Source organism: Misgurnus anguillicaudatus, chromosome 16 (genome assembly GCF_027580225.2).
Source record: "Misgurnus anguillicaudatus chromosome 16, ASM2758022v2, whole genome shotgun sequence".
In the NCBI taxonomy this organism is placed as follows: domain Eukaryota; kingdom Metazoa; phylum Chordata; class Actinopteri; order Cypriniformes; family Cobitidae; genus Misgurnus; species Misgurnus anguillicaudatus.
Window position 1 is genome coordinate 4,614,298 of NC_073352.2, and position 288,358 is coordinate 4,902,655.

At 39.1% G+C, this 288,358-nt stretch overlaps 7 protein-coding genes and 7 long non-coding RNA genes across 23 annotated transcripts; 4 read left to right on the top strand and 10 right to left on the bottom strand.

The window, feature by feature from the left end:
- Window positions 1-13,452: 13,452 nt before the first annotated feature.
- LOC141350014 (uncharacterized) lies at window positions 13,453-16,867 on the bottom strand. The gene is made up of 2 exons (XM_073854035.1): window positions 15,470-16,867; window positions 13,453-15,239 (listed from the first exon to the last, which is right to left on the bottom strand). The coding sequence occupies exons 1-2, from the start codon at window positions 16,770-16,772 to the stop codon at window positions 14,179-14,181; spliced, it is 2,364 nt and encodes a 787-aa protein (XP_073710136.1). The 5' UTR covers window positions 16,773-16,867; the 3' UTR covers window positions 13,453-14,178.
- An 11,634-nt stretch (window positions 16,868-28,501) lies between these two features.
- LOC141350019 (uncharacterized) lies at window positions 28,502-36,965 on the bottom strand. Its single transcript, XM_073854038.1, has 6 exons — window positions 36,716-36,965; window positions 35,776-36,087; window positions 35,335-35,646; window positions 29,971-30,015; window positions 29,746-29,826; window positions 28,502-29,639 (listed from the first exon to the last, which is right to left on the bottom strand). The coding sequence occupies exons 1-6, from the start codon at window positions 36,780-36,782 to the stop codon at window positions 29,566-29,568; spliced, it is 891 nt and encodes a 296-aa protein (XP_073710139.1). The 5' UTR covers window positions 36,783-36,965; the 3' UTR covers window positions 28,502-29,565.
- Window positions 36,966-47,323: 10,358 nt separating this feature from the next.
- LOC129422233 (uncharacterized) lies at window positions 47,324-205,937 on the bottom strand. Of its 3 annotated transcripts, XM_073854042.1 has the most exons (7): window positions 76,263-76,354; window positions 75,993-76,024; window positions 75,722-75,888; window positions 75,052-75,354; window positions 48,020-48,064; window positions 47,812-47,892; window positions 47,324-47,706 (listed from the first exon to the last, which is right to left on the bottom strand). In XM_073854042.1, exons 3-7 carry the CDS (start codon window positions 75,864-75,866, stop codon window positions 47,633-47,635), a joined length of 648 nt encoding a protein of 215 aa, XP_073710143.1. In that variant the 5' UTR covers window positions 75,867-75,888; window positions 75,993-76,024; window positions 76,263-76,354; the 3' UTR covers window positions 47,324-47,632. The 3 variants fall into 3 exon arrangements, with proteins under 3 accessions (XP_073710143.1, XP_073710142.1, XP_073710141.1); XM_073854041.1 differs by lacking the exons at window positions 75,722-75,888; window positions 75,993-76,024; window positions 76,263-76,354 and adding exons at window positions 205,277-205,576; window positions 205,815-205,937; XM_073854040.1 differs by having other exon boundaries at window positions 75,722-76,024; window positions 76,263-76,385.
- LOC129454748 (uncharacterized) lies at window positions 53,996-60,943 on the bottom strand. Its single transcript, XM_055219327.2, has 6 exons — window positions 60,326-60,943; window positions 59,803-59,856; window positions 56,872-56,910; window positions 56,545-56,682; window positions 56,043-56,267; window positions 53,996-54,676 (listed from the first exon to the last, which is right to left on the bottom strand). Exons 1-6 carry the CDS (start codon window positions 60,666-60,668, stop codon window positions 54,366-54,368), a joined length of 1,110 nt encoding a protein of 369 aa, XP_055075302.2. The 5' UTR covers window positions 60,669-60,943; the 3' UTR covers window positions 53,996-54,365.
- On the top strand, window positions 61,215-70,728 carry LOC129454751 (uncharacterized). Of its 2 annotated transcripts, none has more exons than XR_012357877.1 (5): window positions 61,215-61,410; window positions 66,988-67,101; window positions 67,321-67,384; window positions 68,565-68,772; window positions 69,897-70,728. It is a non-coding gene; the product is annotated as an uncharacterized lncRNA (long non-coding RNA). The 2 variants fall into 2 exon arrangements; XR_012357876.1 differs by having other exon boundaries at window positions 61,217-61,410; window positions 67,321-67,399.
- Window positions 110,483-114,868, top strand: LOC141350015 (uncharacterized). 7 transcript variants are annotated; one of them, XR_012357881.1, is made up of 13 exons: window positions 110,483-110,612; window positions 110,691-110,861; window positions 110,958-111,060; window positions 111,238-111,410; window positions 111,556-112,016; window positions 112,105-112,190; window positions 112,318-112,827; window positions 112,936-113,009; window positions 113,336-113,768; window positions 113,860-113,933; window positions 114,017-114,419; window positions 114,514-114,576; window positions 114,723-114,868. It is a non-coding gene; the product is annotated as an uncharacterized lncRNA (long non-coding RNA). The 7 variants fall into 7 exon arrangements; XR_012357882.1 differs by having other exon boundaries at window positions 113,336-114,149; window positions 114,249-114,419; XR_012357879.1 differs by having other exon boundaries at window positions 113,336-113,933.
- LOC141350016 (uncharacterized) lies at window positions 115,144-116,009 on the top strand. The gene is made up of 3 exons (XR_012357885.1): window positions 115,144-115,300; window positions 115,395-115,492; window positions 115,593-116,009. It is a non-coding gene; the product is annotated as an uncharacterized lncRNA (long non-coding RNA).
- LOC129429701 (uncharacterized) lies at window positions 122,687-125,161 on the bottom strand. Its single transcript, XR_012357886.1, has 2 exons — window positions 125,107-125,161; window positions 122,687-123,384 (listed from the first exon to the last, which is right to left on the bottom strand). It is a non-coding gene; the product is annotated as an uncharacterized lncRNA (long non-coding RNA).
- LOC141350018 (uncharacterized) lies at window positions 127,011-154,402 on the bottom strand. The gene is made up of 3 exons (XR_012357887.1): window positions 153,790-154,402; window positions 127,250-127,289; window positions 127,011-127,111 (listed from the first exon to the last, which is right to left on the bottom strand). It is a non-coding gene; the product is annotated as an uncharacterized lncRNA (long non-coding RNA).
- Window positions 129,985-139,525, top strand: LOC141350017 (uncharacterized). Its single transcript, XM_073854037.1, has 13 exons — window positions 129,985-130,340; window positions 130,517-130,618; window positions 131,138-131,370; window positions 132,849-133,027; window positions 133,254-133,347; window positions 133,540-133,887; window positions 133,967-134,084; window positions 134,221-134,312; window positions 138,048-138,165; window positions 138,276-138,380; window positions 138,485-138,655; window positions 138,742-138,909; window positions 139,016-139,525. The coding sequence occupies exons 1-13, from the start codon at window positions 130,256-130,258 to the stop codon at window positions 139,252-139,254; spliced, it is 2,052 nt and encodes a 683-aa protein (XP_073710138.1). The 5' UTR covers window positions 129,985-130,255; the 3' UTR covers window positions 139,255-139,525.
- LOC141350110 (uncharacterized) lies at window positions 142,905-146,475 on the bottom strand. Its single transcript, XR_012358082.1, has 7 exons — window positions 146,058-146,475; window positions 145,793-145,876; window positions 145,510-145,611; window positions 144,219-144,289; window positions 144,036-144,079; window positions 143,735-143,793; window positions 142,905-143,028 (listed from the first exon to the last, which is right to left on the bottom strand). It is a non-coding gene; the product is annotated as an uncharacterized lncRNA (long non-coding RNA).
- Window positions 147,959-153,406, bottom strand: LOC141350133 (uncharacterized). The gene is made up of 6 exons (XM_073854608.1): window positions 151,088-153,406; window positions 150,606-150,771; window positions 150,183-150,422; window positions 149,909-149,997; window positions 148,512-148,650; window positions 147,959-148,065 (listed from the first exon to the last, which is right to left on the bottom strand). Exons 1-6 carry the CDS (start codon window positions 151,286-151,288, stop codon window positions 147,959-147,961), a joined length of 942 nt encoding a protein of 313 aa, XP_073710709.1. The 5' UTR covers window positions 151,289-153,406.
- LOC129422231 (uncharacterized) lies at window positions 162,569-175,431 on the bottom strand. The gene is made up of 6 exons (XM_073854039.1): window positions 175,334-175,431; window positions 174,375-174,680; window positions 173,934-174,245; window positions 163,166-163,210; window positions 162,937-163,017; window positions 162,569-162,831 (listed from the first exon to the last, which is right to left on the bottom strand). The coding sequence occupies exons 1-6, from the start codon at window positions 175,398-175,400 to the stop codon at window positions 162,758-162,760; spliced, it is 885 nt and encodes a 294-aa protein (XP_073710140.1). The 5' UTR covers window positions 175,401-175,431; the 3' UTR covers window positions 162,569-162,757.
- Window positions 205,938-214,740: 8,803 nt separating the features above from the next.
- LOC141350111 (uncharacterized) lies at window positions 214,741-216,168 on the bottom strand. Its single transcript, XR_012358083.1, has 2 exons — window positions 215,422-216,168; window positions 214,741-215,064 (listed from the first exon to the last, which is right to left on the bottom strand). It is a non-coding gene; the product is annotated as an uncharacterized lncRNA (long non-coding RNA).
- Window positions 216,169-288,358: the final 72,190 nt, after the last annotated feature.

Genomic DNA, 288,358 nt, shown 5'->3' on the forward strand with positions numbered 1-288,358 from the left:
GTGAGATGAACAAATCGTTTTGGATTAAAATGCTTGAATATTCCATTTCCTTGGGCTTTTGGGGATTTATGAACAATTTGTTTTGGACAATTTCACTGAAGCGGATAAAGGGAAGATTTTGAAGGTAAGTAAATATCCTAAATCGGCGCCGCCCGGTTCAGGTAACTAACAACTAGATTACAGTTTTATCACTGCATAAAATGTGTGTGCGCTTAATGGAATCCCGAAAGTCTAAGCTTTCCAACGATGTGCCGCATGGCCGTATATTTTGAAGATTTAATGCTTCAAAGTTACAATGACGTTTATGCAGCCTCATGTGCAAGGGAGGGGGTGTACTGTGTACGGCACAGTGTTCCTTATCAGGTTAACCAGACTCCATGTGTGCTAAAACCTGACTCAATAAGCTTTTTTGAAGTCATTAACTCAAGAGTTCACATTTTTCCATAAGCAATATGAGTTTTTTGGTTGTTCTCAATAAAGACATGAAAGATCAGAATTTTTGTGTTATTATTTTTAGACACGTTATGTTTGTCAATACCCTTGAATTAGGTGAAGATCAGATCACATTTTATGACAAATTTATGAAAACTATGAAATTCAAAAAAGGTTCACATCATTTTTCTTGCCACTATATATGCACATGTGTTATTTTTCACATTTTGTTCTGAAAGTGGGTGACACTTATCAGCCATCTCTTTTTCAAACTCTTTTCCTGTTTCACAACTTTTTCTTAAAATTTAATCTGTGGTTAAAATATGAAGCAGAACGCTATGACCCACACGTTTTCACATTGATATGCATAGCTTTCATGCACTCTAAGAACGGATGTGTTAATTTTTAAAAGTTATCCTATTTAACCCATTACAGTGTATGTGTAATTTCGTGCTGATTTTATGTTCAAATAAATAAAAGGGACAACACAATATGTGTAAAAACAACACAAAGTGTGTTGTTTCAAAAATAACAGTGATTTGTTAAGTTAAGGACATGTGTTAACTAGACACATGATGTATTATTTTAACACATTTGTTTTAAGAGTGTGTAAACACACACATCAATATCTCAACCATGTTCCACAAGTCTAGTAATAGTAATTCAACATTTTTGTCAGGACATTTTGTTCTTAAAGTAGCTATAAAGTTGCTCTAAACCCATTTTACCTGTCATTCCCTGACAATCAAACAACAGACAATACTACTAAAATGTAGTATTAGAAATAAATTATAACTAAATAACTAAAATACATCATGTTATTAAAGAAACAGTTATCTATATATATATATCATCTATAAATGAAAATTCTGTCATCATTTTCTCACCTTAATGTTGATCAAAATCTGAATAAATGACTTTGTTCTGCTGAACACAAATGAAGATATTTTGATAAGTAATTGTAACCAAATAGATCTGTCCCTTTAACTCACCTGCAGTGTATAACACAAAATCCACTCCTTTATTCTACATTATAGATGCAACACAAGGATTTTTGTCTTTTTCTAAAATTGTTTTTACTTTGTGACAGTACAGTAAAGTATTGATAAAATATTTTATTTAATGCATAAAATTAAATATTCAATAAGCCCATTAGACACTATACTGTGATATGTGGTGTGTTTACACAAATCCATTCACTAGTTTCTTCATGCATGACAGGTAAAGCTACTGCTTTTCATCACACTAAGTAGTTAAAATGTACATAAGAAATACAATGTATTTATTTCTGTTACAATGCTGACATTTGTAAATCTGACTTCTAATGTAAGACTTGAGTCATAAACCTGGTGAAAACAACATTACATATAATATTTCCTTTCCCTTATATTTGACATTACATTATTTAAAAAATATATATATTCATGTCTTCAGGCAGTTGTGAGCTCATCTTCAGATATCTTAAGAGAAAATACAAAACATCTTATGTAGTGTTATGGTCTTTATTCTGAATATTTGACTTAAATTTATGTAAATATTATGAAGGTATATTTGGTGCAAAACAACTGCACACATGTGACAGTGAAATTTGTAGTTGTAGAGATTATCCCCACATGTGTATCATTATTTGAAGTTGCAGATTTATTTTTTAAGTTAACCCTTGTGTAATTTACGGGTTTTATTTTTAATCATACATTTTTGCTTTATGATTATATATGATTATAAAACAGAAGGAAAAAAGATAGAAACAAGAAATAAAGAGAAAGAAAGAAACAAAGAAAGTTCCTTATTTACCCCAAAAATGTCCATAGTTGTACATTAAGGTGCTCATTGGTACTCTAAAGCAGTGATTTCCAACCGGGGGTACGCATACCCCAGGGGGTACGTAAGCAGATTGCAGGGTGTACGCGAGATTTTTTTTGCCATAACTTTATAAAGGACATGAGTAGATGTGGAGCGTTGCCTCCAGTGCCGCTGCTAGCCATTTTGGTGCCCTAAGCATAATTCCTTTATAATGCCCCCAACCCTGAGAAAAAAAAAAACGTTTGTTTTTGCCAGTTTAATTTTTATTACCAAATATATAACTTCATTGCAGAGAGCAAAATCTTCACAGCTTTAGCCAACACACACTACACATTTGAAAGTGAAAACTTTTATAGAATAGCAAAATAGAAAAAAATTACCAAACTTACATTATCAAAATAATCCAGACATGTTTTTCACAAGTACAATGTCACTTTAAATAAATGACATTAAATAAACATCAATAAACAAGAATAATCGATATTTCATATCAAGATTCAGATAACTAATTGTCACAGTAATGTTTGCTTCATATCATAAATAATGACGTTTTATATTTATATATTTATATATTTAAGAGTCATGAATTGTTAGCCTACCATGTGCACCGACTGCTAACGTTAACTTTGACTGAGAAAGTTTTAACCACCGTCACGTCAAAATAAACCACAAAATAAACTCCTGCTCAATATCTAAAGAAACGTAGTGAAAGTAACAGCTGCGTCAGTTATTTGTAAAATGCATATGCATAGGTGATGTTTTACAGTAAAATCTCAATTTAGCTTGCAATGAAGTTATAAATTATAACAACATAGTTTGCTAACATTAAAGTCAGCACCACAAGTTCGAGGCGCATTACGATTAGCAGCAGCAGCTGCAGCACATGCGCACTTCCCTTATTGGGAATGATTAAACATGATGGACTTACCTGCAAGTAATGCACGGGCATCATCCCGCAGTTTCTTTTTTTTTCGATCCTGACTCCTGTTGTCTTTTCGGGCCATTTCCAAAAGTTGCCTACTGACTTGTCGTTTCTCAACCCGAAGCCTGCAGCCTGCGCGAGATTGCATATGCAGGCTGCATACGTCATCAAGCCTGGTTTATTTCAGTTAACTGAACATTACATTAGCAAGTCATAAGCATATCACAACAATATACGATTAACTAAGAATAATAGTCAACTTTATAATCGTTAATATTACGAAATAAGAACGTTTTGATGACGTATGTAGAAATGCGACCTCTGGAGGCTGCAGCCTTCGGATTGAGAAACGGCCTCTGTCAAACCTCGTCAGGCGCCCGCGCTGTCAACCGGCACGGACCATCAAAGGCTGGGGGGCATACTTTCTAGACTAGAGAAATTAAATGATCTCGTTCCCCCTTTATGTAACATATACATGGATAAAAAGTGCGTAATAATATTTCTATAGGCTAATGAAATAATATCAGCATTATAATTTTTTTTTTGATTAGGCTATTTTTGGTGCCCCCTCAGCACGCGATGCCCTATGCACAGCGCGTGATGCGCGTTATGGGAGCGGCGGGGCTGGTTGCCTCACTCGTGTATTCCACCAGCCAACAATTTTGCAAAATTATGTTTTTTTATTTGTGCTATGTTGCTGTGTTTTATTTTGGTTTTGTTTTTAATAATTTTGAAGTTGTGTTTGCATGGGAATCTACTTATCTATAAAAAATGTTTGGGGTATGTGTCCGAATACAAACAAAGTTTTGTCAGGAATTGCAGAACACAAACCCAGGCGCAGACAATAATAGAAAAACACTGAACTTTTATTAATTAAACAAGAAAAAACAAAACCCACGAGAGGGCAACTCAATTGAAGGGATTGTTTGGCCAAAAATGATATTAAACCCATGATTTACTCACCCTACACCCCGAAGCCGCCGCCAGGCGCCGCCATTTGCGCCATTTAGAAGTTCAGCCGCTATCAGCCAATAATTTCCTAAGCCAAATTGAGCCGCCAGCTGATAAAGTTTGGCTGAGCCGGCTAGAATTATTTGCAATCAAATAATAATTCTATCACATAGAGACATACACACACGGAATATAAACAATACACGAGATCCATTTTCCGATTGGTTTCATAACCGCACAGTCTTGTGCTCGCTCGTTGCTACAATACACAGAGGGATTGCAACCTGGTCGCATATGCAGGCTGCATACGTCATCAAGCCTGGTTTATTTAAGTTAACTGAGCATTACATTCGCAAGCCATACGCATATTACAACAATTTACGACTAACTTATAATAAGAATAAACTTTATAATTGTTGATATTTTCAAATAAGACAGTGTTGATGACGTAGGCAGCGTAAAAATGGGACCTCCGGAGGCAGTCTTCGGATTGGTAAATTAAAATTGCTTGTTTTCCCTACAGAAGAAGCGATGCATTAGTAACGTGCGCGTCACAACAATGCATTTCAAAAATAGACTGTGTTATTTTTATTTTTGACCAATGCACGCGACCAGCATCCACACAGGAAAAAGCTGCGGGTAAAATAACGTTGTATGTCTGTTTCCGGGTGCTGTATGCAGCATGTTCATTTTTACTTTAATTTTGTATTGGAACTGCCATTTGGAATCGGTAAAAGTCAAATATAGACGCGTTTCTTATAAGAGCCGCTTCTGGGAAGTCCGCGGCTGTATAACATTGACTAAAGTGGTCGCAATCAGGTCCGGTAGCGCCGCCACGCATATTTCTGCGAATGAGAGCAAGTAAAAGCAACAGAAAGTTTCTTTCTATCGGTCTCCCATGCTGCTTGAACCTCAGAAGTAAAGAGACTTTTAAAAAGCTTGCCAGTAAAATCCATATCACACCAGCAAAGACAAGGTAAGCTAACGTTGCTATGGTTACAGTCCAGATACATAATAGATTGCTAGGCTATTGCTATGCTATCTAACGTTACCGTTTTTTTACAAACAGCAACCAAAACTACAACGTAAAATTAGTGTAGACTTTTAAACATCAATGTTAAAAGTTTTTACCAACCTTTGTATTGTGCTGTGGCTCTGAATTAAAAGTGAATTAAAGAATAGAAATGAAAAGAGGTTGCGTGTTTTGCCATGTTATTAGTCTATAAGTAGCATTATAGTGGGCTCTAGCTCTATTGTGTTTGATTATGTGTACCATAATTTACCAGACTTTTACCAGATCATTTGTCTATGTTTATAATTCTGACAGTGATTGTTATTGTATTTTGCCATAAGTCTTCACTGTGCCTATTCAAAGCTCGAGGGCCAACACATAACTTCTAGATTTATAAGCAGCAACAAACTACATTTTAACATTTTATAATGCCTAGTCATACTTCTGTTATTTTGATGAAAGTAACTCAAAAGTAACGTAACTCATTACAGTTCAGAGACAGTAATATTGTAATGTGACTAATTACTTTCAAATTACAGTAATTTGTAATATATAATGTATTACACTTTATAAGTAATTTTCCCAACACTGTTAATCAGTATAACGTAGACATCTGTAGACATGTGGCAGCTTCAGCCATTTGCAGCTATGAAAAGTTTGGCGGCTGCAGCAGCCATTTAGGTTTCGGCTGAGCCGGCTAGCCAGCCAATAACTTCATCAGCCAGCCATTATTCTAAAAAAAAACGGCTTCGGGGTCTAACTCACCCCCAGGCTGTCCGAGATGCATGTGTCCATCATTTTTCAGACAAACACATTTTCGGATATTTTGGAGGGTGTTTTGGATCTTTCGGTTGATTTGGTGTGAGGTTGCGGGGTCCACGACTTTCAAGTCCAAAAAATGTGCATCCATCCTTCACAAAATAAATCCAAACGGCGCCAGGATGATAAACAAAGGTCTTCTGAGGGTAATCAGCGTGGTGCTGTTGTAGAAATATCCACATTTAAAACTTTATAAACAAAAATAACTAGCTTCCGGTAGCGCCTCCATCTTAGACTCCTCTGTATTCAGGAGAGAGTATTAGCGTAGTGTACGCACTTTTCTTAGTGATGTATGACAAATTCGGAGGGCGGGGGCACAGAGCAAAAGCAGAGTAACCTCCGTACGCTGAGTAAAGCTCTGATCTTGAATGTGGACACGACTAGGATGGTGGCATTATCGGATGCGAGTTATTTTGGTTTATAAAGTTTTGAATGTGGATATTTCTACAACAAAACTGCGCGGATTACCCTGAGAGGGACTTTGTTTATCATCGTGGAGCCGTTTATTTTGTGAAGGATGGATGCACATTTTTTGGACTTGAAGGTCGCAGACCCCATACACTGCAAAAAATGACTTTCTTACTTAGTATTTTTGTCTTGTTTTCAGTAGAAATATCTAAAAATTCTTAAATTAAGATGCTTTTTCTTGATGAGCAAAATTACCTAAGTAAAAAAGTCTAGTTTTAAGACAAATAATATACAATTTAAGTGAAATTGTCCTTAAAACAAGCAAAATTATCTGCCAATGGGGTGAGAAAAAAAATTGTGAAATAAGATTTCTTTTTTCTTAAACACTTAATTCAAGTAAAATTTTCTCACTCCATTGGCAGATATTTTTGCTTGTTTTAAGCACAAATTCACTTAAATTGTATATTTTTTGTCTAAAAACTAGTATTATTTTCTTAGGTCATTTTACTCATCAAGAAAAAGCATCTTAATTTAAGAATTTTTAGATATTTCTACTGAAAACACGACAAAAATACTAAGAAAGTCATTTTTACAGTGTAACTTCACATTTGATTAACTGAAATATCTAAAACATTTTCTAAAATAACTGAAAATGCCATCGTCTGAAAAACGTTGGACATATGCATCTCGGATTGCTTCGGGGTGAGTTGGCTTCATGGGTTTAATATCATTTTTGGCCGAACTGTCCCTTTAATTTCAGATAATCGCAGTAAATATAAACATAATGATTTAAATTACAATTAAATTAATAATATTATCAAATTTTAATTAAACATATTTAATGATCTTAATTGTTAAGTGATTGATTTAAAATATCTCATTGCATTAATCTCTTCACAGCAATGATTTGAAAAGAATGAAAAGCAGAAAAACACTTATTTGGTGTATTTAACAAGTATTTATTAATTAATCTAAAATTAAAAATGCTCACCATAATTTCCGAACCGGTCTGTGTTTACTGCAATGCTACTACTGAGGAATAAGGGATTGCGCCAGAAACACTTCATTCACGATGGATAAGTGGTTGAAACGGTCGGCTGCTAACACATCGGGTGGTACAAAGTCTGGTGAGCCTCCCGAAAAAAGAAATAAAGAAAAAGAAACCAAGTCCAAACATCGTCAATTCCAAGATCACTATGTACTGCATGGTTTTACATGTATGGACACAGAACCTCCACAGCCGCTGTGTTTTTCATGCTGTGAAATACTGTCTAACAGTTCCATGAGCCCATTTACAACAGCACCTGAGTACGAAATATCCAACATATGTTGGTAAGAGAGTGTCAGGACTCTGCCTTGAAGTCTTGTTTAATTTGTATTATGTCATGGTGGCAGAGTTCTGGCAGTCCCTGGCCTTGTGTGGAGGTTCATGCCTTGTTTTTGTGTTTGGCATGTACCTCCGGTGTCTTGTCATTTGTCCCCGCTCCCTCGTTCTCCTGCTTATTGTTAATTATTACTTATTCCCATCACCTGTTCCCCGCTCGTTATCTTGTTTGGTTTGCTCTATTTAATGTCAGTGTTTCTTTAGTTCTGTGCAGGATCATTGTGTTGTGTTCTGTTGCCGTGTTTCGTGTTGCTATCTAAGTCAAGATACCCAGTCTTAGTGTTATTTGTCAAGTTCGTGTTTGATGTTGCGTACCCCCTCGTGGGTGTTTGTTTTTGTAAAAATAAAGTGTTTTCTGTTTTTCCCCGACACCGTCTGCATTTGGGTTCATCTGTCCTGCAATCCCTAACAGAATGATCCTGCCAAAACTGAACCCAGCAACGGTGTCGGGGTTGGTTTCTACACCTCCTGTTTGTGTTCTGCTGCCAATCGTGGGGCGTCCTTTCCCGGATTGGCTGACCAGGAGGATCCGTGGGCGGCTCTTTGCCGAGCTTTGGAGCGCTGCTGTCAAGTCCGATCCAGACCTTAAGGAGTTGGCTGCCTTGTCCGGTCCGATCCTTGGCTTGACCGCCGTTTGGTTTGTCTCTGCTCACCAGTCGACCCAGCTCGCGCAGCCCGCACAGTCGACCCAGCCCGCGCAGTCGACCCAGCCCGCACAGCCCGCGCAGCCCGCGCAGCCGACCCAGCCCGCGCAGTCGACCCAGCCCGCGCAGCCCGCGCAGTCGACCCAGCCCGCGCAGCCCGCGCAGTCGACCCAGCCCGCGCAGCCCGCGCAGTCGACCCAGCCCGCGCAGTCGACCCAGCCCGCGCAGTCGACCCAGCCCGCGCAGCCCGCGCAGTCGACCCAGCCCGCGCAGTCGACCCAGCCCGCGCAGCCCGCGCAGTCGACCCAGCCCGCGTTATTGGAGACTGAGCATCTGAAGCCAGTGAGGTCCGCGCAGTCCCAGCTGCGTCCTCGCCCCAAACCCCCGTGGACTGTCCTGTTTTAGTGTCTTGTGGACTTCAGTGTGTTTCATAAGTTTTGTTTTGCACCTTTTGTTATTTTATAGTCTGATGTGTTCATAGTCTTGTCATGTTTAGTATCAGTCATGTGTTCTTGTCTTGTGTGTTCCCTTTTTGGACGCCAGGTGGCGTCCTTTGAGGGAGGGCTACTGTCAGGACTCTGCCTTGAAGTCTTGTTTAATTTGTATTATGTCATGGTGGCAGAGTTCTGGCAGTCCCTGGCCTTGTGTGGAGGTTCATGCCTTGTTTTTGTGTTTGGCATGTACCTCCGGTGTCTTGTCATGTGTCCCCGCTCCCTCGTTCTCATCCTTATTGTTAATTATTACTTATTCCCATCACCTGTTCCCCGCTCGTTATCTTGTTTGGTTTGCTCTATTTAATGTCAGTGTTTCTTTAGTTCTGTGCAGGATCATTGTGTTGTGTTCTGTTGCCGTGTTTCGTGTTGCTATCTAAGTCAAGATACCCAGTCTTAGTGTTATTTGTCAAGTTCGTGTTTGATGTTGCGTACCCCCTCGTGGGTGTTTGTTTTTGTAAAAATAAAGTGTTTTCTGTTTTTCCCCGACACGTCTGCATTTGGGTTCATCTGTCCTGCAATCCCTAACAGAGAGTGATTCATTTTTCATAGGTGTGATTGGCAAGGGACAAAAAAGCAGGAAAATATACGGCACACCTACCATGACGTGGCGACATACATACGCACGCACGCACGCACACACACACACACACACACACACACACACACACACACACACACACACATAATTTGAGCTCAAAATTGATCGATCTGAGTGGTCAATCGTCAATCAGCATGGGCAAGTGCCACCCTGACCATTATGTAGCCTTGCCACTGCATCAGACTGAACAAAATCATTTTGCTTATTTAAAGGTAAATACATCAATGCGGTGCATTTTGAGAGTACAAATAAGTGACTAGATCTATGAGGATTTTTATGTTCTTCAAAACAAATTTGTACCCTTTTAGTAAAATCTTTGGTTGCATATGGTAATAATAATAATAAGGCACACAAGCCACATACACAACATGATAAATGAGATTTGCCATTGGTCAAAACATGTTTAATGTTTATAGAATAATTAGAGGGGACATTTAATACAGATTAATTATTGATTACAACATTTGAACGCTGAATTTAAAGTGGATACAGTAACATTAAAGTTACTTAATTCAAATGTTGTGACTTTCTGGAAAGGCAGTCAAGTGCATTTGTCTTTTGCATAGTTCTTTTGGCACAGCCGATCTACGCGTTTCACCCGCACACACGCGCACACACACACACACACACACAGGGAAACCAGATCCATGAATGTGTGTGTTTGTCATTATATTATTCTGTAATCGCAAGCATTACTGCTAGATTCACAAACCATTAAGAGGAGCAAATACAGGCGTGTGTTCGTCAGGATGACGTTGGATCTGATTCGCGTAACTTGTATGCGTGCGTTAACGTGAGTGATTACAGAATAATAATGCAAGCAAACATTTTGACACAAACGCAACTTTATATTGATACTGCGAGACAGCATTTCACCTCGACAAGAAATCTGATATTTACATTAATTCAATTCAATTCAATTCAATTTTATTTATATAGCGCTTTTCACAATACTCAATTGTTTCAAAGCAGCTTTACATTAATAGAAGCAGTAAAAGCACAGAAAAATGACAGATAGCACAACATAATACACAATAGCATAAGCTGTCAAATTTGCTGAGGCTATGACTCGACATTATGAACGAGCATATTACTAATGTAACGTCTAGGAGAAGCAGCTAAATTAAGCCCAAGCAGGCTACCTCCCCGGGGTAAAAAACCCCCTAGGAGAAAAAAAACAAAAACCCCGGGTTGTTGAGCCGAGGAAAAAAAAAAATAAAAAGTCCTAGGAGGGAAAAACCCTTGGGAGATATATATGTATATAAACACATATAAACGGATAAGGAGATTAAGCGGGGATTAAGCGGGGTTTAAGCGGGTTCTGCCGGTGGTCGTTGGTCAGGCATCCGCTGGGCATCACAGTGATGGACGACCAGTAGATCAGAGGTGAGTCGACTTTCACATCTACCGGAACTGGGTCTGTTTGTCCCATTGTCCTCAGGGTCGAGGACAGGACAGGGAGAGAAAAACAAAATCATATTAGCGTAGGGGCCGTTCACATGTAATGCAAGTGTCACACAGTGATGTGGTTTAATCAGCTTAGTTTCAGACAGACTAACTATTGCGGCATAATTATATTATCCACAGTTGAGGATTTTGCAAATTGGGGGCCCACTGCGACGGTATATATGGTAACTAAGGGTCACCTTCTGATTTTTAAGAGAAAGAGAAAATGAAACCTGTCGACATTACTGGCATATAGCGGTCTGATTTGAAACGGACAGTTTTGTAAAAGCAGCAAACACCTGGCAGGTGCTCTTAATTTCTTACTACTAAAATGCTGTTTGTCTCTGCCTATTCCTTCTATTCATGCCCAGCGCCACTGATTTAAGTCCTTTATCAAAAAGGTCGTCTTACCTAGCCTAGGCTTCATATACATACTCTTCATTCTGCTGACAACGTTAACTTGTTATGACATCTCCGCGGCCGCGCGGCATCTGCAGCTGGATCTCAGCCACACCTCAAAGACCCCTCCCCATTCTACTTCTGATTGGCTAGTTTGTTAGTTTGGTTGAGAGTGAAAGATGTGTTCCTCTCATTCTATTTGTAGGCAAACGCATGATTTTTTTTATTCGCAGCCAAGACCACACGCCGGATCTGACTGCAAGCTCTTTGGTGAGCTCTGCTTTGGATTGAAGTTCGATCGTGACAAATAAATAGACTACTTGCGGAGTAGTATGCGGTCATTTATAACGGTGCCTTGCCCCCCCCCCCACATAAAGACAAAAAAATTGATTTGCATGATTCACGAAAGCCTCATTTTCAGGTCGTAAAAGCTGGAATTCCGGATTTTTCCGGAAGAATCACACCCCTGATTTTTTTAACGACAATGTGATGAATTTAGAAAGACTCAAATAAAAATGAAAAAGGCTAAGCACATCAGCCAAAGCACTGGAGGCATCTTATGCTGTGTCGCTTCTTGTGGCAAAATCCAAGAAAGCTCATTCTGTAGCTGAGGAACTCATTCTTCCTGCAGTCCTAATTTTAAAGGAGCTGTATGTATTGTTTCTACTTAAACTAATCTCAACACAGACTCCAACACAAACTCCACATATTGTGAAGAAAAAAAATTCTCTGCTGTAGCTCGTAAGGCCAAACGTGAATCGGATTAACTTCGGACAAAAACATGGATGAACATCGGCAGGGCATTTGAATTAGGGAGAAACCTCCACTTTGTTTTGGGTATAAAAACGGATCCGGAGTTGCCTTTCATCCTGTTGGACAGGTAAGCTAACATTAAAGGAACAGTATGTAAGAACTTTATATCAATTAATCATAAAATGTCCCTGATATGTCACTAAACATTAAGAAATAATTTTCATTTCAAATACTTATATCACTGATAACAGTGGTTTGGTCAGGATATTGTCATTTAAAAAGTGGAGTTGCAGCCCTCAACTGATGTTTATGTTGTCATGTTGTGTATTGGCCACCAGTTGAGTGATTGCAGTACCAGTTTTAGCCACTAGTTTTGTGATTGCAATACCAGTTTTGGCCACAATCCTACATACTGTTCCTTTAAGCATGTAAAATATATTTTGATTATGTGCTTTAGTTTTTTAGATGATGTTTCGGTTTGCTAGCCTTCGCTTTAGCGTGTGTTTGCCAAGTCGTCGTCGATCGATGACTGTGGACACGTTTGTTTCCGTGCGTCCGCTTTTTAAAAGTCTTTAAACTCGTACAGTCTGACATTGATGGAAACTGAGATTATACAGTGTAACATGGACTTAACTACGATATTGATCGCACAATGTGGCAAGCAACAATCCTAAAGGACTATTTAAAATAGCACAGTGTATACCGGGCTTTACTGTTATACTGAAATTGTTCAGTGTAGTTCACTAACCGTTTTCGTTATCTTACCGTAACCTACGTAACATCACATCACATTACATAGGCTAAATGCAGGCAATTTAACGTTGCAGTGGGAGTTTACCTGATTTTCCAGCATGTTGTGTGGTGCTTTCTCCGATGTGTTGCATCTCAGTCTGGCCATTGCTCATGAGTTCGAGCACGCGCTTGTAAATTTATTGGTTGCAATCTGAAACGTCACCGCTAGAGGCCGCTGAAAACTACATACAGCCCCTTTAACAGAGACCATGGTTGATAAGAAAGCAGCTGATTCACTTAAAATGGTACCTTTATTAAATAATACAGTTTGTCGTTGTATCAATGACATGTCACTTAATATTGTTGGTCAAGTGGTAAATGAACTAAAACAGGCAGGTCAGTTCGCATTACAATTGGTTGCTTGTGGTTGCTTTCGTACTATAAGAGACTGACATAAATGAGCATATTTTGTTTTGCAAAAATCTTGTGAGCAGAACGTCTCGGTTACGGATGTAACCCTCGTTCCCTGAAGGAGGGAACGGAGACGTCACGTCGTGACCGACGAATTGGGAGCTCGCTTAGAGAGACCAATCTGCTTCGAATACTACTAAAACGCCAATGAACTTGGCATTGAGATATTTGCATAATGCTGGCGCCGCCCCGCCAGGTGCGTATATAAGGCGCACGTGCAAATAGGGAAATCAGCTTCTGTTCGCTGAGAAAGCCGGAAGGTGACCGGCCTAAACAGCAGGTGGCAGCACCTGTGGCGACGGGACGTGACGTCTCCGTTCCCTCCTTCAGGGAACGAGGGTTACATCCGTAACCGAGACGTTCCCTTTCAGTCGGTCACTACGACGTCACGTCGTGACCGACGAATTGGGAAACCCTACTAAAACGCCACTAGGGGCTGACCTCTTCCAGTGTCTGCATAAAGCCCTCCGGTTCCATTTAAGGATAGGAGAATTAGGTTTTAAGGCAGAAGGCCGGGCACTAGATGTTCCTTTAACCCCACAGTAGTGCCAGCGACTGGGAAGCGCCCTATCTGAGCGGTATAGGGACGCTGCGGAAGCCACCGCCCCGTTAAGGGCTAATGGTGGGCGAAAGTCAACCGTAGTTGAGGTAAATGACAGCCGTGGCTGTGTAAGCAAAGCAGTGCTCTGCTAAGGGAAACGTGGGCTGGTAGGATTAACCCCACGGAATAATACTCACAAAGGAACCCGTTGGGACACAATGTGGGGCCCTGGCCAAACACGTAGGTTCGTAAGAATACAGCTAGTGAAAGGCTGACAGCCAATGCTCCGCAACAAAGGCTGTCAAGGCAGTGGAGAGAGCAAATCAAACCATTACGCATTTTTGCTCTGTTAGCCTTCCATACTGAAACTCAATTTGGAGCCTCAGTCGGAGGCTGCAAGCCGACTTGCGAGTCTGCTCTCCGTGTCCTCCCTGGTGAGGACAGAACACGAGAGGATACAGGCTCGATACGAACATTGTAGAATCTAATGAACGTATTAGGTGTCGCCCAACCAGCAGCTCTACAGATGTCTGTTAGCGAGGAACCACGAGCTAATGCCCAAGATGAGGCAACACTCCGAGTGGAGTGCGCTCTCAAATTAAAGGGGCAAGGAATGCCCTGCAAATTGTAAGCTAGGGCGATAGTATCAACTATCCAATGAGACATCCTCTGCTTAGTGACAGCTTTCCCTTTCTGCTGGCCACCATAACAAACAAAGAGCTGGTCTGAGGTCCTGAAGCTTTGTGTGCGGTCCACGTAGAATCGCAGTGCGCGTACGGGGCACAACAAAGCCTCGGTTGGGTTTGCCTGCTCCAAAGGCAATGCTTGCAAGCTCACCACTTGATCTCTAAAGGGAGTAGTGGGAACTTTGGGCACGTAGCCTGGTCTGGGTCTCAAAGTCACGCTCGAGACAGAAGGACCAAACTGAAGGCACGAATCGTCAACAGAGAATGCATGTAAATCCCCTATTCTCTTCACCGAGGCCAATGCTAGTAGGGTCAGAGCCTTCATTGATAAAAGCTTCAGACTCGCAGACTGCAAAGGCTCGAACGGAGGACTCTGCAGCGCTTTCAGCACCATGGACAAGTCCCAGGGAGGAATAGAAGGGGGGCGCGAGGGGTTTAGCCTGCGAGTGCCTCTCAGGAATCTAATAACCAAATCATGCTGGCCCACTGATCTGCCGTTAATAAGTGAGTGATGCGCAGATATAGCGGCGATATCAACTTTAATAGTGGACGGTGACAGCCTACCATCTAATCTATGTTGAAGATATAAAAGCACAATGTTAATAGGGCATTCTCTGGGGTCCTCGCGTTGCGAAGAGCACCAGGTGACGAAAAGGTTCCATTTTAACGCGTAAGCCCGTCTCGTAGACGGAGCTCGTGCCGCGTCAATAGTGTTAGATACCGCCTGGGGCAAATCACTTAAACCTTGCGCGCGCTCAACGACCAAACGTGGAGATTCCACAGGTCGGGGCGCGGGTGCCATAATGTGCCCCCTCCTTGAGAAAGAAGGTCCTTCCTCAGGGGAATCCGCCAGGGAGGGGCTGTCGCGAGGAGCATTAGTTCCGGAAACCAATTCCTGGTCGTCCAATATGGGGCGATCATTAAAAGGCTCTCCTCGTCCTGCCTGACTTTGCACAGTGACTGTGCTATTAAACTCACTGGGGGGAACGCATATTTGCGCATGCCCCGCGGCCAGCTGTGTGCCAACGCATCCACGCCGAGGCTGCCCTCGGTTAGTGAATAAAACAGGCGACAATGGGTATTGTCCGGTGACGCAAATAGGTCTATCTGCGCCCGACCAAATTTCCTCCAAATCAGCTGGACCGTCTGGGGGTGGAGTCGCCATTCGCCGGGGCGCGCTGCTCGGTAAAGCGCGTCTGCCGCTGTATTGAGCGAGCCCGGGATGTAAATGGCACGAAGGGACCTCAGATGCTTCTGACTCCAAAGGAGGAGATGACGAGCGAGATGCGACAGGTGACGAGAGCGCAAACCGCCTTGACGGTTGATATACGCTACGGTCGCAGTGTTGTCTGAGCGCACTAGTACATCCTTCCCTCGCAGCTCCGTAGCGAAGCGTACGAGTCCCAGATATACTGCCCATAACTCGCGGCAATTGATATGCCAATGCAACTGGGGTGCTGTCCACACCCCCGAAGCCGTGAGCTCGTCGTACGTGGCTCCCCAGCCCGTGTCGGAGGCATCTGTGTGGACAACAGCATGCCGGGAGACCTGTCTCATGGACACGCCGGCCCTGAGAAACGCGGGGTCTGACCACGGGGGGAATGTTATGCGACACGCAGGTGTAATGGTTACACGATGGATGCCAGCGCGCCACGCTCTCCTCGGGACTCGATCGTGAAGCCAACGCTGAAGCGGTCTCATATGGAGCAGCCCGAGCGGTGTCACGGCCGCTGCTGCTGCCATACGCCCCAGGAGTCTCTGAAATTGTTTCAGAGGGACCGCATTCTTCCCTCGGAATGAACCGAGGCAAGTCAGAATTGATTGGACGCGCTCTTCTGTTAAACGCGCCGATAAATCGATCGAGTCCAGTTCCATACCGAGAAAAGAGATCCTCTGCGTAGGGCAGAGTTTGCTCTTTTCCCAGTTGACCCGAAGACCCAAACGGGCGAGATGTTGAAGTGTTAGATCTCTGTGTTCGCACAGCGTCCGCAGAGAATGCGCTATTATAAGCCAATCGTCGAGGTAAGCCAGAATGCGAACACCGCTCTCTCTGAGGGGCTTTAGCGCCGCCTCTACTACTTTCGTGAACACACGGGGAGAGAGAGACAGCCCGAACGGTAAAACTTTGTACTGATATGCCCGTCCCTCGAACGCAAACCGGAGAAACGGTCTGTGACGAGGGAGAATGGACACATGAAAGTACGCGTCTTTCAGGTCTATCGCTGCAAACCAATCTTGGGGGCGTATTGCACTGAAAATTTGTTTCGGTGTAATCATCCTGAAAGACCTCTTCTGAAGAGATTTGTTCAGGACCCGCAAATCCAAAATCGGTCGTAACCCGCCGCCTTTCTTGGGTACTATGAAATACGGGCTGTAAAAACCCGATCTCATCTCGGTAAGAGGGATCGGCTCGATCGCGTCCTTCGCCAGCAGGACTTCGACCTCTGCACGCAGTACATGTGCAACGGACGCTTTCACCGTGGTGAAACGTATGCCCGCAAATTTGGGAGTGTGCCGATTGAATTGAATTTCGTAACCGAGGCGGATCGTGCGTAAAACCCAACGAGACGGACTGGGAAGCTGAAGCCAAGCCCCCAGGGACCGTACGAGAGGAATTAACGGCACTACCGGTGTACCCGCGGCGGGGCAGCGAGGCGGGACAGGCGGGACAGCATAAGCATCTACAGTATGTGTGTGTGTGACACTGACCTGAGCCCGCTGAGGGAAACGGTCGTCCGGTCTCCTCAGCTGAGGACGCAGACTCCGAAGGGGTTGCTGGTGGTCCGGTCTCCGTAGCGGAGAGCTCGAACTCCTCAGAACACCCACTGGCGATAGAGGAGAGGGAGGAAGAGCATCTGACTGCCCGCTCACATCTCTCTCGATCCTCTGGAGACCTGGAGAAGGAATAGGAATGCACTCTTCTTGTGGTTTTGTGGGTGCCGGCTGAGAAGCCGGCGGAACAGAAACAAAACGAAACAAAAGATTTTCCACCCGGCCCTCTACCGGTGGAAGGAGCGGTGCCATCACCGTCTCCCGCTGAGTGATCCCATCCAACTCCAGGTCGCCCGTCTCAGGGCCGCTTCGATTTCCGTTTGCCACGGGAAGCGGGTGGTGCGGGCGGGGCGGGCTGCCGACGGCTGTTCCCCCTCCGTGGTCTAGAAGACGTTCTAGCGGGGGGGGCGGAGGCAGCCGCCGGAGGGCGCCCTCGGCGAGGAGCAGACGGGGCCGCCGGCGCTGGGGGGCGAGATGCAGGTCGCTTGCGCCGGGGCATGATCTGAGCGATCGCTTCCGTCTGCTTCTGGGCGGCGGAGAACTGCTGGGCAAACGACTCCACCGACTCGCCGAACAGGCCTGCCTGGGATACGGGCGCATCCAAGAACTTGTTCTTTTCAGCATCCGTCATGTCGGCCAGACAGAGCCACAGATGGCGTTCTTGGACCACCATCGTGGACATCGCACGACCAATCGCCTGTGCCGTGACCTTCGTAGCACGGAGGGCCAGATCCGTAGCGGCCCGGAGCTCCGAAAGCACAGGCGAGTCGTGTCCTCCCTCGTGCAGATCTCTCAAGGCCTTGGCCTGGTGGACCTGCAGCAACGCCATAGCGTGCAGGGCTGAAGCCGCCTCTCCACATGCATGATAGGCAGCCCCCGTTAAACCGGAAGACTGTCTGCAAGCACGGGAGGGGAGGGTTGGACGATCCTTCCAAGTGGGAGCGGTAGCCGGACACAGTTGCATCACAACCGCACGCTCCACGGGGGGAATCCCCGTATAACCCTTAGCGGCTCCATCGGTGAGGGAGGTGAGGGGGGAGGGCTGAAACGGCCGTAAACGGGTAGAATACGGCGACCTCCAGGTCCTGGTCAGCTCCTCGTGCACCTCGGGGAAGAAAGGTACTGGCGGAGAGGGCTGTGAAACCCGGGCAGCTCCAAAGAACCAATCATCCAGGCGGGACGGTTCGGGCTGTGGGGGGTGAACCCACTCCAACCCGACGGTCTCCGCCGCTCGAGAGAGCACGGCCACCATCTCTGGATCGAAATCCGGCGTCACGACCCGTCCGGAAGGGGGGAGGACATCCGGATCCTCAGAGGTAGAGGGCCCACCCTCGGATGCTGCGGTCTCCGTGGACCCGGAGGGAGGCACGACAGATCCAACAGACATCGTAGAACACGACTCTGAAGTTTCCATCGGCGCATCAACCGGCTGTGGATGAGGAGGCTGAGAGGCGGAGGACGAATCCCCCGCCCGGTTCAGCACAGTGATGCGGAGATCATCCTTCGAGAGCTTCACAGCCGCACCGTGGCGGCGATCAGAGCTCGTCGGACGTGGGTTGCGTTTTTCCCGGAGGAAAGACAACCGTCTCCGCAAATCCACAAGGGACATGTTCTCGCAGTGAGAACACTTACCCCCAGCGAACGCTGCCTCAGCGTGCTCGATGCCCAAGCACGAAAGACAACGCTCGTGACCGTCCTTCGGACCCATATACTTCCCGCATCCAAGATCGCACGGACGAAAAGCCATCCTGAAAAGGACGCTAATCTCCGGATATACGAGAGAGTGGCTGCCTTTAACAAGGCACAAAGCTCTCTCGTATCACTCTTTTAGGGAAATTCACTCAGATGCTCAGTTGATGATGCGCACAGGGAAAGGCAACGCACACACTAAACTCAAAACAAAAAGATGCAGAGCCTGTGGAATACTGCGAAGCGTCCGCTGTGGTACTGCCAGTCCAACCAACTTCCGCAATCGATCCCAACAGAGTAAAGTAGCTTCTCAGTAGCAGATACTGCCGGCTTTCGAAGCGATAAAAAGCTGATTTCCCTATTTGCACGTGCGCCTTATATACGCACCTGGCGGGGCGGCGCCAGCATTATGCAAATATCTCAATGCCAAGTTCATTGGCGTTTTAGTAGTATTCGAAGCAGATTGGTCTCTCTAAGCGAGCTCCCAATTCGTCGGTCACGACGTGACGTCGTAGTGACCGACTGAAAGGGAACTACTAGGGTAAATGATCTGGATTGGAAAATGTGCAGTCACATATGCACAGATGGAGCAGCAGCGATGACGGGGAGAGTGCGTGGACTGTTTGGGCGTGTAAAAAAAGTGAACCCAGACATCATATGGACACACTGCATCATTCACAGAGAGACGCTGGCAAGTAAAAGACTGAGTCCTGAGTTGAATGCTGTTCTTAATGATGCAGTTAAAATTATAAACTTCATCAAATCTAAGTGTCAGGATCCTGTCAGAATCTTGTCTTGTTTTTAATGTCTAGTTCACTTCGACAGGGTCCTGACATTCCCGTATAGTTGTCTTGTGTCTGTGTGGAGAGTCACATGCTCTGTGTTTGTTTTGTGTACCATGTGCTCTCCTGTCTTAAGTCTTGACCCTGCCCCCTCGTTTCCTTGTTAATTATTCATGATTGGTTTATTCCCTTCACCTGTTTGTCATTGTTCCCTAGTTTGGTTTTCCCTATTTAATGCCATTGTGTCTCATGTCTTGTGCCGGTTTATTGTGTATCTTATGATATTGTCTCGTGTGTGCCTTGTCTTGTCATGGTTATTTTTCTAGTTATTGTCATTGTTTGCCCCTTCGAGGGTATTTATGTTTTAATGAACGTCTTTAAGTTACGTTATAAGTCTGTGATTGAATTCTATCCACCACCACACCCTGACAGAATGAACCGACCATTCTGGAACCCAGCAGACAGCTCTGTTTTTATTTCTTTGTTTATTACCTGATGCTGTTGAGTCTGCTGTTGTCCGTCTTTCGTCCTTTGAGTCCGTTTGTATTCCTGTGGCCGTTCAACTAGCCCTGCGGGAGTGTTCCTGATCAGTGGTCTCTATGGTAGGGCTCCTGGTCGGCGGATTTTGCGGGAGTGTTCCTGATCTGGGAGCTCCGCGGGACTGTTCTGGGTCGACGAGCCCCACGGGAGTGTGCTGGTCAGTGAGCCCCGTGGATAAGTGCCGGGATGGTGAGATTCGCGAGTTCCTGTTCGGCGGAACCCGTGGGAGTGTTTGTTTAATCGGAGAGTCACCGCGAAAGAGTTCTGGTCTGTGAGTCCCGCGAGAGGGGGTCGGTCAGCATGCTCCATTATTCTCACTGGTCAGTGAGCCCCGCAAGTGTTCTTGGACGGCAGGTCCTGTGGCGTGTTCAGGGCTGGCGGGCCAAGCGGTGCTGATTCCTGGATCCATTTTATGGGCGGAGACCATCTGTCCCGTTTTCTACATTTGGAGTTCCAGACATTCTCCACTGTTGGCCTTCTGGCCGTTGGACTTTGTCTTTGCTTTGTTGTGTTTGTTTATGTACTGTGCGTGGGGATGCCAGGTGGCATCCCTTAAGGAGAGGGTACTGTCAGGATCCTGTCAGAATCTTGTCTTGTTTTTAATGTCTAGTTCACTTTGACAGGGTCCTGACATCCCCGTATAGTTGCCTGTGTGGAGAGTCACATGCTCTGTGGTTATGTTCTGTGTACCGCATGCTCTCCTGTCTTAAGTCTTGACCCTGCCCCCTCGTTTCCTTGTTAATTATTCATGATTGGTTTATTCCCTTCACCTGTTTGTCATTGTTCTCTAGTTTAGTTTTCCCTATTTAATGCCATTGTGTTCATTGTGTATCTTGATATCGTCTCGTGTGTGCCTTGTCTTGTCATGGTTATTTTTCTAGTTATTGTCATTGTTTGCCCCCTCAAGGATATTTATGTTTTAATAAACGTCTTTAAGTTACGAGCTGTCTGCGATTGAGTTATATCCACCACCACACCCTGACATTAAGCCTGTCAATCACAGACTCTTTCAAATCCTCTGTCAAGATGGGGACTCACTGAATGACCATCTTTTGCTTCATACCGTCATCCGGTGGTTGTCTCGTGGCAAAACTATCAATAGACTCTTTGAACTTCACACTGAGGTATGTGCTTTTTTAAAGGAGCACCTGCATACATCTGCTGCACTGCTGGAGGACACACACTGGCTTGCATGCTTGGCGTATCTTGTTGATGTATTTACCAAACTGAATGAACTGAACTTATTATATTTTAAAAATATGACTAAGTGAATGGATTCATAAAGAAAGTAAATCTGTGAAAGAGGAGATGTAAGAATGGAGATGTAGGCTGTTTCCCACTGCTTGATGCTCATCTGACCAGCAGTGACACAGACAAAGGACCTGTCTTGAAAATGGTGCAAACACATGTGTCCAAACTCAAATGTGAGCTGAATTCATACTTCAGTGACATTGAAACAAGATCTGCAAGAATGGACTGGGTGAGAAACACTTCAGTGTAACTGATCACAGCAACAGCAGCAGCTTTCTTACTGCTAAATTGCAAGAACAGCTGATGGATGTGTCATCAGACCGTGGGCTCAAGATGAAATATGCTGAATAAACTCTGTCACAGTTCTGGTGTGATGTGAAAAAGGAATATCATGACATAGGGAAATATGCACTTTTGCCCTACTTGTGTGAAGAAACTTTCTCGGCTTTGACTCAAATCAAAACCAAACAGCGCAACAGACTAATTGTAGAACACAGTCTGATAACAGCTGTGAGCACACTGCCCCCAGAACTGCCCAAACTTGTTAAAGAAAAGCAAGCACAGGTGTCACACTAAATGCTAATTGGTCATTAAAACATGTAATTTAAAATGTACAGTGGACAATTGTTGTAAATAATTTGATAAGTGTAATTTGAATAATTGGAAAACAATGTAATTACAATGTTATTTTTAACAAGGTTTTTAACATAGTAATTAAAATAATAATAAAAATCATAACGAAATGTCCATGTTTCAGAAATAAAAAAGTAATTCAAAACAAACTATTGAAAGGAAACTATTGAGCTCAATGTAGACCCTGTTCGTATCTCCTTGAAGACCACTGTTCATACTTAACCAGGGTTTAAGAGATAACCATGGGTATTCATAATCTGTCACACTGTGCATTCCTAAACCCTAGATCAGATGTCTGAAACCCTGTTCCTACACCTGTCTGTAATTATCAAGCAGCCCATCACACCTTGACCAGCTGCTTCAGCTGTTTTTAATTGGGGTTATAACATTCTAATCCTGCTTCATTTCACACTGTGTGTGTTTGGCATCAAATTTAAAGCTCTGCTCCTGGCCTTTAAAACCAACACTGGGTCAGCACCCCCTTACCTGCACTTGCTTATACAGCCTTACGTACCCTCTTGATCCCTGTGCTCTGTCACTGAGTGAAGGCTTGTGGTGCCATCTCAAAAAGGGAAAAAACATTATCGCATAACTTCTCTGGAGCTGTTCCTCATTTGTGGAATGATCTGCCGGTGGCGACACGATTTGATGACTCTGTAGCTGTCTTTAAAGGAATATTCCATTTTCTTAAAAGAAAAATCCAGATAATTTACTCACCACCATGTCATCCAAAATGTTGATGTCTTTCTTTGTTCAGTCGAGAAGAAATTATGTTTTTTGAGGAAAACCTTGCAGGATTTTTCTCATTTTAATGGACTTTAATGGACACCAACACTTAACACGTAACAGTTTTCTTCAACGGAGTCTCAAAGGACTATAAAAGATCCCAAACGAGGCACAAGGGTCTTATCTAGCAAAACGATTGTCATTTTTGACAAGAAAAATAAAAAATAGGCACTTTTAAACCACAACTTTTCGTCTAGGTCCGGTCCAGCGCGACCTAACGTAAATGCGTAGTGACGTACGCACGTGTTACATATATAAAACACAAATTTGCGGACCATTGTAAACAATAAACTGACACAAAGACATTAATTAGTATCAGTTGACATACAACAACGTAGGAACGGTCCTCTTTCAACACACTTGTAAACACTGGGGCGGAGTTTCGTGTTCGTCCTCTGTGACCTCTTGACGTGATGACGTATTGCGTGAGGTCACGCTTTCAGGACCGGAGGAATATGAGAAGTTGTAGTTTAAAAGTGCATATTTTTTATTTTTCTTGTCAAAAATGACAATCGTTTCGCTAGATAAGACCCTTATGCCTCGTTTGGGATCGTTTAGAGTCCTTTGAAACTCTGTTGATAAAAAACTGTTACATGTTAAGTTAAGTGTTAAGTGTTGGTGTCCATTAAAGTCCATTAAAATGAGAAAAATCCTGCAATGTTTTCCCCAAAAAACATTATTTCTTCTTGACTGAACAAAGAAAGGCATCAACATTTTGGATGACATGGTGGTGAGTAAATTATCTGGATTTTTCTTTTAAGAAAATTGACTATTCCTTTAACCCTGGAGAACACAAGAACCTTTCTCTTAGCATCAATGACATTGGCCAAATTTCACCTGTGGGTTCTCCAGGGTTAAGAATTGGCTAAAAACCCATCTCTTCTGCCATTACCTCACTTCCTAATATAGGACTTACCAGGGCTGGAGTGGGGCCACTTTTCAGCCCGGGAGTTTCAGGCCCAAGACCGGCCCACTTTTTCCATAGTGTTATTCCAAATTAGCACTTTTTTCAAATTGGATAAATAAAGCAACAGTTCAGCTCTAACTATAGTTTTTATTAATATCATGGTTCAACAAATAAGGTAAAAGTTAAATAATATTTCACTTAAGATGAGAAGTTAACAAAAATATTCCTCTACACTCTGGGTTATTTTTGACCCATAATGGGTAAATATTGGACAGAACAAATGCTGGGCTAAAAACAACCCAATGCTGGGTTGTTGTTATGCAACCATGGATTATAATAACCCAACAATTGGGTTAAAACAACCCAGCATTGGGTCAATTCCAACCCAGCAGTGTGCTCCGCCCAACATCCACCCATCATGGGTCAAAAACAACCCAGCCCTGTTTAGAGTCTATTCCACAAGGAAAGGTTGATAAATTATTAGCATTGCTAATGCTATGAGGCCTATGATTAATCAGATGCAAATATAAATATAAAACCCAGTCCTAATTAAAAAAGAAAACAGTTTGACAAAAAAAATTAAATCCAATATTGGGTAAATATATAGCATAAAAAGTGATTTATAAGCTTTTTTTAGGCTGGTCATTATTGACTGGGAACACAAAAGGTGTTATATGGTTCTGAACACAACCTGAGGGTTAAATAACTTTAATTCATATTGTTTACTCATTGCCTCCTCGTTTTTAGCGGGGAACTGGCTTATCTGCTGCTCAGAAACTGCTTGCATAATATTTGCAAAGTCTATGAATCGCATGTATACACAAAAGGCTAATATTTTAACAAAAAAAATGTTGGCTTGTAAATAGTTTGAAAACGGTATTAGCCGAATAATTAAGTTGCTAATGCTAACCATTACTAGGCTTATTTCTCTTTAAGTTACCTGTTGTTGTCCTCTTGAAAATAAATCTGTAAGTTTGGCACATTTGGCAGCATCCTCCTACAATGGCTTTTTTCTTCAACCTGTTTTTTACGCCCTCCTCCTCTCAGACGCGTTTTGTTGCGGCAGCGCCGGCTCAGCCTACCGGAGAAAAGTTTTGGAAAAGACGTGCTATGGACCGAACCAACTCTATGGGAGGGGAGGGGAAAACTCCTTCACATGGTACAACCCATGCAGAGGCTGCGCGCTGCAGTGTCAATGCGAAACGTGTGAAGTGTCATTTAAGAGAAGACAGACTCACTAACGTGAAAAATTTAAAAAAAAAAAAAAACTCGATCGACCCAAAAGTGAAGCGGCCCACCGGGAATCCTCCCGGTTCTCCCGATTACCCACTCCGGGCCTGGGACTTACTATCTTTCTCTATTTTCCTTTTTTTCTATCTGTACATTCTTACAAAAAATAAAAAATACTAACCAACCCTTGGCTATGTATAGTGTGCTATGCTATGAACACACCAAACACGGGGCATCACGTTACTCGCTCTAGATTACTCACGGGACTTAACTTTGTGTCATGCGAATTTTTCGCTCGAGTTGAATATTTTCAACGAAGACGCGTTTGAGGTGAATAGCGCGTGTTTTCGCGGGAAACGCGCCGCCCATATCGTGTGTGAACTGACAAAAATGTGTGTGTGAGACTTGAGAGCCCTGGACATACAGAAGAAAATAATAAATTAAATACACTGCTTGGACAATAACCAATAATTTGTATCCTAAATTATTTTTTAACACTTCAGTATGGGGAACACATATACAATATTAACTATGACTTTCACCTCAAACTCTTAATTTACTGCTTATTAGCTTTTAAGGTAGTCATTGTAGTTAAGGTTAGGTATTAAGTAGGATTATGGGATGCAGAATATGGTCATAAAGAATAAGAAAGTAATATGTGCTTTATAAGTAGCCTACTAATAAACAGCCAGCTAATAAATGATAGCTGAGAAGTTGTTCATCATACTAATGTTATTTTACATATTTTTTTCTACAATAACCTACCACACAGGGATGTGCACAGGGGGGTTGCTCAGGTTGCCCGGGTAACTGCCCATATGCCCTTCTCGACTCACGTTGCCCTTCCGAGGTGGAAAAATAAATCGTACTTTTACTATCTTACACTTGGGTGGCGTTCCTTCGTTCTTGTATTTTCATTAATTATGAAATGTGTTTTTGGGACATTTGCGAATTAATGAGTCGTTTGAGTCGATTCCTTACAAAGTACTGCAAATAAATTACTCTTTTGAGTGAATTCTTCACAAAGCAAATGGGCCAAACGTTTTGAATTGGTTCGCAAATCAGTTTGAATGAATTGTTCAGATTGCGGCAAAAACTGAATCGTCTGATGCTGTTTTACTCGTAGCCTATGTAGAAACTGTAAGGGTTGTGTCTGTCATGTTTTTTGTAATTATTTGCTCTTTGTCTTGCCCTGTTTATGTTCCTTATTTTGTCTGATGTTAACCGTGTTTACCCATGTACTCTGATTAGTGTCTTGTTTGTATCTCCCTGTATTCATAATCATTTCTGCCTATTTGTTACCATAGTTACTCATTACTTTCACGCCCTCCCTTGTTACTCGTTGTCATAGTGATTTATTGTTTCAGCATTTCTATTGGTCATTGTTTTGTTTATATTCAATTCCTGTTGTTGCGGTTCATTGTGTATGTTATGTACTTGTTATGGTGTGTTCTCGAAGTGTCGTGTCTGTATTTGTCATACCTTGCTGTTTAATTAAAAATACACTGCATATTGGATCCACCTGCTCTGTCGTCTCTTGCCCATGTGTCGCACACCGTGACAGAAACCTGCAGAAAATAAAGAATGTTGGTTATGTTTTTTTGTGTTATTATTATTAGTAGTTAAGGTGATTGAGTGCTGTATTTTAGTCTTTTACTTCTTTGTGTATATATTTTAATAAAGACCCTGTTATTCCCAGTCCTTCATGGGAGGGTGCCCTTTTTAGGTCAAAGCAACTGTCCCTCAAAATTCCTGTGCATGTCCCTGCTAGCACATGCCAACTTACGCTGCTTGACTTTTTTGTAAAAAATAGTTTTTTGCCGATTTGAACTCATCGCAACCTCTATGAATGTTGGATATAGCGCGAGACCGTGGATGTGAGCTAGGGCGTGTGATGAGCTGACAAGTAAGCAACTGATTGTCATGGAAATGTGAACATCATTTATAGACTATTTTGTTTTTTGAATTTTAAATCACTCTGCATTTATATACATTGCTCCGTTAACCCCTTCAGACCTGATTTTAAGTGTTTAATCAGTGGGTCTTTTTATTGGTTTTGAACCACAAAACGTGATGTCCATTCCAGTGGACAAAGGGTCTGAAGGGGTTAAAACCTCAACATGCTGTGAACACAACTCTCTAAAAAAAGTGTAATCTACGCCCTTGTTTCAAATCAACCAGGCAGATACAGAGATGAAGGGACAAACAGCAAGCAAAAGACAAAATGTTGTTGAATAAAATGAAGAATAATTTATTGAATATCTCAGTTGTGCTTCAATGCTTGACTTTAAACAGATTCAAAAGATATTAGACCAAGATGGTTTCAAAACATTGTCTTGTGACGTTATTATTAACCTTGAGATAGAGACCATTGAAGACAATACAGTGTCAACATAAGATTAAACAACATTAACAAAAGTAATATAGAATATTGCATGTTTGGAAAACCTCTGTAAGACCCTGGCCACTGTACTGTAACTCAATTTCAGGATGTTACTGATCTTGTTATAGTCTAGGCCATCTTTGTGGAGAGCAAGCATTTTAATTCTGAAATGCCATGAGGTGCCTTGTTTAACATCCGTTGATCATTTTGAGAGAATTGTACTGAAAGCATCAAATTTGAACAGTTCTGATTCAAGATCCACACATTTGTGTTAAAGCTCATGTTGCAGGTTAACCACCACTGTCAATTAATGAGTACATAAATCACTCAAGATATGTATATCGTTTTAAAATGTCTCAAAAATGGCCTTAAAGACCAGTTTTTTTACGTTTTTGATATAAAAAAAATTTACGCAATTCGGCGATGACGTCACATTGGGGAGAAGTGGATGAAAGGTAGCCTCAGCGTAGTATTATGCTGCCTTTACATGATATGGAAAATATGATATTTTCCATTTGTGAACTGGTATTTACCAGTGTGTTGTGTTCAGGTGCTTTTGTTGGTGTACTGTAGGGAAAATACATTCAGGTGAGTAGAGAATGAGAATGAGATGTGGTCTGGGAACCTATGGTCATTTTCTCATATTTGAGGGGTGGTTTATGAATGCCCAGAGCCGTTTATTGGGTGCTACGAATGTCTATCAAATGCGCACAAACACACACATAAATGCCCCAACTGCCCTGTCTGCCCCATCTTCCCCAACTGCTCCAAATGCCCTAACTAACCCAACTGCCCCAACTGCAGCTCCATCTAATGTGTGCATATTTAAATGACTGTAAGAATACAGCTTTGAAATTAATTTTTGTCATAAAAATTTTGTTAAGAAATAATAATGTTAATGAGGATATTTATTGCCATGTGAGATGTTTATTTCCGTTGAATGTATATAATATGGAATATGTTAATAGTTTGTTTACTTTTTACACGAGGTTATGCTAACGTTATGCTATCTGGTTGTCTGCCTATCTCTCTATACTAGCCTATTTATCTATAGTCTATCTGTATATTCATGTATTTATCTATAATCTGAATACTGTGGTCTAGTACTCGTCTCTCTAGTCACTCTCAAATCAATGCTCTCAAGGCGGGCTTTAGTAAATTCTCTCCCCAAGGTGACGTAATGCAATGCATTGTTATAAAAAAAGGAGAATCATTGAAAACCACTGTAAGATAGTACCTACCTTTTCGTATTATATTGTGTTTTGTGATACCCAACAACATAAAATACAATGGTTAACAGTTAAATGTTTATTACCAACAAGCAAATTGCACAAATTTGTTGAAAAATTAACCCTGCAACATGGCCTTTAAGCAAACAAAAACATGAACATGATTAATAGGACATGTGGCTTTGCATGATTAAACAATAATATACATCAGTTATCTCTTAGGGTGTACTCACTTTTTGCCAGCTATAAGTATGTAATAAATTAAATAGATTAATCAAATAAAACACAAATGTATGTTTTTACTCCAATCTATCAGGATCAACAAAGTACATTAGTAGACATTATACATGCTTTAAATGTTTTAGTCTTTTCAACTTACTTTTATTTATATTGACTAGAGATCAGTTGCTACAACTTATAAAATAAAATTGACTTTTTTCAACTTTATTTTATAAGTTATAATTATAAGGTGATTTAATTATAATTATAATAACAACAATATTATTATATATATATTATTATTTTGATAATTATCAATATTATATTATTGTTATTATTAATAATATAAGAATAAATAATATGTTATTGTTGTTTTATATTATTTTAGTATTGATTATTATTATTGCTATTATTATTGAAAATTATAATTATATGAATCAATGTTTGGTTTGATGACTTAAAATTCTTAAAATTGCATGAAGAAAAAAATCTGCATTGTAATTGGAGAAGTCTAAAAAACAGATGTTAACAATATGCCAATATGATTGAGAATATAAGATGAACAAGATCCTCAACTTTGATTTGAGGCTTTATTTTATAGCAATACATATAATCAAATATTCATTGCATCATGTTTATAATTTTTATATCAACAATCACTTATTACTACTGATTCTGAGCCATTCACATAACTCAGTCTTTTGCTTTGAGCTCTTCTTTTACCTGGAGGGATATAAATGATTCATGTTTTAACATTTCTGTTTGTTTGTGTTACTTTATGTTGACAGTTTCAGATTGTTGTGAATCGTCAGACTGTTAAAAAACTCACCAGATCTCCTTTCACAGATGATCAAGAGAAGAATAACAGTAGGTGCTGTCATTACTGCAAACTCAACAATGATGATAATCACTGCAGACACAAACAGACACATTCAGAATATACAGTAAAAAACAAATCTATAACATCTTTATTAATTACATCATTAATATGGGAAAATTAACCAACACAGAGAAATGAACACAGTATGACCACAATGGCTAAAGACATGTTTACCTCTTATTATTGATCCAATCTCATACTTAATGCTGGGTGGATTTCCTAAAAGCACAAAATGTTAAAGTTTTTTTTTTACATAATGTCCTTTAATCATACAGACATTTTATAAAAGCATTATCACTTTAAAGGAACATGACCAGATTTTGGGAATTTAGCTTATTCACAGTATCCCCCAGAGATAGATAAGTCCATACATACTTTTCTCATCTCCGTGCGTGCTGTAACTCTGTCTGACGCAGCCCCCGCTAGCTTAGCTTAGCACAAAGACTGGAAGTGAATAGCTCCAGCTAGTATACTGCTCCCAATAAGTGACAAAATAACGCGGACATTTTCCTATTTATGTGTTGTGATTTGTATAGTCACACCGTGTACAAATAACAAGGTCATATGAGACAGCCATGTTTTAACAGTATACATACTGGGAACTACATTATCAGAAAGCGAAGCACTGCTACTTGGGCGGAGTGATTTGCACAACTCTGACCGAACTTTCTGCTCCTCACAAGGGGGTTTCTTGGTTGCTGCGAGCAAATCACTCCGCCCAAGTAGCAGTGCTTCGCCTTCAGAGAATATAGTTCCCAGTATGTATACTGTTAAAAGATGGCTGTGTCTCATATGACCTTGTTATTTGTACACGTTGTGACTATTCAACTCAAAACACATAAATAGGAAAATGTTTGCTTTATTTTGTCACTAATTGGGAGGTGGAGCCATTCACTTCCAGTCTTTGTGCTAAGCTAAGCTAGCAGGGGCTGCGTCAGACAGGGTTACAGCACGCACGGAGATGAGAAAGGTATATAAGGACTTATCTAACTCTGGGGTATATGGTGAATAAGCTAAATTCCCAAAATGTGGGCGTGTTCCTTTAAGCAGGTGGGGTTGTAAAGTAATGCAATGCATTTAATCTAAACATAGCAATCTGTTACAAGTAGATTATTGTCAAGTTTTTTAAGTTTTCACAACTGTAAACCAAGTGTTACGGAAAGGACATTTAATCTTACACAACTCTCAGAGTTTAATGGACTTCCTACCACAAGATGTTCTGGATATTTTCTAGGACCAAAAATCCATCGACATTCTAAATACAATCTTGTGTACGTTTGTACTAGGGATGGGCATTCGATTAAATTTTTTTATTCGATTGTTGGGAGAATTAACGATCGACTATCGATTAATCATTAATATTTTTATAATAAAAAATAATTATTTAACTTTTATCATTCAAAAATGTTGAATACAAAAATACAGCGTGTTTTCCTCCATGAGACCTTTATTACAAGATCAACTTGTGGCAAACAGTTAAACTACATTTACTTAGACAAACGGAACATATATGCGCTTGAATATGCGGTGCTCTAAAGCAGCGGAACCTGCAGCTGCGAGCCGCATGCTTAAACAGAGACCTCATTTGTTCCAAAAAATCATGACCTCTTCATGATTTTTTTAAAATCAAAACGGAAGGTCACAGATAACGGAGTATGGTGTCAAATATTGCACCCTGGTGGTAAAATGTTGAATTGCTGCCACACAGTGAAATTCATTTAATTGCTTCAAGACACACGCTACGGTAGGCAATGCAACCTGCATTAGATAAAAAAAGTATTTGATTAATCAATAACAAATTGACGTCATCGACTAAATTCTTAACGATCAATTATCGATCGTCGATTAATCATGCCCATCCCTAGTTTGTACAATAAAACATTATGTTACCTTACAAAGACATTGTTACTATTGCTTGAAAGCTCAAACCTTTAATTTTTTTCACTTATTAACCCACATTAGGATCATAACGATTTTTTTCTTTAAGGCATGGATGCGGTTTATGGAGCTTCGAAGCATTGATCTCTTCTGTGTACAGTATATATATTTCACCATGTATTCTGTAATTTTTAGTGGACTACATTTTTAAAGTAAATCTTTCAACCCTGCAGACAGTTTGACAAAAGATTTTGGCATCTACTGTAAACATTTAGACCTAATTTCACTTAAAGCCATAGTATAGTCTATTTTTTATCTGTACGTGAGGATCTGTGTAATGCAATTTTCAGAGGCGGACAGAGTACACAGCTTCAGTACTTGAGTAAAAGTACAGTTACCCCTTGCTAAATTTTACTCAAGTAAAAGTAAAAGTACTATAGTCAGATGTCTACTTAAGTAAAAGTACAAAAGTACTTGTTTTTAAAAGTACTTGAGTATCAAGAGTACAAGAGTAAATTTTCTAAATGTTGCATTACTACTGCCACAGTGCACATTGAACCATGTGAGATGATTGACAGCTGTACAGCAAATGATAGAGCTCTGAGGTCAAATCTGAAGCAAATCAGGAAGAGGAGACACAAATTGCTCTGTTCACTGTTTGAGCTCTTCAGAATAGAAATGTTATTCTTTAAGACAAAATATTTTACTAACATGTGATAATTAATCATTATTTCCCCAAATATGCTCACCATTGTACTAATAGCCCCGGCGGATTCTGTATATTTTATCTATTTCAACACAAATAAACCGGAGAAGAACAGAATAAATGTTTTACGAATGATGATTTCTATTCAAAATAACGAGCGTTACAGATTCATTATTTTGGACTCCTGGCATAAATTAAGAAATTAATGTTATTGCAAACCAGTTTAATCATAAACAGTGGTCAAATGTCGAAGCTGGAGTGTTAAACCTGTCTTGTGATGCTGAGTTTGTCCAGATCAAGTAAGAGTGTGATGTTTTGAAGAGTAATTCATTTTGAACAACAATAATCCGGGCTCACCAGTGATTCCGGCCGCTGAAGTTTTGGTAAACACAGCAAACACTTGAAAAGAAAACGATCATTAACTTGTTCAGAAAACTTAAATAGTCTGGCGAGGTGGGGCCACGGGTTGACACATTCCCAGAATGGACCTGCTGCGTCTTCATCCATTGTTTCGTGAGCGGTTTCGTCTCTTATCTAAATCTGACCATGGTGACTTTGACGGAAAGCTGAAGGTGATTGCTGATAGGCTGTCCCAATCAGTTGCGCCTGCACAATCCAATCACGTTTAAGAGAGGGAAACAACAAATTGAGGGTTTCTGATATTTTTATTTTTTCCTTTTTTTTTTTTAGAAAAAGTAACTTGTACTTACGGTTATGGATAGAAATGTAGTGGAGTAAAGAGTAAAATATTTGCTTCTCAAATGTACTTGAGTAGAGTCATGAGTACTCCAAAAAAATTATACTCGAGTAAAGTACAGATCCCTCAAAATTGTACTTAAGTACTGTACTCAAGTAAATGTACTCCGTTACTGTCCGGCTCTGGCAATTTTCATCATCAGAAGAGTGCACATGTATGCGTATGAGTCGTAAAATGAGTCGTAATGCAAAATGAGTCGTAATGCACAAAGTCTGTTTTTGAGCAAGTATAAATGTCGATTTTGATCGAAATTCAGGTTTTCGTAAAAATAAGTACATTAAGCCCTCATCTAGCGATCCCAATGCTCTAAATAATCATTAAACATCTTCACTCACAATCATTTGTTTTTAGAGGTGTACTGTCCTAAATGCTTAATCTAATACAAAGATGTGTCTCCATCCACATGCACATCTGACATTTTAGTTTTGGGTTTAAAACCTACAGGAATTAGAAAATAAAGTGCAGGACTTGCTTGATGTTAAAAGAGTTATTAAAGCGTCCATAACACAAGCTGTTTCTGCGTATCTGATGTTAATCTGAAAGTAGTATTACCTCCTTCATATCTCCGAACATTATTTAGTTTTATCAGATTTATAAAAGACAAATAAGCTTTACAGATTCTTTCTGATAACATATGAAAAAATTCGGTTTTCGAGTTACGAGCTGCGGGAGGAGCGAGTCACGAGCCAACACTTTATACGACACTGACTGTTTAACTTATGATTCACAAAATTTTCGTGTCATTTATATAATATGCACATAGCGCTGATTTCCAACATAAGACAGAAGTCTTACTTACAGCATGCAACTCATGACCCGGTTGGGACTTTTCAATGAAATCCAGCGTTAAACAAACACACGCAAAAGTCTGCTGCTACCCCAGAAAATAAACTATATCCATTGTTTCCATAAGTCTGGCTTTCTTCTCCTTACATCCAAAAACACACTTCTTCTTTCATGCCATTGTTAAAGGTGCAGTGTGTACATTTTAGCGACATCTAGTGGTGAGGTTGCAAATTGAAACAACTTGAATTGAAACAAATTGAAACAATGCTTCTGTAGAAACATGGCGGCACAAAATGGCGACTTCCACGTAAGGGGACCCTCAGTGTGTGTAGATAAAAATATCTCATTCTAAGGTAATAAAAACATAACGGTTCATTATAAAAAGGTCTTTATACACCCCTGATAATATAGTTTTGTATATTACTTTGCATTTCTGTCAAGAGATCATTTTAAAAATTACACACTGCACCTTTAAGTTTGATATAAAACAAAGCTCTTGCATGAAGTGATGCCTGTAACTTTTAGCATCCTCAGTTCTCGCTCTCCCTTTTCTCCATTTCTTGCTTTTTACTTTGTGTGTGCCAAATCTGTTAGTTTTACCTGTGATTTTAAGGTATAGATGCAATGATTTTATTTTTGAACCTAAAAATCTCAAAGTTTTTCTCAAAACTGACGTTGCTGACTATATACATTTTAAACAGGTGTCATTTCAACAAATCATATATCGTTTAAAGTTTTCTTTATAGAGAATGTCAACATATAAATAACTCATTTTTGAAAATTTGCAAGCACAGGTTACATGTAACAACCCAGTCTCACGGCAAGTCGTGTTATAGTAACAAAAATTTAGATTCATTTATTTGTGTTTGCTGACACGAGGTTCCACTGTTTTTTGTGACTCTGGAGACGAATGTCTTTTTCATCCTTCCCAGCACAAATTTCTATCAATGGCTTTTCGTGTCTGTGCCACGACTTTCTTTATCGTGTCATTTTGTATTTTGTTTTCTCATCGTTCTTTCCTATTTTTTGACCATTGTCGCTAGGGTTTGGGTTAGAATCATTTTCTGCGACTTCCTAACCCAAACCCCAACCCTAGGTGAGAATAGTTTTAAAAGCTGACGAAAAACATGTAGAATCCAATGCATAAAATTACATCCTAACGCAAACCTGAATCCAAGCGCTAATGATTTAAAAATAGGAAAGAACGATGAGAAAAAAATATAAAATGACATGATAAAGAAAGTCGTGCCACAGACACGAAAAGGATGAAAAAGATATTCGTCTCCAGAGTCCCTAAAAACAGTGGAAATTTGTATCAGCAAACACAAAAAATGTATCAAAATGTTCGTTACTATAACACAAATTGCCGTAAGACTTGGTTGCATACAATAATGTTTATTTATATTCTTACCCAAATACTTGACAGTGTATCTGTCTGAGGTCTTAACTTCAGTTCCTTTAATAATCTGACATCTTAACTCTCTGTTGTTGTCTTCATTCAGGAGTGTTGTAGTCAGACTGCTGTTACAGTGTTTTGTTGAAGATGAGATCTGATATCTGGAGTCTGATTGAAGATTAACATCAGACTCATTCACCCAGATCATCTGAAATCTATCATTATAGAGCAAACCCTCACAATCATCTCCATCTATTGAATATAATTGACAGGAGAGAGTGACAGATCTGCCTGCTTGAATCTCAGTCTGTGTGGATGATAAAGACACTGAAACACAAATTAAAACACAAATCACACAACAGACTTCACTCTTCTCTGTAAACATGTGTTAAAACAGACAAATACAGTGCTCTTTTAAATGAAACAAATAATTATATAGTGAACAGAAACACTGACCATGAAGAACATGCAGATAAACATTGACATCAGTGTATGGATCATTTGTATGAATTTGTTGTCGGCAGATGTAAAGCCCGTGATCTTCTTTTGTGGTTTTATAGATGTTCAGAGAGCAGTCAGACCCCAGACTCAGTCTTTCATAGTCCATCGTCTTTATTCCTTTAATAAACAGTTGAACTCCAGTTGGTTTGTTTTCTTTACGATAGAACCAGTGTGTTGATCTACAGTCAGGATGAACATCATTGCAGGGCAGAGTAACATTTACTCCATCACTACAGAACACATCAATCTCTTTCACTCCACTGGCACCTGATTGAATTGTGAATACACATATTTATATGATACTTTATACAAGCAATCTGTTTTACATAAGGGCTTCCTGAACAGTGCTCATCCTAGTCCCAGACTAAAATGCATGTTTGAGCTGCCTTCATTTAAAAATATCTTACATATCTTAACATATATCAGTGCCATTCTTTTGTCTCTGCACAGCAGTATTGTTTTTTGTAAGGTATTTTTTTAAACTACTTAAATGTCCTAATATAACCAAGGCCTGGGATTAATCTAAACCCTGTCCAGGAAATAGTGTCTGAAAATATTTTTTATAAACACATTTCACTGATTTCAAAAGTTATCGACATTTTCAGGTCCCTGTCATTTTTTGAAGATGTTATCTGGAGTTTTGTCTTTCTTGTTTCTTAGCAGACTTTAAATACTGAATCTAAGTCAGTTTCACAATTTTTCATAATATTTGTCCTTTACGTACAGTAATAATAGTGATACAGTATAAACTACAGTATACTCCACACTACAAACACATTCTGTGGAGAAATGTTTGTGTTAAATCTATGTTTTACTTTTTTTTATAAACAATTTGCTTACTAAAATATAAACTGTAGACATAGAAACTTTCTGACGTTGTATTCAGAGATCTTACCTGTGAGATAATTAGAGAAAGATATAGTTATTAGTCCCAGCAGATATATGTGCCATTTATCAACCATTTTTCTTTTCTGTTAGTATTCCTCTTTCTATTTTTTAGTCATAAATCTTCCTTTAAACATCATCAGCTCTTCCTGCATGTTGTAATTATTGCAAAATATACAAATGTGTTCCCTTTTTCAGACATTTTTGTTGAACATGTATTGCTTCAGTATTTGCTAATAACCATTTCTCTAATATTATCTTTAAGATGTCAGCAACTCCTGAATTATGCAAATTAAGTGATTTTAAAAACAGTGTTTTTGTTAAATTAAAGGTGCCAAAGAATGCATTGAAATAATCTGTTAACTTGTTCTTTGATATTTACATAGAATGTAACCAGTGTTGGGGTAGTTACTCAAAAAATGTAATTAGTTACTAGTTACTAGTTACTTCTTTAAATTGTAATGAGATTACTTTACTAGTTACTGCATTTGAAAAGTAACTTCACTACTTATTACTTTACTTTCCTTTTTCTTAATTTACCACATAGATACATGGACATGGTTTAGGCGGGGTCGGCTGATGATGAGTGACTACTGTACTTTAAATGACCGGCCAGGGCTCTACAATAACTTTTTGCGCTGGTTGCACTGGTGCGCCTAACATTTTTTCTTAGGTGCACCAGCACAAAAGTTAGGTGCACTCTAATTTTTGACCCCATCGGATTTATAGTTCGCCCAAAAATTAAAATTCTGTATAATGTACTCACTCTCATGTTGTTACAAACCTGTATAAATGTCTTTGTTCTGGTGAACATGAATCGGGATGTTTTGGGGAATGTTTGTGGCCAGGCCATTCGTGAGCCCCATTCACTTCAATAGTATTATTTTTTCCTACTATGGAAGTGAGTGGGGCTCGTGCTTGGTTTGGTTGTTAACATGTCTCAAGGTGTGTTGCTTCGTGTTTATCAGAACGGGGAAATTTGTACGGGTTTGTGACAAAGTGGGGGAGAGTTGATGATGACGGAATTTCTTATTTTTGGGTGAACTGTCCCTTTAACACCGCAAGTTAGGCTATTTTATCATTTTCATGTTGTCATTCCATTTTCCTTATACAGGTCATGCACAGTCCTGTTTGATAACCCGCATCCGCGCGATTAAAATAACAGTTGACCCGTTATCCGACATCAGCATCAATTTATTTCATACCGTTTTATATAAAGTTTGCGACCGGCCGCACCGCAAATCGTGATGTAAGTAGAAACCTTTAAAGATCTTCATGCAGAACATTGACAGAAATAAGCACAGGACCATGACTGTTCAAATATATTATCATTTAATGTGAAACTTTGTGAGGGTCGGCAGATTGACAGCTGAGCGGACAGCAGTGTTTGAACACTCATAAGCGCTGCGCTTATATTTATTATTACTTTATAAATTGATGATATGATTGCACTTTAGGTAAAAAGTGTTTTGTGCTGCATCGGTTTGGGAGCACGTCACACAAAAAATAAACTCATATAGGCTATAGGCTACTTTTGAATTCGTTTTGTTAATTTGCTAATTATTTAAGTGAAACACATTTAATATAGGCTTATTTATTTTATTATTTTTTCACCAAAGAAAGACGTAATCATCACGTTCATTTTAATGCTTTTGCGCATAAACTAAACCCTTGGGGGAATTATTTATAAATGAATCAACAACGCAAATCAAGGAATTAACTTATTTCTCTATTTAAGACAGTCTGGCAGGGCGGTAACAGCGATTCATCAAACACCGAAAAGTTTATAGGATTAAATTTGGAAGTAAGATTATGAAGAAAACAGCGGTCCTGACTCCTGGCTTTTTTTCTATAAATTGGGCGCACGCGACATTGCTGTTCGGGTTACGTTCAAATAATTTTCTTTAAAAGAATTATGCTCTGGGTCTGACTCGATTGAGGTTCATTAACTTACCTAATTCCGTCTTCGGGTTCGGACCTCTCGATCCCTGACCGGTAAGTTAAGCAGGATCTTTCGCCACAAGTGTTGTATTGCCATGCTGGGCTTACAAATGCTCAGACAGGTTGCTCATCGCGTTGTCAGCAGTTGAAAGACACTTGTCGTGTGGGCATAGTGTGCATTTCACACGAATATTTATGTACTTTCGAGCAATACGCTGAAAGTAATGTGAATCGCCCCAGTGGCTGAAACCCTCCGTCTTCATTTCCCGCTCCCCTTTGCACCAGCAGCTACGTCAAATCAATCTCTATGGCAACGGCACACGTACAGGGACACGCATGCACGCACCACTTAAACAGACAGAACTTTACACCCAGGCAAACACTGCTTGGATAACGCAGGAAAGCGCATTCCTATAGTCTAGTAAAGTAGTGTAGTTACCAATATTATTAGTGTAATGCGTTACTTTACTTCGTTACCCAAAAAAGTAATATAGTTACTGTAATCCGTTACTTTGTAACTCGTTACCCCCAACACTGAATGTAACTTTATTAAGTGCAAAAATTACCCAGAAAGGTTTCACATTAACAACCCTAGGATTTGGCCTTTGAATAAAATGGTCTATTTTTATTATTTGAAAGGTTCATGAATAATAATCTTGAGCTCTGATTGGCTCTGAGGCTCATGCCAGTAGCTCACATTAGTAAACATGCCTTATGTTTGAGTCTGTATCAGACGAAAATACAGATTTTGAGAAACAACTAATTGTTTGGAGATTGTTAATGGTAAAAGGAAGGCATCAAGGCACGTCCGAATCCAATGTGTGGTTTACTTTCTGTCTCCTGAGATATCTTCATGTCCTGTCCTGTAATATTTGTTTTTGTTTACATGTTCATTTCTAATCATGAACTTACAAGACGAGAATACAAGTTTATGAGGCATTTAGCTTCTCGCTGTTGCCCCCTAGTGTTACTCGTAATAGATAAAAAAAGATATGATAAGCAGGGTTTAAATTGGGCCGGGGCCGTCCGGGGCTAAGCTCCGGCACATAGGCTGAAGGTCTCGCTCTGCTTGTGCCAGTGTACCCGCTGCGCTTGTGCGTGTGTACTCACTGCGCTGGTGCGTGTGCAATGACGCGAAGGGAATAATGTGTTTCCATTCATTATGGGGCATACTCACCAATGCAAGTTCAACGATTTGCGCGAGTAGATTACATACAAAGTCAATGCAAAGACGCAATCAGACGCCTCCTCGCACGGGGCGATGCAAATGATGCGAATTGGGCGGCGCAATTGCCGCGGAAACACGTGCTTTTCCTTTTAAACGCGTCTCGCGCAAGTTATGCAACTCGAGCGAAAAAACTCAGGAACTTCAAGAACGCGCTTTCACACGATCATTTGACATTGTAGAGACAAGAGAGAGAGCGAGAGCGTGTGAGAGAGAGCGAGAGAGAGAGAGAGAGAGAGAGAGTGTGAGAGAGAGAGAGAGAGAGAGAGAGAGAGAGAGAGAGAGAGAGAGAGAGAGAGAGAGAGAGAGAGAGAGAGGTAATAATGGTGGCCACGTCAAAGAAATTTAATAGAAGACTAGAAACGTGTTAAGGACTAAAGTATGTATGTCACTCATCTAATTACAGTATGTTAACTGGATAACACTTCATATAACTCATTGTATAGTTTAATACATTTATGTATTTTGATTACACAAATCAAACCTTACGATTGTTTTAGCTGCTGACCAGCATAGGGAATCTCTATTGCTAATTTATTAGACATGTTGATGATACAGTTGTCACGGATTTGCCAGGTCCTTCCACATACACCTCTCATCATCACAGATCACAATCACCAGAGTACTAATCAGCTGCACCTGTCACCTCTCATCAAGCCTTCCCTTTATATATCACTCACAAACACAGAGTCATCGTCCGGTCTCATCACAACAGCATTATGTCCTTGTGATTACCAGACTCTCTAACCTCTATATCTTTGCAGAACTTCTCCTGAGTCCCTTCATCATCATCTTACGGATTATCTCTTCCCCAGTGTGTCTGTGTGTCTGTGATTCCCCTCTGAAGACCAACAACATTCATCTCTACATCTGCATATTCTATTATTCAATAAACTCTGTTACATTTTATATATATCTGTCTCCGTAGTCTTCTGTCAGTGACAGAAGACCGGACCTCACCAACTAACACCATGTCTCAACAGGATGCTTTCCAGAACCTGGTGGATACATTACGCAACGAACTACTACAGACACACCAGACCACTGTTACTCCTCAGGCTACCGTAAATACAGTTCCCATGGCCCATCCAAGCCCATATTCTGGTGAAGCGAGTGAGTGCAAAGGATTTCTATTACAATGTGAACTTATCTTTGAGATGCAACCTAACCGTTTCCCTACAGACAGCAGTAAGATCGCTTTCATCATGTCTCTACTTACCGGAAAAGCGTTACACTGGGCAGTCTCCATCCGAGAACAAAATGGATCCGTTCTCCAATCCTACCGAGCCTTTAGTGAACACTTTCGTGAAGTCTTTGGATTTCCTGTAGGTGACAACTCTATTTGTGATGAACTGTACAATATAAAACAAGGTAATGATTCGGCAGCAGAGTTTTCATTACGTTTTCGCACACTAGCGGCAGCTAGTGGTTGGGATGAACGAGCTCTCATCACTACTTATCGTAATGGATTAAAAGCTAATCTTCGACTACAACTGGCTGCATTTGATGACAGTATTGGTCTAGAACGATTTATTCAAAGAGCGATCAGAACTGAAAATCGCATGCTTGCCTGTAATCCTTCTCAATTTGCACTCTACCGCTCACCAGAACCGTCCCCTCCAGGACCAGAACCCATGCAGTTGGATTCCACCCGCATCCCACTGTCAGAGAGACAACGTCGGATTAAAGAAGGGTTATGCTTATACTGTGCAAATAAAGGACATCTCATCTCTGATTGTCCCATCCGTCCACCTCGGGCGTTGGTGAGTACTGTCCAACCAGAAAAGCATATTTATACACCTCTTACCACAAAGGTGAAATTATCCTATCGTAACGTCTCCATTATAGTATCTGCACTCCTTGATTCAGGGTCGGCTGGGAACTTCATCTCTTCCCAGTTATGTAGACAGTACCACATCAAGAAGGAATCCATCGAGCAAAAATTAAAGGTGCAGTCAATCACCGGAAAACCTCTCAACCGCTCTGATATCCGTCAACGATCTGGAGAAATCACTCTGACAGTGGGACTCTTACATCAGGAAAGGATAAAATTTCTGGTCCTGGAGAATTCCACCGCGGATGTGATTCTTGGACGCCCATGGTTGATGGAACACCATCCGGAGCTCTCTTGGGATACAGGAGAAATTAAACGTTGGAGCAATCAATGTTTCCCAAGATGTTTCCCAAATCTTCCAAAACCTCTTCATCCTCGTGAAAAACTCCAGCTATGCAGTACTTCCATTGAAAGTCCTAACGAAAATGTTTCTGTATCCATTCCTTCAGAATACAAGGAATTTGAAGATGTCTTTTGTCCCAAGAGAGCTTCCAAACTACCACCTCACCGGCCATGGGACTGTGCGATTGACCTCCTCCCGGGTGAACCAGTACCAAAAGGTAAAATTTATTCATTATCCATACCAGAACAGGAAGCCATGGAAAAATACATTACGGAGGCTTTAGAACAAGGGTACATACAACCGTCCAACTCCCCTGCTGCTTCTCCATTTTTCTTTGTCACCAAGAAGGACGGCGGTCTCCGACCCTGTATTGACTATCGAGGCCTAAACAACATCACTCGGAAATTTCGCTACCCTCTTCCTCTCGTCCCTACAGCACTAGAACAGCTCCGAGGGGCAACCATTTTCACCAAACTCGATCTCAGAAGTGCCTATAATCTGATCAGAATCCGAGCCGGTGACGAATGGAAGACCGCTTTTGTGACCCCTACTGGTCACTGGGAATACTTAGTGATGCCATATGGTCTAGTAAACGCTCCCTCAGTGTTTCAAGACTTCATGCATACCATTTTTAGAGATATTCTTCATCGGTTCGTAATTGTCTATATTGATGATATTCTGATCTATTCCAGTGACCCCAGAACTCATGTACAACATGTCAAGGAGGTACTACAGAGACTTCGCCAACACTCACTCTTCGTCAAAGCAGAGAAATGCGAATTCCATCAACCACAGATACAATTCCTGGGATATGATGTCTCATCTAACGGAGTGAGTATGGACGAGGGAAAGGTAGCAGCAATTAAAACCTGGCCTCAACCCAAGACAGTCAAAGAATTGCAGAGATTTCTGGGCTTTGCAAACTTTTACCGGAGGTTTATAAAGAACTTCAGCCAGATTGTGACTCCTCTGACATCTGCCCTAAAAGGTAAACCAAAGTTTCTGTCTTGGAATGAAGATACTGCTAACGCTTTCCAATTTCTGAAGAAAACCTTTTGTGAAGCACCCGTTCTAGTTCACCCAAACCCTAACAAACCTTTCATTGTAGAGGTGGATGCATCCTCAACAGGTGTCGGAGCCGTCCTGTCTCAGCAGCAGGGGAAAACATCTGACATTCGTCCTTGTGCTTACTATTCTCACAAGTTCAGCCCGGCGGAGAAGAATTATGACATTGGTGATCGGGAACTGTTGGCCATCAAGCTGGCTTTAGAAGAGTGGCGTCATTGGCTTGAAGGTGCCCGTCACCCATTCACAGTGTTGACAGATCACAAAAATCTTCAGTATCTTCGCGAGGCAAAAAGATTGAATCCAAGACAAGCAAGGTGGGCTCTCTTCTTCACTCGTTTCCATTTCATCATTTCCTATCGTCCAGGTACATTGGCCCCTTTACCATCATCAAGGAGGTCAATCCGGTAGCCTTTCAACTCCGTCTCCCAGCACACTACCGTATTCACCCTGTTTTCCATGTTTCTCAATTGAAACCATTTCACTCACCTGTCACTTCTGTTCCTCCCACAGGACCTGGTGAAGAAGCCCCCCCTCTTGATGAAGATGAGACCATCTATACCGTCAGGCAGCTCTTGGACTCCAGACGACGAGGTGGGCGGCTTGAATACCTGGTGGACTGGGAGGGATATGGACCAGAAGAAAGATCCTGGGTTCCTCGTGATGACATTCTTGACCCAGAACTCCTCAGTGATTACCATCAAGCACATCCAGACAAACCTGCTCCCAGACCCAGAGGCCGTCCTCCTCGGCGTCCTAAAGCTCAAGGGTCCTCAGGAGCGGACCCTCAGGGGGGGGGTACTGTCACGGATTTGCCAGGTCCTTCCACACACACCTCTCATCATCACAGATCACAATCACCAGAGTACTAATCAGCTGCACCTGTCACCTCTCATCAAGCCTTCCCTTTATATATCACTCACAAACACACAGTCATCGTCCGGTCTCGTCACAACTACATTATGTCTTTGTGATTACCAGACTCTCTAACCTCTATATCTTTGCAGAACTTCTCCTGAGTCCCTTCATCATCGTCATCATCATCTTACGGATTATCTCTTCCCCAGTGTGTCTGTGTGTCTGTGATTCCCCTCTGAAGACCAACAACATTCATCTCTACTCTGCATATTCTATGATTCAATAAACTCTGTTACATTTTATATATATCTGTCTCCGTAGTCTTCTGTCAGTGACAACAGTACTGTGTGTTGTACCTTTTCTTGTTAATTTAATCTTTTTGGGTAGCCTATCTTATAGAATTATTCAAGGAGGTTGATTCCTTTTACTTCATTTAAAGTTTGATCAATTGTGCATAATGATGACATGTGCAACAAATGGATATAGGCTGTCAAACTCATAGATTTGCATAATTTAAAATTCAGACACTCTTTATAAAATATTTGTGGTCAATCTCTGGCACAGATTTAAAGTTGAAACTTATCAAATCCTATCAGAGGTCCAGAATGTCATTAAAACACACCAGTGGCTTTGCTGTCATCAGTATTAAACATGTTACCCCTTAAAGTACCCTCCCCGCAGAGCCCCCCCACATAACAAATCCCAATTTAACCCCTGATGATAAATATATATTAAAGTTGATGGCCACCAGTAATAAAATATTAAACAATTAAATCTATTTTATTCACACATTATACACAACAAATGTAAAATATAAGAATTAAACTATTTATTATTAACAATATCATCACCTACAACAGCTAAGTTTATAAAATACCACTGTTGACTATATTCATGAAATGTCCGAAAATGTCAAGAGAAACAGTAATTTCATTAACTTACCAGCAGGTGCCATGGAAATGAATGGGCTTCAGTGCTGCTTTTGGAACTATGGGTCACTACATGACACGCTGTTACTTCCGCATTTCATTCTTACAACGGACGTCTATGTGAGTGTCGTAACTCTCTCTTTATACAACTCTGGTACAACTCATGCAGAGGCTGTGTGCTGCGTTGTCAGAATGCGGAACGTGTGTAGTGTTATTAAAGTGAAGATAGACTCACTAATGTGACAAATGTTCTCCAGATTACTCACCCCGGGCCTGATTAAGTATATGTATAATTAAGTATTAAGTACAGTACATTAGCATGTATGGCCATGACATAGGTTTAATGCGTTAGCAAAACTTTAGAAGGACAGATGCTCAATTTGCATGAGGCAGGACAAAGTGTAAAGGTGTGCTGTACAGTACAACGTAAACAGGTGGTCACCCTACTCATTTTTTATAAACATATACATAAACTTATATATATATATATATATATATAAAATTGCATCTCTGTATTAAACAGCTAAACTTTAAGTACAGCTAAACCCTTAAGTACAGTATGAGTATACATAAAAAATAATAAATTCACATTATTTCCGTTACGCATTTTCAATGTTTATAAACAAAGATATATACATGACAAATTTTTTGTATTTTTACATGTGTCTGAAATGATGAAAAGAAATCACAATGCATTTAAAGACACTTCATGAACAATCTATTAAATAGAATGACAATCTACACAAGTTGATTGTACATTTTTTGTACAGGTATTTAAATGTAAGCATATATTTTATGAATAAAACTCACTGTGTGCTTAATTCCAAAAAGGGTATTGAACATTGAGAAAAAAAAGTGCAAACAGTCATTCCACAGCCTGTGTCATGTCAATGCCTTCCACATATTATGTTTACATAATATATTTAAAGTATGACAACTAGGCAAGCGACACGCAAAAGCCAAGAAAACTCATAATAATTTATGTGGAGCTGCCACCCCATTGGATGTAATTTATCTATAAACTATCTATACACAGTAAAGGAAGCTGGGATCTTCTTGAAATAATGCTGGCAATAAAATAAGTGCAGCATTCCAAAACCAATGCAGGTGTCATGAACGAGGCGCCTGCCTCGTCCTCCAGTCGCCACCAGAGGGAGCCATCCCCTGAGTATTAGCGATTTGGACTGCATTTCCCATAAACCCACATACCAGGACTTCCCAGCTAACACCCGACATACTAGTTATGTTATTTATTGGTCATTTTTGGTAATTTCATTACTTACCAGCTGGCAACGTAACTGTTACGTCCTGAGGTAATTTTATTACCATTACAGTACCAAATCCAGTGGCAGTTCTAGACAAATTTCACTAGGGGGGCCAAGGAGGGGTCAGTGTTTAACCAAATGGTCACATTAAAAAAGGGCAACACATGATATTTAAAGGTTATAGGGGTGGTTACAGGGATTAGTTTAAGGCAGGACTAGGCCTTAGTTTATTTTGGAAAAATTATTTGTTGTAACAAACATGCCTTACTAAAAACATTACTTGTGTGCAGTTTAAAGCAAAACAAAGGGCACTGCTGTATTTTAAGATATGGCAGTGTAAGTTGTTTTCAGTTTGGACAGTTCTTAAATTGATTTTAGTCTAGGACTAGTCTAATCTCATTTATTTTGTACAAAAGTAAGTGCGTGTGAAAAAGAGGTAGGGCCATAAAAAAATTAAATACAGTACAGGGTGCAACAATGAGTCCACACTTAAGTATTCGAATTTGCACAACAAACCTGGATCAATTGAACTTGAATAACCACAGGAAGGTTTTTATCAGTTTCAGTGTGAATAAACTGTGTTCACTGAGATCTCTTTAGCTCCCTTGTTCAGTAGTCAGGGCACTGATTAGGGTAAAAATTCCCACAATGCAACGCAAAAACCAGTGAGCATCAATGGTCCCTTAACAGAAATCACGTGACCTTTTCTAAAACCCTCCAACCCTCCAAATTGAGCCTACTCTATTAACTTCATGAAATGCTTTTATAAAGACAAACGTTTGTTTTAGTTTTAATATAAACACACATCGCTAGACAGTTAGGGACCACAATCTACTTAATACTTAAAATAATATTTATTTTAAATTGTAAAAATTTGTATATGTTACTTTTAATTATATTCCTCCAATTTTATGCATGTATATGTACGAGCATAATTACAGCGCTTTTCACAATGTACTGTTTAAAAAAGTCAGCTATATGTTTGGTTTTGCTGGTTGTCGATGAGTTACACCTGTGAACAGGGACGGAGTGTGACCAAAAATGTACCGGGAAATTTTGTAGACTACCAGCCCTCGGTGGTCAAATAAATAAAATAAATAGTGTTGAACATGCTCATAAACAGGTAGTAAGAAATGGAATAAGAAATAAGAAACATTTTAAGAAATAGTATTTTTTTTCACTTGTATTGCTTATTTAGACTTATTTAGACGGTTAAAAGCGTGTTTGGTGCGTTTACCTTAGAGTTTATTTCAGTAATATTGTTGTTTTGAGGACTTAAAATTCTTAAAATTGCATGAAGAAAGAAAATCTGCAATGTAATTGGAGAAGTCTAAAAACAGATGTTAACAATGTGTCAATATGATTGAGAAGATAAGATGAACAAGTTCCTCAACTTTAATTTGAGGCTTTATTTTATAGCACTACATATAATCAAATATTCCTTTCATCATGTTTATAATTTTTATATCAACAATCACTTAGTACAACTGATTCTGAGCAATTCACATAATTCAGTCTTGTGCTTTGAGCTCTTCTTTTGCCTGGGGGATATAAATGATTCATGTTTTAACATTTCTGTTTGTTTGTGTCACTTTATGTTGACAGTTTCAGATTGTTGTGAATCATCAGACTGTTAAAAAACTCACCAGATCTCCTTTCACAGATGATCAAGAGAAGAATAACAGTAGGTGCTGTCAGTACTGCAAACTCAACAATGATGATAATCACTGCAGACACAAACAGACACATTCAGAATATACAGTAAAAAACCAAATCTATAACATCTTTATTAATGACATCTTTAATACAGAAAAATGAACTCAGTATGACCAGAATGGCTAAAGACATGTTTACCTCTTATTATTGATCCAATCACATTCTTAATGTTGGGTGAATTTCCTAAAAGCACAAAATGTTAAAGTTTTTTTTACATTAGTGCCTTTAATTATACAGACATTTTATAAAAGCAGTATCTCTTTAAGCAGGTGGGGTTGTGAAGTAATGCAATGCATTTAATCTAAACATAGCAATCGGTTACAAGTAGATTATTGTCAAGTTTTTAAGTTTGCACAACACTAAACCAAGTGTTACTGAAAGGACATTCAATCTTACACAACTCTCACAGTTTACTTGACTTTCTACCACAAGATGTTCTGGATATTTTCTAGGGCTATATTTATCTAGTTGAGGAAAAAAAACACATAACCTGAACTTAAAACAAAAAAATCCATCAACATTCTAAATACAATCTTGTGTACATTTGTACAATAAAAGTCTCTAACTACAAATCTACCTTGGTCATAAAGAGAAAAACTAAGTATCACAAGGGAAGTAACACCCAAAAAAATAAAGTGAAGTGGTGAAGCTAAGCAATAAAGAGAATCCGCAAAAAAAAAAAACAGGAATCAACCTTTCTCAACCAAACCACCCACTGTCGACAAAACATGGATAACAAAATGTTTAAAAATATATGACGAGTTTGGTTCCAAAACGCGATAAATGCCATTTAAAAAAAAATGAGTTACCATCAAAATCAGTATTGTATCAGGTCAGTTTTAAAAAGTAAATTCTTCATTTTACGCAAAATCAAATATCCGCTGTGTTATTCTGTCATCTTTTCTCCTTTTTTTCCTAAAACACGATAAACACCACTCCTCCTTCTCTGCAGAATGCAATAAATCCGCTTAACCAATCACAGCGCACCATTCCACGCACTGTAAACAACAATGGCAGCAAGTTGAATACAAACAGAATCTAGTTTTCCTCATCTAGTTTGTACTTCGTGATCAACAAACAAGCAGACAAAATAGTCATTGTTGATGGCTTTGATAAACCTGTGGTGGTTTTCTGTGATGGGAAAGAAACGTAAGCCATCAAAATCGAATAATTTCGGGCAAAGGAAAAATGCCGTCTGTTGCTTGTTCTCACACAAAAGCCTCAAGCTTCTGTCATGCTAACACATTGACCCCAGGGGAGCTTATGAAAAACTTTACATTATTTTACTCAAAGTCAACAAAAATCAAGCAGGACCAAAACATTTTACAGCTGATCGCTGTCAAAAAAGTTTAGCAACGACGTCCCAAGGATGACAGCAGCAATGACAGTGTTCATAATATGACAAAGTAAGTGTTTGATTAATACCATTAATGTTTATTTTTTTAATCAGTGTATACCACTAGTCAACTAAATCAATATAGCATGGCAAAGATAAATGCACATATATATATATTGATTCAATAGATTTATAGCATTTTGAAAAAAATTTGTCATGGATTTATTGCATTTTGTGGAACATTAATGATGAGGCATCAGGGCACCAAGTAGACCAAACCAGCACAGACGGCAAACACCGGGTATTAAATAAGGGACCAAACAAGGCAAAAAAAAAGGGACAAGTGTGGGACATTAAACAACAAGAGGATAATTAATCAGGAAATAGGCGTGGGTTCAATGCACATGACGGGGAGCACTGGTTCTCACATCTCTTGACTGTGTGCATATGAGATGTGCCACTACTGTATATTTGAATCTAGAGTTGTTATTTAACATTACATAGACATTGTTACTATTGCTTGAAAGCTCAAAATTGTCATTTTGTACTTCAGAAGCTCAAACCTATCACTTTTGTCACTTATTAACCCACATAAGGATCACAAGGATTACTTTTATAATGCATGGATGCGGTTTTTGGAGCTTCGAAGCGTTGATTCCGTTCAATGCCGTCAGCAAGGAAGTTCCAGGATATCTAATAATAACTCTTAGATGACATATGGATGAGCTAATAATCAGTAAATTTTCATTTTGGAGGTGGAGTTATACTTTAACTTCTGTGTACAGTATATATATTTCCCCATGTATTCTATAATCTTTACTGTGATACATTTTTAAAGTAAATCTTTCAACCCTGCAGACAGTTTGTCCTGGACAAGAGATTGTGGCATCTACTGTAAACATTGAAGCCTATTATCACTTTAAAGGCCATAGTATAGTCTATTTTTTACGTGTACGAAAGGATCTGCGTAATGCAATTTTCGTCATCAGAAGAGTTCACGCCTACTGTATGCAAAAGTCATGCACACATACTGTTTCTAGCCCAGGAGATGCATTGTATTTTTTCACAATGCGCATGCGTCGAACGTCTGTGTGTGCCTATCTGCATCCACCCTAAATAGTATTTAAATTAGAATTACAGTAGTGTGTCCGAAATCATAGTATGTTAATATGAGTATCCATAAAGTTTCTGGATAGTCTATTGTTTTAGATGAATATTTAAAGTGAAATGGACACTTAAATGGCTGATATAACCCACAACTCATTGCAAGAGGTAGGAGTTTAGTTGCACTACACATAAGTAACAAATTAAATAAATGATGCATTACTCAGTGTTGTTTTCGTCTACGATGACGATAACGAAATGATTTCGTTGACGCACTTTTTTTATGACAATAACGCGATGATGACTAGCTAAAAATGGCTCTAAGGTGACGAAAACATGACGAGACGCTTTGGAGTTTTCGTTGACGAGACGGAAAGAAAATTATTATAAGTCTGACGTTCATAATGCATGTAATTTCTGCCTATTTTGCGTGAAATCTGTCTGTTTTTAACTAAAAAATGTATCAGCAATGCTGCTGCTTCCTATCCTTGTTTTGGGTATGCCCACCACCCGGCTGCTGCCATGCCATGCACGCGCACCAGACTTCACTCAACAACAACACACCTGCGGTTGTGGCGAGTTTGAAGGACCGTGGCGATGACGCTAATAAACGGAAACGACAAGATGATTTATGGACATACTTTCAGTATAATCCATCAGAAAGAAAAACGGAATGCCGATGGTAAATGTGGCCACAAACTAGGTGGAAAGAAAATCACCAACCTCAAGCGGCACCTGAAGGCTCATCACGCTAATATTTTTTAAGGTAACGCTGTTAACATATCATATACATTTAATTTTACCCGACAATCGGATTGTGACACATTTCATGGTAAGCTTAAGGTTTTACTTGTATCTATTTGTCAAACCTAAGCCCATTTCCAATACTTTTTGTGGTGTATTTAAATAACAAGGCGAGGCACGCGTTTCTCAACTTTATAAGCGATGTCTCAGCGTAACACACAAACTCAACATGAGGGTATACCAGGCTCAACTTTTTTGTTATGACATGCGCAGAAGGCACATCGACTAAATTAATATTATTTGTTAAAGACTACTTTTTTACTAAAATTGACTTAAACTTGACTAAAACCTTTTTGCATTTTCATTGACTAAAACTTGACTAAAATCTTTTTGTGTTTTCGTCAACTAAAACTTCAAATTTATATGTGACTAAAACTAAAAAGCATTTTTGTCCAAAAGACTAAAGCCGCCTTTCCACTGTACACGACAAACGACGGCCGATAAGCCGGAAGTCATTCATTTCCTATGGAGAGTCGCAAAGGGGCTGCGTGAACTGCCGACCATCTGCGGATGCGTAAATATCGTTAAAAAAATGTGAACTTGTGCGACTAAACCGCATGCGATATGCCGACCGGAAGTGATGTATTTCATTGTATTCCAATCATAAACTATGTGTGAGATGAAAATTATTCATCCTTTTTGTTTAACTTTATTAGTAACCCTTGAATCCTTAAAAAAACATTTTGATTACTGATAATAAATACATTATCAATTTAATTTGTGTATGCTATTATTTTAATCTTGTCTTCATATGTTCTCTCCAAAAAATATTGTCAATCTTTGTCATATATGCATAGCTGTTTATTGTTTCATTCATTTGCGTTAATTTATTTATTCCACCATGGTAAACATATTAGAATGAAGCCTCTTGCGCTGGAACAAGCTTCTCTCCCATATACGATTAAACTGAAACTTCATTACGACTGCCACTAGGGGGAGAACTCCGACTGTCGTTTCCATATGTCGTGTGCAGTGGAAAGGCAGCTTGAGACTAAAACTAAAAGGGCTGCCAAAAACAACACTGGCGTCACTAAACCAATAAATGAAACTACAGAGTAAACTTTACATGACAAATAATGAAAGAAGAAATGCTTGAATGCAAAGATGAGTTGTATTCTGATGTTTGAATTTCTTAAGGATCACAGCGTCGTCCAGGCAACAGTTGTTACTTCCGTTTTTTCATTAGTATGTCCAAGTTTGTGCAATCTGTGATGTTCTGCCCTCAACAGTAGGCCGATTTCCAACATAATACAGAAGTCTTACTTACAGCATGCAACTCATGACCTGGTTGGGACTTTTTAACGAAATCCAGCCTTAAACAAACACACACGCAAAACTCCACTGCTAGCCTGGATAAACAAACTATATCCATTGTTTCGGTAACACTTTACAATAACAGTACATGAATTATCATGTACTAATACATAAGTTAATAATCACTTTAATATGAACTAATGATGAGTTAAGCCATGTACTAATAAAGAACTAACCATAACTATGTCATGAGTCATACGAATTCATGCATGAACAACAGCCACCTTAACTACACGTTAGTACATGTTTGTTAGTTAATGTATTAATTAACACTTTGGTTTACCCAAATCAAATGTGCTCTAAAAGAACGAAAATAAGTTGTTTATGCTTGATGTTTAGATTTGTACTGCAAACTGTTTATAAATTTGCCCTTGCAGCTGTGTTACAAACATCATTAAATGCACTGGATTTCTTGCACTATTTACAGTCAACCTTAATCATAAAATGGACAGTGATGCATTTATAAATAAAAGGAGCAATTTTCTCTTATTTTGAGTGATTTCACTGCTGCCATTAAGAGTTATGTATTTTTGTTATAGTTTTAATGACACTTTTTTTTCTAAATTAAACTTAGTTAGCTATTAGATGATACTTATTGTGCAGTTAGATGATATTTATTGTGTGAACTGGCTTAATGTATTATTAACATGCACATTGCTGTCTTGTATTCCTGCTTTTCTTTTAAGACCCTATCATTTTTAAATGAACTAAATCTGTGTCGAATGCGTGTAATTGATAACTTTTTAACAATGTGTGTATAAGTTATGAATTTATGTTATTTTATGAGTAGTTAATGATGAGTTAGTATAAGTCATGACATGATGACACATTAACAAATCATGAATTTATGTTATTTTACTAGTAATTAATGATGAGTTAGTAATTATGTGCCTCCCCAAGTAAAGTCATGACATGATGACACATTAACAAATCATGAATTTATGTTATTTTACTAGTAGTTAATGATGAGTTAGTAATTATGTGCCTCCCCAAGTAAAGTCATGACATGATGACACATTAACAAATTATGAATTTATGTTATTTTACTAGTAGTTAATGATGAGTTAGTAATTGTGTGCCTCCCCAAGTAAAGTCATGACATGATGACACATTAACAAATCATGAATTTATGTTATTTTACTAGTAGTTAATGATGAGTTAGTAATTATGTGCCTCCCCAAGTAAAGTCATGACATGATGACACATTAACAAATCATGAATTTATGTTATTTTACTAGTAGTTAATGATGAGTAAGTAATCATGTGCCTCCCCAAGTCATGACATCATGACACATTAACAAATCATGAATTTGTTATTTTACAAGTAGTTAATGATGAGTAAGTAATTATGTGCCTCCCCAAGTAAAGTCATGACATGATGACACATTAACAAATCATGAATTTATGTTATTTTACTAGTAGTTAATGATGAGTTAGTAATTATGTGCCCCCCCCCCCCAAGTAAAGTCATGACATCATGACACATTAACAAATCATGAATTTGTTATTTTACAAGTAGTTAATTATGAGTTAGTAAAAAAATGTAAAATCCCAAATAACATCCACCAAAGTGGTTTTTATTATGAACCAGCACAAAATGAATACTTTGACAAACAGGTTCAGCAGCACAAAAAAAAAATGGAGCTTTAATTACACAAAGCTTTTTAAATGTAAGGTATGCTGCATCTTACATCAATGTTTAACATAAACCAAAAATCTGATTTTAAAACACTCCTTAAAAACTGAGAAACAAGATACACGACATCTAAAATCAAGATGCTAAAATGTACTTGAATTTACAGTATACAAAACTGCGTTTAAATAACACTGCTATGAGGTTCACTATAACCAACACTTCAACCAGTAACCTCTCATTGTAACAACAAACATTCCCTGACTTGCATACTGCACCAACGAGTACATATCTTACTTCTTGGAGATATCAAGAAGGCCACAACTCTCTTTTAATTTTTTTATCATGTCTACGTTGGGCTGAGCCAGGCAACTTGTACGACAGAGGTCAGCAAATTTTTGGATGCTTTCTCCCTTTTTAAAGGTTGCTCTTAAAGCTTTGTATTGCTCAGGATTTGCAGTTGCCAACTCTGCAATAGGGGCTTGAGCGACAATGGTATTCCTGTCAACATGTGTTTTGTTGTAAGCTTCAGCTTTACTGAAGCCACCTTTAACCAACTGCAGCACTTGATGGTAACGTCGGATGGAGTCTTCAGGAGTTTTAACTGGGGAAAAGAAGAATGTTTAACAAGTCTGATACAGCATGAAGGCAAGTAAATTATATTAACAATGGGAATTATTACATTTAAATTGTTTAAAAATAAACAACAATAGCGATATGGTTCTATGGATAAAAGAGTTTATGGATTTTAACAGGTTGCATTGCTCCTAGGTAAGGTCATTTGCATGTGCTTTGAGCTGTGTTACGAAAAAATAAAAAAAGCACAATGTTCATTGCATATGCATGTTGACATCTAACATTAGCTTTTTTTAGACTGACAATCTCACCAACATTCAGATATTATTTTTTTACCTGTCTTTTGACAGGTGTCTGTCATGTGTCTTCACAGCAACATGAACAATCATTGAACCCTGTGGACTGTCATTTGTAAATGTCGTTGCTGCATTAGGTCACTGCACTCTTTTAGAAACAAGGTACAAGAAAGGATACAAACTGTCACTGTGGCAGTAACCTTTTCCTACTACCGTACTATAAGCCACACTGGAGTATAAGCCGCATCATTTAAAAATGCCTCATTAAGACGAAATAACATATATAAGTCACAGTGGACTATACGTCGCGTTTATTTAGAAAATTATTTCCCAAAATCCAAGCCGAAGTACAGACATTTAATCTGGAAAGGCAATTTATTCAACTAAACAATAGCAGACAGAACTGCAGGCTGAATAGATGTCTGTACGTTAAAGTAATATGATCAGTTATTTAAACGATAAATCATAGCATACAGAACTTATCTGGAAGGTTGAATAGTCTAATTAACCAAACAAGTCAACTAGCGTGAAGTTCGCATACTCGTCATTCCACATCACTGAATCTATGAATTACATAAATACAGAAGCAGCATATGGCGTATTCTTGCGGCTGTAGACGGTAATGTTGTCTCTTGCCTCATAAATGTCAAAATTAATTCATACTGACTTCAATGTGCACCTGACTATAAGACGCAGCACCAGCCAAGTTATGAAAAAAAGCACGGCTTATAGACTGAAAAATACGGTATATTAGAAATGTGTGGTTGAATCAAACACAGTGCACGTGCATGCCGAACCGTGGGAGGAAAACTAGATGGTTCGATTCTTTACTGAGAACCGTTACACCCCTAATGAAGACACATAACAGTCACCTGAGCCTAAGCCAGTACAAAATTTGTTAGAGATGGCCGCCTCCAAATTCTCTATGTAGGGAAAACCCTGCATTTTTACAAAAGTACTTTGTGTGTACTTTGTCCACCACTGGGAATTTATACAGGTTTGGAACAACTGAAAGGTGAGTAAATGATGAAATAACAAAAACATGAATTTTTATGTGGGTGAACTATACCCTTCCATATTTTTTAAGAATAAACATACCTCTCCTGAAATCAACCTTCATTTTCTTGGATTTCTTCTTATTTTTACGCTTTTTATCCTTTTTCTTCTTCTTTCCTCTAGGTTCAGAATCGGATGAATCTGAAGAGTCTGATGAATCAGAAGATTCACTGCTTGACCCATTCCCCTGTGATGCAACACTGGTGGATGACGGTGCAGTCAGGGGCTGGCCTGGAGAATTAACTGCTTCACGCCTCAGAATTAGTGCTTTGACAAAGAACAAATACATATTAAGAACAAAATTACAGGTAAATACTTATTTTTAATTTACTTTTTTATGCAGTACTATATCTGAAATAGTAAGCAAATGTTATAAGGTATGTAAAACAGTGTTACCCAAATTATTGCTGATTATGGTTTAGCCAAAAAAAGACATGTTTGGGGTCTACAAGATTACTTGTTTAATTAAAGTATTTTAATTAAACTGTTACAACATTGACTGGCACATTTGTTCTTCAAACTAGCTCAGAATTCTATTACGTACCATCCTCCAACCTTGATTTGAGAAAATGTTTGTCTTCTGTCAGCGAGTCAACCTTATCTTGAAGGTGAACAATCTTCTGCTTTTGAATTTCAATTGTCTGTTTTGCTCTGTCAAGTGCGATCTGTAATGTTGGTGCACCTTTCACAGGAGAAACCAAAAATTTTGTTGGAAACAAAACATGAAATTGTGCTCTACATGATTTCTGTTAATCAATCAAAAATATGCAATATCTAAAATTTTAATCCAACAACTGTCTCTTCCATTTTTTCTAGAATGCTTGTTGTTTTATTTATTGGTTGTCAATGTAGAAAAGGCTACAAAACAAACCTTCAGTTTCAGTGGTTTGATGTACTCCAGGCTGAGGTTCTGAAATGAAAAAAAAAAAAAAAAATCAAAACAGACTTTTTGGACAAAATAAAGGCATCAACAACAGAGGTCGACCGATATGGGGTTTTTTGATGGCCGATACCAATATGAAGAAGTCAATGTGGCCGATATAAGGCTGACAACTGAGAAACACACAAACAAAAAAACTAAATAAACATATTTATGCAATATTCTCTTAATATAAAAAAATATAATGAGGTAATGTGATAAAAATTGTAATGAGGTTAAATAATTACTGCTTATAGATTAAGATAACATGTTTAATGAATGAAAAAACATTATTTAATTCCTTAATATTAACAAATAAATTGAATTAAGTTACTTTACTCAGTAGGAGGTTGTTTCACTTTCTGAAAGTTAAAAATATATTTTTATATCAAAAATTATGTGTCTGTTCTTTTGATTTGTCTTTGTAAAAACAATACAAAAACATGACAAATGCACAGCCTAATTTATAGATTTAACTGTAAACCTGTAACTATTAGGGATGTGCATGTATGTAATTTCGAATAATTCCATAGGTCTGAAAACTATCTGTCTGTTATCAGTTTAGTACTATTTTACACTGTTTTTAGTGCATGACATGCATGAGGAGTGAGGACCATGTGAACTTGGTGAGTCTTTATTAGGCAAACAAAAATTACAAAGATTGAAACAATGAATCACAAATACCCACATAATCGCAAGTATCGGGATAGTACTGAATTGGGCACACAAGTAACGATATAGTATTGAATTGCCAGATTAGTGAATCGTCCCAGCCCTACTAACCAGAAATCCAAATGCCACAAAAACCACCTTAAAAAATTTAAAATACCCATAGGATCATCGTTATCGATCGTTGATGCCATGTTTGAGTACTCAAGCAATTGATTACTCATGCCCATCTCTAGTAGTCCTAACTGTGAACTCGAAAAATTTATGTGAGATTTATGTTGTGTATAATATGATGCCAATTAAAGGCAGAGTAGGAAGGTTTAAAGGAGCTGTCCGCAGTGTTTCTACTTAAACTAATCCCTTTTCAATTGCCTTCGTGTGAAGGGGTTGTAATCTCACATTAAAATGATCCACTTTGCCGTCAAAAGTTCAATGGGTTATTATCTCATATTTAAACATCAATGTCAAGAGATACCAGAGCATAAACAATACATCTTGACGGAGAACAGGTAAGGGGAGACACGACACAGCTAATCGCTAAAATGATAGCAAAAGACTTAAAGCTATGGTCTACGATTTCAAAGATTGTTCATTATTAATAACCTCGTTTAGATGCTGGTTAGGGTTCTACAGTAAAATCCTAACAATATGAAGAGAAAAAAGAATTTAAAAAATCCATTCAGTCTATTGGATGTATGGTAGCAGATAAGTTGACCAATGTAAACTGTCCGGCTGGACAGCTTACATTGGTTAACTGCTCTCATCCAATCCCTGCTACATTTGAAAATCCACCTCGTGCTCGCGTCTCCACCCCATCGCACACCACCCCGCCCCTCTCCTGCCTGCAACATGAAATTTGTGTCAGTGTATGGTAGCTAGCGAAGCAGCAACATCTCACTAATGGAAAAAAACTAAATGACAGCAGCAAGCAGCCCCTGCTTGTCCCTACAGTAAAGGTTGGAAGAAAAAGGAAGTCTGTTGAAGAAAGAGCAGAGGTTAAAAAAAATTGAAAAATGCCGGACTCTAAGTAGAAGCAATATAGGGTTGACCGTTGGAGGAAGCTTCAGGGAGATTTGGGGCTGAAAACCGACTCCGACATGGCAGACTTTTTGTTGAACAGGTAATCACTTATTTATACTTTTATTGTGTGAGGTGTTACATAAATATCTTTTTATCAGTCTGACAACATGCTCATGCTGCCGGTCGGCATTGGAATGTTACCCGTTTAGCATCACGTATCACGGGTCAAAATAATTATATATTTACAAAGATTGTGTGAGGTGTTACATAAATATATTATTATCAATCTGACAACATGCTCATGCTGCCAGTCGGCATCGGAATGTTAGCCGTTTAGCATCGCGTATCACGGGTCAAAGTAATTATATTTATAAAGTCATTTCTTGAAGCTCAGGAGGGGAAACGTATGCCAAACGTTGTTGTGAAAGTAAATAACGTAAATTACAATCATAATTGTAATTGTTCATTCCTTAAAGGCTTTATGTGTTTACTGCTCGGTAAATCTCTGTTCTGATGTTTACTACCAGTGATCACAGCTTGAATGAGTGACGTTGTTCAGGTCTTGTCCCGGTGGGAGGGATCAGGTAGCACAGAGGGGCGGGATGAGTTTTTTAAAACTTACTAACCGTCTCAGGCTTTCACGACCGATTTTCAACATCGTAGACTACAGCTTTAAAGCTGCTTAATGTTATGAAGCTTGTGCTTTGACTGGACGTGTTTAAAAGCATGCCGTTTATGGTGCACGTCCACAACAGGAGTTAAACTTTCTGTACATAACTTAGTTGAAGTCTTGCATTTTATGCAGATAAGTGTACGTTGTGCATTTATGTTGTATAAAGGCTTAATATTACGTAGAGTGCGTCATATAGAAAGCGCTTCGGTTTGTGTTTATTAAAGCTTTAGTTTCACTTCATAACGCAGCTATTCCTGTTAGAGGTTTCTGTTAAAAACATTTAATTAATTAAAAATCTAGTATGTGTTCATTGTTCTATCATAGTTTCTTCAAAATGAAGTTTTATTTGAGTGTTTTTAATAAAAATATTTTCATTTTCACAATGACGTATACGCCCCGCCCCTTTGATTGCCCCGCCCCCAGTTAATCGAGTACTAGTTCTTCAGACCTATGGATTAATCAAGATGAAAAATGACATTAATGCACATCCCTAATAAAACACATCTCACTTATTTCATTACCTGCTGATGAGCTTGCCGGATTTTCAGTCTGAACATTCTTCCGAGCACACAGAACTACAAGGAAAAGCAAGGATAGTGCAACATTAAAAACACCCAAAAAAGTGTAACATTAAAAACACCCATACAAAATCACAGATGACAAAACTCACGGAAATTTATTATATCTTAACGTTAGTTTAATCCAGAACTGGGCCGAAAGTCCGCAAACTTTGCAAGATTGGAATACTGATTTCTTAAAATGGCCGATTTCCTTACCAGTGCTCTGACTAACATTAGCAAACTAGTAAAACGCCTCAACGTTACTGAATTAAAACAATAAGTTACTGTTTTAATTTTAATACTGTATTATTTTTTTGCCACCCAGTGAAGTACAATTAGATTTGTTAATTAAGTTACATCCGATGGAATATTAGCTAACTTAATTATCTCATCAATGTGTGGTAGGGAAATTTCAATATTTTTAGAAAATTCTAAAAAGAGCATATGGCATTATTAGTAATTCACAACACTATTACATACTCACCATATTCATTTGAGCTGTATTTGCGGGGTTTTTTGGTAATTGTCCTACCACTCCGCGTTGCAGGTCTTTTCTCATCCATCCTCGTCAAATCCACATATCCTTTATCTGCTTGGCGCGTAACGATGGTTAATGGCGCGGTTGGCGCCACCTCATCGTCCTCGTCGACTGATGACATAGTTTGGATTTTCAGTATCGAAATTCCACCTCTAAAAGCCACGTGGAGCTCTGGTGTATCTTGTATATCCTTAGTGTTATCCCAACAAGTAAACACTTCTAAAGAAGGTGCAATTCCATAAAGTTTAATGTTGCTTAAAGTGTGAATTATGTTTAAGCCAACCCGCATGATTGAAAGAGGTTCAAATTGCACCGGAAATAGGCAGGACAACAAACGCTAGAGTTGTGCCTAGAAGGGATACAGCAAACGACAAAATCTCGTCAAATCTCACTGTATAAGCGCTGTTTTCATCATAATCCTGCCCCAAAACAAAACCCTAAAACAAAGCAATTCACGGAATTTAGAGCATAGCTGCATCCCATTTAGCAAGAACCGCTGTTTTTATCCTAAACCTTAGCCTAAACACCAACATCTCGCGAGATTTCGGCGTTTGCTGACTCCCTTCTAGTCAAAACCAATCTGTAGTCAGGTGGTTTTCACGGCCACTTTGGTAGCGCAATAAGTAAATAAAAGTAATAAAATTCAGAATCATAATAATAATTTAAAAGACACAGGAAATTCTTACAAAATATAAGGCTTAAATTTAGATATTTATTTATTGTTATTTTGTAAATTGATTAGACTTACACTGTCACTCCAGTTCAGTTGGTGGCGGTAATGCATCAAAAGTTGCATCAATACACTTTACAACAAGTGGAAAAAGAAGAAATTCGTTAGCACATGTCGTTGTGGCAATGTTAATTTCAGAGTTACTGCTTTTTGCGATTCAGAAACCCTCTACTAAAAGAAAACTCAAACTCATTAAATGGCTTCAAAGAAAACACTTACTGGCAAGAAGAATTAAGTGCTCAACATGTGGCCATTATATGAAAATCAAGCGAAATACACGACAGTCTGACGGTTTCCAATGGTGAGTTAAACAAATAAATAAAGATGTGTTATATTTGTAATATGATGATGCATTGGTATAAACATTTGTATGTAGGGCTGCACGAATAATTGCATACGATTAGACCTTGATTAAACTAGAAAGCCTGGATGGGATGAACAGTTTGACCCCATGATGCGCGCGCACCCAATAGCCATTCAATGTTTACAAACCTTGAAGGGGTCTATACAGTAAAGTGTCCAAACTTAATTATATATGCGGATTCGTTTTGAAAAACAAATTAGTCATTCAGAGAACGTCACATTTTATTAAAATTACCGAGGTCCGGACCTCAGCTGGCTACGGCCATGAGTCTAATCCCTGTCCGGGAAACCTCCCCTAAGTCAGGTCCGTAGCCAGCCTATTGAAAGGGGGGGGGGGGGTCTTTTTTCAAAAAGTGGACCTTTTTTGCAGTTTTTCTCCTCCTTTTGTATTTAATTATGAGCAGGGCCATACGCAGGATTTTATAAATACTGAGGTCCATATATGTATTTTTGTAGGGCATGCATGCATTTGTGTTGGTCATTATAGGAATGCATTGTAATAATTATTTTACCATCCTGGGCACAATGGGCTGTCAGTAAAGTAAACATAGGCTTACTGAATATAGGATCATTTTAGTGAATTAACTAAAGGCCATCAATAATTAGTTAATTAAATTAATTCAAAATATCCACACACTTATTATACACTTTATATGCTTAAATACAACACAACTGCAGGGAACTAGAATTGTATAATGCAAAGGTATACAGTCACTGCAGCATGTGACACCATACATTCATGAATCATGAAGACATTAAAATTATATTAGTATTTAAATTTTTTAATTTAAATCTGCTTCACAAAATATTTAACAATATTACAAATAAGTACATGCATTTATTTTACACGATTTAGGCACCATTTTGATTAAGTTTCAACATGTTAATGATATAGAAAAATGTAAAGCTATTTAAAAAATTATAACATAATTTTGATTTCACTCACAAGTTGTTTATAAAGAAAAGACTAAAGTATGGATGCTCCGATCAGGATTTTTGCAGGCCCATACCGATTTGTTGTCTTCGTGATCAGCCTATACCAATGCCGATACCGATTTTTCAAGCTGATATGCAAGCTCTTTGATGACTGTAACTATCTTTTGTAGATAAAGTAATGCCACAGATGTTGCTTTTGTTATATTACTTGCAGTAATTAGGTATATTATTGTTTTAACAGAAAATCAAATAAATTAGCACAACAAATATTTCTTCTTCAAAGATAAATTTAATATGCCTTTAAAAAGTCTTATGTCTGTTAAAAGTAATGAAAATAAAACACTTCACAGTCTTTACTGTATGAATTAAATATACACGCATTCGTATGAAGTGTAACAGTTCCTTAGTTAAGAGCAGAGAGTGATTTTATTGAGAGATGAATTAGGTTACTTTAGCTTTAAGACGTGAGAGTGAGATCACTCTATTCACATAAAAAAATATGGACGTAGTGTCTGACGTCACCCATTGGCTTTTGAAAATCGTTTTTGAAGCTTAAAGTTGGTGTTGCCTGCGGTCGCCATCTTGGCTGCGCGTCACCGCGAATCACTCGCGGAAAACCGAAAATGGGTAAAGAGGCGGGACACGGGTGAAGCTGAGGTGAAACCACGCCCGCCTAGCGCGAGTCTAGTGACAGCAGTGGCTGTTCAACCGTCACTTAAGCGGCCACGCCCTTAATAATGCAGAAGTTTAAGGATTAATATAATTTTAAACTGATGAGTTACAAAAAAAATCACCCTTCTCACATTTATCATGAAGGGCAAAATTAGCTAAATAGACCAGAGGCACTTTTTGTACCAGGCTGTAAACATATTTTCTACTGTAAAGTTGGGCATTTTTAACATGGGAGTCTATGGGAATTGACTGCCTTTTGGAGCCAGCCTCAAGCGGCCAGTCGATGAATTGCAGTTTAAGTCACTTCTGTATTGGCTTCATTAGAGCGATCGGAAGGTTGCCCCTCGGTTCACATGCACTGATGACAGGCTTCTGTGTGCGCGTGCATCCGGTGTTCTGCGCGTGCATCCGGTGTTCGCGGACTAGAGCAGCTGTGAGGAAAATGAAAGTTTAAACTATAAAAACTTTAAAACACATGCAAATAATAAACTTTCGGCATGAGGATGCAATTGTCTGCGATAGATATTTGTTGTATACGCTGTTTGATGGGGATGTGAAGACGCGTCGCGCTGTTGACCGGAGCAATATTTGTTGTATACGCTGTTTGATGGGGATGTGAAGACGCGTCGCGCTGTTGACCGGAGCGCGTCCTCATAGAAAATACACAAATCTCTGTATAAAGGCAGAGAGAAAAATCTAAATCTGCACGTCGCACATGAGCGACGGGTTATAAAAATGCTTGCACTGCGTAAAAATGGTCTCTAATTACAGCCGCATTCAGGATCCCTATGATGACAAAAGTAAACAGAAAGATCGGTTCATGAGATCGGCATCCCTAGACTAAAGTTTGCAAACACTTACAAGCCCGTAGGCAGGGGGGGGGTTCAGGTGGTTCGAACCCCCCCTCACTGCCAAAAGGTCCAGAATTTAAGTCATTTTTTCGCTTGATTATTGTCATCATTGTTTTAATCAATGCTTGTGACAAATATTTTGGGTTCCTGTTTCAAATTAATATGATACATTATTGAAGCTGAACGCATGATTTCTGTCATTTTCTGATGCTTGTTTTATTTGACTCAACGCTCAGCGCTCGTTTGACTTCTGGCTGCGCAGACCGATCGGCATGTGACGTCTTAGCACCGCGAGACCGATTCAATAGTAAATGACTCAGTATGCTTTTAAATAGATCTCGCGGTAGTGTGGTGTCACAAGCCAACAGGTCTGAGCTGCACCCCGTTAAGTAAGATAAAGTCAAAATTATTCCGAGATAACCAATAAAAGACCAGGCAGACAGAGGTGCAACACAGGGGTCAGATGCGCAGTTAGTGGAAGTGCAAGAAAGATGTAAGTAATCAAACGCTGACTATTATACAGCAGTTTAATGATGTGAAATATGAAACGCAGTGATTGTCAAGGTGACAAGACAAGAAACATTACTGCAGCTGAGCACATATGGGTGTCCAAATTTAATGCGTTGCTTTAACTCCCTCCAGTAATTCACTTCCCATTATTCAGTGCGTGTTTATTAACAAAATTCAACGCCACTCTTTAATTCGTTAAGATATCTTTTTTACTGTATGATTAAATTCACTGTGTTGTACTGAACTGATGCGAAGCTTGAACTTGAAAACGCGACGCATCACGTGCGCGGTACAACACTTCATCCACCGGTAATGCGCGTGCACGGAGTTTAAATGAGCCCATATTCATCTTTTGGCTTAAACATTTTATTGCATTCGGTCTTAAAGCCCAATAAACAGTACCTGTTGAAGTCATTAAAGTTAATTAAACAACAAAAGAAGAGAAAGTCACTCACTGGTCCTGACTGTATAGTGTTGAGCTCTGCTATTAAAAGTAAGTTTAAGGTTTATCGTGGAATTTTGATTTTCTGAACAACTTTTACTAAAGTAACTGCAGTTAACAAGAAGCATTTTGCTTCATTACCAGACATTAAATCAGATGTGAGAAGTTTAAAATTAAGGCTTGCATTATGTTTACATCTTACACAGTTAGTATAATGCATGCAGGGCAAGAAGAATATTTATCTAATGTGGGTAATGTGAAGTAATCGTAGATTCATTTATGCTTTTTTAATAATTTCAGTTTTCATGGGATATGGACCCCCTAAAGTAGCCTCTGCCAGGTTTGCTTTTCATGGGTACCAAAGATGTCACTTCCGCCATGCTCGCCGCCATATTTGTGTCCATCTTGGCAGCGAACGCAGCATATCTAATGTGCTAAACGATCACATTTATTAGTTTAATTCAGGGCTTACCAGAGACAAAATGCTAATTGTACAATCTGGAGTTAGATGTCAGCTGCCAGCCACTCCTGTGAAATTTGAAAGTCTGTATTATATTGTAAAAATGTTTCAAAAATAAGTAAAATATATCATCTGTCATTGTATATAGAGTAGACAACTTGGTGAACATTTTTGCTTTTAATTTACTAACGCAAATTAACAATCCCTCTCATAGCATGCTGTATCCCGTTATTATAACAGCCCTGCATCCCACAGTTAACACTGAATCACATCTTTTGAGTACACACAAAACCATTATCTCTGCTATATTTATAAACTATTTAATTACTTGAGAACTTTTTACTATTCATTTAATATTAGGCAAGCATTTCTGATATCCTTTGTGGTTGCTTCTGATTCAAGGCAATCCTTTATTCTGCCGATCTTACTTCATTGGAATATAATCAAATTGTAATTCGGGGGGTTCCTGTTGTTACAGCCAACATCACAACAAATCTTGTTGTGAACCTCCTGTTTTTTTTTTTGTTTTTTTTTTCCTCTGGTAGTTGTGGCTGCTGTGTCCATGGACTAAAGCATGGCACGCAGCTGTGTCTGGACACAAAAATGGCGGCGACAAAACAGTAAAGTCACGTGGTCAAATGAATTGGCTGATTCAGAGGTTAAGGGCAGCCATTTTAGATTTGAAATCATTGTAGTCCTCAGTTTGCAGCACTTAAGTCAGCACTTAAGAATGAGTTTTAGACTTCACTGAAAGTTGCCTTTAGCCTCTTTTTAAACGCCTCCTATTCTAAGAATGGTCCTACTCCTTACTAAGAATTTTTTGACACTTAAGTCATAGCTCAAGACTATTCTTAAGAGCATTTCTGATATGTTTTATACATACAGGCCCAGGAAAATATGTGAAAAATTATTTAGTTTGGTTATTTGCATTTTTTTTCCCTATATGCCTACTGTGAATTTATTAAACCAGAAAATTGACAGGGTAAAATTCTTTATAGACACAGACAGTTTCAAAGATAAAATAGATAGCCTACAAATTACTAAGCAAACCCTTGCTTGACATTTAATTTCACAATCTAAAAAAGACAAAACTTAAACTGTAGAAAGAGTTGTTTCAAAGGAACTTATTTCATGCTAACTGAGTAATCTTTATTGTATATTACAATTTTTACTGCTGGTTAAAGATGACTGATAGCTGTCTTATACAGGAAAATTAAAATAAACATAAAATATGATCCTAAGCATGTTGGTCGTCTTGTCATTCCCTTAGAAAGATTTTTAGGCTGTAATAGTATTAATCAAAACACCTGTTCCACAAAAACATGGTTAGCTTACTACACTGATATAATATGACACGGTTAATAACACAGATTTAAAACTTTTAAATATCTTTAAATTTTTCAACACCAAGATCGGCAAGTTTAATAAAGCAGTATAAAAATTTAAATGTAACGTCATTGGACCAAATTCTTACATCTACAAATCAAATTAGTAAAAACAAACTAGTTAGTTTATGAATGGCATGTAAATAGGTGTACAGTCAGTCACTCTTTTTGAAACATCACATTTTAATTGTTTTACTCCAATTTAGTGAATCTTAGTCCAGGTAAAATAACCATATTTTGTCATTTATCACCATTACAGGATCTGCAGACATAAAAGTCATCGAGGCAAGAAAAAAAGCCAAACAGTGCGAGCAGGGTCTCTTTTTGAGAGATCAAAAGTGAGCTTGTCATCTTGGTTAACATTTATTTACAGGTAAGTCTATTGTCAAACAGCAAAGGAATAGTAGTAAAAAGCAGCTCACTAGATAGTATGAAAAGTGATAATAAATAAAAACATAAATAATACATCTTAAACCAAACAATTCACAACACACCATCCAATTTTTTACATTATCGATTTGCAAAGCATATTAATAAGGAAATCTACATGATTCCATAGAATTCATCATCTTATATAATTCTGTTTGTACAGAATGGGTCTAAAATTCTGGCTTGATGATGCACTGGACCCATCGGGCATGGCCCTGCCCCAACACGTGAGCATATACTTGGTTGGTGTCATGTCATAGCTGGGTGCGTGGGGTGAAGCAGGGTCAGCATGGGGGAAAAGAATCCTTTCCCCCTTGTTCAAGTCTTACAGACTATTTAGCAAGATGTAAACCACACTGGTCCAGAATCACTTCCTGTTTCAGTTTCGTAACACTACATAAATGTTGAGATAAAATACAATCAACAGAACATATAAAACTGAATCAAAAAGTTAGACAAACATCTTTAAGAAATATGTGAAATAAAGGAAAAGGTTATAAACTTTAACAGGAAGTGTTTCTGGACCAGTGTTGTTTACTTCTTGCAAAATGGTCTATAGGTTTTGATGATAAAACTTGGACAAATATATTTTGTCTATGGTATTATAGTTACAAAATGTTTGTAAAGTAGCTAGCTAGCTAGCCAGTAAATTTGATATCTAAATGTAAGCTAGCACTATTTTATTGGAAGTTTGAGTTTAGCTATCATGTAGCTAGCTCAAGCTGTGATGCACTTCTACATTCTGCTAGCTAGTTTTGTGTTATCATACTGTACATAATTACTGCACCACCCAAAAGTTTGGACACATTACTATTTTTAATGTTTTTAATTTAGAATATAAAAAGAAAATCATGCACACTATCAAAACTTGTTGGAATACTTATTAACAAAAGTAAAGTTTTGGTCCAATGACCTTTATCGTTGCAGACCAAAATGATGCTATCGTTAATATTTCATTTTTTATATTTCATATGTGTCAGTTGTGTTGGATTATTTTCCTAGGCACCTATCACCTTTTCAGATGTGCCACATTTTTTGTTGATTATGTCACGGCTAGTCCGTGTCATGTTTTGTGTATTGCACTGATCCGTTTCACCTGGACTCTCATTGACTCATTACGCCAATACACCACACCTGTCTTATGTTTAATTGTCTTTGTATTTATATGCCTTGTTTCTGTCACACCGGTTGCCGGATTATTGTCATTGCCACCTCGTCTGTTTCCTGTGTTAATGTTCCTGTGTTCCTGCATTCACCCTGTCTGCCCTCGTGTTTTTATTATTAAATGTTATTTATTTTGAACCTTGCGTTTGCGTCCTGTCTCACAACCCGAGTCATGACAGATTATGGTTTTAATTTGAACACTTAAGTTTTCCCTATTCTAATATATCATTGTGTATTACACAGGTTTGCTCAAGGATTACATATCAGACAAATTGATATGATGCAAGATGGCATTGCAAAAAGTTCAAGAACTCTTTCTAAGATGGCTCATGTCCTCAGGAATGTTTGCCACCGTGCCATGAAACGACTCAGAAGAAGAAGCGGACAGATGATTGGAAGTCGTCAAGAATTTGCAGTTCTTGATGAAAGCAACTTTCGTCATAAACGAAAGGTGAATTTAGAACCTATACGTCAAATTCACACTGCAGATGCCAACCAACAGCAACCAACACTTTTTAGGTTTTGTCAGATCAATCTGAAACCCCTGTTGGTGTTATACAGTCTGCAAAAACAAGTAATGACAATGTTGGCAAGATCCGATAAACACCATCATCAAAAATGAGATGATTGTATTAATCGTATGCATGTATTATGTTTATCAAATGCTTTCACTTCAAATTTGCTTAATCCCAGCCTCAGGTAATTTGAATCCAGTAAACTGCAAGTTGATTTTTGAACAAAGTCCTCTTAGTGCATAAAAGACAAATTGGATAAATGACTACAACTGAAAACATCAAAAAATGAAACAAACGCACTCCGTCCGAGGTGCAAGTCAAAAAGAATATATCCAAATATATAGCAAAAAAAATTGAACAACTGAAAACAACCCATATGTGGCAGTCAGATGGATCACAGCCCCCCTAATGTGTGGTTCAGTTTCTTTATTTTTAAACTTTGACTTTAGTCATTTGCAGTGTTTCTAATTGCATCATTAGTGATTTTGCAACTGCTTATTATGTCTTGTCCAAACTAGTGAATTGTTTTGAAGATGTTTTTGTAAAAAAAAAATGTGCATGCAGTTTTGCAGCAAAAGACAATACCAATGAAATCACTAAAGTGACCTTTGTGAAAATAAGGCCGAAAGTGAAATGACTGAACCTGAACATAAGAGCCTGATAAAAAAATGATAATAATTTACAAGAAAACATATGCACGTATGGAGGGTTTTGCATCTGAAGAACAAATTCTAAGCGGTCAGTCAAACAGACATGTGCTGTCTTGATCTGCGTTATGCATTTAGCAGCTTACTTCTAGTTTGTCAGAGCTGCACTCTTTCAGTTAACTTTTACAATTTAAATTAAATTTTGCTTGCGTGACTGCAATTACCCCTCAAGTACTGCCAATGTTAGTACATACCATAGGTTGCTGACCCCTGTGTACCCAGACTAAATGCAGAGCCTCTGGATGCCCCAGATTTTCCTTTAATTTGGCATCCATATGCATGTGTTAACATGTTATAGAATAATTATAAAATTGTGGTAATTCTTTATATAATTACATTTTTTACTTTTACAGTATGGTCGAGGGAGAGCATCAGCAACGTGGCGGCGAAAGAAATGGGTGTTCGGCGTGCTAGGTGTGAGGGATAGATGCCGACACCCAGTCTTGCGGCTTGTGAAAAAAAGATCAAGACATCACCTCATCCCCATAGTTGTTAAATATGTGAATCCAGGCACTACTATTATTTCGGATGAGTGGAGAGCTTACAGGAGGGTTTTGGCAAATATGGGCTACAATCATTTTACAGTGAACCATTCCCAGTGGTTTGTAGATCCACACAGTGGAGCTCATACTCAGCACATTGAAAGAGCTTGGCTGAAATATAAAACGGGCATATGGAGACTAAGGGGGAATAGGACCGAGAAGATGCTCAAAGAACACCTCTCACTCATTGAGTGGACTCACTGGCTTGGTGACAAACATAAACATGGACCCCTTGGACGTCTAATAAAGGATATTTCCAGTGCATTTCCTGTTTAGAGGACAACCTACTAAAAAAAAGTTTTATGTAAAGTACATTTATGTTAAGTTAAGCAACTTGATTTTAGATGTCGTGTATCTTATTTCTCAGTTTTTAAGGAGTGTTTTAAAATCAGATTTTTGCTTTATGTTTAGCATTGATGTAAGATACAGCATACCTTACATTTAAAAAGCTTTGTGTAATTAAAGCTCAATTATTATAATTTTTTTTAGTTCTGTGCTGCTGAACCTGTTTGTCAAAGTATAAATTTTGTGCTGGTTCATAATAAAAACCACTTTGGTGGATGTTAGTTGGGATTTTACCTTTTTTTTACTAACTCATCATTAACTACTTGTAAAATAACATAAATTCATGATTTGTTAATGTGTCATCATGTCATGACTTTACTTGGGGGGGGGGGGCACATAATTACTAACTCATCATTAACTACTAGTAAAAAAAAACATAAATTCATGATTTGTTAATGTGTCATCATGTCATGACTTTACTTGGGGAGGCACATAATTACTAACTCATCATTAACTACTAGTAAAATAACATAAATTCATAATTTGTTAATGTGTCATCATGTCATGACTTTACTTGGGGAGGCACATAATTACTAACTCATCATTAATTACTAGTAAAATAACATAAATTCATAATTTGTTAATGTGTCATCATGTCATGACTTTACTTGGGGAGGCACATAATTACTAACTCATCATTAATTACTAGTAAAATAACATAAATTCATAATTTGTTAATGTGTCATCATGGCATGACTTTACTTGGGGAGGCACATAATTACTAACTCATCATTAATTACTAGTAAAATAACATAAATTCATAATTTGTTAATGTGTCATCATGTCATGACTTTACTTGGGGAGGCACATAATTACTAACTCATCATTAATTACTAGTAAAATAACATAAATTCATGATTTGTTAATGTGTCATCATGTCATGACTTATACTAACTCATCATTAACTACTCATAAAATAACATAAATTCATAACTTATACACACATTGTTAAAAAGTTATCAATTACACGCATTCTACACAGATTTAGTTCATTTAAAAATGATAGGGTCTTAAAAGAAAAGCAGGAATACAAGACAGCAATGTGCATGTTGATAATACATTAAGCCAGTTCACACAATAAATATCATCTAACTGCACAATAAGTATCATCTAATAGCTAACTAAGTTTAATTTAGAAAAAAAAGTGTCATTAAAACTATAACAAAAATACATAACTCTTAATGGCAGCAGTGAAATCACTCAAAATAAGAGAAAATTGCTCCTTTTATTTATAAATGCATCACTGTCCATTTTATGATTAAGGTTGACTGTAAATAGTGCAAGAAATCCAGTGCATTTAATGATGTTTGTAACACAGCTGCAAGGGCAAATTTATAAACAGTTTGCATTACAAATCTAAACATCAAGCATAAACAACTTATTTTCGTTCTTTTAGAGCACATTTGATTTGGGTAAACCAAAGTGTTAATTAATACATTAACTAACAAACATGTACTAACGTGTAGTTAAGGTGGCTGTTGTTCATGCATGAATTCGTATGACTCATGACATAGTTATGGTTAGTTCTTTATTAGTACATGGCTTAACTCATCATTAGTTCATATTAAAGTGATTATTAACTTATGTATTAGTACATGATAATTCATGTACTGTTATTGTAAAGTGTTACCATTGTTTCCATAATGCTGGCTTTCTTCTCCTTACATCCAAAAACACACTTCTTCTTTCATGCCATTGATGAGTTTGATATAAAACAAAGCTCTCGCATGAAGTGATTCCTATAACTTAGCATCCTTGGTTCTCGCTCTCCCGCTGATTGACGGGGTTTTCCGGGGGAAGTGCCCATAAACAGAAGTGATATGTATAGCATACCCCTGAAACGTCAGCTGAACCGGTAATCAAAAAATTGCTAGGGACAATTCAGTAGTCCTTGGATATTGGTGGGGACATGTCTATAGTGTCCCTTGCCAAATCAACGCCTTTGCCTCCAATTATCAAACGCTGAGTGCTGCTCCATTTTGCATCTTGTCTAATGTAAGCGGTAGGTACATTTATTATGAAAAATTTTAAAAAAAAGAGATTTACAAAAATGTGAATACTATGCATCATACTGCCATAGTGTGAATAATATGTAATCATGTAATCCATAAAAAGTAACAGTAGTCTGATTACGAGTATTTTAAAATGTAGTTTAAGTACTTGATTTTTGGAATCTGATTACATAATCCAGATTACATTTAATCCGTTACTACCCAGCTCTGGTTACATACCACAGTTATATGATAAAAAAGCTTTGTTGAGTGTTTGACCTTTAAACGAAACCTGCCTAAATTACCGTATACAACACAGTAAGCGGGCATCAGAATCTAAATTGTGGCTGGTAAGTCGTTCCTTATCACTAACTTTGTATATTTCTACCATTAAATTACAATCGTATTGTTAAGTGTTGCACCTTTATTAATCGTTTAATGTTTTTAGTACATTAAAACAGTCAAACATACATGTTTAGACACGGATGTTACAACAGGACATATCAAGCGATCTCTTCTAACAAAGCAATAGTGAAACGCAGTAACTTAAATAAAGTGAAATGTTTTACTCACTGTGTATACTACTGTGTCATTTTTGTCAGATCCAATATTAGTGGTGCTTTTAATCACAGTTTCTCTGCAAATCCAGCATCGACTTCTTTACAAATGAATCCGCGGTACACAAAGTAAACAAACGCTCCCCACACGAGCTGGAACTTCTTCAAAAGCAAACTTTAACCACTCATTCCTAATGTTATGTTCTGAGCCTCCGAGTTAAGGTTATACAGCCTCTGTGTTCTTCCCATAGACGGTTCTTCCACAGCCATGGTTTCCATGGTTACTCTATCATAACAGATCACCGCATCAAAATAAAAGTCTCTCAGAAAAAATTTATTTAAAAGTCATTTATGTTACATTTGGCAATCTTTAAAGGCACACCGCAGAACTTTTTGGCCACTAGGGGGCGCTAGACATGTATTTTTCACGCCTAGCGCCCGTAGAGGCCACAAGCGCCGCAGCACTGTCACAAAGGAAAAGAACTGGCCAACCTTAAAACTAGACTAAAAACTAAACCTTTAAAACGCTAAACGATCAACATTTTGAGGCATCAGGGAGAAACGCAGTCATGTTACAACTTTCTGATGAGGAACTCGTGGCAGAAGCCATTTCTCAATCTGAAGGTTGCAGCCTCCGGATGTCATATTTCTAAGCTTCATACTTCATCAAGACTCAGAATATTAACAATTATAAAGTTGACTATTATACTTAGTTAATCGTAAATTGTTGCAGTATGCTTATGAATTGCGAATGTAATGCTCAGTTTACCTTAATAAACCAGGCTTGATGACGTATTCAGCCTCCATATTTGACCTCCGGAGGCTGCAGCCTTCCAATTGATAAACGACCAGAAGTATTTCCTTGCCTTTTTCCAAACAAATATTGTTGCATCGTCTCTCTCTCCCTCGCCACCAGGATTTTCCGCAATGGCACTTGTATTTTCTCTTTTTTATGTGAAAATTGTCGCTCCAAATCCAAGTAAACCGATGTGTTTAGGTCTGCCGCTTTGTAATACGTCACGTGAGTGACAGCGGAATGCAGCAAATGAGTAAGAGAGAAACGCTCGGATCTGATTGGTGAATGAATAGGGTTTGGTTTTACACTGTGTGAGTTTGAGCAAGTTTGACTGCTATAGCATCCTGGATTGTAATGTAAATATCATAGACACAGTCAAAGAAAGGTAAATATGTGAACACATGAACGCAGCATCTGAATACAGAGAACTATATGCAAGATAATCGCCGTCATTTATAAAGAAGATCGCATTTATGTATGAATCAAGATCGTGAGTTTATATAATAAATTGCCTTTAAGGGGAATCGAACCCGGGTCGCCCATGTCATAGGTACGTGACACTAACACGGTGCCACAGAGTCACATAATAGAAGTTGCTCTCTACACTCCTTAAGTAGCCTCCAGCAAAATTCACGTTAAAAAGAAATTGTGTGGAGGAAGTGAAGTATGCCGTAAAGCAGTCAAATTTTGTGTTTTTTGTGTGCTCTGGTTACTTCCCGAAACCCTAAGTTTTAAAGTACGAGGAAAAAGCGATACAGACCCCGTCAGGCTATTGTAGACATGTCATTCAACCTATTTAAAGTCGATGTACTATCACAAGAGTCTTGAAAATTTATTATGAAGGTTTAAAAATTACATTGTGTTGCTTTAAAGACATGTTTACTGATTGTTGAGACACACGTGTCTCACGCGGAGCTGTGGGAGGGGCTACAAAAGTGGTGGTTGTATTTGGCTTTGGGGAGGTGCTTCAATTCTACTTTGACGTCATATTTCTCTGAATTCCTCACTCGGTTGTAATACTGGCTTGGTGGCAAAACTGTTATATTTCAGTAGCACAGACGTTTTCAGTTCTGAAACTTGCAGGATGTTCATTTAAGTATGATGAACTCTTATATAACAAATTATCGAGTTAAAATTGAGTATTTGATTCACTGCTCCTTTAAAGTTTTCTTTATAGAGAATGTCAACATATAAATAACTCATTTTTAAAAATTTGCTCCTTCTGACTCATTTTGCCAGCACAGGTCACATATAATGATGCTTATTTATATTCTTACCCGAATACTTGACAGTGTATCTGGCTGAGGTCTTAACTTCAGTTCCTTTAATAATCTGACATCTCAACTCTCTGTTGTTGTCTTCATTCAGGAGTGTTGTAGTCAGACTGCTGTTACAGTGTTCTGTTGAAGATGAGATCTGATATCTGGAGTCTGATTGTAGATTAACATCAGACTCATTCACCCAGATCATCTGAAATCCCTCAATAATAAACAAACTCTTACAAAAATAGTTATCATATGAATACACCTGACAGGAGAGAGTGACAGAACTGCCTGGTTCGATCTCAGATTGTGGAGATACTGCAACAGAAATTAAAACACAAATCATACACTTGACAGACTTCACTCTGCTCTGTAAACATTTAGGTTTGATGCTCTTTTAAATAAAATATAATTGAAGAGCTCAGATGCAAAAGTGTGTTAGACATGTTTTCTTGTTCTTGAGCATTTTTTTATCAGACTCTTAATGGATTCTGCCAACAAACCGGTATTTCTGAATGATCTGAGACTGGGATTAAGTGTATTTTAAGCGAATGAATTTGATGAATAATAATGTATAATACGTATCAAAAGCATTGGGTTAATATCATCATTCCATTTTTGACAGAGGTGGCATTTAGAGGCTTTTGCATCTGAGCTTAATTACATAATAGAAAGAAAAACTGACCTTGAAGAAAATGCAGATAAACATTAGTAAATTGATACATCTCCATTTGCGGGCGACAGACGAAAAACCCAACATCTTCTTTTGTGACATTATAGATGTTCAGAGAGCAGTTAGGTCCCAGACTCAGTCTTTCATGATCAATCATCTTGAGATTTTCAACAAACAGTCTAACGGCATTTGAATTGCTGTCTTTATAATATATCCATGAAGTTGATGTGCAGTCAGAAAGAGTTAGATTACAAGACAAAGTGACATTTTCACCATCACTCACAATCATATGGACATCTGTCGCTCCACTGGTATCTGACAAATAGATATCAACATTTTATATCAACATAATATATACTCTCATGATCAATAGTCTATAAAAATGTTTTTGTCTTATTAGGAATAAAACATTAACTTACATAATACATACTACTATCACACTAAGATGAATATGAATACAAATATACATCTTGTATTTCTGAAACAGCCCTAAACTATATTCTAAAAAACACCTTCTGATTTTATTACAAATGTTTTATATAGATGTCTTTACCTGTGAGAAATAATCCCAGAAACATCAGTTCCAGCAGATATATGTGATACTTATTAGCCATTTCTGTTTCAATGGTCTTTGCCTGCTTTCACAATCCTTTCATGACATTTCATAACCCTTCCTGTGGTACAGAACTTGTGATGAGACAGAAAGCCATTACCCACATTTCTAAACATAAAACGATGTGGATTGAACAAAAACTTAATCATGTTGAAATACTGTCTCTTGTATTGTATGTATTATTTAACAGAGGTCACCTTCAGTTGCAGTTTAAAATATGGTGAAAAAACATAGTTAAACATTTGTTCTTTCAGAAGATATAAATTATTAAAAAACCTGGCACATGACAACAAAACACACAGTAACTATTTTTATAACTTTATAGCTATAATATAACTGCAAGCTTGTGGGTCAAGCACTAAAGACATTGCAGTCAAGGCAAGCATAATATCAATCTCTAAAACACTTCTGTGTATTCCTTTTATAGCATTTATGTCATTTTTGATTTGGAGGAACAACAGAATTAGACTGACAGCATTTTCTTAACACATTATTGTACAGTACACAAACCCCTCTCTCAATTCTACAATTTAAATGCACTACAAGGATTGTTATTTCTCTTCTTCTTTTAACAGTTGTTATTTTTTGACAGTATGGTGAAGTGTTGACAAAAATCGCAGGCTATTACATCTAAATTTGTAATTGTGTTGTTTAATGCAAACAAACCATTATGTAAAAGGATTAAGGCCAAGCAAAAATAAAATAAAGAAAACTTTTCAATATATTAGAGTCATTATAATGCGAGAATTAACTACAGTTTTTCAGGAAAAAGTCCAAAAAAAGTCATAATGTTTTGAGAATATATTTTTTTAATTAAACTTTATTAATGACACATGTATAGGAAAGCAGATGAGCATAGACTATAAAAACAATGAGCAGTTTTTCATCGTTAGAGCACACGCTGTAAAAAATCTGTAAAAACAAGTTTCATCATATTGGTTATGCAAGGCAATTAAACCTACTATTTTAAGGTAAGAAAATGTCCTAACCTGATGACAGTGACCAAAATGATCCTGATTATCAGTATTATCTTAGTCAAAATAGCAACTCATATGTAAGCCAATCATCTGCCTGCCTGCTGTCATATCAGCAAATCATAGCAGCGAGTCATCTGATCACATCTGATCATCTTTGGGCTCTTTGGTGCTTTTGTCAACAAGTTTTTACAGTAAGTGGCATAGCAATAGTCAGGGATGAATCTCTGATACCCACCAGCCCCAGGAAGGTTATCATTTTGTTCTGGGTCTTGGGTTTTCAGATGGCCATGTGTTATCCAATATATCTAGGTTTGGGGGCACCTGCCAGTATACCTTGTACAGGTCCAGGGCAGTAATGTATTAGATCTGTCTGATTCTCTCCAGCAAGTCTTCAAATCAAAGCATGGGGTAAGCACTGAAGTGTGAGTGGGCATTCAGCTTCTGTGCAGATATCTATGCAGACGTGTAGTACTGCGTCGTTCCTCGGGACAATAACCACAAAGAAATTCACAATAGTGTATATTTTCATGGATACATATCACTTTATAAAGAGCTAACATTAGTACCTTAAAGATACATGTCGATAGCAAATATATAAACGTCACCAATTTTTTTTTTACCGTGGTGACACTTGCAATCATCTCTCTCTCTCAACGTCCTTTCCTGTTTCACAACTCTTTCTTAAAATTTCATTTGTGGTTTGTGTTGTGGTGAAGCAGAGAGCTATGACCCACGAGTTTTCACATTACTGTGCATAGCTTTCGTGTAAACACATCAATATCTCAACCATGTTCAACAAGCCTAAACAACACAAACCTAATCCCATAAAAAATACTGTTTCTTATGTATTATAATAGTATTGATCATTATTAATTGTTCGGTAGCATCACGCTGTACTAACTCAGACATATGTTATACTCAGTGTAAGTACTCACAAAGATAATAGAGGTCATCTTCTGTTCCAGTTTACAGTAATGGAAAACGCTTATTAACTACATAATTCCTGATGTTTTGTCAGGAGATTTTGTTCTTTCAGTAGCTATAAAGTTGCTCTAAACCCATTTTACCAATCAAACAATAGACACTATACTACTAAAATGTAGTATTAGAATTAAAATAATAACAAAATACATCCTGTCACTAAATTGTGTGATCATTTACTTACCGTCTAGTTGTTCTAAACCTGAATAAATGACTTAATTCTAATTAATAAATAGATATTTTAATAAATAATTGTAACCAAATAGTACCATTGACCTCTAAAATAGTATTATTTTTCTATTATGGATGTCATGGTGCGCCAGAACTGCTTGGTTACAATAATTTTTCCAAACATCTATAAGTCATTTTTTTCAGTTTTGGACTTGAAGACAAGTAATAAGTTGATGACTTATAAAATAGAAAATAGAAAACAAAAAAAATAAGTATTACATTTTGAAAGCAAAACTTACCACCAAAACCACCTGCTATGAGAATCAGGTCTAGCAAAATAAAGGAGTAATCATCTTAAGTTCACACAGCAATGATCCAATGCTAGACCAGCTTAGCAGGTAGAACAAACAAACAACAAAAAAAAAAAACAATGAAACAATCACAAAAATATATGTGGTGATCTTTACACAATGATCTACTAACCACACGGGGCACCAATTGGGTAGTATGCCATGTACAGAAGTTTATCTTTGCGTGCGCACATGAAACTTTCTTGTGCGCACTTGAAACTTTCACGTGCGCACCCGATAGTTTCACAGTTTCAAGTGCGCGCACAAACGTTTCACGTGCACACGCGAAACTAAACGCGATAGTTTCACGTGCGCGCGCGAAACTAAACTTTATTTAATTTTTGCTCCATGTCCCCTTAGGGGCTCCGTACAAATGTATCTGTGTCTGTGAGAATTATGTTGGTGACTAAAAGCATCCAAAATAACTCTGCTACATTTTATCATCTAAAGTGCAGTCACCCTTTGCCTAGAAAATGCAAAACGATACACGTTTAAAGAGTATAGAAGGAGTCCATATAATCTGGGCTCTTTTTTTGGCTGCTTTTTCTTCAATATTCAGTGTAAGTCATCTATTTCAAAAATAAACATTTTGTTTTCTAATAAAAATTTTGTATCTGTTTGGCACAGGTATATACTGCCCTACAAAGGCAAAAGGCAGTAACTTCGTTTTTGGTTGAAAATTAGTTATTGATATTTTTGGGACATTCAAGACCTGCTTTATGATGTGGATAAGTATCAATTTTGTTGTTTTTTCGAGAAAAAAGGTTACCAGTAATTTACTGGTAAGCGCTATGTGTGAACGAAAATTATAGGATTACCGGCATTTAGAACGGACGACGTCAGACCGTGCTGACAGCTTCGGGCCAATCATAGCGTTTTAATACAGATGACGCGTTTACCCCCGCACTGTTTACGGACGTTTCCACACACACGCTAATTGAAAGTTGAGCACACCTGAAGTTTACGTCCACATTTCTTCACAAAAGTTGTTTAAAACAGCTTACCGCCGAATTGCCGACGTCCTTAGCACGCCCTTTGTGAAGCCTAACGTGCAAACAGTCGTGTTGTTAAAAACGCATTTTCGGTTTGACGTCGTCTCATTCAATGTTGTTTGGTCATGAGCAACTTCGCGACTGTTTACCACAGACGTGAAAACAGCAAAATACGGACCGTGGATATGAACGACGTGGATTGTTTACAAATACAACACTGAGCTCCGCTTTCTCAACGAATTTACCGGTATTTTGATACTGATGTGTGAATGATGTCTTACTGGTAAAATAACGGAACGCCACTGCGTGTGTGAACAGCACATTTTTGTATTTACAGGTAAATTTATTCTGGTAAATTCATGGTAATTTACCAGAATTACTGTGTGAAAGAGGCTAATGAAAAGTCTAAACTTAAAGTCAATTTTCTCAGTTCTACACTCTAGCGAGTTAAGGTCTTTTGCCTTTGTAGGGCAGTATATTTGTCTACAAAAGTTTTAAATTTTTTCAAGCAAACATTTCAAGCATTCAAACATACACCTTCAGATTAAATGATTTTAAGATCATAGATGAAACTACTTCATCATCATAAAGATTAAAAAAAAGGTTCACACCTGGCAAAGTCCTGCACAGGTCAATTTTTGGAGACCCGCTCCCACCCGTACCCGCAAAGTTCAACACCAGATCCGACCCGTCACCCGTGATAATATCAAAATTAAATCCGCACCCGCCCGGACCCGTTAATATTTGGCCCGTTGCCTGACCCGTACCCCCACACGCATAAATCATTCCAATTAAAGTGCTTTATTTTTTATCTCGTACCTCTCTCAACATCACAACAGCGTCATGAATAGGCTAATGAAACAGGCTAAAGTGCGCTCTGTTTTGTGCCATTTAAGTAGCCTATCGGCACAAATGGAACCTGATAACTATACACAAATAGACCTATTAATAAAAAAGACCAAGAAAAAGAACAACTTACCTACACAACCCCTGCTGTGCTGTGCTCCTAAAGGCTGGGGTATACCTTTTTCCCGCGGCTACACGCGGATGGCCGCGTTCGACACTCTACGCAATACAAATGATTTCTTATTCAAATTATTAGTCTAACAGGCTGTCAGGGCAGCACTGATTTGTCGACATTTACAGCACATTAAAACATTAGGATAGGTGAAGAAAAGTAACCACCATTGCAAACACAGTTTAGAACAAACAACAAGACAACAAAGAACAGGAATCAAACAAACATGCTCCAGAGCGTTCTGTTCTTGGTAAAAGTAAAAGTTAAAGAAGAAAAACGATAGTGTGTGTGCAAATGCTGTCTATTTCCTTTGTATAATTGTTTATAGTGGAGTGCCCTGTCTAAATATTTTCATGCGCATGCGCTGTTGTACGCGAACTGTATGGCCGGCCGCGGAGAAACAGGTATAAACGGAGGTCGGAGCCAGCTGCAAATGGGTGGGTTAGCAGCAAGTGGGTGGAGCCTCAGCCGCAAGTGGGCTGTACAAACTTCCAGAGGATTCCCCACCGTCCCATTTGAAGCGTAAACTCCTCCTACTTGCACATTTCTGAAATCCCTCCTACTTGCGGCATAAGCTCCTCCCACCTGCAGTCTCCGGGCTGCAGTGATATATACTTGGCCGCGGACCCTCTTGATGACGAAAATGACGTCATGTGGACGGCGCGCATACGCAGACGTCCCTAGTATACTATTGGCTTAAGTCTCGTCTCGAAATGCTTTCTAAGAGAAGACGTTCAGCTTCCGGCTATCAACAGCAAAACTTTATGCCAGAGTCCAGCAACGCTCGCTCCAACTAGGCTACGAGAAGAATCAACAAAGGTCGCGCACTGTTGTATTGGTGGTGACGTGATGGGTCAAATGTCATATGTTGCGCATGTAATGGTAATTTGGGCGTGCACACCAAAGCTTTTACCCCACGCGGCCGTTTTTCAAATAAGCCGGCGGTCAGCGGTTTTTCCGTGCTCTGCGCTGAGCGTCGAGAGTTGAAAGAGATTCAAGTTTGGGTGAAATGCTCCGCTCGTCAATGTCAGTTCTCACACAGCCGTCCAATCACAGTGGATAAGGGGCGGGTACCCGACCCGTTGCAGGACTCTGACACCTGGGATTCAGCCTTGACTCAAGCTTTGATTGAATCATGAACAAATGGTCACCAACTATTATCCACATGCATGCTTGCTATGCTCACCCTAAATACACAATGCAATGTATATCACCTTAGTATTTGTTGTTAAAGTAAGGGAGAGGAGATTAATCAGCTATCCTAAAATGATTCTCAAATTTATATTTTTACAATGAACTGATATAAGTGCATGGTTATGAATTAGTTTGATATCTCTGTTCTGACCTATTTGTTGAAAACCGCTTATATAAAATTACATAGATTATATAGAAATAAAAGATTGCTAGAGACTACACTGGAAGTGCTGGTATAAGGATAGATGTTTTTAAGGGAGTATATTACACAGTTCTACACAGTTTGTTCTCAGTGATCTGTAAAGCCCGGAATACACTGCAGGATTTTTGCCCTCTTATAAGATCATTACCTTATCACACTGTACGACATGGATCGTTTAAACTCGGGTAGGACAGGCATGTAGACTGTACGATAATGACACGGAAGCTTTGGCAGCAGCGTCACACGTTGCGCAACGTCACCAGCATACGCTCGTGGTAAACAAATACCGGTGCGCAGGTTGTAGCAGCAAACACACTGTGCGGTGATCATGCCGAATTTCTGACACTGTCAGAAAACTATCAGGCTATCTTTGGACGCAAGACCGGGAAAACGTCCGTCTTTGAACCTCTCTCAGTGGACGACATAGGACCACCCATGAAGAGCCACGATCACAGAAATCGCAACGATTGTTTCACGATGGCAATCTTTCGTCTGGGACAGCCAATAACCGTGCAGTGTATCCGGGGCTTTAGTGTCTCTTAGCACAGGGGGAGACTCAGAATGTTCGCTGAACTGTTAGGCTTCCTACACTGTAAAAAAATTCCATAGAAATTGCAGCTGGGTTGCCGGTAATTTACCGTAGATTTAAATTTATGTTATTTACTGGCAAGAGTTTGTTCAAAGTTATATGAACATTAAACATTTACAAGTCTTTGTCTTTACAGAGTAAAACTAAAAAAACAGCATCAAGCTAAACATTTTGGGAAACAAAATCTGAAGCAAAAAAACAGAAAAAGGTTGATGATGATTTCTGGTTCCCAGAATGCTTTGCATGAGGCTGTTATTGTGTAGTTTTATTCTGTAAAGATAAAGACTTGTTAATATTTAAAATGTGTTTAACTTTGAACAAACTCTTGCCAGTAAATAACATAAATGTAAATCTACGGTAAATTACCAGCAACCCAGCTGCAATAAAAAATTTTTACAGTGTAAAAAAATTTTTTTTACAGTGTAGCACTCAAGCTGGAAACTCAGAACTTGATTGTTACTGTTAATGGGTCTCATTCATGAAACACGAGCAGAACAAATTTTTGTGTAAATCGTTCGTAAAGTCCCTTTGGCGTAAATTTTCGGATTTATGAAAATTTTTGTATTTTCCAAATGTTAGTTGGTACGAAAGAAATCTACACCTGCTCCCAGCCACACGTAAATGGTGCATTTAACATTCCAACTTTTTGCTCATTAATAAGGCTGTATTTTAATTCACCTTAAACATGTACATGTCATGATCTCAGTCTGATCGACCGCTTTGCTTTGGGTTTTTTCATGTGTCTGTGTGTTTTGTGTTTGACAGCTTTCACGTGCGCGTCTGTCCAGAGGCGTCATGCCCATTCAAACTAAGGGGGCACGTGCCCCCTTGGTTTTTTTGAGCCAATGGATTTTGCATCCAACCTCAAAATCAAATAAGCGTCCATTAATCTGGTATTTGACTTTTAATCTATTTAATATGCACACTATTATACATTCTGTGCTGCATCCTTGTCACTTTTCGGAGATTTTCGCCGTTTTGATAGTGTTTTGATCATGTAACATTACTTTTATTCTGGCGGCAGCAGGCTGCAGTCAGTGCAGTCGCATACGTCATCAGCTTCTGGGCGCGCTCACAAGCTCTCTCCTGTTGCTGGCTAGCTGCTGGATTTTGCTATCTGAGGAATTAAAACGTGTTAGAAACGCTCACAACATTTCCAAACCCCAGTATGGTAATGTGCAGTTAACCTCCTCTGTCTAGGAAATGTATGTTTTTAAATGTGACCGTCTCAACGTTATATTAGTAGAGATTCATCTTCTTGGCACAACGCCAAAGTTCGCCAGAGTTCACGCGGGCGCGGAATTTCACATATGAGGTAAAATGTAATGCAAAACTCCGTTCCTCTAATAATTTTATCTAAACATACTTTTTAAAATCATTATTGAACGTTAAAATCAATCACGTGGCTATAGCTTATGTCATTTTCGTTGTTATGGATTTAAAATTACATTAATTTTATATGATAATGCAGTTGTTGTGCAAAATGCATTAATGACACAATTAAACAAAGCCATTAAGACTTAAATAAATAAAACATGCCGTTTCAGATGTAAATATGATGCAAATGTGTCATTATTCAAATTGAATAGTATTTGATATTAAAGTTAGTCATCACTTTTATTTTGGAGGTTTTTGCATGAAAGCAGGGGTTTTCAGATTGTTAGAAATGTAAGTGCCATGGAAAAGACTGAAAGCTCTATAATATTTCGTTTGATGTCTTTGTAGCCTATGCACAGATTTCTGTGAGCTGTTGACACTGTGCCCCCTTAAAAAAAATTGGTGCATGACGCCCCTGCGTCTGTCACTCGGCGCTCCTCCTCCCGCTTCATTCCTTTCACCTGCGTCCCACACCTGATGTCAATTTACTCTCCCACGGTTTGCTATTTTGTTCTGTTCCTCCCTCTATTCCCTGCGAGTTTGTCATGTTTAGTGCTTCGCCGTTTGGTTCTTGTCCTGTCCTTTTTGTGTTTATCAATCCAGTTGTCTTTTTCTTAGTTTATTTTGTCATCTGTATGCTCTGCTGTTTCGCTCTGTGCTGCCTGGAGTGCTCTGTGTGGTTTCTCTGTCCTCATGATTATTTCGCCGTGGGCTCTCTCTGCTATGGACATTCTCTCCGCCTCTTCAGTACTGTCGCTGTCCAGGCGTGCAAGCTGACCTTCATCCGCTCCGTGTTGCAGAACTGTACAGCCTTCATTGCTGTCTTCATCGCACGCTGTCTTTGTACAGCAGATTCATCACCCTGTCTTCGTACAGCGGATTTTTCAACCTGTCTACATACAGCGGAGTTTCTCTCTGTCATCACCCAGCGGAGGTAGCGCCCAGTTATCGCACTGCGGAATCTTCATCCTGTCTACGTACAGCAGACACCTCGTCTAGACTCTAAGCAGCGGGTATCTCACCTTGTTTTGCCCCGGCGGAATTGTCACCCTGTCACCAAGCAGTGGATCTCTTCCTGTCTTCTATCAGCATTCTCCTCTCTCTCTTCTTGTTTTTGTGATTAATAAATCTAATCTGCATTTGGATCCGTGTTTGTGTTTTTACCCTGACAGTACATATTGCACAGCATTTAAAAAAAATTATAGACAGTAATTATATAAGTTTTTTTCTTTTCACTTTATGATTAGCTCTAGTAATAGCATCTGCAAACAGAACACTTAATTTGAAATTGCTTTCAAAAATTATTTCCTATAAAATGGCCAAAATCAGGCATAACAAGAAACATTTACGATGGCTGATATAGCGCTTTTGCTAGATTTGGCAGATAGAGAGCTGCGCAAAAGGCGTATTTTCAGAGACCGTGCAGACTTACTTGCCGAGAATGATGACTGGTTAATAAGGCTGTAACGATTTGTGATATTAAACCGAAATCGCGAAACTCAGATCCACAAACCTGTTTCACAGTCTCAGAAGGCAGAATCGCGACACACCCCTTTCAACTCCCAGCTAGAGTTATCCTTCCCGTCCAGATCCAATGCTATCACATCCTTAAATTGCTATTGGTATTATTTGAAGTTAACATTATAAAATACGGAGATCTGCAACACAATAGGCTACTAGTTGAGGATAAATTATTTTATTGTAGACCTACCTGTAAATGTCCTTCAATTACATGTGACTAGGGCTGTTGCGGTGAAGGAATTTCCCTTATGGTGAAATTGAAGAACATTGTGAGCTCGCACATTTATAGAACCCTGGTCAATAACACAGTGGTGTCTTAATGAATTTAAAATTAGCCAGTATATGTGCACCTGTAAATGTATATATATAAAGATAAAACCATTAAAGGAGCGGTGAATCAAATACTCAATTTTAACTTGATAATTTGTTTATAAAAGGTCATCTTTGTTATATAAGAGGTCATCATACTTTAATGAACATCCTGCAAGATTCAAAACTGAAAACGTCCGTGCTACTGAAATATAACAGTTTTTGGCACCAAGCCAGTATTAAGACCGAGTGTGGAATTCGGAGAAATATGACGTCAAAGTAGAATTGAACCACCTCCACGAATCCAAATACAATGGCCACTTTTGTAGCCCCTCCCACAGCTTCGCGTGACACACGTGTGTCTCAACAATCAGTAAACATGTCTTTAAAGATTGCCAAATGTAACCAAAATGACTTTTTTCGCTCTTGGTTCGCTCTCTCTTAAGGTTCAGAGCTCAGGTACAGAGCTCTGTTTGAGGACAGCAAGCCAAGTTTGTTTATCATTAATCATTAAGACCTGAATGCGCAGGCGAACTAGTGAACATTAGGAATGAGTGGATAAAGTTTGTTTTTAAGAAGTTCCAGCTGGCGTGGGGAGAGTTTGTTTACTTTGTGTACCGCGGATTCATTTGTAAAGAAGTTGATGCTGGATTTGCAGAGAGATTGTGATTAAAAGCACCACTAATATTGGATCTGATAAAAATGACACAGCAGTATAGTACACAATAAGTAAGACATTTTACTTTATTTAAGTTACTGCGTTTCACTATTGCTTTGTTAGAAGAGATCGCTTGATATGTCCTGTTGTAACATCCATGTCTAAACATGTATGTTTGACTGTTTTAATGTACTAAAAATATTAAACGATTAATAAAGGTACAACACTTAACAATACGATTGTAATATAACGATAGAAATATACAAAGTTAGTGATAAAGAAGGATTTATCAGCCGCAGTTTAGATTCTGATGCCCGTTTACTGTGTTGTATACGGTAATTTAGGCAAGTTGCGTTTGAAAGGTCAAACACTGAACAAAGCTTTTTTTATCATATAACTGTGGTATGTAACGTTACGTGTATCTAAGAGCAACCTCACAAGCACAATAGAAATATACAAAGTGATTGATAAGTATTTATCAGCCCAGTTTAGATTCTGATGTGCGCTTACTGTGTTGTATACGGTAATTTAGTCACGTTTAAAGTTTTGTTTCTACTTTAATATACGTATTGTCATTTATGTGTATCATATTTAGCACCCAGAATCTTTTGTGGCTCAAACATATATGTGTTTGGCTGCTATTTTTACACATTCATGTTTTTAAAACTTTCCCCACATGTAATTACGAGGAATGAAGCTGTTCAATCATAGCAGTGGGCGTTACGTCCAGGTCTTCAGTGCGGCCCGCCTTCAAACGAACAATTTCTCCATAGAGCCACTAATCCATGTTTCAAAAAAGCCTATTACTTATTGCTTTTGATGTTTTTGAATCTAAAAACCACGTGAACATCATAAGTAGACATCAGACAACAGTATAAAACAATAAAATCGACAAATTCACAGCCCCTTTAAAGGTTTTTATATAAAGTGGTTTTAATGTCGCTAAGCAATCCGTTGTATTATGGCGCTTTTTATTTGTGTTGATCAGTTGAATTAAAATAATTTTAAACTGCCTTTAAAGGCAGAAGACGCTAATTTTTTCATCTTAGTTTCAGTTTGTGTGGTCAAGCTTTTCACACATTCACTGTATGCAGTTCTGTTTGTTTTTCAACAGTATTTTGTTAAAAAGAAAACACAAGTATAGCTTTGGCTATTTATTTATTTATATGGATATTTATATTGTTAATAATTTGTAAAGTTAATCTTGTTCTTTGGTGTTCAGTTTATAAAGGTTTTTCAAATGTTATTTTAATAAAAAAATTGTTTGAATAAAAATCTTTCTTTTTGTCCTCTCCTTCATCCCCCCCAAAGAATCATGATACGAACCGAATTGTGGGGCAAAAAAACGTGATGCGAACAGAATTGTGGGTTTGGTGTATCGTTACAGCCCTACTGAGTAATTAGGGCGCACTCACACTATCCAAACCAAACCGCGCTCGGGCGCGTTTGACCCCCAAAGCCTGGTTCGTTTGACTAGTGTGAGTGCTCTGTTCCGCGCCCGGGCGCGGATTGGTTAATCGTGCCGCGGCCGGGTTGCAGAGGTGGGCCGGAGCGCGGTTCACTTGGGCTCAGGCGCGGAAGGCTGTGGTGTGAGCGCAATCGTGCCTGGGCGCGCTTTAAAAGGTGAAGACGTCAGTTGCGCGACCACTCACCTTCATCTGCCTCCGTAAAAACCTTTTGATGCGTGCAGCGGGTTACGTGAATGTCCGCGCTGCGCACGTGACAGATCAACTAAGCAATATGATGGCATGTGAGAGGGCTGTCTGCGCACCAAACGACTCCGATTAAAAAACACAGACCTTTCATTATGGTGGGTTCCAGTGTTCAGTGAGAGCTTTACTTCCTGCTTTTTAATGACGAAAGCGCGCCCGGACTCGGATCGATACAAGTACAGTGTGAGTGCGTGCACGTGGGGGAGTAGGGAGGGGTGACATTCGCGCTGGGGCATGGTTTGGTTTGGTTTGGATAATGTGAGTGCGCCCTTAGTCGTTTCAGGCTACCCAGACCAGTTCTTTGGCATTTATGCAATATATTGGAGGCTAATCTTAGAAGGCAAACTAGAAGATCTCACAGCATTCCAGCATCCATGAGTCGCATCATCCCATATGTTCTTGATTGCATAATAGGGCTAATGCCTCAATATATAAAATTCCCCTATATAACCTTGTCCATCAGTTGGAGGTGAAGCTATTACAAACCTGCCAAACGTAATAGACCTTTCTCACAACTTCTGTATTTATGACCTGAAATACGCAATGGTCACGGAAATCTACTTCCTCCGCAGTCAAGGCAATGTAAACAAACTAGAATCTTATTTATGAAAAAGATTTAATCTTAAGTATACTCTTGTTCACAGGGCTTTTTAATCCCACTAAACTGAATGATGGACTGAATTAATTTATTAATTCTCAATCACAAGAGGTACGTTAGACGAGGCAGCTGATTACATCCAAGACTTTGAAGCAAAGCTGAAGAAAGCCTTACCACCATCGGACCTCTTCAGACGTTATTGTGCGTCAGTTGACCAGATTAGATTTTACACCAAATTTCCATCTGAGCGCGTGTTTAAGATCTTCTGGGAGTCCATTGCAGCATCTGCCTCTCAACTGGTCTACTTGAGTAAAGCAAAGAGGATAAGTGAAGGCACCAGTAAAAACATTAGTCCCAGTCCTCCTCGCAGCATACCATTAATTGACAAGTTTTTAATTTATTGTATGCAAGTAGCAGTTGGCATGAAGGAGCAGGTAATTGCTGACATGTTCCAGATAAGTGTAACCACTGTGAACCGTGTGACCATTACATGGGCTAATTACCTCTTCTTCATTCTGGGGACCCTTCCTCTTTGGGTGAGTAGGTTGAAGGTGAAGTCCGTTATGCCAGGAAAATTCAAGAAGTATTGTCCCAATGTCCGTGTGATACTGGACTGCACTGAGATTGCTGTGGAGGCATCCTCTTCACTGACCCTGCAATCAGAAACATTCTGATGCTACAAAAACAGGACAACCTTAAAGGGACTGATCAGAATCGCCCCCCCCCCCCCCATGGTTTCGTGACTTTCTTCTCGAAGCTGTACACTGGAAGCATCTCTGACAAGGAGATAACAAAGATCAGCGGAATCCTTCTCTTGCTTGAATCAGGTGATGAAGTAATGGCCGACAAAGGATTTATCATTGAAGATCTCCTTTCTGATGTTGGGGCAAAACTCATAATTCCACCCTTCAAACGTTCAGCACAATTTACAACAGAGGATACTGAAAAGACACAAGCCATAGCACGTCTTAGAATAGTGGTGGAAAGGGTAATAGGTAGAATTAAGTTCAATCACATCTGGGACTCACCTGTACCTCTCACTCTGATGGGCACTGTCAGACAGATCTGGCACAACTGTTTTGTTATGGTGAATTTTCAAGGACCTTTGTCTTTTGAAGAAGACTGAGATGTGGAGAGTGTATTGCATGTGCTGTTGCATACTTATACTTGTTTTGGGTTTGCTCTCTTTTTGTCATTGTTTTGTATATATATGTAAATAAGTCCCCCTTTTTACTTTTCTCTTCTGAAAGTGCAACAGTATCATTTTGGGCCTTTTGTACCAGGAACAATTGATTAATTTGAGATTAAAAGCCATTAAATGAATAAACACCAGATTTATTGCAATTCATTTTACAGTACCAGTAAGTAAGGAAAGTATGTGCATTAGCAGGGCAATGTGATAATTACTAATTAACTTTAAATATAAAAAATACCTACACAGGTTATTTCATAGACATGTAAAATAATAAATGAGTATATGAAACTGATTAATAAAAAACATTCCCATTACAGCAAATATTTTAAAAGACATAGTGTAAGTGTAGTTGTACAAAAGGTCGAACTGATTGATTGATTAGTTCATTAACATGAAACCTATAGACATTTACTTAGAGTCCAGGACAGTGCAGTGCAATTTTAAGTACACATCCATGTATGTGTTGTAGTAGAAAAGGTCTAATTTCTCCTTAATTTTGAGGATGAATGAATCATCTCACCAAATTCTTTCAACATATAAATTTGCCTGAGTATCTGTGACAAAGTCACACCACTCAAGGCCGGTTACTGCTAATTGACCCTGAACCTGCCAGTAGTATCGGTGTGACTGCCTCAGCCTGACATAGCCGTTTTCCCACTAAGGTGCGCAACCTGCGAATCATCATGTTTTGTGGTGCTCTTGACTTCAACAAGTCTAAACGGCGGTAACTCTGAAGGGTCACAGAACTACCGTCTGGACTAGCCCCAAGATGTGGTGCTTCTGGGGGAATGCCAAATCCAACCACAGCACATTAACTGCCATTAATTTAGCATAATTGGTCAGGACTTCTGACTCCACTTGCAAACCTCGTACCATTGCAGCAGTTTGTTTTCTGGAGCCTCTTATCATCACTTCAGCCTCTGGATCTGCATTTCCCTCCCAGGAAGAGCAGGCCTCTCGAAAGCGACTGACAGTTAACCGTGGTTGACATAACTGCGTCCAGGTTATAGAAGTTAGTTAGTTAGTTAGAAACTTTAATGTCCCCGAAGGGCAATTTGTTGTACAGTACAGGCATGACGACACATAATCCACAACCAAACATTTAAACAGTTATCTACAGGACTATTTATCCAACCCATCAATAAATAAGTACAATAAAAAAAGTATATTGCACAGGGTCATATATAAATAAAATAAGCATTAAAAAATTCATCGTACAGCCCCCTACACCTTATTTAATTGGGTTATTGCCATAGGAATAAATGAGTGTTTTGCTCGGTTAGTTCTAACATTGGGGTATGTTGGGAAGGTATGCTGGGGTAACATTGGGAAGGTATGCTGATCCAGAGGAAGAGCTGGAAATTCAGGAGCCAAGTAGTGCAGGATAATGTCAAAGTGGAGGTGGACAATAGTATGAACGGGGGAACCACGTGGAACAGGGCCAAATTTGGATGGAGTCAGCTCCATGTCACACAAGCCTTCTAACACAAGGGCAATGAGAGACTGGGGTTGCACCACACACATCTTGGCTGCAGCAGCCATCAAATCAAATGGTCCTAAAGAAAGAAAAGATACAGTAATTAAACGTTTTCAATCAACATTTCGATTTCATAGTAAAAGTAAAATGGACATAAGTTTGTCACATAACCTGAATATGCCTGGTACAATGTGGACCTAACATCACTCTTGCCTATTGCTGTTGGCTTTCGCACCACCACATCACTCACAATTTCTGGGTGGATTCCCTAAAATTCAAAATAAAATATGATCACCGCCTACGTTCCCAGGTGAAAAAGTAGTACACTTCCAGACATCCCAACCTGCAAAAAGTCATTTCAGGGAGGTATCCCAAAGCCCCCTACCCCCCCCCCCCCAAAAAAAAAAGACATTTCAAGATAAAAAAGCATAATATTAATTTCTATAGGCCTATGCAATGATTCGTAAAACTTCACTATAAGGTCTCACTTGGTAACATTAGTTAATGTATTAAAACTAACATGAACTAACCATGAGCAGTACATTTGTTACTGTATTTGTTAATCTTTGTTAACGTTAGTTAATAAAAATACAGCTGTTCATGGTTTATTCATGTTAGTTCACAGTGCATTAACTAATGTTAACAAGATTTGAATAATGTATTAGTAAATGTTTAAATTAACATTAAAAAAGATAAAAAATGCTTTATACAGTAAGTGCAGTTCATTATTACTTCTTGTTAACTAATGTTGTAAACTAATGCTAGCTAATGAACCTTATTGTAAAGTGTTACCCAATGATTTGTAAATTATATTAAAATATGTAGATCACTTTTACTATTTATATAAGCTGCTTCTACTATTATGTAAACTATTTTTATTTATATTCCGTTGCAACTTTAAACAGGTATAAGGAGTTTTGTTGTTTTCATTTTTTTTTTTGTTTCCTTGGCAACTAGCCAGCCTGAAAAATATGCACATGAAATTTAACTTTTTGAACTCACCTCAATGTCTTTTACAATCATTTAACCCACTTTTTAACTCTTATAAGACAGGGGTACACTTTCGTGTTGTCTGGCATAAAATGTGTCTTATATTTTCGCTTTTTGGGGCACTCTACTCTCCCTCTGCCATGGCGCTCCTGTTTCTAGAAACATTGATTAATTCGGTTAGGGAGAAGACATAAAAGCCCGCCCACACTGACCATTGATTGGTTGATTTACCTGATCAGGCCAATCAGAATGCTATCTGTGTTACATGCGCTTAACAAGGCACACTAGCACACAAATGCAAGATCTCCCCCTCCCTCTCTGTCGTGCGCGTGCTACTCTTGCTTGCTCGCTCTAGATTCCGGGAGATTTTAACTTATTTGCGGGCATCAGGGAGCCGCTATCAAAATGCGGGAGACTCCCGGAACTTCCGGGAGACTTGGGATGTCTGCACTTCCATAGTGTAGCAGTCTTTGAATCATCCAAAGAGTAGGCTAAATATACAACCTTATCTTACACCCACCTGTGTTCTCGGTGTATGCCACCACTGTAAATCACTTATGCAGGCCAGAGGTAGAGGAACAGTCTTCTCACCAAGCTGCAAATAATGTGCTGTCTGATATAGGAGTGCCACAATGTGGTTGCAGAAAAAAGTGATATCTACACACACATAAAGAAAATACTAATAGGAACGGCATTCATGGCATCACTAGCTGCGTTTACATGGACATTTGTAATCCGTTTAAATGATCAATCTGAAGAAAAATGCTCCATGTAAACACCTCAATCGGACTAAAAAGTGCCAATCTGATTAAAAATCTAATCCGCTTGTTAGGGGTGGTTTATACCTTTTGTAATCCGCTCAAAAGGACATGTATACACTTGATCGGATGGATAACTAAAACTGGGACGCTCTGCGCATGTGCTATCTTCTTTTCTTTTTTTAATGCCGGTTGGCAAACCCACTGAAAGGCGCATTTCTGCCACCTACAGGACGGGAGTGTGGAGCATATGCACACGTGCAATGACGTAGAATTGGCGTAATGACATGTGACGCAAATAACTCAAGTTTGTTTTGTTGAAGGAAGTCACAAGAAGTGATTGTCTTGTTCATCTTGTTCCTATTATCCGTCCAATTCCCCATAAAGTGATACAAGACAGCGTTGTCCGGTCAGTCCATGATTTATTCTCTGATCCATAAACGCGTGTGTTTGGACTCGCTCTCGCGAACGGTCTCGCTTTTTGGGCACACGTAAATGGGTGTTTTTGCTGCTACTTTGTTATCAGTGAGGCACAAAGCAAATCTTGAAACAGCGTGAAACTATATTTGTGCAATATGCGCATGTCAAATGATCAAATCTGATTTAAATCTTGTGTCATATAAACACGCACATCAATCCAATCACATTATTAAGTGTTCATGTAAACGCTATGATAGGATTTATTAATCGGAAGGATTTTAATCCGATGGAGGCAAAATGTGTCCATGTAAACGTAGCTAGTGTTCATAACAGTACATCACTGTCAGCACGGAAGTAACAGTTTATTGAAAGAGTTTAAATAGCAGTAGAGATTTATAACTTAAGGAATGAGATGTAAGAGAAAGAGTTGAGTAAAAACTCCTACCCATAATTAAGGTAGATTTCCAGACTTATACTGGAAATCACCTTCTGTTACTAATCAAAACGATATAAAAAACAGCTCTCCTGTGGCCAGCAAGGCTACATTTAAAAACGAGAGTATGTGTGAGAACGTTTCTATACTTGTTATTGTGCAGAAACTCAGCAGAAAGAGCTGCAACTGCAGCGAGTGAACAGTACTGCAATGGCAGTAAGAAGCGCAGGTTGCCGAACTTGCCACCATATGAACAGAGAACTTTTGCACTCATTGGTCAAACCTCTAGTTTGTGAGGCTCCTCATTTTTCCTCTGAGATGGGTAGCATCTAGCCCTCTCAAAAACCTGCCCATGTACTACATTTGATACTGACACGCAAACATACGCACACAGACATTACAAGACAAAAATTATGATAATAGCATCCGGCTAATATTATTGTTGCTACACACAAGACGTTCACTTGGACAACCATAGGCAGTAATTGAAGGTTATTGGAACCATAATGCTTCATTCAAAGCAGACTATAATGTTTTAGTAAGGTAGTCTATATCATCTTTACTATGCATACGTTATGTCTAAGTGTATAATGTGCCGTTTTAGTTAACAGTACAGTAACAGTTCGCCTTTGTCACGGTTTATGAATACATTGTTTCCTTCTGATTCACATGGCTGTGTTGTGTAGTGGTGTGTGTGTGTGGGTGTGTTTGGCACTTACCTCCAGCGCACCTGATGATCATCACTCGCTCCAGCTGCAGCTTCTTAACTCACCTATTTATACTCACTCAGTTCTCGTGTTCTTTGTCAGATCGTTCTGGATGTCTAGATGTCAGTGAGGTCTCGTGCTGTGTGTTCCTGTCTGCCGTGTTCCTCCTCTCGTGTTCGTGATCGTGTTTTGGATTTTGGATTTGGATTATCACAGACTGGAGTTCACTGTCTTCACGCTGGCCACCTCAACTACCTGTGTCACCCGCTCAGCTGTTCGCATTGATCATATTACTCTGTTTACAATAAAACTCTTAACTTGCATTTGCTTCCTCTCATGTTTCGTAACAGAACGATCTGACCACATCATGGAAGCAGCGAGTTCAAATATTACATCCATGGAGGAGTTCTTCAATCGCAGCAACAGACGTATGGAGTCTCAGGAACGTAATCTTTGTGAGACTGGTCGCGCTGTTCAGGCGTTGGTGGCACAGGTATCGGAGCTCACCCAACAATTTCAACAACTTCAGATGCCCACTGTGCCGCCCACACCGCCTGTTCAACCCATACCACCGGATAACAACACGTCCTCGGAGCCCGCCTACCGATTCCCGAATCCTACGCTGGTGAGCCGAATTTTTGTAGAGTATTTCTAACACGTTGCTCAATGCATTTCTCTTTGCAACCTAGAACCTTCAACAATGAACAAACCAAGGTGGCGTTTGTGTTAACCCTTTTGACGGGTAAGGCGGCGCTCTGGGGAACGGCGGTGTGGGAGAACCAAGATCCGTGCTGCGCCTCATTCCAGACACTTTCAGAGGAGATGAAGCGAGTCTTCGATCGAGCTCTCGCTGGTAGGGAAGCGGCTCGTCTACTGGCGGAGTTGAAGCAAGGAGAGAGGTCAGTTTCTGATTATTCGATTGAGTTCAGAACGCTTGCTGCCGAGTGTCAATGGAATGAGGAGGGGCAGTGGGAAATGTTCCTGCATGGGTTGGCTGACCGCATGCATCAGGAGATTTACGCCATGGAGCTTCCCACTACACTCAATGGACTGATCGAACTGGCTTTAAGAGTCGTTTCCCGGTTGACTCGTATGTATCGTAGAGTCACGCCCAGCTCCGGCATCAGCAGATCGGAGGGAGTTCGAGTCACTGGTGGAGACGCGGTCAGCCCTGTCAACGATCCCGAGTCCATGCAGGTGGGTCGAGCCCGACTCTCCCGGGAGGAGAAGGAGCGGCGGAGGTCCCAGGGCCTTTGTTTATATTGCGGTGGTACTGGTCACTTTGCATACAACTGTCCCGTAAAAGGCCCAGCCCGGTAGTAAGTTCGAGGCTACTATCGGGCGGGGTCTCAGCCGAAAAGTCCTCATCTACATCTACGTTCCTCCCGGTGAGACTGAGGTGGTCAGCACGTCATCATGATTGTCAGGCACTGGTGGATTCAGGGGCAGAAGGTAATTTCATGGACCGTTCATTTGCTGTCAAACACCAGATTCCATTCAGACCTCTTTCACGTCAGATTTCAGTTCATGCACTCAACGGACAAGATCTTCCCACCATTGTTTCTGTCACTGAGAATATCACACTCATCACCTCGGGCAACCACACTGAAACTATTTCATTTTACATTCTGGACACACCTCTGGCTCCTGTTGTACTCGGACATCCCTGGCTAACATTACACAACCCCAAAGTGAACTGGCAGACTAATTCAGTGTGTGCTTGGAGTGTAAAGTGTCATGAGTCTTGTCTTGTTTCTGCTTGTTCGTCTGTGCCTTTGTCTGTGTTTCAGGAGGAGGCAGTGGATTTATCTAACGTGCCCGCAGAGTACCATGACCTGAAGGAAGTGTTCAGTAAGTCGCGGGCTGCTTCTCTTCCTCCGCATCGTCCCTATGACTGTGCTATAGAATTAATGTCAGGTAAGTCTCCGCCTAAAGGCAAGTTATATTCGCTTTCGATTCCCGAAAGGGAGGCTATGGAGAAAAACATTTCTGATTCTCTAGCAAACGGGTTCATCCGCTCTTCCTCTTCTCCAGCAGGGGCGGGGTTCTTTTTTGTGGGGAAGAAGGATGGTTCTCTGCGACCTTGTATTGATTACCGAGGGTTGAACAACATCACGGTTAAGAATACTTATCCTTTACCGTTGATGTCTTCAGCTTTTGAGAGGTTGCAGGGAGCATCCATTTTCACAAAATTGGATTTACGTAACGCTTATCATTTGGTCCGCATTAGGGAGGGGGATGAATGGAAAACTGCTTTTAACACCCCTCGTGGCCATTTTGAATATTTAGTGATGCCTTTCGGGCTATCTAATTCGCCGGCAGTTTTCCAAGCACTCGTCAATGATGCGAGATATGGTTGACCAGTTCATATATGTCTACCTGGATGACATATTGATTTTTTCTTCATCTCTCCAGGAACATGTGCAACACGTCAGACGAGTGCTTCAGAGGTTGCTAGAGAATGGGCTTTTTGTCAAGGCGGAGAAATGCGAGTTTCATGCACAGTCCGTACCATTTCTGGGGTACATCATCTCTACTGAGGGAGTGCGTATGGATCCTGAAAGGGTTAAGGCTGTGGTAAATTGGCCAAGTCCAGATTCCCGTAAGGCCCTGCAAAGGTTTCTGGGGTTCGCCAATTTTTACCGGCGTTTTATTCGCAATTTCAGCCAACTAGCCGCGCCTCTGACTGCCTTGACCTCTCCACGAACTACGTTCAGGTGGTCAGACGTAGCTGAAGCTGCGTTTGCCAAACTGAAAGGTTGCTTCGTTTCAGCCCCTATTCTCATTTCCCCTGATCCCTTTTTACGTCAGTTCGTGGTCGAGGTCGATGCGTCAGAGGTGGGGATAGGAGCAGTGTTATCCCAACGCTCTTCCTCAGATGACAAGATGCACCCTTGCGCGTTTTTTTCACATCGATTGTCCCCCGCGGAACGTAATTACGATATTGGTAATAGAGAGTTGCTGGCAGTCAAGTTAGCATTGGAAGAATGGCGCCACTGGTTAGAGGGTTCCGGGGTACCTTTTATTGTTTGGACCGATCATAAGAACTTGGAATATATTAGAACTGCTAAAAGACTGAATTCCAGGCAGGCTCGGTGGGCACTTTTTTTCGGTCGTTTTGATTTTTATCTCTCGTATCGTCCGGGTTCCAAAAACAGCCAACCCGATTCTTTGTCACGCATTTTTGATCGTTCCGAACGCCTGTCTACTCCCGAGTGTATTTTACCAGAGAAGATAGTTATCTCTGCACTCGTATGGGAGGTCGAATCGAGAGTCAAAGCGGCTCTAGAAGGGGTAACGCCTCCGGTCGGGTGTCCACCGAACCGTTTATTTGTGCCGGAGAGGTTAAGGTCCAATGTTATTCAGTGGGGTCATTGTTCCAATATTGCTTGTCATCCCAGAGTAAGTCGAACCAGATTTTTGGTCAAGCAACGATTCTGGTGGCCACCTATGGCTCGGGACATTCACAGTTTTGTTTTGGCTTGTTCGGTTTGTGCCAGCGGTAAGACTTCCAATCGTCCTCCTGATGGGTTACTTCAACCGCTGCCTGTCCCTTCGAGACCCTGGTCCCATATCGCTCTAGATTTTGTTACCGCCCTCCCGCCCTCCCAGGGCAACACGGTTGTTTTGACCATGGTGGACCGATTCTCGAAGGCGACTCATTTCATTCCCTTGCCCAAATTACCGTCAGCCAAGGAGACAGCGGTGATTGTCGTAAACCACGTCTTTCGTTTACATGGCCTCCCGACAGACGTGGTTTCCGACAGGGGTCCCCAGTTCGTGTCCAAATTTTGGCGTGAGTTTTGTAGATTACTAGGGGCGACTGTTAGCCTTTCCTCTGGGTTTCATCCCCAGACCAATGGTCAAACCGAGAGAGCCAACCAAGATTTGGAGAGAGTGTTGCGATGTCTGGTCTCCAAGAATCCTTCATCCTGGAGTCAACAGCTCTCTATGGTGGAGTACGCCCACAATTCTTTACCGGTATCATCAACGGGCCTATCGCCGTTTCAGTGTAGTGTAGGTTACCAACCACCTGTTTTTCCCAGTCTGGAATCCGAAGTCACGGTCCCCTCTGCTCACGCATTTGTTCAGAGGTGTCGTCGTACCTGGACTAGAACCCGTGAGGTTTTACTCCAGGTACGGGAGCGCACCAAGGCCAAAGCCGATCGCCACCGGTCTAGGCCTCCGAGATACGTCGTTGGTCAAAGAGTGTGGCTTTCTACCAAGAATATTCCTCTCCGATCCGTATCTAATAAGTTAGCTCCCAAATTCATTGGCCCGTTCAAGGTCACTAAAATCATTAATCCAGTGACTGTCCGCCTTAGTCTTCCTCCTGCATACAGGAGAGTTCATCCCGCCTTTCATATTTCCAAGATTAAACCTGTGTTTTTGTCACGCCTTAATCCGCCTGCCCCGGTTCCCCCCCCGCCTCGTCTCGTAGATGGGGAGACCACGTATTCGGTAAATCGTATTCTGGACTCTAGGCGGAGGGGACGCGGATTTCAGTACTTGGTTAATTGGGAAGGTTACGGTCCGGAGGAGAGAAGTTGGGTTCCTGCTCGGGACATATTGGATCACTCTCTTATCGAGGAATTCAATCGACAGGTAAAGGAGTCTGGGAACGCCAGGCGGCGTTCCTAGGAGGAGGGGTTCTGTCACGGTTTATGAATACATTGTTTCCTTCTGATTCACATGGCTGTGTTGTGTAGTGGTGTGTGTGTGTGGGTGTGTTTGGCACTTACCTCCAGCGCACCTGATGATCATCACTCGCTCCAGCTGCAGCTTCTTAACTCACCTATTTATACTCACTCAGTTCTCGTGTTCTTTGTCAGATCGTTCTGGATGTCTAGATGTCAGTGAGGTCTCGTGCTGTGTGTTCCTGTCTGCCGTGTTCCTGCTCTCGTGTTCGTGATCGTGTTTTGGATTTTGGATTTGGATTATCACAGACTGGAGTTCACTGTCTTCACGCTGGCCACCTCAACTACCTGTGTCACCCGCTCAGCTGTTCGCATTGATCATATTACTCTGTTTACAATAAAACTCTTAACTTGCATTTGCTTCCTCTCATGTTTCGTAACAGCCTTGCTCTCTACTTACCTTGATATTTATGGACAAATTCTTTGTGGAAAAATTTGTACACTTTATTTAGTTGTTTCTTTTTGGTGAGGGAGTTTTCCTCCACGAGTCATGTCACATCAGCAAATGTAATATTTGGCAAATCCGTTAACAAAGTTGTGTAGACTCTCTGAACCTTTTTTAACTTGCCCAGTTTTATGTTTTTCTGGTGAGTTGACGCTTGACAGGAACTCCGCTTCCACGGCAATTACGTATTTCCGGTTACTGTGAGAAAGGTCTATTGGAGCAATTGATTGCACACACATTTGCATCAAGGCGCCATCATATGATGCATTTCCATTTCTGAATAGGAAAAACTATCATTCCATCAATGCGCAACTAATTTGTGATGCTAAATGTGCATTACTTAATGTAGTGGCCCGCTGGCCGGGGGAACTCATGATAGTTTCATTCTTCGGAGCAGCTCAGTTGCTAGACGTTTGGACAGTGGTGCAGTTACAGAAGGATGGCTAATTGGTTTGTACAATTTTATTTATTCACAATATTTGACAAATATTTGACACTTTCCCTTCCCTCTCCTATCTTACACTTAGATGACAATGGTTATCCCCTGACACCATGGCTTATGACCCCATTGATAAGTCCCCAAAGGAGATGGCATATATTGAAGCACATACAAAATCTTGGTCAGTTATTAAATGCACAAACAGGAACTTAAAGGGGTGCTGGTGGTGTTTGGACACATTAGGTTGTACACTGTTATACAGACCAGATAAGGTTTGCAAAATAATATTGGCCTGCTCCTTTCTACACAACATTGCCATGGAACATGGTCTGCTAGACCCAGAGGATATAATTAGACTTGATCATGGTATGGTGCCTCCAAGGTTGCCTATACGAAACATAAATATACCGCTTGCTGCAATTGCAAGGCGACAGGAACATATTCTACATTTCTAAGAGTGTATGTATCCATTAAAAAGCAAGCGCACGAGATAGTTTGAGTAAACTTTATTTCTTATGTTTAATTGCATCACATATTTCTCGTAGGCTTAAATTCATTTCTTTTAATGTGTCATTTATTGCCAGCACAGCTTGACAAACTTTGTCTTGCTTATCCAGCACTTCCTGACTTAAAGCCGTCTTCTGTGCAGAGGTAACCCTGCGGGATGCTGCTGAATATACCCGTTCAGGGGCCGTAATATGAACGGATCCGGTTGCCTCTTCAGTGGTCTCATGGGCAGACACAGTTGGCATTTGTCTTTACAAAAAAGTTAAATCTGCTCAAATATAAACTGCTTTGTGTATTTCCTCAAAAATTATATTTTTTATTTTACCATGTCAGCTGGCCAAAAGAATTGTGAACTGTAGCCTTACCATCTGATTGTGCTGAAGTGCTTTCCTGCAAAGGGGTTTCATCACTGTCCACATTGGGAATTATACCTGACAGAGAGGTTTCGCCAATTATGCTAATGATGCGTTCATCACATATAGATATGCTCGATAATGATGATGGTGGTCCTTCTTCAGTTTGAATAAGATTTTTTCTAAGTGAACTAATTCGTTTTTTGCAGTCAAGCTTCATGTCGAACTATTTTCTTTTTACTTCTGGCACTTCTGGGACTGTACGCTTGAAAATTAAATGTGGCGTTTTGAATGAACTTCTGATAATAAAACTTCAATTTCGGCATCTGAGAATTTTTTTTTTCATTCGCTTTTGAGAAGACATGATGAAATCCTTCGTTTGGTGTTAAAATATGATGCCCATACATAGTTGTCAGTCAGATTTAATGGCGGGATTTATGGTAATCAAGAATGAGCGCGCACACGCATCCCATTTACAACTGATTGGAATTCATTAACACACACACATTTAACTATCAGATCTGACGTTTACGAAGTATTTGTGAATCAGGAGGAGAGTTTTCGGGAAAGTCTGTTTACGTGCAAATCACTCACACATTTATTCATATATTTACGAATGTTTCATGAATGAGACCCAATGTCTCTTTTAGGGGAACACTCAGAACAGTGGGGTTTCGATCTGTTTCAGTCTCTGGGGGAGACAGAACTTGAATGATCTGATTTAGTCTCTTTGGAAAGGGTCATTTTACCCCACCCGGTCGCATATTGCCCTTGATTTTGTTACTGGCTTACCGGCTTCTGATGGTAACACTGTTATTCTGACTGTGGTGGATCGTTTTTCTGAAGCGTTTCATTTTATTCACCTGTCCAAAATTCCTTCTACCAAAGAGATGGCTCAGGTACAAATTAACCACGTCTTTCGTTTACACGGTTTTCCAATCAACGTAGTTTCAGATTGGGAAACTCAATTTACCTCTCTGGGGCTTTAGCCAGCTGTCTTCTGGTTATCACCCTCAGACCAATGGGCAATGTGAACGGGCTAATCAGGATCTCGGTCGAGCTCTCCGCTGTCTGTCATCACAATATCTGAATTCTTGGTTCCAACGGCTTCCCTGAGTTGAGTATGCTCATAACTCCCTTCCCGTTTCCTCGAACAATTTATCTACCTTCGAATCTTCTATTGGTTTTCAGCCCCTCCTTTTTCCATCACAAGAACTGAATGCTGCGGTTCTGTCTGCCCTAGCTTTGGTCCAAATATGTAAATGCAATTGAAAAAGGGCTAGAGCTGTTTAATTACAGAGCTCCAGATGAACCAAGGCTGCGGCTGACCGCCATCATCGACCATCGGCCTGTTATGTCTGAGGGCAGAAAGTATGGCGATCCCGAGGACATTGAGACAAACAGACCCAGTTCCAGATGCCGTGAAGTAGAGCCCTGTAATATAATGGCCTTTTCCCTGCCCTGGCCTGAGACACTTAAGCCCTCCAAGGACCTCTCTGTGAGTCATCTTGCAAGCTGGCTCCGCGATTCATTGGGCCATACAGTATTGTCAAGGTCGTCAGTCAGGTAGCGGTCAAGCTCAAGTTTCCTCTCTCTCTTGGTCGAGTTCACCCTGTTTTTCATGTTTCCAGGGTTAAGCCTGTGATATTTTCCAGTATTAACTCTGCCGTTTCTGCCCTAAAACCCCCCACCCCGCAGCTAGTGGATGGTGCTCCTGCCTATTCGGTCAGGAAGTTACTAGGTGTCCGTTGTCGGGCAGAGGATATCAAATCTAGTGGACTGTGAGGGTTACGGTCCGGAGGAGAGAAGCTGGGTACCGGCCTGGGATATCTTGAACCCTGGTTTGATCGAGGATCTCTGTCGGCGACAAGGTGAGCCTCCCCTGGGACAGCCTGGTGCCAGTCATGGGGGGGTTCTGTCATGACTTCGGTCTGATCGGTCGCTTCTATGTTTGTTTACTTTCTGTTGTTTGACAGCCCCACATGTGCACGCCGTTCTGGCGACTCCTCCCACCTTGTTAGCTCGTTTGTCTTCGCACACCTGTTACTCGTTTTCACTCTCTATTTAGTCTTCTCGTGTTTGTTGTTTGTTGCGTGTTCGTCGTGTATTCTTCACTGAATGTAACACTGCCACTTCTTTCTCTGTCCGTGTTTTTGGATTATTCATGTTTTGTACCTTTTTTTCTGATGATCTCCAGTTGTGCTCTCAGGTTTTTGCAGTTATAAGTCAAGGTTGTTTCACCTGTGTCGTGTCTCTAGTCTCTCCGCTGTTCCTGACAGTTTGTGGATTATATGGCTTCACTCTGGTTATCCTGAGGATTCTTCATCTTCAAGAGTTTGTCCTCAGGTCCTTCCAGTGGATTCACCACTCACTTCGGATAGCCTCTTCCGGGTTATCTCGGAACCTTTTCATGCATCGCCTGTGATTTATTAAAGACTTTAATAAAATTGCTTGCAATTGAATCCCAGTTTCTGTCTGGTTCCTCACATTGCTGCCCTAAACAATAATGATACCCCACCACTATCCACCCCCTAAACCCAATGTGACAGAGGTAAAAGCAAATCAGACAAAAAATTACAAATTTGGTTGCATGAATTCATATGAATAAGCCAACTGCTACGAAAAACTGCTAAAAGAGGCTGATTTAATAATATTTTCACAAGCAATTACATTTTAACAGAACATATTTACTGAAGCATATACAGTAGCCCATAAGGACAATCCATGCAAACAACAGCTGATTGTAATCTCATTTTAAAAATGCAAGTGGCCAGTGGATTGGCATTTGATAAAATCTTACAATCTTAATAAATTTAAAAAAGACATTATCAGGAAATAAAAATGTGAGAAATAACAAACATTATTTTTATTACACACACTCTAGCGTCAAACCCAGCGTTGGGTCAAAAATACCTGAACTGAGAGTGTATATTTCTTTTGACCCAACATTGGTTTGAAAGTAACAAATATATATTTTGTGTATTTATTTGGGTGGTCTTGCTTTTATTTTGTTCAAGAAAACCCGCTTGACCATACACTGTCAAAAAAACCTTGTACCTTTTTGTCCCTGGGGCGTTACCCTAAGTGATATCGTTCTGTACCCCTACAGGCATACATAACATAATACAATGTAGTACCTTTTGGGGTACATTACTGTACCTCAAGGACCTATTTTGTACCCCAAAAGGTACAACATTTCAATGTGTCGCATACCCATAAAGATACAAAAATGAACCGTTGAGGGCACCACCCCAACAACAAAAAGGTACAGTTTTGTAAATTATTATATTTTTTGACCATGTACAGCCATATTCAGATAGCCTGGTGTCCAACAGTTCCTCCTCTGACGGTCACATAGGTCACTTTATTATCACACTGAACCTGAATGATAAAAATGCATGTAATTAAACAAATATCAACATTGCAATTCATGCAATTCTAACTTCATAATGTACTCAAATGTTTTCTGTACAGTGACCCTTTTAATATAATTTTTAAAGTGCTGGTTTAACAAAAAATAAAACTTAGATATAGTTAGATATAAATATATTCCCCAGTTCTTATTTCAAAAATGAACATCACCTATGGGAACAACCAGCCTGATCTCACACAAATGTGTATGTATTTTACATATTAGCTAATTTGTATGAATCCATATTAAGTGAATCATACAATAACATATCATAATAATGAAAAAAAGAATAATAAAACCCCACACCTAACCCCAACATCATGGGCAAGAGCAAAATGTACAAAAACGTACGAATGTGGTCATACAAATGAATACAAATTTGCCACCTCATAAAATACATGCACATTGTTATGAGATTGTGTTGGGACAACAAGAATAAAATAAAAACTGATGTCTCTACTTACATTGTGTCTATCAGTAACTGCTTTCTTGTGATTGATCTCAGCATAAGCCACATTATCTGTCTTCTCCTAAACATCATTGGAAACACGGTTATTATAACATGAGTATGGTACGTGGCAGCTCTGAAGTATATATTTTACATTGATTATTTAAAGGGATAGTTCGGCCAAAAACGATATTAAACCCATGATTTACTCACCCCCAAGCTGTCCGAGTTGCATATGTCCATCGTTTTTCAGACAAACACATTTTCGGATATTTTAGAAAATATTTTAGATCTTTCTGTTGATTAAATGTAATGTTACGGGGTCCAGCAATAGTCCACGACCGTCAAGTCCAAAAAAAGTGCGTCCATCCTTCACAAATTAAATCCAAACGGCTCCAGGATGATAAACAAAGGTCTTCTGCGTGTAATCCGTGCGGTGTTGTTGTAGAAATATCCATATTTAAAATGTTATTAACTTAATTAACTACCTTCCGGTAGCGCCGCCATTTTGTATGTATGTATGTAAAATTAACCTGTATAAAAGTGGAAGACTTGTCTAAATATCTGAAAATAAGCTGTAAAAAGGGATTAATGATGTTAAAGGCGACTTAGACTTTGCAATGTTGTATTTCAGTGTTTCCCATATGATTTATTTGTGGCCGTTCATCACGAAATCAACACTGGCCGCCACAAATAGATTTATCATGATTCCCATTTAACTTACATTTTTGTTTTACTTTTTAAAACGGCATAATTCATTGTTGCGAGTGTTCAGCGCACCTCCCTCTAACAGCAACAGCGTATTCTCTCATATTTTTGAATTTGCACCCAATTCTGCGCTATACGCAATATAAAAATAACTATCACATGCATTTGCAACAGCAGTAAGACTTTAATGTAAATGCTTTAGTAAATGATTTAGTCAGACGATGTCACGTTAATAAATCATGATTTTAGCGGCAGTTAAAGGAACAGTAGGTTTGATTAAACACAAGGTGTAATGGGTCGTGTTTAGTCACTATTTTAAAGCATTTCTGACAACTGAACAGATATGTAAAAATAGCATTTAGTTGTGTTAAAATGCAATATAATGTGACAGATTGTAGAGTAGAAGTGAAATATATTTCAGATGCCAACATTCGTTTAAACGCAAACATGAAACGATGACGCCACATATGCTAATTAGTGTGTGAGTTATTTATATTGTTTACATTTGTATTTTTTATTTTGTAACATTTTAAGTTATTTATACTGTTAACTGTTTACATTTGTAGTTTTTTATTTGGTAACATTTAAGTTATTTATATTGTTTATGACACAAAATATGTTCAAATAAAAAAAAAAGAGTTCAAAATAAAATGGACATAATGGAATAACAAACACTTGTTTTTTTTTAAAATAGTCGTTTAGATTATTCGACTAATCGAAAAATTAGTCGAAAGATTAGTCGTTAGAAAATAAGTCGTTAGTGGCAGCACTACAAATTTTAATTAAACATATTTAATGATCTTAATTGTTAAGTGATTGATTTAAAATATCTCATTGCATTAATCTCTTCACAGCAATGATTTGAAAAGAATGAAAAGCAGAAAAATACTTATTTGGTGTATTTAACAAGTATTTATTAATTAATCTAAAATTAAAAATGCTCACCATAATTTCTGAACCGGTCTGTGTTTACTGCAATCAGGGGCGTCATGCACCAATTTTTTTTAAGGGGGCACAGTGTCAACAGCTCACAGAAATTTGTGCATACACAGACATCAAACGAAATATTATAGAGCTTTCAGTCTTTTCCATGGCACTTACATTTCTAACAATCTGAAAACCCCTGCTTTCATGCAAAAACCTCCAAAATAAAAGTGATGACTAACTTTAATATCAAATACTATTCAATTGGAATAATGACACATTTGCATCATATTTACATCTGAAACGGCATGTTTTATTGATTTAAGTCTTAATGGCTTGTTTAATTGTGTCATTAATGCATTTTGCACAACAACTACATTATCATATAAAATTAATGTAAGTTAATTTTAAATCCATAAAGTATATAAACAACGAAAATGACATAAGCTATAGCCACGTGATTGATTTTAATGTTCAATAATGATTTAAAAAAATATGTTTAGACAAAATTATTAGAGGAACGGATTTTTGCATTAAATTTTACCTCATATGTGAGCATGTGAGATTCCGCGCCCGCGTGAACTCTGGCGAACTTTGGCGTTGTGCCAAGAAGATGAATCTCTACTAATATAACGTTGCGACGGTCACATTTAAAACCATACATTTTCTACACAGAGGAGGTTAACTGCACATTACCGTACTGGGGTTTGGAAATGTTGTGAGCGTTTCTAACACGTTTTAATTCCTCAGATAGCCAAATGCAGCAGCAAGCCAGCAACAGGAGAGAGCTCGTGAGCGCGCCCAGACGTCTGCGACTGTGCTGACTGCAGCACCAGCTGCCGCCAGAATAAAAGTAATGTAACATGATCAAAACACTATCAAAACGGCGAAAATCTCCGAAAAGTGACAAGGATGCAGCACAGAATGTATAATAGTGTGCATATTAAATAGATTAAAAGTCAAATAACAGATTAATGGATGCTTATTTGATTTTGAGGTTGGATGCAAAATCCATTGGCTCAAAAAAACCAAGGGGGCACGTGCCCCCTTAGTTTGAATGGGCATGACGCCTCTGACTGCAATGCTACTGCTGAGGCATAAGGGATCGTGCCAGAAACACTTCATTCACGATGGATAAGTGGTTGAAACACATCGGGTGGTACAAAGTCTGGTGAGCATCCCGAAAAAAGAAATAAAGAAAAAGAAACCAAGTCCAAACATCGTCAATTCCAAGATCATTATGTACTGCATGGATTTACATGTATGGCCACAGACCCTCCACAGCCGCTGTGTTTTTCATGCTGTGAAATACTGTCTAACAGTTCCATGAGCCCATTTACAACAGCACCTGAGCATGAAACATCCAACATATGTTGGTAAGAGTAATTTATTTTTTTAAGAAAATGTGATGAATTTAGAAAGACTCAAATAAAAATTAATCAGCCAAAGCACTGGAGGCATCTTATTCTGTGTCGCTTCTTGTGGCAAAATCCAAGAAAGCTCATTCTGTAGCTGAGGAACTCATTCTTCCTGCAGTCCTAATTTTAAAGGAGCTGTATGTATTGTTTCTACTTAAACTAATCTCTTTTCAATTGCCTGTGTGTGAAGGGGTTGTAATCTCACATTAAAATGATCCACTTTGCGGGTTTTGCTATTACCTCTGAAAAAAATATCATTATTTTTATGTGAAAGTACCGGGTCGGATTTGGTGCGAAATACAGTGACGTCACCTGCATGCACGCTCCCGAGCCTCTCGCTTCGTCTACTGACTTTGCACTCAACAGCGACGACACTGCAACATGTCTGATAACATTAAGAAAGACCTGCTCCCAGCACAACACAGACTCCAACACAAACTCCACATATTGTGAAGAAAAAAATTATCTGCTGAAGCTCGTAAGGCCAAACGTGAATCGGATCAACTTCGGACAAAAACATGGATTAACATGGGCAGGGCATTTGAATTAGGGAGAAACCTGCACTTTGTTTTGGGTATAAAAATGGATCCGGAGTTGGCTTTCATCCTATTGGACAGGTAAGCTAACATTAAGCATGTAAAATATATTTTGATTATGTGCTTTAGTTTTTTAGATGATGTTTCGGTTCGATGACTGTGGACGCGTTTGTTTCCGTGCGTCCGCTTTTTAAAAGTCTTTAAACTCGTACAGTCTGGCATTGATGGTAACTGAGATTATACAGTGTAACATGGTGTGGGAAAAACTATTAAATATAATTTGTAGTTAAAAGTTAGACCTCCTCATAATAGTTTTGTCATTTCTATTTGATAGTTATTTGATTAAAAATTGGTTAGTTAATTATTCAGCACATGCATGTATATTTGTAGTATGCAGCAATGCGATGGTTGTCCAGTGTGTGGCAGTAAGCCAGAGAAAACCCCCGGGGAAAAAACCCGAAGAGTGAGAGTTGTTGATGAGACTGGCAGTATTATGTTTTGTTGTACTGTGTGATACGGAGCTGTAGCAAATAATGCTGGCTGAATAAAAGAACCCAACCAAATCACAGGCTTGCTATTTCCTTCAAGTGTGTTACAATGGACTTAACTACGATATTGATCGCACAATGTGGGAAGCAACAATCCTAAAGGACTATTTAAAATAGCACAGTGTATACCGAACAATTTCAGTATAACAGCAAAAGCCTTACTGTTATACTGAAATTGTTCAGTGTAGTTCACTAAACGTTTTCGTTATCTTACCGTAAATGAACCTATGCAACATCACGTTACATAGGCTAAATGCAGTCAATTTAACGCTGCAGTGGGAGTTTACCTGATTTTCCAGCATGTTGTGTGGTGCTTTCTCCGATGTGTTGCATCCCAGTCTGGCCATTGCTCATTAGTTGGAGCACGCGCTTGTAAATTTATTGGTTGCAATCTGAAACATCACCTCTAGAGGCTGCTGAAAACTACATAAAGCCCCTTTAACAGATACCATGGTTGATAAGAAAGCAGCTGATTCACTTAAAATGGTACCTTTATTAAATAATACAGTTTGTCGTCGTATCAATGACATGCCAGACAAGACTTATCTTGTCAATTCATGAGAGCTAAAATAGCCCCGGATAGCCACAAACCATCCGTTACACAAAAAATACAACAATACAACAACGAAGAAAAAACACAATCGTACTCCAGTGATGCAGTTTGGTGCTGGTGATTTATTTCAGGTAAGTCAGATGAAAAAGATGAAAAGTTATGTCAGTGCTGTATAAATACAAGCGGGGTATGGACTGCGTCATCTTGATGGTTCATTTTCCATAAGATTTCACAGAGTGCACATAAAATAAAAAAGAGAAAACATTTGTAAATAATCGACATATAAATCAGGTGACAAAACATCTAATAAACGATCATTTTCAACATGAAACATACAAAAGTGGCAATTAAATCTTCAATCGTGAGTGATGTTTGAATGTTATGTGTGCGTGTGTGTAACAATGTAGGAATGAGGGTGGATACGATGAAATAGCGTATGAGTACTAACCAAAGTTTACGGAAGTGGAGGTCCTCGGAGTGAGGTGTAGCAGCTCTCTGTCCTCACAACAGACGGGAAAACAATCCAGTTGTCCGTAGCTTATCTCAAGTATCGACTGGGATAAATGCTCACACAATCCAAAGCCAAAGCTCCGTGTTGCACTCGTCAATAAACTCAACAACCATCATTCGAACAACATCCGTCTTCTTGCGGCAGGCCCACACTCTCACCCAGGTAAACAAAACAATGACGCAGTACTTCCGGATGCAATGCAGTCTCTTTTATTTACTTTTCTCCTTCCGGTTCTTTCAGGTTAGCTCCACCTATTACTCCTCCCTCTCATGTGATCGATTCGCGGAGGCAAACACGAATAATAAATAAGAAGAATGTAAAGTATAGTGGCGGAAAGTTTCTGCACTGCCACACTCTCCCCCCTGGAAAAAAAGCACCCAAGGGTGATTTAACAAAACAACAAAAATACAGGTTAGAAACTTAAAAATTCTTCAGTTTCATCAGAGGAATCTTGAAATAACTTGTGAAGGTTTTCCTGTTCCTGATACTCTAATTCTTCTGCTGTAGGGAAACACTTTTTTAAATTACAGACATGTGCTGATCGGACATCTTTCCCAGTGTCTTCCAGGACTATCTGGTAGTTCACCGGACCCAGCTGCTTCACAATACGGTAGGGTCCTTTCCATTTAGGAGCGAGTTTTGCACTATAGTTACGTTGTGCGCTGGATTGTGGGAAGTTACGCAACCATACTCGATCCTTATCTTTAAAGATTAAGTCTCTTCTGTCCTTATTGTAGTTTCTCAGTTGTCTTTTCTTCGGTTTTTTACTGTTTTCTTTTGCTTGCAGGTGTAGTTGGTGAAGATGCTGAACTACATCATAAGAAGCAGCGTCTGGTGTTAAATTGTTACCGTGCAGAAGTTTGTCCAATGGGCCTTGGAGTTTTCGACCAAGCTGCAGTTCGGCTGAAGTCAGTCCGATGGTTTCCTGTACTGCAGAGTTCAAAGCAAAACGGAATTCTGGTAGGTATTGGTCCCATTTTTTGTGATTGTCTTCTACGTAAGCGGCCATCATGTTCTTGAGATTGCGGTTGATTCTTTCAGTTAGGTTGGTTTGTGGATGGTATGCAGTGGTCAGTTTTGGTGTAATGCTCCAGTTTTCACACAGCTCCTTGAATACAGCTGAGGTAAATTGGACACCTCTATCTGAGATATGGAAATCCGGTACTCCCCATCGAGTTAGGATTTCTTTCCGGAAAATGGTGGCAACAGTGTGGGCAGTGGCATTACGCATAGGGAATAATTCGACCCAACGTGTGTAGTAATCCACGAAAACCAGTAGGTATTCATTTTGGTTTGTGCTTCGTGGTAAGGGTCCCATAATGTCCACTCCTATCATTTGATTGGGTCGGGTTGTGATGGTTTGTTGTAATTTTCCAGCTGGTTTCTGATTATCGTTCTTGAACTTTTGACAGGTTATGCAGGTTTTTACATGACGTTTTACGTCTGACCACATTCCCGGCCAGAATGCAACTTCTTGCAGTCTCTTGTAAGTTTTGAAGATTCCTCCATGGGCACTTAAAGGACTGGCATGGTAATGCTGTAAGAATGAAGTTCGGAGACTATGGGGTATGTAAACTCTGTAATGTATGTGATTGTCTGTTTGTTGTGTTTTCTGATACAATTTATCATTGATAACTTCGTATCGATTTTCCAGATCCGAATTTTCTGCTATGGCTAGCAGCAGCTTTGTCACTTCAGGGTCCTTCTGTTGTTCTTCCCATAAGTCAACTTCTGACCAAGGTAGTTCTGTGTTTTGCTTGCTTGCAACAAGGTTACAACTGAGAGTGGGAGACATCCTGGATAAAGCATCTGGTGCCACATTAAGTTTGCCTTTTCTGTACTCAATGATGAAATCAAATTTTTGTAGTCGTAGGACCCATCGGAGAAGACGACTGGTGGTTTTAGTGGAACTCATTACCCACTGTAGCGCAGAATGGTCAGTCACAACTGTGAATAATCTGAGCTCTAAATAGTGTTGCCACTTTTCCAGTGCCCAAACAATGGCCAGACATTCTTTTTCCATTGCTGTGTAATTGATTTCTGCTCCTGTTAAAGTTCGACTTGCATAGGCGATCACAACTTCGTTTCCCAGGGGTTTCCGTTGTGCGAGGATAGCACCCAAGCCAGTGTCACTTGCATCTGTATAGACGATAAAGGGGAGCTGAAAGTCAGGATGACCAAGAATTGGTGATGAAGTAAGGCAAGATTTTAATTGATCAAAAGCTTGTTGACATGAGGATGTCCACTGAAACTGTTGTCCCTTTTTCTTCAGAGTGTTGAGAGGTTCAGCCAACCTTGAAAAGTTTGGAACGAACCAATGGTACCATCCTGCCAGACCAAGGAACCTCTGAACATCTTTTAAGTTCTTAGGCACGGGGTAGGATTGGATGGCTTGGATTTTGCTAGGATCTGCTGTAATCCCTTGAACATTTACAATGTGTCCCAAAAAACTGATTTCCTCAAGACAGAATCTACTTTTCTTTAGATTGATGGTCAGTCCGGCAGTCTCAAGTTTATGAAGAACAGCCTGGATATCATGGTAGTGTTGTGCTATGGAAGGTGAGTAAATTATGATGTCATCAATATAAACAAAGCAGAACTTTCCTTTTAACTCTCCCAGGACTATTTCCATAAGTCTCTGGAAGGTGGCAGGAGCATTTTTATGTCCAAATGGCATAACGTTGAACTCGAAGAGTCCTGCAGGAGTGATGAATGCTGTTTTTGCTTTACTGGTGGGATCCATTGCTACTTGCCAATATCGGCTGTTTAAATCAATAGTTGAGAAGATAGCTGCTCCAGAAAGTGATTGTAAGATTTCTGTAATGTTGGGGAGTGGATATGCATCGGTTTCTGTAACTGAATTGATTTTCCTGTAATCTACACAGAATCTTAATGTGCCATCTTTCTTGGGAACCAAAACCACTGGTGAGGCCCAACTGGAGTGTGATGGATCAACAATTCCTTGACTCAACATTTCTTCGAGCTGTTCTTCCATGGCAAGTTGTTTGATAGGAGACTACCGATATGGTTTTTGCTTAATGGGTACCTGACAGGTGGTGTAAATGCAGTGCTGTAAGATATCAGTACGTCCAGGATGTAGTGTGCATACGTGAGAGTTGCTTGTAAGGATATGGTGTAAGGTCTGCTTTCCATCTGGGGGTAAATGAGCCATGTCTACTGCATTTCTGATTAACACCTCATCAAAGACTATATCAGGTTGCTGCGGGACCAGTAAGGTTGTAGGTGGAGGTACAGATGTCATCAAGTGTAAACTGGGCTTGGTTGGTTTGGTTTTCTTACGTGATGAGTCAACACAAGGTGGGACACTTGCAACTCCTGGTTGAAAAGGATATTCTTCTGTGGGCGCAATCTTGAATGAGTATTTTTGATCTATTATGTTGATTTGTAGGCCACTGAAGAAAATGAAGTCTAATCCTAAGACTACAGCATACGCTAAGGCATGTGTGGAAAGGACAGCAGCAGGTATTGTGAAAGAATGATTGTGCAAATTTATACCTGTATTGATCCATCATAGGGGTACTTCTGCTTTTCCATTTGCTAAATAGAGTGGTCCGCGAGTCCAAGGTTGAAGGTCAGGGGGTGTCTGTGACAAGCTTCTCCATAGTGACTCATGGATGAGGGTGTAACTTGCCCCCGTGTCTACAATGGCCTTCCCTTTCCATGGGCCAATGCTAACAGGTACCATTAACTGTTGTGGTATGCAGAAAGAATTTCCGGGAACTTTCTCTCTAGGTGTAAAGGGAGTATTATTCTGATCTGTGGTTGAGTTCTTTGTAGATACTGAAGACATTGTATTATGAGAAGGTGGACCTGGCTTGTGTGGATGATAATTTCGTCTGTTCAAGTATGGCTGATGACTTGCAGATTGTGTAGGTTGGCTTGAGGAGACATAATGTGGACAGCTGCCTGGGGCATGTAGCTCTTTGCAGCGCCAACATTGTACAACAGGTGGGGTGGATGCTGTTCCTTTAACTGACGTGGTAGTGGTTTTGGGCATGGTTCGGTTATCACATTGTGTTTGTTGTTCGTGGTCTCTTTCTAGCTGGTGGCCAAGACGTACAAGCTCTTCTACAGTGCTAACATGTCCACGAAGATGACTAGCAAGGTAGGGTTTTATGTTCTTGAGTATAATCTTAACTATGTCCCTTTCCTCCAGGTCAAATTTCCATCGCTTGCAAAGTGCTCGGTAACTAAAAGCAAAGTCCCGAATCGACTCTTTTTCTCCTTGGGTTCGTTTTCGAACAAGTTCAGCCAGTTCATCCTCGTAGTCTTCTGCAAGGAAAGCTGAGAGGAAAGCAGATTGGAATTCCATCCAGCTGGTAACTGTGGTTCTTGCTACCTCCCACCAGTCACGAGCAGTGCCTGAGAGAACAGTTCTGAAGGTGGCTAAGATGTCCTCATCGGTGAGTGGATGCAAAGCAAGATTGTCTTGACAGCGTGTGATGTATAATAAAGGATCTTGATCATCACTAGGTCTTCCAAAAGTGGGGAATGTAACTTTGATGTGATCGCTTTTTACAACCGTGGCAGGTATGGGAACTGGAGTAGGGATGGAAACTGGAGTGGTGACAAGAGAAGATGTGTTAGAGGAAGAACCACTTTTCACTTTTAGATCAGCAATGGTTTTCTCCTGAATGTCGAATTTTGTCTCCATTTGTGATTGCAATTCACACAGGTTTGTTGAAAGTTTCCCCGTAAATGAAATTAATTGATTGGTTTCTTTCAGCAAATCATCAGAAGATCTCTGGTGGTTCCTTTGGAGTGCCTGAATGTCCTGCTGAACTTCCGCCTGCAATTGTTGCACAAGGAATTGCATTTCCGATACCAAGGTATTTTCAGTCTTCTTTAGTTCTTCTGTTAACATCAGTTTTATGGCTTTAAGTGTCTGATCTGTCTCGCTGTCGGCCTGTTTTTTGTGTGCAGATAAAGTGACGAACATGTGCTGCTTCATTTCCTCCATTTTACCAGCAAGTTCAGTGGTCTCCTTCTTGTGATCAGATGAACTGGATTGTAACTCCTTGGTAAGTTCAGTCACAGGCTTTTCATGCTTGGTCATAAAATCATATATGGTGTCCCAATTTCCTTGAACTTGTGATGTAAGTTGTCCAATTTCTCTTCTAGGTGTTGGAAGATCTCCTGGCAGTTCATACTGTATCCCTGATGATAAGCGTGAAGGGGGTGATGCAATAGCTGATGTCATGTCAAATGATGGCGTTGTTGAACATAATTGCATAGAGTCGCTGTGTCTCTGTTCTGCCATGGATACTTGAGCTGGAGTGCTGCCACCCAATGGTGGAGATGCAAACCGCACATGTGCTCTTGGTGGGGCAGAACCTCTGAAAAGTGTGGGTGTGTGAGAAAAGGTGTGAACACCTGTTGGAGGAGCTTGGCGGTACACCGGTGGCCAAGGAGGAGTGGCTACATCAGGCACCTCCATGTTCACAAGGGTACTATGTTGAGCATTGGGATCTGTCATTTTACTTTGTGTAGTGTATGTTGTCAATGCACAAAAACAAATACAAAATAAAACTAAAGTGCTAAATTCTCTATGGGTATCAGTGTGATGTGTATAGAAATCAACGCTTGCCACAGTTTCACAGTTCATTCAAAAGGTTTAAGCAATTGTTCTTTACAATCACCTGCAAAACCATCAATTTCAAGCAAACACAAAACACAAGGTAAGTAGTGATGAGCAAATCACACGTGATCTCACTTTAGGTAGTTTCCCACAGTTTTTTCATTACCATTCATGAAACAAATGTTTGAAAAATTAGACAAAACAACAAAACAAGTTATTTCAAGTTCAAAGAATCAATTCAAAATTCAAATACCACTTAAACAAGTTCAAAAATAATTTCAAATGAATACTTGAGTTATGACATCACATTCAAATTTAATTCAAGTGTTCAAGTGCAAGTGTTCAAGTGCAAGTTTTTTAAAGTTCAAGTTTTCAAGTTCATGTCCCTGTTCGGAAGCCACTCTGTAACGGTGGCCCTTTTGTTCAAGTTTATATATACAAAAACAAAAAAATAAAAATGTCTGCTATAGGGGAGAATCAAACCCGGGTCGCCGTGTTGCAGGTCCAAGACACTACCGCGACGCCACAAAGTCACGTGACTAAAAGTTTTCTCCACACTCCCCAAATAGCCGCCAGTGAAATTCACTTTCAAAAAAAAACTTTATTTAAATGTTCGGGCGCCAGACAAGACTTATCTTGTCAATTCATGAGAGCTGAAATAGCCCCGGATAGCCACAAACCATCCGTTACACAAAAAATACAACAATACAACAACGAAGAAAAAACACAATCGTACTCCAGTGATGCAGTTTGGTGCTGGTGATTTATTTCAGGTGAGTCAGATGAAAAAGATAAAAAGTTATGTCAGTGCTGTATAAATACAAGCGGGGTATGGACTGTGTCATCTTGATGGTTCATTTTCCATACGATTTTACAGAGTGCACATAAAATAAAAAAGAGAAAACATTTGTAAATAATCGACATATAAATCAGGTGACAAAACATCTAATAAACGATCATTTTCAACATGAAACATACAAAAGTGGCAATTAAATCTTCAATCGTGAGTGATGTTTGAATGTTATGAGTGTGCGTGTATGTACAATGTAGGAATGAGGGTGAATATGATGAAATAGCGTACGGGTAACAGGTACTAACCAAAGTTTACGGAAGTGGAGGTCCTCGGAATGAGGTGTAGCAGCTCTCTGTCCTCATAACAGACGGGAAACAATCCAGTTGTCCGTAGCGTATTTCAAGTATCGACTGGGATAAATGCTCACACGATCCAAAGCCAAAGCTCCGTGTTGCACTCGTCAATAAACTCAACAACCATCATTCGAACAACATCCGTCCTCTCGCGGCAGGCCCACACTCTCACCCGGGTAAACAAAACAATGACGCAGTACTTCCGGATGCAATGCAGTCTCTTTTATTTACTTTTCTCCTTCCGGTTCTTTCAGGTTAGCTCCACCTATTACTCCTCCCTCTCATGTGATCGATTCGCGGAGGCAAACACGAATAATAATAATAATAAGAATGTAAAAATATGGTGGCTATAAACAGGCAGGTCAGTTCGCATTACAATTGGATGAGTCAACAGATAAGAGAGATTTGTACGATAAGAGACTGACATAAATGAGCATATTTTGTTTTGCAAAAATCTTGTGGGCAGAACTACTGGAGAGGACATATTTGAGGTGATAAACACGTTTTTCAGGGACAACGATCTGGATTGGAAAATGTGCCGTCACATATGCACAGATCAGAGATGTATAGTAACGAAGTAGAACTACTTCACTACTGTACTTAAGTACTAAAAGACAGTATCTGTACTGTACTGAAGTATTATTTTTTTCTCCTACTTCCACTTTTACTTCAGTACATATTTTCGATGTACTTTTACTCCGATACATTTTTTATGTGCTGCATAGTTACTCGTTACACGTAAATGTTACGAATCATTCCAAACCTACATTATCACTGCTGGAGCGGTGATACACATTAGAAACACTCACAGATCGTGGTCTAAACCAATCGGAGAAAGTGAAGGGCGGACCCCTCCCTCTCACTCACAAATATGAGCCGCGGTTGTGGACAAATGTGAAGCGAAGAGAGAAACAAAGTGCGCGAGAGAGACCGAGAGAGAGAATGCGCGAGAAAGGGTGAGTGTGCGCGAAAGAAGGAAACCTAAATACATCGAAACACCTTTTACTTTTACCTATTACCATTATATCGACTAATATTTCATTAATTCTGAATTCTCTATCTCCATATCAGTTAAATTAATCTGAATTATCTGAACATTCATGTCCTTGTACTCCTGCTACAGCCAAAGGAATTGTGAGTGTCCTTTAGCTTAAATATTTGAAATAATATAAACAATTTTATATTCAAACTTTTGACTGTTTTCTTTAATAACTACATTACACAATACTTGTACTTTTACTTTCAGTACTTGAGTAGTATATATTTTTAAAAACTACTTGCAATACTTAAGTACAAAACATGTTTAATACTTTAGTACTTCCACTCAAGTGCTGTGCTTAAAGACCACTTCAACTTCTACTCAAGTCACTTTTTTGATATAGTACTTGTACTTTTACTCAAGTCTGGGTCCCTAGTACTTTATACAGAAGAAACCAGACATCATATGGACACACTGCATCATTCACAGAGAGGCGCTGGCAAGTAAAAGACCTGAGTTGAGAGCTGTTCTTAATGATGTAGTTAAAATGATAAACTTCATCAAATCTAAGTGTCAGGATCCTGTCAGAATCTTGTCTTGTTTTTAATATCTAGTTCACTTTGACAGGGTCCTGACATTCCCGTATAGTTGTCTTGTGTCTGTATGGAGAGTCACATGCTCTGTGGTTATGTTTTGTGTACCACGTGCTCTCCTGTCTTAAGTCTTGACCCTGCCCCCTCGTTTCCTTGTTAATTATTCATGATTGGTTTATTCCCTTCACCTGTTTGTCATTGTTCCCTAGTTTGGTTTTCCCTATTTAGTGACATTGTGTCTTATGTCTTGTGCCGGTTTATTGTGTATCTTATGATATCGTCTCGTGTGTGCCTTGTCTTGTCATGGTTATTTTTCTAGTTATTGTCATTGTTTGCCCCCTCGAGGGTATTTATGTTTTAATGAACGTCTTTAAGTAACGAGCTGTCTGCGATTAAATTCTATCCACCCCCACACACGGACAGAATGAACATCTCTTTTGTTTTGTTTATTACCTGATGTCGTCGAGTCTGCTGTTGTCCGTCTTTCCTCCTTGGAGTCCGTTTGTGATCCTGTGGCCATTCAACTAGCCCTGTGGGAGTGTTCCTGATCAGTGGTCTCTATGGTAGGGCTCCTGGTCAGCGGTTTTTGAGGGAGTGTTCCTGATCTGGGAGCTCCGCGGGACTGTTCTGGGTCGACGAGCCCCACGGGAGTGTGCTGGTCGGTGAGCCCCTTGGATAAGTGCCGGGATGGCGAGATTTGCGAGTTCCTGTTCGGCGGATCCCGTGGGAGTGTTTGTTTAATCGGAGAGTCACCGCGAAAGAGTTCTGGTCAGTGAGTCCCGCGAGAGGGGGTTGGTCAGCAAGCTCCATGATTCTCACTGGTCATTGAGCCCCGCGAGTGTTCTTGGACGGCAGGTCCTGTGGTGTGTTCAGGGCTGGCGGGCCGAGCGGTGCTGGTTCCTGGATCCATTTTATGGGCGGAGACCGTCTGTCCCGTTTCCTGCGTTTGGAGTTTCAGACATTCTGCACTGTCGTTGGACTTTGTCTTTTTGATTTGTTGTGTTTGTTTATGTACTGTGCGTAGGGATGCCAGGTGGCATCCCTTAAGGAGAGGGTACTGTCAGGATCCTGTCAGAATCTTGTCTTGTTTTTAATGTCTAGTTCACTTTGACAGGGTCCTGACATCCCCGTATAGTTGTCTTGTGTCTGTGTGGAGAGTCACATGCTCTGTGGTTATGTTCTGTGTACCGTGTGCTCTCCTGTCTTAAGTCTTGACCCTGCCCCCTTGTTTCCTTGTTAATTATTCATGATTGGTTTATTCCCTTCACCTGTTTGTCATTGTTCTCTAGTTTAGTTTGCCCTATTTAATGCCATTGTGTTCATTGTGTATCTTATGATATCGTCTTGTGTGTGTGCCTTGTCTTGTCATGGTTATTTTTCTAGTTATTATCATTGTTTGCCCCCTCAAGGATATTTATGTTTTAATAAACGTCTTTAAGTTACGAGCTGTCTGCGATTGGGTTCTATTCACCACCACACCCTGCACTAAGCCTGTCAATTACAGACTCTTTCAAATCCTCTGTCAAGATGGGGACTCACTGCATGACCAGCTTTTGCTTCATACCGACATCCGGTGGTTGTCTCGTGGCAAAACTATCAATAGACTCTTTGAACTTCACACTGAGGTATGTGCTTTTTTAAAGGAGCACCTGCACACATCTGCTGCACTGTTGGAGGACACACACTGGCTTGCATGCTTGGCGTATCTTGCTGATGTATTTACCAAACTGAATGAACTGAACTTATCACTGCAAGGTAGAGATAAGCATATTTTAAACATGTATGACAAAGTGAATGGATTCATAAAGAAAGTAAATCTGTGGGAGAGGAGATGTGAGAATGGAGATGTAGGCTGTTTCCCACTGCTTGATGCTCATCTGACCAGCAGTGACACAGACAAAGGCCCTGTTTTGAAAATGGTGCAAACACATGTGTCCAAACTCAAATGTGAGCTGAATTCATACTTCAGTGACTTTGAAACAAGATCTGCAATAATGGACTGGGTGAGAAACACTTCAGTGTAACTGATCACAGCAACAGCAGCAGCTTTCTTACTGCTAAATTGCAGGAACAGCTGATGGATGTGTCATCAGACTGTGGGCTCAAGATGAAATATGCTGAATAAACTCTGTCACAGTTCTGGTGTGATGTGAAAAAGGAATATCATGACTTAGGGAAATATGCACTTTTGCCCTACTTGTGTGAAGAAACTTTCTCGGCTTTGACCCAAAACCAAACAGCGTAACAAACTAATTGTAGAACACAGTCTGATAACAGCTGTGAGCACACTGCCCCCAGAACTGCCCAAACTTGTTAAAGAAAAACAAGCACAGGTGTCACACTAAATGCTAATTGGTCGTTAAAACATGTCATTTTAAATGTACAGTGGACATTTGTTGTTAAATAATTTGATTATTTTAATTTAAATAATTGGAAAAAACTGTAATTGCAATGTTATTTTTAACAAGGTTTTTAACATAGTAGTTGAAATAATAATAAAAATCATAACGAAATGTCCATGTTTCAGAAATAAAAAAAGTAATTCAAAACAAACTATTGAAAGGAAACTGTTGAGCTCAACTGACAAACTTGTCAAGGTACTGTATGTAGACCCTGTTCGTATCTCCTTGAAGACCACTGTTTATACTTAACCAGGGTTTAAGAGATAACCATGGGTATTCATAATCTGGTGTTTCACACTGTGCATTCCTAAACCCTAGGTCAGATGTCTGAAACCCTGTTCCTACACCTGTCTGTAATTATCAAGCAACCCATCACACCTTGACCAGCTGCTTCAGCTGTTTTTAATTGGGGTTATAACATTCTAATCCTGCTTCATTTCACACTGTGAAAGGAAGGAAGGTGGAGGGGAGGAGTTAGCTACGCTCCGTTTAGTTTGACAACACTTCGAACGTCAACAGGAAGGAACAGTTCTGATTCAAGATCCACACATTTGTGTTAAAGCTCATGTTGCAGGTTAACCATCACTGTCAATTAATGGGTACATAAATCACTCAAGATATGTATATAATTTTTAAAATGTCTCAAAAATGGCTTTAAAGACCAGGTTTTTTTAAATATTTTTGATATTAACATTTTTGTACGCAATACGGCGATGGTGTCATGTAGGGAAGAAGTGGATGAAAGGTAGCCTCAGCGTAGTATTATGCTGCCTTTACATGAAATGGAAAATATGATATTTTCCATTTGTGATCTGGTATTTACCAGTGTGTTGTGTTCAGGTACTTTTGTTGGAAAATACATTTAGGTGAGTAAATTGCCTGATCGCTCATTACTAGGAGGCTCCTACACTGAAAAAAAAATCCTTTCAATTTACGTAATTTTAATGTGTACATCGGTCCCACATGATCCGATTGTTTAAAACCAAAATAATTTTCCTTAATTAATTTTTATGTGTCAGACCAAAACTTTTCAATTATTTTAAGTAGTCTAATAGAAATATGTTGACTCAAAGTGCTATTTCTCTTTACTATAACACATTTATTTTGTAATGTTTAAGTAATTTTATTATGTAAGGGGACTAGATTTTCATCTGTAATTCCAACATGCTTTTTTAATGCTTATATTATGGGATTATGTAACTCTAAATCAATTTCATTATGTCTCTGGCACCAGAATAATCACCCATAATTATCCAAATGTTATTTATTTTTTTTAAATACAAAATACATTTGCATTGGCATAAAAAGCAAAGAGTTTTGTACAAATGTTTAGTGATATTGAGGCAAACCACTGCTTTCAGATCATCAATTCATTTAAATCACTACACATTAATTCAATAACAGTCAATAACTATTACAACAATCAGCACATGCAGTACATACAAAGGGGCAATTTCCCAAACAGGTTGTAGATTAATCCATGACTAGGCCCTAGTTATATTAGGATATTTTTACAAAAATAAAGTTTACAAACAAACCTACCTTACAAAAACAACACTGGAGTACATCTTTAGACAAAACAATGGCACTGATATATGGCATTGCAAAAGTCTGGGACTAGGAAAAGCCCCATCTGTGAAACTGACCCAAATGTTTAAAATAGTAACTATCACAGTAGATTTAGAAGTGCTAAAGCACAAACACTGCATTCCAAAGAGACATGCAAAACAGTAAGTACTATTATTTATAAAATGGATTTTCAAACTGGAAAATATCACTCCTTCAGAAAGTCAGAGCTACAGCATTTGTATAAACTGTTAATCAAAAATTCATCAAAAACAAAATACAACAACCATTTCCAAAATCGACTCTGAGCAGCAAACTGTTAATGTATTAATAAGAGAAAACACTTAAAACAGATAAATAAAAAGAACATAAATGAGCAGCACAGTCTTTCTGATCCTTTCACTGAAAGAAACTGTTCGTTAAAGTTACTCTCAATGCAGTTTGGATTTCCTCATAAAAATAAAGCAGAGATCAGGATAGCTCAGGTTTAAGGCATACATCAGCTCAAACACGATGTTGCAACACCTTCATGGCTTCCAGGACTATACAAAGATCCTCTTCTTCATCACAAGAAGCATGTTGTTTGAGAGCACAAATCCCAACATTGGTGTCTTCAAATGACCTCACTGATGCTGACTTCATCCATGCCCTGTACAAAACAGACCAATGTAGTTAAAGAAACAGAAAAAAGGTTACTGTTACAATAAAACTGTCATTGGAAATTAGTACAATGCAAACAAATATAAATGTAAGTATACAGACCCATGTGCATTGCTACAGCATGTTACAATTGGTTACAAATACATGGGTTACAAAGCAAGGCAGCTGCACTGTCCACTGCTCTGTGTGTGTGTGTGTGTGTGTGTGTGTGTGTGTGTGTGTGTGTGTGTGTGTGTGTGTGTGTGTGTGTGTGTGTGTGTGTGTGTCTGTGTGTGTGTTCACTAGGGATGCTCCGATCGATCGGCCGATAATGGCATTAAATGACTCGATCGGTGCTCGCTAAATCTGCCGATCTCATAAACCGATCTTTCTGTTTACTTTTGTCATCAAAAGGATCCTGAATGTGGCTGCAATTAAAGACATTTTTTACGTAGCACGAGCATTTTTACAACCCTTTGCTCATGTGCGGCGTGCAGATTTGTATGTCTCTCTTTGCCTTTACAGAGACATGTGTATTTTCTATGAGGACACGCTCCGGTAAACAGCGCGAGGCGTCTTCACATCCCCATCAAACAGCGTATACAACACATATCTATCACGGACAATTGCATCCTCATGTCAAAAGTTTATTATTTGCATGCGTTTTAAAGTTTTGAGCGTTTAAACTTTTATTTTCCTCACAGCTGCTTGTCTGCGTTCAGCCGCCGCCCACACACACAGCAGCCTGTCATCAGTGCACGTGAACAGAGCGATCTCTCTCTCACGTCTTAAAGCTGCAGTAACCTAATTCATCTCTCAATAAAATCACTCTCTGCTCTTGACTAAAGAACTTTTATACTTCATACGAATGCGTGTATATTTAATTAATACAGTAAAGTCTGTGAAGTGTTTTATTTTCAGTACTATTAGGAGACATAAGCCTTTTTAAAGCCATATTAAATTTCTCTATGCAGAATAAATATTTGTTGTGCTTATTTATTTGAGTCACTATTAAAACAATAATATACCTAATTACTGCAAGTAATATAACAAAGGCAACATCCGTGGTATTATTTTATCTAGAAAAAAATGTAACAGTTACAGTCATCTAAGAGCGCACATATCAGCTTTAAAAAAATCGGAATCGGTATCGGCCGATCACAAAGATTACAAATCGGTGATCGTATCGGCTGCAAAAATCCTGATCGGAGCATCCCTAGTGTTCACTACACTGGAATGAGTTAAATAAAGAGGCCACGTTTCGAGTGTGTGCTACCACACCTGAAAATCACATCAAAGGTGAATTCTCTCATTTTCTCACTCTCATGTTGTTACAGACCTGTATAAATGTCTTTGTTCTGATAAACATGAAGGAAGACATTTATTTTGAGGAATGTTTGCAACCAAACTGTTCATGAGCCCCATTCACTTCAATAGTATTATTTTTCCCCCACTGTGGAGGTGAATGGGGCTTATGATTGATTTGGTTGCGGGCATTCCTCAGAATGTCTTCCTTGGTGTTCGTCAGAACGGGGACGTTTGTGCAGGTTTGTAACAGCATGGTAGGGAGTAAGTGATGAGAATTTTTATTTTTGGGTGAACTACCCCTTTAAATCTTCCCAGGTGTTTTAATGACCGTGTGCCAAAAGATGTTGTAACTAAAACATACTAAACGTTCTGTACTTCCAACAATGTTTACACATTTTTATGTCTATGAATCTATATTACTTACTTCTGTCATTTGAGCATTAATTGTTTGAAGTCTTTTTGCTAGCTGTCCTCCTTTCGAGACAGGGGTAGCTGCAGCTTGGAGCATTGGGCGTGGCAGGAGGTAGGGGCGTGGCAGGAGGTAGGGGCGTTGTAAGAGGTTTCTCATTGGTCAAAGGAGCTTCCTCCTGGCAACTGCGTTGGCCAATCAGCCGTAACCATAGTTATACGTCATTTCCTTTAGCTAAAAAGAAATCGTAATTTTCTTTTGAAGGAAAGAAGATGGATATAATACATGTGCGATATAATTTGATGGTCTCTTTGCTTGACGTCTTTTCAGCTTCGGGGATTATTTAATTGTTGTAATGTTGACAGATACATGTTACAGTGAGAAAAATTAATGACTGCATTTGCATCGAAGACATCCGATCGAGTCGGCGATTTATGTCGATGTCCCTTCTGTGCTCTCAGTGTTGTTAGACCTTGTGAATATCGCAAGATACAAAGCCATTTGCAAAGCCACAGATTTCGCACGGTACGCCATGAAGGGGGTCACTGTGCGTTAGGATAGAGAGTTTGATGGCTTCTGTTCGAATGAATGAGTTTTGAACACAAGAACACAAGCCTTTGATGACAACTTCAATTGTCGTTTCAAAAAAATATTGTAAAAATGACTGAATAAATGTTTTTTGGATAAAATGGTGTTTGTTTTGCTTAATTGATTAATGTCACTTAAAATAAGTTTATTAGACCGTTTTTACTTCATTTTTATATGGTGAGTGTTTGATCAAACACGTATATGCCTTTATACAGCCAAACATTTACTGTACCATTTTTATAAAAATAACATTACTTTTAGAGACATTTTTATCTTTAAAATAATAATTTGTTTTTTAATTATTTTTTTATTTTATTATTTAGTTCAAATACAGAAATTTCAAGTATAATGCAATAAAAAATGATGAATACAAAGCATTGTAAATACAGCTCAAAATGTGTAAATCGGAGAATAACAAGTATAACATGAATGAAAAATACAAATGAATACAAAAATAAAAGTTTATGAATCAAAGTAGTTATAGATATTTTCAAAAACTTTTTGTTTTGTGATCTCATGTTTGAAAGGGTTTCCAAGTTTACTGCGAGGTCTTATAAAAGTTAATATAGGAGGGTTTCTTTTATTTGTGGATTATGCATATAAAACGTCGACAAAATAATTTAATTACATAATTATTTCCAGAAAAATATGGGTTTTGGAAACAAAGTAAAATGTCGTTCTAAATTCTAATACTGGGAATTTCTATTTTAGGAATACCTATTTTGAAGTCAGTTCAAAATGAAATAGAAACGGGGCAATACAAAAATAAATATGTAATATCTTTAAGTGCTGTTTTACAAAAAGTGCATTTATCACAAACATTATGAATGTTTTTAATGATTGATCCTGAAAAAGTTGCGGTGGTGATTACGTCATGTAACCCGCGTTATACAGAAGGTGTCGAAGGTAACGTACTTTTGAATGTATTCTCAATATCATCATTGTTATTTTTACAGTGAAAGAAATGTATTTTGTATGGTGTTATATATGCAGCTAAATGTTGTGCTATATGAAGAGTTGCCATTAGGGGGCAACAGTGTTCTATATTAGAGTGAGTACTGTACTGAATAAAGCAGTAAAAGAAGTGAGTGAATCAGCAAACAGCGTGTGAGTGTTGCTCTGTGTGTTACGATAAAATTGTTTATATACATACATCAGCAAGCAACATAATATATAGTGATTAAGTTTATGGTTCGCTTTTATGCGGATCAGGAAGCTTTTCGCGTCCAATTGAAAAGACCTTACGGCACGCCCCATTCCTCGTGGCACGCCCCATTTCTTTCCGACCTCTTGCCACGCCCATTGCTCCAGTCCGCAGCCACCTCTACTTGCTCCTTTCTGATAGAAGAGTTTCATCAGGTTTTTGGATTGGAGGTCCAGGTGACACACAGGAACATAAGACAGTAGTGATTCTTTTAAATTCAGCATTTATCTGAAAACAAATTAACCAACCATTGTATATTTGAGTACTGCGAGTAAAAGAATAATACTTGTATATTAGTTACAAAAATAGTTACAAAAATAAGATTTAGCTCCTAACAGCAGTACAAAAGTGAAAGATATGACTTACCAATGCTTTTGAGTGTGCAGCGCATGCAAGGATGATGGGCCTATAAGAAAATATTCAGAGGTGAAATCAACACATAACCTCAAATGATTAAGACCACACATACACAGAGCAATAATGAAATAAGTATTATATCTGTCATAGGACGCAATGTTGGACAAAATTAGATCTTAAAACAACAAGGTTCTCTTCTGAAAACGTCAGTTTTAAGGTGTGGTCACTTCAAAGCGATTTTTTTTTCAGTTAATATACCAGACGTCACGCGAGACATTTAAAAAAGCTTTTTCTAATAAAATCAAATGTTGCCCGTGGCGTAGCGAAGTCATGAATAACTGACGCGGGTCTGTTCATCTGATTAAGCAGACAGTTTGTTTCATACACAATGTCATTATTCAGCCTGATCTCACACACAAAACGTACATATTTACACGTAAACTAAAACAGTCATATACGTATGTGCTTTTACGTATTTATAGTGCCTTTACGTATTATCTGGACGTAATTGCAGGATCGATACGTATCTAAATGTACGTAAAATATCCTAAAATACGTACAGATTAAACGTGTTCTGACCAGTCAGTTATCCAGTAACATTTGCTTATGGAGCCGCTTTTTATGAAGCGCTTTTAATGCGCATTAGATTTAATACTCACATTAAAACACTTTGGCACGTTAATGCTTACTTGCTACACATCATTATACACTATACGATGTAATTCCTTTATTAAAATAATGATCGGACGAAACTAGAGCAGACCGCGTTCCCGACCGGACTCATTTCAGGGTTACAACAGATTCTGAATTTCTGCGACGGTGTTGACATCTCTTCTCCAGGTGAGGAAATTTATTTACATTTTTAATTTATATGTCTGCTCTATTTTATGAAATCTATTCTTAGCCAGTTGTTGGTTTTTGTCAGATAATAACTTGACTGGTAAGTTAATCGAAAAAGTGCATCGACTGAAGTGATACTAGGTTTCAACAGGCGATCATTACATCAATGATTAGTGTTTAATATGATCAATCTAATATAAATTCATACTTATTTGACTTATTTGTTGTGTCTCTGTATTCTCAGATCAAACTAAGATAATGGCGCATAACGAAAGTGAATTAACAGAAATTCTCAGAAAAGGGCGCGCTGTTGCTGCAACCCTTGGAAAGATATGCGACCGCACACAGTTGGGTGCCGTCGTTAAAAAAGGCCAAACTGCAAAACTGGACATGGACCTGGATCACAATGTCAAACAAGGGCAAACTATAATTCAGAACCTTAACAGTGAAAGTTCTGTAAATGATCTAAATCGTGCTCTAACTGAATCCGTAGAACTGTTTGGACGGCCAAACCAAAATGGCCCAAAGGTCAGTATTTTTCTTGAATATCCAAACTTTTAAGCAGTCATTATTTTACTGAAACATTTAAGAAAAGTATGTGAGATTGGTGGAACAAATATAATTTATTCATACATTTTCTATTATATTATTTTTAAGGTTACGGCAGTTGTAATGATATTAATCCTGATGTGCAAAATAAAGTGTCACGTTTTTGCAACAGAATGTTGAGTCTTAATGATACAAGCATATAGACTGTTTCAGCAGCAACAACATAAACAAATGGCTTTTTTGGACTGAACGCATCTTCTGGTAAACTTCCACATAGAATCAATAACAAAAGTCCTTTTACAGTATTTTATTTCTGAAAACAAGGGAAATAAATGACAAGTAAATAACTTTTGTTGTTATATTCTATCTAAGGCATATGAACTATTAAACTGAGCTATTGTTACTGTGTAAAATTAATGTATACAATGTTAGCTACAGGTCCTTGAATTCTTGCCTGGCTGCCAAACCTCTTGGCACAGCTGTGATCCATGCTCACCGTCTCCCCCTCATCTTTAGTAAAAAAAAATATTTTCTACAAGGTATTTGTTTTAGAGATCAGTTTAGCCACTTGCCAGACCCATAAATAAATACAGACCGGAAGTTCACTTTGATTCAGATGTGTAACCACGGGTAACTTCCTGTGTTTGCTTATCATACTGGCCACAAAAGCCACTTGTTTATGTTGTTGCTGCTGCTGAAACCCTTTATAATGTACTGTTCAAAATTCATAGGCAAAGAAAAAAAGGATCCAGTCCAGCTTCAAAGTCAAATGTCCACAAAAAGCAAAGCCTTCTACTACACATGGTAAGGTATTGTTGATCTGAAGAAAAGTCATTTGTGTTGTAAAGCATTCATTTTGAAATAATAAAGATGTTTTTAATAACTGCTACATGCATAATCCGATCCAGGAGTCAAATCAAGGCCATGTCCAAAGCCAGCAGAATGTTATCTAGACCAGGCTCCAGACCAGGCTCCAGATCATGGTTAGTTATAACTTATTAGATTGTTACTTTTTAAAAAATGTGTTGTTTTTAGTAAATTCATGATTATTTCCTGTAAATTCTTGCATATGATTTAAACCATAAATATGCTATAATAAGAGGCAAAAGCTCCATATGATATAAGTTATGATACTGCTATAAAATAGTGCCCACAAATGCTTTTCTTAAACTTCACAATTATTTTTTCAACTTAGAATAATTGTGCTTGACATTGTAATAAAAAGCAATTAATTCTAGTAAGGTAAATTAAAGAACCACACTGCATCATTAGACAAGGAACTGTTTTGCATAATTTTTTTTCTGGGGTGTGACAGATTCTCTTGTAGGTGAGTTGCATGAGCTTCTGTAAACTGCTAGTTCTAACCTCCACTTTGAGGGAACTCCACATTCAACATCTCTGCATTGGGGTGCAAGGACAGCAGCTTCTTCTGAGAGATGGAGGGAGGCTAGACCATCTTTAATCAGCAACAGGCTTGCAACAGAGCATATTAAGGAACAGCTGTGTTTGGAGTGCAAGAAGAATGTGGCAGTTGTCAAGTGCAAAGACTGTTTGCCTAAGCAGTATACCTGCATTGACTGTGACACTGCAATACATCGTACACAAGTGTTCCACAACAGAACCACCATGATTTTCGGGTTCCACAAGGCTGTACCTCCCACCATTGTGGTGAAGCAGGACTCTGATGGGCAATACTTTCACCATCATGAAGGTACAGTTTCCTTTAATAATAATAGTTATATTTATAGTAGACATAATAATGTCTTGGGATAGTCACTTAACTACAAGTTATTGTCAGACCCCCATTTTAACTTAAATTGTTTATATTGAACTTGTGAATTATAAATTGACACTTTATTTTTATTTATTTATTTTTCTTCATTGTAGATCGTCTATTACCAATAGCCCTACCGAATTCCATCTGCAGTTGTGGAGAAGAAAAGTACAGTGTTGGAATAGGGAGGTCTATTACTGTAATCAACATGAAGGGTGAGTGTTCAGCACATAATGAATGGCTATGGTGCAATTCACCAGTTAATTGTTTTACTTTATTAAGCTTCTCCATGTGTACAGCGGTATTTTGTGTATTTGTGTTGTCCAACATTTTTATTTGCTTCACAAGCACATTTCTGAGGCTATAGTATCTATAATACCAGCACTTGTTTTGTTTGTTTAGAATATCTTTGTCGATAGAAGGCAAAACAGGATATGTTGTTGGCAAAAGAGAATATGTGCTTTATGTATTTAAATGTGTCTATAAACTCTCTGGTTTCAATTCTGTGTAAAGTTGCAATGCTGCATATAAAAAACTAACCCCTGCCTGTTTAACCTTGCTCATTGTGATTACTCTGGACAAGTTATAATAATATGACACAAACACATCTGCATTCTGCACAGGACAGTTGAAGGTTTGACTGTGTCATGCAGTTGTGTACATTTTGGGAAATTATTTGTAGTCTGTCATTATACTTTGTTATTGCATTTAATTTACTAACAAGTATTTTGTAGGTCGCTATGAACTGTCATTGCCCCATCTTCGCTGTGAGCAATGCAGAGAAACATGGATACCAGGTGTGCTAGAAATGCAGAAGAGTGGCTACTGGCCTGCAACTGTAAACTTCTGTACCATTTATGATGAGGAAGTCTTCATGTCCTTCGAAGACTTGAAAATGGCTGCTCCAGGATTGTCCCGTTTAGCATTCATAAGAATGCTTGACATGAAGACAGTGCACTATGGCAGAGTGAGTACTTTTCTCATATACTGATCAGCCATATAAAAGAACCTGCCTATTATTTTGTAGCTCTAGCTCACACTAGTAATGTTTTTTGTTGGGTATGTTTGTAAAAAGTATTTAAATCTCCCAATATTACTAAGGCCTAGTTGTGTCTTCATCTAAACCCTGTCTGGGAAACTGTCCCTATATCAATTACCCAGAATGGTGACCAAAAATAGTTCTGCCAAGCTGTTCTGTGAGGAAAAATACCTTAATGACAGAATAACAGACTTTGTGAATTTGAACCAGTCTGACAGCGCATTCACACGGGGCGTCAGCGTTAACGCTTCCCATTCACTTTTAATGGGTGACGTCATGCGTTGCCGAACTGAATTGTGGATCCGTCGGCGCCGCGTCAGTCCCGTTGCTCGCGGCAGAAGTTGAACATTTCTCAACTTTTCAAGCGGCAACGCGTGCGTCAGCCAATCACATCGCCTTATGCAAATAACCTAGGCAGAGCCAGCCAATTACGTTTATGGAAGAACGGAGCATGTGTAGCGGCCACTGTGATTGGCTGTTGGCCACGCTTCAGACAAGCCTTCCATTAAGCGTTAACGCTGACGCCTCGTGTGAATGCGCCGTGACAGCTATCATAACCGTTTTGTAAAATTGGAAACAGAACAGCTTTGTTGAATGGGCGTTGTGCTATTTTGGTTGAACAACAAGGTCCATGATAATATTATTATGACTGTTTTAATGTTTTGGTTAAAGGGATATTTCTACCAAATATCAAAATGACCCCATAATTTACTCGCTTTCAAGCAATCCCAGATGCATATGTCCATCTTCTTTCAGACGAGCACATTTGGAGTTATTTCAACAAGTTTCCTTGCTCTTCCAAGCTTATAATGGTAGAAAATGGGTATCAGGGAACAAATTGTGACTTTAAACCCCAAAAAAGAGAAGTAATTCAAACGGCTCCACACTCCAGGGGCTTAATAAGTTTGAATTTAAGCTTGAAAAAGCAAGGACATTTACTAAATCACTCACCCTTATCTTCCTTAATCTTAATCCTTATGCTTTATGGTTATCTGCATCAAGCACTTTATGGACTTTATGTGTAATATATGTTCATGTCTGTGTATTTCATGTTATTGGAAGGGGGAATATATGTGTGGGATGTGTTTTACTGTTAGTGTATTGTTGCATTGTTGTTAATGTGAGCATACCAAGACAAATTCCTCTCAACTGTATTGTTGAAATGGCTAAATAAATCTTTGAATCTTGCATATTTGAATCTAAAGTATCTCCAAATGAAAAGTCTGAAAATGATGGACATATGTATCTCGGATTGCTTGAGGGTGAGTAAATCATTGGGTCATTTTGATATCTGGCTGAAATATCACTTTAATTTATGGAGAATTGTAGATGTGGATCAGAGTCGACTTGGACTTACCATAAACAAGCATAAAACTAAAGTAACATTTCTCTGTTTTTTTAACCAGATCGGCACTTTATGTGGTGATGCGTTTTTGAAGAGTTATTTCGAGTGGTCCATCTGCCGTTATGAGGTTGACAAGATCTGTGGTGAACAACATTTCATGTGCCCTGCTTGTACCCCACTAATGCTGGCAGTTGCTGTGGATGGCAACAGAAAACTTCATCGTTTCAAAAAGGCTGGGAAGTAAGTGTTTTTGTTGTTGTTGTTGTCATTATTGGCTGACTTATTTTTTTGTTTGTTTGTGAAGCCCTTTCTGGGAAAGCAGAAATGTTTTATACATTGAGTCTTCTGTCTTTTAATTTTTAAAATTTTCAGTTATTTGTATTACCTTGAAATTGTTTATAAAGCTTTTGTTTTTATTGTCATTTAGAAATTGTATCTGAAATCCAACCCTCTCTTTTTTTATTAGTTCAGAGGACTCGGGCTACTTCGAAGGGTTGTTTCTTTGCAAGGATGAGGATGTATCCTCTTTTGTTCAATATATCCGCAAAAAAGTTCAACATGTAAGTTTCCTAGACTGCTTATCAGATTGCTTGAAAGTAGATATTATGATTTATGATTTGTTTGTGAAAAGTTCACAGTTTATTTTAAATACACAATCATGTGTACAATGAAAGAAATATAAAACACATAGGCCTAATTTATAAGCTATTCCAAATGCCTTTTTCATTCTTTATTATTTGTATTACATGTAGGTGGGAGGCAAAGGTGTTTGTGGAGCTGCGGAGTTTGCAGCTGCGAAAGAGTTTTCCAGAAAGACCAGCAGTAAATTGGATGAGGAGGGAGTTGAAGTTGCTGTCTGTAGGCATGGTGTTCTTTTGAGGGCACTCAATATGTTCAGAGGAGAAATCTATGCATATCCTTTGTACTTGCAGAAAGAACTCTGCACAAAAAATGCAACTTTCTTTTGTGCTGACATTATGTGCAAATACTGGCCATACTTGATAAAAGTTTGCCAGGCCTGCCCAGAACTGAGACATCTACTAAATATGAAACCATTCCTTTCAGTTATGCATGCAAAAGTACATGGCATAAAATGTGAGGTATGTGTTCATATTTGGCTATTTTCTATTGTATATTCAGATAAAGCCTGCATAAATTAAACTTTTCCTTACTTTGTAGATCAAATGGAGTGGTAGCTTTCAAACGGGTGCTGCATATACCATGGGGGAAGAAGTAGAACAAACAAATAGCTTTTTATCAAGAATTGGTATAAGTACGAAGTTCATGTCTAAAGCAGGTTAGTATGTTTATGTAATTTTGGCCTCAAAATTTCTAAATTTAAATCAGTTAGAAAAGTTATTAAGTAACACTTCCCAAAAGTAAGGTGAGAATTTTTGTGTGTGTGTGTGTGTTCTGTCCATTTGTTTTGACAGGTCGCACAGATTTGCTCACATTGCAGTGTATGGGGTGGAACAAAATGAAGACTCAAAATATGTGCCAAACTATTTGCACACGATACCAAAAGGCAATCTTTATTAGAATTCATCTTTCTTATTTCTGTTAAATGTTAAAGCATCAGGCTAAAAGTGTTTGAATTACTAAAGTGTTTTAATTAGTTTATTTTCAGGCATTTCTTACAAAATGTCATCTCATCTTCACCCTCTCTATCTATCTATCTTATCTATCTTATCTATCTTATCTATCTTATCTATCTTATCTATCTTATCTATTTTATCTATCTGTCTGTCTGTGTGTCTGTCTGTCTGTCTGTCTATCTATCTCTCTCTCTCTCTCCCTCCTCTCTCATTATCGCTCGCTCACACCAAGTCGCTCGCTCGCTCACTCACACAAACTCGCTCGCTCACTCACACAAACTCGCTCGCTTGCTCGCTCACTCACACAAACTCGCTCGCTAGCTCGCTCACTCACACAAACTCGCTCACTCACACAAACTCTCTCGCAAAAACTCGCTCGCTCACACACACAAACTCGCTCGGGCACTCACACAATCTCGCTCACTCACTCACTCACACAAACTCGCTCGCTTGCTCGCTCACTCACACAAACTCGCTCACTCACACAAACTCACTCGCAAAAACTCGCTCGCTCACTCACACAAACTCGCTCACTCACTCACTCACACAAACTCGCTCACACTCGCTCGCTCACTCACACAAACTCACTCGCACAAACTCGCTCGCTCGCTCACTCGCACAAACTCGCTCGCTCGCTCGCTCACACAAACTCACTTGCACAAACTCGCTCGCTCACTCGCACAAACTCACTCGCTCACTCACACAAACTCGCTCGCTCACTCACACAAACTCGCTCGCTCACTCACACAAACTCGCTCGCTCACTCACACAAACTCGCTCGCTTGCTCGCTCACTCACACAAACTCGCTCGCTTGCTCGCTCACTCACACAAACTCGCTCACTCACACAAACTCACTCGCAAAAACTCGCTCGCTCACTCACACAAACTCGCTCACTCACTCACTCACACAAACTCGCTCGCTTGCTCGCTCACTCACACAAACTCGCTCACTCACACAAACTCACTCGCAAAAACTCTCTCGCTCGCTCACACAAACTCGCTCACTCACTCACTCACACAAACTCGCTCACACTCGCTCGCTCACTCACACAAACTCACTCGCACAAACTCGCTCGCTCGCTCACTCGCACAAACTCGCTCGCTCGCTCGCTCACACAAACTCACTTGCACAAACTCGCTCGCTCACTCACACAAACTCACTCGCTCACTCACACAAACTCACTCGCTCACTCACACAAACTCGCTCGCTCACTCACACAAACTCGCTCGCTCACTCACACAAACTCGCTCGCTCACTCACACAAACTCGCTCGCTCACTCACACAAACTCGCTCGCTCGCTCGCTCACACAAACTCACTTGCACAAACTCGCTCGCTCACTCGCACAAACTCACTCGCTCACTCACACAAACTCGCTCGCTCACTCACACAAACTCGCTCGCTCACTCACACAAACTCGCTCGCTCACTCACACAAACTCGCTCGCTTGCTCGCTCACTCACACAAACTCGCTCACTCACACAAACTCACTCGCAAAAACTCGCTCGCTCACTCACACAAACTCGCTCACTCACTCACTCACATAAACTCGCTCGCTTGCTCGCTCACTCACACAAACTCGCTCACTCACACAAACTCACTCGCAAAAACTCGCTCGCTCACTCACACAAACTCGCTCACTCACTCACTCACACAAACTCGCTCGCTTGCTCGCTCACTCACACAAACTCGCTCACTCACACAAACTCACTCGCAAAAACTCGCTCGCTCACTCACACAAACTCGCTCACTCACTCACTCACACAAACTCGCTCACACTCGCTCGCTCACTCACACAAACTCACTCGCACAAACTCGCTCGCTCGCTCACTCGCACAAACTCGCTCGCTCGCTCGCTCACACAAACTCACTTGCACAAGCTCGCTCACACAAACTCACTTGCACAAACTCGCTCGCTCACTCGCACAAACTCACTCGCTCACTCACACAAACTCGCTCGCTCGCTCACACAAACTCGCTCGCTCGCTCACACAAACTCGCTCGCTCGCTCACACAAACTCGCTCGCTCGCTCACACAAACTCGCTCGCTCGCTCGCTCACTCTCACAAACTGGCTCGCTTGCTCACTCACACCCGCTCGCTCACGCTCACACACACTCGCTCGCTCGCTCACACTCACACAAACTCATTCGCTCGCTCGCTTACTCACTCACACAAACTCGCTCGCTCACACAAACTCGCTCGCTCGCTCACACAAACTCGCTCGCTCGCTCACACACACTCCCTCGCTCGCTCGCTCACACTCACTCCCTCGCTCGCTCGCTCACACAAACTCACTCGCTCGCTCGCTCACACAAACTCACTCGCTCGCTCGCTCACACAAACTCACTCGCTCGCTCTCTCACACAAACTCACTCGCACAAACTCGCTCGCTCACACAAACTCACTCGCTCGCTCACTCACACAAACTCACTCGCACAAACTCGCTCGCTCACTCACACAAACTCGCTTGCTCGCTCACACAAACTCACTCGCACAAACTCGCTCGCTCGCTCACTCACACAAACTCACTTGCACAAACTCGCTCGCTCACTCACACAAACTCACTCGCACAAACTCACTCGCTCACACAAACTCACTCGCTCACTCACACAAATTCGCTCGCTCGCTCACACAAACTCACTCGCACAAACTCGCTTGCTCCCTCGCTCACTCTCACAAACTGGCTCGCTTGCTCACTCACACAAACTCGCTCACACAAACTCTCTCGCTCGCTCACACTCACACAAACTCACTCGCGCGCTCGCTTACTCACTCACACAAACTCGCTCGCTCGCTCACTCACACAAACTCACTCACACAAACTCACTCGCTCACTCACACAAATTCGCTCGCTCGCTCACACAAACTCACTCGCACAAACTCGCTTGCTCCCTCGCTCACTCTCACAAACTGGCTCGCTTGCACACTCACACAAACTCGCTCACACACACTCGCTCGCTCGCTCACACTCACACACACGCGCTCGCTCTCTCACTCTCACACACTCTCTCTCTCTCGCTTACTCTAACACTCGCTCGCTCGCTCACTCACACAAACTCACTCGCACAAACTCACTCGCTCGCTCGCACAAACTCGCTCGCTCACTCGCACAAACTCGCTCGCTCGCTCGCACAAACTCACTCACACAAACTCGCTCGCTCGCTCACTCGCACAAACTCGCTCGCTTGCTCACTCACACAAACTCACAAACTCACTCGCACAAACTCGCTTGCTCACTCTCACAAACTCGCTCGCTCACTCACTAGCACAAACTCGCTCGCTCACTCGCTAGCACAAACTCGCTCGCTCACTCGCTAGCACAAAGTGGCTAGCACAAACTCGCTCGTTAGCACAAACTCGCTCGCTAACACAAACTCGCTTGTTAGCACAAACTCGCTCGCTCACTCGCTAGCACAAGCTCGCTCACTCGTTAGCCCAAACTCGCTAGCACAAACTCGCTCGCTAGCACAAACTCGCTCGCTCACTCGCTAGCACAAACTTGCTCGCTCACTCGCTAGCACAAACTCGCTCGCTCACTCGCTAGCACAAACTCGCTCGCTCACTCACTAGCCTCGCTAGCACAAATTCGCTCACACAAACTAATCACATACTTTTGCCATTGTAACTAACCATATCACTGGTTTATTGGTTGTATGTTTTAGACTCAGCAGAATCTAAAGAAAGAGACCGAAAGCCTACAAGACATGAAAAATGAACTGGCTGTAGATGATGGTGTACTCCATCAGTGGGTCACAGATGTTCAGGAGTGGGCTCACACTAGTAAGTAAAAGCTATAACATGTCTTTTCATTTACATTTGCAAAACAAGTGTGCTACAACTTGAAAATGCTATTTTTTTCCATTGATTGCAATTTTTGACACTTTTTACAGCAACTGTAGGAGACAGTGATGCTGCAATTCAGACAACAAGGAACACAATAGAAGAATTGTCTTTGTGCATTAAACAACGGCAGCATCGTCTTTATAGACACACTGGTATGTTAAATATTTAGTAAAGAACTACTTGTTTGTTGTCTTCTGCATTATTACTGCTGCTGCTGTTACTAAAAAAATCCCAATTTTAATTAATTATGTTTCAGCCACAAACAAGGGACGGAATAAAATAAGGAGAAAACTTAATGAGGAGAAAAAGAAGCTGGCTTTTGCCATTGAACAGCACAATGCCCTTGTTGACCCCGCCCTTAAGGTAGCGTCCGCTGAAGAAGTCCTTCAAAATGACTTCGTTTTCCCCTGGCAACTAACAGAGCAAGGTCAGTTATGCATAACATGGATATTTACATTGAAATTTTCAGTCACTGTCTTAATCTCATTTACGTGTCATACCTGTATTATGTAGATGATGTCAATCTCTTGACAAAGAAAAAAGTATTTGACAAGGTAATGCTGATTCAACGCCTAGAAGAAGAACAGACTGTTCTTGTTCAAGAGGCAAAGCAGCATTGGCTGAATCTAAGAAGTCAGGAACACAAACTGAACAGTTTGCTTGATACCATCATTTCAGGTGGTATGTATTTATAATCTGTTATGTATTCATCTATGTAACCATGTATTCATATTTGCCTGATGCCACATGAAATTAACCCTTATTTTCATTTGTGTTTGTTTTACAGTTAACCCCTGGAATCTTCCAGATGATGGGATTCAAGGACTTCAATGTGTCTTGAAGAGAAAATTACATCAGTTAAGAGCTCACCAGGACACTGTAAAAACAAGTTATCAGGCAATAGACACCATAAACCAACATATTACTGTTGAAGAATGTGAATATCCCAGCTGGCCAGAAGACTCAGAAGCCCTTTATTCAAGCACTGATCTGAGCTCTGATGAAGACGATACATGTCTGTTGTAGTTATTTACTAAATACGTTGCAGTTTTTTTTCTTTCACTTTATCTATTACTCCTCTTTCTCCATCTGTCTTTTTTTCCCTCTGTTTGCATGTGTGCTTGCCTTATAAAATGGGAGATGAAATATTAACTGTTTAAGGGATGGATTAAAATGTTAATTTGTGTTTTTCTGATGGGATTTACTTTTACAGACATATATCCTGCGCATTTTTACAGACATGTACTATAGTGGATTGCTGGGATTGGGGGCGCAACAGAAGATTATTTCAAAATCTAAACAATGATAAATAAAAAGTAATTATATTTACTTGTTGTTACTTGTTGTATTCTTTAAGAAAATCACTTTAAATTGTAAATTCATATAAATAATGTAGTGGGAGACATACATTACTATATACAATGTTCATTTCTTTGTGACATTAATAAATAAATTACAAACAAGGATTTAATTTTTGATGAGCAAATACATGAATAGGTCATCTTTACAGTGCTTATAGTTTTAATAACAAAGTTTGGGATGAACACGTTCAAATAAATCTAAATCATCATGTTTCAACTGACGAGCAAGAATGGATACGCAGCCGGAGTTCGCATATGCAGGCTGCATACGTCATCAAGCCTGGTTTAATTTAACTATTGCATTCCCAATGTATTTATTTTTTAGATCTATCATGTAGGCTACCGTAATGAGTAGCCTGTTTTGGGTTTCTCCCTTCTTTTTTCTCTCTTCTCTTTCGTTCAGATGACTTGGAAGTAACGTTATTGTTACACTTTGTGTTATATTCTTGTATTTCATATATGACATTTCTGAGTACAAGCATATTTCAACATTTTACGATTAATTAAGAATAACAGTAAACTTTATAATTTGTTAATATTCTAAAATAAGACGTTAAAGCCAACAAATGCGACCTCCGGAGGGTTCAGCCTTCGGATTTGGAAACGGCCACAGTCGACCATTCCCCGTTTCCTTGATAGTTTTCAGCATCCCTCCACCAACTGTTTCCTAACACTCGCCTGGTTAACCAGAATAATGAGGGGAGTGCTTTGGGTTCGGGCCGAATATCGACCTCGAAGTCCTCTCATCGGGGCTTGAGCGCTCAGGGTTTGGGCAAAATACAGAGCTCGGAGGCCTTTTCTTAGGGCGTGCGTGCTCCGCGTTTGGGTCAAAAATCAAGCTCGGAGCCCCTCTTCGGACAGCACGCCGAAAACACATACCATTTATCCTAAACAATGGTGTGTATAACTTAAACAAGCATGGTTAGGGGGAATCATTTTCACACATGAAATAATACAGCTGATTTCTAACCTTAGCCTCAGTGAAAGTCTTTGTAAAGCAACCCCATTAGACACAGTGCTCACCACTTGCATTGTCAAAAATCTCGGTCAAAAATTGACATGAAGGTGACATGTTAAGGACAGGTATGGTAACCAATTTGTGTCCTCTGTGTACAGACACTGGATGGATTAAATGCAAAGTAGTTAACACACACACACACACATTTTGGTGTTTCCATGTTTTGTGGGGGAATTCCATAGACATAGCCTAATGGTTTTATACTGTACAAACTGTATATTCTACTCCCTAACTCCAACCATCACAGAAAACTTTCTGCTATAGATTTTCAAGAAACATCATTCTTTTTTTATGCTTGTTTCCTCATGGGGACCTCAAAATTTCCTCACAAGGTCAAAAAAATGCATTCCTATCTTTGTAGATAGCACAGGTACATCACTAAGATGTCCGGTAAAGATCTGGAGATCTGGAATACATCTGGTGTGTAAACACATCTTATAAAGGTCTTAGAAAGAGCTGCTTTACATACATTCTAAATCAAAAACGTCTTGCAGACGTGTTCAATATGTCTATGTGACATATTTTAGGAAACGTCTCAGAGACGTATTGCAGATGAGCAAACAATCTTAATAATACGTCTTGCAGATGTAAAAGCAGACATCAAATAGATGTCTTCGAGATGTATGTGTGCTATCAGAGTAGGGACAATCGGTCCCCACAACGTGATAAATACCAGGTACACACACACAGACACACATTCTGGTTTCCATGTTTTGTGGGGATATTCCATAGATGTAATGCATTTTATACCATACAAACTGTATATTCTATTCCCCTTACCTACCCCATTCCCTAACCCAAATCACAGAAACACTTCTACTTCACATTTTCAAGAAACATTATTTTGTTTGATTTATAAGCTTGTTTCCTCATGGGGACATTAAAATGTCCTCACAAGGTCACAGAAATACTGATATTCCTATCTTTGTGGGAACAATTGGTCCCCACAACATGATAATTACCAGGTATACACATACACACATACACACTTCAAGCCACCCCTGGAGCTGTGGCCAGCCATAAAGGTTATGATGTTTCTCCATCTCCATTGCATATTTGGACCCAGAGACTGTAACACTGACTTGGTAAAAAAGTAGATCTTTGTGCACTGTACAGGCTTTTTAAAAGACATTTGGAGACATGTGTGCAATTGATACATGTGCACACGGGCAGTCATAGCCTAGTGATTAGAGTTGGGCTTGTAACCCACATGAGAGTTGCTGGTTTGAATCTCAGGGCTGGCAGGTTGCTACTGTGGTGGCCTTGAGCAAGGCACCTTTTTTGCTCCTCGGGTGCCCACTGCTCCGGGTGTGTGTGTTCAGTAATTGCAGTGCATCTGTTCACTACTCACTGTGATGGGTTAAATGCAAGAGTCACATTTCAGGTGTGTGTTGCATACTTGACAAGCATGTCACACATCCCTTCACTTTATGTAGGTATCAATGTTTACCCAGATTCAAGGACCAAATGTCCTGTTGGAACAGTGTTACTTTCCGTTTCTGTAAGAACAGAGATGTTTCTTTGACATAAATACTTGGACTAAGGATTAGGAATAGTTACAGGCTTTGACAGGTAAACCATTGCATGCTGTTATTTGTACAAACTGTTTAGAGTTTTTGACATTTGTATCAGAGAAATGTACCAAATGCCCTTATGGTCTATATGATACACATCCTCTGTTGTGGGCGTTCCAGTGGTAAAATTATGCATATACTAAAATGCTCATATATGGAGATATCCCTAGCCCCAACCACACTACTTTTTTAAACCCGAATCTTCAAGTGCTCGTAAGAACTGACATTAAATTACAATTGAATTAAATTTGATAATGATTTGAATTCTGATGATGATAAAGAAATACAGAAGGTAAATGTTACAGAATGTCTGCAAAAGACTACAGTTTTTGTCTAATTACCACAAAAAAACTTTTTTCTTAACTATGTACATTGTACAAAAGTTACTGATTGTACAGTAGCACTACGAAATAATCATGCTGTTAATGTTATTTGTTATTCACAATTTATGAGGTACTTTTATAAAAACAATAGTAAAATAGTACATTTAATAATAACTATTGATTGCAATATTGTAAATATAAAATAATATGTAAAAGGAAACATATAATTATCAATTTTATAACTATAGTTATAATCACAATATACAATATGTTGTATATACCCCGTCTGTGTATAACATATATAAACTTATAGACTACATATATGCTTATTTTTAACTAGCCCAGTTCTTTGATAAATATGCATTAGAGTTGGGTACAGATGAGGCAAGGACTCATGCAGTGGCAGATTAATGTTTATTAAACAACAAAATATCATCAAAACTCTCATCAATGTATATTCCTTTGTCAGTGTTTGAGAGGACTCAGGCAATATAGGGCTGGCAAAACGTCAAGGGTCAGGACTCCTGCAGGGAACCACAGAGGAGGAAAACAGATAGAGGACAAAAGGAGAAACATAGAAAAACAAAGGGTAACAGAGAACAGAGCGGGGGGACAAATTAACAAATACTATAAGAGTGAGCAGTCAAGATAAACTTGAAGGAGTAGTCTACTCATTTTCAATATTAAAATATGTTATTACCTTAACTAAGAATTGTTGATACATCCCTCTATTATCTGTGTGCGTGTACGTAAGCGCTGGAGCACGCTGCGACGCTTCGATAGCATTTAGCTTAGCCCCATTCATTCAATTGTACCATTTAGAGATAAAGTTAAAAGTGACCAAACACATCAACGTTTTTCCTATTTAAGACGAGTAGTTATACGAGCAAGTTTGGTGGTACAAAATAAAACGTAGCGCTTTTCTAAGCGGATTTAAAAGAGGAACTATATTTTATGGCGTAATAGCACTTTTGGGAGTACTTCGACTAGGCGCAGTAACAACCTCCCTCTCCCATTATGACTTTTCAGGCGAGTACTAACATATTTTAATATTGAAAATGAGTAGACTATTCCTTTAAGTGTACATGGCCAATAGATACACAGATCAATCAACATAGTTAAATGTTTTCAAATATCTGTATAGAAATACATAAAACAATATAAAATATTAATGGTTAATATACATAAGGGTTTAGTGCAGTAAGCTTTTTAAAAAAAAAAAAACATTACTTTATTCATCCGAATGAAAAAGTTCATAAGGCTCCCATGTGTCCTTCCACTTTACTCCACTGAAAAACAATATAAATGTAAAATATAAATATAAAAATGTAAAAAAAAATTCACCCTAACTGACATTTATTTAAAAAAAAAAAGATGTAAGTAAAACTGTAGCATTTGAGTAGCAAAATATTAGAAAACAGAGAGAATAAAAATTACACAAACTTGTAAAACTGTAACAATATTTATGTTTATTATTTATATTACATTTATAATAATATTTTATATTTACAAACTAATAAAAAGTACATACCAGCCAGAGCAAGGCTGCCACCGAACCTTTGTTTCTTTATTCCCCTGAAAATAAGCAAATAGTAAGTTTAATTTTCGACATTTTAACTATTTTATTTAACAAAGAAATTTTACCACAAAGCTCTATCTATGATCCTGCACAGAAATTTAAATTCAAGCCAAATAAAAACTCAATGTTACTTACATTTTTTGCTATTCTTGTTCCCAGGGTTTTTACAAATGGAAAGTGTTCTTTCAGTAAATGCACGGGACAGTCTAATAGGAAGAGAGCATAAACAATCATCTTACTATTTGAGAAGGACTGAGGCTTTAAACAACACAATGCCGGATGTAGGATAGAAAATAAAAGGCATATACAGTGTTGATGCAGAATGATGACATTGGATCTATTTTCCTACTAAAAAAAATCTAACACTCCTGTTTACCAGCATAAGGCCTAATTTGCATGTTGGTACTAACATAGGATGATAGCTACTAAAGCTAGTATGTGTTGGCTTTTAAATGCTGATATGATGCCAGCAAGTCCACAATAAAATTCACACGTCACATCTCTTATTTTTTTTATAAATAGCCGAAAAGACCAAGACAATCATATAAAAGTTCAGTGTATATGGCCAAAAACTATTTTAATTGGTTACAACAAAATGTTTTTCATTTTGAACACCACATTCTTTTTGCCTGATGTGTTCATAGATTCTTTGATGTGTCTATAGATTCAGTAAACACGAATGTGTTAAAGGTATAGCGGAAGATTTCTGTTTTCCGGGTGGATCACCTCTATTATTGGTCATTCCAGATGTCAATCATTCTGATTATATGTTGACGTATAACCGTCCTACGTGCTCGCCTCTAGGTTCGCTTTCTGCACATGCACACCATTACGTGTATGTGTGTTGTGCTACGGTTTCAACCATTCATTGAAGGTCGCGTTCTCACTGTGTTTTTTTTTTTCAAAATGTTTGAGGGTCACAAGAGAAAAAGTGTCTACGAATTGTATGACAAGAAGAGAAAGGACTATAAAGAAAGAAAGAAGACCAGAGTGTTGATGGGAGACTATTTCACACGCTGGCGTGAGCTAAAAGGACAGGTTGGGCTTCCCACGCGAAGTTTCTACTGAAAAGGTACATTTTGTCATGCTATTTGGAGAAATCCATTTAAAATCACTACTAGTAAAAGTTCATGTAAGCTATGATTAGCGATGCTAGCCCTGGCACAAGTCACGAACCGCACAGACACAGTAAACATGCCGACAGCAACTTGTAAACAGAGCGAAGAGAAGAACTGAGCTCCTGCATGCTCTCTCTCTGTCTCGTGCACGCGTTTAACAGCCGTTTCCTCTCGGGAGGAGGGAGAGTGTTGCGTGTGCATTTTTTAAAAAACATGGAGGGGCGGTTCTTTTAAATAATTCGGGAAAATCTCCAGCTATACCTTTAAATATTGTTATAAGCAAGCAAAAATTACATTCAGGGAATTACCTTTAATCTTGTACCGAAATTTGTTAGTTTGTGAGACAGGCAGATGAGGGACATTGGCAGCTGCAGAAAAAGTGTGTACATCAGCACTGTTGTCTTTTGGACCTAAAGAAAGTGTAAAGTGACAGATTAGATGGACAAAAACTGGCAGACTGGATGAGGAAAGGACAAAAAAGATAGACAGGTCTAGGGAGGATGTATGGAATAATGGAAGGGAGAATGTATGGATGAGAGGATGTATGAATGTATGGATGGACAGATAGAGAGTTGGTAGTATAAGTCTTACCTTTAAGTGATTTTGTGACAGGCAGATGAGGGACATTGGCAGCTGCAGAAAAAGTGTGTACATCAGCACTGTTGTTTTTTGGACCTAAAGAAAGTGTAAAATGACAGATTAGATAGACAAAAACTTGCAGACTGGATGAGGAAAGGACAAAAAAGATAGACAGGTCTAGGGAGGATGTATGGAATAATGGAAAGGAGAATGTATGGATGAGAGGATGTATGAATGTATGGATGGACAGATAGAGAGTTGGTAGTATAAGTCTTACCTTTAAGTGATTTTGTGACAGGCAGATGAGGGACATTGGCAGCTGCAGAAAAAGTGTGTACATCAGCACTGTTGTCTTTTGGACCTAAAGAAAGTGTAAAATGACAGATTAGATGGACAAAAACTTGCAGACTGGATGAGGAAAGGACAGACAGACGGACAGATTAGATAGACAGGTCTAGGGAGGATGTATGGAAGAATGGAAAGGAGAATGTATGGATAAGAGGATGTATGAATGTATGGATGGACAGATAGAGAGTTGGTAGTATAAGTCTTACCTTTAAGTGATTTTGTGACAGGCAGATGAGGGACATTGGCAGCTGCAGAAAAAGTGTGTACATCAGCACTGTTGTCTTTTGGACCTAAAGAAAGTGTAAAATGACAGATTAGATAGACAAAAACTGGCAGACTGGATGAGGAAAGGACAAAAAAGATAGACAGGTCTAGGGAGGATGTATGGAATAATGGAAGGGAGAATGTATGGATGAGAGGATGTATGAATGTATGGATGGACATATAGAGAGTTGGCAGTAGAGATGTTCCGATACCATTTTTCTCTTCCCGATACCGATTCCGATACCTGGGCTCAGGGTATCGGCCGATACCGAGTACCGATCCGATACCTGGGTGTATATCTGTAAAATATACAGCTATACATACTACTAGTCCTGTATGAATGGATATAACGGTTTTATGGTGTGCTTCAGACTTATTCCTGTATAAAACATGAACAAATACATACAGTGAACTAGTGTATTTTTATTATCTGAAAGACATTTGACAGTAATATTTATTTTTCCTAAGAGAAAACGAGCCACAAATCTAACACTGTACACTGAAACGGTATTTTAGTTTTAGAATAATTTGAAAAATCTGTGGAATTCTGTGGGATGATTTTAAATGTTTTTAGAAGACATTAGAGAATTTAAGCTATTAAATATTAAAAAATTGCATCTAAAATAATTACTTTTTAAGGCTTACAATTAAAATGAATACACCAAACCAATTAGTCCTCTGAATTAAACTGGACCAGCATGAACCAGATAATGTGCATGTCAAGATAGAATTATAGTTTGTAGCCTATATAAAATGACATATATTATTGTTAATATATATATATATATTATAGCAGAATAAAAAAGCTTGTGTAAACGTTCTCATTATGAATTAAGCACGTATGAAGATAATTTCATCATTTTTACAACGCAATGTAAACTTTATATTAAACATAACAAGAGCATTCGTCTTGTAAACGGATTTGAAATTATGGATGTGCTGTGCTGACTGTCGCGTCACATAGACGACAGAGACAAGTAAGATCTGCGGTAAAACTCTGTGGTAAGTTTTATTTCATTTCAAATATCAAACGGCTCTTATCATTAAAAACAATCACAGCAAACAGCACACGCAGGGTTTATGTACTTATCAATGATGCTGCTCACAAACGCGTGAGGCTATGTATGTGTACTTGTTGTCAATGACAGTACTGGTCACTCACAAACGCGCTCAAGCGCGGGGTATGTGTGCTTGTCAATCACGGGCATCAACTCCGTTGAGTACTCCGCCAAAATCTGCGGGCGCGTATTCCGTTGAGACATGTCGTTGTTTTGTTTTATTAGTCTGAAATACTAACAAACAGCGGACATACGGCTGCATGCTTTCATTTCTTTGCCGCTCTAAGTAAACAGTGGTTGCGTCACGCATGAGGTAACTTCCTGGTGTTTGCATTCAGAGCAGCGAAGAAGAAATGAGTTTCGCTTTGCAGGTTAGCTATAACGGGCATAACTAGGTTTAGTAAGAAAATGGTATCGGATCGGTACATGGGTTCAAGCACTCGCCGATTCCGATGCCAGAATTTTTTGTGGTATCGGCCGCATTTCCGATACTGGTATCGGAACAACTCTAGTTGGCAGTATAAGTGTTACCTTTAAGTGATTTTGTGACAGGCAGATGAGGGACATTGGCAGCTGCAGAAAAAGTGTGTACATCAGCACTGTTGTTTTTTGGACCTAAAGAAAGTGTAAAGTGACAGATTAGATAGACAAAAACTTGCAGACTGGATGAGGAAAGGACAGACAGACGGACAGATTAGATAGACAGGTCTAGGGAGGGTGTATGGAAGAATGGAAAGGAGAATGTATGGATAAGAGGATGTATGAATGTATGGATGGACAGATAGAGAGTTGGTAGTATAAGTCTTACCTTTAAGTGATTTTGTGACAGGCAGATGAGGGACATTGGCAGCTGCAGAAAAAGTGTGTACATCAGCACTGTTGTCTTTTGGACCTAAAGAAAGTGTAAAATGACAGATTAGATAGACAAAAACTTGCAGACTGGATGAGGAAAGGACAGACAGACGGACAGATTAGATAGACAGGTCTAGGGAGGGTGTATGGAAGAATGGAAAGGAGAATGTATGGTTGGACAGATAGAGAGTTGGTAGTATAAGTGTTACCTTTAAGTGATTTTGTGACAGGCAGATGAGGGACATTGGCTGCTGCAGAAGAAGTGTGTACATCAGCACTAGAGTCTTCTGCTGTGAAATGGGTAATGTATGTGACTGGATCACAGGCACTTGTTCCTTGAGCAGGCATCTTGTAAAATAAAAATAAATGTTAAAAGGTCAAAATAACAATAAACATTATATTTTTTATGCCCAATTTGTTAAACATGCTAAAACAAAATCCTTACTTTCAAGAATACCTAAATATGATGTCCTTCTAAAATTAAATTTGCTTTTGGACCAGTAATTCTCAATTCAGGAACCACTGTTGTCCACATTTTGCATGTTTTCCTTATTTAACACACCTGATTCAAAGCTTCATGAACTCCACTGGGTGTGTAGGAAAAGACAGACATACAAAATGTGGAGAGCAGTGAGAACCAAGGACTAGAGTCAATCTAAAAAATTTCAGGGGTGGCGAACATCAGTCCTGGAGTGCCGCCGTCATGCATAGTTTAGCTCCAACTCTAATCAAACACACCTGAACAGGCTGTTCACTAATGGATCACTATAAAGCTACAAGCAGGTAAGGTTTAATCAGGATTGGAGTTAAACTCTGCAGGACTGCAGCTCTCCAGTACAAACATTCACCACCCCTACTCTATATTGTAAAACAACATGTATAATGTGCATAATGTGTGGTTTTTAAATCGCATGAAAGGTACAGCACTTTTGAATGTGGTTAAGGTCTACATGAGATTATAATAACAATATCAAATTGTTACAGTCATTCTGTTTATGTTTCTGTTGGTTATATTCCTATTTACATGCCATCCTTATTGATAATTCATTCTACACTAGTCAACATTTGAAAGGCATAAAAAAATTAATCAAAGTTGTCCAAAAACAAGAACAGGATTGAGAATTGGTTTAAAGACAACGTTTATGAAAGGTTTTGATCCACTTCCAATGTTGACTAGTATATTTAGCTGTTTTCCTATTTTCCTTTGTTTGATTTATTTCCACCATTGTGTTTTCTCAGTTTAGTTGTCTGGTATTGTCTGTGATTTTTTGTTACTAGTTTTTGGATTAAATTTGCTCATAGTGCTTATGGCTGTAGTAAACCACACAATGAATTATATTTTATTAAATGGTGTCTGTGGCTATATTAATTGTACAACAATGTGCTTCAAACAAGTGAGCATACAATCGAACTGTTAACAGAGTGTAAGATCTTTACAGCATGAACTGAACTTTACATTTTAACAACAGTAGTTTAACATAGATCAAGTTTTTACATATATGCTTATTTATTTAAATCATACTAAATAAAGAGTTAACTTAAATCGTAATATAGAAATGCATATTCACTTTAGGTGAAAGTGAAGTTTACATGCAAAAGAACATACCTTTGGGGGTGGAGCAATGACATTTTCCAAGTAAGGAAAAGGGGGATTTGTCAGGCGGGTAGATTTTGGAGGTGAAGCAAGTGCTGAAACTGGTAAAGTGAGCTTATGAGTTATTGTGGGAAACAACATAGATGTATCAATGCAAATGACATCAAAGGTTTTTGTCACTGTTACAAAATGTGATGCTTAATAATTAATTAGATGGTTGTGTACATTTGGTAAATCTAGAAAAGACAGCTGTTATTCATTAACAAAATAGATTATACATAATTACCTTTAGTTTTCTCCAGGATTCTCTTTTTAATTGGTGGCTGGAAGGTGAGAGAGGGTTCTTCTGAGAGATCCACTGGAGTAAGGATTAAAGTTACAACATTCTCTTCGTCAATGCTGGCCCTGGGATTATCCTCTTTATGGAAGGCTGTGGTATCAACTCCAGCACTGACAACACAATCTTCCTCACTGGAGAACATGCTTTGGCTGCTTTCAACTTCACTGTCCTGGGCAGAATATTTAACTGTAAAATAAGTAGCACAAAAGCAGTCAGATCGATGGCTGAATAAATGTCTATTTCTACAGTCAAAAAAGCCTTATACTGACATAGCCTGAAAGGCTGCTCTGTTAGAAAGGACCCATTCCAAATGTTTAGCTAAAAGGTATGGTCAGAACTAACATAAAATATCTTTAACAGTACAGTTACCTTTTAGAAGACTTGAGAAAATATTCTTAATGGTTTCAATGGACAACTTCTCCTCTGGGGATGAAAAGGAACTATCAGTTATCACGTCAGTTGTAAAAGACCCTGACATATTCCTCTTCCCCAAGAGCAGAACAGGATATCTTCCCAAAGCCTGCATTTTGTGCATCTGTAATCACAAGAGAAAAACATTAGTTGGACACTAATAGTAAAATACTAAATGTAAAATCATAAACCTATTTAAATAGTAATAAAATGTTTACTACAATTAATAAGCCAGTTTAAATTAAATATAATGCTAAAAGATACATAATCAGTGGAAGACAGGAAAGATTTCTGGAATCTTTTAAAAACAAACAGTGGTTACTTACTTCACATTTCAGCTTTATCTGAGGCCAAACACACATGCTAACATATAGACACACATATACACATGCAGATACAATAAAGGGCAACTTCAACATTGGAATGTATTAATGACTTACCAGAACATTCGCTGAATTTACAAGTTTACAGAAATTATTTGCTACTTTCATATTTTTGACCCATTTCTCATTTATTTTTTGTTTGGCTACTTGTAGAGCTTTTTTCATTTCTTGTTTTTGTCCGCAGTGTTTGCAAGTTTTGCAAGCCACAGAAATGTGAACATTGCATGATTTACACTTTTTGAATGTTGATCCAGGCATCCTGTGACACACGCATGTGAATACCTGTAAAAAATGATTCAATGCAATGTTATATAGGTTTGCTTCTACAAAATAGCATAGATCAATACAATTTTCATGGTTAACGTTGCTGGTGTGGTGTTGTGTTAGAGTTAAAATTAAACATGTTAAAGCTGGTCCAAGCCGTTTTAAGATAGTAATGAGCAAAAAGGCCGGTCTAAGTTAATTAGGAAATGGGTTAAGTGAGCTTTTTCAAGTGTAATATGAACTGGTGGATTAAATATCTTACATTTACACAGTACAGTACTTAGTGTAAGGGATAACATTAGCATATGCCGCAGACACTTTAATACATTATAAAATTTGAACGTTTTTCGCGTAAAACGAGAAACTACACGTGAAGACCATGCAACTATACACACACTAAAATTATATTTTACTTTGAATACAATATCAGCTAACAAATAATATAAATAAGGAAACTGTTGGTTGGATGGATGGATGGATGGATGGCTTACCTGTACCGCTATATTTCTTTGCACACAGTGCGCGGGAGATGCAAAAGGCGTGACCGGAAGTGGTCCAAGCAAAGCGAAAAAAAAAAATGCGTACCTGATAACATAGCATGTTAAATATTATACAACCCCCCCAAAATACATGCAGATGTTTCTACTAAACACCCATAACGAAATATGAGCCAAATGCCATTGCTTTTGATAAGTCTAGGCTAACTATATATAGTTTATTTCGTTTTAGTTATTAAAGCATATGCTAATTATAATATTTTTTTTTTATAGATTTTTACTATATTTTATTTCATTTTTTTATTATTACGCGTCCTCTGAAATACGTCACGTGATTGGTCGCGACATACACCCTTAACCAACCATGATTTTACCCGTTTTTATCTATCTATTTTCCTTTCTCTTCCCTTATTATTTTTTTTAATGTATGTTATTCCTTGTGTTATTGCATATGACAATAATGTATGCCTAACTTACTTATGTTCTGTAAAAAACATGATTTTACTACAAGTGATTATTAAAAAATTATGCTACAACGCGAGAGTGTGACACTATGTCATGCGTCCTGAAAGAATCATTTTTGTATTGTTTTGCAAAGCGTTAAAATCGTGATAAGGAGAATTATTTCAACACATCTCAAATAAAAACAACGGAAAAGCACAGACACCAGAAATGTTTTTTATTGGGTATAAAATGATTAGCAACAGAGGCACATTGCCCATGACTTTTTGAATGCTTTTGTTTAATTGGTGACCTACGTGCCATTCTTCCCGGACCCGTCCTGGCCAGGATTTCGGTGCGTCTTCCGGAAGTCGTATTTTTTGACCGCATACGCCATTTAGTTAAAAAAATAAGACATACCATCGTAGTTTTATTCTTACCTTAAAATGTAACGGTTGGTTTTAATAATACTAATAATCCTCTAAGACGTATGAGGTCGACAAATACGATTTCCGGAAGACGAACCCGAAATCCTGGCCAGGCACGTATGGTCACCCCTGACACCTTTTGTAAGTAAAACTGGTGCTCTTACAGTTTATTGGCGTGTGTTGCAACTTCTTGCACTCAGTAAATGCACAATTGTTCATAAGAATAAAGGGATTTGCAGCATTTAAACTCGTAAGGTGTGTAGGCAATTTAGTCCAAAACCGAAATCATATAATGTCCGAGTATGCCAGTAACTTAACGTTAGAGGCGGCATGTCTGTAATCCATAATTTGGGCTGCCAACTCGCGTACGTGTCCAAAAACTGCTGTTTTGCGATAACAGCTTTTCCCAGAAGAGAACACTTTTTATTTCCTTCAGCGTACATTATGATTTTAAAGGTTCAGACAAAAAAATTGAACAGGGGGCTTACAGTAACTCCAGCAGAGAACTTTCCTTCCTGCATAGCGGGGCGGTAACAACATGCGGCTGAGACTGACGTCATCTCACGTTCTCTATACGTAAGCATTTTTACGTAATTAATGTGAAAAAACGTAGGAATTTTACGTTTTTGAAGCCTTAAAACGTGCATATTATACGTATAGGCATCTATTTAAACGTCTCACGCATACGTTTGCAATAGACATATTTTACGTACAAATAGATACGTATTTGCATGAGATCACGTTGCATTATTAATGTAGTCAATTGATATTATCTGGTAAATTACATATATAACGTTACTCTGGACAGAATAACTTTTGGTTAGCGTTTTATTTGTCCTGACACGTTTCCATAGAACAGCTGAGTAAAAAGTGCCTCAAAAGTCAACTCAAAGCTGACAGTTTTCAACTCAGATAAAACTACCAAACGTGAAATAACGTTAAACAGCTGACGTTTTTAAAACGCTGTGTTTTTCTTTATGAGCTTGACTGACTGTTAACTTACTCCACCAACCTCCTCCAAACTAATTTTTACTACAAGTCATTGCAATGGCATATTGTAAACAAAAATAGTCTATCTAGTGAAGATATATCACGTATAAAGCGAACATAAATAAATAATAGAACTTACTTTAATAACGTGGTGTCCGTCTGAGAGAGTTCTTCTGACTGACTGACTGCTGCTGAGTCTTCATTTTGGCGCCCAAAACAAACGATCTTTATTATTCTTTTATGGCAATCGACGTCCTTCTCATCGAGCTATACTGCCCCTGCTGCTCAGGAGGTGCCGTTTTGTGTGCAAACCCAATTTTATGGCTTTAAGTATTCAATTCAATCAATTTTAATCAATGTGAGAATAATGTGTTCATTTTACATTCAAACAAAACATTTTCATCCTAATCAATTAAATTATGTTTACACAAGGAATATAAATATTTTGTGTTGCATATAGATGTTTATTTTATTTAAATTCAAAGACCCACTGAGTCCATTTTTTTCAGTGTATTGACTGCTAGCTATCATCTGCTCTGGGTAGGTAACACCAAACCATAACGGTATTTTTTAAAACTGACACTGAGTGTTAATAGCCTGACTAACACCAGACCAGTCTCAGAACGAAACGTGGTCTGGGAACCTATGCTCATTTTCTCGTATTTGAGGCGTCGTTTACGAATGCCCAGAGCCGTTTATTGGGTGCTACGAATGTCTATCAAATGCGCACAAACACACACATAAATGCCCCAACTGCCCTGTCTGCCCCAAATGCCCCATCTTCCCCAACTGCCCCAAATGCCCTAACTAACCCATCTGCCCCAACTAACTCAACTGCTCCAACTGCAGCTCCATCTATATGGAAGCATATGGGTAGCTAAATTCAATTTAGAATGTAATACGCAATATGACAATGCAATATGTAAAATGACAATGCATTTCTGTATTTAAGTTTACATTTTCCATGCTTTTATGTGCAATCCTTGGTGCAAAATAGAAATGAAAATGTAATACTTTAATTTACATTTTCCATTTTCTACAGCCCTGTTTTAAATACATATTTTAATGCTTTAGAAGTTGCAAAATTAAAATGGAAATGTATTACCCGAACTGATATAATGTGTTTCACATTGTCAAGCAAAAACTGTAGCAAAATTATCATTTAAATGTAAATTTCCCTAAATGCATTTACATTTACGGGTGGGAAACTTGGGATTGCATTTTCATTTACATAGCATGCAATGGATGTAGCAAAATTAAATTGGAAATGTATTAGCTGGATTGATTAGATGTGCTTTACATGGTCAAGCAAAAACTGTAGCAAAATGATCGTTTAAATGTAATTTTCTCTAAATGCATTTACATTTACGGGTGGGAAACATGGGATTGCATTTTCATTTACATAGCGCGCAACGGATGTAGCAAAATTCAATTGAAAATGCATTCCGAGTTGACCACGCCCCCGCCCTGTGAATCACTTCGTGATTCTCTCACGTGGGAAACATGGCGGCAGCAGGGCTGATGATCGAGAGTGTTATATTCGCTGACCGATTAAGTGAAGCATAAACAGAGAAATATTAGTGTTTATGGAGATTATTACGTGTCTGTAGGTGACAGAACCACAGCGTTGTTTGATCCTCTCACCGAATTGTCTGCATTATCAGACGCTAGTTCACCTCGCACTGTCCTGTGGCTGCCTTTCGTGCCTTCGCATTCAAGTAGCGGAGCGGCAATCGGGAGAGTCGGGACTTTTCCCGGTGGACCGGCAGTTTTGAGGCTGCGAACGCCGGTCTGATAATAGTTATACATTGCGAGTTAGCAACACAATCTGGCAGCCTGATGTGCGGCCGATTCCCGGTCAAACTGTGCAGCCTTTCTGCTCAACACAGTAAAGTGCTCAACCCGTTCGGCAGGTCCAACATGTCTAGGATTTACAAAATACGGGGATCAATGAACGACCCCTCAACAAATGGCATAGCCTGTTGGCCTTTGATGTGTTTATTGCAGTATGTATGCGGTTAGATTTGTCAAGCAGCCGCCTTGTGCTTTCACACTCCGTTTGCAGTGCGCTGCAGCTGCTGACCGCTGCTTTTGACTATAAAAATATCGTGTGATTGACACTTCCTGCGGAAAAGCGCAAAAACAATATAACATCATCATTTTTTTCACAAAACAATATACTTTAGATATTATTTGATAGACTAGTAAGTGTGGATTAATGATGTTTAAAATCTCTAGCATGGTGGTCAGGAAATTAATGGATCAAATCAGCAGATTTGCAAATGATTATTTATCTCCACATATATCATTAATAAAAATTAGCAGTGTAACTTTGCAGTATACCACATTATATTTCCTACGTATATATGATTTCCATATTATAGACGAGAGTATTCAACGGCAATAAACGTCTCATATGGCAATAAATATCTTCACAACATTATTGTTTTTAAAACGTTGAAAAAATTATTTTCAAAGTTATTCAGAGATGCACACATTATTCCGCATATGATTTGAATATTAGACTTAACATAACAGCATCATGAAATGAATAAACAGAGAAGGAAGCAGGATTGATATAAATTGTATTATTATAAAACAATAAGCAATATTACTGAAATAAACTCTTAAGGTAAATGCGCCAAACACGCTTTTAACCACACTAACAGGTCAAAATAAGCAATGACAGTGGAAAAACATTATCTCTCAACACTTTATATGACAAATAATATATTTAAAGGAAATATTCTTACAGTATTCAAAGATGCACACATAATTCCATTTATTACTCCCTGTTGTCTCTGGCCTCGCTCTGTTAATATTGACAGGTGCGCATCCCTGTCTTCCAAACAGGTATCATTTTGTATAGTTAATCCTTAAAATTAGCCATGATTTTATTATTGTGAAAAAATTTGATTACGGTTTGTATTACTCTTGGTTTTTTTTTTTACCACCGAGGGCCTACAGATGTTTCTTCCGCGAACATTTCATCACAGTTCAAATAAACCCTGATTGTTACATGTATGTATTTATACGTTGAAAACATTGTCCAAATCTTTTTTAATTATTTTAAAATACAGAAAACAGCGTTAAAACCCCTCACGGAGTGAAAAAAGGTAGACAGACTGAACTTCGACATAAATACCTTTTGACATGTTTTGTGAAGAAGAAGAACCGTTCCGGTAAAATTCTGGGCTGCGTTTCCCGATAACGTTCTCCCTTAGCGCGCTACGAAGACTCTTAAGTTAAACCTTAACTACAGGTTTACCTTTTCTAGGCGTGTTTCCCGAACTGTACCTTAGAGGGTTTCTTAAGGTATACTTTCTTACGTACGACGTTACCAGCTGCTGTCCATGGCGATGGTGCTGAATAGGTTGATATCGATTGCTCGACAATCAATTGTTCACTTTATGTAATAGGTACTTCGCTGCGTTATGAGAGAGCGGTGTTATTTATTAAAGAAACATTTCAGAAATAGTTCAAGTTACATTTATTGGGAATATCTGGTAAAAATATTTCAAATTGCAAACAACTAAATATAAACCTTGAATATTTTATTTTATATCAAATCCATGCAAAACTCGCAACTTCATGTCCAAAAGTATAATGCATAAACTGCTTCAATGCATCCATTATTCCTTCACCTTAAAGGATAATTTATATTAGGGGTTCCCAATAAATGCGTTGCACAGGGAAATAAGGTGGGTCGTGCAAGTCACCTGGCTTGGCATTACACTTAAAATGTAGAAAAACAAATTGTTGTTCATTAGTTCACGCGTTTATGTGTTTGGACACTGCGCAAGCAGCGCGTTTACAATGCGGATAACGCTTAATGGGCGCATTTCTGGAGCCGCGCCTGTCTGTTAACCTTAAATATAAAATAAAATATATATTATATGATATATAAATATATAGTATGATTGTTTTAGGTTTAAGCTTTGATTAGTTTTAATGTGGAAAATTTGTTGACCTTATACAAGCAATTATCAAGTGGAGCATTTTCTTTTTAATGTTTATAAAGAATATGGCAGTTGCCTCAAAGTTATAAAACATTAAAAAAACTTAGATGCAAAGTCGAATTAACATCAATAATAATATTTAGGAAAATCAACAATTATGATTTCGTGATGAATGTGCTCCCGTGTGGAATGCAATTTTTTTAACTTGATTTGTTTTTTTGCAGCTAAAATAGCCGGTAAACTAAAGATTTAACGGATATGAAATGCACAAATAAAATAATAAGATTCGCTGTATAGCTGCCATAGTTTCACCAACTCCTCCACCCAAAATCTTTTTTTAATAGTTTCTTTAGCCTGTAATAATAGTTCACAGCTGATGTTCCTTTGGAAAAAAATATAAAAAATCTAACAACCATCAGTGTAATAATGTCTAATTATGTGAATTTTTTATTCTTTAAATAAATAAAAAATGCCTAATTTAACACGGAGTGTACTTCAACTTTTTTTAAAACAGATATTTAGTTATATAGACTGCAATCTACACAAGCTTTTATCACAGTCATGGCCCCTAGCGGAGTCAAACGGGATAAGGTATAGCTAAGATTGCTCCAGACCAACCTTCCGAACGAACGACTTACAGAAGTGATACGTAACTAAGAACGTTTCGGGAAACACGTATTAACGATAAGGTACAGCTTAAGGTACAACTTAAGAACGACGTAGAGCTAAGAAGGTTTCGGGGAACGCAGCCCTGTTCTTTAACAATAATGCATGGATTATCATTTAACATGAATAACCATGGTTTTACTACAGTAAGGTTTAACTATGGTTGTAGAAAATCTGTAGTAAACATGTTTTTTATTTTGCTTTAAGGTAAAACGGTTCATTTTGGTAAGGGTCATTAATTGTTTTACTGTTTGCTGTTACGACTATACCACAATTAAACGTAATTTTACTTCACATGTTTTGTTTGCTTCATTAAAACGAATTTAATTTCATTTAATTTGTTTCTTAATTTTAATGTATGTTTTGTTAATAACTTTTGTGGATATAAATAAATAAGAACATTAAAAGTAGTGAATAAGATAAGACGACGTCACTGGCCACAGGTCAGTAGCCTACCCTTCACTACGCTTCTGCTATGAAAGTGTATAAAGGTACATAAGTTAAATGTATGTTTGGTCTGATCGGGTCAATATGCTGATGTCCGGGTGTGTAAGACTAGTCGATCTGCAATAATTATTCGAAAAGAAAAAAAATCTATTAATTTTTTTATCGTGTCGCAGGTTTAAGGCATTGTAATATAGAATGGTCATTTAATGCGTTATCACTTGATCTGTGTTATTTTATGTAAAGAAGTATACATGAAAATTATTTTGTATGTATTTCTAATTGTTTTGGCCATTCGGTTCGCAGTAACCTATTTCGAGATTTAACACCGGGTTTTCTGATTTCACTTAATCGCGTGTTATTTAGACGTGCTCCGCATCATGAGAAATTAGCCTCTTTTTACCGATAAAACAGAAGAGCTAACCGAGACAGACATGGAGAATGAAACGAAACTTAGAAAAAAATATTATTTGCGGTGCTCTGGTTATGAACCGGATTGCTGGAGATGCAAACAGTAAAACAAGCAATGACTCCGTCTTGGACCCTTACGAAAATTAATCATAGTTTTACTATAGTTAAAGCCAAAATCATGGTTACAACAAGATCGTTTCGAAAACCAAGCACCCAATAGCTTAAAAAACCTTAAACCTTACTGTAGTAAAACCATGGCCACTCTCGCTAGATGATAGTCAGATGACAATCCATTATTGCATAACCGTTAAAGACTTTAACCGGAACAGAATGTTTATTCTTCTTCTACAAAAACATATCAAACTAAATTAAGAATAGTCTGTTATATATAGCCTATATACCTTTTATCATTCGCTCCGTCTGAGGTTATAACACCATTATCTGTATTTTAAAATCTTTAAAAAATGTAACAATGTTTTCAACGTAAAAATACATTCACATACATGTACAGTCAGTGTTTATTTGAACTGTGATGAAATGTTCGCTGTAGAAACATCCGTAGGCTACTTGAATGCGAAGGCAGCCACATGACAGTGCGAGGTGAACTAGCGTCTGATAATGCAGACAATTCGGTGAGAGGATCAAACAACGCTGTAGTTCTGTCACCTACAGACACGTAATAATCTCCATAAACACTAATATTTCTCTGTTTATGCTTCACTTAATCGGCCAGCGAATACAACACCCTCGACCATCAGCCCCGCCGCCGCCATGTTTCCCACGTGAGAGGCCAGGCAATGGGAGTTGTTGGCCCCGCCTTGACGCAGTGATTCACAGGACGGGGGCGTGGTCAACTCGGAATGCATTTTCAATTGAATTTTGCTACATCCGTTGCGCGCTATGTAAATGAAAATGCAATCCCATGTTTCCCACCCGTAAATGTAAATGCATTTAGAGAAAATTACATTTAAACGATCATTTTGCTACAGTTTTTGCTTGACCATGTAAAGCACATCTAATCAATCCAGCTAATACATTTCCAATTTAATTTTGCTACATCCATTGCATGCATTGTAAATGAAAATGCAATCCCAAGTTTCCCACCCGTAAATGTAAATGCATTTAGGGAAATTTACATTTAAATGATAATTTTGCTACAGTTTTTGCTTGACAATGTGAAACACATTATATCAGTTCGGGTAATACATTTCCATTTTAATTTTGCAACTTTTAAAGCATTAAAATATGTATTTAAAACAGGGCTGTAGAAAATGGAAAATGCAAATCAAAGTACCACACTTTCACCTCCACTTTGCACCAAGGATTGCACACAAAAGCACGGAAAATGTAAACCCAAATACAGAAATGCATTGTCATTTTACATATTGCATTGTCATATTGCATATTACATTCTAAATTGAATTTAGCTACCCATATGCTTCCATACATCTTCACTTGTGTATATATACCCAGTCTTTTGTATTACCTGTTGCTGGATCATTGTCATTGTCATTACTCCCGTCTGTTCCTGTTGTACTTACCTGTCCATTGTTTGTTTTACTCCTCGTGTTTTGTTTCCAGTTTTATATAAAATGTTATTTATTTATCCCGGACTCTGCACTTGCGTCCTCACTCCCGTACCAGTTCGTGACAGAATGATCCAGCCATTAAAGGAGGCAGCGAGTTCCAGGAGGAGAGCTTCCCCTGAAATTTCTTTGTGGGGGAGTAGTGGACATCGGGATCTGTGAGCTTCGAAGTCCCGATATCCCTTGGAGCTTACCGAGAGGGATCGCTCAGAACTCCAGGACGGGCTGAAGCTAGCGGTCACCACGCCCGATTCATTCCCCGGGGTGGTTGCTGCGACACAAAAGCCTGTTCCTGCGAGGGATGAATCGGTCCAGTTAGCTCCCCTGCTGAAAGAATCGTCTGGTCCGGTTCCTGGGAGGTCCACCGCCGTGCTCAATTCAGGGTTCTCAACGGACACCACGCCCGATTATTTCCCCAGGGTGGTCGCTACCGTGTGTGAACCCATTTCCCTGAGATGGTGGGAGTCGACCCCCGGGTTGATCGGATCGTCGTCGGTTCTCAGGAGGGTCGAGTCATCTGGATCGGCCCCGAGAAGCCCGCTCCGGTTTTTCCGGCTTCCTGCCCTGCCGGCTTCATTCCGGCTTCCTGCCCTGCCGGCTTCATTCCGGCTTCCTGCCATGCCGATCTGCCGTGGTCTCCAAGCCCTCCGTCCCTCCCACCAGACTCACCCTCCCGGACTTTTGTTTATGTTTGGGTGGTGTCTGGAAGCCACTCTTTGAGGAGGGGGTTATGTCACGGTTGTCAAACCGTGTTCTGTGTGTGCTTGCATGTTTACTGATTGTTGTCACCTGGACTCTCATTTGTTGATTACCTGCCTCATTATTACCAGCTGTGTCTCATCTTCACTTGTGTATATATACCCAGTCTTTTGTATTACCTGTTGCTGGATCATTGTCATTGTCATTACTCCCGTCTGTTCCTGTTGTACTTACCTGTCCATTGTTTGTTTTACTCCTCGTGTTTTGTTTCCAGTTTGATATTAAATGTTATTTATTTATCCCAGACTCTGCACTTGCGTCCTCACTCCCGTACCAGTTCGTGACACTTTTTACACGAGGTTATGCTAACGTTATGCTATCTGGCTGTCTGCCTATTTCTCTATACTAGCCTATCTATATATCTAGTCTATCTACAATATATCCATGTATTATCTATAATCTGAATACTGTGGTCTACTACTCGTCTCTCTAGTCACTCTCAAATCAATGCTTTCAAGGCGGGCTTTAGTAAATTCTTTCCTCAAGGTGACGTAATGCAATGCATTGTTATAAAAAAGGAGAATCATTGAAAAACACTGTAAGATAGTACCTACTTTTTCGTATTATATTCTGTTTTGTTATACCCAACAACATAAAATACAATGGTTAACAGTTAAATGTTTATTACCAACAAGCAAATTGCACATTACATACTATATTAGTATGTAATAAATTAAATAGATTAATCAAATAAAACACAAATGTATGTTTTTACTCCAATCTATCAGGATCAACAAAGTACATTAGTAGACATTATACATGCTTTAAACGTTTTAGTCTTTTCAACTTACTTTTATTTATATTGACTAGAGATCAGTTGCTACAACTTATAAAATAAAATTGACTTTTTCAACTTTATTTTATAAGTTATAATTATAAGGTGATTTAATTATAATTATAATAACAACAATATTATTATATATATTATTATTTTGAAAATTATTAATATTATATTATTATTATTACTAATAATATAAGAATAATTAATATGTTAATGTTGTTTTATATTATTTAAGTATTTATTATTATTATTGGTATTATTATTGAAAATTATAATTATATGAATCAATGTTTGGTTTGATGACTTAAAATTCCTAAAATTGCATGAAGAAAAAAAATTTGCATTGTAATTGGACAAGTCTAAAAAACAGATGTTAACAATGTGTCAATATGATTGAGATGATAAGATGAACAAGGTACTAACTCAACTTTAATTTGAGGCTTTATTTTATAGCACTACATATAATCAAATATTCATTGCATCATGTTTATAATTTTTATATCAACAATCACTTAGTACAACTGATTCTGAGCCATTCACATAACTCAGTCTTGTGCTTTGAGCTCTTCTTTTGCCTGGGGGAATATAAATGATTCATGTTTTAACATTTCTGTTTGTTTGTGTTACTTTATGTTGACAGTTTTAGATTGTTGTGAATCATCAGACTGTTAAAAACTCACCAGATCTCCTTTCACAGATGATCAAGAGAAGAATAACAGTAGGTGCTGTCAGTACTGCAAACTCAACAATGATGATAATCACTGCAGACACAAACAGACACATTCAGATAGAATATACAGTACAAACTCAATCTATAACATCTTTATTAATTACATCATTAATACAGGAAAATGAAACAACACAGAGATATGAACCCAGTAAGACCACAATGGCTAAAGACATGTTTACCTCTTATTATTGATCCAATCACATTCTTAATGCTGGGTGAATTTCCTAAAAGCACAAAATTTTAAAGTTTTTTTTTACATTACTGCCTTTAATCATACAGACATTTTATAAAAGCATTATCACACTACGCAGGTGGGGTTGTAAAGTAATGCAATGCATTTAATCTAAACATAGCAATCTGTTACATGTAGATTATTGTCAAGTTTTTTTAAGTTTTCACAACACTAAACCAAGCAGTGGCGGTTCTACACGGAGGCCAAGGGTGGCCCGTGCCTCTGTAGACATGTCCCTGGTGGCCACCCCATGCTGACCAAATAAAAAAGTATACATTTATTTTGATTTTACACGCGAGCGCCAAAAGCGGAACTAATGCGACGCAACGTTCTTCACGGGCAAATTAAAGCGGCGCACCCAACCACTGTAGCCGGCTGCGGGTGCTGCTCTGCGAGTGTCTCAATTCGTTCCCAATCTCCCGATGTTGAGAATGTGTATGCAGGTTTGCGCACTGGTAAGGACTCTAGCTGACTTGACATTGGGACACTGTTCACTTGTTCTCTTGTGACGTGGCTGCTGAGGCGCGTTGTGATCATTCACAGCTGATCTATTTCGACCTCACTCAGACCGTCACCACGGTCTTGCCTTGGATGGTGCCGTTCTGCTGGCTCTCCTCGGGACCTGATGTGGACAGTGTCGGATGGCTGGCCCCGGGTGGTTGGTTCCCTGTGGAGCATCCGGGTGAACCGAACACTTCCTCTTTGCCTTTCTCGCCTCTTCAGAGACCGGTTTTGGAGAAAATCTGCGTGTATACGTTGATATTGGAAATCTTTAACTTACCCATTCAATCCGTCACTATTGTGCAGGCGCCTGGTGCCCCTGAGGATTGCGGTAAGCTAATTGTTTTTCCTTTCTTCTATTTTCAGGTAGGTGGTTGGTATTATTTACATTACAAATGAATGAACTTGATTCATGTTAACATTTGTTTTGTAGGGTTTGTGTTCCGACGCTAATTAGCGTACGGATGTGGTGAGTATTTTTTGTGCTCTTGTTATTTACATCAGTAAAAGGAGTTTTATTGTTTACCCGCTGATCTGCTGTTCGCAACGGAGAGGGTTCTGTCGCCTGTTTTTGATCTGTGCGTTCGCGCGTAGATAGGTGATTGTACAATAAACAAATTATAAATAATAAGTTATTATATATATATATTTATATATATTATATATATTTATATATATTTTATAATATTAATTTTCTTTGCAATTTATACATATATTATCTCACTGACTCCATTGTCTGCAGGGGTTCAGTGAGATTAGGTACACACTTTATATATAGTATTTGACAGACTTCTGTGCGCAGGAGTAAAGTATTAATATTTTTCTGTGTTATTTGAGCGACATCTGTTCGCAGTTGTCTTACAATCATGAGTAAGCCTGTGTGCCGTTATTGCCACGCTATCATGCATCCTCGGGATGGACACCGGGAGTGTCCATCATGTCTGGGTATGTCCCATTTGTTGGAGGACATCGAAAAACCATGTCCGGCTGCAGCTGACTTTTCTCTACAAGAGAGAGTGCAAAGAGCTTCGCTTTTTGGTCGAGCAGCTCATGATAGAGGAACATCAGGATCAGAGACTGATGTTCGCTCCCCTAAACGGAAAAGGGTGCATTCTCCTGTTAAAGGCCGTGATGGACCTAGCTGTTCTGATGGAAGGAAGTCAGGAGTTAGGGACCCTCAAATGGACACCCAGATGCAAATCCTATCAACTTTACGTGATCTGGCTGGGAAAATGGATAATTTTAGGCCCCAAAATATGGGACTAGGTACACAACAGCAGACAGTTCCGTCTGTTGTTTCTGAAGATGATATCTCTCTAAATCAGGGAGAAAGAGGTAACACCCCTGACACCATTTCTTTACATGCTCATGACTCTCTTTTTGGTAGTGATGATCATGATGATACTGACGAAGATCAGGAAAATGAGTCCAGGTCTTCTGTTACTGACAGTACACAACCTGACATTCTTACCAGAATTCTTAGTGCTGCAAGAATTTTGGGTCTGGAAACCCAGGCTGAGCCATCAACGACACCAGCGGTGCAAGGAGTGTGGGCCGGAGTCTCACAGTCTCAACCACCTGTTTCGATCCCTGTTGCTGAGGACTATTTACAAATGCTAAGCAAAGCATGGAATCATCCCAAAGCTGCACCCCAGTTCAATGCCGGTTGCAGACGTTTTGCTAACATACAATATGCTGCAGAAACAGGCATGGGGGGTATGCCAGCGGTAGAGCATGAGATGGCTTCTTTAACATCTTTGGGTCTAGACCGGGTAACGGATGACCCACGCTGTCCCCGGAAAGAGTGTGAGAAGACCGACAATTTAGTGTGTCGAACCTACAACTCAGCCACACGTGCAGCCCGGTCTGGTAATGCTTTAGCCATAATTCTAGCTTCTCTACGGAAACTTGTGAATCCAGAGGATCGGGACATTATGGGTTTGGTCGATGCAGCCTTGGTTACGCACGCCCAGCTTACTAGGGACATTGGGGCGTCTATGTCATCTGCAATCCTTTCTCGTAGACAGATTTGGCTAGCACAGACATCGCTGCCTGATACTATCAGGAAAGAACTGACCCACATGCCCGTCACACCAGGCCGTGTGTTTCATCCAGATTCCCAGACGACACTGGATAAAGCGGAGCAAGCGAGGCGTAGAAGAGATTCAGTGCAACGCACGTTTGGTTCCGTCAAGGCAACTAAACAATCATATTGAGGCTCTCAGCCCTCTTATCATCCTCATTTTGGTCGGTCAGGATCATGGGAGTTCAGCAGAGAGCAGAATACCTATTCCCAGAGGTTTGATAGCAGTCAAAGTGCCAGACATGCACCTCGGCATTCACAAATGTCTCGTTTTCGTACATCAGGAAGAAATGCACCCCAAAAGAAGCAAAACCCCAGGGGCTCTGGCCCCTATGGGGGAACTGCATAGCAATCCTGGGAGAGCGGCCGGAATCTGCTCCCAGCTATGCCTGGACAGTTGGGAGAGAAAAATTTCGGATCGTTGGGTACTCGCTACAATAAAAAGCGGGTACAGAATCCAGTTCCGGCGACGACCCCCTTCGTTTTCAGGGATTCACGTAACTGTGGTCAAAGACTTAGTCCAGGCAGAAATTTTATCCAAGGAGATAGCAACACTCCTGGAGAAGAAAGCGATTACTCAGCTACAACCCTACGAACAGCACACTGGGTTTTATTCGAACTATTTCCTTGTGCCCAAAAAGGATGGTGGTCTCCGACCCATCTTAGACCTAAGGCGCCTGAATGCGTACATAAAAGTGTTGCCGTTCAAAATGCTGACCACTGCCCAAATTCTGGAGGCTATAGAGCCAAACGAGTGGTTTACAACGCTAGACCTCAAGGATGCATACTTCCATGTGCCCATTCATCCAGATCACAGGAAGTTCCTTCGCTTTGCTTTCCAAGCTCAAGCATATCAATTCAGGGTCCTTCCTTTCGGCCTTTCCCTCTCTCCACGTGTATTTACCAGGGTGGTGTCAGCCGCCCTTTACCCTCTCCAGGCTGTGGGTATAAAGATACTCCCATACCTGGACGACTGGTTGATCTGTGCACAAAGTCGGGACCAGGTTGTAAGAGATACAGCCGCTGTTATCAACCATATACAGGAACTCGGGTTTCGTTTGAACCACGAGAAGAGCCATGTCGAGCCACGACAAGTAACCATATTTGTCGGGTTAGTTTTGAACACATTAACAATGACAGCATCTCTGTCTCCACAGAGAGTAGCAAGTTTATCGGCCCTGTCGCAGTCGTTCCGTTTAGGCAAACGGATGGAGCTGGCACAGTTCCAGAGGTTAATGGGGACAATATCGGCAGCGATAAAGGTTGTACCCCTGGGAATGCTCAAAGCACGACCACTGCAGTGGTGGATCAACAAATTCCAACTCCACCCCAAATTACACAGACGAGTGAAGTTGAAGATTACACGGAAGTGTGTTCACGCTCTGCGTCCATGGCTGAGGAGCAGCAGCTTGGGGCAGGGTGTTCCTCTGGGGAATATACCAGAGAGGAGAATGGTAGTGACAACCGATGCTTCCCTGGCAGGTTGGGGAGCTGTCTGGCAAGGAAGATCGGTCAGAGGTTCATGGAAGTTCCCCTGGACCATGGAACATATCAATGTGCTGGAGCTGAGGGCAATCTATCTGTCTTTGAGACAATTGATTCCATTCCTAAAGGACAAGCATGTCCTCGTAAGGACCGACAACATGTCGGCAGTTTATTACATCAATCATCAGGGAGGAACCAGGTCATTGCGCTGTCTTCAGGAAACCAGGAGACTTCTCTTCTGGGCCCACCCGAGACTCGCCTCTCTCAGGGCAGTCTATATACCCGGAGTAGTGAATCGGGCTGCCGATCTCCTCTCTCGAACTGGACCTCTCCCGGGGGAATGGCGATTACACCCGGAGGTGGTGCATCTGATATGGACCAGGTTTGGAAAAGCCCACACAGACCTGTTCGCATCAGCCGAGACAACACATTGCAAGATGTGGTTCTCCCTGAACGGCCAAGGTGGGCCTTTGGGACTGGATGCACTGTCTCACGAGTGGCCGAAAGGCTTACTATACGCTTTTCCTCCTCTACCATTGATTCCTCATGTACTCAAACGAGTGGATCTGGGGTATTGCAGGATTTTACTGATTGCCCCGAAATGGCCAAAGAGACATTGGTTCCCACTTCTTTTACGTCTGGTACGAGGCCATCCGTGGCCACTACCAATCAGAGCGGACCTTCTCTCTCAAGTGGAAGGTCAGATCTGGCACCCGGATCCAGCCACGTTACAGCTTTGGGTCTGGCCCCTAATCAGCCCTTCTCTTGTCAATTAGAGGAAGCAGTAAGGAAAACCATAAACAATGCTAAAGCACCATCCACTTGGGATAACTACTCAAGCAAGTGGCGTGTTTTCTTTAACTGGTGTCAGGACAAAAACCTAGACCCCACAAATTGTGGTCTTGATTCGATTTTATGTTTTCTTCAGTCACTTCTAGACTCAGGAAGAAAAGTTAACACAGTGAGGGTTTATGTGGCGGCTATTTCTCATTTCCACAGTCTTGTGGAAGGTTTAGCCGTTGGTAAGCACGTCTTGATTACTCGGTTTCTCAAAGGGGCACGTCGACTCTATCCTGAAAAAAGGCTGAGGTCACCATCCTGGGATCTTCCCATGGTTCTCCAGTCATTAACTAGAGCCCCATTTGAACCACTGGCCCAAGCGGATCTTAAGTCACTAACATGGAAAACAGTTTTTCTTCTGGCTATCTGCTCAGCAAAACGTGTGGGCGAATTACATTCTTTAACAGTGAGTGAAGATTGTCTAAGATGGAAAGCAAACTATTCGGGGGTCTCTCTTTGGCCAAACCCGGCTTTCCTGCCTAAGGTTCTTAATGATCGTACGATCAATCAAGTGATTGAACTTGCAGCTTTTCAGCCTGAGCCTGATCCTTCTTGTACAGACCTTGATATTGCCACCTTATGTCCAGTTCGAGCACTTCGCACATACATTGAGCGGACACAGTCATTACGACATTTACATACTCAGTTGTTCTTGTGTTTTGATAAGAAAAGTCTTGGAAAACCAGCCTCAAAACAGCGTCTATCACATTGGATAGTAGACACTATTGCACATGCATACTCCAGTCAAAGCTTACCAGTCCCAAGGAATCTGGTAGCTCATTCTACCAGGAGTTTGGCCACTTCCTGGGCAGCACTTAAAGGGGTGGCACTAATGGACATATGCACAGCAGCATCATGGAGTTCGCCTTGTACCTTTGCCAGGTATTACAGAGTCAATGTGGCAGACCCTGTTTCGATTGGGTCAACAATCCTGCTCTCGGCTGCCAAGCAAGGAGGTGAAGAAGGACAAGTTTCCATCCTTCGTGACCTTGATGGCACTAGTCATCCAAGGTAAGACCGTGGTGACGGTCTGAGTGAGGTCGAAATAGATCGTAAGTTATGGCTATAACTATGGATCTATGAGACCGAACGATGACCGTCACCATTTCTTGTCACTCAGGATGAACTGAGGCGTTCCAGGCAAGAGGAAGTGTTCGGTTCACCCGGATGTTTTATAGGGAACCAACCACTTGGGGTCAGTCATCTGACATTGTTTACATTAGGTCTCGAGGAGAGCTAGCAGAATGGCATCATTCAAGGTAAGACCGTGGTGACGGTCATCGTTCGGTCTCATAGATCCATAGTTATAGCCATAACTTACGTTACTCATCAACAACTGGCAAAACCAACATCTCGCTTACTTTTTAAAGTTTACACATTGTAAAAAGCGCTTACATATACGTGCATAAAATTGGAGGAATATAATTAAATGTTACATATAAAAATGTTTACAGTTTAAAATAAATATTATTTTAAATATTGATTAGATTGTGGTCCCTAACTGTCTAGCAATGTGTGTTTATAAGTAAACTAAAACAAACGTTTGTCTTTATAAAAGTTTGCATTTCATAAAGTTTATTGAGTAGGCTCGCGTGATTTTTGGTTGGGGGGCTTTAGAAAAGAGCCAAGCTCCCCTTTTGCACCTGCACTCACTCTTGTATTTAAAAAATAAATATTTATATGATTGTAAAGTAAAATAACGTTTACGGGACAGTTTCCCGGAAAGGGTTTAGACTAGTAGTCTGAAATAAATGTAAGAGCTGTCCAAACTGAAAACAACTTGCAATGCCATATCTTAAAATATACCAGTGCCCTTTGTTTTGCTTCAAAATGCACACAAGTAATGTATTTAGTAAGGCATGTTTGTTAAAACTAGTTATATTTCCTAATTAAACTAAGGCCTAGTCCTATCTTAAACTAATTCCTGTAACCACCCCTAATCTTTAAATATATTATCTTGCCATTTTTTATGTGCCCCTCTGGTAAAACACTGGCCCCTCCTTGGCCGCCCTAGTGAAATTTGTCTAGAACCGCCACTGAAACTAAGTGTTACGGAAAGGACATTCAATCTTACACAACTCTCAGAGTTTACTAGACTTCCTACCACAAGATGTTCAGGATATTTTCTAGGACCAAAAATCCATCGACATTCTAAATACAATCTTGTGTACGTTTGTACAATAAAACATTACGTTACATTACATAGACATTGTTACTATTGCTTGAAAGCTCAAACCTATAACTTATTAACCCACATTAGGATCATAACGATTTTTTTCTTTAAGGCATGGATGCGGTTTATGGAGCTTCGAAGCATTGATCTCTTCTGTGTACAGTATATATTTCACCATGTATTCTGTCATTTTTAGTGGAATACATTTCTAAAGTAAATCTTTCAACCCTGCAGACAGTTTGACAAGAGATTTTGGCATCTACTGTAAACATTTAAGCCTAATTTCACTTAAAGCCATAGTATAGTCTATTTTTATGTGTACGTGAGGATCTGTGTAATGTAATTTTCCTCATCAGAAGAGTGCACGTGTACGCGTAGGTTGCGCATGCATGTTGTTGTCCAGGAGATGCATTGTATTTTGTCGCGATGTGCATGCGTAGAACATCTGTGTATAAGTCAAAACAACATCCCTGCATCCATCCTAAATAGTATTTAAATTAGAATTAGTATGTCCTAAATCAGGGATGGGCAACTTTGATAATGACGAGGGCCAGCATTTTTCTCCTTTATACCAAGGGGGCCAGAACCACACACGCAAAAATTAAATCATTCTTAATTTTCTTTATTAAGAAACTACAACATACAATTAACTGGTCTTAAAGATTTTAACTATAAAACTTAGCAATTATGCTAATTTTAAATCATAACTTTATTATCAGTGGACAAAGCATTTCAGATAAAACTTCTTAACTGCACTGCTTTAACATCTGTAACAAGCAAGGCACTTTTATATTAGTATAGAGGAGTTTCTCATCCGGCCCTCAAAGAACAAAATTATTTAAAATAAATAATACATAAATTCAATACAAAATATATATAAAAATGTTTATTACAATGTATTTTACCTTTCAAATCTGAGAGCAATTCTGGCACATGTCCGACCCGTCACCCAAACCAGTGGCATTGTTTTTATCCCGACTGGACCCAAATTTAAACTTACGTGTGTGCAGTCTGCAGCCCGGTAGCCACGCAAGCAATTTGGCGAGCTGCTCCATTTATATGACGGTGACACCAAGGTAACCGCTAAAACGTACATTTAAAATGATCTGACATGTCTGTCTCAATGACAATGAACCTATCGCCAGCCGCACAATGTCCAAGCGCTCTTGGCAAACAGAGGAGAGGTTTGAAAAGGACATTAACACACATAGTTGAGGGCTTCTCGAGTGCGTTCGGCAAAAACACATTCAAATACCCGAGACCCGATTATTGTACCCGACCCGTGACCGAGGCACACGTGAAACTTTTAGACCCGAACCTGATCGCGTCTCGGGTCGGACCTCGGGTTTTCGGACCCGTGGCCGTAAAGACCTCTTCTTCACATAAGCCCAAACACGGGACTATGCTTACTGTGACTCTCCGCGGGACCTAGCGCCCCTCCTGGTTGGGAGGTTTTACGTCCTAATACAAAAATCATCATTTTAAAAGTATTTTATTAAGTATAATATGGTCCAGCGGGCCGTATTACAATTTACCCCGGGCCGTGTGCGGCCCTCGGGGCGCCAGTTGCCCATCCCTGTCCTAAATCATAGTATGTTAATATGAGTATCCATAAAGTTCCCAGATGGTCTTTTGTTTCAGATGATATAACCCACAACTCATTGCAAGAGATATTGGTAGTTTCACTACACATAAGTTAAGTAACAAATTAATGATGCGTCACTAAATCAATAAATGAAACTACTGAGTAAACTTTACTTGACAAATAATGAAAGAAGAAATGCTTGAATGCAAAGATGAGTTGTATTCTGATGTTTGAATTTCTTAAGGATCACAGCGTCCAGGCAACCGTCTTCACTTCTGTTTCGCATTATGTCCCAGTTTATGCATAATGTGATGTTCTGCTCTCAACAGTATGTACTTTACCAACATAAAACAGTACATACTATTAGGGCATAGTATAAGCAAGTAAATTATGACACAACTGCAAAAATCTTTCACGATACGCCTTAAAGAAGCCTTATAAGATTTGTGACCCGTGCTGGCAAAATGAGTCGGAATGCACAAAGTCTGTTTTTGAGCAAGTATAAATGTCGATTTTAATTGAAATTCAGGTTTTCGTAAAAATAAGTACATTAAGCCCTCATCTAGCGATCCCAATGCTCTAAATAATCATAAAACATCTAAATTTATCTTTATTTGTACATTTGTTTTTAGAGGTGTACTGTCTGAAATGCTTAATCTAATACAAAGATGCGTCTCCATCCACATGCACGTCTGACATTTTAGTTTTGGGTTTACAACCTACAGGAATTAGAAAATAAAGTGCAGGACTTGCTTGATGTTAAAAGAGTTATTAAAGCGTCCATAACACAAGCTGTTTCTGCGTATCTGATGTTAATCTGAAAGTAGTATTACCTCCTTCAAATCTCCGAAGAGTATTTAGTTTTATCAGATTTATTAAAGACAAATAAGCGTTACGGATTCTTTCTGATAACATATGAAAAATGCGGTTTTCGAGTTACGAGCTGCGGGAGGAGCGAGTCATGAGTCAACACTTTAAACAACACTGACTGTTTAACTTATGATTCACTACATGTTCGTGTCATTTATATAATATGCCTATAGCGCTGATTTCCAACATAAGACAGAAGTCTTACTTACCGCATGCAACTCATGACTTTGATATAAAACAAAGCTCTTGCATGAAGTGATGCCTGTAACTTCTAGCATCTTCAGTTCTCGCTCTCCCTTTTCTCCCTTTCTTGCTTTTTACTTTGTGTGTTCCAAACCTGTTAGTTTTACCTGTGATATTAAGGTATGGATGCAATGATTTTATTTTTGAACCTAAAAATCTCAACATTTTTCTCAAAACTGACGTTGCTGACTATATTAATTTTAAACAGGTGTCATTTCAACAAATCATATCGTTTAAAGTTTTTATAGAGAATGTCAACATATATAAATAACTCGTTTTTGAAAATTTGCTCATTCTTACTCATTTTGCCAGCACAGGTCACATATAACAACCCAGTCTCATGGCAAGTCGTGTTATAGTAACAAAAATTTAGATTCATTTATTTGTGTTTGCTGACACAACTTTCCACTGTTTTTTTGTGACTCTGGAGACGAATGTCTTTTTCATCCTTCCCAGCACAAATTTCTATCAATGGCTTTTCGTGTCTGTGCCACGACTTTCTTTATCGTGTCATTTTATATTTTGTTTTCTCATTGTTCTTTTTAATTTTTTGACCATTGTCGCTAGGGTTTGGGTTAAAATCACTTTCTGCGACTTCTTAACCCAAACCCCAACTCTAGGCGAGAATAGTTTTAAAAGCGGACGAAAAACATGTAGAATCCATTGCATTAAATTACATCCTAACGCAAACCTGAATCCAAGCGATAATGATTTAAAAATAGGAAAGAACGATGAGAAAAAAATATAAAATGACACGATAAAGAAAGTTGTGCCACAGACACGAAAAGGACGAAAAATACATTCCTCTCCAGAGTCCCTAAAACAGTGGAAATTTGTATCAGCAAACACAAAAAAATTCATCAAAATTTCCGTTACTATAACACAAATTGCCGTAAGACTGTGTTGCATACAATAATGTTTATTTATATTCTTACCCGAATACTTGACAGTGTATCTGTCTGAGGTCTTAACTTCCGTTCCTGTAATAATCTGACATCTTAACTCTCTGTTGTTGTCTTCATTCAGGAGTGTTGTAGTCAGACTGCTGTTACAGTGTTTTGTTGAAGATGAGATCTGATATCTGGAGTCTGATTGAAGATTAACATCAGACTCATTCACCCAGATCATCTGAAATCTATACTTATCGAGCAAACGCTCACAACTATATTCATCTATTAAATACAATTGACAGGAGAGAGTGACATTGCTGCCTGCTTTAATCTCAGTCTGTGTGGATGATAAAGACACTGAAACACAAATTAAAACACAAATCACACAACAGACTTCACTCTTCTCTGTAAACATGTGAGTTAAAAGAAAAAAAAAGTGCTCTTAAAAATAAATCTAATATTTATGTAATGAACAGAAACACTGACCATGAAGAAAATGTAGATAAACATGGACATCAGTGTATTGATCAGTTGTATTCAGTTGCCGGCAGATGTAAATCCCATGATCTTCTTTTGTGGTTTTATAGATGTTCAGAGAGCAGTTAGACCCCAGACTCAGTCTTTTATGGTCCATCTTCTTTATTCCTTCAGTAAACAGTGCAACAGTTGTTTTGCTGTCTTTACTATAGAACCAGTGTGTTGATCTACAGTCAGGATGAGCATTAATGCAGGGCAGAGTAACATTTACTCCATCACTACAGAACACATCAATCTCTTCCTCTCCACTGGCACCTGATTGAATTGTGAATACACATATTTATATGGTACTTTATACAAGCAATCTGTTTTACATAAGAGCTTCCCGGACAGGGCTTATCCTAGTTCCAGACTAAAATGCATGTTTGAGCTGCCTTCATTTAAAAATATCTTACATATCTTAACATATATCAGTGCCATTCTTTTGTCTCAAGATGCACACCAGTATCGTTTTTTATAAGGTATGTTTGTAAAAACGACTAAAATGTTATAATATAACAAAGCTCTGGGATTAATCTAAATCCTGTCCAGGAAATTGCCCCATAGCGTCTGAAAATATTTTTCATAAACACACAATCTGATTTCAGCAGTTATTGACATTTTCAGGTCCCTGTCATTTTTGAAGATGTTGCCTGGAGTTTTATCTCTCTTGTTTCTTAAACACACAGATTCTGAGTCAGTTTTACAATCTTTCATAATCTTTCTTCTTTAAGAACGGTACAGCACAGTAATAACAGTGATAAAGTATAAACAACAGTATACTCCACACTACAAACACACTCTGTGGAGAAATGTTTGTGTTAAATCTATGTTTTACTTTTTATAAACTACTTGTCTAATAAATAAAATAATCCGTAGACATAGAAACCTTGTGGCTTCATTATAAATGTTGTATTCAGAGATCTTACCTGTGAGATAATTAGAGAAAGATATAGTTATTAGTCCCAGCAGATATTTGTGCCATTTATCAACCATTTTTCTTTTTCTGTTAGTTTTCCTCGTTCTATTTTTTTGTCATAAATCTTCCTTTAAACATCATCACCTCTTCCTGCATGTTGTAATTATTGCAACATATACAAATGTGTTCCCTTTTTTAGACATTTTTAACATTTCATCAGTGATGTTTGTTAAAGTAAAGGTGCCAAATAATGCATGTAAATAATCTGTTAAATTGTTATTTGATATCTACATAGAATGTATTTAACTTTATTAAGTGCAAAAATATCCAGAAAGGTTTTAAATTTACAACCCTAGGATTTGGCCTTTGAATAAAATGGTCTATTTTTGCTCTATTTGGAAGGGTCATGAATAATAATGTTGAGCTCTGCTCTGATTGGCTCTGCTCTGAGGCTCATGCCAATAGCTCACATTAATAAACATGCCTTATGTCTGAGTCTGTATCAGACGAAAATACATATTTTGAGAAACAACTAATTGTTTGGAGATAGTTATTGGTAAAAGGAAGGCATCAAGACACGTTCAAATCCATATCTTCATGTCCTGTGCCACAATTCTATGCGTGGGCGTGTGCGGAAATGTGATTGGTCAAACCTGGTCAAGTTCAAAAAAATAAAATGGCAACCAAGAAAGCAGGTGGAGCACAAATTTAGTGTACATTTTTATGTTCATTTTTTACACCTTTTGATCAGTTGCAGCTGGTGCTAAACAAACTTAAAATCAAACTTTTAATGCAGAACTGTAAATAGCCATTTATTAGGTGATGAATATCATACTGCTTCGCTAAAATGCTGAAAATGTTACAGTTGAAGTCAACTGTTAAAGCATGAAATAAATGTAGTATAAATCTGTGAATTTGTGTATAAAATATAAGGTATAATGTGGGTTTATTATCAGTAATGAACTAATCAAGGTAATCACTCACACTCTCACTCTCTCTCTCTCACACACACACACACACTCTCACACTCTCTCGCGCTCACATGCACACACACACACAAGTTGTGTTAGACTTTGTCACACAAATTCTCCCATGAATAATTAATATCCATCATTTCATGTTTTTATTTATTCATTTAGCTGATGCTTTAATCCAAAGCAACTTACAATTACTATATATGTCAGAGGTCATATACCACTGGAGCAACTAGGGGTTGCTTTAGTGTCTTGCTCAGGGACACAATGGTGTGTCACAGTGGATTCAAACCTGGGTCTCTCACACCAAAGGTGTGTCTCTTATCCAATGCGCCATCACTCCCCCTATATGTTTTAATAATAATTGTTTTTGTTTACATGTTCATTTCTAATCATGAACTTACAAGACAAGCATACAAGTTTAAATATGTTTGTTTATTTATATGTGAAGAACACAGATAAACAGAGGTCATTTTACATGTTTACCATCACATAAAGCAGATGATATTATGTAGTAATATTACGCACTTCCTGAAAATAGTTCCCTGCTATTGAAAGTTACTAAGAGGACTATTTTCAGGCTGCATAATATCATTGCGCCTCCTGCTGCACATACAGCAGCAAAGTCCTTGATTATTTCGCCAGAATGAGAATATAGTTCCTAGCCATATCTGACTAGAAAATCACAACTTTTAATTTTCTGTCAGTCGATCCCTATTTAGACGACAGACTTTGTAAACTGAAAAACTAAGCAGAGGAAGAAGACCCCCAGTTTAAGATTAATGTTAAAAAAATGTGTTTTTTTAATTTGTTATGAAATTATTTTTGGGATTAAAACCTTTAAAAGCCGTTTTCTTTTAGTCATGTAAGTCAAAATAGCAGACTTTTAATTGCTGTAAATCTATGGATATTCAACATCATCAAAAAATAATTTACAAGAATGTAAGAAAAGGTTTGTACTGTAAAAATACTTTATTTGTAACAAACAGGAGATAAAGAATTTACAAACATGCGGAGAGCTGTTTCAGCACTGGGACAGCACCATGAGTTTTTCTTTAAAGCATTATTTAAAATGTTTCTCATCTCACCATATACCTACCCAGTCTCCTGAGGATGCGCACAAACAGCACGAAGTGCAAAACTCGTGCAACACACACGCCAAATTCCACCCTGGCGCGCACACGACACGCAAGTCCCTCCCATTCACCCAAACGGGGCATCTTTTTTTGGCGTTTTGTTTATTGGTTTCTCAATTTTTTTCTGTTTTTTAAACCATTTTCGCTTGGGTTTAGGGTTAGATTTTAGATTTGCTTAATGAGGTTATTTAATATACAGGTTTCTCCATGTTTTTGTCCATATTTAAGCCATGGTCGCTTGGAGTTGGGGTTAGAGTTGGGGTTTGGGTTAGGATGTCATTTTTATATAACAAAAAGTTGTTCTAACCCTAAACCCAAGCGAAAATGGTAAAAAATAGCAAAAAATTTGAGAAACCAATAAATAAAACGACAAAAAAAGATGCCCCGTCCAAGTGAATGGGAAGGACCTGCGCACCACATGCACGCCAAAGTGGAATTTGGCGTATGTATTGCACGAGTTTTACACTTCGTGCTATTTATACGCATCTTCAGGAGACTGGGCTCCATATACACAGGTACAGAGTCATCATATACAATAAAATGTGGTAGCATTTAAAAACACATAAAAAGTGCATGCAATATTTGCATTTGTTTAAAGCAAAGCATTTAATTACTTACCAGGCTACAGGTAAACATCTCTTAGCGCCTTCTAATCGCTCCTCATTTATGTCCAATATATATTGGATATGTACAGTATTGTTCAAAATAACAGCAGCACAATGTGACCAACCAGAACAATCAAGGTTTTTAGTATATTTTTTATTGCTACGTGGCAAACAAGTTACCAGTAGGTTCAGTAGATTCTCAGAAAACAAACAAGACCCAGCATTCATGATATGCATGCTCTTAAGGCTGTGCAATTGGGCAATTAGTTGAAAGGGGTGTATTCAAAAAAATAGCAGTGTCTTCCTTTGACTGTACAAACTCAAAACTATTTTGTACAAACATTTTTTTTTTCCTGGGATTTAGGAATCCTGTGAATCACTAAACTAATATTTAGTTGTATGACCACAGTTTTTTAAAACTGCTTGACATCTGTGTGGCATGGAGTCAACCAACTTGTGGCACCTCTCAGCTGTTATTCCACTCCATGATTCTTTAACAACATTCCACAATTCATTCACATTTCTTGGTTTTACAGCATTTTTGATATCACCCCACAAGTTCTCAATTGGATTAAGGTCTGGAGATTGGGCTGGCCACTCCATAACATTAATTTTGTTGGTTTGGAACCAAGACTTTGCCCGTTTACTAGTGTGTTTTGGGTCATTGTCTTGTTGAAACAACCATTTCAAGGGTATGTCCTCTTCAGCATAGGGCAACATGACCTCTTCAAGTATTTTAACATATGCAAACTGATCCATGATCCCTGGTATGCGATAAATAGGCCCAACACCATAGTAGGAGAAACATGCCCATATCATGATGCTTGCACCTCCATGCTTCACTGTCTTCACTATGTACTGTGGCTTGAATTCAGAGTTTGGGGGTCGTCTCACAAACTGCCTGTGGCCCTTGGACCCAAAAAGAAAAATGTTACTCTCATCAGTCCACAAAATGTTCCTCCATTTCTCTTTAGGCCAGTTGATGTGTTCTTTGGCAAATTGTAACCTCTTCTGCACATGCCTTTTTTTTAACAGAGGGACTTTGCGGGGGATTCTTGAAAATAGATTAGCTTCACACAGACGTCTTCAAACTGTCACAGTTCTTACAGGTAACTCCAGACTGTCTTTGATCATCCTGGAGGTGATCATTGGCTGAGCCTTCGCCATTCTGGTTATTCTTCTATCCATTTTGATGGTTGTCTTCTGTTTTCTTACACATCTCTCTGGTTTTGCTCTCCATTTTAAGGCATTGGAGATCATTTTAGCTGAACAGCCTATCATTTTTTGCACCTCTTTATAGGTTTTCCCCTCTCCAATCAACTTTTTAATCAAAGTACGCTGTTCTTCTGAACAATGTCTTGAACGACCCATTTTCCTCAGCTTTCAAATGCATGTTCAAGTGTTGGCTTCATCCTTAAATAGGGGCCACCTGATTCACACCTGTTTCTTCACAAAATTGATGACCTCAGTGATTGAATGCCACACTGCTATTTTTTTTAACACACCCCTTTCAACTAATTTAACTAATTGCCCAATTTCACAGCCTTAAGAGCATGCATATCATGAATGCTGGGTCTCATTTGTTTTCTGAGAATCTACTGAACCTACTGGTAACTTGTTTGCCACGTAGCAATAAAAAATATACTAAAAACCTTGATTATTCTGGTTAGTCACATTGTACTGCTATTATTTTGAACAATACTGTATAATGAATATTCCTTTCATCATGTTTATAATATTTATATCAACAATCACTTATTACAACTGATTTTGAACAGTTCACATAACTCAGTCTTGTGCTTTGAGCTCTTCTTTTACCTGCTGGAATATAAATGATTCATGTTTTAACATTTCTGCTTGTTTGTGTTTCTTTATGTTGACAGTTTCAGATTGTTGTGAATCATCAGACTGTTAAAAACTCACCAGATCTCCTTTCACAAATGATCAAGAGAAGAATAACAGTAGGTGCTGTCATTACTGCAAACTCAACAATGATGATAATCACTGCAGACACAAACAGACACATTCAGAATATACAGTAAAAAACCAAATCTATAACATCTTTATTAATTACATCTTTAATACAGGAAAATGAACCAACACAGAGAAATGAACTCAGTATGACCACATTGGCTATAAAGACATGTTTACCTCTTATTATTGATCCAATCTCATTCTTAATGTTGGGTGGATTTCCTAAAAGCACAAAATTTTCAAGTCTTTTTTACATAAGTGCCTTTAATCATACAGACATTTTATAAAAGCATTATCACACTAAGCAGGTGGGGTTGTGAAGTAATGCAATGCATTTAATCTAAACATAGCAATCTGTTACAAGTAGATTATTGTCAAGTTTTTAAGTTTTCACAACACTAAACCAAGTGTTACTGAAAGGAAATTCAATCTTACACAACTTTTAAGGCACAACTCTCAGAGTTTATTGGGTCTATTTATTTAGTTTAGGAAAAAACCCACACAACCTGAAGATAAAACAAAAAAATCTATCGACATTCTAAATACAATCTTGTGTAGGTTTGTACAATAAAAGTCTCTAACTACAAATCTACCTTGGTCATAAAGAGAAAAACTTAAGTATCACAAGCGAAGTAACACCCAAAAAATGAAGTGAAGTGGTGAAGCTAAGCAATAAAGAGAATCTGCAAAAAAACCCTTCTCAACCTTTCTCAACCAAACCACCCACTGTCGACAAAACATGGATTACAAAATGTTTAAAAATATATGACGAGTTTGGTTCCAAAACGCGAAAACTGCCATTTTTAAAAAATGAGTTACCATCAAAATCAGTATTGTATCAGGTCACTATTAAAAAGTAAATTCTTAATTTTACGCAAAATCAAATATCCGCTGTGTTATTTTGTCATCTTTTCTCCTTTTTTTCCTAAAACACGATAAATGCCACTCCTCCTTCTCTGCAGAATGCAATAAATCCGCTTAACCAATCACAGCACACCATTCCACGCACTTTAAACAACAATGGCGGTGAGTTGAATACACACAGAATCCTAGTTTTCCTCATCTAGTTTGTATTTCGTGATCAACAAAAAAAAAAAATAGTCATTTTGATGGCTTTGATAAACCTGTGGTGGTTTTCTGTGGCGGGGAAAGAAATGTAAGCCATCAAAATTGAATAAAATGCCGGCTGTTGCTTGTTCTCACACGACAGCATCAAGCTTCTGTCATGCTAACACATTGACCCCAGGGGATCTTATGAAAAACTTTCCATTATTTTACTCAAAGTAAACAAAAATCAAGCATGACCAAAACATTTTACAGCCGACCACTGTCAAAAAAGTTCAGCAACGACGTCCCAAGTATAACCGAAGCAATGACAGTGTTCTTAATATGACAAAGTAAGTGTTTTGATTAAGGCCATTAATGATAATTTTTAATAACACTAGTTAACTAAATGAATATAGCATGGCAAAGATGAATGCACATTTATAGACTGATTCAAGATTCGAAAAAAAATTGTCATGGATTTATTGCATTTTGTGGAACATTAATGATGAGGCATCAGGGCACCAAGTAGAGCAAACCAGAGCAGACGGCAAACATAGGGGCATTAAATAAGGGACCAAACAAGGCAAAAAAAAGGGACAAGTGTGGGACATTAAACAACAAGAGGATAATTAATCAGGAAATGGGAGTGGGTTCAATGCACATGACGGGGAGCACTGGTTCTCACGTCTCTTGACTGTGTGCATATGAGATGTGCCACTACTGTATATTTGAATCTAGAGTTGTTATTTAACATTACATAGACATTGTAACTATAGCTTGAAAGCTTAAAATTGTCATTTTGTACTTCAGAAGCTCAAACCTATCATTTCATTTTTTTTCACTTACTAAGTGGTTTTTGAAACTTCAAAGCGTTTATTCCATTCAATGCCGTCAGCAAGGAAGTGCCAGGATATCTAATAATAACTCTTAATGACATATGGATGAGCTAATAATCATTTCATTTTTGGGGTGGAGTTATAGTTTAACTTCTGCGTACAGTATATATATTTCACCATGTATTCTGTAATCTAATTGCACGCCTACTGTATGCATAAGTCACGCACACATATTGTTTGTAGCCCAGGAGATGCATTTTATTATTTCACAATGCACATGCGTCGAACGTCTGTGTACACGTACAAATCAAATAAACATCCTGCATCCCCCTAAATAGTACTTAAATTAGAATTACAGTAGTATGTCCTAAATCATAGTATGTTAATATGAGTATCCATAAAGTTTCTGGATGGTCTATTGTTTTAGATGAAAATTAGAAGTGTAATGGACACTTAAATGGCTGATATAACCCACAACTCATTGCAAGAGACCAGAGTTTAGTTGCACTACACATAAGTAACAAATTAAATAAATGATGCATAACTAACGAAACTACAGAGTAAACTTTACATGACAAATAATAAAAGAAGAAATGCTTGAATGCAAAGATGAGTTGTACTCTGATGTTTGAATTTCTTAAGGATCACAGCGTCATCCAGGCAACAGTCGTCACTTATGTTTCGCATTATGTCTCAGTTTGTGCATACTGTGATGTTCTGCCCTCAACAGTAGGCCGATTTCCAACATAACACAGAAGTCTTACTTACATCATGCAACTCATGACCCGGTTGGGACTTTTCAATGAAATCCAGCACATCAAACACACACGTAAACTCCGCTGCTACCCCGAATAATAAACTATATCCATTGTTGACAAAGCTGGCTTTCTTCTCCTTATATCCAAAAACACACTTTTTCTTTCGTGCCATTGTTGAGTTTTATATAAAACAAAGCTCTCGCGTAAAGTAATTTGTGTAACTTAGCATCCTCGGTTCTCGGTCTCCCGCTGATTGACAGGTGGGCGGGTTTTCCGGGGGAAGTGCCCATGAACAGAAGTGATACGTATAGCGTACCCCTAAAACGTCAGCTGGACCGGTAATCAAAAAAACTTTCCGAAACTAGTATCTGGCGAAGTGCATTCGGCACAGAAATACTCTGTCACACGTCCAACTGTTTTTATGATATTTGTTTAGCATGAAGAAACAAACTCTTAAACCGTGTTAATAAGCCAGAATGCATGAAATACCATTGAACCCACCCCCCCCCCCCCCTTAAGAGATCTTCCGCGCGTTGACTGACAGATGCGAACCATACGCGCAACACGCGACCCCGATATACACAAATACACAGAATTACAGTTTAAAAATATCTGTTATGACAAGAATTCATGCAGATATATTCTGTTATGTCTTAAGTGAATGTTTGTTTAATTGTTGGGGTAAAATATCTGATGTGTAACGTTATATTAGATAGATTACAGTATTTTAAAGCTGTCTGTGTCTAAACCTCAATCAAACAATAAAAAAAGAAAAACGTTGAACATATGTTTTTTCTAGATATTGCTTTTTACTTTGTAAATGCCAAATTTGTTAGTTTTACCTGTGATTTTAATATATGTGTGCGATGGTTTTGTTTTTGAACCAAAAAATCTTTAACCTGAATTTTCTCAAAATTGACTTTGCTGACTATATTGATTTTAAACAGGCGTCATTTTTGTCAGATTTCAACAAATCATATATCGTTTGTCAACATATAAATAACTCATTTTTGAAAATTTGCTTATTCTGACTCATTTTGCCAGCAAAATGATGCTTATTTATATTCTTACCCAAATTCTTGACAGTGTATCCGGCTGAGGTGTTAACTTTTGTTCCTGTAATAATCTGACATCTTAACTCTCTGTTGTTGTCTTCATTCATTGTAGTCAGACTGCTGTTACAGTGTTTTGTTGAAGATGATATCTGATATCTGGAGTCTGATTGTAGATTAACACCATCCCCGTTCATCCACATCAGTTGAAATCCCTCAATAATAGACAAACTCTGACAAAAATAGTTATCAAATGAATACACCTGACAGGAGAGAGTGACAGAGCTGCCTGGTTCCATCTTAGATAGTGGAGATACTGCAACAGAAATTAAAAGACAAATCACACATTTGACAGACTTTACTCTGTAAACATTTAGGTTTGATGCTTTTTTAAATAAAATATAATTGAAGAGCTCAGATGCAAAAGTGTGTTAGACATGTTTTCTTGTTCTTGAGCATTTTTTTTTATCAGACTCTTAATGGATTCTGCCAACAAACTGGGTTTTCTGAATGATCTGAGGCCGGGATTAAGTGTAATTTATGCAAATAAACTTGATGAATATTAATGTACAGGGTTTCCCGCAGCATATTTCAGTTAAGGCGGCCCGCCTAAGCTTGGAAACCCTACCGCCTTAACAAGCTCGTCCAAAAAATAATAATAAAATCGCTGCGCAAAAGGCCGTTGAGTGCATCTTGGAGAATAGCGCATATGCGCATCACACCGCATGCGGGGACGCACCTCACACAGCCGATATTGAGAAAGACGCGGTCCAAACTGTCACTGTCTGGAGGATAACTACCCAGTTCACAAGTTCGCCCTTACATCTAATCTGATTGCGAAAGTAAGCATATTTTGGCGTGCTGTCCTGGGGGAGGGCTCAGGATCCGGAATGAAGCTCGAACTCCGAATCCGGGGTATGGCCCGAACCTGGAGAACTCCCCAAAGGAAGCTTGATGCATAGGACAGCAGCCGGAGAGTAAAAATATTTCTGCATCCCCCCCCAAAATATGCGTGTTGAGAAATATGCCGGCCGACCGGGAGAACTTAGTGGTTCTTAATAGGAACTGAGGCTTGCAGTGTCGGCCTGACGAGCCCTGTGAGGGCTAGAAAAGGAGCACGAATATGATGCGCTTAAATGCTGTGGGCGAATTAGCGCGTCAGACGGAGGGCTCCTGCTGCGCCCGGAGGGAGCCAGTGGCTCTGCTGCACCGAGCAGGGGGATTCCCGTCCATCGCAGAACATGGTATAGCTCAGGCGACAGACGGGTGTTCGCCCTGCGACCGAAGGGAGCCGTGGGTCTGCTGCACCGGAAGGGGAGCCCTGTCTGATGCTGAATAGGCATGTCATTAAAGCGGGGTTGACGCGTCGGATGGAAGGCTCCTGCTGCGCCCGAAGGGAGCCAGCGGCTCTGCTGCACCGAGCAGGGGGATTCCCGTCCGTCGCAGAACATGGTATAGCTCAGGCGACAGACGGGTGTTCGCCCTGCGACCGAAGGGAGCCGTGGGTCTGCTGCACCGGAAGGGGAGCCCTGTCTGATGCTGAATAGGCATGTTATTAAAGCTGGGTTGACGCGTCGGATGGAGGGCTCCTGCTGCGCCCGAAGGGAGCCAGCGGCTCTGCTGCACCGGGCAGGGGGATCCCCATCCATCGCAGAACCTGGTAGCGCTCAGGCGACAGACGGGGGGTTCGCCCGGCGACCGAAGGGAGCCGGGGGTCTGCTGCATCGGAAGGGGAGCCCTGTCTGACGCTGAATAGGCATGTAATTAAAGCTGGGTTGACGCGTCAGACGGAGGACTCCTGCTGCGCCCGAAGGGAGCCAGCGGCTCTGCTGCACCGGGCAGGTGGATCCCCATACACCGCAGAACATGGTATAGTTCAGGCAACAGATGGGGTGTTCGCCCTTCGACCGAAGGGAGCCGTGGGTCTGCTGCACCGGCAGGAGAGCCCTGTCCGTTGCTGACTAGGCATGTTATTACAGCGGGGTTGACGCGTCAGACGGAGGGCTCCTGCTGCGCCCGAAGGGAGCCAGCGGCTCTGCTGCACCGGGCAGGGGGATCCCCATCCATCGCAGAACATGGTATAGCTCAGGCGACAGACGGGGGGTTCACCCTGCGACCGAAGGGAGCCGTGGGTCTGCTGCACCGGGAGGGGAGCCCTGTCCGACGCTGAATAGGCATGTAATTTAAGCTGGGTTGACGCGTCAGACGGAGGGCTCCTGCTGCGCCCGAAGGGAGCCAGCGGCTCTGCTGCACCGGGCAGGGGGATCACCATCCATCGCAGAACATGGTATAGTTCAGGCAACATAAGGGGTGTTAGACCTGCGACCGAAGGGAGCCGTGGGTCTGCTGAACCGCGAGGGGAGCCCTGTCTGATGCTGAATAGGCATGTAATTAAACCGGGGTTGACGCATCAGACTGAGGGCTCCTGCTGCGCCCGAAGGGAGCCAGCGGCTCTGCTGAACCGGACAGGGGGATCCCCATCCATCGCAGAACATGGTATAGTTCAGGCAACAGACGGGGTGTTCGCCCTGCGACCGAAGGGAGCCGTGGGTCTGCTGCACCGGGAGGGGAGCCCTGTCTGATGCTGAATAGGCATGTTATTAAAGCGGGGTTAACGCGTCAGACTGAGGGCTCCTGCTGCGCCCGAAGGGAGCCAGCGGCTCTGCTGCACTGGGCAGGGGGATCCCCATCCATCGCAGAACATGGTATAGTTCAGGCAACAGACGGGGTGTTCGCCCTGCGACCGAAGGGAATCGTGGGTCTGCTGCACCAGGAGGGGAGCCCTGTCCGATGCTGAATAGGCATGCAATTAAAGCGGGGTTGACGCGTCGGACGGAGGGCTCCTGCTGCGCCCGAAGGGAGCCAGCGGCTCTGCTGCACCGGGCAGGGGGATCCCCATCCATCGCAGAACATGGTATAGCTCAGACGACAGAGGGGGGGTTCGCCCTGCGACCGAAGGGAGCCGTGGGTCTGCTGCACCAGGAGGGGAGCCCTGTCCTATGCTGAAAGATTGACAAAAATAATGGATATATGAGATAAGTTGTGACTTATGTATATGAACTTATGGGCTGTTGATCGGAATAAATGTTTAACCGATCATGGCTGCATGTGCTTCTTAAATGTGAAGATGATTATACCTGATGTAGCTTTTGAAAGTGTCTGATGACCATCGACCGAGGGCTTGTATCTGGTTTTGTGATAGACCTTCTGAGCTGCAGTAGTTACTGCTCCAATGCGAAATGAGTGGCTTCAAAATGCTCCACGGGTAAACCTGACAGAGCTATAATTTGTTTTAAGTGTTTTTGGAACCAAAAACGTGTAACGGAATGGTTGGAGTCGTAGACGAATAGAGGGTCCATTGCGGATTTAGACTGGCCATTCCTGAGTTTGAAATAAGACAATAGAGCCTGATACGGTTGAATTGGGTATGGGAGATTAAAAATGTATATATATTGGCCTTCTTTTCTTGGTCTGTCTTACTGTGTTTGATGAAGTAAGCGATTGTTTCGCTATCGAGAATGGACAAGTCGGAGATAGTAGGGTGGATTTTCGGGTTGAATTTAGAGTTTATTGCAATTTCGGAGCATCTCAGGAAACTGAAAAAAGACAATAAAAACATGGCATCGAGGGTATGAGCTGTATGGACCTGTGCGGAGAATTTGGATACATTTTGTGAGGATGTCCAGGGTTATAGGTTGTCTTGAATCTATTTTTTTTTTTGAAGGACGAGAGGGCTGGATTACTTTAATTAGAAGAGAAGTTTGAGAATTATTTATTTCGGGGGAGGGAAAACCGTGGATAAATTTATGAAAAAATTTGATGCCGCTTAAATATTCTTTAATGGACCCTACTTGGAGGTTCTTAACGGAATTGAGGTAGGAAATAAATGAAGTAATTGTGATGAGAGAAAAATCGGGAAATTGCACGTTAAAAGAAAGGTGAAATGTTTTGAAACATCTCCATGCTGTTAGATATGAATTAATGGTTCTAGGTGAAACTGCTTGGAGAATAGAATCGAGTGACGCGCCGAGGAGCGCTTTTAAAGGATGCGTTGTGGGAATACGAGTTGTGAATAATGAGGTACTGGGGTTGGTGATGGGTCTGCCTCTGGAGCCAGCATTCTGAATTTCTGATAGAATTTGATTCTTGATGGTGATTGGCACCGAGGTGGTTCCAGAGCGGCAGCATTCGGTGGGTTAGGTAGAGAGGTTGTTGTTAATAGAGTATATAGAGGTTTTTTGTGCAGATAGATTAGAATTGAGATGAGGCGCTGAAGCCGTTTGCGGAGGCAGCCTCACGCCCGGATCAGCGCCTGGGTCTTGGGGTAGCCCATTGGAAGATATAGAATAGAAAGGAGGACATATGGGGGGCGTCGCCGGTTGCGGAGGCAGCCTCATGCACGAATTAGCCCCTGGTGCTTGGAGAAGCCCGTATGATACAGAAGGTGGAAAAGTGGTAGGAGGCCAGTGCGTTGAAGCTGACTGATGGTGCCCTGCTTGGGCACCCGCAGCAGGAGCTGCTGGCCATTGGTAGGAATAGGTAGCAGAAGGAAAAGGGAGAAGAGGCTGAGTTTGAGCGGCTGGCGGAGGCATCCTCACGCCGGCGTTTTCAGCCAGAGAAAATGCGGAGGTTTGTGAAACCATGTCTGTAGCTGGTTAGTTCGCTGGATTTGAAACTGTTGCAGTGATTGGTTGAAAGGAAGGAGGATGTGTAATTAGAGGGATTACCGAGCTTGGGCATGGCCTAGACTTGCTGACGGTCTGCTGCGTCTTGAGGCTTGAGAGGAACCGGAGCTTGAACTGGAAGGAGATGTTAGAAAGACAGGCTTTTTGATATGTGAGATTTTGTTACCTTCTTTGATGGTGAATTATTTCCCAGGAAATGTAAAGGCTGTAAAGTTGAGCTTTGCTCATTTTACGAGTTGGTGAGAGCTTGTCTAATATCCGCGACGGTCCATTTTTCGATGGGAGGGATAGATGGTGAAGCCGAGCCGTAAGATGATGAAGGGGATTGTGAAGGTTGTCTTGAAAGTGGAGGTGAACAGGTATTGCGTGGTCTAGGAGTGCGGGCAACGGGCCTTGTGAGCTTCCACCCGCGCGCTGAGACGTGGGCCTCTGCAGAAGGTCCTGGTTGGCTTGGGATTCCCTTAGAGCCGGTAAAGGGAAACGCCTTAGTAGGGTTGTGCCGATAGACGATAGTATCGTGTATCGACGATCTTCAGACATATCGCCAACGGCAGGCTGTCATGGCGATAGTCAAGACAATAGTTGGCGCATGGTTATTATTATTATTATTATTATCATCATAGTTTTACATTAACATGCACATTGCATGCTTTTTCTCACGTGAGGGTTTGTGGGCTTCACTTTACTTCACTTCACTTTGCTTGTAAAGAGAGAATTCCTTCTTGCACGTACCAAGGTTATTATAGTTTTGCTTTTTTAAATTAGTTTTTATTTTAGTATCAGCTGATAGTTTTAGTCTTAGTTTCAGTTTTCGTTTACGAAAATAACCTTGGCACGTACCTGCACTTAATGCGCGCGTCTTTGACTCTTTCTAGCACGTGATAAGCAGCTGCGCTTCTCTCTGTCTCACGTGCACGAGCTCTCGCATCTGTCCGAAAACTAAACGTAAACTAAAGTAGTAATCCTTATGTATTTATTCAGTTTAATGCGTTTCATGTGAGCTGAGGCAAACTATCCCTTTTATTTAAAATATATGACCCGCTGCATATTGGCGCCTCTCTCACTCTCCCGGACGTGCAGAGAGCTGCGCTCTGTTTAAAGTCAGATCACTAGTATGTAGTATGATATGCAATTCAAGGAGTTGAAGCAATACATCCCTCGTGTTTAAAATATGATTGTGTTTAAAACATGATCGCGTTTCGCTGGACTGATGTGTTTAAAAAGGCACCTCTGAAAGCACCACTGCTTGACATGTGTAGCCTTCTGCAACAGCACTAAACAAATGCATTGAATTGTTTGTATGTGCGTGCGCGTCTGTGTGCGCAGGTGCATGTTTTTACAGTCATTAAGTAATCATGTTAAATAATCTGGGGTGCGTTCTCCGATAACGTTGTCTCTTAGCGTGCTAGGAAGACTCTTAAGTTAAACTTTAACTACAGGTATACCTTTCCTACGTGTGTTCTCCGAACTATACCTTAGGATGTTGCTTAAGGTAAACCTTCTTAAGTTCGACCTTAGCGGGTGCTGTCCATGGTGGAGGTGCTGAATAGGTTGATATCGATTGCTCGACAATCAATTATTCACTTCATGTAATAGGTTTTGCTGCGTTATGAGATAGCGGTGTTCTTTATTAAAGAAACATTTTAGAAATAGTTCAAGAAGAAGAAGAAGTTCAATTTATTAGGAATATCTGTTAAAAATATTTCAAATTGCAAACAACTAAATTCAACCCTCTATATTTTATATCAAACCCGTGCAAAACCCGCAACTTTATTTCCAAACGTATCATCATGTTTAAACTGCTCCAATTCATCCGCTATGCCTTGAAAGGATAATTTATATTAGGGGTTCCCAATAAGTGCGTTGCACAGGGGAATAAAGTGGGTTGTGCAAGTACTTGGCTGTGCATTACACTTAAAGTATATAAAAACAAACTGCTGTTGTTAATTAGTTCACACGTTTATTGTGCTTGGACACTGTATGCACAAGCAGCGCGTTAACAATGCGGATAAAGCTTAATGGACGCATTTCTGGAGCCTGTCTGTCTAAATATAACATATCAAATATTATATAATAGCCTATAAATATATAGTATGATTGCTTTAGATTTTAGCTTTGATTAGTTTTCATGTGGAAATTTTGTCGACCTTAGTGTCACGGCCGGGGGCGGACCCGAATAAACTAAAGGTCACGCCCCTCTCAACTCTTCCACCTCAAGGAGTTTCCCAAGACCACCCCAATGACCAGACAGATTTGGCGTAGTCGGCAGTCCACCTCGGGTTGAGCGACCAAGGCCCTCCAATGGCCGACGACGAGTTGCCCAAAGCCCCACCCCACGTTGTGCCCGAGAGGCTTGAAGCCCCCACTCTATTTTTACTTGTTGTCCCGCAGACCGTTCTCGGGACGAGAACGGTTTGGCAGGGGGGGATGTCACCGGGTGACTATGATAGGGCGGAACCAAAAGTGGCGAAGAAAGGTTCCGCCTGAAGATGGCTTCCGCCCGGGCCCGATTTTTAACTGCACCATTTTTTTCCTGGCCTCCCTAGCGACACAGATGATGGACAAACGAGCAACAGGTGTGACAAATCAAGCTGAGAACTCATGATTGGAGGATGGAACAGAGACAACGCACATAAAAAGGCCCAAAGAAGCCCAAACAGGAGAGTCGTTTCGGGCACGAGTTGCTTCACTGCCTAGGGCAGACCCGATCACACGCTCCGTCCTTAGAGGAGCCGGAGGGCGCCGTTGATCCACGGAAGTGCTTATAGCACATGGAAAGAGTGCGGCAGCCAAGAAAGGCGAAAAGGACGGAGCGGTGGATTTTAAAGGAGCACTGCACTGGAACGTGCTTGTGGTGTACTTTTGTATACGCTGTATTGCTGCTTTGCAGACGGACTACGCTGGCTTGATCGTTCCCCTGGGGAAGAGAGAAAGATACAGTCAGGTGGCGAAGGAATACTGGGAGATTTCACTCGTGAGAGAGCGGACACAGAGCCATCAAGAGTGCAGATATTAGAAATCGTCGACAACAAAGAGTGAGTAACAGCTGTAGTACTTATCTGTGTAATACTTGTAAGAAGAGTTGCTTGGTGTGTGTTCCTTTGTGTTTGAGGTCCCTGGCCCCACTGGAGAGGGAAGCGTGGGCGAGCCGCGGGTTGACCGGAAACACGGACGAGATATTTGGTAAGAAGCGCCGTCTACTAATAGAGCAGTGGCCCTGCGGGAAAAGGAAGCGTGGGTGAGCCAGAGGAGCGATTAACAACACGCCGGGGCTGTGAATAACATACATCTTACTCTCATCGGTGGCCTAACTATCGCCCAACTATCCTCTCGAGGGAGTCGAAGCAAAGTGGCTAGGTCGATTAAGAATCACGTGAAGTGTGTACAAGAGTGCTGTGGGTGAGTTTCACTTCTTAATGGTGTTTACGCTATGCTTGCTGTGTGTATGCTGTGCTTGTAGCGACCAAACTGCCCAGCCTCGGACGAGTCGCGAGATGACGACATCTGTTGTGGCCTGAGCCATATGGAGAGAGAGGAAAACCAAGTCTTTGGCCCCGGGTGTGTCAACGAGAGCTTCACTCCTCTAAAGAGCAGACAGTGGTGAATAGGAGTGAGTATTGTAGAAAGTGCACCGTGCGGATTGAGGGTCATAGCTGTGTGTACTGACCTTTCCAACAGAAGCTCGTGGTGTGCGGAGCCTCGACGAAAGTTCGCCCCAACTCGTGACCCTGGTCGTGGAAACAGGAGGGGGAGTTCGGGAAGCGTTCGGCTCCGTGCCACTGGACCCATCAGTCCCTACGACGCCCGGAAAGCTTGAGTGGACGGGTGAAGGAATACGGTGCACCAACGCGGTAGCGTAAGTCCACTGTCTGTGAGTGAGTGCAAAGATCCCCAGTGCTGTGAGTAATCCATCCTGTGTAGAGATATTGACCTGTGCTTATAGCAATCACTTACCTGTGTTCCAGCGAATGCTCTGTGTGAACGAAGATCCCCAGTGCTGTGAGTAATCCATCCTGTGTAGAGATATTGACCTGTGCTTATAGCAATCACTTACCTGTGTTCCAGCGAATGCTCTGTGTGAACGAAGATCCCCAGTGCTGTGAGTAATCCATCCTGTGTAGAGATATTGACCTGTGCTTATAGCAATCACTTACCTGTGTTCCAGCGAATGCTCTGGGTAAACGAAGATCCCCAGTGCTGTGAGTAACTCATCCTGTGTAGTGATATTGACCTGTGCTTAAAAGCAATCACTCGCCTGTGTTCCAGCGAATGCTCTGTGCGAACGAAGATCCCCAGTGCTGTGAGTAACTTATCCTGTGGAGTGAAATTGACCTGTGTCTGAAGATATCACTTACCTGTGTTCCAGTGGATGCTCCGTGTAAACCAAGATCCCCGGTACTGGAAGGCCCTGTGAGAACCAAGACCCCCAGCGCCGTGAGTAACTGGCCTTTGTGTAGTGACACTTACCTGGGTTCGCAGCAACCCCTGTCTGTATTCCAGTGTACGCTTGGTGGGAACGAAGACCCCCAGTGCCGTGAGTAACTTACCTTGGTGTGGTGACATCTACCGGGAATTGTGGTAACTGCCTACCGGGTGCCAGCGAGTGCTCTGTGGTGTCCGAAGCCCCCGTACTATGAGTTGTCTCCCTGAACGCCTCGCTAACGATTCTCTGTTTCCAGGGTCTAAAGAGCAACGTACCTAAGGCACAGAAGAGAGAGAGAGAAAACGAAGAGTTAGAGAAGTAGTGACCCGTAACAAAGTACAGCTGGATAATTCTTGTTTGATTCTGCCTCCAGGAAGAAGCGGAGCGCACCACGGATTCTAGGACCAGAGCCCCACAGGAGCCCCTGTCCCCAGTCCTTGTCGCAAGTGGCCCTGGAGGCGAGAAAAAGCCACATCAGTTTTAAATTGCCCTTTCCCCTTTCCCCCTTTCCCTTTTTCCTTTTAAATATTTAAATAAAGTTCATTTTAAACGTAGTTCACTCGTCTGTTTGGTCATTGGGGTGGTCTTGGGAAACTCCTCGAGGTGGAAGAGTTGAGAGGGGCGTGACCTTTAGCATATCCGGGTCCGCCCCCGGCCGTGACATTAGACTAAGCAGTAAGTGCACAGTTTATTTTGAATGTTTATAAAGAATATGGCATGCAGTTGCCTCAAAGTTATAAAACATTAAAAAACTTCGATGCAAAGTCGAATTAACATTAATAATCATAATTATTTTTTGTAATTTTACCCGATTTATTTATGCAGCTAAAATACTAGCCGTTAGACTAAGATTTAACGGATATGAAATGCACAAATGAAATAGGATTCGCTGTATAGCTGCCAGTTTCACCAACTCCATCACCCAAAATATATTTTTTAAATAGTTTCTTAATCCTGTAGCATTTAATAGTTCGCAGCTGATGTCCCTTTGGAAAACATAATTAAAAATCTAACAACCATCAATGTAATGATGTCTAATTATGTAAATGTTTTATTCTTTAAATATAAAAATATTTGCCTAATTAAACACGGAGTGTATTGCATTTTTTTTACAAATATTTAGTTATATAGACTACAATGTAAGCTTTTATGAAAGTGATGGCCCCTAGTGGAGTCATGTGGGATACAGTAAAGCTAAGAGTGCTCCAGACCAACCTTCCGAACGAAAGACTTACAGGAGTGATACGTAACTAAGAACGTTTCGGGAAACACGTATTAGCGATAAGGTACAGCTTAAGGTACAACTTAAGAACGACGTAGCGTTAAGGTAGTTTCGGAGAACGCAGCCCTGGATTATGATTTTTCCCATAATTGAGCAACCCTAGCTTTGACATTTCCTTGCACCAGAGAGGCTATTAGCACGCAGAGGGTTAAAACCAGCGAGTCTCGTGTCCTGGCACGCAGGACATTTTAAGCGCCTGATGACGTGCTCGGATATAATATCAGTTTTAGGAAGGTTGCGGTCATGACGGTGTTGCTCTTGTCCTTTTGTGTCCACCAATCAAGTGACTTGTCATAATAAGTAAAAAAGAAAAAAAATATATAGTAAACTACTGCCCTGCTCCCCGATACTATCGTGTATCGCCGATCTCACAGGCTGACGATAGGACGATCTCAAAATGGGGCATATCGCCCAACAATACGCCTTAGAGCCCGTTGCCTGCTTTGAACCGGAGGTTTCTTTGCGCTGGTGGCTTGCGGTGGAGCATCTAGCTCGTTGCCGGATAGATAAAGCTCGATCTCGGACATAGCTGTATGATGCAGTCTATCTGAAAGCAATCTCCTATCCGAAAACAATCTCAATAGACTGAGGTAGGTAGGATGTCTGTATATGTAGTGTTTGACTGATTACCAAATTAGATGCACCTGTGCCTGATTAGTTAATTATCTGATCGTGCTCCTCCCGAACCTTGTTAATAAAACATCATTTGATAAAACATCTCAGACATCGATGGAAATCAAACTTCAATAAAAACTTTTATTTATAATAACTATGTCACAGTGAAATCCATGTCATGTTTTGTGTCTGTCCTGATTACGTCACCTGGACAATTCATTGATTCCTCATCACACCTGCACATCATTAGTCTGTCTGTATTTATACCCCTGTTCGTGTTGTACTTATTTGCCGGATGATTGTCGCTGATGTCATGTTTGTTTCCAGTGTTTCAGTCATTCTTTTTACCCGCCCGTGTTGTTCCTCGTGTTTGATTTCATGTTATTTATATTAAATGTTACCCTTTCGTGTGTCCTTACTCGTGTTCCCGTTCGTGACAGAATTATCCGGCCAGTGAAGGACGCAGCGGGTTCGAGGGTCGGATCTCGGATCGATTCTGGAGATTCCCCTGCTGGTAGAGTCGTCTGGGTCGGTTCCTGAGAGGTCCACCACTATGCTCGTTTTGGGGCTCGAGAACGTACGCCACGCTCAATTTTTCCCCGGGGTGGTCGCCACCGTGGAGGAGCCCCTTTCCTCGGGATGGTGGGAGTCGATCACTAGGACGACCAGATCCCCGTCGGTTCCCAGGAGGGTGGAGGGTTTTTTCTGCATTAAAAGGTGTAAATGTCGTAAGTGCAGAAACAATGCCAACTGAGGTGGAAAATGTTTGCAGTTGTTTGTGTTGTTTACATTACATGCACGTATGCGTCGATTGCAAACAAAACAATAGGTTACTTTCGTAACCCCGGTTCTCTGAAACATTGAGTGGAGAGATCCACCTATGGGAAGGGCATCCGTACCTGACCTCTACAGAAGCATCCAATTGCACCAAGTCTGGCTAGACAGACAGAAGCGCGCAGCCAATGCCAGGTAAGACCACACCCTCTTACCTGCTGGCATATAAGGCCACTGCGCGCTGCTCCTCCTCAGTAAGTGTATTCGCTTCTCGTGCTGCAAGCGGGGCAAAGCTGGTGGATCTCTCCACTCGATGTTTCAGAGAACCGGGGTTACGAAAGTAACCTATTGTTCTCTTTCATCATCTCGTGTTCGAGATCCACCTATGGGAGAGACATGGACAGCTCCCCGATTGCCCAACACACTCGCAGTGAGGTATGACAGCCAGTATAAAAAATGGAACGGTCACCCCCGGGGGGGCGGTGCCCGACACGTCCCATAATAATGTGCCCCACGCACACACACAATTGGCTGTGGTGCGCATGCAAGGCAGAAATTATGTAAAAAGCACACCCTAGGGAAACCCATAAATGCAAAAAACAAAGTAGGGCAGAGATGTGAATGCATGCTTGGTAACATAAACGAGCTCAAAACCCGTATGCGCTTTGTTCCTACTATAAAGACAACAGTAGGAAAAAGGTGTGCAGCAGTGAAGGGCTATGATGACCCTACACCCATAACGGAATGTGCTACTGAGGTTTTAGTAACATCCAACCGATAATAACGCACGAATGTGTGGGGAGAAGCCCGGCTCGCAGCAGAACAGATGTCCTGCAGTGACACTCCCCTAAACAAAGCCCAAGAGGTGGCCACGCCCCTCGTAAAATGAGCTCTGATATTCCCAGGTGGTTGCACTCCCTTCGATTCGTATGCCAAGGCAATCGCGTCCACAAGCCAATGTGAAAGACGTTGCTTAGATACGGGATTCCCTCTGTGAGGGGGCGTCCATGAGATAAAGAGCTGGTCGCTCTTCCGGAAAACCCTAGTCCTGTCGATATACGTCTGTAATGCACGAACAGGACATAGAGCATTAAGCCTCTGATCCTCCGCAGAGGAAAAAGGTGGAGGGTGAAAAGCGGACAGCTTCAGCACCTCCGATGTGAACGCAGGGAAGCACTTAGGCATAAATGCTGTGTTAGGTTTAAGAAAAACCTTTTCTCCATTCAGAGAGAATTTAGTGCATGAAGGGTGTACAGAAAATGCATGCAGTTCGCTAACATGTTTTGCTGATGTTAGAGCCAAGAGCAGAGCTACCTTAAAAGACAGCAGCTTCAAGGAAATAACACCCAGGGGCTCAAAGGGGTATTGAGACAGGGCGTCCAGCACCATGGAGAGGTCCCATTCAGGGACAGACTTCCTGATGACTGGCAAAGAGCGACGGGCACCCTTCATAAATCTGCAGATTAAAGGGTGCTGCCCGACAGTAGAGCCATCAAACCCTACGTGACAAGCAGAAATAGCCGCCAGGTAAACCTTAATTGTGGAAAAAGACCTGCCTTTATCCATAAGGTTTTGTAAGAAACGCAAAATCTCAGGGACTGAGCACTGATAAGATATGAGATCGTGCTCATTACACCACCCTTCAAACACTTGCCACTTACAACCATATAAGGACCGTGTAGAAACGACTCTGGCATTTTGAATAGTAGCAATTACGCGCGGATGTAATCCCAGCGCGTTTAAGTTTGTCCTCTCACGGGCCAAACCCAGAGAGCCACCCTGTCCGGGTGTGGGTGATAAATTTCCCCGTTCGCTTGAAACAACAGGTCTGTGCGGAGGGGGAAGGGCCACGGCTGGGCATATAGCAGAGGAATTATTTCTGCCAACCACTGAGCTTTGGGCCACCTGGGTGCCACCAGAAGGAGAGACAAGCCTCTCCAGGGGCGTCACTAGGCTCATTTTAGGGGGGCTTCAGCCCCCCTAAAATTCTGTCCAGCCCCCCTAAAAAAATATTTGATACATTAATTTGTGATCGCTTCAGTCCCCTATAAAAACTCTTTAGAAAAGGTGGCATGCTGCGTCAAGTTTCGGCTCCTCCCCTGATCTGAGTCAGCATGGATTTAGCGCGTTTTTCAATCCGCAGGGGGGCCGAGCAGAGCGAACATCAGTAGTACAGGGCGGACTGGCCATCTTGACCTGGCGGCTGTTCTAACCTGCCGTGCAGTCAGCTCAGGTTGACATGTAAAATAATATGATATGAATGAATGTCAGTCAGTCTGACCTACGAGTCAGTCAGTCGCGGTGAGAAAAGGCCACCACATGACCAAACGGCGGCAACCCACTGCTTTTTGGCTTTATCTAACAAATATGCAGCGCAAAGGAGACGCAGAGAGAGACAGACGCAGCGAGATGCTGAAAAATCAATCACAGAAATATTCGCCAAGAAGGGAGCAGGTCAGTCAAGTTACCAGTAAAAGCACGCATCTATATTGCTTATTAACGTTACAGGTTTTTAAGTCAGGTGCTGGCGTAATGCATTGCTTTACAGTTGTTGTACTGAACGCATCAGGCAGATCATTTCATGCAGCGAAATACCAGGTTATTGTGAAGTGTATCCTTTTATAAAACTAGTTTTTTTTGTGTGTGGAAAAACTGGATCAAACGTGCAAATCGAGCTTTTAATGGGCAATTCACCTTATATTTGCAGTAAAATAACTTTTTTAAAATCTAACAATATAAGTAAAGTATAGCTTATTAAATATGTTTGTTTCATTTCATTTAAAATATTAATATTTCAACATTTGAACTCCTTCCTTTTAAAAAGTGTAAGGCACCTGTGTATTTGTCTTTGGCATTGTGTATTCCTAGTAAGTTTTTGAGGGTTCAACGTGGTATTTTTAATATTAGCTTGGCTTGGTTTACTTACCTATCTTAACATTTTTAACAATACTAAAACGTATCAACAAGTAAAATAAAATAAAACAACAAGTAAAAGAAAAAAGTTTTGATTAAACTATATCAGAAAGTAGTAAGTACCCATCCAGATTGTTTTATCTATTGTGGTAGCCCTTGCTTATAAAAAGGTTGGAGACCCCTGACCTACAGTATAGACATAGGGGCTGTTTCCCAAACAGGGCGTAAGTCTAGTTCAAGACTAAAATGCCTGTTTGAGTTTTAGTTCTTAACTAAAAGTAGCTTGCACTAACATATCTTTAAATACATCAGTCACATTGTTTTTTCTCAAGATGCACACCTGTACTATTTTTGTACGGTATGCTTGTAAAAACTACATAAACATCCAAATATAACTAAGGCCTTGTCCTGGCTTAATCTAAACCCTGTCCTGAAAACCAAATCATACTGCATCTTGACAACTCAGTATTAAGGTAGATCACTTGTTGGTCATTCCCCTTTTCTATATTTTAGATCTGTATAATTCCCAGATTTACACAGTGGCTATCAACTAATAATATTAACCTATAAGATTAGCAAATCCGATGTTTACATGTATGTTAACACACACATTTATCTTATTTTCTGGTTAAAAGTTTATTTTGTCAAAAAAATCCTTGGCTAAGGTTTCTATGTGAGCATAGAAATGCAAACAGTAAAATGATGTGTTTGTACTGGAAATATGTATATGTATTTGCACAGTGAATAATGAATCAGGAAGTCTTCAGTGAAAATCTCCATTCCCAAATGAAAATTTTCTAGTCCCATATATGACACACGGGGAATACAATGGAATAGTGGATTCCAATAAGGTTAGTAGTATACAACCTAATAGTTAAATAATATTTTTTTAATCATACCCTTACTGGGGGCTGTGCCGCCCTAAAATGAAAATCCTAGAATCGCCCCTGAGCCTCTCTCTCTCACTCTGGACAGTGTGGGAATTATAAGGCACAGAGGGGGGAAAGCGTACAGCAACACTTCGGGCCATGGGTGGGCCAGTGCATCCACCCCGAGGGGTGCGTCCGAGTCCTTTAGCGAGAAGAACATAGGACAATGGGCATTTTCGTGCGAGGCGAACAGATCTACGGTTGCCTGTCCGAATCGCCTCCATATCGCACACACCACTTGTGGGTGGAGCCGCCAGTCCCCGTAAAGAGGGTTTCCCCTTGACAGAAGATCCGCGCCCCTGTACAGAATGCCCGGAACATGAGTCGCGCGTAACGACAGAAAAAAAAACCTTGCTCCACACTAACAGCTTGTGAGCTAGATTGTGGAGTTTCGATGAGCGCACACCGCCCTGGCGATTGATGTATGCCACAGCTGTAGTATTGTCGCAGCAAACGAGCACGTGATGCCCCTGCAGACGCGGCAGAAAATGATTCAGAGTAGGGCTGCACGATTAATCGTATTTTTATCATGATAACGATATGCGTGCCCCACGATTCATTAATGACAATCGTCGCAATTAATGTGCAAAGACCAAACACAAAGCAGACGGTCTAGAATCAAGCAATGTGTTTGTTATAGGCAGAGTCAGAGTAAACGGAGTGTTTCTTTGCAAGCGCAGTCTGTGTTATGGTAGAAATACGTTAGCATCACAAGATTTACAGTCATTCACATTGAACGAATATAATGGCAGAGCAACAAGAAGAAAGTGCAGAAAAAAAGGGTCATATAGGCCTATTGTTTGGATATTTCGGATTGGAGGAAAGTGATGTTGATCAAGTAAGTTACGAGTCTTGTGCAAACTGTGCTCCTGTTCCGTCCAAACGTGAAATATCAAGAGTTTCAAAAGCTGAAGACACAAGCCGCAACCATAAAAAAAATCCCAGACATCCACGACACAAACAACAATAACGGATCGCGTATCCTGTAAGTTAGCCAAGGATATGTTTCCAATAAGCACCGTGAGCAGCAAGGGGTTTAAAAAAAAGTATTGCCACATAAAAGGCATATCATAGGCATTTTTTATTCAAAAATGTTTTGTTTTTATTTCAGTTTAATTCTAATTTGATATATATATATATATATATATATATATATATATATATATATATATATATATATATATATATATATATATTAGAGCCCTGCATTTCAGCCTTTTTACGCACCTCGGGTCGCGTTTCGGACCAATTTTAACATCACAGGCCTCTGGATTTTTTTTAGGCTTCTCCACCTTTTTATATTTTAATTTAATTAAAAGAAACGTTGAGACATTGATAAATTGTAAAAGAAAGACATTTAACCTATCGCACGAGTCCACTACGCACATTCACAATGCACCTGTTGCAACAGTGTTTAGTGTCTCCGCCAGCAGCAGGACATTCAGCACATCGGGGAATATATGGAGAACTAAATTAAAACCTTAAATACTGTGCATAATCTATAAAAGACTGATGCATAGCGAATGTGTAAGGTAAGGCAACCTGCATGTTTATTTCGTTTCATGTTTATTTCGTTTTGTTTTGATTCATTATTTTTCTGCACCTCGTCGCGCCTGCGAGCAACAGAGCAGCCTCCCTCCGCTTAGTGTGTTGATAATAAACATTTAAACTAACATTGTTATATGCTGAAAATATATATTTTATATAGATGTTATTGTAGGCAAGTGAAGTGTTGATTTGAGAGGCCCATTTGATGAAACAAGTCGTCAACATGACGTTAGCTGTCGGACACCGCTTGGTCATTATCAAAAACCTTTATTTAAAATAAATAAAAGATAATATATAATATAAGATTTTATAATTTTGACGGTTAAAACTGAACTGCTTTAAATGCTGCAAGAGTAGTACAGCTGTAAGGAATCTGTGTAAGGAGTTATTTTTGTTATTTATGCGGATTTCTTTTGCAAAATCTATGCTGAATTTTGCGGGATTATTTTAAATGTTTTAAAAAGATCTAAGAGAATGGAAGCTGTGGATATTACAAAACAATAAAATATTTTATAATATAGGCCTATAAAATATATATAATATTTTATACATGGCTGTAAAGTGTAATAAAAATACTGAAGTAAATAAAAGTTCTTCACTAAAAGAATGATCGTATTTTTAATCGTGATCAAAAGTTTGAGCAAAACAATCGTGATCATCATTTTTCCTGTAATCGTGCAGCCCTAATTCAGAGCTTTCCATATGGTAAGGAGCTCCAAATAATTTATGTGCGCTGAACGGAGAATGTTCGGCCACAGCCCGTTCACCGTTCTGCCCTCCTGGGTTGCACCCCACCCCGTTAGGGACGCATCTGTCGTCACGACTTTTCGCAGCATAACTGTCCCCAAGGGAGTCCCCTGTGCGTAAAAGTCTGCGTTCCTCCATTTCATGAATGGTCTCATTCTCAGGAGACCCAGGGGCAAAACCTGAATGGCTGAGGCCATAAGACCCTGTAATCTGAGGCATGAACGATACTGCACTCTCTCTCCCTCTCTGAACTGTGACACACAATTCATTAAAGTGCGGACGCGCTCCTGAGAAAGATGCGCTCGCATGGAGACCGAGTTCAGTGCCAACCCCAGAAAGATCACACTCTGACTGGGTGTGAAATTGCTTTTGTTCACATTCACTCTGAAACCCAGGGACGTGATATGAGAGAACAGACGGTGGGTTTCCCACAGCACTTTCTGTTTCGACTCGGCTACGATGAGCCAATTGTCTATGTATGTCAAAATCCGTAGACCTGACATTCTTAGAGGGGCAAGAGCCGCCTCCGTGCACAGACAGAACGTCCGAGGGCTGAGAGAGAGACCGAAAGGAAGAACCGTGAATTCGTAACATATGTTCTGATATGCAAAACGCAGAAACTTCCTGTGAGGCGGATAAATGCTTATGTGGAAAAAAGCATCTTTCAGATCGACTGAGGTGAACCAGTCATTCTGTTTTATGGCTCGGGCCAGAGAACCGTGGGTTAACATTCTGAAATTGTATTTCCTTAAATGTTTGTTAAACACTCGGAGGTCTAAGATAGGGCGGAGAGAGCCGTCCTTCTTTGGAACCAGGAAATAACGAGAATAAAAACCCTGATTTATCAGATCGGGGGGCACCACCTGAATCGCTCCCTTTATTAAGAGAGAGGAGATTTCCTCTGTCAGAATGTGAGCGGAATTCTCCACTGTGTGAGAGAAAAGAATACCGTTGAAAAGCGGGGGTTTTCTTACAAACTGTAGTCTGTAACCCTGCGTGATTGTTCTCATTACCCTACAGTCCGCCAGGCTGGCTCGTGACTCGCGAGAGTCCCCGCCAGAGCTGGGGACGCGCAGCTCATATCATGAGCGCCCGGTTGACTCATTTGTGATGCAATGGCGCCATCTAGTGGACAAACAAGGGGCGACATGCGTGGGTTCAGAGAGGGGTTTTCTCTCTGTAGAGAGATGTGCTCTCTCTGAAACGAATTCATATGATTCGTTTGTTTTATTGTGTTTTGGGTATTTTTTTGTGTGTTTGGTGTTGGGAAACACTTGGGCCGAAGCCTTTATTTGTTGGGTGAGGGGAACAATGTATGTGCTTAGTGTACATTTCCTCACAACTGACCCCCTGAACGTGGGGGGAAAACACACGTCCACCGAACACACGGGCTGGGCAGCCTCTTCAGGGGGGTGGTCGGCCCCTCCGTGAAAAAACCTCCGTCTCTTGGACGGGAGCTCTGGGGAGAAAAGAGAGTCCAAAGGGCTTGTGGCCCGTGAACAAGGACCCCGCGACCCCAACAGTTGAACATCAGGCCGGCCGCATTCGTTTCGGGACATTGGGGGTCGGGTTAGGGGGTTTCCCAGCTGCAGCAGCGGCGGGGGGTGGTTTCACCCAGGGTTTAGCAGGCGGTGGGTTAACCTGCCGTGGAGAGGGTTTGTGGCGGGGTCTCTCCTTGCTGTGATGCGGTCGGGGAGGCCCGACAGGTTGAGCCAAAGCGCACGCTCCCTCGCCACAGAAAGCGCCATCGAACAGCCGCAAGCCTGGACTGCCTGCCGAGCGTTACGGAGAACCAGGTCGTTTACCATCAGGATCTCTTTCCACAAAGTCGGCGATGGTGCCCCTTTGTCCAGCTGAGCTCCCAAGTCGTCCAAATTCTCCGCCTGGTAGGCGGAAAGGAGCGAGGAAACATTAAGAGCCCTTACTGCCAAAGCCGAGGACTTATATGAGGCCTGTAGAACCGAGGCAGAAAACCGGTCCATCTTGTTAGGTAAGACCGGCTTCGGGGGGGCGAGCAGCCCACCCTGGACGGGGTTGAGGTGTCTAGCGATCGACGGCTCGACCGCGGGCGGGTCGCCCAAGCTGAGAGCCGCCATTTCCTTTACCTCGAGGCCGGCGAGACCATGTTTAAGGTCGAGCGGGTCCTTCCAATAATGCCTCATGTGTTTAGCGCACGCAGGAAGAACTGGAAAGAGTTGTTTCCTCGGGCCGGGAGGGGGTCCCAGTACTTTCCCGTCATAAATGTCCCTCTCCTGATTGTTGGCGCTCTGTGGAGCCGGCCACTCGATTTTGAGCTGCGCGGTCGCGCGCTCCCATACGTCGAGGAGAATGGACTGAGGTAAAGCCGCGGGGGGGTTGACCTGGGAAGCACATGAGGGCGGGATGGCCTCCTCGTCCTCTGAGGTCCAAAGAAGGTCCGCGTCGTCAGCGTCACCGGAATCAACCGGTTCGCCGGCTAACGTCGCAATTTCCTCGAAGATGTTATCCTCTGGAAATGCGGGATTGGGCATGTCGGCCCAGCTGAGGGAAGTCGCGCCCCTGGATGTCTCCGGTTGCGCATCCCCTCCACCAAGCCCCTCATCCGAATCCGAAAGCCCATCGTCGCCACACTCGGTCGCAGCAACTTTAAGGCGACGCCGCAAAAGCTTTTTCGGCAGCGCAAGGCAATGTCTGCAGTTATCCGGGTTTTGCAAAGCTTCCTCTGCGTGTTTGAGACCCAAACATACCACGCAAAACTCGTGCGAATCCTTAGCAGCGATCAAAGCTCCACATGCGGCCGGGCAGGCCCGTGATGAAGACTTCCCGGGAGTAGCGGCAGTTTTAGAAAGCGACATACCAGCGAAAAGTTCGGAGAAATCTGTGGCGGGCAGCCGTGGATAAGGGAAAGGTATTGTACCTGGCATTGGCTGCGTGCTTCTGTCTGTCTAGCCAGACTTGGTGCAATTGGATGCTTCTGTAGAGGTCAGGTACGGATGCCCTTCCCATAGGTGGATCTCGAACACGAGATGATGAAAGAGAACACGTGAGATTTTGACCCTTGTTTGTAAAGCAATTCTCTCCGAAATGGAGCCAGGAAACAAACATAAACCCATTCCCAATAACGTCGCTGGGTGATTCTCACGAAATCTAGACTTTGTCCGGCATCAGATTTTTTTTAAAAGCCCTTGAAGCCATTTTTTTTTGCACATATAAGATTAAGGTCTGAACTTACTATAACCATTATTTTTAGAGGCTTCAAAAAATATTTCCTATAGAATTATTTACATTTTTTAGATCATCATCATCAAAAATTATCATTACCGCAACATGATATTACATTAAATATATGCATTTACAAACTCATGTTTCGGTAATGAGAACTAAAAGGTTGTCTAGGTACTATGACAAACAAAATTTAAACTTTTATCTGGAGAGAAAAAATAAGAACTGCTTACCTGGTCTTGGACACATTTACATTCCTTATTATTGTCATTACATTTACTAATGATCACCAAATACCACATGTTTCTTTACTGTAAATGTTTTTTAGTATAACATGCACTGTATAATACGTATCAAAAGCATTGGGTTAATATCATTATCCCATTTTTGACGGAAGTGGCATTTAGAGGCTTTTGCATCTGAGCTTAATTATATAATAGAAAGAAAAACTGACCTTGAAGAAAATGCAGATAAACATTGGCATCAGGAAATTGATTTATCCCCATTTGCGGGCGACAGATGTAACGCCCAACATCTTCTTTTGTGACATTATAGATGTTCAGAGAGCAGTTAGGTCCCAGACTCAGTCTTCCATGATCAATGAGATTTTCAACAAACAGTCTAACGGCATTTGAATGTCTTTTATAATATATCCATGAAGTTGATGTGCAGTCAGAAAGAGTTAGATTACAAGACAAAGTGACATTTTCACCATCACTCACAATCATATGGACATCTTTCACTTCACTGGTATCTGACAAATAGATATCAACATTTTATATCAACATAATATATACTCTCATGATCAATAGGCTATAAAAATGTTTTTGTCTTATTAGGAATAAAACATTAACTTACATAATACATACTACTATCACACTAAGATGAATATGAATACAAATATACTAAACATCTTGTATTTCTGAAAAGCACTAAACTATATTCTAAAAAACACCTTCTGATTTTATTACAAATGTTTTAGATATCTTTACCTGTGAGAAATAATGCCAGAATCATCAGTTCCAGCAGATATATGTGATACTTATTAGCCATTTCTGTTTCAATGGTCTTTGCCTGCTGTCACAATCCTTTCATAACATTTCATCAGACCTTCCTGTGGTTAAGATCTTGTGATGGGACAGAAAGCCATTACCCACATTTCTAAACATAAAACGACGTGGATTGAACAAAAACTTAATCATGTTGAAATATTGATTCTTGTATTGTATGTATAATATAACAGAGGTCACCTTCAGTTGCAGTTTAAAATATGGTGAAAAAACAGTTAAACATTTGTTCTTTCAGAAGATAAAAATTATTAAAAAACCTGGCACATGACAACCAAACACACAGTAACTATTTTTTATAACTAATTAAAAACTTACAGATAAAATATATCTGCAACCTTGTGAGGTCAAGCACTAAAGACATTGCAGTCAAGGCAAGCATAATATCAATCTCTAAAACACTTCTGTGTATTCCTTTTATAGCATTTATGTCATTTTTGAGGAACAACATAATTAGACTTTGACAGCAATTTTTAAACACATTATTGTACAGTACACAAACCCCCCTCTCAATTCTACAATTGAAATGCACTACAAGGATTTTTTTATTTCTCTTCTTTTTTTAAACAGAAAAGAACAGTGTGGTGAAGTTTTGAAAAAAAAAGCAGGCTATTACTACTGTGAGGAAGCAGACAGGTTAGGTTCCATTTGCAACTCTTTATTGATGTAGACCAGTGTTTCTCAATTATTTTCTGTCATTAAGTGACAGTGCAAAAAAAATCACTTCCTGAAAAAGTATTTTCCCCGGAGTCTCGCACGCCCCCCCTGGTGTCGCTTCGAGCCCCCCCTGGGGGTCCCGCCCCACTATTTGTGAAGCACTGATGTAGACAAACAGCAAACAGTGGTAAACAGAGGGCAAATCCAGATAATCATAAACAGGTATTCAGACCAGGTTCAGGGCAGGCAGATATCAATCTTATACGTTACACAGTCCAGGATCGGGGCAGGCAGAAAGCAGTCGTAATCGTTAAACAGTCCAAGATCAGGGCAGGCGGCAATAATCAGTAAACTAAGAGACAGTCCAAAATAACAACAGGAAATCAAACACGGGTACACACAGGGAAACCGCTCAGAAATGCTGCTAGGACAAACAAGACTTCGCAAAGTTAGAGTGGTAGAGTCCCAGGTTAAATAGACCCGCTGATACGCTGCAGCTGGTGTGTAATCAGCGGGTCACAGTGCATTATGGGGAATGTAGTCAGTAAGCGGGTGAATGGGAAGTACCATGGGCCTCATTTATCAAGCGTGCGTTCGCACAGAAGTGTGCGTAAAGTGTGCGTAGGAACAGTTTTACGCAAAGTGTGGAATTTATCAAATTGCACTTATACTTAGAAATGTGTGTAAATATACGCACACCTCGGAGTATGCGTACGCAGAGCATCTAGTGGTAGAATAGCGATACTACACAGGACTCTGTTCCAGTGAGTATAAAGTGTCTATTTTATCCACAAGCAGGTGTTAAAAATGATTAATGTCAGTATGGTAACAGCAAATAAGTATAATGATTTATTTGTGATATGTATCTGTATCTGTGAAAGCACATGTGATTTGTATTAATGAAGTCTCCGTCAAATGCTTGACACAGTGCAATGGCTTATCTTGCGTTATTGGAAGACTTGGCAAATAATCCATTTCGCCGGTAGCGCGTTTTCAAAGATCGCGCCAATGATGCTGGTTATATATGCTGCTGTCCAAGGTGGAAAGTTGTCTGTCCTCCTCCAGTTGCACTCGTTTCACGTCGGTGTGCTGTGACGCGTTTTTTTTTTGGGGGGGCTGATAATTTAATGTCAAACGACTTTTTTTATTTCTAAAAGTGTTCTCATACCCAACGGAATTAAACTCACTGGTAACATGTTCCCATGCAGATTTGTTTTCTTTTGTTAGTCATTCCTCCCGCACTAAGTAAACCAAACAGGATGTGTTATTAGGATTTAACCTAATCCACCAGTAACTCAATTTCTGCGTCTCTAAAGTTTCTCTTTTACGCTCTCTTTGCCATTATTGCGATGAGGGAAAAAGCACAACCACGTGACTTATAACGGGAGGTGTTGTCACCATATATGGTTCACTGGAGGCGTTTCGAAATGCAAATGAACATGAACGTGCACGAGCATGGTGCTTAAGAACAAGTGGGATTTATCATCAAGGATTACTTACTGATGTGCGTACGAACCACTTGCGCACGTTTGATAAATCCCGATTTTTTTGTACTTAGGCACATTCTAAATTTCATTCGTAGGTACAAATATAGAACATTTTCTACGCAATGTTGATAAATGAGGCCCCAGGAGCGTTGGCGCTGACATCCGTCACAACTACATCTACATTTGTTATTGTGTTGTTTAATGCCTGAAATAAAGTATTCATTAAAGGATTAGGGCCAAGCAAGAATAAAATAAAGAAAACTTTTTAAGGGTAAAATCATTATAATGTGAGAATTAACTAAAGTTTTTCAGGAAAAAGTAAAAAATAAAGTCGTTTTGAGAATATTTTTTTAATTAAGGGGTTAAACCTTTTTGATGACACATGTATAGGAGAGCAGATGACCATAGAATATAAAAACAATGAGCAGTTTTTCATCATTGGAGCACATGCTGTAAAAAAGCTGAATTCTAAAAAATACCTTGTTGCCTTACATGTTTTTGTTGAATCAACTCGGATTTACAAGTCATTTCAACTTACTATAATTTATCTTGACTAGAGATGAATTCTTATAACTACAGGTGAGTTGTTATAACTTATCAAATTAAGTTGACTTTTCTCAACTATATTTTATAAGTTGTGACAACTAATCTCTGTTGACATGAATTGTAAATCTGAGTTGATTTAACACAAAATGTTAAGGCAGCAAAGTATTTTTTACAGTGTGCAAAACAAGTTTCATCGTATTGGTTATGCAAGTCAATTAAACCTACTATTTTAAGGTTAAGAAAATGTCCTAACCTGATGACAGTGACCAAAATGATCCTGATTATCAGTATTATCTTAGTTTTAGAGTCAAAATAGCAACTTATATGTAAGCCAATCATCTGCATGCCTGCTGTCATATCAGCAAATCATAGCAGTGAGTCATCTGATCACATCTGATCATCTTTGGTGCTTTTGTCAACATGTTTCTAAGTGGCATAGCAATAGTCAGGGATGAATCTCTGATACCCACCAGCCCCAGGAAGGTTTTCATCTCATTCTGGGTCTTGAGTTTTCAGATGGCCATGTGTTATCATCCAAAATAACCCGTTTTCTTAATGCTGTGCACAGTCTGGAGTCTGGATTTTGGGGCACCTGCTAGTATACCTTGTACAGGTCCAGGGCAGTAATGTATAAGATCTGTCTGATTCTCTCCAGCAAGTCTTCAAATCAAAGCATGGGTTGAGCATTGAAGTGCGAGTGGGCATTCAGCTTCTGTGCAGATATCTATGCAGACGCGTACTGCGTCGTTCCTCGGGACAATAACCACAATGAAACTCACAATAGTGTATATTTTCATGGATACATATCACTTTATAAAGAGCTAACATTTGTACCTTAAAGATACATGTCGATACCAAATATATAAACCAGGGCTCTCAAGTTTTACCAAAAGTTTGGAGTGAGATTACATCGGTCAGGGGAGGGGGGTATTTGCAACAGCAACCCCTCGGCCCCACTCAATTCTCAACTTTTTTTAACAGTTTAATTTTACCTAATGTTTTGAAAACAAATTGTTAATAAGCCCCATTGACTTCCATAGTATTATTTTTCCTACTATGGAAGTAAATGGGGCTCATTAAAGGTTTGGTAACAAAAATTCCTCAAAATATCTTCCTTTGTGTTCTTCAGAACAAAGACATTTATACAGGTTTGTAACGACATGAGCGTGAAAAAATGATGACAAAATTCTATTTTTGGGTGAACTATCCCTTTAAAGTGCCCTATTTTTACACACTACATAATATACCAAAATGTCATGAATATTATCTGAAATGCATTTAACATACTATCTCGTATTACAAAAATGTATACACTTAAAGTAAACTTGTACTCATCTTTCATACAAAGATGGGTTCAAATTTATTTCAAGTGGTACTTAAATACATTTTTAAATTACATTTTAGCATATTTCATATTAATGTATAAAGAACAAAAAAATGTAGGCTATATTAAGTACAACATTAGTACATGAAAATAGAGCACTTTAAGTAGATTATGGAATTGTACTTTTTTTTACTTGAGCTAACTGTACACATACAGTATTGCAGAACATTTAATGATGAAAGGGCAATAATAATGAAATGCATTTTTATTACATTAATTTCAGGAACCATCTAGTAATTTTCTTAGTTTCACATAACTAAAACTTCTGGTTGCAAAGCTGTTGGAGTTTTTGACTGAATCAATAATTTAGCACGAATTTGGCTTTATTCCCCAATATTAGCTTTCATTGTCTTTAATCAAAGGCAATGATTTCATCCAGGAATCGTAAAATGGTTAAAGATTGGTTATATCTACCGCATTCATCAAATCTTGCTCATCCAACTTCCACTCCATTAAATCCGTAAGGAAAAATTGACGACGGGCCATTGAATTATAAGAAAAGAATGCACACCAAGGTGGTAATGCAGCACGACGTGAAGCGGTGTGCCTTTACAGCGCAGGTGTGCATTATTTTCAAATAATTCAAAGGACCGGAGTCAATTATTCCGCTTATACCACGGTTACCACAAACATTGCTCTGGTGCAGTGGCGGCTGGTGCTTAAAAAATTTGGTGGGGCGCAAACACACTCAAAATCAAACTTTTAATGTAGTAATGCAGTACTCTTAAAAGCCATTTATCAGGTGATGAGTATCATTAGGCTACTACTTAGCTAAAATGCTGAAAATGTTACAGTTGAAATCAAACGCACAAAATAAATGTACTATGAATCTGTAATGAACTAATATCAAGGTAATCATTCACATACACACGCACGCACGCACACATACACATACACATACACACAGAGAGGTTGCGATAGACTTTTTCAATCTCCGTCATTTTTTTGATAAACAGCGTTGTAAAGAGTCCTTCACAGTCAGTTATTATCCGTAATTTCTTGTTTTAATTATTTTCATTTTCGTTCACATGTCCATTTCTAATCATAAACTTACAAGACGAGCATACAAGTCAAATGTGTTTATTAATTTGTTTAGAGAACAGATAAACGGAGACCGTGCATCACTTTACCATCACATGAAGCAGATGAATTAATGTTTTTTTCTCACAGTGACAGCGGAGGCAATAAAACACGGAGCTTTATGCTGAACAGGCAAATATAAACAAATCAAATAACAAAATACTACTGCGATTAAAATATCAATAAACATGTAGAAATCTGAATTGAACTAAACTCATCTGAAACCATCTTGTGTATAAACGCATGAAGGCAGATTAATGCAGACTCTTGTCATTAGATTTTGTATCTTTACCTTAGACAGGCATCTTGTTGCAGCGCTCCTGACCTGTAGTGTTTAACTTCAGCAGCCATGCGCAGACCAATCAGTGTATGACATCAAAATATCGCGAGAATGTTTAGAAACCAGGGCGTCATTTGAGCAACACACTGCCACCAACTGGACATACATAGAAATTACATTCGCAAATTGAGTTGTATGGGCAATCTGCCAAAATGGCGTTCAGATTTTTCTTTATTCTGCTTCAATTTTCTCCGTCAAGGACTTTTCATTTAACGCGACCGAACACACACAAAAAGAGACATTAAAGTTGCCTAATCACAGGCTCGTACGTTTCTTTTTGCTTTTATAGCAATAGCACAAGCATATTTTTCCCTCACAACAGGGAGTACATACAGTCCATCAGCTCAATATGCACGGTTCGTGAAGTTTCCTTAAAAACAGTGGTTTTCTCTTGGGTGCTTTTTTAAACTCTACAACACTGTACAACAACAAAACTAACAACAAAGCCACGGAATATACCAGATTATATGAGCTCTCGCTCTCATTATGTCCACGCAACACAAGCTCAAACGTGCCACAAAAGTTTATGTCTTGCACGTCTATCATGCATTTAGACTTTAAAACAGCAAACAGGGAAAAAAAATAATACTCAAGACTTACATGGTATCCAGCTAGCCAACTCCGTTTGCCATAAGAAGTGGTGGAGCACACAGACTGCCATCATTTGACTCCGTTGGTCGATCTGGTCCAAGCTTCTTAATCCTTTATTTATTCATCAATTAAATACCTTGTATAGGGTGATTTTGTAAGGATAAAAGCATATTTTCCTTCATCTCAAGATATTTCACTTGCTTTCACTGATCTGTACTGTAGCTATCAGTTAACACAGCAATCTCCAACGTGGTTATGAGACTCTGAGAACGATCCAATCACAGGAGGTAAAAAACATTACAAGCAATATTGATTCGCTTACAACATAAGTGGGAGTGTTTGGGGCGCACAGTCCTGCGCCCCAGGGCGGATCCGAAACCAGCCACTTAGAGCTCATCCTCAGGTCACATGTTTTTACCCTTTTTCCTGACCTACATAGACACTCATTAGGGGTGCGCCCCAGACACACAAACATGACACACACACAACGAACTCAGTTTTGATTTTAAATTGTTTTAAATAAATTATAACATGACTAACAGTGAAATAGTATAACTAAATGATTTTATTTTGTATTAATTTGCACTATATATTTAACTTTTTGGTAACATGTTAAAGTAGCTTTCCTCTCTGGCCAGCTTTAAGGGGGCGGCGCCCCAGCGCCCCCTAGTGACCAGCCGCCACTGCTCTGGTGACTATTTTTAAGACATTTGACAAGTTAGGTGTGCGTTTTACAGAAAAATAATCAACACCCATAGAACATTTCTCAGCCAATCAGAATGCAGCATTCAACAGACCCATGGTATAAATGTTAGTAACGAACGTGCTTGCAGCGGGATAATATCATTTAACCAGAAAGAACTTCTTATTTCTTTCTGATTGCCTTGTAGGATGCATTAATAGGTGTGTTCGACTTCATGAGGCGCTGCAAGAAACGACAAGTGGACGACATCAGAGTAATCCAAGAACGATTTGAAATCAGCCTCCTCCGCAAGGTTTCTCTCGATACTCTGATGTCATCTGTTAGTCAGTTTTTGCGGCGAAGCAGAACTGGCCTTCGTATGCCTGCGCCTCGTCCATTAATTGTATATAGCAGGACAATTTATCTCTTACTTCTCAGCGTGAGAAATACAAGGTGTGGCGTGTGAGCGTGTGAACTGACTTAAATGCGTGTGTCTCACGGTGAATGCGTGAGACTTGAGAGCCCTGATATAAACATCACCATTTTTTTTTACCGTGGTGACACTTGCAATCATCTCTCTCTCTCAACTTCCTTTCCTGTTTCACAACTCTTTCTTAAAATTTCATTTGTGGTTTGTGTTGTGGTGAAGCAGAAAGCAATGACCCACGAGTTGTCACATGAATGTGCATAGCTTTCGTGTAAACACATCAATATCTCAACCATGTTCAACAAGCCTAAACAAAACAAACTTAATCCTAAAAAAAGGATGTATTATAATAGTATTGATCATTATTAACTGTTCTGTAGCATCACGCTGTATTAATTCAGACATATGTTATACTAACTGTAACTACTCACAATATAATAGATAATAGAGGTCATCTTCTGTTCCAGTTTACAGTAATGGAAAACTCATATTAACTACATTATTCCAGATGTTTTGTCAGGACATTTTTTTCTTTCATTAGCTATAAAGTTGCTCTAAACCCATTTTACCAATCAAACAATAGACACTATACTACTAAAATGTAGTATTAGAAATAAATAATAACAAAATACATCCTGCCATTAAAATGTGTGATCATTTACTTACCCTCTAGTTGTTCTAAACCTGAATAAATGACTTTATTCTAATTAATAAATAGATATTTTAATAAATAATTGTAACCAAATAGTACCATTGACCTCTAAAAATAGTATTATTTTTTCTACTATGGATGTCAATGGTCCGCCAGAACTACTTGGTCATTTTTCCAAACATCTATAAGTCATTTTTTTCAGTTTTTGACTTGAAGATAAGTAATAAGTTGGGTAATTTTGGGGTAAACTGTCCCTTCAACTCGCCTATATAACAGGCAAATCCACCCATTTATTCTAAATTTTAAATGCAAAAAAAGGGATTTTTGTTTTTCTTCTTTTTCTAAAATTGTTGTTACTTTGTGAGAGTACAGTAACATTTTGACAAAAAATTTAGTTTGGGGATCTGCATATAAATCTGTTTTTATTAATCTGTTTTTATTAAATCCATGAAATAAATATAAAAAAAACAATTAATCACAACACTGTCCTAATATGTGTTGTGTTTAAACACATCCATTAAAGGTGCAGTGTGTAAATTTTAGCAGCATCTAGTGGTGAGGTTACGAATTGCAACCAACTGCTTAGTCCACAGCTCACCCCTCACTTTTGAAATGCATAGAGAAGCTACGGTAGCCGTCACCCAAAAAAACATGTAATCGTCTGAGACAACTTAGTAAAAAAAGTTTGTCCGTTAAGGGCTTCTGTAGAAACATGGCGGCACAAAATGGCGACTTCCACGTTAAGGGACCCTCTGTGTATGTAGATAAAAACGTCTCATTCTAAGGTAATAAAAACATAACGGTTCATTATAAAAAGGTCTTTATACACCCCTGATCATATAGTTTTGTATAGTATTTTGCATTTCTGTTAAGAAATCCTTCTAAAAATTACACACTGCACCATTAAACAAATCCATTCACTGGTTTCTTCATGAATAACAGGTAAAGCTACTGCTTTTCACCACACTAAGTAGTTTAAATGTACATCAGAAATACAGAAAGGCAGCAGATATTACATTTTATTATGGAATAAATATCACATTCATGAGTGCCAAACTGAAGCCAGGTAAATAAAATTCAGTAAAAATAAAGAAAATATTGAATGCCTTAACAAATCTGACGAAATTTTGCAATATTTGTTGTTGACAAAACTAGACTATTTTTGTATACTGTTACAAAAAGCTGACATTGGTAAATTTGCCTGCTAATGACTTAAGTCATAAACCTGGTGAAAACAACATAACATATTTCCTTTCCCTTGTATTTGACATTATTTTTACAAAAATTCTATTGATGTCTTCAGGCAGATGTAAGCTCATCTTCTGATATCTGTAAGAGAAAACAAAGACACGTCTTATGAAGTGTTATGATCTTTATCCTGGATCATTTTTATGGAAATGTAGGTAATTATTTACCAATAATGTTTAATTAAAGCACAGACATAATGAGTTATTTTTTGTGTCACGATCAAACATCATGACATAATGAACCAAGTTTTACCGACTTCTGTATGAAAAAAGGAAGTCATGTAGGAGTGGCATGACATGAAAAAAGATGCCAGAATTTTCTTTGTATGTGAGCTGCTCCTTTATCATGTTTGAATATTTTAGTTTCTTTATGCTACCCTAATGGTCACAGTTTCAAATTGTTGTACATTTTTAGACTATTATAAGTGTCATAACTCACCAGATCTCCTTTCACAGATGATCAAGAGAAGAATAACAGTAGGTGCTGTCAGTACTGCAACCTCAACAATAATGAGCTAATCGGCTCTCCTGATTTTGCCAAGTGGTTGATGTCCTCAGATAAAAGTAAATAGTTCTGTATTATTAAATTACAGACAAAGATTTTGATTAGCTACAGTTGGTTGGATTGTATGTTTGGTGCGAAATGGGTATGGTGGGGGCCCGGCCCGCAATTTTTTCACAGGGCCCAAAATTGCTAGCAGCGCCCCTGCCCCGGGTCAATTTCATTGACGTGTTTGCACACTATATTCAGCTGGTCAACAATAAAGACGTTTCCCCATAGCGCTTAGCAGCGCAGCATCGAGGAAAGCTTTTGATAGGGAACTGCTTTTAAAACACTTGTTAGATATCCCTTTGATAAAACTCAGTCAACAACACAAGTGATAGACCTATGGCTTTTTGCAAAATGATGGTGCAATAAAATATAGTGTGGGTAGAATTATTATGTAGCTACATCAAAATTTTGATCACACATCTTTTACTAATTCCAAACCAAATGCATCTTAATAATTATCATTAAGTTTGTAAATAAAGCATTTATAAGTAATACATTATTGTTAATGATGGCTGGTTGGAGAAAAAAATTAATATTCAGGTGTGCAGATTTATTAGGCACATTTTCTTTTACAGGTTAAATGGACCAAAAAAGGTTTAACAGACAATGAAAAATTCATTATTTAATGTCCATTAAAAAAGACCCCATACTATAAAAATTGCAAAATTGAGGTGTGACCATTAGACAACAAATACTGATTGAGGCAGCAGGGTCATAAAAATAGGATAAAAAGGAAAAGATATATACAAAATGAATGTTAGTTATTAAAATTGCTGTGGTTTGGAATTGGTTAAAGGTGTTCAGAAAAAAAGTGATAAAAAATATTCTGCACACACTGTAGCACTTGTGGCTCTGCTGCGACTACATTTTAACATTCATCAGGTCTCTGTGTTATCATAAGGTGGTCAGAATGGTTAGTTTACACATTGTGCGCATTGGCTGAGACAATTAGCAGATTTTTAAAACCTACAAAGCCTTTTACAGTGCTTGCATTTATTGTAATGTCACATGTCAGCTCTTATACTTTTCTACTTAATCATTATATGGCTTTGAGATTGCACAAAGATGGGTGGTATTTGTGATCCTAAGTGGGCCGGTCTGGGCCAAAATGGCAGAGCCGGTTTTTCGTCCCAGTCCAGCCCTGCAACCTGCGGATTCTTTGCCTTCAAGAGTTTGTCCTCAGGTCCTTCCAGTGGATTCACCACTCGCTTCGGATAGCCTCTTCCCGGTTATCTCTGAACCTTTTCATGCATCGCCTGTGATTTATTAAAGACTTTAATAAAATTGCTTGCAATCGAATCCCAGTCTCTGTCTGGTTCCTCACATTGCTGCCCTAAACAATAATGATACCTGTTGTGTTTTTTGTGGTGTTCTGTCATTTGTGAAGTTTTGTTATTTCTTATGTACATGTTTAATCAAACATGTATTAAAAATTAGAGCAATAAATGCTGCAAGTAACATTTATGTAGAAATATTAGCGGCCCAATAATGCAGTGTCTCTTTAAGAGAGGAGTGTGCATGTGACCGGGGTTTAATACATTACAAAAGGAAGCGCGAGATTCAGTTAGTTGTATAGGGAATGTGGAGTTGACGTCACGCGGTGTCGCAATATGGATAATCCGCCATATTTGCAGGCACGCGTCCCATCACGCTGTATTTGAGTTCATGTGTTGGAGGTTGTTTTTGTATTTTCTGTCGAGATTTTAATAAACTTCGATATGTTTGGTCAGTACTGCTCGATCAAGCAGGTCACGCGATCGTTCAGGGAGGAAACTGAACAACGGAATACGTTTTTTCAGCTTTTATTCGTGGAAAAAACAAGGGAAGCCGGTGCAGGAGCGCGTGGTTTGCGTGCTGCAATCAGGAGAAAAGTTTACTTTTCAAAAAAAATCCCTGCATCAGCGAGAGTGTGTTCGCTGCATTTTCAGTCATTCAGTAATTTGTGATTTATAAAAGCAGAACCACTTAAATTGTCTTAGTTTGACAGTGTTAGCATAAAAACAACTTGTAAATGTAAGTTATTGATTGATTCATTCATTCATTTCTGATCACCCTAAACACATGAGTTATAAAAATAAATATTTAGACAATTTTGACGATTGTAACACATATTTTTTATTAAATGCAACTGCTCAAACCCACTGCTTGTGACTCTTTAAATAACGTTAGCTAAATATTTAGCATTTTGTTTGTTTTAATAACTTGGCCAAAACAGAAGTGCCATCTTATGAACATGTGTTGATTCATCGCACAGAATACAACGGAGAAATTATTTTATAGAATCATTAAGATACGTAGGTATTAACACATTGTCAGTAAATAGCTGGTTTGCCAACCGTCATAATACTTCAAAAGAAGAAGTGTCATCTTACTATAAGCTTGAAGGGATTTATAGTTCTTAAACTCCTGCAAAGTGTAAATAAAGTCCTGCAAAAACAAGGTAATTGGCCAGAAATGTAAGCGGAGGTAGTGCGTCTGGATCCGTAATCCAGTCTGAGGCTGCTAAATCATGGATCTATGTTGTTTATTTGTCCAAATAAAGTTTTTTGGCAGTAGCATTTAGTTTCTCCCTATAGGGTCTCTTCTCTTTTTCTTTCAACTTCTCGATTTCTTCCGTTCTTCTTCAATTTTACCTAGTTTTAGCTTAACATGCCCACAATTAAATGGCATAGCGGTCGGCGGTGCCTCTAAACACGGCGCCCACGTCCCATAATGCAACACTGCGGTGACATACATTAACATTCCCTATTGACGTTCAACCCGGTGTGCAGCCACTTGGTAAGCTCTTTATTTCATATGTTATCTTGACTGCATTTATGTTATATGCTTCATGTTATTTTATGTCACCATGCTATGTTTTGTACTGTGTTTACATTCGTTGCACGTTAAAGATAGCGCTATGCTTCGGTAGATCTAAGCTGTTAACTGATAACTTTAGAGCATAGCGTTATCTTTATAAAATTGACTAGGTAGCGACTTATATAACATTTAGACTTATAAGATTGATGTGCCATACCTTTCATTTGTGTTTCGTTTCTTTGGCTTTGTGAATGTTTGGTTTTTTTATGAGTCGCGGACCGGCATTTTACATAACACAGTACTCGGACTTCCGGCAAGATGGCGCTCTGAGCAGCAAAACTTTTCGGAGCTCTTCAATCGATCCCTCAAAAATAATTTTAAAAAGCTAGAAGTCTCGTTTGTTTACTTCAAAATAAATATAGGTGTTTTAGAATAAATACATACAATTGCTTCTTTCTCGATGAACAACTTGGAGCATAGCTATACAAGCGACAAAACGATCAACATGAACAAACGCTGTGCCCCACCAGCTACGCTGGACAAACTACAAAATATGAAAAAAAACAGAGAGGAGAAACAGTCTCCGGAGGATATCGCTACTAATACAAAAATACTGGAAGTTGTTAACAAGTTGGCAGACAGATTTGACATCCAAGAGAAAAGGATGGAAGATCTCTCCCGTAAAATGGAGGAGAATTCCAGCTTGATTGCCGTGATGAGAGAAGAGGTAACAGACTACAAAAACAAAACAGTGGACTTAGAACGGCAAGTCGGCAAACTGCATGACGAAGTGAAAGCCTTGACAGAAAAGTGTAATGAGCAGGAAAGATACAAGCGGAGATGGAACTTACGTATCAAAGGCCTAAAAGAAAAGGAGCGAGAGGAGGTCAGGGCAACGGTGATTTCTCTCCTCTCAAGAATCGCGCCGGGAGTACCGTGGAACGTAGATGACATGGTGGACACTGTTCATCGTATCGGTAGGAAGGAGCAGAATCGTACGAGGCAAGTCATCGTCCAGTTTGTTAAACGGGAGTGCAGAAATGAGATCTGGAGGCTTTCCAAAGAGTGTGATGTATGCAAACAGGCTGGTGTTCGATTTGCAGAAGATTTAACCAAGGAAGACAAGATGGCTCGGGAGATATTGTGGCCAAAGATCAAAGAGGCAAGAGATCAGAAGAAAAGGGCATATTTTCGAGGGCCTTTTGGGTTCATAGAAAATATACAGATTTTCCCATAACAATATAAAGTGTGTTGGAAATATTCTAAGGAATTTATTATTGTGAACAAACGAGACACTTGAAGTTATGTTCAGAGGGACTAATGTGACGTTACTTTATTCGCATATTTGTTGTGGTGTGTTAGCTTGTTCTAGCTAATTGTAATACTACTTATTTCCATGTTTACGTTTTGTTCTAAGTTTTCTTTTATTTCGTTAAATACCAGGGGGCTTAAAGACAGTATTAAGAGAAAGGCTATCTTTTTATTCTGTAAAAGGCAACAGGCACAATGTATTTTTTTGCAAGAGACTCATTCACACACAGAAGATTCAGTTTTTTGGAGAAACCAATGGGGGGATACCATTTTGTTTTGCCATGGAACTAATAGATCTGCTGGCGTAGCCATATGTTTGAACAATTGCCCCGGAAAAGTTGTTGAAGTAAAAAGAGATAAAGATGGACACTGGATTGCTGCAGTTTTGATTGCTGAAGGAACTCCAATGATTTTGCTGAACATTTATGGTTATAATGCACAATCGAGGAACAAAATATTGCTTGAACAAATTTCAGAAACTATAAGTGAGTTGAAAGCACTTTTCCCAACTGATAATATTTTAGTTGGTGGAGACTTTAATTGTGTCCCTGATGAATGGATGGATAGATTCCCATCAAGGTATGTTGATTATGAATACAATCAAAATATTACCAATTTTTGTGTTAACAATTCCCTATTAGATGTTTGGAGACATGTTAACCCTGAATTAAGACAATATTCATGGATTAGACCCAATGGGAGTTGTAAATCAAGAATAGATTTCTGGTTGATATCACAGGAACTTTTGAGATATGTTTCACAAGCTAAAATTTCTGCTGCTCCTGTTACTGATCATTGTATAGTTACTATCACACTGATGCCTGATACAGGTATAATATGTAGACAAAAATATTGGAAGTTTAATGCAAATTTTCTAAATGATGAGCAATTTTGTAATATGATAAGAAAAATCTTGCATTCAATCAAAACAAATGAAGAGATTGACTCATGTGGAAAGAAGTGGGAATTTTTTAAATATAAAGTAAGGAAGTACTCAATTGATTATGGTAAAAAAATGTGTAAAAAGCAGAAAGAATTAGAAAGACAGCTTATAGAAAATATTAATGATTGCTGTAAAAAGGATCTGTCATTAGATATTAATAAGGAAGAAATGATTAGATTTCAAACTAAATTAGCTGATTTGTACCTGAAAAAGGCACGAGGGGCATATATCCGATCCAGAGCAAAATGGATTGAAGATGGCGAGAAAAACAGCTCTTACTTTAGTAGATTAGAAAAAACAAGACAAGAAAGAAATGCAATTACTTCTTTAAACATAAATAATAAAATAGTAACTGATCCAAAAGAAATAGATAATGAGGTATATGTCAGGACTCTGCCTTGAAGTCTTGTTAAATTTGTATTTTGTCATGGTGGCAGAGTTCTGGCAGCCCCTGGCCTTGTGTGGAGGTTCATGCCTAGTTTTTGTGTTTGGCATGTACCTCCGGTGTCTTGTCATTTGTCCCCGCTCCCTCGTTCTCCTGCTTATTGTTAATTATTACTTATTCCCATCACCTGTTCCCGCTCGTTATCTTGTTTGGTTTTCTCTATTTAATGTCAGTGTTTCTTTTGTTCTGTGCAGGATCATTGTGTTGTGTCGTGTCGCGTGTTACTAGTACATTTAGAGTCTAGTTACCCAGTCAAGTTGTAGTGTAATCTGTCTAGTGTTTCATGTTTCATGTTTCATACCCCCTCGTGGGTTCTTGTTTTTGTGTCGAATAAAGTGTTTTCTGTTCTTCCCCGACATCGTCTGCTCTTGGGCTCATTTGTCTGCCAAACCCTCACAGTATATAAATTTTATCAAAACTTATATTCTTCATCCTTTTCTGAAGCAAACTCTGAAATCTTCTTCAAAAAAGTAGATCCTTTTATTCCTAAAATTGACCCAGATTTTAAAACGACTTGTGATTCTGATTTAAAAATTGAAGAAATTGATACAGCTATAAAGAAAATGGCTCTAGGGAAGTCACCAGGTCAAGATGGACTTACAACTAACTTTTATCGTTATTTCTGGTCTGATATAAGAGAATTGCTCTTTGGAGCACTGTCGGAGTGTTTAGAAAGAAATACATTACTAACAACAATGAAACAAGCTATAATTGTGTTATTACCAAAACCAAAAAAAGATAAAACTTTTATGGATAATCTAAGGCCAATTACGTTACTTAATGTGGACTACAAAATATTCACTACTGCTTTAGCTAGTAGACTTAAAAGTGGTATAGGTACAATTATTAGTGAAACACAATCTGGTTTTCTTCCAAATCGATTAATACACAATAACATTCGGCTGGTCTTAGATTTATTAGATTATTCACATCTGCTAGAGGATGATGGAATAATATTATTTCTAGACTTCTTTAAAGCTTTTGACAAACTTGAACATCATTTTATTTTACAGTCCCTGCAACATTTTGGCTTTGGGAGAAAATTTATTAATTTCATTTCAATGTTATACAAACAAATTACAAGTGCTGTCTTACTTCAATCAGGCACTACAAAGAGATTTGATATTAATAGGGGAATTCGTCAGGGTGACCCAGTTAGCCCACTTCTTTTCTTACTTTCTGTTGAGTTACTAGCATTGTATATTAAAAATAATGAAGATATAAAACCTCTAAATGTTTTGGGTAGATTTTTGGTAATTACACTAGCAGACACTAGCAAACTAGCAGATGATACAACCTTATTTTTAAAGGACTATGATCAAATACCTAATGCCTTAAAAGCTGTATCTTGTTTTTCTGATGCTTCAGGGTTATATTTAAACTTGAAAAAATGTGAGATATTAACTATTCGTGACAATGCACAAGATTTAATTTATAACATCCCAGTCAAAAATGAAATCACATACTTGGGAATAAGTATTACAAAAGTTTTAAGGGACAGGGAAGTAAATAATATTCAAGTTATTGTACAAAAAAATAAAACATATTGAATAGCTGGTTACAACGAAATATTTCCATATTTGGAAGAATTTTATTAACAAAAATGGAAGGGATATCAAGACTAATTTACCCAGCATATTCATTGGCAATTCCCGAAAGGTGCATTAAGGAAATAAATCGAATTCATTATAACTTTATCTGGAACAATAAACAACACATGATTCGAAAGAGTGATATGGTAAAATTGACAGAAGAAGGAGGGATGAATGTAATTGATTTTGGGGCAATGAATGGAGTTATTAAATTAAGATGGTTACAATCATTTGTAAAAGATGAAAAATCTATATGGTTTAGTCTTCCTTTTCATCTTTTACAAAGGGTAGGGGGAATTTCTTTTCTATTAAGATGCGATTTTTAACCATTAAAACTGCCTTTTAAGTTATCTGATTTTCATATGCAGGTGTTACTATACTGGAAAATGCTGTACAAACATAATTTCTCTCCACACAAGGCTATAATTTGGAATAACAGATGTATTTTACATAAAAGGAAATCTTTATTTTATAAAGACTGGATGGAAAAAGGAGTTTGGGCTGTTATACATTTAATGGATGAAGATGGTAATATGTTGAGTTATGATAATTTTAAGACCAAGTTTAATTTGGAATGTTCATATAGACAATATTCTGTAGTTATCAAAGCTATTCCTGTAGCTTTGAGAAATCTAATCAAAGGTATATTACAATATTCTTCTGTAATACCCACACCTCTGGAATTGTTTGTTGACAAATATAATTTTTTAGATGAAAACTGTAATAACAAGGTTTTGAGATCACTTATTACAAAAGAATATTTTCCTCTTCCTGTTAAAATAAAGAATCTATCTTCAAGGTTTTCCATAGCTGACACTATTAAAGTTAGAACCAGATACTTATCATTTCCTTTGTTACCTAAAATGAAAGAAGTACATTTCAAGACAATTAATGGTATTTATCCATGTAACGAATTTTTACGAATACGGTTTAATTTTGAAACCAATGCATGTACATTTTGTCAAAAAGATATTGAGTCTCAGGAACATTTATTTTATAACAGTTGTTAAGTCCTTTTGGGACAGATTGTATGAGTGGTTGGAGACAAAAAATGTAATACCTGCTTTTGACTATCATAATGTTAAATTTGGGGTCTTTTTGGAAAACAAAGACATTGAATTTTTGTGTAATAATGTGTTGATTGTAGCCAAATTTTATCTACACAAATGTAGATTTGTTAAAGTTTCTCCTTGTTTTGAGTCATTTAAAAATGACTTTATAATTTTATTTAATTCCATAAAACAATTAAAAATGAGGAGTGCCTTAAAACTCTCTAAACTACTGGCAAAATATATGGATTAACCCCCCTGGAACTTAATTTACTCAGTTATAATTTGCTTTTCATGTTTTTATTTCTTTTATTATTTATTTATATATTTTTTCTTTATTTTATATTATTTACAATATGCTGCTTGGTTTTTTGTTAAGGCCTATCATCGGTGAAATGTTAATGCCTTTTTGTTATTCAGACTGATTCAATAATAAAAAAAATAAATAAATAAAAAAAATAAATAAAAAAAAACATAACACAGTACTTCCTGGTTTGCCGCAGGGCATTCTGGGAGCTGTAGTTTCCTGCTTCTAAAAAGACTGTAAGCTTTTTACATAGAGTTTCATAGGGCTTGAACATGGTGTATAATATTTAAATATGAAGCTTATACATGAAATTTATGATGATGATATATTATTATTATGTATTTGTATGCTACTAATATTATTATTAGGATATTTGTATTTGATTTGTATTTATATATTTATAGTAATAATGTCTTGTATATTTGTATTTATATATTTAAATACTATTGATAATGTTATATTTATATGTAATTTGTATTTATATATCTGTATATTAATGGTATTATTGTGTATTTATATTTAATTCATATTTTTTGATTAATGTTATTTATTATTATTGCATGCAAAGAACTGGGGAGCTGTACTGTTTGTAGTATGCAATGCATTTGAGAATGTTACATTTCTTATTATTTCAGGTTTATTACCTTGTTGCATTTTTGAAGAAAAAATAAAGAATACAGAAATGTGGAAAACAGAGTAATATCCTTTTGTACACTGGGTTGCCCTTTCCGTGGGGAGAACACGGAACAATACCCCACCACTATCCACCCCCTAAACCCAATGTTACAGAGGTAAAAGCAAATCAGACAAAAAATTACAAATTTGGTTGCATGAATTCATATGAATAAGCCAACTGCTACGAAAAACTGCTAAAATTGGCTGATTTAATATTTTCACAAGCAATTACATTTTAACAGAACATATTTACTGAAGCATATACAGTAGCCAATATAAGGACAATCCATGCAAACAACAGCTGATTGTAATCTCATTTTAAAAATGCAAGTGGCCAGTGGATTAGCATTTGATTAAATCTTTTTTTTTACACACACACTAGGGTCAAACCCAGCGTTGGGTCAAAAATACCTGGGGCCTCATTTATAAACGTTGCGTACGCACAAAAGAAGGCGTACGCCACTCTTTACGCAATACTTGTTATTTATAAAAAGCAAACTTGACGGGAAAATGTGCTGTCCGTCACGCAAGCTCTGACCCAGGCGTACGCACAAAAACGGGTGAAATGAGAAATGGCGACACCGTCGGCACATGAAGGAAACACGTGAAAATGACAACACTGCCTCTCATAAATAACATGAAGACTTCACAAAGCAAATCTTACAATTAACAGCCTACACGAACACCCGTTTGATCGATCAGCAGTGAAACAAACAAAAAAAAATCAATCGAAAATTACAACAGAAATTCAAATGAACACATATTTGCTAAAAGAAAAGTGAAATATGTTCTGCAATAATATTGGCATGTTGTGCAATTCATCCTCATAAAGAATATAGTTAACAGAACGAAATAATGTACAAAACTGATATTCTCGTCAATGTGTCCGTCTGGCGGAGCAGATATAGGATTAAGGAGATATGAAGAGTTTCGTTGCAAAACGAGATAACCACCGTTTTTTTAATTGTTCAGCAATCTTGTTTTTTGGTTGTGCATTCCAATTAATTTCAATGCATTGTGATTTATTAAGGGAAAAATGCGTAGGATGTGCGTGCGCACGGTTTATAAATCAGAATATTTCTGTGCGTACGCACGTCCTATGTTTCATCCGTACGCCACTTCTGACGCAAATCCTACGCAAAGTTTTATAAATGAGGCACCTGAATTGAGAGTGCATATTTCTTTTGACCCAACATTGTTTTGAAAGTAACCAATATATATTTTGTGTATTTATTTGGGTGGTCTTGCATTTATTTTGTTCAAGAAAACCTGCTTGACCATACACTGTCAAAAAACTTGTACCTTTTTGTCCGTGGGGCGGTACCCTAAGGTATACCGTTTTGTACCTTTACAGGTATACATAACATAATACAAAGTAGTACCTTTTGGGGTACATTACTGTACCTCAAGGACCTATTTTGTACCCCAAAAGGTACAACATTTCAATGTGTCGCACACCCATAAAGATAGAAAACTGAACCGTTGAGGGCACCACCCCAACAACAAAAAGGGACAGTTTTGTAAATGATTCTATTTTTTGACCGTGTACAGCCATATTCAGATAGCCTGGTGTCCAACAGTTCCTCCTCTGACGGTCACATAGGTCACTTTATTATCACACTGAACCTGAATGATAAAAACACATGTAATTAAACAAATATCAACATTGCAATTCATGCAATTCTAACTTCATAATGTACTCAAATGTTTTATGTACAGTGACCCTTTTAATATAATTTTTAAAATGCTGGTTTAACAAAAAATAAAACTTAGATATATATTTAGATATAAATATATTCCCCAGTTCTTATTTCAAAAATAAACATCACCTATGGGAACAACCAGCCTGATCTCACACAAATGTGTATGTATTTTACATATTAGCTCATTTGTAAAATGAGCCCCACACCTAACCCCAACATCATGGGCAAGAGCAAAATGTACAAAAACGTATGAATGTGGTCATACAAATGAATACGAATTTGCCACCTCATAAAATACATGCACACTGTTATGAGATTGTGTTGGAACAACTAGAATAAAATAAAAACTGATGTCTCTACTTACATTGTGTCTATCAGTAACTGCTTTCTTGTGATTGATCTCAGCATAAGCCACATCCTCTGTCTTCTCCTAAACATCATTGGAAACACGGTTATTATAACATGGGGATGGTACTTGGGATCTCTGAAGTATATATTTTACGTTGATTATTTAACTTTTAATTTTTTATTATAGTCATATTTAGATTAGACATACAATGCATTAAACTAGAAGTGAAATCACATCTTACACAGTGTAACTGAGAAAAGTAACAAATGAGATTTGTGTAAATGTGAATCTGTGACTTACATTGCCATGAACAGTAGGAGGATTGAAACTGCTCTTCATCTCACAGACTGCAGGATTTGTCGTCTTATTTGACTCCTGAACCTCAGGTAAATGAAAACATCTTACAGTTCAATAAACTTTGTATTGCGGTATTTTGAGGTGAGATGTGAAGTACAGAAATTTAAATACTTACATGTGAATCCTGAGCCATTTTTCTTTTTCCTGAAAGAAGTTGAGCAATAATCAGTTATCGCATAGTAGTAAAATACAGTAGTAAATGTTTAACCAATAAAGATCAAGAACTATACTGACAACCTGTTAAATCTTAAAATTAGTTAAATAAATAAAAATAACAGTCATAAATATTCACAAATTGTTTTTATGCTCATCCACCACATTATATACATTATACTGTGCTACTATTACTTCAGCAATCTAAAGTTTAAAATGTGTTGCGCCTTTCCACCACCAATCAAAACTGTCAATGGTAAGTGCAGTGTAGTAGAAAATGTATAAAGATATCTAGGGACAGTCACTGATGTGAATACAGGAGTTATTCATATATAGGGCTGCAAAGATTGTATTTCATGTGTAAACTTCTGCAGTTTAGTGTGCATATACATATAGGTTATTTTGTGAAGAGTATTGTATTGTCGCCACTACTGTATGTTTCTGTAAACAAAAAGTTATTTTGCTTGTCTATTGGATTCTAGTTGGCTGTTGGTCTAAGAGTTATTTTGACGACCATGAGACCATCACAATGTGTGTGTTTAGCTGAATATTCCTGTTATTCTGTGTTAATAACAATAAAAACTCACCGGCTCTTTTATTACAGAACAGCCAGAGAAGAAGAAGAGCAAGAAGAGAAACTGCAGCAGCAGATACAGCAAGAATTACTGCAGGACACATGATGACATAAAGAAACAATTAAATTATGGTTGCACTTTATTTTACATTACGTATAAATTACATAAAAAACATTTTACAATACTTTTTACAATATGTTGTACTTACAGACAAATGTGTGGTAGGCTACTTACTTTTGAGAATGTACATGGTAATTAAATGGTATCATTACTGTATTTACCAGTGGTACGTACTTGGTAGTTATTATGTAACTCTAGATAAGTAGTGCGTAATACCAGATACATACTTATGTAAACAGTAACCAACAAGAAACACTACTGTACTTACAAATGTACAATATAAGCATTTAATACTCACACGCAACTGAGGGTCAATGACAGGTACTTATAGTGTATGTGTATGATAACTAATAACAAACCCTGCTGTACTTGAATATACAAATGAATGTACAATACTATAATGAATATATACTGTAACTTAGGTGGTAGGTCCTGTGTAATAATAACTGTGTAAAATGCAACACTTTATTTTACAGTTTTGTTTCCATGCAGTTACTATGGACCTACTAGTGAATGTACCCAGTAGTAAAAGCGTACACTATTCAATTCTTTGCCTTAAATTGTACAATAAATGACAAAAAAATGGCACGTCAGTAGTGTTTGTTATTAGTTATCATGTACGTACACTATAAGTGCCTTTAATTAGCTCACACTTGCCTGCATGTACCACACACTTACTGTGTATACAAATTGTAAGTACTGTAGTGTTTGTTATTAGTTATCATACACTGTAAGTACATGTCATTATTAATTTACACCGGCCTGTTAGTACTACACACTTATCATGTACATACAATTTGTAAGTACAGTAGTGTTTATAATTAACATAGAGTTCTAGAATTATACCATTTAATTACCATGTAGATACTCAAAAGTATACCACACATTTGCCTGTAAGTACAACATATTTACCATATAAGGTAAGTACACATACTGTATAATAAAGAGCTAACAAATTATTTATGTGAAACAGAAAAGGACATCACTGACATTATACATTGTCACATGGGTTATTACTACTTTTCTGACAGATGACTTCTTTTTTGATTACATTACCTGTCATATTTCACAATGTCATTGTTAAGACATTTCATACCTGTGCGAAGTAAATCGCTTTTGGTCTCTGTTAAGGAAAAGAGAGATTGTCTTAGTCACAATGATGTGCATTTACATTTATGGATTTTATGCAAAGCGACAAGGTATTTACAAGGTATACATTTTTTATCAGTATGTGTGTTCCCTTGGTTTGAACCCGTGATCTGTTGACCAGCTAAGGCTCTACCACTGAGCTATAATACAGGAGCACGTGTAGCAGAGAGTTTTAACAATGATTTAGGGTTGTCTGTTTTCTTACCCGAATACTTGACAGTGTATCTGGCTGAGGTCTTAACTTCAGTTCCTTTAATAATCTGACATCTTAACTCTCTGTTGTCGTCTTCATTCAGGAGTGTTGTAGTCAGACTGCTGTTACAGTGTTTTGTTGAAGATGAGATCTGATATCTGGAGTCTGATTGAAGATTAACATCAGACTCATTCACCCAGATCATCTGAAATCCATCCTCATGGAGCAAACCCTCACAATCATATCCATCAAAAAAATACAATTGACAGGAGAGAGTGACAGATCTGCCTGCTTTAATCTCAGTCTGTGTGGATGATAAAGACACTGAAACACAAATTAAAACACAAATCACACAACAGACTTCACTCTTCTCTGTAAACATTTTGAGTTAAAAGAGAGAATTGTGCTCTTTTAAATAAAACAAATAATAATAATGAACAGAAACACTGACCATGAAGAAAATGCAGATAAACTTGGACATCAGTGTAAGGATCATTTGTATGAATTTGTTGTCTGCAGATGTAAAGCCCGTGATCTTCTTTTGTGGTTTTATAGATGTTCAGAGAGCAGTCAGACCCCAGACTCAGTCTCTTATGATCCACCGTCTTTATTCCTTTATGAAACAGTTGAACTCCAGTTGATTTGCTGTCATTACTATAGAACCAGTGTGTTGATCTACAGTCAGGATGAACATTAATGCAGGGCAGAGTAACATTTCCTCCATCACTACAGAACACATCAATCTCTTCCGCTTCACTGGTACCTGATTGAATGGTGAATACACATATTTATAAGGTACTTTATACAAGCAATCTGTTTTACATAAGGGCTTCCCGGACTGGGCTTTCCAGACTAAAATGCATGTTTGAGCTGCCTTAATTTAAAAATATCTTACATTTTAAGTGACATATCTTATAAATCAGTACCATTCTTTTGTTTCAAGATGCACACTATTGTTCTTGTAAGATATGTTTGTAAAAACAACTATAACCAAGGCCTGGGATTAATCTAAACCCTGTCCAGGAAATTGTTCCATAGCGTCTAAAAATATTTTTCAAAAACACATAATCTGATTTCAGAAGTTATCGGCATTTTTAGGTCCCTGTCATTTTTTGAAGATGTTTCTTAAACAGACTTTTAATACTCACACAGAATCTGAGGCAGTTTCAGAATCTTTTATAATCTTTGTCCTTTCAGTAGAGTAATAATAGACCCTTTTACAGCTAATGTGATCAAATAGCCTGCACATGCATTTTGGCAATAGAAGTGGTGTTGTTCCCCAGTGGTTAGCTATTCAGAAAGGTTTCCCAGCATATGTCTGGTTGTTGTGTTTGGTTGCACTAATATAATATACGTATATATGTATCTGCCAACTTTATTTTGGTCATCTGCCAAAGTCTTCTATCCACTCCACTATAGTACACGGATCTGGTAGCTGTGTTAAAAAAGTTGATAAGTCAACTTTTTAAAATAACTTTCTCTGTCTGTATTGCTTTACTGCTGATTCTTGCCATACTTCTGTTGCCAAACTGTGCGTGCATACGCTACCACACTGCAAATTTTTTCGTTGTAAATTCACAATAAATAATTGGATAAATTTTGCATGACTTTCACAGCAAGGATTACAGCAATATACTGTGAAATATACTCACAGCAATTTACTGTAATGTTATATCTGTGATATTACAATGCATTGATGTAAAAGCATGACTGTATACTGTAACTTCACAGCTTCAATGGAAAAGCAATTACTGTGATATTACAATACATTACTGGGGAATTACAATCTTTTGCTGTATCATTACAACAAGGCAATTTTAAAATTTTATTTTCACCATAGTTGAGATTCATGGTCAAGATCAAAGGTCAAAGTTTATTTCTAAAGCACATTTACAAGCAGACACCACTGCCCCAAAGTGCTGTACAAGTATAAAATACAGTAAAAGCACGAGATACAAATATTCCAACAATATTAAAACACCAAAGAACAAAATAAAATGTCACTGCTCAGTCATGATTCGAAAGCCAATGCAAACAAGTGGGTTTTTAACAATGATTTAAAACATTCCACAGAGGTAGCTGCTCTAATATAAGGAGGGAGCGAATTCCAAAGTGTTGGACCTGCTATTGAGAAAGCCCTGTCTCCTCTTGTTTTCCGTCTGGACCTTGGACAGTCTAAAGACAGCTGGCCAGTAGACCTAAGAGTCCTACTTGGAGTATGCAAAGTAAGCATGTCAGATAAATATAATGGTGCCAATCCATTTAAAGATTTATAAACAAACAATAAAATCTTAAAATGGATTCTAAAAACAACAGGCAACCAATGTAGAGTCGACAATATAGGGGTTATATGTTCATTTCGCTTTTTACCTGTCAAAAGACGTGCCGCTGCATTTTGGACTAATTGTAAACGGCGGATCGAGCCCTGATCAAGACCATAGTATAATGAATTGCAATAGTCTAGACGATTTGTAATCAGAGCATGCACAACTTTTTCCAGTTGGCTATGTGGCAGATAGGGTTTGACCTTCCTAAGAAGTCTAAGTTGAAAAAAGCTTGATTTTACCACAGAACTAATTTGCCTGTCAAGTTTAAAAGTGCTATCAATTAAAACGCCAAGGCTTTTTACATAAGAACAGCAGTTTGAAAATGTTGGGCCAAAAGCATCCAAGCCTGAGATATCTGCATCTCCAAAAATTATAACTTCAGTTTTGTCATTGTTTAAATTCAGAAAGTTCAGTGACATCCAATCCTTTACTTCACCCAAGCAATTTCTCAGTACTTCGACTGAGTTGGTTTTAGTGTTCAACGGTAAGTAAATTTGGACGTCATCCGCAAAACAATGATAAGAAATGTTGTATTTTTGGAAAATAGATCCCAAAGGTAACATATACAATGAAAATAAAACTGGGCCCAAAATTGATCCTTGAGGGACCCCGCTAGTAATTGGGGCGCTTTTTGAATTGAAAGGTCCAAGGTTCACTGTAAAAGACCTCTCTGACAGATATGACCGAAACCAATTCAAAACAGTACCTTTAAGGCCAACACAAGACTCAAGTCTGGACAATAGAATCTTGTGGTCAACAGTATCAAACGCTGCAGTCAAGTCTAAAAGTACCAGTACAGCAGATCTACCAGCATCCGAAATTAGCAGAAGATCATTAAAAACTTTTAAAAGTGCAGTTTCAGTACTGTGGCCAGATTTAAAACCAGACTGGAATTTGTCACAGATTTTGTTTAAACTTAGGTGTGATTGTAGTTGGGCATATACCACTTTTTCTAAAACTTTGGATAGAAAGGGGAGCTTAGAAACAGGCCTATAGTTAGACAAAACGGAGGGGTCTAAGTTGTGTTTCTTCAGTAAGGGTTGTACAATGGCCTTTTTAAAAGCCACTGGAACATATCCGGCTGATAGGGACATATTTATCAGACTTAAAACAAAAGGCCCAATTGTCTCAAAAACATCTTTAAATAGTTTAGCTGGAAGACTATCCAAAGAGCAAACGGAATATCTTAAACCTTGAACCGTCTTGGATAAATCGGTAATAGATACTGGTACAAAATCTTCAAAGACAGCTGTACATAGTGATATAATGCTTGGATCAGGCACAACATGATGGGTTGCAGTTCGGATATTGGACACTTTATCAATGAAAAATTTACAAAATCTGTCACACAAAAGAGCGCAAGGGACAATACCAGCCTGATCTGGAGGATTAATTAACCTATTTAAAACATTAAAAAGTATGTAAGGTTTGTGGCTATTATTCTGTATCAGATTTGATATTTTGCGGCTCTAACAGCGTCCTGGTAGTCAGACAGACTCTCTCTTAAAATTCCCAAGGACACAGTCAGATTGTCTTTTTTCCATTTTCTCTCCGCACGTCGACAATTCCTTCTGAGAGCACGGGTAGTATCATTGCACCATGGCTCTCTCTTTTGGTTGGAATTCTAAATGGTGCTATTTGGTCGAGAGTATTCGTGCACATAGAGTCAAATGAAAAGACCATCTCATCAATATCCAGAGTTGAAAGGGACACGTCCAAGGACGTTAATAGAGGAGTGTCAAATGCTGCAGCAAAAAGTGAAGCCGTAGATGAATTAACTGCCCGCCGCCGCTGCATAGGAAGACATGGTATATTTTGTGAACCCGGCAAAAGGACCGTAAACAATACGGGCATATGGTCGGAAATGCCTGCCTCAGAAATGTCTTTTATGGACAAATTTAGGCCATGAGATAAGACCAAGTCCAAAGAATGTCCCTTATTATGAGTTGGGGAATTCACAGATTGTTTAAGATTAAACGATTCTAGAATGTTCATGAAGTCCTTGACCAGAGGCTTAGAAGCACAACACACATGAATATTAAAATCACCAACAATTAAAAAGTGATTATAGTTGACAGCAATGCCAGCCACAAACACAGAGAAGTCCTTAATAAAATCCTTATTAAATTTAGGAGGACGATAAATAAGTGCACATAGCAATGATAAATTAAGATCAATTTGAAAAAGTTGCAACTCAAAACTTTCGTAATGTTCACGTGGAATCCTCTTACACTTTAGATTAGTTTTAAAAATAGTCGCTAGTCCTCCACCTTTTCCCGTAAATCGTGGAGAGCTAAAGAACGAACATGCCGGAGGGAGAAGTTCTGAAAAGGACATGAACTCACCGGGTTGAAGCCAAGTCTCCGTTAGAAGCATAAGGTCAAGCCTTTTGGACAGAAAAAAATCATTTAATATAAACGTCTTATTGGTCAATGATCTAACGTTAATCAGTGCTAGCTGAAGAACGGTATCCTCCAAACGCGGAGATTTGGCTCGCGCCAATGGTCGGAGATTTGTTTGGACCACGCCACGCTTGATCGCTCGAAAGTGCCCAGGTCGCCGAGGGACAAACTCCCTTTCCAATGCAGGCCTCCGGTCCCCAGTGACAACAACTCCGCATCGAATCGGGCGAAGCCATCGCATCCCAAAGTCCAAGGACGAAAGGACAGCGCGTGAGGGACAGTCGCGATGAAATTCCAATCCACTTCTCTGAGCCGAACGCAGGTATGCCCTCACTCTAACAACCACTCCACCACGCTTTCTCCGTCTTCTAGGGCGTTTCCTCCGCTGGGAAGCATTAGGTATACGCTGTAAATACGCCGGCAGATCAAAGCATGGAGGACGGGGTATATCCGAAGATTGATGGTTGACACTCTTCAGAAACAAAGCATATTGATCCCGAACAGAGAGAAGTGTCTGGCGATCGTATAAAAACAGAGCTGAGACATTTTGATAACTTAAACTAATAAGACAAACAAATAAAAACCAGAGTAAGACAACAAGACGGTGCGCCGTGCACACTGCTGGCGCCATCTTTGATGCCTCAAAAAAAAAAAATGTTTTAGCAATGCCAGAATTCATAGTCAAAGTTTCTAAAACTCCTTAATGACAAACTGCTGTGAAAGTGCTGGATCTCATTTACATTTTTGACAGAAAATAAACTTTTGATTAGTAAATTAATTAGGAGATAATCTTTACCATTATGTACCAACCACCTCAGATTTACACTATTAACTTTGCATGTTCATAACAAATGTGGTGTCTTAACACAAAGTTAACACAACCAGGGAAAAAACTAGCAAGCAAAGAGTCAAGGGTCAAGAGTCCAACTAAAACAAACACTAATCACAATAATGGTGACTATAAATGAAACAAAACATCAACATCTAAACCTAATAAGTGAATTGTGTGTTCTACAGCAATATATTTACTGAACATTCAAAAATAATGTTTTATAAAATAATAAAATGCAATGTTTCTCTATCATTTACATAACAATCAAACAAGTCAATATAATAAACAGTTGTGGTTTTAAACATTGTGTGAACATTAAAACATGACATTGTCATAACGTTTAAAAATGTAAAATGTAACATTCCTCTAACGTTCAGACAACACAAAATTGTTCTTAGAACGTCAAGAAAACTGGACACTTTTTACGTTGGCAAAGCATTTTTGGGAACTTACAGGGAACGTTCTTAGAACTTTTTTCCTGTTAGCTGGGTTCATCTACATCAACGTGCCATATTTTTTAAAATAAATTTATATTTTTCTGATTTCATATTTTAATAAGTCAGACTACGTCCATGTTTTTATACAGTCTATGGTTCAAAACAGTTCGGTTATGTCATGTGACTTCCCAGGGCATATTTCAATACAATATTTCACTGTAATAATACAGATTGCAAGATTTTACTGTAAAATAAGAGTTAAATGCTGTAAAATCCAAGGATACTATAGTTTTCACAGGTATTCATTGGGATATTACAGGGAAACTTAATTACAACAAGTTATGTGTTCAAACAGTAAAATGGTCTATATTGATACAGTATGGACTACAGTGTAATCCACACTACAAACACACTCTGTAGAGGAATGTTTGTGTAAAATCTATGTTCTACTTTTTATAAACAAATTGTCTGCTAAATAATATAAACTGTAGACATAGAAACTTTCTGACTTTGTTACAAATGTTGGATTTAGAGATCTTACCTTTGAGATAATTGGAGAAATAAATAGTTATTAGTCCCAGCAGATATATGTGCCATTTATCAACCATTTTTCTTTTTCTGTTAGTCTTCCTCTTTTTATTTTTTAGTCATAACTCTTCTTTTAAACATCATCAGCTCTTCCTGCATGTTGTAATTATTACAAAATATACAAATGTGTTCCCTTTTTTAGACATTTTTGTTGAACAGGTATTGCTTCAGTACAAATGTTATTTGCTGTTCAATGTTCAATGCCATTTGTCTAATATCATCTTTTATATGTCAGCAACTTCTGAATTATGCAAATTAAAAGATTTTAAAAGAACAACAGTGTTGTTAAATTGTTCTTTGATATTTACATAGAAGATATGTAACTGTCACGGGGTGACTTTGGAAAGGGCGGAACTGAAAGTGGTGGAGGATTAGTTCCGCCCGGACCATATTTTGCAAACACCGCCCACTTCCAGGAATGCCGGCGAACCCAAATCGGTGTGTTATTGGGAACAGGTGCCTTGTTTAGCGTGGGGATCACTGATTGGGCAATTCGGTGGAGAAGAGACACATAAATAGGGCATCAGAAACACAGGAAGAGGAAGTTGACTTCCAGCAGATCCTGCAAGTAGAACGGAGCGATTGGGCATTTGGAGTAATACAGATGTGCTGGGCATTTGAAGACTCGCAAAGCGAGCCAAAGGAGTGGGCAAACGAAACTATACAGGTTTGAGAAACTGAAACTTTGTGTTGAATAAGAGAGAACTTTGTAGATCTGTGTTGCCTTTGTGAGAAGGTCGTAAGATGTGTGAGAGAACCGGCGCCACATGGATATCGTCCCGCTGATGGTGGTTGTGCGGATCGCTGAAGGAAAAGAGAGGAAGTGAGCATCAAACTACTTAAAGAGATATTCCCTGTAGTGTCAACCCCGGTTCTAAATATCTTTAACTCATCGCTAGAAATAGGATACGTTCCAACAGCTTTCAAACTAGCAGTTATTAAACCGCTGATTAAAAAACCACAGCTTGATCAGGGAGAGCTTAATAACTTTAGACCAATCTCAAATCTCCCTTTTCTTTCGAAAATATTAGAAAAGGTAATAATAGTACATATGAAAAGTTCCAATCAGGATTCAGGCCCCACCATAGCACAGAGACAGCGTTGCTTAGAGTTACAAATGACCTCCTATTAACATCCGATCGTGGTGAAATCTCAATTCTTATATTATTAGACCTTAGTGCAGCCTTTGACACAATAGATCATACAATCTTACTCAATAGACTAGAAAACTATGTTGGTATCAGTGGTCAGGCGGTAGCCTGGTTTAGGTCGTATCTAACCAATCGCTATCACTTTGTTTATGTAAACGAGAAAGAGTCATATCACTCCCTGGTTAAATACGGTGTACCGCAGGGATCGGTTTTAGGTCCTATCCTGTTCTCGTTATACATGTTACCTCTAGGAGACATTATCAGGAAACATAACATAAGTTTTCACTGCTATACGGATGATACCCAGCTTTACATCTCCTCACATCCCAGCGAAACACACACGTTTTCTAAGCTAACAGACTGCCTTAGCGATGTTAGTGACTGGATGGCACATAACTTTCTTAAGCTGAACTCCAATAAGACAGAGATACTTATTATTGAACCGAATCGCTACAAACATAATATGTCAGATTACAAGTTGCACATAGATGGCTGCACTGTGGTGCCATCTTCCACGGTTAGGAACTTAGGTGTGATGTTCGACAGCAACTTATCCTTCGATAGTCATATCGCCAACGTCTGCCGCACAGCATTCTTCCATCTTAGAAATATCTCGAAAATACGCCATATACTGTCTACATCTGACGCAGAGAAGCTTATCCATGCTTTTATGACCTCTAGAATAGACTATTGTAACTCGCTACTCGGGGGATGCCATGCAAATCAAGTAAACAAGCTTCAGCTAGTTCAAAACGCTTCCGCAAGGGTACTTACTTGATCTAAAAAGTACGACCACATAAGCCCAATTCTGGCATCTTTACACTGGCTACCAGTTAAATATCGCATACAATTTAAAATATCACTAATCACCTACAAAGCTTTAAATGGCCTAGCACCCTCATATCTTAGAGAATTACTATCAGAATACAATCCATCACGCACACTACGGTCGCAAAATTCTGGTCTCTTGATTATCCCTAGACTATCAAAAGTGTCTAAAAGTGGAAGGTCATTTTCCTACTTAGCCCCTAAGCTCTGGAATGATTTACCAACCGATGTCCGAGAATCAGACACAGTCGATAATTTTAAATCTAGACTTAAAACTTTTATCTTCAACAAAGCATTCGCATAATTTGTCTAGTAAAAGTACTTAACTCGAAATAGTTATTTGTACAGAACAAAGCACTCGCGGTCATAACACAGACCAACCAAATAAATAAATAAAAACCTTATCTTAACCTATAGTCGGATTGCGATTTTGGAACTTTCGTGTTCTTGTGAATAGTATGCCATACAAACCCGTTTGCCACTGAACCTGCATTAACGACGACAGTGGGGCCTCCAGCCTTAGTCAAACGGGTTGGCACGTATGGTTGGGTTGTGATTTTGGCATTTTCGTGTGTCTTGTGAATAGTATGCCATACAAACCCGTTTGCCACTGAACCTGCATTAACGACGACAGTGGGGCTTCCGGCCTTAGTCAAACGGGTTGGCACGTATGGTTGGGTTGTGATTTTGGCGCTTTCTTTGTATTGCGAAAAGTATGCCATACAGACCAGTTTGCCACTGAACCTGCATTAACGACGACAGTGGGGCTTCCGGCCTTAGTCAAACGGGTTGGCACGTATGGTCGGGTTGCGATTTTGGCGCTTTCATGGGTCTTGTGAATAGTATGCCATACAGACCCGTTTGCCACAGAACCTGCATTAACGACGACAGTGGGGCCTCCAGCCTTAGTCAAACGGGTTGGCATGTATGGTCGGGTTGTGATTTTGGAACTTTGGTGTGTCTTGTGAATAGTATGCCATACAAACCCGTTTGCCACTGAACCTGCATTAACGACGACAGTGGGGCCTCCAGCCTTAGTCAAACGGGTTGGCACGTATGGTCGGGTTGTGATTTTGGAACTTTCGTGTGTCTTGTGAATAGTATGCCATACAGACCCATTTGCCACTGAACCTGCATTAACGACGACAGTGGGGCCTCCAGCCTAAGTCAAACGGGTTGGCACGTATGGTCGGGTTGTGATTTTGGAACTTTCGTGTGTCTTGTGAATAGTATGCCATACAAACCCGTTTGCCACTGAACCTGCATTAACGACGACAGTGGGGCCTCCAGCCTTAGTCAAACGGGTTGGCACATATGGTTGGGTTGTGATTTTGGCGCTTTCTTTGTATTGCGAAAAGTATGCCATACAGACCCGTTTGCCACTGAACCTGCATTAACGACGACAGTGGGGCTTCCGGCCTTAGTCAAACGGGTTGGCACGTATGGTCGGGTTGCGATTCTGGCGCTTTCATGTGTCTTGTGAATAGTATGCCATACTGACCCGTTTGCCACTGAACGTGCATTAACGACGACAGTGGGGCCTCCAGCCTTAGTCAAACGGGTTGACACGTATGGTCAGGTTGCGATGTTGGCGTTTTCTCGTGGTCTTGTAAATAGTATGCAATATAGACCCGTTTGCCACTGAACCTGCATTAACGACGACAGTGGGGTTACAGGCCTTAGTCAAACGGGTCGACAGGTTTCATTTTCTCTTAAAAATCGGAAGGTGACCCTTAGTTACCATATATACCGTCGCAGTGGGCCCCCAATTTGCAAAATCCTCAACTGTAGATAATATAATTATGCCGCAATAGTTAGTCTGTCTGAAACTAAGCTGATTAAACCCCATCACTGTGTGACACTTGCATTACATGTGAACGGCCCCTACGCTAATATGATTTTGTTTTTCTCTCCCTGTCTCGTCCTCGACCCTGAGGACAATGGGACAAACAGACCCAGTTCCGGTAGATGTGAAAGTCGGCACACCTCTGATCTACTGGTCGTCCCTCAATGTGATGCCCAGCTGATGCCTGACCAACGATCACCGGCAGAACCCGCTTAATCTCCGCTTAATCTCCTTATCCGTTTATATGTGTGTATATTAGGGGTGGCACGGTTCATGAAAAAAATCCGAACCGTTCGGTTCGCTTGTCTCGGTTCGGAGCGCGTGTGTGTCGTACGGTTCAACGGTCCATGGCCTGCGCAATGTATGTAGCCTCGTGCCCTGTATGTGACCTCAGATAGCGTGTTCCCCTTTCGCGAATAGCGCGGAAGAAGAGGTGACTGGTGTGGAGAGTGAGTGCTGCCGGTCATGTTACGTGTAGAAATGGCAAGAGGGAGAGAAAAAGAAGTCTGCCCGCAGTTGGAGGATGCGCCAGCGTCGTATAAGTTTGGTGTGTGGAAATTTTTTTTATTTCATGTTACCTATGATGACAGCGGAAATAAAACAATAGATACAACCACACGCGACAGCCTTCTCTCCGACCATTTATCTAATCTGAGGTAATGAACACTGTTTTACGTCTTTTCATATTCAGCGCTATTTTTAGCCTTTCGTTGATAAAACGAAAGCGGCTGATTTCCGCGTAGTTTCATTTTGCTAGCGTGTGAAAGTTGCGCGATCTTATTTCATAAACTGCCCCTTAAAGTAATCAGGACAGAAATGGTCAAAAGTGGACAAAAGAGACGGATTTAAATATTACAGATGTAAACGTTATGTTTCTCTCTCGTTCACATATTCTCTCTGCAGTATTTAAGCAGCCTCTCAGTGATAAATCTTAGAGCTACACTGAAGTTGGCATTTTGATAAAGGCAAGTTATCTTTGTGTGCTAAAAATGCACACAAAGTTCATGTAGATGGCAATACACATTCTCTTTTTTGCCAAATAAATGACAAGCATTTTGAAATCATCAATGTCTTCCCTCTCGCTGTGTCAAAATCTCACCTGGCTTTCCTCAGGGATGTTCCCAATAATGTGCTTAAAGTCAAATTCAGTTTGTGCATGATTACATGATATAACCCACTAAACAAAAACACGTCCAAAAGACATTTTAAAAGTCATTATAACATCTTTGTCTACCGTTTAAAAGACGTCCACCGAGTAGCCAGAATGAAAGTTTTTGCAACGTCTTTTTTAGACGTCTTTTATGTGTTGAAATTAGACGTCCTACTGACATGCTTGATGAACGTTTAAAAGACGTCCAGTGGGGAGCCAGAGACAACGTTCATTCAATGTCTTTTTTAGACGTCTTTTATGTGTTAAAATCAGACGTCCTACTGACATGCTTGTTAAACGTTCAAAAGACATCCACTGGGGAGCCAGAGACAACGTTCATTCAATGTCTTTTCTAAACATCTTTTATGTGTTGAAATAAGACGTTCTACTGACATGTTTGTTGAACGTTCAAAAGAAGTCCATGGAGTATCCAGAATGAAAGTTTTTGCAATGTCTTTTCTAGACGTCTTTTTTGTGTTGAAATTAGACGTCCTACTGACATGCTTGCTAAACGTTTAAAAGACATCTTTTAAAGGATGCTTTTCACATGTTCTTTATTGAAATCCAAGTGACATCCTTACAGGGTTTTTCGATGTCTTTGCAGACCTCTAAAAGACATTCTTCCAATTTTTTATTATGTTTAATTTCAGACATCCCTGTTGACCTCCATTTAAACCAGGTGTACGATTTTACTTCTTAAGCCCACAAGTTCAAAATGGTCTTACCACCAAATATGCTACACAAGGGTTTGGACATCAACACTTTCAGGTACTGGATGTTGACAGTGTGAACACCTACTGCTTTACAATTTTAAAAACCCATCCCTTTGGCTGACATGTAACCATCCAAGAACTATAGGTGTGCAGAGACATTTTGTAATATGGGTCACAGTATGTAGGAAAGATGAGGACGATGACAGGTAACACTAAACAGAACTTTATTTGACAGACTATGGGTAAATACCCATAACAGACAAGAACCGACAATGAATAAAAACAATGGTAAGTGTGTGTGTGTGTATAAAAAAATTAAAGATGGTGGTTGAGGGGGTGCAAAAGAATTATGGGTAGTCCGGTGAGTGAGGGCAGATGATCCCTGCAAACTTGCGCCGTGGAGAGCAATGAAGAGTAGGAGGAGGTTCTGGAGGCAGATGGATTGCCAGGAGGAGGAAGAAAGATGCAGTCCAGGATGGGGCCTTGAGCAAGGGGACACATGAGCATGAGAAGCCATGGAGGAGTTGAAGGAGCCATCATGGAGGAGACCAGGGTGCCGACTGATGGACACAGAGCTGCAGACGGTGGGGGAAGAGCCTGAGATGTAACCAGACAGACACAGAGCCCGGCTGGAAACAAGGTGCTGGAGAGCCAAGGCTTTTATTGTGGCCAGCTTAAGTCACACCTGTGCAATAATCATGCATGTCTAATCAGCATGTTGATGTGCCACACCTGTGAGTTGGATTATCTTATCAAAGGAGAAGTGCTCACTTACACCGATTTACACAGATTTCTGAACAATATTTATGAGAAATAGGCCTTTTGTGTACACAGAAAAAGTATATGTTTTACTATAGGCCTACATCCCTGCTGAAAAAAACAGCATCACACCAGCATGGACCAGCATGGGAATTATGCTGGTCTATGCTGGTTTAGCTGGTGGTCACAGGCATACCAGCACCAAAACACAACATATGCTGGTATGACCAGCATGGGATGCTGGTGCTAATGCTGGTTTAACTGGTGCTAATGCTGGTTTGATGCTGGTTTAGCTGGTGCTAATGCTGGTGCTGGTTTAGCTGGTTTTCACTAGCAAACCAGCACCAAAACACAACATATGCTGGTCTTGCTTGTATGCTGTTTTTTTCAGCAGGGATGTCTTTGCAGAAAACTGAAACAAAAAAAGAAGGCAAAATACATTGTTTCCCTTTAGCTTCCAGACAAACTGTAGCAGTCAGAAATGTCATCTGCATTTGGCCAGAGAACCCACTGAGCAAAAACACGTCTAAAAGTAATCAAGATTTTTGTCTAACGTTTAAAAGATGTTCTATGATGTTCGAAGGGGAGCTGGGAGGCAAAATTTGGACTTGACTGTAATAAGAGCCACACCTACAACAACAGGTAGTGGGAAGTACAACTGGTTCCAAAATCAGTTCTACAAGTAACTATTTTTTAAAGATGTAGGCTCTATGCTAAAGCAGGCAGAAAAAATACAGTGGATGAGCACAAAAAAAACCCTTGGTGTTTGGTGTCATATTCATTTATAAACAACATAATGTTTTTACATGTTTTTTAGGCACAATTGTACTTGATGGAATAACCTTATTTTTATCACATGTTTCTTGTGTCATGCTCTTATACTTTCATTGCTGTTAGTTTATGTCAGTCCTGAGGTTTGCTTGCCAACAGACAATGGACTAATATGGACACAAATGTAGAAATGATGATTAAATGCAAGAAATGCAAAAAAAATACATTTTCAGCGGCTGTATATTACATGAATGGTAGAGTATTGAATATATCCATGTGTCAATTTTATGTGATTTCTTGTTTTTATATAGCAGGTAGTTCTCCAGACTATTTGACAATAAATTCTTGATTTACAAAAAAATCCATATGAGTTCATATCAGTCTCTGGTCAGGTGTTCAGATAATATATTTTTGGCACAACCATAGACATCTACTATCTTCATACAACAAAGAATTGGCCTTGTAAATGTTTCAGGAAAACGTGTAGACATCATAGCTTTTCATCTTCTCTAATTGCCATGGTTAAAATCCATACCATGCCAATTATGTGATACCAATTTCACGTGTTTGCTCATACATAAGTTCTTACATATTTTTTTTAGTTCCTACAGTAGTTATTGCCTTGATAGTGAAGTGGTTTGTTTTAATCCGAATATGTGTATCAAATACCGAATATGTGTATCAAATACTTTACCATTATGTTTATATGTTTTTTCTATAATGTTTATATGTTTTTTCTATATGGATATAACCAGTTACTTTACCTTTATGTTTTTATGGTTTTCTATATGAAGTTCAGTTATAGGCATCACATAGTGTACCAGTGTGTGTGTGTGTAGAAAATTACCAGAGGGTAAGAACAAAGGACCTACAGTCCCGGGAATGTGTTTCTATATAATATGAACCATATGTTGCTTCATGTTACAAACCCATGGGAATAGGATTGCGTGCGAAGGCAGACTTAAATACTCTAGTACAGGGGAAAGTTTTTCAGTGAGTCTTGGAGATCGTGCAGGACTGCTCGGCTTTTATTCTGTCTGGTTAATAAAAGTCTATCTTTTGAAAATGAAACCTACGGTTTGAGTATTTTATTCTTAAAGAACCCAAGAGGAAAACCACAACAATTGGCGCCCAACGTGGGACTGGAAAAGAGCACAACAATTGGCAATCGAGATGGGCCATGAAAAGAGCACAGAACCAGAGACCACAGCTGGCTTCTCGATGGGCAATACAATCAGGTGGCCACCTAAAAGAGGTAAGCGTTTTGCTTATTCAAAGATTGTATTGTTCACCTGAGATTGCTCGTGGTGGTAAGATTAATCACAACTGCTCTTCCAAATTTAAGAATAAAAAGAAGAAATGAATGATTATTAGACTAAATTATAAGAATAAAGGGTTTCATTTTCAGAGGAAACATGTGCATGCACTCATCTGTTGTGTTACTAACAGGACTTGGTAGTAGTAGAACAGGTGATTATTTTTATTTTTGAAATGGCTTTGATGATCGAAGTAAATCGAAGCGAATTTTTTATTTTAAGTGAAGAAAACGCGTAAGAGTTTATGCAGTGTTGGACAGGAAGTGGATCTGCATGTCTATTGTCTGTTGAGGAAGTGAATGATTATAGAGGTCTATTGTCTCTTGGGGACAATAGATGTCTATTTTCTGTTGGGGAGGTGAATGACAATAGAGGCCTATTGTCTGGTGAATGACAATAGAAGTCTGTGCCTGTGGTTGGAAGTGTTATGGCACAGAGGTCAATTTTGCGTATCAAAATTGACAGTATACCGCCTTAAAGTGGTATATTTTATTGTTTTAATTAAGATCCACGTTGAGGAAGTGTAGTGGGTCTGTTGTTCAAGGTACTTTAGGTAAAGTACAGTTTTGTTTTGTTTAATTGTATTTGTTTCTGTGTGTGTATGTGTCTGTGCTAGCTAGCCTGAGTCTGTGAGAGCAAGTCTGAAATGAGAAAAGGTGGGGGCTGAGTGAGCAGTGGATGTGTCTTTCTTCTGTGGCTCTGTAGAGAAGCACAGAGCGGTGTTGTGTTACACTAGTGTGGAGTGAATGATTGTTTAAAACTGTGGAGAGGGAATACGGTGTGAAAATATGTGAATATGCTTGAGAATATAAGTATGAATATGAATACGATATGAATAAGAGACAGTTATAAGTGCTGGGTATTAAATATGATATTTGAAGATATTGTGGAGTTATTGTAGCCAAAAATATAAATTATTATAGTAAAGTACACAGCTACTTCTAGAATCTGAATAATTCATTTAAATGATTGATTAAAATAAATAAGTGTGCTCAATGAGAAATAATTATAAAATATAAGGTTTGTTATATTGCAAGAAAAGATCATGGCAGTCACATTAATGGAAAAATTAGGATTGAGCAACTATTGTGTGGAGAATTGGATGATAAGAAACTTGAATGTTCAAATGAGGAAACATTTGATGTGGCATTGTGTGAGAAAAATATAACTAAATAAAAATATAAACTAAAAGAATAAAAGAAGAGTTAATTAACAGACAAAGAAATGCTTGAGGAGAGAGAGAGAGAGAGAAGGCGAAGAGTAAAAGGGAGGGGGTGCTGATGATCACCAGATGTGACCTGTAAAGGCCAATTCCAAGGCTCAAGGGAATTGTAGTTTTAAGGCAAAGTCTAGTAGAAAGACGAGATGAGGCGTTGAAAGAGGAAAAGTATATAAAAAAAAAAAAAAAAGAAGAGTAAAGATCAAGTTATTAAAGGTGGAAATAAAGAGAAAAATAAAAAGGACAGAAAAATTATTAAAAGGTGAATGACACAGATAAATTATACAAAGATAAATTATTACAAAATGAAGAGGAGTCTTCATCTGATGATGGAAGGTGGTCACAAAATAAATTTTATTTTAAATCAAAAGGCAATATTTTGCATGGGTCAAACTGAAACCTTGTGGGGCTGATCATTCCTATCCTTTGACATTCAAGAAAATGAATAAACGCTGGCAAGAAACAGACAATGAAAAAACTGTGTGACAAAGTGTTGGAGGAGCAAAGAGGCAACAACTCTTCAGCTGGACACGTCCTATGTGAATGGACTATATGAAGCAGTGAATGGGGCACTGCACAGACCATTACAAAAAAGACTGAGTGGAGTCCAGAAGGAGACTCACAAAGACAATATTGTTCTTGGAGACAAGAGAAAAACTGGACTATACTTTTGCTTCTTCATACAAGCCTTTGGGTGAAAGAGGGGAAGAGTGAAAGCAGCCGTCCAATGTTTAGTTTGTAATTATAGGGACACAAACAATCTTTAGGGGAAAATCAGCTAGACAAATTTAAAGGCTGATAAAGAATTTATGTTGTTAGGTGTGACTACCTTTTCTGAAATCAAATCAGACTCCTAAAAATCTAATATGGCTTTAAAATGTGGTATACTACAGAGGAAGGAAAGGAAAAGGAAAATAAAATATATTAAATAAATAAATTAAATAACACCAAAGGATATTATAAAAGGTAAACAAGAAAAAGCTGGGAAAATAGAGAAAAGAAAATAACTAATTCTTGTGACAAACTTAGCATGACCATAAGTTAAGCAAATAAATCTAAAGTGTATCTAGGCTACAGTTTGAGAGCAATTAATGACAAGAAGATTGAGGTTCCAAAAAACCACACATTGCTGACAAATGTTTCTCCATTTGATAAACATTTTTACTGTGTTTTTGATTTGCATAGGAAATAGATACTTGTTTGCGTTTACGTATTTTCTTGTGAAGGACAACATTATACAGGTTAAGATTTGATGAAACACCATTCCAATATGCTGAAATGTTGGTCTGGTTGATTGCTGCTAAAATGTATAGTGATTTGTTTTCATTGAAGTAGGCTCACAGGAGAACAGTTGATTTTGCCAGCATGGGCAAATACATAACAGATGTGGAAGCTAAAAGGGCCTCTAGAGTGTAAGGAAAACCTATTAGATCATACAGAAGTGAAAATATCTCCGTCATTAATAATGTTATCAGAGATGCACATGGGACAAAGAATTGGAATAAAAATTTGAAAATTTGATTTGTAATAAGAATAAAAATTTGATTTGACTATCATAAGAATGAAGAATTGACTATCATCTACAATCACAAGAGATGGTAGACAAAATGGTATATAAAAGAAATCATCCTCAAAGCCATACTTAACAAAGTGTGTGAAAATACTAAACTTAACTGGATTGATGCTTTACCTCTTGCATTAACAAGCATGTAAACTAACAACAGCACACCTTTAACACTGCATGAAATGTTCGCCGATCGACCTATGCGTATTGTAAAAACCATCTGGAATTAAGTGTTATATGAAGAAACTAATTGTCTATGTATTTGAGCTATTTATGTTCAGAAAATAAAAGGACGAGGAGGAGAGACAACATGCCTCGGTGTGAGAGATGATCTAGCTTATCTGAGGGTCAAAAGGTCGGAGGGGCTGCAGGAGAATGCAGAAGGAGCAAACCTGCCAAAAGGGCCAAACACAGTCAAAGGGGGCTGCAGAGGGATGAGAGCAGCTCTATGCGGAAAGTCCAAGTGGGAGGAGCAATCAATGCATCAGAGCTCGTAGAGGACGCCAATTGGAGAGGAGGAAAATTACGCACATGATATGAAAAAGAAACATCAAAACCAAATCAAATCAAAAGCAATTCAAATATACCGACGAACGGATGAACAAAGTTTTAAGCATCGAGAGGAAAAGTGGAAAAAAGAAATTGTCAACAGAAATTGAAAAGAACGAAGCTGATTACTACAGAAGATTTGCATGGCCACAGTCAATCAAACTTCTCGGCAATGACTGTTGCCTTCAACGAGGCCCAGTGAAAGATCTGTAACAATATCAAAGGAACTTAATCTGAGAGAAAGACTGAAAACATTAAAACTACACAGAGACATTGAACAGAGAACATAAGGTGGACATTTTATGGGAAACATCCCAAAGAAAACAAATGATACAAATGGACAATATTTAAAATCAAAGAAATAGGTTTACAAAGTTGCTTTTTATGCTCTAAACTAAATCAGATTTTAATAAGGTAATAACATTTTCAAGTCCACATAAATATGATACAGGTGATAAATTCAACAAGAATTCTTCTGGATTAGAGAAAAAGTTAAGATCAACTTGTCTGGATAAATAGTTAGGCCTTTTGGGGAAAGTCTGAGTTTAAAGATATATTTTGTAGGCCACAATTTGGTAATTTTTGTCAATGTTAGTATGTTAACAAAAACATTAACATAGAAAAAGGAAAGATAGAGATTTCAAAATGATACAGTACAAGAAAATGTAAGCCTTAGACTTAGAAAAATTCAATAGGAAATGCTTTATAACAGAAATTTTGAATAAATCAACTACAAAAACTCTAGATCTATTATGAAGACATCAAAGAGGCTAGCGTAAGGTGTACAAGTGAGAAGAGAAATGGTATTAGAAAAAGAAGACTATAATCAAATCATAGCAACATATACAATGAAGATGTTTGGAGAATTATTCTGGATTTGTAGAAAATGAAAATGTTGTTATCATTAGGAGGGAGAGAAAAAGTACTTAAATATGATGGAGACAGGAAATCACTACAAAAGAAGGGTATTTAGAATCATTATAAAAGGATGAACAAAATAATTAATCATAAAATTATATGTAGAGTCTGTCGATTAACCAAATAAGTGCCAAAATTACATTAAGGTATGGGATTAAGCTAAATAAGGAATTTAATAAAGTTTGTCAGAATAAAAATACAAAACAAATAAACTATGTAAAGTACTACAATCAAAAGTAGATTATTAAGGTTACCAATAAGGCATTTATTTATCTTAGGATAACAACTAGATGCAGCCAGTAGAAATACATGACAACATATACTGAATCAATTTTTAGAGGTAGAGGTTAGAGGGTAAATAAGTTGTAGGTGTCTTTTTAGAAAACCAAATGGAAGTTAAAATATCAGGATGATGGAGAAATTAACTTGAAATTAACAAGAATGTTATTAGGACTTACGTTACAAAACAATATTGAATTTACAACTGGGAGATGGGTATTCAAGTACTTCTGATGATGATGATGAAGAGGAGGAATAAGATGTATTTGTATTGAAACAAATATTTCTTATTTGTCATGCTTTACTTTTTGTTTTTATCTTTAGTAATTTTTGTTTTATTTGCTTTTTGGGTTTTGCTTTATTTTGTTTACTTTTAACTTTACAATATATTCTACATAACTGGGACAACCAACAGCAGGTGCAGAATCAATTACACGCACACATTTTTTAAACTTTTTATAAAGAGGGACCTTAAGTTCTTTTACTTTTACATTCAAAGACAAAACAAGAATGGAAAGATGTTTGCTCTTATTGTCCATAGTTCGAAGTGCAGTGGCATAATTTGGTAATTGGTAATGTACAGTGGCTTTCTTTAGTCACAATATATAGTAATAACTGAGACACTGAGTTATGAAACGGCACTTCGGATTAAAATAAATAAACAGGAAACTGAGGCTAAGGAAGCCTCAGAGCGGGGAATGAAGTGGTTTGTTTTAATCCGAATATGTGTATCAAATACCGAATATGTGTATCAAATACTTTACCATTATGTTTATATGTTTTTTCTATAATGTTTATATGTTTTTTCTATATGGATATAACCAGTTACTTTACCTTTATGTTTTTATGGTTTTCTATATGAAGTTCAGTTATAGGCATCACATAGTGTACCAGTGTGTGTGTGTGTAGAAAATTACCAGAGGGTAAGAACAAAGGACCTACAGCCCCGGGAATGTGTTTCTATATAATATGAACCATATGTTGCTTCATGTTACAAACCCATGGGAATAGGATTGCGTGCGAAGGCAGACTTAAATACTCTAGCACAGGGGAAAGTTTTTCAGCGAGTCTTGGAGATCGTGCAGGACTGCTCGGCTTTTATTCTGTCTGGTTAATAAAAGTCTATCTTTTGAAAATGAAACCTACGGTTTGAGTATTTTATTCTTAAAGAACCCAAGAGGAAAACCACAACAATAGTAGAAAATATGAGCTAGGCATCATGTATGACAGATGCCAATGTAAGGTATTAGCTACAAAATGAACAGATCCTGTCATGAGGATATAAGGAGCCATAGTCTGACGTTCATACACTAAACCTTCTTGGCACGTTCACAGACATTCAAGAGGGGTGCAAGAGTGACGTCCAGATACTGACCCTGTTTTGCACGTCCACAGACATCCATAAGGGGTCATAGTCTGACGTTCATACACTGAACCTTTTTGGTACGTTCACAAACATTCAAAAGGGGTGCAAGAGTGACGTCCAGATACTGACTCTTTTTTGCACATCCACAGGCAGCCATAAGGGGTCGTAGTATGACGTTCATACACTGAACCTTCTTGGCACGTTCACAGACATTCAAGAGGGGTGCAAGAGTGACGTCCAGATACTGACCCTGTTTTGCACATCCACAGACATCCATAAGTAGTCATAGTCTGATGTTCATACATTGAACCTTTTTGGTACATTCGCAGACATCCAAAAAGGGTGCAAGAGTGACTTTCAGACACTGACTCTGTTTTGCACGTCCACAGACATCCATAAGGAGTCATAGTCTGACGTTCATACATTGAACCTTTTTGGTACGTTCAAAGACATCCAAAAGGGGTGCAAGAGTGACGTCCAGATACTGACCCTGTTTTGCACGTCCACAGACATCCATAAGGGGTCATAGTCTGACGTTCATACACTGAACCTTTTTGGTACGTTCACAGACATTCAAAAGGGGTGCAAGAGTGACGTTCAGATACTGACTCTTTTTTGCACATCCACAGGCAGCCATAAGGGGTCGTAGTATGACGTTCATACACTGAACCTTCTTGGCACGTTCACAGACATTCAAGAGGGGTGCAAGAGTGACGTCCAGATACTGACCCTGTTTTGCACATCCACAGACATCCATAAGGAGTCATAGTCTGATGTTCATACATTGAAGAGTGACTGATCAATTCTGGCATCTTTACACTGGCTACCAGTTAAATATCGTATACAATTTAAAATATTACTAATCACCTACAAAGCCTTAAATGGCCTAGCACCCTCATATCTTAGAGAATTATTATCAGAATACAATCCATCACGTGCATTGCGGTCACAAAATTCTGGCCTCTTAATTATCCCTAAAATATCAAAAGTGTCTAAAGGTGGCAGATCCTTTTCCTACTTAGCCCCTAAGCTCTGGAATGATTTACCAACCGACGTCCGAAAATCAGAGACAGTAGATAACTTTAAATCTAGACTTAAAACTTTTCTCTTTAACAAGGCTTTCAAATAGTTGTTTTAAAAATGGTACTTATCTCCTAATAGCTAGCTTGTACAACCTAATAAATAAATAAATTAATGAATAAATTAAAACCTTTTTTTTCGTCAACACTTCAAAGCATGGTAAATCTCATTAATACTCTTTAGTAATATGCTGAAACTTTGAATTGGTTTTCGATTGAGTCTTAACTGCCAAATATGGCCGGCTTGCAATTTTGGCCTTTTCCCATGACCTTAAAATAGTATGTCATACAGAACCGTTTGCCACTGTACGTTAGCATTAACGACGGCAGTGGGGCCTCTGGCCTTAGTCAAACGAGTTCTGTTTCCATTTCTAAAATCATCAAGTATATGTAATACACTTAACCAGCAATAGTTAGCCTGTCCGGAACCGAGCTGACTAAAACCACATTACTGTGTGACACTTGTTTTCTATGTGAACGGCCCCTACGCTAATAAGATTTTGTTTCTCTCTCCCTGTCTCGTCCTTGATCCCGAGGACGAGACAAACAGATCCAGTTCCGGTACATGTGAAAGTCGGCACACAACTGATCTACTAGCTGTTCTTCAACGTGATGTCCAGCTGATGCCTGACCAAAGACCACCGGCAGAACCCGCTTAATCTCCGCTTAATCTCCGCTTAATCTCCTTCCGTTTCAATGTGTATATATATATATATACCTCCCAAGGGTTTTTTCCTCCTATGACTTTTTTTACTTCCCCGGCTAAAATTCCGGGGGGTTTTTCTCCTAGGGGGTTTTTCAACCCGGGGAGGCAGCCTTTTTGGGCTTAACCTCCATACGTTACATTAGTAATACGTTTGCTTATAATGTTGATTTATAGCCGTAGCAAATTTAACTGCTTGTGCTATCGTTTATTATGTTGTGCTATCTGTCGATTTTCTGTGCTTTTCACTGCATCTATTATGTAAAGCTGCTTTGATACAATTACCAAATTGTGAAAAGCGCTATATAAATAAAATTGAATTGAATTGAATTGAATTGAACCTTTTTGGTACATTCGCAGACATCCAAAAAGGGTGCAAGAGTGACTTTCAGACACTGACTCTGTTTTGCACGTCCACAGACATCCATAAGGAGTCATAGTCTGACGTTCATACATTGAACCTTTTTGGTACGTTCAAAGACATCCAAAAGGGGTACAAGAGTGACGTCCAGATACTGACCCTGTTTTGCACGTCCACAGACATCCATAAGGGGTCATAGTCTGACGTTCATACACTGAACCTTTTTGGTACGTTCACAGACATTCAAAAGGGGTGCAAGAGTGACATCCAGATACTGACTCTTTTTTGCACATCCACAGACAGCCATAAGGGGTCGTAGTATGACGTTCATACACTGAACCTTCTTGGCACGTTCACAGACATTCAAGAGGGGTGCAAGAGTGACGTCCAGATACTGACCCTGTTTTGCACATCCACAGACATCCATAAGGAGTCATAGTCTGATGTTCATACATTGAACCTTTTTGGTACGTTCACAGACATCCAAAAAGGGTGCAAGAGTGACTTTCAGACACTGACCCTGTTTTGCACGTCCACAGACATCCATAAGGGGTCATAGTCTGACGTTCATACACTGAACCTTTTTGGCACGTCCAGAGACATCCAAGAACGGTGCAAGAGTGACGTCCAGATATTAACCCTGTTTTGCACGTCCACAGACATCCATAAGGGGTCATAGTCTGACGTTTATGCACTGAACCTTTTTGGTACGTTCACAGACATCCAAAAGGGGTGCAAGAGTGACATCCAGACAATGACCCTTTTTGCACGTCCACAGACATCCATAAGGGGTCATAGTCTGACGTTCATACGCTGAACCTGTACTGCACGTCCACAGATGCCCACAGTGTGAACCAAACAGACAATCATACACCCAACCTTTCTGGCACGTCCACAGACATCCAAGAGGGGTGCAAGAGTGACGTCCAGACACTGACCCTGTTTTACACGTCCACAGACATCCATAAGGGGTTGTAGTCTGACGTTCATATGCTGAACCTGTACTGCACGTCCACAGACATCCATAAGGGGTGGTAGTCTGACGTTCATACAATGAACCTTTTTGGCACGTTCACAGACATCCAAAAGGGGTGCAAGAGTGACGTCCAGACACTGACCCTCTATTGCACGTTCAGCAGACGTTTAAAAGTGGGTCTGAACTAACGGACGTTATACAGACATGATCTGAATGTCTCCCAGACATTCCATGTTTGGTGGGAACTTTTTTTAATACTGTATCCTAAATTATGGATAATTAATACATTAATAAGATAATAAATTTCTGGAGTGTTAAAAAAAATAACAACAAGAACCGTACTGAACCGAGAACCGTGACCATAGAACCGTGATACGAACCGAACAGAGGGTTTTGTGAACCGTGCCACCCCTAGTGTATATACATGTATATCTCCCAAGGGTTTTTCCCTCCTAGGACTTTTTATTTTTTATTTCCTCGGCTAAACAACCAGGGGTTTTTGTTTTTTTCTCCTAGGGGGTTTTTTACCCCGGGGAGGTAGCCTGCTTGGGCTTAACTTAGCTTCTTCTCCTAGACGTTACATTAGTAATACGCTCGCTCATAATGTCGAGTCATAGCCGCAGCAAATTTGACTGCTTATGCTATTGTGTATTATGTTGTGCTATCTGTCGTTTTTCTGTGCTTTTACTGCTTCTATTAATGTAAGGCTGCTTTGAAACAATTGAGTATTGTGAAAAGCGCTATATAAATAAAATTGAATTGAATTGTGAGTACACTGTATTACCATCACATCTATGTATCTTGCCTGAAGTATGGAGTACCTGCAGTTCCTTTGAGCCACTTGCTTGAGTACGCCCTTGTATGCCCAAAGCCGAAAGTCACCTCCTTGTGGATACGTACATGTATGCCCCCCAATGTCAAGAACCACTTACCTGAGTACGCCCTTGTATGTCCAAGGCAAAGAGCCACTTACTTGAGTACGCCCTTGTATGCCCAAAGTAGAGAGCCACCTACTGTGGATACGTACCTGTATGCCCTTAACGCTAAGAGCCACATACTTGAGTATGCCCTTGTATGCCCAAAGCAGAAAGCCACTTACCTGTGAGTACGTATATGTATGCCCCCAACGCTAAGAGTCACTTACCTGAGTACGCCCCTGAGCGCCCAAAGCAAAAAAGCACTTACCGGTGAATACGCACCTGTATGCCCCCTAAGCAAAGAGCCACTTACCTGTGAACACTTCTTGTATGTCTAGAGGAAAGCTCCAGGTGTCTGGCGTGAACACCTACCTGGGAAGGATTAGTTATCTCAGTGTATCAATCCCTGCACAATCCAACTACGTACTTGGGACACTTACCGACATCTCCACGGCGAGGAACTACTTACCTTTCCACATATACACCAGGAACCGACCATTGATCAATCTCTGTGTCTTGAAGGAAGTCCAGCTGGCCGTGGAGGCTCCAGTCACCCCCGAAGCGGACTCTGCAGTAAAAGGTACTTACCTCAGTTCACGTGTCACTTACTGTGTCTCTCCTTTTGCCTCAGGACGACGGAAAGGCGCCACGGGCAGTCCATCTGCAAGGCCGAAAGTAGTGTTACGCTGGAAACATTGGACGAAAGTCACAGGAAAGCGCATTAAGAAGGCTTACCGGAGCGCTCCCATGATGAAGCACCAGCATCCCTGGATTATACTCTCCGGTCCGAGAGTTTGTTTTTAGCTCCCCCTTCCTCTCCCCTTTTTACATTTTAAACAATTTAAATAAAGTTTGTTTTAAGTATACTTACCTCTTCTCGTGTGCTTGGTCCTTGGGGTGTTCTTGGGACCTCCTCGAGGTGGAAACTAGGAATGGGCGTGACTTACGGCATCTGTGGTCCGCTCCGACCTGTGACATAACTTTATTAAGTGCAAAAATTATCCAGAAAGGTTTTACATTTACAGTCCAGGATTTGTCCTTTGAATAAAATTGACTATTTTTGCCCCAGTTGGAAGGGTCATGAATAATAATGTCTGTCTGATCTGATTGGCTCTGCTCTGAGGCTCATGCCAGTAGCTCACATTACAGTTTTTCTCGGTTGCTATGACAGTTTTTTCAACACTTTTGCAAGAAGTTTCCAAAACTCTTAACGCAGCAACACACCTAAAACACACAACTTGCAAAATCATTAATTTCATGCTCAAAATCACAAATTGTAAACAAAACTCTCACACTGTTTACCAAAACACTGTAAACATGTCTCAGAATCAACTAGTTATGCCAAATCACCAACACATGTTCTCTTTCAACAGAAACATTTAGTCAATCATAACACAATGGCATAAAATACACTAACATCAGATGGAAAAACAAAAACTGCATTATTTTATGTGTCAGTCTGTCCTGAATTTTGCACTGCAGTTTCTTTTGAAAACGTGTTTATATTTTTGTTTAGTTGGGTTTAGAAAATGCATGCATTATGTTTGTTTTGCTGCAGAAAGTCAAGACAGAAATAAATCATCCATATTAGGGTACAAATTATGAAAATAAGTAGACATACAGAATTGCTACAGTAAAGATTTACAGTATTTACAACAGGACATTACTGCAAGATAAAAACATATTCAATATTACTGCCATTTACAGTAAAAAAGTAAAAATAAAAAAATACAAACAGAAAAAGCCACTGAAAAATACAGTTTTTTACAATTGCTATGACACTTTTTTCAATACTTTTAACAAATTTTCTAAACTCTTAACACACCAACACACCTAAAACACACAACTGGCAAAACAATTAATTTTATCCTCAAAATCACACATTGTAAACTAAACTCTTACACCGTTTACAAAAACACTGTAAACATGTTTCAGAATCAACTAGTTATACCAGATCACAAACACATGCTCTCTTCCAACAGAAACATTTAGTAAATCATAACACAATGTCATGAAAAACACAAACATAAGATGGAAAAACAAAAACTGCATAAGTTTATGTGTAAGTCCTTATACAATAGACAGTAGATTGTATTGATTATAGACCGAGTTTTGCATTGCAGTTTCTTTTGAAAACTTGGTTATATTTTTGTTTAGTTGGGTTTAGTAAATGCATTCATTATGTTTGTTTTGCTGCAGCAATTCAAGACAAAAATGAATCATTCATCTTAGAGTACGGTTTATGAAAAAAAGTAGAATTGTTGCAGTAAAGACTTTACAGTATTTACAACAGGACATTACTGCAAGATAACAAACATATTCAATATTACTTCCTTTTACAGTAAAAAGTAAAAAAAAAATACAAACAGAAAAAGCCACTGAAGAATAAAGCAAAAAAGAAAATCTCATCCTCTAATCTATTGCGTTTCTATTTGGCCATATGTTCTCATTCACATCACACCTGATATCTACTAGAGTTTTTTACAATCACTTTGCTACTATTTTCAGAACCTTGATGTCATTTTTCACAACTCTAGATACAAAACTCAAAACTGTAATCACTTGTAACACAGGCTGTCTAATGTTCAAAACATTGCATTGTGCATTCACATCTTTAAAGACATCTTGCACTTGAACAATCATTGTTTCAAAAAACAAATTTACTGTGAAATACCATGGAAACATAACTATAGAACACCCACACACAAGCAAATCATAGTTTCACTAAGTCATTGTTTGTACAATCATTAAGTATTGTAGAACAAAATTGGTGATACAGATTTCATTATGGTACATGTAGAGCAAATACATATCTGTAAAAGTTCTGCAGTAGTAGAGAGAATACGACAGACACATTGGAATCATTGAACAAAGTTTGTAATGTATTGATGAAAACACTACAGTACAATCACAACATAGGTCACATCATTTCACAATCTGCACTCAATCATCAGTAACAAGTTGGCAGAATTGGACAAGCAATTACAAGGGCCTGCATCTATACAGTACAGTGATAATTGGTTCATGCTCCATGCTTATTGGTTACAATGAACCTCATTATCTTGAAACTTTCATGATTTTCAGTAAACATGGAAGATTCTTTGTCTGTTTCCATACAACTATTACGAATAATGCAACAGTTACTTATCATTTTGGGCAGTTGTATTGATTGATAGTTAGATCATTGTAAGAAAATGAATAGACACTTATTTGAAATGTGATGTGTGAATAGCCTTTTGAAACAGTAGTACTTTGATGTTAAGTTGTGTCATATTGAACATGTGATTTTGGTTGAATGAACAAATGATCCAAGTTTTATGTATCCAAGCAATTGAGAAAAGAGTTAAGAGTTTTGAAAAATGTGCCTTTTGATCTTTGGTTGTGAGTTTTGTGTCTAGAGTTGTGAAAAATGACATCAATGTTCTGAAAATAGTAGCAAAGTGATTGTAAAAAACTGTAAGAATCTTTTGCCATGTCTTATCCATCCCTGACAGTGTTCAGGTGTAATGTCTGGGAATGCACCATCTATTGCATCCAGGTGGGACTTGAGGAAAACTGTCCTGGTGGTCTTCCGTTGACTTGTGCAGACATATATCTTTTTTTGTGTGTTGCTCATATTGTTCCTTTTCCACACAAGACCAACCTATAGAGGCTCTCCTTTACACTATTGTATACTATATAGTTGTCACCAGGTAACTATGATGGGGCGGAACCGAAAGTGGCGGAGAAAGGTTCCGCTTGAAGATGGTTTCCGCCCGGGCCCGATTTTTAACCACACATTTTACTTCCTGGTCTCCCTGGCACACAGATCACGGGCAGATGAGCCACAGGTGTATCAGATCAAGCTGGCAACTCGTGATTGGAGGAGAGAAGAGAGACAAGACCCATAAAAAGTCCAAGGAAAGCACAAACAGGGAGTTGTTGTTTCGGGCATGAGCTCCTTTTTATTGCCTAGGGCAGACTGAACCACACGCCCCGTCCTTGGAAGAGCCGGAGGGCGCCGCTGATCCACGGAGCGCTTATAGCGAGAGGAAAGAGTGCGGCAGCCAAGAGAGCAAAAAGGACGGGGCTGTGAGTTAAAGGAGCACTGCACCACGAGGGCGCTTTTGTGTGCTTAGTGTGTGAGTTGAGGTGCGGAGCTGTGCTCGTCCGGTACGCATTGGTGGCTGGTTATACTTTCTCTCTCTCTCTCTGTCGTAGTTCGCAGTGAACGCTGGAGCAATAGGAAACCCTGTGGGTGGAAGAAACATCGGTATAAGTGACACATCTAGAGGAACAAAGGAGGAAGGAAACGTAACGGTTTTGCAAATGTAAACAAAAGGGACCGCTGTGAGTATTAGCTTCTGGATTAAAACGAAGTGTAACAGCTAACCTGTGCATTTACCGAATACCTCCAGGAGGTGTAAGGCGGCCCTACCCCTGATCCAGCGTGGTAGGTGAGCCGCAGGAATATTTGGGCTCAGCAGCCACAGCAGCAGAATTAACTATCCCGGCCGTATTGTCATCGCCCCCATCCAACCCCAGCGAAGTGGAGGACGTCGGGCGTCTCTTGTGTACACCTGTAGTGTGGTGGGTGAGTCCATGTATTTTGAAAACCTTTCACGTTGAAGTGGTGCTGTGTATTTGCTGTGGGTTGCTGTGCAAGTGCTGTGTGTCTTGTCAGACGTACCCCGCATCATCCATTTCACTGAGGAAGAGACGGAGAGGTTACGGTCTTAGGGAACATCATCTATTATACGCTGTGTGCGGTTTGAGTGAGAAGTGACGGTGTGGGCCTCTGGAAGTCGCCCCCGTCTGTATGTCGACAGATTTCGGAGAACGGCGGTGAAGATTTGGAAGCTGGCAGTGTGTGCGAGTACAACTACGGGCCTTTTGTATTGCTACTTTACCGGTGTATTTTCCCTCGTTGCAGAGTGTGAGGCGAAGGAGCTCCGCCGTCCCGTGGTCTCTACAAAAGGGCGCCCCTGTCCGGTATTCGATCGCCCTACGGGTAGTGAAGAAAGGGCAGCGCACGACCCGGTGAGACTGTGTGACATTTCGCCCCTCTCTGACCAGCAAACTAGCCGAGAGGGTCTTGTCCCCGGCGCCTTCTGGGAAATCATCGCCCGTTGGACTTTCTGTGTAGGCCAGCCGTCGTAAGCCCGCCCCCGTTACATTGTCGATTGGAACACCGTATAGCGAGCGGTGGAAAAGCTGCACCTACTAAGAGCTGTAAACAGCGTAGAGGTGAGGAACAATCAAACCAGAAATAACCGTGTCTTTGTGTCCCAGCTGCCGCCTGTGGAGAAAGAGAGAACGAGAGTGAACGTCAGGAGAACGAACTGTGGATGATCATACGTACCAAGAGCTGTAAACAGCGTAGAGGTGAGAAACAGCCAAGTCAGAAGTAACCGTGTCTTTGTGTCCCAGCTGCTGCCTGTGGAGGAAGAGAGAACTAGAGTGAACGTCAGGAGAACTAACTGTGGAGCATTATACTTACCAAGAGCTGTGAACAGCGGTGAGGTGAGAGTCACTCAAGTCCCAAACTAACCGTGTCTTTGTGTCCCAGCCGCCGCCTGTGGAGAGAGGAAGGAAGGAGAGTAAGCTGAACACAACGAATTGTACGAGCCCGAGTAGCGAGGCCTCCGTAGAGCGCAACACAGGTACGCAGGTGGAGAGAGCTAACCCCCAAGTACTCACCCTATTTTGTCTTTGCCTCCAGGAGAGAAGAGGAGGGCGCCACGGATAGCGGAGATAGGCAGGAGCCTGTGTTTCACCCCCCCCCTCTACCTTTGGTCTCCAGCCCCCCCGGGAACCCCCGTTGCCCCTTTTCCCCCTTTCTGCCACCTCCCTGTGTCGTGGCCTGCCTGGAAGGCAGAGAAAGAGCCTAGTTTTAATTGCCCCTCCCCCATTTCCGAAGTTATTTTAAATATTTAAATAAAGATTGTTTTAATACTTACCTGTTCTCATGTTGTCTGGTCATTGGGTTGGCTTTGGGGACCTCCTCGAGGTGGAAGTTGAGAAGGGGCGTGGCTTTAGCCAGTAACAGCCAGCCCCTAGCCGTGACATAGTCATGCAATTGAAAGAACTTGAGTGTGTTTCCTAGGTGGGAATCAGCTGTGATTTGTATATGTGCATTGGTACAATAAGTTGTTTTTCAATCCCAATGGAATAAAATACAGGGGATATGTTTATGCTTCAATTCATCATATAAATAGCTGTTTACTTTGACTATAAGTGAGGTTTAGCACATTATGTTATCTGTTTTGACATGCTGTGTGAAAGCATTTGTAAATTTGACATTTAAAATATACTGTTTTGGTCTTGTTTGAGCTTGTCTGTAAAAGAAGTTAAAGCATCTTAAATTTTTGTTAATTGTATGCATTTTGTGTTAAACCAACAAGAAATGTGTTAATAGTATAGCTTACATAGGTGGATGTAGTGCTAACTGTGTTAAGAGTTTTGAAAATTTGTTAAAAGTATTGAAAAATCTGTCATAGCAATCGTAAAAAACTGTAAAGTAAAACAAGAAAATTTCTATTTGGCCACATGTTATCATTCACATCACACCTGATATCTTCTCTGGCAAGGCATCTTAGGCACCTTTGCCATGTATTTTCCACCCCTGACAGTGTTCAGGTGTGATGTCTGGGAATGCACAATCTATTGCATCCAGGTGGGACTGGAGGAAAACATTCCCCTTGTCCTGGTGGTCTTCCGTTGACTTGTGCAGACATATATCTTATTTTTTGTGTTGCTCATATTGTTCCTTTTCCACACAAGATCGAACTAAAGAGGCCCTCCTTTACTCTACACTGTAAAAATGCTTGTGAAATCTACAGTAATTAACTGTGTTCATGCACAGCAAATAACTGTAATAAAGTTCACCGTGGATTACAGTGCATTCAGTGTGAAATCACAGTAGTGTTTTAAAACTGTAAAAATCACAGTAAAAGGTATGTGCTGTAGAAAGTCACAGTGAATAAAATATCCTGCAAAGATTCACAGTAACCAGCAATGTACTGTAGAGACTCACAGTAACCAACATTGTACTGTAGAGACTCACAGTGGGGGTGAGCAGTGCGAAAGTACCATTTTTCAGAAAAACTTAATTTTAAAAGATAATGTTTTAGACAGATATATTTTTGCTGTGATCAGTAACTCAAGTGTGGACTATGAATTCCAGGTGAAATTTTTTTGGAAACAAAATGGCCTTAGACTCTGTCAGCAGGGACAAAAGTAACACACAGGTGGCTCAAAAGTAACAGAACAGAACAAGATAGATTTTTGTGTTACACTTGTTATTAGTAAATAAACATGACTATGATCTTGTTTATATGTATTTTGGGTTAAAGTTTGGTTTCATACATGGTTTTCTAAAGCAACCTGACAGTACAAACTTGAATTGTTGAAAAAAACAAACATTTTTAACAGTTTGAACACAATAAAATTAAATCAAATAAAAAATATGCATTTTCAACATAATGCAACAGTATTAGCAGTGGGAGAAGAGTAACAACTGTTACTTTCATCCCGACAGGAACTCCTGACATTTAAACCCGATTTACTTTTATTTTGAAAAACTCTGAGAAATCAAACTTCATGATGTGTTACAGCACATTTTACATTCTGCAAACTCATAAATGTATTTAAGTCCAGTCAACAACATTTTTTGTTAGCAACATGCTGATGTCTAATCTTATTCAGGATACACAAAATGAATTGAAGAAAATAATTTCTTCAATAATCTTTGTTGGGAAAACATTTTAAAGTATATTTGATTTTGTATTATTTTAAGCATTATGCTAGTAATGACAAATTAGATTTATTTTCTATTTCTTTAAAGGAGAAAGTTCACTATGATTATTGTTTTGGCTACAATATGGTACACACAACATTCCATTTAATATGCTACCACACTGAAATAAATTGTAGGTTACACTTAATACTTATACAACTATAAATAACTTTTCAACTATGTCAACCAACTTTCACTAATTTGCAACTATATCTCAACTAACTGTCTAACTGTCCTTAGAGTGTTAGTAGACTGTTAGGGTTAGGGAAGAGGTTAGGGTTAGTGGAATAAGTTGACTTTGAAGGCAAGGCTCAATATTTGAAGGCAGCAGCCTCTAAACGCCACGAAGTGAAATGAGACGGTCTAGCCTACGGGGGCATCACTTGCTTTTCCCGCCAACTCCGCTTGTCACTGGGACACAAAAGCTGAGACCTATCAGACTTTTAAAAATAAATATGGTGGCAGATTTTTTTTATTTTACTTTAGAAAATATAACACATTGATGCAGATTAAACTATCCAACAGTATGTAAAAATCACCAACCTTAGAAATATACAAAAGCAAAACGCAACACACAACATTGCAGCAATAATATTAATTTACATCACTAAAACATCATTTATAATAGTAAAACAGACACAAGGACCTTTAATTAGCAAAATATACACTTTTATTTAACTACAGTTTTGAATGTTTATTTCAAAATACCCAGACTTCATATTGAATTTTGGGATAGCCAAGGCTGTGAAGGATACATCTATGGATCCTCGGTAGGGCTGTAACGATTTATCGTGCAAATGCGCGTTTTCTCAATTAATGAATTTGCATGAATTACGATGAAATGCCGCCACATCCAAATGCCAGGGGGCGCTCTCGTGCAGAAACTCCCTTTGTGCCACAGAAGAAGTAGGCTAGCATTGCAAACGCTATTCCAGGAAATGTCTACAGGAATATTTATATTTCTGTTCTTCAAATAGTTTAAGGTATTTTCATGATAATAAAGAATATTTTGAATGATTTTGTTTAACGAGCGTTGCTTTTTAAAATGCACGTTATAAACGACTCCGACTCATAATGATTTTAGATTGATAAGGACTTCTTACTGACCAAAACGCCATAGTACACACACAAGCTGCGCATGAAACACTGAATCGCGATGCCGCGATGCATAATCAGGTAGGTCTTTTTAATGGGACAAGCTATATATCGTTACAGCCCTAACTCGGTTTCAGGGGGGAAAAGGCCACAGTAAGAGACTTTTATATGAAGGAGCCTTCGAATTGTGACAGCCTTCGTCACGGCCCGGTGATGTCATTTGCCTTCAGATACGGCCTTGGAAGGCCACAGCCCCTGAATTGGGATGCACCCAGTATGTCTAAGTGCCACACACAAGTACGGTTTTAATAGTGTTGATTGTAGCTGTTTTTTTAATCTGCCTGCCAAAAGCTTGTTTTAACAATAAACTGGAATATGGACACAGATGATGGCTTAGATAGGATCTGTTTAGCCACCTAAAGGTGTTGTTGGCGATATTACGTAAGAAAATATTTATCTTGTACGAACCTAACATAAGTGTTTATGTCCTTAATTTATGAAAAACAATCTTAAATATTTAATTTTAGAGAAAATACACATGGTAGGCTAATAGATACTTTAAACAGTATTACACTGAAATCATCTTACTGGCCATATGCTGTGAGACATGAAAACACATAAGCCCTCTGAATGGAGAGCAGTCATGCCCATTAGAGTTTTACCAGTGGCTAAACCTGCACACAGAAAATCAAATTGCACAGTTTCATCAAAGTGAAGTGTGTATAAATAACGTAATAAATAACTTTGTTCACATATATGATACATAATCTATAGGAAAAGGTCCATTGTTTGGAGTCATGTTTTGGTGATTCACTTAAACATCTGATAACTAGTCCACTCAAAGCTGATATTATTTCATACTTAAATGTCAATACAGGCACGTTTAATGTAAATTAAACAATAATGTGTTTAAGCATGTTGAATAGAATTAAACATAAATTCTAACTTTTAGTAAATCTTGTAAATGTGTTTATTCATACTGTAGGATCCAGTAGATTACTAGCAATTTAAATGAAAATAGCTTTTCAATCTCTTAACATTGTCTGTTGTGGTATGGTTTCACTGACCTTTTTGGGCATATTTTAATGTTACTTATACATTGTAAAATTAGGATTCTGAATTTAGAATCATTTTTAGAATCAATGGTTGTGTTGTGCACTAGAACTATTTATTTTGGAGTGAAAATATTGTAGACATAAATTTGTTTTGCATTTCAGTTATTATACTTCACAGTAATATTGTGTTTAATAAGAATTGGAGGAAACTTACAGTTTACTTGCAGTGTACTTTTGACTGATAATTAATTATTTTGTTTTATTTACAGATTGTCCTGTAAATCTACAAAACTGAATTATATTTAGTTATTTTTAGATTGTAACAAAACTTTAAGATGTTTTAAGATGCATTTCTTGGGAATTCATACTTTTTCATCCAAATTAAAATGTTATTTTACAAATGTTAGCATGCATTTATTGAATGTATTTGACTGTAAAAAAAATTCAATTTAGTACTTATGTATATTTGAGTTTAAATTAGTTTTACATGTTTTCTTAGCCATTTTATCCTTTTGCTATTTTATGTGTGTATGTCTTTTATTTTGCCTCGTCTGCCTGTCATGTGAGGGGTCACATGACATGGAACTTTAAAAGGAAGGAACAGGAGCACATGGTTAGCTGACGCTATAGCTAAAACAAGCGGTTGCTGGTGTGTGGAGTTTGTGTATTTGGGCTTACCTGTCCAGTTATGTTTTATGGACTTTGGATATCATTTTCTTGGATTTTATATACACGGTGGAAACTTTGCACATTTGGACTTTTAACACGCTTGGACTTTTATATTGTTTTAGATTTGTTTTTTGTATTTCCTTCTTTTAACAGTCTTGAGTTTTTAAATAATTGTAACTCAACCTTTAAGGCTGACCATTACAACTTTATTTTAACATTGATGAATGTTTACAGAAAATAACTAACCAATCAAATGCTGTAGGGAAAACCACAATGAACTATATATTAAAAATATATAATCTCTGCTTAGTTACTTGTCAATGACTGCCAGTAAATTACTGTGGAACTAAATCACAGTAGTTACCTGGCAGCCATTGACAATAGTAATTTACTGTAGAAAAGAAATCACAGTAGTTAACTGGCAGCCATTGACAAGTAACTTACTGTGGAAAAGAAATCACAGTATTTAGCTGGCAGCCATTGACAAGTAACTTACTATAGAAAAAAACACAGTAGTTAACTGGCAGCCATTGACAAGTAACTTACTGTACGGAAAAATCACAGTAGTTCACTGGCAGCCATTGACAAGTAACTTACAGTACGGCAAAATCACAGTATTTAACTGGCAGCAATTGACAAATAACTTACTATAGAAAAAAAAACACAGTAGTTAACTGGCAGCAATTGACAAGTAACTTACTATAGAAAAAAAACACAGTAGTTAACTGGCAGCAATTGACAAGTAACTTACTGTGCTTTTTCTAAAGTAAGTTACTTGTCAATTGCTGCCAGTTAATTACTGTGAATTTCACAATATGTTTTTTACAGTGTATTGTATACCATACAGTCATGCAATTGAAAGAACCTGAGTGTGTTTCCTAGGTTGGAATCAGCTGTAATTTATATATTTGCATTGGTACAGTAAGTTGTTTTTCAATCCCAATGGAATAAAATACAGGGGATATATTTAGGTTTCAATTCATCATATAAACAGCTGTTTAGTTTGACTAATCAGGTTAAGCACATAAAGTTATCTGTTTTGACATGCTGTGTGAAAGCATTTGTAAATTAGACATTAAAAATCTATTGATTTGGTCTTGTTTGAGCTTGTATGTAAAACAAGTTAAAGCATTTTAAATTTGTGTTAATTATATGCATTTTGTGTGAAACCAACAAGAAATGTGTTAATAGTATAGCTTACACAGGTGGATGTAGTGCTAACTGTGTTAAGAGTTTTTGGAAACTTGTTAAAAGTATTGAAAAATTTGTCATAGCAATCATAAAAAACTGTAATAAACATGCCTTATGTTTGAGTCTGTATCAGATAAAAAACAGATTTTGAGAAACAACTAATTGTTTGGAGATTGTTAATGGTAAAGAAAGGCATCGTTCGAATCCAATGTTTGGTTCACTTTCTGTCTACTGAGATATCTTCATGTCCTTTGCCACAATTTTATGTGTGGGCGTGTGGAAATGTGATTGGTCAAGCCTGGTCTGGTTAAAAAAATTAAATGGCGAACAAGAAAGCGTGTAGAGCACAAATTTAGTGTAAATTTTTATTTTCACTTTTTACACCTTTTGATTGCATTTTAGTGAAAAATTAGTATTGTAGTTTTCAAATATGGGATTAGTTATCACTAAGGGGCTCTCTGTTTATATTTCAAACAGAATTCCTTTATGCTCCCTATGAAGGCTGTACGGCCTTCATGCCGCAAAGGTCATTACTCAATAGGCAGTGAGGCAACAAGTCAGCTGCCTTAGCTTTCAGACTCAGCTTCTGTCTATTCTCCCCATTGTTGTCGGTTAGCGTTAAAGGGACCATGTGTAGTTTTTTTTAAGTATTTCAGGTAACACTTTATTTTACAGTGTCTTTGTTACACATGTTGCATGTCATTCTTATAGTAATAACAGTTAATTATGCATAATTACATGCAACTAATCCTAAACCAAACCCTATTCCTAACCCCAACTCTACAATAAGTACATGTTGTTGATTATTACTTGGTACTTAAATATATAATTACAATGTAACAGTGACGCCTTAAAATAAAGTGTAACCATATTTTATTAGTCAAAAATCTATGTCTTTATTCATAAAAATGTCCTCATTGGTGTCAAATCTGCCAATGATCTGACTTTTCTTTGTAAGCTTAGAATTTCTTCTCTTTATTTACATTGAATGGTAAGTCCAAGTCATTCTGCCATATTGATAAACTATAATGGCAGAGAGGGACAAAAATCACTAGCCTACCGCAACGCGTTTTCACAACGCATTTTCTCTCACAAAACGTGAACCAGCTGAAACAGACAAGGGGATCCTAAAAGCTACCGTAGTTGCAACACACAATTGTGTGTTAACACAGATATTTGTAAGAACTCTTTTTTTCTGTGATGTCGGCATAAATTTGCATTCATTGCGTTTTGTTTGAAAATGAGAAGAGGTTGTTCAATTTCGTAATGATGCTGTGTAGCTTCTCTTTTACTGACATGGTGAGTCACTTGCCACACACAAGCATCTTGTCTACCAGGCAGTGGGATTGTGTGATGTAATAGTTTCTGAAATATACACCATACAACGCAGCTTGTTAACCGAACATTGTTGTGGTTTTCCTTTTCCTCAAATGAAACAATCTTCAGTCTTAGGTTTTGATTTCAAATATGGACTTTATTGTTAGCGAAATAAAGCCGTGAGGAGATCTTGCAAGATCCACTAAAGTTTTACTGTACCACAAGTGGTATATATATATGTGGCAACCCCACCCCCATAAATGTGAACTCCATACATGTACTCCATACATGGTCTAATATTCAGAAACATATGGTTTGTATCATATAGAAAACATAATGCATCACTTTGTCAAGATTACAGTTCTGGGACAGTACGTCTTTTGTCTCGGCCTTCAGCATGTAGAGACCCTCACCACAGGGCCGTGCACAGACATTTTGAGGGGCAGGGGCTCAAGTGAAATAAAGGGCACTTCTCATAATTATGTATATATATATATATATATATATATATATATATATATATATATATATATATATATATATATATATATATATATATATATATATATATATATATATATATCACTGATTCTTGAGAGTCGGGACAAAACAGGTTTTAAAAAACTGTTTTTTAAAATACACAGTATATCAATTAAAGTTATATGTTTCTTTAGGGAAAGGTCTTAGCTATTTAACCATGTAAAGGAACAGGTTCTAAATAAAAACACATTTTTTAAAAATAAACATGTTTCCCTTCAGAACTGGATTTGTGTCAACTCCATCAGACACACTAAAATGTATAAAATTTAAATTCTTTCAATCCAACCAGAATCTAAAGTTCTCAAGTATATTGTAATAGTGTTTAGTTACTCTGATATGTAAAAAAATACAATATATAAACTTAGGTTGTGATTCCACACTATTCTGAAAACTCAGATTTCTAAATATTAGCATTTTCAAACATTGAATTTAACTTCAATATTGTAAAAACAATTTCCTTAAATAAATAAAACATAAGAGATGGTAGATCAGATGGTCCTTTATTACAAAAACAACATAAACTGAAGAAAGAATATATTTTTCCCCAAAAGATTAACAAAAAAATACATCCAACGTTGTTGGAAGATCTGACGGTGTTGACAAAAAAAACTGATGGTGTTGACAAAATGTGTGCATTGCTGATTATTGAACAGATGTGCTCTTCAAACACTACTACTAAAACTACTCATTGTTATAGAGTATTGAACTTACTGTAAAGCAAACTATAATAAAGATATTGCACATACACCGTTTCCTACTATCAAAAAAAGAACAATAAGGGAAACCAGGGGCCCTCCTCCGCCTCTGTTTTCATTTCACATGTGTGTGTTTGGGTGTGTTGGATGTATGATTGCCCTGCATCATATATATACACACTCACCAGCCACTTTATTAGGTACACCTGTCGAACTGCGCGTTAATGTAAATTTCTAATCAGCCAATCACATGGCAGCAACTGAATGCATTTAGGCATGTAGACATGGTCAAGACGATCTGCTGCAGTTCAAACCAAGCGTGAGATTGGGGAAGAAAGGTAATCTAAGTGACTTTGAATGTGGCATGGTTGTTGGTGCCAGACGGGCTGGTCTGAGTATTTCAGAAACTGCTGATCTACTGGGAATTTCACACACAACCATCTCAAGGGTTTACAGAGAATGGTCCAAAAAAGAGAAAATATCCAGTGAGTGGCAGTTTTGTGGGCGCAAATGCCTTGTTGATGCCAAAGGTCAGAAAAGAATGCCCAGCCTGGTTCGAGCTGATAGAAAGGAAACAGTAACTCAAATAACCACTCGGTACAACCGAGGTATGCAGAAGAGCGAGCATCTCTGAACGCACAACACGTCAAACCTTGAGGCGGATGGGCTACAGCAGCAGAAGACCACACTGGGTGTCATTCCTGACAGCAAAGAATAGGAAAATGAGGCTACAGTTCGCACAAGCTCACCAAAATTGGACAATAGAAGATTGGAAAAACGTTTCCTAGTCTGATGAGTCTTGATTTCTGCTGCAACATCAGATGGTAGAGTCGGAATTTGGTGTCAACAACATGAAAGCATGTATCCATCCTGCCTTGTATCAACGGTTCAGGCTGGTGGTGTAATGGTGTAGGGGATATTTTCTTTGCACACTTTGGGCTCATTAGTACCAATTTAGCATTGTGTATTGTTTCTGGCCATGTTCATCCCGTTATGACCACAGTGTACCCATCCTCTGATGGCTACTTCCAGCAGGATAACGTGCCATGTCATAAGTGCAAATCATCTCAGACTGGTTTCTTAAACATTACAAAGAGTTCACTGTACTCAAATGGCCACCACAGTCACCAGATCTCAAGCCAATGGAGCATATTTGGGATGTGGTGGAACAGGAGCTTTGTGCCCTGGATGTGCAGCTGACAATTCTGCAACAATTGCGTGATGTTATCATGTCAATATGGACCAAAATCTCTGAGGAATGTTTCCAGTACCTTGTTGAATATGTGCCACAAAGGATTAAGGCAGTTCTGAAAGCAAAAGGGGGTCCAACCCGGTACTAGTAAGGTGTACCTAATAAAGTGGCCAGTGAGTGTATATATATATTACACAATAACAAGCAGACCACTGCCTGCCCATTCTTTACAAGTCAGATGTGTATGGTTAAATAATGTTATGCATGCTATATGTGCATTTATGTCAGAGATGGGGACTCGAGTTTGAGACTCGGACTCGAGTGCGACTTAAGTTGCACACACAGTGACTTCAGACTCGACTTGGGACTCGACCCTCAAAGACTTCAGACTCGACTCGGACTCGAGCCGCGCGACTCGTGAACAATGTTTATTTTTAGGAAACGTCTGATGAGCTCGCTGTCATAGCTCCCTCCGTTACCTACAACCTGCCCACGACGTAACACGTGACGTATCTGCTCCGCGCGCGCGGCGGCGAACATATGTCGACTGTACCTGCAGGCAGCCGCTGCTGTGGCATTCACCTGAAGCTTTGGGTAGTGCTGTGACGGATCTGCGGTTCGGCTCGCATGCGATTTGCGGATTAATATGCAATTTAAATAGGGTAAGTTTGTCATTAACGTGTTTCTAAGGCTTGCAATTGTTTAAATGGTTAAACAATTTAACCGCAAAAAGACGCTCAAATGAGCAGATTTCTGTACGCACATGCGGTTAAGTATATCCGGTCCAGCTCCAGTCAGGTCCAGAGTTGCGCTACTTTGTGTCATACTGTAGTCCATTAACATACATTTGCTGAATAGAGCAATGAAAAACAACGTAACGTTTTTATGTGAAGCGACTGCTGCATCTTCTTCCTGAATTCGCCCTCTGCCTGTGTTGAAGCACGCGTTTAAGTGCCCTCGGTAGTTTACATACAGAGAGAAATGTTTCAAAAGTTAAGCCAACATAAAACTTTCTTTTCTTGACAAGGCACATACATGCAAAATGATCTCACAGTATTCTTTTTCTAATAAATTTTTTTTGTTTATGTCTTAAGAAACCAGTCAGAAACCATGCAGTCTGGCCTTATTTGTTCTTAATAGAGAGACAGTAACCTCAATTAACCTACTTAAGTCTGCAAAAATGATTGACAAAATACAGCAACTTAATAATTATTTTTAAAGTTAACTCATTTCTACTCAGTTACTCAGATTTACTGCATTTTTTAGAGTGTATCCTCCATCTGTGTCATTTATGTTAATCAAACAACCCAAGACAAACAGAAAATCACTTCTATTGCTCAAAAATAATAATAATAATAATATTTAATTTGTACAATAAAGACAGTGTTATTATCCATTTAATTTAATTTCTGTACCTAATGCTCATTTTAGACCTTACTTAATGTGCAACTTTGTTTTTTTATAAATGTTTATTATTATTTTTTTTTGTTATTAGAGTTTTATTTTTTACAACGAGACTTCAGACTTGACTTGGACTCAAGCTCAAAGACTTCCTACTTGACTTGGACTCGAGGTCAAAGACTTCAGACTTGACTCGGACTCGAGCTCAGAGACTTGTGAACATCTCTGATTTATGTGTAAATAAAACCCTGAAATAACGGTTTAATCCTTCACTAAATTCACAAATAATATTATAATCGCACATTAAGTGGTTATTGGTGGATTTGTCAACTCCATCAGCTTACAGGTCAACTCCGTCAGACATAGAACCTGACGGAGTTGACGTCTGACGGAGTTGACATAAGGGCATGTATTTTCCCTCCAACACATTTATTGTACACTGCAGCTAGGTACTTTTTCCTCAGTTGCTAGTTGTCCCAATAACCTCACTATAATGCTTAAATTCAATCCACTATGGTTTAAAAAAAGTATCTTAACAGAAAGATGGTGTTGACATGGTGCAGCTGTGACCATAGGAATATTGACATTGTCTAAAATATATAAAAAATGTAAACATAACAGATAATGTTTGGTAGTGCTGCATTCACCACAGGCAGGAAAATGAAAAGGGGTCCTCAAGGATATAGCTGACCTGAATTTCCTGATTTAAATAGCTTTATTAAAAAAATCTGACGGAGTTGACAGAAACTGAGGACACAACTTTAATAGGTAGATTTTTAGGGAAAATATTGTTTGATGTTCACTTCATGCATTGTTTTTTATATTTATAACCCTTATTTTTTATTGGATATATACGTTTTCACAATTGTAGAGCTTTTTTAAAGTTTTTTTGGTGATTAATATTGTGACCTCTTGCTGAGGACAAGTGCAATAACATGGATCTTCTAACCACAGACCACACATTTTAAAAAAAATCCGCCCAAAAATAAAAAAGTTTATTCTAAAAATCAGATATGTATATACAATTCCTTTAGATTTAACTTTGTAATTATGTCAATCATGATGAATTTCTTAATTTTTGCTATAAATTAGACTTTTCTAAATGGGACATGGTTTGTCCCGACTCTCAAGAATCAGTGATATATTAGGGCTGTCAATAGATTAAAATATTTGATCGCGATTAATCGCATGATTTCATGAGTTAACTTGCGATTAATCGCAAATTAATCGCACATTTTTATCTGTTCTAAATATATCAATATACATATATGTTTTTCTTTTAATGTTTAATTTTGATATTGAGACAGACCACTTTAAGACTGTAGGATAATGCAAGGGTTTAATATAATGACACAGATACTTTTCCTTAACAGTTAACCAAACATTCACTTCAGATGTAACAGATTATAGGTCATACCTGCGTGAATTCTTGTCAAAACAGATATTTTTAAACCTGTAATTTTGTGTTAGATGTCTATATATATCGAGCCCAGTCTCCTGAAGATGCGTATAAATAGCACGAAGTGTCAGAAAACGTGCAGATAAAGAAAACTGCACGTGCAGAAAACATGCATTTTAGATGTTTAATGACCATTTAGAGCATTGGATTCGCTAGACGAGAGCTTAATGTTCTTATTTTTATGAAAAGCTCTGACTCATCTAGACAGCGGCATTCACTTGCTGCATCTCAATTCATCCAGCTGTGGGTCAAGCAGAAATTGTGTGTTGCGTTAATCGCGCGTTAATAAAATTAGTGCCGTTAAAATGAATTTGCGTTAACGCGTTATTAACGCGTTTATTTTGACAGCCCTATATATATATTAACGCAATAAGAACTTTAAAATCAACACAAATATTCACTTTAAACTGAAGAGGGCTGTTGCTGCTATTTTGTTAACTTTACTGAAAAAACACTGCAAAAATGATTGACAAAATACAGCAACTTAATAATTATTTTTAAAGTTAACTCATTTCTACTCAGTTACTTAGATTTACTGCATTTTTTAGAGTGTATCCTCCATCTGTTTGCATCTGTAGATTTCTTCTAAATTCACAAAATCAGATTTCTAAATTTCAGGGGGAAAGACTCTTGATGTAAGTCGAGATGTACGCCCCAACATTAAATTACACATTAAATTAATTACAAATTTGTTAAAATGCTAAAAAGAAAGTTGTGACTGCTGAGTTAGCGCTTACATGCCAATAAATGCTATATGCTAGCGTTTAGCTGAAGTTCTATTAGTTAACAATTAGTTGTTACTCAAAATCTGTATTTTCGTCTGATAAGGGCTCAAAATAAGGTCTGTTTACTAATGTGAGCTGCTGGAATGAGCCTCAGAGCAGAGCCAATCAGAGCAGAGCTCAACATTATTATTCATGACCCTTCCAAATAGGGCAAAAATAGACCATTTCATTCAAATGACAAATTCTAGGGTTGTAAATGGACATGTAAAAACGTTTCTGGATAATTTTTTTGCACTTAATAAAGCTACACACCAAAGAACAATTTAACATATTATGGCAACACCTCCTATGGCACCTTTAATCTTAGGTTTCATATTTATTAAGGTTACACATGTCAGAAACAACAAATATAGATTAGGCCTATTTTATTTGTATTTTATATTTTACTTTTTTGTGATGTCAGTGAAAATTCTGACTGGGCAAGTAAAATACTGAACCATCAGATTTCTTCCCAATCTCCCCAGCACTCCAGTATAACACATTATACTTATTCAACAGACATTACAAAAAACGCAAACAAAAAAACCTTAATACTGTAGTTAGCAATTATTTTATTTGTTTGTGCTTTATTATTTTATGAGCAGTCTGTTTAAACTACATACACTATGTTGTTACAAGTTTGCAACTCTTCAGGTTAATATGGGATTGCTGTGGAAAACAATGTTGCTGAATCGTTATGTGTAATGTGTCACATATTTTGTGCATAAAACTGTTAATATAAGAATGCTTTCTTCCTCACACACTTACCGGTAGCCTCCTGCTGCATAATCATACACATCGAGTCTCGTTCAGGCTGAGCTTTGGTGCTTCTTACAAGCGCGAAGGCAGCCTACAATACACGAGTAAAGACAAAACCAATCCTAAAACGAAGTAGGTTAGAGAGGCGGGACTTAAGAAAGGTAAAGCCAGGGCCGGATTATCCAATGGGCATTATGGGCACGTGCCCAGGGGCCCACGCGCAGTCAGGGCACAAGCGACGGGAGAAAATAAAATGTAAAATCTAATTGTTAATTATTTAGATTAACTATTTAAGCGCAAATAATCCCGCACTGAATCGAGCGGACTGTGGGTGGCAGTAGTCTTCATATTTTAAGTTCGGAATGAGTGAGAAAAGCAGCAGTGCACAGTTGATTTATCAGACAATCCATTACTTTACTTCATTTATCCTGAATATGTGAATGTCCTGTAAATGGCGCGAATCAGTGCTGCTCTGAGAGCCTGGTAAAGTAATCATTTGTATAAGAAATCATTTGTACTGCGTATCTGTCGAACGGAGCCATCCGCGCTTGTCCGTGGTTTGGAAGCTGCGCGGGAACGCGCGCGCGACAAAGACAGACGGGAAAAGTTTGTCGTATTTGCTAGGGCTGAACGATATATCGTTATCGTATCTATATCTAGATATGAACTTTCAAGATATTACTATCGAAAACGCAACGATATAGACGATAGATTTTCCCCTCTCCGCGCTTGCCCCGCCCTGCATACAACTCTGGCAGTCACACAACGAGCATCAGTTTTACGAGTGCCCTGGCTTGAATGCACCGCTAAAGACAGCGCGCACACACTACAGAGACAGCGGAGAAATTAAAAAGAAAGAAAATGAGTGCGGGAGATAATGCGGCAGGTGGTAGTGCATCTGACTTGGTGCCAAAACATAAATCATCTTCCATTATTTGGAGGTATTTTGGATTCAGAAAAGACGATGTAAACCAGAGTGACGTGTTGTGCAGGTCGTGCTTAACAAAAATTGCGACTAAGCAAGGTAGCACAACAAACATGTTTCACCACCTGAAACAACACCATCGCGTGCTGCATGAAGAGTGCATGAAACTGAGAGAAACACCGGGGACTTCTCAGTCATCCCAAAATAAGCCAAAGCAAAGTTTGATTGCTGACGCGTTCAGTAGCGTTACGCCGTACGAGTCGACGTCCACCAGACACAAAGAAATTACAGACGCTATAACATACCACATTGCAAAAGACATGGTACCCGTGTACACAGTCTCAAAAGAAGGCTTTAAAAAAATGGTTCGGACGCTGGACAAGCGTTATAAAATACCATCCCGAACACATTTTAATCAAGTGGCCATCCCGAAACTTTATAATGAGTGTAAAATGAGTGTTGAATCCGAGCTCCGTGAAATCGATCATTTCGCCACAACCACGGACCTGTGGACGAGCCGGACAACTGAACCGTACATAAGTTTAACAGTCCATTTTATCACAACAAACTTTGAACTCAAGACCCACTGTCTGCAGACATCATTCTTCCCCGCGGAGCATACCGGGGATAATATAGCAGAGGAGATGAGAGGTGCGTTAGCAGACTGGAACTTAAAGGAGGACCAACAAGTTCGCGTGACGACAGATAATGCGTCGAATATGATAAAGGCTATGGAGGTGAATGGCTGGACGCGCCTTCAGTGCTTCGGACACAGGCTACACCTGGCAATAGGTACGTTATGTTTATTTTTAATAACTTTTAGACAGAGAGAGAGAGAGGTCTGTGTGTGTGTGTGTGTGTGTGTGTGTGTGTGTGTGTGTGTGTGTGTGTGTGTGTGTGTGTGTGTGTGTGTGTGTGTGTGTGAGTGAGTGAGTGAGTGAGTGTGAGAGAGAGAGAGAGAGAGAGTTTCAAAAAAACATTTATTACATAAAATGGAACAGACTACAACACATCACCTATTCCAGAAAAGGGAGAGAGGGAAAAAAATCAACCTAACAAAAAGAAAAATGCAACTCTTCTTCAACAATCTCACATAGAGTCCCATTAATGCACCAAATTGATTCAAACAGTGAAAGATCATGCATTAATTTATAGTAATGTAAATCAATCAAAATTCTGGACTTCACAAGTCTTGAAAAAAAATAGAGAGAGAGAAAACAATCTGCATTATTATGTGGTTATTAAGCTGTTGTAATATAATCTAATGTAATATAATTATTTTTGTACATCTATTTTTCCAAGAAAACGCAGTGAAAGGTGACAGCCGGATCAGCCGTGCAACAGGTGTCTGCAAAAAGTTGGTGTGCCACTTCTCACATAGCTGGAAAAAGAGAGTGGCACTTGAGCAAGCCCAGAAGCGCCTCAACCTTCCAGTCCACGAACTCATCACTGAGTGTCAAACTAGATGGGGGTCTAGGGTGCTCATGATTAACAGGATTCTGGAGCAGCAGAAAGCACTCCACGAAGTCCTCTCAGAGGACAGAAACACCCGACACCTAATTCTTGGATATCAAGATCTGGATGTGCTGGAGTCAGTCAGCAAGGCACTGGGACCACTGCTTGAATTCACGGATGCTCTGTCAGGGGAGGATTACGTTAGTGTCTCACACATCAAACCAGTACTCAGCCTGTTTAACACAACCATCTTGGCACCAGTGGAGGGTGATACAGACATGACCAAGTCCTTAAAAAAGAAAATTTTGGAGTACTTGAACAGCAAGTATGAAGAGAGAGTTACACAAGAGCTCTTGGATGTGGCATCCTTTTTAGATCCAAGATACAAGACACAATACATCAGTGTCAACGACGTCCCCATCATCAAAGCCAGACTGGTGTCAGAGATGAAGATGATGGAACACAAGGTAAAAATAATGGTTAGAATGGAGTAAATGAGAAGAGTTCCTTCCATTTAAATGCATTATCTTACATTTTAGTAAATATTTAAGTTTCAATTTAGCTGAATTGTGTTGTTCATACAGTAATGATCATTCATATATAAAAATAATTAAATTCTTTTTTTTGTTTGTTCTTTTGTTTTTACTATTTTCTAGCATTCTGTTGAGTGCAGAGAGACCAGAGTGGAAGAAGTTTCAACCCCACCCACCAAAAAGGCTAAGAAGTCGTTGGGAAGTTTCTTTTAAAGATCCACCGCAAGTGCAACAGTACCAATCGATCCCACTGCTGCCATAGAAGCTGAGCTGAATGCCTACATCCAGGCCCCCACAATTGACAACGACGAGGACCCCCTTCTGTGGTGGAGATTAACTCACAAAGTCAACTTTCCCCGGCTCAGCAACATTGCAAGAAAATACTTGTGCATGCAGGCCACCAGCTCTCCCTCAGAGAGAATTTTTAGTGCATCAGGCAACATTGTGAGTTGTCAGAGGTCCTGTCTGAAGCCAGACATGGTTAACAAGCTAGTGTTCCTGGCAAAGAATCTGTAGAAGTTGTGCTGCCTGTAACTACCTCTCTGTTAGTAGCAAATGCAATTTTCTGCATACAGTTATGTGATCTTTTGAAGAATATAAATGTTGCACTTCAATGCACTTTCAATGTTCCACCAGCTGCTGCATTTGTTATTTATTGTTAAAGCAGAGCTGCAGTAAAATGTTTGATTTGTAATTTATTTTTTTTGGTAACTTATGTTACTGTTGATGACTGGCAGTGAGTTCTTAAAAATAAAACTACACTTTCCAAATTTTTTTGTATTATGATGTTTTTATTTTTCTGAGAAATGCTTGGTTTTCACCGAACCCGTAGCCATATCGCATCGTATCGGCATCGAAATATCTGGCATGAAACTCGAGATATGAAATTTTGTCCATATCGTTCAGCCCTAGTACAGATCAGTGAAAGCAAGTGAAATATCTTGAGATGAAGGAAAATATGCTTCTATCCTTACAAAATCATCCTATACAAGGTATTTAATTGATGAATAAATAAAGGATTAAGAAGCTTGGACCAGATCGACCAACGGAAATGATGGCAGTCTGTGTGCTCCACCACTTCTCATGGCAAACGGAGTTGGCTAGCTGGATATCATGTAAGTCTTGAGTTTTATTTTTTTCCCTGTTTGCTGTTTTAAAGTCTGAATGCGTGATAGTATGCATGACATGAACTTCTGTGGCGCGTTTGAGCTGCCGTTGTGTGGACATAATGAGAGCGAGAACTCATATATAATCTGGTATATTCCGTGGCTTGGTAAACTTGTTGTTGTTCGTTTTTTTGTTGTAGAGTTTAAAAAAGCACCCACGAGAAAACCACTGTTTTTAAGGAAACTTCACGAACCGTGCATATTGAGCTGATGGACTGTATGTACTTAGTCTGTTGTGAGGGAAAAATGTGCTTGTGCTATTGCTATAAAAGCAAAAAGAAACGTACAAGCCTGTGATTTAGTGTCTCTTTTTGTGTGTGTTCGGTCGCGTTAAACGAAAAGTCTTTGACGGAGAAAATTTAAGCAGGATAAAGAAAAATCTGAACGCCATTTTGGCAGATTGCCCATACAACTCAACTTGAGAATGTAATTCCTAGTCATGTCCAGTTGGTGGCAGTGTGTTGCTCAAATGACGCCCTGGTTTCTAAACATTCTCCCGATATTTTGATGTCATACACTGATTGGTCTGCGCATGGCTGCTGAAGTTAAACACTACAGGAGCGCTGCAACAAGACGCCTGTCTAAGGTAAAGATACAAAATCTAATAACAAGAGTCTGCATTAATCTGCCTTCATGCGTTTATTACACAAGATGGGTTCAATTCAGATTTTTACATGTTTATTGATATTTTAACAGCAGTAGTATTTTGTTATTTGATTTGTTCATATTTGCCTGTTCAGCATAAAGCTCCGTGTTTTATCACCTCCGCTGTCACTGTGAGAAAAAACATTAATTCATCTGCTTCGTGTGATGGTAAAGTTATGCACGGTCTCCGTTTATCTGTTCGCTAAACAAATGAATAAACACATTTGACTTGTATGCTCGTGTAAGTTTATTATTAGAAATGGACATGTGAACGAAAATGAAAATAATTAAAACATGAAATGACGGATAATAACTGATTGTGAAGGACTCTTTACAACGCTGTTTATCAAAAAAATGATGGAGATTGAAAAAGTCTATCTCAACCTCTGTGTGTGCGCGCGCGCGTGCGTGTGTGAATGATTACCTTGATATTAGTTCATTACAGATTCATAGTACATTTATTTCGTGCGTTTGATTTCAACTGTAACATTTTCAGCATTTTAGCTAAGTAGTAGCCTAATGATCACCTGATAAATGGCTATTAAGAGTACTGCACTACAGTAAAAGTTTGATTTTGAGTGTGTTTGCGCCCCCCAAATTTTTTAGCACCAGCCGCCACTGCATATAAAGGGTTAAAATTTCCACAAATTATATTAATATTTGATATGTATGTTTCAGGCAGAAGTAGTTCTAAAAGACTGCATCGTTTAAAATGAAAAAAATATTGACGTATGATATTTTTAGAGCAGTTTTTGGGAAGGTGTCATTTTGTGGCCTTAGGAACACTTAAAGGGATAGTTCGGCCAAAAACGATTATTTACTAACCCCTAAGCTGTCCAAGTTGCATATGTCCATCGTTTTTCAGACAAACACATTTTCGGATATTTTAGAAAATATTTTAGATCTTTCTGTTGATTAAATGTAATGTTACGGGGTCCAGCAATAGTCCACGACCTTCAAGTCCAAAAAAAGTGCGTCCATCCTTCACAAATTAAATCCAAACGGCTCCAGGATGATAAACAAAGGTCTTCTGAGGGTAATCCGTGCGGTGTTGTTGTAGAAATATCCATATTTAAAATGTTATTAACGTTATTAACTACCTTCCGGTAGCACCGCCATCTTAGACTCAGGAGAGAGTATTAGCGTAGTGTACGCACTTTTCTTAGTGACGTATGACAAATTTGGAGGGCGGGGGACAGAGCAGCAACAGAGAAACCGCTGTAAAAAAAACATGGACTAATGTAAACAAACAGGCATATAAAGGGTTAAAATTTCCACAAATTATATTAATATTTGATATGTATGTTTCAGGCAGAAGTAGTTCTAAAAGACTGCATCGTTTAAAATACGGATGCACCGAATCCAGGATTCGGATTCGGCCGAATACTGGGCTTTTTGACGGGGTTCGGGTTCGGCCGAATCCTAGATTTTTTTTCCACCGAACCGAACCCTAGGCTTGCGCTACGCTGGTCGACGTCACGTGGCCGTTGATTACACACATCGGGTGCTGACGTGGAGATGAGCTTTTTCTTTCGGTGAGCCTTAGGGGCTAGACACACCAAAACTTTTAAACACGGCTGAAAACGCCTTGAGGACGCCAAATGCCAGCTGTTTTTCAGCCGAGCGCTTGGTAGCAGTGATGCTTCAGCTGTGAGCCGGTAGGTTGCTGTGGTAATGTCCCGCCCCTCCTCCACTGTAATTTGATGGCCTTGTGAAAACTGACATAGACGAGAGGAGCTTCTCACTCAAAGTTAAATATAGTTTTCAGCGCGCATCTGCTTGCTTATTGGAAAAACGAGCGTGTCGCAACGCATTGCTTTCATTATGCATATGCTTATGGCAATTGTCAAAATAGTTTTCCAACTTGTCATCCTGGCATAATGTAAAGTTAAAATAAATAAAATGAAAAATACACTGCTGTGGACGTTGTTTACTTCATTAATGTGCTTTACTGTGTTAATGGAATATGGATGCGAGTAGGATTCGGTATTCGGGATTCGGCCGAACCTAAAAAATCTGGATTCGGTGCATCCCTAGTTTAAAATGAAAAAAAAAATTGAAGTATGATATTTTTAGAGCAGTTTTTGGGAAGGTGTCATTTTGTGGCCTTAGGAACACTTAAGGAAGTTTTTTAAAGGAACTCTTGAGGGTTAATTTTCTGGAAGGATCGAATGCTCTTTATGTTGCATGAACATTTGTTAATTGTATGAATCCTGATTCTGTTGTTGATCTGTTGCAGCTGTTTGTACGATCAAATTAAATAAAATGTTTGTATTGCTTTTATCGAGTCACAGACAACCGTCAACTGTATTTCTACTCAATGACAATTTAATATTAAAATCATATCAGTTAACGGTTAATTATGATGAAGTTTGTTTTAATCCGAATATAAAGGAATTAAGTATAATCTTACTTTACCACCATGTTTTTCTATATGAATATAACCATAGTTTACCAGTGTGTGTATGTATAAAATTTACCAGCATGCATTGCAGTCTGTTCTTATACTGTCATGGTCTTGTCAGACTTCTGTGCTAGATCAAGGTCTGAGTGCATCTGACAGGACCATGACAGTATTATGTTCTGTGTGGGGACATGTGGAGTCTTATTGTATGTGTGGCTTCCACGCGTTCCCAGTGTATTGTCGCTGTCGTGATCTTGCCAGACCTTAGTATAGGTTCAGGTCTGTGTTCTTAGGGCAAGGTCATGGCAGCATTGTGGTCTGTGTGGGAACACGTGTTTTCACATTATGTATTTGTGTCACGTGTTCCCAGTGTCTTGTCACTTTTATCCTACTCCCTTATGTACTTGTGTCTTACGTAATTAATTATGTTCACCTGTTCCCCATTGATGTGGTGTCTTTATAATGCCCTCGCGTTCTCTGTGTTGTGCGCGTTCGTTGTTGAAAGTTCAGGGTTCATGTATTCCGTGTGCTCTGTGACCTGTTCCTGTTATTCCCGTGTTTCTGTTTGTGTTTCATCACAGTCTTTAGTTCATCCTCTGTTTTACCCCCACTTGGGTTTTTTCTGTTCTGTATTAATAAATTCATAGTTATATTTTCGTATATCCTCTGCGTTTGGGTTCTCCCTCAGTTTTCCTTTTTTCTGTGTTTACACACCGTGACATATACATGGTGAAGCAGGCACATGCACACATAGACATCAAAGGGGGGTTGAGCACCTGCCCTATTTATTCCTGGAGAGAAAGTGCCCTTTTTTTCTGGGGTGCTTTTTATTTTTGAAAAATAATATATATTCCTGTTTCTGTTTGCGCACAGCTTCCCTTTTAAAATGAATACATTCAGTAATCATTTAAATGAGTTTTAAACTCTTATAAAAAGAAAAATAGTGCTATTTGTGGTACACAAACGGTTAACAGATGAGTCCCGCCCAGGGCCGGTTTTTGCTATGGGCAATGTGGGCGAACACCCAGGGCGCAAAAAAAAAATAATTCCTCAAAATAGAACTCGGCAGTTTTCTAGACTACCGCTCATTTCCATGCATGTCAAGTTAGTGCTGCTGTGCTGATGAGAGTCATACGGAGGTGTGTGTGTCAGAAGAGGCAAGGGGGAGGGGAGCGCGGGGATCAACTTGCGACTGCAGAGGTCGACAAGGAGGAGGGGGCGCGCAAGGGATAGACTGATCCCAGTCCAGAGGCCACACAACACAAACTGCGTCTGCTTCCAAATAAATTTTATTTTTCATTTCTAAAATTAACATGGACCCATATACCTACAAACATGTCATTAATTGGGGAATCTGTAGAGTAATTTGCGTGACTCATGTCACGTGACTCCGGTTGATTGACGGGCGAACGGACGGTGTTGTTGGGGTTATGTTATGATGCCTTCATCATTATGGATCATCAAAATAAAAGACCAAAGAAGCCTTCAGGTGCCAAGTTCAGAAAGAGAAGAAAAGAAGAAGAGGAGAAACGGGCAAAAGATAAAGGTATGCAGATTTCTATGAGTGATGACGTCGTCGTGAGTAACAGTAGGATATATATAGGTTATTTATTAGCCTCACCCTGTTGCTAAAATGTTGCTATTAGCCACAGAATACGACTTTATTTAATAGTTTTGCTGAACTAGCAACTATTAGAAATGAGGAATCATGTCATGCAACTAAACAATGCAACTATGTCATCCATTGGCAACATAGACTAGTTTGTGTTTGCAACACAACAAGTGCAAATTCACAGAATTTCATACAGTCGTCCTGACTGTAATTTTTTTTATTGCTATACGCTATATGTTAACTTAAATAACTTCTAATATACATTAACATGGCATTTTGTAAGCTACAATGATATAGCTTTTTAAATAATTTGTAGTGTGTTATGCTTAGTTTATAGGATGTTAACAAATGCTAATAAAATGTGTGTTATGGTCATTTTAATTGGGTAACTGATGCATGTGTGAAGTGAGTGTATCTAACATAGTGTATCTTAATTGTAAATTCAGGGGCACTTCTGAAATATTTTGGAGCTAGAGCTCCCACTGGCCAAAATGAGGAGTCTGATATGTCCACAGCAGCCACAGACGTGGTTGTGGAGTCTGATGAGGAGCGATCTACCTCCTCAGCCACACAGGCCTCTTCAGAGATGGTCCTGGAGCCATCTACCTCCTCAGCCACATCATGTTCCTTGCAGGATTTCTCAGGTGTGTTTGTGTGTGTGTGTCTGTGTGTGCGTGCGTGCGTGTGTGCCTGCGTGCGTGCGTGTGTGTGTGCATGCGTGTGCGTGTGTTGTATGTGTGCGTTTTTGCATAATTTTTTACTTTTGTAAATGCTATAAATGCTGTGAATAACATTCATACTAATGACAATACCATTTTCTCTTTATTAGAAATGCCTCAACCAGAAATCCCAACAAATCCTATGCCTGAGGATGAGCCTCTGTCTACTGACCCTGCTAATTGGCCTTCAGTTCTGATTGACAGAATTCGGACACAGCTGGTTTGCAGAGGACCAAGTGAGGTACCTGCTGACTTTGTTTTCCCCAGGAATGAGTTAGATGGAAGAAGTTGCCATCACCAGTATTTCAAGAAGACATTGGTTAATGGTGAAAAGATTCCCAGAAGCTGGTTAGTCTATTCAGAGAAAAACAACAGCCTTTTCTGCTTCTGTTGCAAAATCTTTTCTAAGCGGACCAATAACTTAACAAGCTCAGGCCTGACAGACTGGAAACATGCAAGTTCTTTGCTCACCTCTCGTGACAACAGTCCAGAACACCTCAACTCCATGAAAGTATGGAAAGAACTGGCAGTCAGGATAAAAAAGGGGGAAACAATTGATAACCAGGAGATGGCACTTCTAGAGGCTGAGAAGATGAGATGGAGAGCAGTGTTGACCCGTTTGATTGTGATTGTGCAGTCTCTGGCAGTGAGAAATCTGGCACTAAGGGGGAGTACAGAAACATTATTCACACCATCTAATGGTAATTTCCTCAAAGAGGTTGAACTTATGGCACAATCTGGCGGCAGTGGTTGAGTGGTTCATGTAGGTTGTCTACAAATCGGAAGGTTGGTGGTTCAATCCCAGGCTCCACCTGACCAAGTGTCGAGGTGTCCTTGAGCAAGACACCTAACCCCAGCTGCTCCCGACGAGCTGGATGGCGCCTTGCATGGCTGACACCGCCGTCGGTGTATGAATGTGTGAGTGAATGGGTGAATGTGAGGCAAAATTGTAAAGCGCTTTGGATGGCCATTGGTCTATGAAAGCGCTATATAAATGCAGTCCATTTACCATTTACCAATCTGACCAAGTAATGAAAGAGCACCTTAACCGGGTCCAAAAAAGTACCTCTGGTCACACCAGCTACCTCAGTCACAGAATACAGAACGAACTGGTTAATTTAATGGGGAACAAGATAATTTCTGAAATGGTGAGTGACATCAAGCAGGCAAAATATTTCTCAATTATTCTTGATTGCACACCAGACATCAGCCACACCGAACAGCTGTCAGTTGTAATTCGTGTGGTGTCCCTTACAGAGGAGAAGCCCTGCATAAAGGAAGATTTCATGGGGTTTTTGGAGGCAGAGGAATCAACAGGGCTGCATTTGGCATCTCTCATTCTTAAGAGACTAGAGGAGCTCAAAATTCCTTTTGAGGACTGCCGAGGACAGGCTTACGATAATGGGGCAAACATGAAGGGGAAAAACAAGGGTGTTCAAGCCAGGCTTCTACAAATGAATCCAAGAGCTCTTTTTGTGCCATGTGGGGCTCATACCCTGAATTTGGTTGTGGCCGATGCTTCTAAGGCTTCCACTGATGCCATGAATTATTTTGGCATCTTACACAAGCTTTTTACACTGTTCTCAGCCTCCACTCAGAGATGGGCCATACTGAAAAAACATGTGGGCATCACTTTAAAGATGTGGACTGACACAAGGTGGGAAAGTAAAGTGAAGAGTGTTGAACCCCTGAGATATCAGGCAGCTGCTGTGAGAGAGGGACTGATTGAAGTGAGAGATCACACTAATGACCCCATCATTAAGGTTGAGGCCCAGTCCTTGTCGGAGGAGGTGGGATCCTATCGCTTCAGCATCTGTACAGTGGTGTGGTACGAGTTGATGTAGCAGTCAGTCTTCTCAATAGGATTGAAAAAGATCTCCAAAGCTACAGGGCAACAGGCTTTGTGACAGCACAGATGTCAGCCAAGGATATTTGTGAAGAAATGAATGTTGAGGCTATTCTGCAACAGAAGAGACTGAGGTCCACAAAGCGTCACTTCTCCTATGAGGCATTTGATGAGCCTTTAAGTGATGCACTGAAGAAGCTGGAGGTCACATTTTTCAATGTAGTTGTTGATGCTGCAGCTTTAGCTGTTCAGGAGAGATTTTCCACACTGCAAAATGTGAGAGAGAAGTTTGGAGTTCTCTCTAATTTCAAAAACCTCCCAGACAAAGAGCTGCAAAAAGAATGTGAGACCCTGCAAACTACACTGCACTTTAAGGGACACTCAGATGTGGATGGCAAAGAGCTTGTGCAGGAGCTGAAGAACTTCCCTGACCTCCCATCAAAATCTGTGACTCTGCTTGAGCTGCTGACTTTCATCCATGAGAAAGAGCTCGCAGAAATCTACCCCAATCTGTGGACTGCACTCAGAATTGGTTTGACCCTTCCAGTGACAGTAGCTGAAGCAGAGAGGAGTTTTTCCAAGCTGAAGCTTATTAAAACGCATTTGAGGTCCACTATGTCACAGGAGCGTATCTCTGGACTTGCCATCATCAGCATCAATTATAAAGTTGCACAACAGGTTTCGTATGATGATGTAATTGATGATTTTGCATCAAAGAAGGCTAGAAAAGTCAAGTTTTAGATTGCACTTCACACCTGTTGTTAATGTTAATGCCAGTTGTTAATGTTAATGGTGTGTTATCATAACTGGAACTGTTCAGATGGTTTTGGGATGATGCAAAACACAACTCATATGTAAAATATGAAAAAGTTTACTGCAGGAATCTTTATGTTGTTTTTTATTTATTTTTTGGTGTTTTATTTATTATTATGGTGTTTATATACTGTATTTCATTTATTTTTTCAGTTTTTTCTCTGTTCTTGTTACCTTTTTGCATTTAAGATTATATATAATAAAAAAATAAAAATTATATAATATATTGTTGTGTTGGTGGCGGGGTTGGGGATTATTCTTTTTTTCTGGGGGCGACCAAGGGATGGTTCGCCTAGGGCGTAAATCTAGCCAGGACCGCCTCTGGTCCCGCCTCCAAAACTCACATAGCTAATATGATTGGCTTTACCCAGGCCCGGATTAAGAATTCGGAGGCCCCTGGGCACAATTTCTTGTAGGCCCCTCCACACACACAATCAAACTATATATATATATATATATATATATATATATATATATATATATATATATATATATATATATAAATATATACACAGTAAAAAATGTCTGTAGAAATTACAGTATTACTGGGTATTACTGGCAACTAGCTGCCAGTAACTTACTGTAGATTTTACATTTATGTTATTTACTGGCAACATTTTGTTCAAAGTTAAATGAACATGAAACATTTTTAGACTTTATCTTCTACAGTAAGTTACTGGCAACCAGCTGCAAAATTACAGCAAATTTTTTACAGTGTATATATATATATATATATATATATATGACTAACCAGAAAAATCAAGGTTTTTAGTATATTTTTTATTGCTACGTGGCAAACAAGTTACCAGTAGGTTCAGTAGATTCTCAGAAAACAAACAAGACCCAGCATTCATGATATGCACGCTCTTAAGGCTGTGCAATTGGGCAATTAGTTGAAAGGGGTGTGTTCAAAAAAATAGCAGTGTCTACCTTTGACTGTACAAACTCAAAACTATTTTGTACAAACATTTTTTTTTCTTCTGGGATTTAGCAATCCTGTGAATCACTAAACTAATATTTAGTTGTATGACCACAGTTTTTTAAAACTGCTTGACATCTGTGTGGCATGGAGTCAACCAACTTGTGGCACCTCTCAGCTGTTATTCCACTCCATGATTCTTTAACAACATTCCACAATTCATTCACATTTCTTGGTTTTGCTTCAGAAACAGCATTTTTGATATCACCCCACAAGTTCTCAATTGGATTAAGGTCTGGAGATTGGGCTGGCCACTCCATACATGCCCATATCATGATGCTTGCACCTCCATGCTTCACTGTCTTCACTGTGTACTGTGGCTTGAATTCAGAGTTTGGGGGTCGTCTCACAAACTGCCTGTGGCCCTTGGACCCAAAAAGAACAATTTTACTCTCATCAGTCCACAAAATGTTCCTCCATTTCTCTTTAGGCCAGTTGATGTGTTCTTTGGCAAATTGTAACCTCTTCTGCACATGCCTTTTTTTTAACAGAGGGACTTTGCGGGGGATTCTTGAAAATAGATTAGCTTCACACAGACGTCTTCTAACTGTCACAGTACTTACAGGTAACTCCAGACTGTCTTTGATCATCCTGGAGGTGATCATTGGCTGAGCCTTTGCCATTCTGGTTATTCTTCTATCCATTTTGATGGTTGTCTTCCGTTTTCTTTCACGTCTCTCTGGTTTTGCTCTCCATTTTAAGGCATTGAAGATCATTTTAGCTGAACAGCCTATCATTTTTTGCACCTCTTTATAGGTTTTCCCCTCTCCAATCAACTTTTTAATCAAAGTACGCTGTTCTTCTGAACAATGTCTTGAACGACCCATTTTCCTCAGCTTTCAAATGCATGTTCAACAAGTGTTGGCTTCATCCTTAAATAGGGGCCACCTGATTCACACCTGTTTCTTCACAAAATTGATGACCTCAGTGATTGAATGCCACACTGCTATTTTTTTGAACACACCCCTTTCAACTAATTCAACTAATTGCCCAATTTCACAGCCTTAAGAGCGTGCATATCATGAATGCTGGGTCTCATTT

Bases quoted from the DNA above. Each gene is read 5' to 3' on its own strand.
- LOC141350014 (XM_073854035.1), bottom strand. From the start codon at position 16,772: ATGATTACACCGAAACAAATTTTCAGTGCAATACGCCCCCAAGATTGG. The intron at 15,240-15,469 runs GTTTAATAGCAC...AGCGCGCGCAAG, and splicing joins ATATGCGTTCCCCCCAGTGA to GTTTAAGTGATTTGCCCCAG.
- LOC141350019 (XM_073854038.1), bottom strand. From the start codon at position 36,782: ATGGTTGATAAATGGCACATATATCTGCTGGGACTAATAACTATATCT. The intron at 35,647-35,775 runs GTCAGTGTTTCT...TTTGTGTTTCAG, and splicing joins TTATCTGCATGTTCTTCATG to TGTCTTTATCATCCACACAG. The intron at 30,016-35,334 runs GTAAGAATATAA...TTGTGCTTTTAG, and splicing joins ATACACTGTCAAGTATTTGG to GAAATCCACCCAGCATTAAG.
- LOC129454748 (XM_055219327.2), bottom strand. From the start codon at position 60,668: ATGCGGGTTGGCTTAAACATAATTCACACTTTAAGCAACATTAAACTT. The intron at 59,857-60,325 runs GTGAGTATGTAA...TTTTCCTTGTAG, and splicing joins ATACAGCTCAAATGAATATG to TTCTGTGTGCTCGGAAGAAT. The intron at 56,268-56,544 runs GTACGTAATAGA...TCTTTGTCAAAG, and splicing joins CAAATCAAGGTTGGAGGATG to CACTAATTCTGAGGCGTGAA.
- LOC129422233 (XM_073854040.1), bottom strand. From the start codon at position 76,323: ATGGCTAATAAGTATCACATATATCTGCTGGAACTGATGTTTCTGGGA. The intron at 47,893-48,019 runs GTAAACATGTCT...TTGTGTCTGCAG, and splicing joins GATTGGATCAATAATAAGAG to TGATTATCATCATTGTTGAG. The intron at 47,707-47,811 runs GTGAGTTTTTTA...TATATCCCCCAG, and splicing joins CATCTGTGAAAGGAGATCTG to GCAAAAGAAGAGCTCAAAGC.
- LOC141350017 (XM_073854037.1), top strand. From the start codon at position 130,256: ATGATTTTCGGGTTCCACAAGGCTGTACCTCCCACCATTGTGGTGAAG. The intron at 138,656-138,741 runs GTCAGTTATGCA...TGTATTATGTAG, and splicing joins CTGGCAACTAACAGAGCAAG to ATGATGTCAATCTCTTGACA. The intron at 138,910-139,015 runs GTATGTATTTAT...TTTGTTTTACAG, and splicing joins TGATACCATCATTTCAGGTG to TTAACCCCTGGAATCTTCCA.
- LOC141350133 (XM_073854608.1), bottom strand. From the start codon at position 151,288: ATGCCTGGATCAACATTCAAAAAGTGTAAATCATGCAATGTTCACATT. The intron at 149,998-150,182 runs GTAATTATGTAT...TCACTTTACCAG, and splicing joins AATCCTGGAGAAAACTAAAG to TTTCAGCACTTGCTTCACCT. The intron at 148,066-148,511 runs GTAACACTTATA...CACTTTCTTTAG, and splicing joins TGTCACAAAATCACTTAAAG to GTCCAAAAAACAACAGTGCT.
- LOC129422231 (XM_073854039.1), bottom strand. From the start codon at position 175,400: ATGGTTGATAAATGGCACAAATATCTGCTGGGACTAATAACTATATCT. The intron at 174,246-174,374 runs GTCAGTGTTTCT...TTTGTGTTTCAG, and splicing joins TTATCTACATTTTCTTCATG to TGTCTTTATCATCCACACAG. The intron at 163,211-173,933 runs GTAAGAATATAA...TTGTGCTTTTAG, and splicing joins ATACACTGTCAAGTATTCGG to GAAATTCACCCAGCATTAAG.